The sequence below is a fragment of the Ahaetulla prasina genome, chromosome 3 (assembly GCF_028640845.1).
Source record: "Ahaetulla prasina isolate Xishuangbanna chromosome 3, ASM2864084v1, whole genome shotgun sequence".
Lineage (NCBI taxonomy): Eukaryota > Metazoa > Chordata > Lepidosauria > Squamata > Colubridae > Ahaetulla > Ahaetulla prasina.
Window position 1 is genome coordinate 21,075,055 of NC_080541.1, and position 278,312 is coordinate 21,353,366.

General features: G+C 42.1%; 3 protein-coding genes and 1 long non-coding RNA gene across 9 annotated transcripts; 2 read left to right on the plus strand and 2 right to left on the minus strand.

The window, feature by feature from the left end:
* Positions 1–9,929: 9,929 nt before the first annotated feature.
* Positions 9,930–12,992, minus strand: LOC131196418 (uncharacterized). Its single transcript, XR_009154720.1, has 2 exons — positions 12,915–12,992; positions 9,930–12,467 (listed from the first exon to the last, which is right to left on the minus strand). It is a non-coding gene; the product is annotated as an uncharacterized LOC131196418 (long non-coding RNA).
* A 434-nt stretch (positions 12,993–13,426) lies between these two features.
* DEPTOR (DEP domain containing MTOR interacting protein) lies at positions 13,427–120,769 on the minus strand. Of its 2 annotated transcripts, none has more exons than XM_058179210.1 (10): positions 120,499–120,769; positions 119,431–119,521; positions 74,069–74,247; positions 73,515–73,638; positions 56,155–56,333; positions 51,861–52,046; positions 47,411–47,545; positions 33,288–33,358; positions 29,865–29,969; positions 13,427–15,321 (listed from the first exon to the last, which is right to left on the minus strand). In XM_058179210.1, the coding sequence occupies exons 1-10, from the start codon at positions 120,698–120,700 to the stop codon at positions 15,193–15,195; spliced, it is 1,401 nt and encodes a 466-aa protein (XP_058035193.1). In that variant the 5' UTR covers positions 120,701–120,769; the 3' UTR covers positions 13,427–15,192. The 2 variants fall into 2 exon arrangements, with proteins under 2 accessions (XP_058035193.1, XP_058035194.1); XM_058179211.1 differs by having other exon boundaries at positions 119,431–119,532; positions 120,499–120,643.
* Positions 120,770–138,366: 17,597 nt separating this feature from the next.
* DSCC1 (DNA replication and sister chromatid cohesion 1) lies at positions 138,367–150,837 on the plus strand. Of its 2 annotated transcripts, none has more exons than XM_058179214.1 (9): positions 138,367–138,825; positions 139,474–139,642; positions 141,858–141,992; positions 142,896–142,986; positions 144,641–144,779; positions 147,034–147,086; positions 147,942–148,096; positions 148,432–148,580; positions 149,285–150,837. In XM_058179214.1, exons 1-9 carry the CDS (start codon positions 138,656–138,658, stop codon positions 149,391–149,393), a joined length of 1,170 nt encoding a protein of 389 aa, XP_058035197.1. In that variant the 5' UTR covers positions 138,367–138,655; the 3' UTR covers positions 149,394–150,837. The 2 variants fall into 2 exon arrangements, with proteins under 2 accessions (XP_058035197.1, XP_058035196.1); XM_058179213.1 differs by lacking the exon at positions 139,474–139,642 and adding an exon at positions 140,162–140,330 and having other exon boundaries at positions 138,371–138,825.
* A 1,078-nt stretch (positions 150,838–151,915) lies between these two features.
* Positions 151,916–217,714, plus strand: TAF2 (TATA-box binding protein associated factor 2). 4 transcript variants are annotated; one of them, XM_058179206.1, is made up of 26 exons: positions 151,916–153,293; positions 154,626–154,680; positions 155,539–155,699; positions 157,247–157,377; positions 158,095–158,236; positions 161,455–161,686; positions 162,579–162,763; positions 163,723–163,836; positions 165,716–165,815; positions 166,192–166,277; positions 167,498–167,633; positions 169,642–169,796; positions 171,914–172,028; positions 174,174–174,283; positions 175,406–175,471; positions 178,289–178,541; positions 183,182–183,322; positions 184,144–184,254; positions 186,557–186,750; positions 188,424–188,563; positions 189,807–189,876; positions 192,949–193,058; positions 198,106–198,335; positions 199,180–199,332; positions 200,375–200,480; positions 216,360–217,714. In XM_058179206.1, exons 1-26 carry the CDS (start codon positions 153,202–153,204, stop codon positions 216,623–216,625), a joined length of 3,654 nt encoding a protein of 1,217 aa, XP_058035189.1. In that variant the 5' UTR covers positions 151,916–153,201; the 3' UTR covers positions 216,626–217,714. The 4 variants fall into 4 exon arrangements, with proteins under 4 accessions (XP_058035189.1, XP_058035190.1, XP_058035191.1 ...); XM_058179207.1 differs by having other exon boundaries at positions 151,917–153,293; positions 157,247–157,365; XM_058179209.1 differs by lacking the exons at positions 151,916–153,293; positions 154,626–154,680 and having other exon boundaries at positions 155,593–155,599; positions 157,247–157,365.
* Positions 217,715–278,312: the final 60,598 nt, after the last annotated feature.

The window sequence follows — 278,312 nt, forward strand, 5'->3', positions numbered from 1 at the left end:
TGCGTGTACTTGGCAGTTGGTGTGTGGTGTGCACTGCGCATGCACATGCATAGCAGGCGTTTGGCACACAGGGCACAAGCGCAGCCAGCGAACCAATAGTAAACCGTTTTTTTTTAAATTTGAATTTATATCCCGCCCTTCTCCAAAGACTCAGGGCGGCTTACAATGTGTTAAGCAATAGTCTTCATCCATTTGTATATTATATACAAAGTCAACTTAATTGCCCCCAACAATCTGGGTCCTCATTTTACCTACCTTATAAAGCAGGGGTGTCCAAACTTGGTCCCTTTAAGACTTTTGGACTTCAACTCCCAGAGTTCCTCAGCCAGCTTTGCTGGCTGAGGGACTCTGGGAGTTGAAGTCCAAAAGTCTTAAAGGGACCAAGTTTGGACACCCCTGTTATAAAGGATGGAAGGCTGAGTCAACCTTGGGCCTGGTGGGCCTTGAACTTGCAGTAATTGCAAGCAGCTGTGTTAATAACAGACAGACTTAGTCCGTTGAGCCACCAGAGGCACCAGAGGTTCAGATTTCACCCCTGCTTCTCAGGTTGTTTTAACCCGTTCTGATCCCTCAGGGAGGAATGGAAGCTGAGCGGTTGTGCAGGTATTTTGCACGCACGAAATATTTCTAAAATGATCTGGAAGAAATATTTAAAATTTTGGGGTCACTGCGGCGGCAGCCAAAAAAACCCAACACAATCCTAAATTGCATTAACAGAGGGATTCAATCAAGATCAAGTGAGGTACTAATACCATTCTATAAAGCCTTAGTAAGACCATACCTAAAATACTGCATCCAGTTTTGGTCACCAGGCTATAAAAAAGATGTTGAGGCTCTAGAAAGAGTGCAGAGAAGAGCAACCAGGATGATTAGGGGACTGGAGGCTAAAACATACAATGAATGGTTGCAGGAACTGGGCATGGCTAGTCTAGTGAAAAAAGGACTGGGGAGACAGGATAGCAGTCTTCCAATATTTGAAGGGCTCCCACAGAAAGAAGGGGGTCAACTATTTTCCAAAGCACCCAAAGGCCAGAGAAGGAATAATGGATGGAATCTGATCAAGGAGAGATTCAACCTAGAAATCAGGAGAAATTTTCTGACAGTGAGAACAATCAACTAACGGAACAGAAGTTGCCTTCCGAAGTTGGGGGAGCTTCATCACTGGAAGCTTTCAAGAAGAGATTGGACTGCCATCTGTCAGAAATGGTGTAGGATCTCCTGCTTGGGCAAGGGGGTTAGACTAGATGACCTACAAGGTCCCTTCCAACTCTGTTAATCTGTTAATCTGCTGCCAATAGAAGGGCCTTTCCCCAAGTGCTGAACACCTAACTTTAAAATGACAGAAATTTATACTGTCATAGACTTTTCTATCTTCCCTTCCAATTGCCAACCCTTATCCTGTCTCTCGGGGACGTGGTGGCTCAGTGGCTAGGACGTTGAGCTTGTCAATCGAAAGGTCGGCAGTTCAGCGGTTCGAATCCCTAGTGCTGCCGTGTAACGGGGTGAGTTCCCGTTACTTGTCCCAGCTTCTGCCAACCTAGCAGTTTGAAAGCACATAAAAAATGCAAGTAGAAAAAATAGGGACCACCTTTGGTGGGAAGGTAACAGCATTCCGTGAGCCTTTGGCTTTTAGTCATGGTGGCCACATGACCACGGAGACGTCTTCGGACAGCGCTGGCTCTTCGGCTTAGAAACAGAGATGAGCACCACCCCCTAGAGTCGGGAACGACTAGCACATATGTGCGAGGGAAACCTTTACCTTTACCTAGCCTGTTTCTATTACCTTTGTTTCAAAAAACTGCAGACACCTGATCTTCATCCCAAGGAAACCTAACAGATTTTACACAAGTAGTCCTCAACTTACAACAGTTCTCTTAGTGACCGTTCAAAGTTACCATGGCACTGAAAAGAGCGACTTATGACCGTTTTTCACACTTATGACTATTGCAGCATCCCCATGGTCTTGTGATTTACACTCGGATGCTCGACAACTGACTCACATTTATGACGCTTGCAGTGTCCCAGGATCACGTGATCCCCTTTTGCAATCTTCTGACAAGTAAAGTCAAATAGGAAGCCAGATTCACTTAACAACCATGTTACTAATTTAACAGCTGCAGGGATTCACTTAACAACTGCGGAAAGAAAAGTTGTAAAATGGGCCAAAACCCACTTAACAAATTTCTCACTTAGCAACGTAAATATTGGGCTCAATGGTGGTCGTAGGTTGAGGACAACCTGTATTACATACATATGCCGGTATGCAGTGAGCTTATGTCCTAATAAAGTTGATTTAGCCTGGAAGTTGCTACCAAATGTGTTTCCTCTTTTGAGGAAAGCACATATTTTATGAGGGTGAACACTGTATTTAATCTTTAAAACACACCCTCACAAACTCCAGACACACCCCTCAGGCTAAAACCTTTCACTTACTAGCATGCCAGAGTCGGATAAATGACTGTAAACATAATCATCTTTTGCAGCAGTGAAATATTGCAAGACAGAGGGAGGCTCCTAGCATATTGACGCTTATCACCCTCACTTCTGTCTCCTTGGCTTGCCTTGCTGAAGCCTTCAGGTGTGGTGGAGGAAGGTTGGAAGTGAAATTGCCTGGTTTCTGAAACTAGAACAGCAGAGGCAACACATTGAATCTTTTGCGTTAGGTAACAAAACATGAGAATGCAACATGCCTTGGGAAGGCAGAAGTTTACAGCAATGCATAGTCCAACCCCCTGCCCAGGCAGGAAACCCTACACCATCTCAGTTGGATAACCATCTGACTGAGATGGTGTAGGGTTTCCTGCCTGGGCATGGGGTTGGACTAGAAGGCCTCCAAGGTCCCTTCCAACTCTGATGTTATGTTATGTTATGTTATATAGGAAGAAGAAAGGTTGTGATGGTCTGTATGATTACAACCATGTTGTTTAGAGACCGTTCTGTCCGGGGAAATCAGGAGATTCGGGCAGCTCAAATGAGTATAAAGATTTATTGCAAGCTTAAGCTCTCTGCAAGAATCTGACCAACTAACAGTCAAGGGAAATGAGCGGGAGATAAGAAAGACATTCAAGGTGAGCTAATGTCAGTTCTAGCAGCGTTGTCTCCAGTAGTGGGTTTCAAATCCCATCGCTACCGGTTTGCTTGTGAATGCGCATGCACTTGCGTGTGTGCAATGTTTCTGCACATGAGTAGAAGCTTCTCTGCATGCGCAGAGACGTCTGGGCGGGTGGGCAGAACCTTCCGCTGCCGTTACCGGTTCTCCCGAACCAGTACGAACTGGTAGCAACCCACCACTGGTTGTCTCCAAGCCTCATTGGCATCCTGCCATCAATAGCTGACGTGAGGGGGAACAAATGGCAATAGACATGGATTAGCAGAGTGCTGGGAAACTGAGGGGGGGGGAATGACAGCTGAGGAAGACCAGGGATGCTTTCAACCAGTTTGTGCCAGTCTTCAAGGACACTGAGGAGCTGGGGATGCTTGAGAATGGAATGCCGATTGCTCCAAACACCACATGTTCCCCAAACACCTAGATATTCACCCATTGGTTGGAAACAGATTGGTCAAAGGGAGGGACAAATTGAGGGGAAAAGCCCGTATGCTTTCCACGTGAGAAATTTAGTTCTAGCCTGATTTTACTGCAACCAGCACCCTTTAGTAAAATAACATATCACTTTAAATCAAATGGAGTTGAGGGTCTTTCTTCCTTTAGGGGGCGATCCTGCTGGGGCAGGCCTGACAGTTGGACTTTGATCGCTTGTGAGCATGAAGGGACTCACGACTTATGACACCTTTGACTCCTCCCTCGGGCTCAGCTTGGTCACCTCCTACACATTCAATTCAATGGCACTGAAAAAAAGTGACTTAGGTCCAGTTCTCACACTTTACAACTGTTGGAAGAAATATCCATCTGGTTCAGTTCCGAGTGGGGAGAAAGACACTGGGAACATAGAGGCTGACTGGAAAGATGGGCACATGGGCTTTGAAATCCTGGCCAGCTGACCACGTGGAGTGGAGAGTGAGGGCTGTTTATACCCTCTCTAGGCTTTGAACTTGAGCTTCCTGTTCCTGTGGCAAGAGCATGTATTCTATTGGTTTCTGTCAGACTCTCATGGGGCTATGTGGGAGTCATAGCTGAGGTTGTCTGAGTTAAGTATGGTTAAAACTTGAAGGATGATGATGTAATGCTTGTGTTTTATGGACAATTCCTATTGTGTCTTAATGGCTTTGATCTGGTTTGGCTCTTGAGTGAGGGCTAATCCTACTATTCTACCTTTGTTCAAAATATCCTGTTTTGAATGGATTACCAAATGTGCACTTCTGAAAGCTGTCCTCAGCTTAGTATCTGCTTGGGAGCAGGGAACTGTGGCCCGAGTTTCTGTTTTTAGAAACCTGTTTCCTTTAGGGAAAATATATTCTGCCTTTTTTAATGTTTCCTAAAATATTTCATTCTTCTAAGAGGGGTAGGTGCTAACTTTCTGCACAACCATCCTATGGTCAGACATTCAACACTGAGGCACTCGGCAAAAGGCGTGTGTATACAGCAGCTGCAGGATCTACAGGATCACCTGATCACCATTTACAATCTTCCCAGCCAGCTTCCAACAAGCAAGATCAATGGGGAAAGCTGGATTCAGTTAATGACTAGAGTTAACCATTGCAGAGATTCGCTTAACAACCGTGAGGGGAAAAAAATTATCATAGCATTGGGTGTGACTCAACCGCACTTGCTTTGCAATGGAAATTCCGGTCCCAGTTGTGAGGACTACGTGTAACTAAGTTCCCCTTATCTGAAGGTATGAAATGATGAGGGCTACAGTACCAGCCAAAATTGTGGAAACCTTTTGGGAAAAGTGTATTTTCTAAAACTAGCTAATAACACCATTTTTGGGGGGGAGTAGTACCATAAAATTATATGTCAATAGAAAGATAATTTAATCAAGAATGTAATACAATAACTTTTATGAAGGATTTGCTGTTAGAACAGCAATTACAGTATAAAGAAGAAAAGTGAAACATGTAGAAAAAACAAGATATTCAAACATGATCACCGAAGAAAAAACGAGATATACAAAAATTATCACTATGTCAGTTAATCCTTAGTTGGGTAACCTTTAGCATGAATTACAGCCTTACGACTTCTTCCCTTGGAGTGACCCAAATCTTTTAGTTCTGCAGCTGTTATGATGTAAAACCAAGATTGAATGATTGCTTCTATTAACTGGGTTTTATTGCTGGGTCGCTTCTGACTAACAAGTTTCTTTAGTCAGCTCCATAGATTTTCAATCGGGTTAAGGTCTGGGCTATTCCCAGGCCATTCCAGCAGTGGAATAGGATTTTTTTGAAACTCAAAAAAGAAAAGTGGTGTTATTAGCCATCAAACCTCAAAAATACACTTTTCCCAAAAGGTTTCCGCAATTTTGGCCACTGCTCTATGTGGATGGAATGGATAAAGCAAGCCATTTTCCCACAACTCTTGTGGCCTGCTTATTTGTTTTGTTGAAAGTCTGCAGAGTGGAAACAAGGGTGGTTAACCAGAGTAGAAGATCGTTTTCCCCCACCCACGCAAGCCTGCCAGTTTTGGCCCCAAGCCCACATTCTGGAGACTTAATGAGAGTATCTGTTTTCTCTTTATATCATCTAATAAAATGGCAAGCTAGGGAAGAAGAAGAAGAAGGAATCCTCTTACTGCAATAATTCTGTGGAATCTTGGGTTCAAGATTTTTTGTTTTAAATCAAACTAAACAAACATCCCATTGTTGATCAGAGGGTGTGTAAGACAACCAAACGATCCTTTGCAAACATGTAATACCTGAGCATATGGAAGCTCTGTGTTAAAATGTGTATTTTGCCCAGATCCCTGAATCCCAAAGGAGGCTTAACTGTTTGACAGGAACGTTTTAGAAAGCTCCCGTTTAATCAAAAAGCTTTATTTACTTGTGTCAAGGGGCAAATCGAAAGCTACAGCATCATGTTTTTGGTCACACTGATGAGAGACAACCACTATCGGCTGCAAAACCTCAGATGACCACTAGAGAGCAACAAAGACCAAGAATATTCTGTACCACCTGCTGCCATCTTGTGGTGGTAATTTTTGCAGCCCAGAACTGGACGCCCAAATTTGTTAATATTTATTCCCTCATAATCACATACATGTCCTGGCTTTGTTCCACCATACACCTATCACTGTGGTTTGTTTGGATGGTTGATTTACGCTACCTCACACACCAAAGCTCTCTGGTTCTTGGAGGACTTTTTTTGCTTCTCTGGAAATCCTTTCTGATCAATTTCAGGATCGTAGTCGGTTTCACACCACCAATTTAAAAACCCTGCAGCTGGATTTGCCTAGCTTCCTTCAGTAATATTTTGCAAGTCAAATCCCACACAAATGCCGTTTTGAAATATGTTACACTTGGCGGGAACACAGAAACCACGAGTTCTCTAAAGATCAGTCAAGAGAAAAAGTGGATTTGAAGGAAAACCACAGGAAAAAAAATGTGTCGAAGCACTTATCCTACTATATGTTCCCTGAGTGTGGTGCTTGTCCCACCGATGTGACATAAGTCATGGGTAGTTGAAGCTCTATATTTACACATAGGAAAACACAATGTCCTGCAGTTGTCTTTGTCGCTATGCAACTATTACTATAATGCAGGTTGTCAACGACTTATGATCATGATGCAGCCAAACATTTTTGTTGCTAAGCAAGATATTTGTTAAGCGAATTTTGCCCCATTTTACGACCGTTCTTGCCACAGTTGTTAAGTGAATCATTGCAGTTGTTAAAGTTATTTAACATGGTTGTTAAGTGAACCTGGCTTCCCCATTGACTTTACCCATCAGAAGGTCGCAAAAGAGGATCACGTGACACTGCAACTGTTATAAATATGAGTCCATTGCCAAGCGTCCAAATTCTGATCACATGACCATGGGGATGCTGCAATGGTCGTAAGTGTGAAAAATGGTTCCAAAGTCAAGTCACTTTTTTTCAATGCCATTGTAACTTTGAAAGGTCACTAAATGAACTGTTGTAAGCCAAGGACTACCTGTAATGAAGCTGCATAATTGTTTCATAATGCAACAGAAGAAACGAATTCTGAGGATGTGGCAAGAGCGGCATGGGTGAGGATCAGTCATAAATAATTTTTCTCAGTTGACATTGTTTTTTGTTTTGTTTTGTTTTTTGTTTACATTTATATCCCGCCCTTCTCCAAAGACTCAGGGCGGCTTACAATGTATAGGGCAATAGTCTCATTCTATTTGTATATATTTTTTACAAAGTCAACTTATTGCCCCCCCAACAATCTGGGTCCTCATTTTACCTACCTTATGAAGAGTGGAAGGCTGAGTCAACCTTGGGCCGGGCTCGAACCTGCAGTAATTGCAGGCTTTGTGTTCTAATAACAGGCTTCTCTGTAGCCTGAGCTATCCCGGCCCTTGTTAACTTCGAATGGTCACTAAGTGAATGGTTGTAAGTCGAGAACCACCTGCGCTACCTATACAACAAAAAGTGCGACAGGTTGTTACCCACTTTAACAGTAAAGAAAAAGTTTCCATCTTTTTTTAGCTGCTAGTCAATAGAAATACTGTTAGGGCCGATTTTTAGCATCAAATGTTGGTCGATCATATTCTTACAAATCCTGTGTAACCCCATGTAACTGAGATAAATTAGTATTCCTGATATGTGGGGCAGTGGTGGGTTTCTACTGGTTTGTCTGGGTTCGGGCGAACCTGTAGCGGCGGTGGTGGGAGGCTCCGCCCACCCGCCCAGATATCATCACGGACACTTTGTGCAGTTCCAAACTGGTAGCGAAGGTAAGTGAAACCCACAACTGATGTGGGGATATAATCTCTGAATATCCACACTATGGGTGCATACCTTGATCACACAATAAACCTCTGATTCTTCATAACAGCTGAGACTGTCCTATTGGTGTCCTAGAGGACAATCATTTAGGTATGAGCCAGCAGTGTGCAGCAGCTGCCAAAAAAGTCAACACAGTTCTGGGCTGCATAAACAGAGGGATAGAATCAAGATCACGTGAAGTGTTAGTGCCACTTTATCATGCCTTGATAAGGCCACACTTGGAATATTGCATTCAGTTTTGGTCGCCACGATGTAAAAAAGATGTTGAGACTCTGGAAAGAGTGCAGAGAAGAGCAACAAAGATGATTAGGGGACTGGACGCTAAAACATATGAAGAACAGTTGCAGGAACTGGGTATGTCTAGTTTAATGAAAAGAAGGACTAGGGGAGACATGATAGCAGTCTTCCAGTATCTCAGGGGTTGCCACAAAGAAGAGGGAGTCAAGCTCTTCTCCAAAGCACCTGAGGGTAGAACAAGAAGCAATGGATGAAAACTAACCAAGGAGAGAAGCAATTTAGAACTAAGGAGTAATTTCCTGACAGTTAGAACAATCAGTAAGTGGAACGACTTGCCTGCAGAAATTGTGAATGCTTGAACACTGGAAATTTTTAAGAAAATGTTGGATAATCATTTGTCTGAAATGGTGTAGGGTTTCCTGCCTGGGCAGGAGGTTGGACTAGAAGATCTCCAAGCTCCTTTCCAACTCGTTGTTGTTGTTATTATTATTGTTGTACAATGTCCATCTGCATGGGTCTTCAAACCCTTTGCAATTTTTTTAAAAAAAGTTTATTTTAAAAAGGTGATCAGTTTATATATAGTTCCAATATCAGTACCTGTGCAGAATATTTGTTTCGTACAGTTTACACACTTTTCTGGAAAGTATATAAATAGATAAACATTCAAATAAAATTCATGGCACTTTTGTCAAAGTTGAATTGAGACGTGACTGAACAAAATGCAAATATCTGTTCCCATTCAACATTAACCACATTTCTCCTTCAACTTACTCAAATGTTATACGTTTGTTTCAAAACTTTGCTGACCATTATCAAATTGTCCTTCCCTCCATTCTCCACAAGATTCATTTGGAAACCATGGACTTGTACGTCTGATAATTTCAAGTTTTCTTCCACTGCCTTGGGTCAAGTTCAGTTTCTTAATTGATACAAGTTTCTTGTTTCTTAATTGATACAAGTAGTCCTCAATTTACAACTATTTGTTTAGTGACCATTCGAAACTATAACACAGAAAAAAAGTGTCCTATGGCCACTTTTCACACTTACGTCAGTTGCAGTATTCCCAGGGTCACGTGATCAAAATTTGGATGCTTGGCAACTGGCATGCAGTTATTTATTCAAGTGGGACTGGCTTAAAAGTTTTATTAAATTTTAATTGGGGTTATTTATGAATTTTAGGGTTTTAAATTTTTTAAATTTCGGCCATCTTTGTAATATGCTTGGTTTTAAGTTTCTGTTTTAATGTGTATATTGTGGGTTTTTATTATCTTGCTGTACACCGCCCTGAGTCCTTCGGAAGAAGGGCGGTATAAAAATCTAATAAAATAAATAAATAAATAAATGTATTTATGACAATTGCGTGTCCCGGGATCATTTGATCACCTTTTGTGACCTTCTGACAAGCCAAGTCAATGGGGAAGCCAGATTCACTTAATAACCATGTTTATTTATTTATTTATTTGATCATATTTATATACCGCCCTATCTCCCGAAGGACTTATTTATTAGCTTGATAATTCCCTTGAGAACTGAGGCAAGAAAGGTCACCAAATGGGCCAAAACTCACTTAATCACTGTCTCATTTAGCAATGAAAATTGTATGCTCAATTGTGGTCGTAAATCAAGGACTTCTTGTATTTTCAAAAAGCGAATAGCAAGATTTGGGTGCATTGACGTGCACATTTTTTTCAAAACCCGTGTTGTTTTTCTTTGCAATTTTGCTAATGTTGGTGCTTTCTGCAAGTGATTTTCCCTCAACGTATCTATGAGCTTTACTGTCTTATATGCACTTTGTATAGACTTTCGTTAATAATCTTTTTTTTAAAAAAAATTGTTGCATTGCAAACATTGGAAAGGTGCCCATTCAGAATGTTAGCCAAGTTTCAGTTCTTTCCTAACTTCCAATTAAAGACTTAGGAAAGTTCATATTCAAATGCAGACTAAATTAGTTTCTCCTTTCTCCTTGCCAGAAACAAGGTTTAAAACCTGAGATTTTAATTGTTCGGTCTAACAGCTACACAGCTCGTGAATTTAAACGCCAACTTTAAAAAAAGACAATAGATTATCTGAGCTAAAAGGGATTTGAGAAAAGCTTTACTTCCGTCTAGCAGGTGTAGATCAGATAGATCTGCAGTGAAGACAATGGAGGGATATGAAGATTAGATCAAATCATTTCTTTTTCAGTTCAAATATTGGAGGGGGGTGTCGAGGGGAGGGAAAGGATCTGACTCTACTTCATTTTATAATATCAGTCCTCCACTAGACTTCAGACTTCCGTTTGACCTCTTCCGCCACCATTTCTGAAAAGAAAGGAGGGAAGAGTTCCAAAAGCGAACGTTTAAACGCAACCGCAATGTCAAGAGACACATTTGAAGGCAATTATTCTTGCAGCGGTTCTCTATCTTAAGTGCTTCCGAAATGCTGCCAACTAAACCTTCGGCAAATCCACTCTTTTTACCCAAACTGTACAAAAGTCCTTTTGAGTTTAATGAATGTCTGCCTGTCACTGAAGACTACCGCTTTAAATTCCGTTTTTTTGTTTCGTTTTTTTCAAAGGCTTCCATTGATTTTGGCATCAAGGCAGAGAAAAATGTACGCTAAAGGACTCCCTTGAAAGACACAACTTCAATTAAAACGGGGTGTAAATCAAGATGCAGTGTGGGATCTTGCCTCCCAAAAATACTCGCTAAGACTTTGTGTGGCCTTGGTTAAGTGGTTGTACTGAAAATCAAGAATTATTGGGGTCTCAGAAGTTGGCAAAGGGGCACCTTACAGCCTCGTTTCTTGAGAAAATGTTTAAACTTGGTGCTGCAAGAGATTTGTTATAGCTGGATCACTGGGAAACCACCTTTCATATGGAAAGTTAGCTGGTATGGATGCTACAGCCAGGGGTGTGACTGAAAAATTTTAGCAACTGGTTCGCTGCCCAGTTGCTGGGTGGGCGTGACCATGAGGGCGTGGCCTACTCAACCTCCTGCACCAATGGGGGGTGCATTTTCACCATCTCCAGGCTCCGGAGGCTTTCCTTGAGCCTTCCCCAGGCTCCGGAGACCCTCTGGAGGCCGGAAACAGGCCTGTTTCCGGACTTCCAGTAGGCCCGTTTTTTGCCCTCCCCAGGCTCTGGAGGCTTTCCTTGAACTTCCAGGAGGGTGAAAACAGCCTACCTCAGGCTCCAGAAAACCTTCGAAGGCCAGGAACAGGCCTGTTTCATGACTTCCGGAACTTCCGGGAGGCCCATTTTTCGCCCTCCCATAGCCTCCATGTGGGCACTGCACTTACCTGGCATCCAAAAAGGGCCACATGGAGACTCCTGGGACGGGTGGAGGTGGGTGGGGTCAGCTAGCCCTTGCAACTACCGGTTCGGCGAACCAGATGTAAAATTAGCAACCGGTTCTCCCGAACCTGTCTGAATCAGCTGAATCCCACCCCCGGCTAGGGTCGTGCACGGAAAGGAGACATTTCAGCGGTTAACGCTGCAAATTATATCACAGTGGAGATGGTATAATTTTGTGGAAGGACAAGTGATTGAACATCTTCAGTTGACTTTAAAGACCATTAATGACTTAATGCAAGATTAATTATTAGAAATCAGCTATGTTCACCTGAGTTCAGAATTAAACGTTTTTTTCTGGATACCTATAATAAACCGAATCATAAAACAATTAAAAAGGCAGGATTCACACAGCTCACAAAGCCATAGGAAACTAATTAAGGTTAATATAGGTAGTCCTCAATTTATGACTGGTCAATTTAGGACCGTTCAGAGATTTCACTGTCTTGGAATGGGTGCTTTATGGTCTATAATGCACTTTCATCCATCGTAAAATGTCTAACTCCCCACCCCATCCCTGCAGTCATATGTCTACTTTTTAGATAACCACAATTTGCAATTGGTTTGGTTGGCTTTTGTCATTTTTGCCAGTTTCTGACAAAAAAGCCCCTTCAGAAGAATGGATTCACTTTTATTTATTTATTTATTTTTTATTTACATTTATATCCCGCCCTTCTCCGAAGACTCAGGGCGGCTTACAGTGTGTAAGGCAATAGTCTCATTCTATTTGTATATTTACAAAGTCAACTTATTGCCCCCCCAACAATCTGGGTCCTCATTTTACCTACCTTATAAAGGATGGAAGGTTGAGTCAACCTCGGGCCGGGCTTGAACCTGCAGTAATTGCAGGGTGCTGTGTTCTAATAACAGGCTTCTAACAGCCTGAGCTATTACGGCCCTTCTTAATGACCGTGCCATTCGCTTAAAAACCACTCCACAGAATGTTAAAAAAAACAACAGGAGGTCTGGTCACATAGGTGCCTCAATTTATGACCAGATTTCCAGTCTCAGTTGTGGTGGTTATTTGAGGATTACCTATACTTAATGATTTCTCTGAATGATCCAAATCTTTACCAGACCTGATAGTGTTGTGTGAATACAACCCAAGGTTGACTCAGCCTTCCATCCTTTATAAGGTAGGTAAAATGAGGACCCAGATTGTTGGGGAGAAATAAAAGTTGACTTTGTATATAATATACAAATGGATGAAGACTATTGCTTAACACAGTGTAAGCCGTCCTGAGTCTTCGGAGAAGGGCGGGATATAAATTCAAATAATAATAATAATAACCCATGTGTGACAAGCCAGATTTCCTTCACCGTTCTGCCCTAAATCTTCCTTCCCCAGTAAATACTTAAAAACCACTCCACAGAATGTTAAAAAAACAACAGGAGGTCTGGTCACATGGGTGCCTCAATTTTCCTCACAATGTCCAATAAATATGTCCATTATCAGGAAAGTTCCAGGTATCAATGGATTACCTGTACTACTTATACTTAATGATTTCTCTGAATGATCCAAATCTTTACCAGACCTGATAGTGTTGTGTTCCTCAGCCAAAGGTTGGGGACCACTGTTCTCATCCAGGGGTCTCCAACCTTGGCAACTTTAAGACTTGTGGACTTCAACTCCCAGAGTTCCTCAGCCAGCGAGACCCTTATTCTAAACTATAGAAGCTCTAAAAGCATTTCGTAGGAAGAGTTAAATTATTTCTTTCTGCTGGCCATGTTCCCGATATCAACCTTTCCCTGTGGCCACTATGTAATACGACAAATTGTGTTTGATAAGTGCATTCACACAATTAATTTCAGGTCTAGGTTGGCCACTGGAGATCTTATTAGGGACAGATGAAATGTGTGAATCACAGCTTGTCGTGGCAAGTTGATCAGAACCCAAAAGAATATCAGTGGGGGTCTTTATCCCTAGCAGGGGCATAGTTAACAGAAAGATTAAAGAATGCTAAGCAACCCTGATTAATGTACATTTATCTGCATGGCTTATAAGATTCCACTTTATTTGCTTAGGCTTCTGCAGCTGACAAACAAGAGTAGATTGGTTTGCTTTTTGCAATATCATAAGATGTATTCAAAACAGTATCTTGGAATCTTGGATGTCTTAAAATTATGGCATCTATATTTACCCACCTTATTTATAAAAAAAGGATCTAAATTGTAACAAAGTGCTTGTTAGCCAAATTATAGTGTAAGATGATGGCTTACACTATAATATCAGAAATATGTAGCACATAGCAATAGCGCTTAGACTTATATACCGCTTCACAGTGCTTTACAGCCCTCACTAAGCGGTTTACCAAGTCGGCATATTGTCCCCAACAATCTGGGTCCTCATTTTACCCACCTCGGAAGGATGGAAGGCTGAGTCAACCTTGAGCCAGTCAGTATCGAACTCCTGGCAGTGAGCAGTGAGTTAGCCTGCAATAGTGTATTCTAACCACTGCACCACCAGGGCTCATACTAAACAAGAAACAATGGATGGAAACTAATCAAGGAGAGATCCAACTTAGAAATAAGTAGAAATTTCTTGACAGAACAATTAATCAGTGAAATGGCCTGAGGTTTTAAGAAGAAACTGGACAGCCACTTGTCTGAAATGGTATAGGGTCTCCAGCTTGAGTAGGGGGGTGGACTAGATGACCTCCAAGGTCCCTTCTGACTCTGTTATTCTGTATGAACGAGACTGGACCGTGTGTAGTAGGGAGTGAATTCTGTCCACTCTTCTGTATTCTTAATTGAGATTTTCATCAAGGTGATGGCAGGGTTGTAACTGATAAAAGTTTCTTCTCCATCTTCAGAGATAAAAAGATAAAGATTCCGTCGAATTGAGCTCAAGCCTGATAAATTTACATGGATACAACCATATCATTTTGTTGGCAACAATATTAAAGTAATTTACTGTCATTTTCTTTTGAGACTGTTTCTGAACTTCCCAGTCTAAAACCTAGACCCAGGATTTGTTAGTGATCTCCTGTTAAAGAACTGACCAGATCTGTCTGGTTTAGCTTTTCAAGATTAGCCAAGTTACAGAACAGACATAATTATGCACAGCTGACATGTTTAAAATGTCCACTTGCTTCCTGTTCCAGAACTTGTCCAAGAAGTAGAACGGGGTCTTCCTTGGTACCAAATTTGTAACAATCCTTAGTTTACGTCTAGCAGTACGTTTGAACTGAAATTGTTACCAGATCTTTCAAAATCAAAGCTAGTATCTGGGCATGCTCCAAACAAATTGGACATCGACTTCTTGAATTCTCAACCATTTCAGGTGTTGTTTCTGCTGGCTAGGAATTCTAGAAGTTGTGGACATAATATGTCTGGAGACGATGCACTGGAAAAACTGGGCTCATTCTATACAATCACAAACGAAAACATGAATTAAAAGGAAAACAAGACAACGTTGAAGAGATTGGCACAAACATGATTCCTAATAAGAGATTTCACAGCTGCATCGGATATTGCCCGTCTGTAAGATTGACCATCTAAGCTTGCCGTAACTTGGATATACAACAGTTCCTTTGTGTAGTACAAGCTGATTTGTGCTTCTGTAGTTTAGGCTCACCAATGCGCACCCATGGTCTTAAGAGTATATCCATTGAAAAACCCTATTATTAAAGAGGAGAGGAAAGTAAAGGCAAAATTGATCTCTGAGAAAAAGATATGTTTTTATCCCCTCGGATAATGTTGCTTGTGTTTGGACAGGGGCTGGATCCACAACAGTGGAGCATCAGGTCAAAAATCCGCCTCAGGGCTCAATTTCTTCCATCACTTCCATGACGATGGTCCGAGGACCGGTTAAGATGAGGTTGCTCACAGTCCTGTAATCTGCATGGAGAACGTTGAGCCCATTCACAGAAATCACGAACTGACAAACCTAAGAAGAGAAGAAGAAGCAAGCAAAGAAATTCAGTCCTGATGCTGGAGAAAAGCAACAACTTTTTGCTCTGAAAGCAAACTGGGTATGAAGCCTCCCCCCAAAAACTTTCTGCAGCACAAAGACACACCGTGCCAGCAAAACATCTGTTTTAATATGACAGGTCCCAGCACTTTTATCATTATCCATTAACATTTGAATGCCTCCCAGTAATAAAAATTCTAATAAAGATCTTTCAGAGTTTAACACGGGCGATCTGCTAAACTGGAAAGACAGTTTATAGTGGCAAGAGGACAACAGAGGAAAGGCAAGGAATGTGACAGCTCTTGGCATGAAGAGGCAAGATTGCACAATCTGGCTGGAAAAATCCCAAGAGATCTGCTTTAATTTTGCAGAACTTTGGGAGCAAATCTTAACCCAAGTAAGAGCTACCAGGAATGTTAACAGGGAAGGCACTCAACATTTTCCTGTACTGCAAAAAATAAATAAATAAATAAATAAAAATCTGACATCATTCCAATGATTTTGGAATGTTAACTAACTTCCTTAAAGTTACAATTGACTGTGCAGTCTGGGAAGCCAAGATGCAATTCCCACTGCCCAAGATATTTTCAAGTTTCCTTATTAGAGCTGGCTTTTAAAATCTTCCGACTGAAAAACTGTCTATTTTTGAGACTCTTCCTTGGGGTACCTTATAATTACTGAGTGCACAATGGGGTGGGCTGCATTTCCTTTGCACGGTTTAATGATTAGATCTTTTCCTGCCTTTTCCTTCGTGAATCTGTTCGCCCTAGATTTTCTCCACTTACTCTAGGGCAGAATTAGAGTCCCCTATTTGAAAGAAGATAAAAGCTTTGTGTGAATATATCATAGGCTGGTCTTCCTTTTAGCAGTGTCTTAAAATACAACAGAAACTGCTGGGGGTGGGCACGGCAATTTCCTGACAGCTTTCAGTCGTATAGTTCTGATTTTCTGCAGCTCATTTTGATAAACATGCGGGTGAGCAGAAATAATACGGGGCAGGGCCTCGACATTTAAAGCAATGAACAAAGCTTTCTGCAGCATCTGTCAAACTTTGAGGATCCGGGATGTTTCTAAAATCATAGTGTTTCGGCCCTCTTTGCACGTAGCTTTTCCAAATCTATCTTCCTGTCTTGGTTGTGTCTATTTTCTGCAAACATTCCAATCTCTCGGTTCAATGTTCCAGTTGCTGGAACTGGGAACGTCTAATAAAGAGTCTTGCAATATTTGAGGGGCTGCCACAGAGAAGAGAGGGCCAATCTATATTCTCCAAAGCATCTGAAGGCAAGACAGGAAGCAATGGATGAAAGCTTAACAGAGGGAGATCCAACCTAGAACGACGATGAAATTTTCTGCAGAACAATTAATCTGTGAAATGACATGCCACTAGAAGGTGTGGGTGCTCCGTCACTGATTAAATGCTATGATTTCTTTAAGAAGACATGGGACAGCAATTTTTCTGGAATGGTGTAGGGCAAGGGTGTCAAACTCGATTTCATTGAGGGCCACATCACGACTGTGTTTGAACTTGGGGGTGGGGGGGTGGCCAGAGTGGGCGTAGCCAGCTTGACATCACTCGGGCTGGGGACTCGAGCACTCTGCCAGTGAAAACAGGCTCCCTAGCTCCGTTTTTGGCTGCAATGGCCTCCTGTAACCTTCTGCCAGCGAAAACAGAGGGCCCGTGGCCCTCCCAAGCTCCGTTTTCACTGGCAGAGGCATCGCGGGCCAGTCCTTTGCTGTTTCCAGGGCAGCCCCGCGGGCCAGATCTAAGCATCTTGTGGGCCGGATCCGGCTTCCAGGCCTTGAGTTTGACACCCCTGGTGTAGGGTCTTCTGCTTGAGGAGCAGATTGGATAGAAGACTGCGGAGGTCCCTTCCGAGTTTGTTATTCTGTATGATTCAGCAAATATGTTAGCCCCAGAGCAATGACAAAAGAGCCAAGGGGTGTTAATAAAGGCAAGCCCCCAATTCACTTGGCTCAAAGAAGGGGATTACAATTAGTTAGGGGCCCAATCCACCGCTTAAGCTCCATCATTTTTTAATTCCATTTTGCGTTACAGTCATCTGAATTTTTAAATAGGCAAGGCTCTAACTTATTTAATTATAGTGAGCTTCCCCAATATGTCAACATTATCAGAGTAAAAGTATTTTAGGCAGGAACCAAGCGTTGTGCCTTCCATCAGAACATCTTTTGTTTCACACACCCATCTCCAGGAAAAGTCTTTCAGCACACACCACATTTGTGTGAATGTCTCTCACTGCCATCTCATTGGCTAAGGAGTGGGTGGTGTGTGAGAGGGCAACAATCCAGCTCTGGCATAAACAGGAGATTGCAACGCCAGAGAATAAATATTAATCGCTTTCAACCAGCAGGAGTTCAAAGCCCGCTGGTGTCACATTACTGTAGAAACTTTCTAGGAAGTGTTTACTAGAAGCTCCAATTCCATTTGCAGAAGTGAGAAAAACAACACTGTTTATCTGCTGCAGGATTCTTCTGCCTATGTGGCAATGCTCTTTGTGTCGCTTAAGCAAGTGGTGAATCTTAACAAGTTAACAACAATGAGACAAAGAGAGGACCAAGTCATTTATGAAGGTTCTGTAACACTTTACCGAGAGAGAGAGTAAAATCCCCTTTTGAGTCAAATGTGATCCCTGGTGATTTCATGGTTTCTTCACCAGTCGTATAGAAATGGATTGCCACGTCTTTCTTGTAGCCTACAGTCAGTGGATTCCCTGGAGAGCTCACCCATCAAGCAGGAGCCAGATCTGAATTCTGCTTAGCTCCCAAGATGAAGGCTTTCAAAAAGAAAGTCTGTAAAGATTTGCAGTCATCCAGGTCATGGTTGTCCCAAAAGGTGCTTTTTCAGGAGGCAACTGGATTTTCTGGTTTTTCTTTGAAGAGGTTTCGCTTCTTATATTCCTTCAAGACTTGCAAGGAATTGCCAGCTGTCTGCAAGGAATATAAATCCTTCCATTCCCCACCATCCTGTCAGGGCTGAAGAAGCTCCTGGGATGAGAAGCGAAATGTTGCAGCAGTGAAACAAACAAAATGCTAAAAGGTTATGGTATTTATGTAGTTACTTACCAAGCACCTCTAGATTAGATTAAAGTAACCAAAAATATCTTTACCATTCCCCCAAGGCATGTCACAACTTTTGAGCACCCCTAATGTTTGGAGATGGAAAGCTGAAAAATTTGACACGATCCAACTGCAGCAGCATGTCACACAAAAAAATGAGGACTGTGTGACTTTTGCAGCATGATATTGCATTGTTGTTTTCGTCATGTACAGTGCCTACCGACACAACTGTCGGAACCTCAAATAATTGGACACTGTCTTGTTGAGGAAGGCCAGCTAAAATGAATCAGGACTGGTCTAGTTCCAACATGAGACACAGAGGCTACATTGTGGCCTGAAAGCTCCTGAGATGGGAACACCTAAAAAGCTGGCTGAGATGCCATGTTTGTTGGCAACTTATTATCCTCACGGTGGAAGGGGGGAAAAAGGAGACTCCAGAACCTTAATTAGGTTAACCTCTGAATTTCAGCATCCAAATTTCCCACCAAGAGCTGCTGAACTTTAAAGGCTATTTTAAGTTGCCAGCAAATGCTCTGAAGGGGGAAGAGGTCACAGCTGTGCGGTCGGGCAGTGTGTGCACACACGGCAACAGGAATTGGGCTTCTGCCCAGACTGGAAATTTGCAAGCTAAATCAACACACAAGGAAAACCTTGTTGCTCTGCTGGCAGCCCAGGCTGAAGCAGCCTCACCACTACTTAAATGGGCCCAGCTGCTGGGGCTCAGCATGCCTCTCCCGGGCCTTTCCATCCAAGACCTTTATCCTAGGTGCCCGTCAAGGACCTTCAGCAAAACAGGCTCCGAGACCTCTTATTGGAAATAGTCATCTCTCAGAATAACAGAAGGGTCCTTGGAGGTCTCCTAGTTCAACCTCCAGCTCAGGCAGGATGCTCCGCACTATTTCAGACAAATGATTGTCCAATCTCTTCTTGAAAACCTCCAGTGATGGAGCAACCACAACTTCTGGAGGCAGGTCGTTCCATTGATTAACTGTCAGGAAATTTCTCCTTAGTTCTAGGTTGCTTGTCTCCTTGATAAGTTTCCACCCATTGCTTCTTGTCCTGCCTTCAGGTGCTTTGGAGAATAGCTTGACTTCCTCTTCTTTATGGCAGCCCCTTAGATATTGGAACACAGCTATCATCTCACCCCTAGTACTTATTTTCATTAAACTAGACATACACAGTTCCTGCAACCGTTCTTCATATGTTTTAGTCTCCAGTCCCCTAATCATCTGTTGCCCTTATTTGCACTCTTTCTAGAATCATAACAACCTTTTCATAGTGTGGCAACCAAAACTGGATGCAGTATTCCAAATGTGGCCTTACCAAGGCATTACAAAGCGGTACTAAGTCTTCACATTATCTTGATTCTGTCCCTCTGTTTATGCAACCAAGGATTGTGTTGGCTTTTTTGACAGCTGCAGCACATTTACACATTGAAAGAAGCTGGTTTTTATTTTTTTTAATCTCCCCCCTAAACTAAGACGAGTTGGTTTGAGATAGATATGGGTAGCTGTGACCTGCAAATTATTTACAATCTTCACAGTTGGTCTGCAAAGTGCAGTCAAGAAAAGTTGGGAGTCGCAATGATGTGATCGAAGATCTCCCTGTTTTTATGTATGATCCTTTGTAGATCACTCTGTCACATCCAGGGGTGGGATTCAGCCAGTTCAGACCAGTTCGGGTGAACTGGATGCTAATTTTACATCTGGTGCACCGAAGCGGTAGTTGCAAGGACTGGCTGGCCCTGCCCACCCTGCCCCTCCCTTCCCAGGAGTCTCCACGTGGCCCATTTTGGATGCCAGGTAAGTGGAGCACCCGCACGGAGGCTCTGGGAGAGTGAAAAATGGGCCTCCGGGAAGCAGCCTCCGGAGGATTGAGGAAAGACTCCAGAGCCTGGGAAAGGCGAAAAATGGGCCTCCCAGAAGTATGGAAACGCCTCTGGAGGGCCTTCGGAGCCCAGGGGAAGCTGTTTTCACCCTCCCGGAGGCTTGAGTTAAACCTCCAGAGCCTGGAAACACATTATGACTTTATGGTGGCCAAACCATGCCTTTCTCTGATTTACACTTTGGCAGCAGCATGGGTTTGGTAGTCCCAATACAACTGGAAGGCACCTGTTTGGTGAAAAGGGGTTTCCTCATTTTCCCATCTGCTATTGCTTCCCCTGCTTTCTTTGGTTCTTTGTATATCAATGATAGCAAATCTATGGCTGGAAAATCCATTTGGACAAAACAGTCTGGGAAAAGTCTTGTTGACAGGTGGAATTCCAAAACTAATTTCCCCCTTTTCTGGCTGAGTCTACACAGTTCACTCCAAACTAAACCAAACTAACAAACCACAGCTTAGCTTACGGAATCTAATTGCTGTGGCTTGTACAGCATGTTTTCTAGGTTAGTGTGTTGTGTCAATCCAGCCAATTTATTATATTCAGCCAACTATGGCTGTGGAAGATGAGAAGGTCTATATGCTTGTGGGAAGCCACCCCCTCCCAGAAGAATGAAATATTTTAGGAAATATTAAAAGGGCAGAATAATATATTTCCCTGGATGAGAAATGGAGAAACATGTTTTTTTAGAGGCAGGAAGCAGACTCACTCTTAATAACAACAACAACAACAACAACAACAACAACAGAGTTGGAAGGGACCTTGCAGGTCTTCTAGTCCAACCCCCTGCCCAGACAGGAAACCCTACACCATTTCAGACAAATGGTTATCCAACATTTTCTTTAAAATTTCCAGTGTAATTTCTGCAGGCAAGTTGTTCCACTGATTAATTGTTCTAACTGTTAGGAAATTTCTCCTTTGTTCTAAGTTGCTTCTCTCCTTGATTAGTTTCCACCCATTGCTTCTTGTTCCACCCTCAGGTGCTTTGGAGAATAGTTTGACTCCCTCTTCTTTGTGGCAACCCCTGAGATATTGGAACACTGCTATCATGTCTTCCCTAGTCCTTCTTTTCATTAAACTAGACATACCGAGTTCCTGCAACCGTTCTTCATATGTTTTAGCCTCCTGTCCCCTAATCATCTTTGTTGCTCTTCTCTGCACTCTTTCTAGAGTGTTAATAACTGCCACTTTCTTAATAGCTCTCAGCAGATATCAGCACTTAAAAGATAAAGAGATAGATAGCTCTAGTCATAAGCAAATTCCCTGCAGCAAGGTCTGAACAAAGATAGGGTTAGCCCCCAGCCACAACAGGAATTGCCCAACAAGCCCCTTCATTGCATCAGCCCAAACTTCAACCAAATAATAAATCAGATAAACTCCTAAGATTTGTACATGGCACCATGGGAATCTGACAACAGCTGAAAGAATACATGTTCTTGCACAGGAACAGGAAGCTCAAATTCAAAGCCCAAGAGAAGGTACAAAAACCCCTCACTCTCAATTCCATGTGGTCAGCTGCCCAGAACCACAAACCACCATGTGGTTCTGCTTCATCATTAAACCATTTTTCCAATCAGCCTCCATGTTTCCAGTGTCTTTCTCCCGGCTTGGACCTGGACCTAGATATTTCTTCCAATGAATGGACCTCCAAACTCCCTTCTAACCATATTATTCTATGGTCTGTGTTCTAACTTCCAGCTGGATCCAGAAGGCCTTACTACAATGGTTTGTTGGAAAGAGCTGCAAATGTTTGCCAATTTTTATCTCGGGGTCAGTATTCTTGTTCCACCCTCAGGTGCTTTGGAGAATAGTTTGACTCCCTCTTCTTTGTGGCAACCCCTGAAACTTCATTTCAAGTCTTGAGATACAAAGCCCAAATGTGTTAAGTTCTTAAGTGCACCAAAGAAAGTTGTCACTTCCCATCAAACTGATTTCATGCTCCTGTAAATCTGGTAGCAAACTGCCAGAGGATCTTTTCAAATTTCTTTAAAGAATGATCTCCAAAACCCAAGAAAAATACAATTATTTCTAAGCAAATTCAGTGGTGGGTTGCTACCGGTTTGCCCCAGATTGGGTGAACCGGTAACGGCAGAGGGAGGCTCTGTCCACCCACCCAGGCGCGCATGCACAGAAGCGAACCGGTAGCAAATTAAATTGAAACCCACTACTGAGTACATTCCTTTATCGTCCTTCACCTGCAGACAGAAATCTTGCCAAAACTAAAGCAACAGAATACATCATTAGAGATGTATTCTGAGAATTGCTAGGGAGGATCCACCTTAACTCTCTTTCACCCAACCAAAACTATCTAAATTTCGCTCTCTCTTGGTCCTCTGGAATGAAGCCCCTCCTTCCTGGGAATCCAGACTACATTCCACCCCAAAGAACTGTCTGCTGATTATTTTGGTGTTAGAGAATGTATTGATTTGTTAGATTCCCTTCTTCCTTCAGAAACTCACAGAGACTTGCACAAAGATTTTCTTTCATTAATTCCCACACCCACCTGCAAGTCAGGTTGGGTTGAAAGAAAATGAGTAGCCCAATAGAGTAGTAAATGTCTGGAACACTCTACCTGATCTTCTAATCCCCATACCTTTTACCTTAAACTGTCTACCGTGGACCTTTCATGTTTCTTAAGAGGTCCCTAAGGGGGCGTGCATAAGCGCACCAGCGTGCCTACCGTCCCTGTCCTACTGTCCCCACTTATATGTACTCATTTTATGTGTTTATGACGATGTTTTTCTTATTTGTATCAAAAAATTTTCATGTGTCCATGTCTGTGTCTGTACTGTCACTCGTTTCCTTGTACTTGTTGAAAAATAAATGAATAAATTAAAGAAAAATAAATAAATAAATGAATATCAGCCAGCCAGTTTCCTGAAAATGGGTTCCAATCTGATCCATCCATTTAATCCCAGGGCAGGGGTGAAATGCTCCTGGTTCGGACCGAATCGCCCGATCTGGTAGCGATGGCGGCAGGTGGTTCAGAGAACCGGTAGCAAAAATCCCTGCTCCCCCCACATGCCCAGCTGAGCCATGCGATCATCAGTTTTGTTTTTTTTTACTTTTAAAAGCATTTTTTCTTCGGCCAAAAAAACACTTTTAAAAGTAAAAAAAAAGCCTCTGATAATCAGGCAACTCAGCTGGGATTGTCAGAACCATAAAAAAATGCTTTTAAAAGGCTCCTCTGGCAATCCCAGCTGAGTTGCCTGATCATCAGAGACTTTTAAAAGCACTTTTTACAACCTCTTCGGCCGAAGAGGTTGTAGAAAAAATGCTTTTAAAAGTTTAAAAAAAAAAGTTGGTCATGCTTATCCAGTCACATTACCCCACCACCACTATGTCACGCCCACACAACCGGTAGTAACAAATTTTACATTTCACCCCTGCCCCAGGGGTGTATGCAGAGGGAGGGAATGGGGAAAAAAGTCAAGATGAGGGCCATGGAGGTGTAGTCCCTCCCCTTTTATAGCCCATATCAAAAGGGGGTGTGGCTTCGATCACATGGTCACAGCTGCCATCTTGACATTTTACCCTCTAGTACCCACAGATGCTTTGTTAACCACTTTACTATTCAGTTCAACGTGACTGACTGTTGAGAATTATTTCAATACAATCTTCATAACCTTTCCCAATATTTCAAGCAGCAGGCTAACTTAAAAGGTTTTGTGCCATTGGGAACTTTAGGATCCAAACCTTAAAAGTTATTTAAGATTAAGATGTACCATTCCTTTCCAAGTTATTAAGGAATATATAAAATCCTTCTTTGGCCTTGGGAGATAGGAACACTGAAAATACAACGAGCAACTTTAACCGATTGCCATCTGCATGAAATTGACATTTTACTGTTCTGCAATTCTCTTTTGATAGTGCATTTCAAAATTATGATTATTATGGGGTTACACTTGAAGTAAATTACAGATAACGAGCAACCTTGAATGCAGTGAAATAATCAGCTGGCGTTGGGTAACCAAATCAGATTGGGAGGTCGTGACTTCTAAAAACAATTTGCTTAAAGTGCTGGCATCAATTTAATTTAATTAACAGTTAGGAAAATAATGAACACTGCTGGAAAGGTAGAAGGTCATGTGAGATATATTCCATAAGATGCTAAAATGACCCTGTATAAAATAACTATTTTGCCCAGAATGGTTTCTGGAGGTAATTGGAAAATGTGTGTGTGAGATAAATCAGGAACAGCTAGGAACAAAAAAAATAATTTAGAAGGCATATATTTTCTGCCAAGGCGCCTGCCCTCTGGAATAACATCCTCCTATCAGAGATAGTACAGCTCCCACCCTGCAGCTGTTCTGCAGGTTTTTAAAACCTGGCTCTGCTCCCAGGCCTGGGCTTAAGTGGCTGTCAAGCCTCTGATAATTTGTTCGGGATGTACACTTCTTTCTTCTTTCATTTACTGTTTCCTAGTTTTGGAGATATTAAGTTGCCCAGAGTTCTTGGGAGTTAGGCAGCCTCTAGATCAGGGGTGTCAAACTCAAGGCCCAGGAGCTGGATCCAGCCCATGGGGTGCTTAGATCTGGCCCATGGGGCTGCGTGGAAACAGTGAAGGACCGCCCTGCGGTGCCTCACTTGAGACGGCTGCATACGGTCCTCCCAAGCTCCGTTTTCACTGGCAGAGGGGTGCAGAAAGCCATCGTAGCCAAAAACAGAGCTCATGAGGGCCATGGGTGGCATTCCCAAGTTCCTTTTTTACTGGCAGAAGGTGGCAGGAGGTCGTCGCAGACAAAAACGGAGCTTGGGAGCCCGTTTTTGCTGGCAGAGTGCTAGGGTCATCACATGTGCCCTTGACTCGAGTCAGGGTGAAATGTAAAATTTGTTACTACCGGTTCGGTGGGCGTGGCTTGGTGGGGGGGTAATGTGACTGGATGGTTGTGGCCAACTTTTTATTTTTATTTTTAAAAGCATTTTTTTCTACAACCTCTGCGGCCAAAGAGGTTGTAAAAATGTTTTTAAAAGCCTGTGATGATCAGGCAACTCAGCTGGGATCGCCAGAAGAAAAAAAGGTTTTAAAGGGTTCTGACGAACCCAGCTGAGCCGCACCATCATCAGAGGCTTTTTTTTTTACTTTTAAAAGCTTTTTTTCAGCAGAAGAAAAAATGCTTTTAAAAGTTAAAAAAAAACAACCTCTGATGATCGTGTAGCTCAGCTGGGCATCAGCGGGGGTGGGGGGCTGGGGGAGGGATTTTTGCTACCGGTTCTCCAAACCATCCGCCAACCAATCCGGTCCAAACCGGGAGCATTTCACCCCTGACCCGAGTGATGTCGAGCTAGCCACGCCCACCCTGGTCCCCCTGAGGTCAAACACAACCCTGATGTGGCCCTCAATGAAATAAGAGTTTGACACCCCTGCTCTCAATCCAACAAATGAATAAACTTAGGAGAGAGTTAGGGTGGGATGAAGCTGGCGAGACCCCTTTACAAGAAAAAGATGAGAAGATTTAAGAACTAAAGGCAATGGCAAAAGTGATGAATGGGTTTGGGAGAGGTGACAAGAAGAAGTTGCGAGGAGAAAAAAATTTGGAGGAGCAGCATGAGGAAAGGAGTCTGAAAACGCCCTGAAACAGCACCATTTGCATCATTGAAATAGTAATTTGCATGATATCGTTTCAGGTAGTCCTCGATTTATGACCACAACTGAGCCCAATATTTCTGCTGCTAAGTGCAACACTTGTTAAGTGAGCTTTGCCCCGTTTTACGGCCTTTCTTGCCACAGTTGTTAAGTGAATCACTACAGTGGTTAGGTTAGTGACATAGTTGTTAAATAAATCTGGCTTCCCTATCGACTTTGATTGATCGTAGGTTGCAAAAAGTGGTCGTATCACCCCAGGACACTGCAACCATCATAAATATGAGTCAGTTGCCAAGTGGCCGAATTTTGATCATATTGCAACGGTCGTTAAGTGTGAAAAACAGTTATAAGTCACTTTTTTCGATGCTGTTGTAACTTTGAACGGTCACTAAATGAATTGTTTTAAGTCAAGGACTAAAGGTAAAGGTAAAGGTTCCCCTCGCACATACATGCTAGTTGTTCCTGACTCTAGGGGGCGGTGCTCATCTCCGTTTCAAAGCCGAAGAGCCAGCGCTGTCCAAAGACGTCTCCGTGGTCATGTGGCCGGCATGTGTCAACGCCAAAGGCGCACGGAACGCTGTTACCTTCCCACCAGAGGTGGTCCCTATTTTTTCTACTTGCATTTTTACGTGTTTTCGAAACTGCTAGGTTGGCAGAAGCTGGGACAAGTAACGGGAGCTCACCCCGTTACACGGCACCACTAGGGATTCGAACCGCTGATCTGCTGACCTTTCGATCGACAAGCTCAACGTCCTAGCCCCTGAGCCACCGTGTCCCTTAAGTCAAGGACTACCCAAATCAAATAACTGGATGCAAAGAATGGAATTTGCATCATTCAAACAATGACGTCAACTTACATGTTATACAATTTTCTCCATGGTGTAAAGACATTTTAGAACAAGAGGTGTTTTTTTTTTTAAAAAAATCATTTTTCCTGCCACCTTGTAAAAAAAGCAAAATGCAGCTCTGGCTTTGTCATGTGTGTGTTCTTTCCACCTTTACATAGCAACAATTTTTCAAATCTTTCCTGCTGAGTTGTAGGGCAAACTCTTGCCCTAGGCATTGGTTCTACGTGATGCAAACACAACAGGAGCGCAAGGTGTGAGCCGGTGAAGAGAACAAAGATTGCAATTTCCCCCAACAAAGGTTGCAGGAATTGGGATTGTCTAGTCTAATGAAAAAAAGAACCAGGGGTGACATGAGAGCAGTGTTCCAATATCTGAGGGGCTGCCACAACGAAAAGGGGTGTGTGTGTCAAGCTATTCTCCAAAGCACCTGAGGGCAGGACAAGAAGCAAAGGGTGGAAACTAATCAAGGAGAGAAGCAACCTAGAACTAAGGAGGAATTTCTTGACAGTTAAGAACAATTAATTAATGGAACCACTTGTCTTCAGGAGTTCTGGATGCTCCAACACTTAAGAAGAGATTGGACAATCATTTGTCTGAAATGGTATAGGGCCGTGATGGCGAAACTTTGACGTTCCTGCATGCTGGCCTGTGTGCCGGAAGTGGCTCTCGAGGTATGCACAGCCCCACTGGCCTTCGCGCACACGGGAGCACCGATACCCGGAACAGCAGCGGTCCATTGCGCATGCGCGAGCCGGCACCCAAACACCCGGAAACCGGGATGGAAGTGCGCCTGCCAAACAGCTGGCCATCGCGCATGCACGCAATGTCAACCCAGAAGTTCAGTTGCTGGCCCGCGCATGTGTGCCAGAACACCAGTCTTCCAGGTTCCGCTGCTCCCACGCGCGCAATGGCTGACCGGCACGCGTGTGATCACAGGAATGCAGAAGAGGAGCCTGCAAGGATGCGCATTCTTCACGGGACGGTTTCGCGTGCTGCTTCCGGCACGCGTGCCATGGGTTCGCCGACACTGGTATAGGGTCTCCTGCTTGGGCAGGGGGTTGAACTAGATTACAGTGGCCCCCAGCTTTTTGGGCACCAGGGACCAGTTCCCTGGAGAGAGTTTTTTTTTGTGGATCGGAGGAGATGTGGTTTCATGTGCTGCCTGCATCCCGCAGATGGGGCTTCGTTTGTTTGCATGGCCTGGTTTTTGGCATGCCACGGCCCAGTGCCAGTCTATGGACCGGAGATTGGGGACCCCTGGACTAGAAGATCTCCAAGGTCCCTTTGAACTCTGTTATGCTGTTAAAAGGCGACGAGCAAAATCCTGCAGAAATATGCCAGCCTCTGAGGGCATCTCAAAGCAGAGCAGACAAGCTGGTGTGGGTGCCAAGGGCACTTGCAGAATGCAAAGGTTAAATGTGGGCTGTGGTTAAATTCTTGCCCTTTTCGTTGTCGCCAAGTCTTCTCCGTCTTGTCTTTTGGTGAGAGGTTCCAGGCTAATCTAAGCAGGAGCATTTCATTAAAGGAAGAAAATAATTGTCGTGTCCCACTCCTCTGCTGACGGCCGGGTCGGGGAAGTCCGTATCAAGCATGCCTCTGTAGCTCTGCCAAAGTCCTATCAGAGTTCTCAAGGCAGGCAGGAGACCAGGAAGTGACTCCAGCAATCCAAGTTAGACTTTGCCTGACTCAGAGAATTCCAGAAAGCAGATCCTTTATATAGGCCATGGGGTGTGGCTCCATGACTCAGCACTTATCCAGGCCTGCCCCTCCCTTCCTTTTGCTGACGTCGCCTCTCAATTCTCCGGAAGCGAGGATCTCTCCAGCCTCCAGCTGTTGGTAATCTGGCTTCACATTCTTCAGGCTCACATGCTGTGGGGGAGGGGTTTAGTTGCTCCGTTTGCCTGGGCATGGTGCCAGGACTGGGGGCTGAAGGCACGTCAGGCCCTTCGCCTTGCTCGGCCTGTCCGAGCATGGTGCCAGGGCTGGGGCCTGGAGGCATGCCAGGACATTCTTCCGAACTATCAGCGTCCGGCAGGAGATAAGAGGGGCCCTGCTGCGGCAGGGGGAGCGGGCGAGACACAACAATAATGTCTTCACCACTGGGGTCTGTTACAGATAGTCCTTAAGTTACATTCACATCTGAGCTTCTAATTTCCACTGCTAAGCAAGGCAGTTGTTATGCGAGTTGTGTCCCATTTTACGTCCTTTCTTGCTGCAGTTGTTAAGTGAATCACTGCTGCTGTTAAGTGAATCCTGCAACCCTTAAACAAATCTGGCTTCTCCCATTGACTCTGCTTATCGGTAGCTGGCTGGGAAGATTACAAATGGCAGTCACATGACCCCCAAGGATACTGCAGCTGGTTGGTTGCCAAGGACCCAAATTTTGATCATGTGACCGTGAAGATGCTATAATGGTCCCAAGTGTGAAAAACAGTCATAATTCTTTTTTCTTTCAGTGCCATTGTAACTTTGAATGATTACTAAATGAATGGTTGTAAATCCAGAACTACCTGCAGGGAGTGTGTTTATGGTCCTTATTTAAAATGAGCCATGGTGGCGCAGTGGTTAGAATGCAGTACTGCAGGCTACTTCTGCTGACTGCCAGCTGCCTGCTTTTTTGGCAGTTGACATTATTTTATAGAGTATAAACTTTACGGAATAAACCAAATTGGCACAGAAGAAGCAAAACCAGCTCTGGATTTCCCGCGCAAAAGCAAGCCCAGTTAATTCCCTCTTACCCTACAGGCCACCCGCAGTCTGTTACATCCACCAATCACTTCTGTTCATTTTGTTATGGGAACCAGCCAGCCACGCTGGGGCATCTACTTGGGGTGTCCTTGAGAGGGGAGCAATGTCTCATGGGAACCGACCATGCTTGGATGCCATTCCCCCCACCCTTGCATTCCATTCCAATCCCTCCCTTTTCTTTGTCAAGTTGCAAGTGAAGTGAAATATAAGTGAAAGTGTGAGTCAGTCTTGACAACCGTCATATAGGGCTGTTTTCATACAAGTGATATGGAAGTTCGGGGCTGGGGTTATCTCAGTTGAAATGGTCCAAAAACCTGTCCCTCCCCGATCCCAACACCCCAACCCCATTAAAACATTTAATTGCATTGGTTCAAGGTACCTTCATTCCTGATGCAGCTGCCGGTCCACTGGGATCCACGGCTTGCACGTGGCAGGGCTTGCTCCCTCGGACCACAAATCCCCACCCAACAGCATCACCTATGATCTTAAAGGAAAAATAGAAGATGGCCAGGTTGAATCTTGTTAATAATCTTTAAACAAAGAAATGGCATTTGATGTTAAGGAAGGAAGGAAGGAAGGAAGGAAGGAAGGAAGGAAGGAAGGAAGGAAGGAAGGAAGGAAGGAAGGAAGGAAGAAAGGTAGGTTCGGTGAATATGAAGATGTTCCAACTCTTATTTTGATGACAGATCACAATAAAATCCTAACGACAGAGTAAGCATAACTCATTTTTTAGCCACTGCTTTCTTTAAACATTACATTCATCTACCTTTTAAAAAAAAAAGTCACCCACCCACTCAACTTGTCTCTACACTGTGGAGTAATGCTCCTCCCCCCTGCTTTGGGCCAGCAAAACAACAACAATGTAAGGTGAACAGTTTGTGAAGGAGCCCTTATTAACTCATATATAGTTTTTTTCTAAATCTGCATTCCAAGAAGTATCAAGAAAGCACAGCTTAATTGTAGGTAATTTTGGTAATTTTGCTCCCAACAGAGCAAAAAACAGAACTAATCTGAAGCATTTATTCTGTATCGACTATAGCCATGATGGTGAACCTATGGCACACATGCCCAAAGGGGCACGTGAAGCCATGTCACCTGGTACGCACGTTATCGCCTCTTTGTCTTCCAGGTTTCTGGCGCACATGCGCACGCAATGATCAGCTTTCCTTTGCGTGCGTAGCAGTGCCAAAAACCAGTGTGCACATGTGTGCCAGCCAGATGATTATCGGGTGCACATGCGCGCCAGAACCTGGAAGTTCAGCTTTTTTGGAGCACTATCCCTTCATATGTGTGGCAGTGCCAAAAACCAGCCTGCACATGCACGCCGGCCACCTGATCATCAGGCACGCATGTGCGCTAGAAACCGGAAGTTTGTCTTTTTCGGAGTGTGGCCCTGACAAGTGCGCACACGCGTGTGCAAAGTTTCTGTGCAACCTTTTTGGCACTCAATGCCAAAAAAGTTCACCATCACTGGACTATAGGTTAGTTTATACGCTATGTTGCTCGGAAAATAGCAATAGCAATAACACTTAAACTTATATACAGCTTCACAGTGCTTTATAGCCCTCTCTAAGTAGTTTATAAAGTCAGCATATTGCCTCCAACAATCTGGGTCCTCATTTTACTGACTTCAGAAGGATGGAAGGCTGAGTCCACCTTGAGCCGGTAAGAATCGAACTGCAGGCAGAAGTAGCAGTACTGCACCACCATGGCTCATACAGTGTTTTCATATAAAACGCATATAAAGTGTTTCTTCTAAATTGCAAAGCATCTCATGTTCAACATTTTTCTAGACATATGTGTTTAAATGCACATGGGTACGTGTATAGTATAATATATGTGCATATGTGTGTGTCTACCTACACATCTGCATATGTATCTACTGTATCTGTATATAGATTATGACCATAATTGAGTAGAAATTGCGTTCGTAAGTCATGATAAAGTGGATCATCAAGTGACTGGACCCAATTATATCTCCTTTTTTTGCAGTGGTCATTAAGTGAACCCCATGGTCATTATGTGAAGCCATTGTTCACTATGGGCTGGTTTTTCCCAGAAATGGGAAGTAAATGGTAGTTTCCGGCAAAACTGTCAAAAATCATGATCCCACAACTATGAAACACTACAAATGACCATAAATGGGGCTGGCTGCTAAGTAGTCAAAAATGTGCTCACATGACCATGGGGTAGGGTAACTTACGGGACCGCCTGCTGTTACCTTGTGCCTCCCACCGACCCATACGCTCACACAGAGAGGGCCTTCTCAGGGTGCCGTCCGCCAAGCAATGTCGGCTGGCGGCTCCCAGGGGAAGGGCCTTCTCTGTTGGAGCTCCTACGCTCTGGAATGAACTTCCCCCCGGTTTATGTCAATTGCCTGATCTTCGGACCTTTCGGCGTGAGCTGAAAACGCACCTATTTATCCAAGCGGAACTGGATTGAAATTTTATTGGGGTATTTATGTTTTAAGATTTTATATGGTTTTAAAATTTTGGCCACATTATAATATTTCTTTTTAACTTCTTTTTAATGTTTATATATTGAATTTTTACTTGGCTGTACACCGCCCTGAGTCCTCCGGGAGAAGGGCGGTATAAAAATCAAAATAAATAAATAAATAAATAAATAAATAACGTTGGAATTATAAAACCAGGTTGTAAGTCCCTTTGGAGGGTCCGTCATAATGTTGAATGGGTGCTAAGTGACCAGTCATACGTCAAGGACTATATATCTGTCCAGCTCATTTCTTGGGAACTGTAGTTTCATGTAGTTTTCATTGGCAATGGTACTGAAGAAGCTTGCCATTCTCTTTTCCTAGCCTACTTCCTTGATATTTTCTGCCAGTGTCCCATCCAAGTCCCAACCCAGTCCAACCCTGTTTAGCTTTCTGACTCCCATTTCCAGCTGGGCGCATAAAAACACTTTATTGCCAAAATCTTATTAATCGTATTTATAAAATGACTTCAAAATGGTTGCGTTATTTCTACACCGCTGAACGAAAATAGCTTTACACCATGTCTTTGGAGATTATCAGTCATCCAGGTCATGGTTATCCCAAAGGTGCTTTTCTAAGAGGCAACTGGACTTTCTGGTTGGTTGGTTTTTTGAAGACGTTTTGCATCTTGGATCAAAGCTTCTGGGATGAGAAGTGAAACGTCTTGAAACCAGAAAGTTCAGTTGCCCCTTGGAAAAGCACCTTTGGGACAGCTTTACACCATGGTCAGGTTCAGGCAGTGGTGGGCTGCGGGGGGTTCACAGGGGTTCGGGATGACCTCTAGCTAAGATTCTGTGCAGTTCGGAGAACCCCCAAATCCCACTCCTGGCTGGCCCAGCCCGCCCCTCCCCTCCCAGGAGTCCCCACGCGGCCCCTTTTAGATGCAGGTAAGTGCAGGGTGCGTGATGACGCTTGGGGAGGGCGAAAAACAGGCCTATCGGAAGTTTGTGAAGGCTGGAAACGGGCCCGTTTCTGGCCTCCAGAGGGCCTCCGGAGCCTGGGGAGGCCATTTTTGTCCTCTCGGAGACTTGAAGAAAGCCTCCGGAGCCCAGGGAGGGCAAAAATATCCCCCCCGCCATGGTGCAGGAGGCCGACTAGGCCACACTCACCTTGGCCACGCCCACCCAGCAACCAGGCAGAGAACTCTTTGCTAAAATTTGTGAAGCCCACCCCCAGGTTCAGCACCTGAAATTTAATAGTTAAAATTCTAAGCAATGGTCACAACGCTGCATAAACCTTTGTGGATAATAAATAAACAATCAAATGCGATAAAGCAGGAGAAAATAAAGATGTGAAACACAAACTTACAGTGAATGTTTTCCGGGCATAGGGAGCCCCGGGCCTCAGAAGTTCTTCGGGAGTCACTGTTCTTTTTAGTACTGGGGAAAAAAATGGAAGGAAAGACACCTAAATAAGATTTTTTTTTTTTATTCAAAAAGTTTTACAGAAAATTTCCCCCCCCCTTTCCCCCCACTCCCCTCCCCCCTCCCTTCACAACCCCCCTCTCCCCCCCCCAACTTCCCGGAACGAGCACAAGGTATAGTTAAAAATAAAACAAGCATATGCTAAAAAATTTTCATCCCAACTTAATTATACCCCTACAATTCTCATCAGTTCCTAACTTCCCCCGAACCTAAATAAGATTCTTTTCTGATTATTCTTCAGAGATTGAAGCTGCTTCCAAATTAGGAGCCTAGTCTGGAATTGCCTGGCTTCATTCAGTCATTTTTTTTTAAAACAAGGGTTATATTGCAACTTCTGCTTTTTTTCATCTCCTAAAAATGACCTTTTCTGAGAATAGAACAATTACTCTGTACCTGCCTTAAGAAAAAGGAAACCACTGGGCAATTTTTCACAACCGTCAAGGACATCAAATGTTCATTGACAACAAAGTAATTTATAGAGAATCCAGAATAACCCAGATGCGCTCAAGCTCATATGAACCTCTAAGGAAAAAGGGGTGCAGGAGGGAGTGCCCACTTGCCTCAGAAAATGTAAAATAAAAATTAAGGTTGCTGATTTGTGCTTCTCTTTTTCATGAAGTCCACAAGTGTGGTTTGACATTTGTGCACCTGCCCAGGAAATGCCCAGTTTCTGAGCATTTAAATTCCAAAGGAACAAAATACAGTTTTGTGCACTGTACAAAATGATTGAGGTCAAAATTTCTGTTGCTAACATTTGTAAAGTGAATTTTGCCCCATTTTACGCCCTTTCTTGACACAGTTGTTAAGTGAATCACTGCAGTTGTTAAGTTAGTAACATAGTTGTTCAGTGAATCTGGCTTCCCCATTGATTTTGTTTGTGAGAAGGTCGCAAAAGGGGATCACATGACCCCGGGACACTGCAACCGTCATAAATATGAGTCAGTTGACAAGTGTCTAAATTTTGGCCTACCTGTGTAGCTACAGGGAAGAAGAGAGGAATGATGCTTTTATTTACACAAATAAAACTTTTTATTTTACTTACTTACTTGTGTCAGGTTTGGAAACTGTTTGGAACGTTGACAACTTACTTACTTCCTTATTTTTATATCCTGCCTTTTTTATTTTTATAAATATAGTACATCAAGGTGGTGAGCATTTCTCCTCTTATTTTCCCCACCACAACAACAATCCTGTGAGGTGGGTTGGACTGAGAGAGAATGACTGGCCCAAAATCACCCAGCTGACTTTCATGTCTAAGGCGGGACTAGAACTCATCATTTTCTAGGACATTACTTTAACCAAGGAAACTGTCAGGTCCTGGGTTAAAGGCGTGAAACAGGGGATACAGATGAACTCCTAATCAGATTTTACCCTTCAAATCCAGATCACTCCACAGTCCTATTTTTTTTTACATGCATGTGAGGAAATAAATTAAATATATCATATACTTCAGGGGTGTCAAACTCAAGGCCCGGGGGCTGGATCTGGTCCACAGGGCCACCCTGGAAACAGCAAAGGATTGGCCCACACTGCCTCTGCCAGTAAAAACGGAGCTTGGGAGGACTGCATGCGGCCCTCCTGCGCTCCGTTTTCACTTGCAGAGGGTTGCAGGAGGCCGTTGCAGCCGAAAACGGCACTCAACGGCACTCTGGCAGAGCACTTGGGCCGCCACAGGCGCCACTGATATGAGTGACATCAAGCTGGCCACACCCACCCTGGCCATGCCCACTCCGGCCCTCCGAGGACAAACACAACTCTGATGCGGCCCTCAATGAAATTGAATTTGACACCCCTGGTATACTGCTTTCTAGCCTTGTGTCTTAACCTTTTCTGAATGACATCACAAGCACTGTTCAATAACCCCCCAAAATGCTTTTTATTGCTTTGTCCTTAGAAATCCAGCATCAGTTCTATTTGCAACTACTTTTTAACTATCACGGATAAGGACAGGCTGATATCCTCTGCCACTGAAACGGATGTGAATAAGTCAAGGGAAGGAACTGCGCAATTCATTAACACTGCCAGCAATCCAGCATTTATACTTTGCAAATAAGCATAATGTCCAGAATAGAAGAAGAAATTACAGGTAATCCTCACTTAACGACCACAATTGGAATCAAAATTTCTGTTGCTAAGCAAGGTGGTTTTTAGGTGCGTTGCACCCAGAGGTGAGTTTCAGCAGGTTCTGACCAGCTCTGGAGAACCGGTAGCGGAAATTTTGAGTAATTCAGAGAACCGGTAGTAAAAATTCTGATGGGCCCCACCCCCATCTATTCTCTGCCTCCCAATTCTCAGCTGATGGGGAGGAAATGGGGATTTTGCAGTAACCTTCCCCTGGAGTGGGGTGGGAATGGAGATTTTACAGTATCCTTCCCTGCCACACCTGCCAAGCCACGCCCACCAAGCCACACCCATTGAATCGATAGTAAAAAAAATTGAAACCCACCACTGATTGCATCTGATTTTACAACCTTTTTTGCTATAGTTGTTAAGTGAAACACTACACTTAAGCAAATTGTGTGGCTGTTACATGAATCCAGTTTCCCTTAATGACTTTGCAATCATGATGAATATATGCCAGTGGTGGGTTTCAATTTTTTTTACTACCGGTTCTGTGGGTGTGGCTTGTGGGCATGGCATGGTTTTGTGGGCGTGGCAGGGGAAGGATACTGTAAAATCTCCATTCCCATCCCACTCCAGGGGAAGGATACTGCAAAAATCCCCATTTCCTCCAGATCAGCTGGGAATTGGAAGGCAGAGAATAGATGGAGGCGGGGCCAGTCAGAATTTTTATTACCGGTTCTCCGAACTACTCAAAATTTACTACTGGTTCTTCAGAACTGGTCAGAACCTGCTGAAACCCACCTCTAATACATGCCATTGCCAGGTGCCTGTATTGTAACCATGTAATCCTGGGGATGCCTTGACTGTCATAATTATGAGGACTAGTTGTAAGTCACTTTTTTCAGTGCTGTTATAATTTTGAACAGTCACTAAAGAAATGGTTGTAAGTCAAGGACTACCTGTAGGAGGAAATATAGCTAGAATCACAAAATCAGTCCTGCTTGTGGGTTCCTCAGATGATTAAAGCCCTTTCTATCGCACAGCTTGAAAAGAGGTACTTTGGGCTGTCTGCTGAAGTCGTTAACAGACAACCAGACTGATGTGAAAAAGGAGAAGCCCAAATTATTTCTTCCTAGTCAAAATTTTCCTTGGAATCAGCATATTGTTATCCTTTTTTTTTTTTTGAAGGCCCAAAATGAGTTATCTTTCATCTTTCTGGAAGCGCAGGAAATCGCTTAGAACAAAAATAGGCTGATGGCAGCTTTCATCTTGTTCAATAAGGGCTTGTCAGATACAAATTGATGTGACAGCTGAAAGAATGTTGTGGTTGCTCTCACTCATAGCATCATCACTTTGTTGTTCCCCTTTTATCTGCTGCCGTTTTATTCGTAACTCAACGTAAATCAAAGGCCTTTTGCCTATGCTGTGAATTGCACAATTGAGATGGGTGGCTATGGAAATAAAAAAAATAAACGAATTGTAAAATAAATCGACAGACTGATCTACAATTGAGAAGTCAAAACAGGCATAAAACATGGATTTTAATCTGATTCTGAGGCGATTCTGTGTTCAGTGGAATTCTACATGCATAACTCGACTGTCAGGGATTTAGGATTTTAGCCGATTGCTTCTCCAGGAAGGCTTTTTTTATTTTGGTATTGCTTTGCCTAGAACAGGGGTCTCCAACCTTGGCAACTTTAAGAGTTGTGGACTTCAACTCCCAGAATTGAAGCAAAGCTGGCTGAGGAACTCTGGGTGTTGAAGTCCACAAGTCTTAAAGTTGCCAAGGTTGGAGACCCCTGGCCTAGAACACAGGTATCAAACTCAAGGCCCATGGGCCGTATCCGACCCATGGGGTGCTTAACCCTGGAAACAAAAAAGGATTGGCCCGTGTTGCCTCTGCCAGCAAAAAAGGGGGTCAGGGAGATTGTGTGCGCCCCCCCCCCGGCTCTATTTTTGCTGACAGAGAGCTGCAGAAGGCCATTGCATCCAAAAATAGGGCCTTGATGAGTGATGTCAACCTGGCCACACAACTTGTCCATGCCCCCAGCCATGCCATGCCCCATGTAGAATTTTTTTATTTTTATTTTTATTGGCCAAGTGTGATTGGACACACAAAGAATTTGTCTTGGCGCATATGCTCTCAGTATACATAAAAGAAAAGGTACCTTCATCAAGGTACAACACTTAAAACACTTAATGATAGTCATAGGCTACAATTAAGCAATCAGGAACCAATCAATATCAGTATAAATCATAAGGATACAAGCAACAAAGTTACATAAGTGGAAGGAGATGGGTGATGGGAATGATGAGAAGATTAATAGTAGTGCAGATTTAGTAACTAGTTTGACAGTTATGAGGGAATTATTTGTTTAGCAGACTATTGGCATTTGGGAAGAAACTGTTTTTGTGTCTAGTTGTTCTGGTGTGCAGTGCTCTGTAGCATCGTTTTGAGGGTAGGAGTTGAAACAGTTTATATGTCCAGATGTGAGGGGTCTGTAAATATTTTCACAGCCTTCTTTTTGACTCGTGCAGTATACAGGTCCTCAATGGAAGGCAGGTTGGTAGCCATTGTTTTTTCTGCAGTTCTAATTATCCTCTGAAGTCTGTGTCTGTCTTGTTGGGTTGCAGAACCAAACCAGACAGTTATATGTGGCCCTCAATCAAAATGAGTTTGACACCCCTGGCCTAGAAGATGCCATTTGACAAGTGTTCAGGCATGGGGGAATCCTGCCATGTATACTTATCAATTTGTTCGCTTTTTTATTTAAACAAAAAATCCACTGACGAGAGATAAATAATAGTCATAAAACAACCTTTCAGGCTGCTTCTGCAATCTAGGATTGTGTTTCTCAGACTTGACAACTTGAAGAAGCATACTGGCTAGGGAATTCTGGGATTTGAAGCCCACATATCTTCAAGCTGAAGTTGAAAAGGATGAAAAACACCGACCTAAAAGCATCTCTTTTAATTCTAACCGGGGCTTGAGATACACAGCAGCAGTCTCCGCATCACTGTCTATTCACATATCATCAGTGCTGTGAATTCAACAAAGACAGCATTGATTGTTACATGAAGGATGACTGGGTGGGAATCCATGAAGAATTGCTTGTAAGATCAAATGTATTGCTGCTTAGGCAATGTTCACAAACACTGTAGGCTACAAATGTTGAAACACACAGCCAGACAAGTGGTTGCCTTTGTTGCGTCAACTTAAGAAAAGTCTATTAGCCTACAGCAGGGGTCTCCAACCTTGGCAACTTTAAGCCTGGTGGACTTCAACTCCCAGAATTCCCTAGCCAGCTTTGCTGGCTGGGGGATTCTGGGAGTTAAGTCCACCAGGCTTAAAGTTGCCAAGGTTGGAGACCCGTGGCCTAGAGGTCATTTGACAAAATAATGTGATTAATCTGGTTTTTATCTGGGCACCTATGCCAACATAGTCAATAGTATGCTGCAACCCAATAACAAAGACACAGATTTCAGAGGATAATTAGAACTGCAGAAAAAATAATTGCTACCAACCTGCCTTCCATTGAGGACCTGTATACTGCACGAATCAAGAAGAGGGCCGTGAAAATATTTATAGATCCCTCACATCCTGGACATAAACTGTTTCAACTTCTACCTTCAAAATGATGTTATAGGAAGGGCATTGTACATCAGAACAACTAGACACAAGAACAGTTTTTTCCCGAAGGCCATCACTCTGCTAAACAAATAATTCCCTCAACACTGTCAAACTATTTACTAAATCTGCACTGCTATTAATCTTCTCACCGTTCCCATCACCAATCTCTTTTCACTTATGACTGTATGACTGTAACTTTATTGCTGGCAATCCTTATGATTTATATTGATATATTGACCATCATTTGTGTTGTAAATGTTGTACCTTGATGAAGGTATCTTTTCTTTTATGTACACTGAGAGCATATGCACCAAGACAAATTCCTTGTGTGTCCAATCACACTTGGCCAATAAAAAATTCTATTCTATTCTATTCTATTCTATTCTATTCTATTCTATTCTATTCTATTCTATTCTATTCTATTCTATTCTATTCTAGAGGTTTGGGAGCCCAGGATGCTTCCAAGCAAGGCTCTTCTAAGTGGAAAAATCATATCCAAACCACCTATGCAATCTATCTATTGATGAGAAAGATAGCAATAGCACTTAAGACTTATATACCGCCCCATAGTGCTTTATAGCACTCTTTAAGCCATTTACAGTGTCAGCATAATAGGTCCTCATTTTACCAACCTAGGAAGGACGGAAGGCTGAGTCAACCTTGAGCCCATCAAGATCGAACTCCAGGCTGTGGGCAGAATTAGCCTGCAATACTACATTCTAACCACTGCGCCACCAGGATTTCTGACAGCACTTACCACCATTTATTTTTCCTCATTTTCTGGCAAACCCCTGAATCTCAACTCTTTCTCCTTCAAATCCATTAGCAATAAATTGGCTTCTATTCCCACAATCTATGTTTTTTTTTTTTTGATTTCTACAGCTGAGCATCTCAGCGAGTGAGTCTGGGAGGCTTAACAGAGGACAAAATAAATGTACGTGTCATTAAACAAAACTGTTATTATGATGTTCATACAACCAGGAAATGGGACTCTTAACATATTCAGGGCCTCAGACCAGGGTACACAACTAAGTCTTCACAGCCATGCAATGTTTTTATTTTATTGCACCAATAACAATGTACAAGAGATATAAAATTGCTGGAATGTTTTATCATTTAAACACCTAGCTTATCTGACATAGTTTATCAGGGTTCTCTTTAGCTTGGCATGCTAGCTTTGAAAGTACTGGTGTGTTTGTTTATTTAACCATTGGGAGCCTGATGACATTCAGTCTTTCAGTAGAAATTGTACAGGTCTTCAAAAGAAATATTGTATATTGTATTACATGGGGTTGCCCCTTGTAGGGCTTAGGCACCACAGTGGTTAAATCCAGCAGGTTCTGACAGGTTCTGGAGAACCGGTAGTGGAAATTTTGAGTAGTTCGGAGAACCAGCAAATACTACCTCTGGCTGGCCCCAGAGTCAGGTGGGAATGAAGATTTTGCAATATCCTTCCCCCAGGAGTAGGGAGGGAATGGGGATTTTGCAGTATCCTTCCACTGCCACACCCACCAAGCCACACCATGCTCACCAAGCCACGCCCACAGAACCAGTAGTAAAAAAAATTGGATTTCACCACTGGCCTACAGTCATCTAGACAAATGATGATTGATTTGATTATTTGTTCTACATAGAAAGACAAGTAGTGACCATACATATATGTATGTATGTATGTATGTAGGTATGTATGTATGTATGTATGTATGTATGTCGGTCAGTCTTGGTGTATTCCGGTCTTTTCCCGTGTAAGATTGAGAGTATTTTGGTGACGTTTCGATGAGGTCTCACTCATCATCTTCAGGCTGGTGCTTATGGCTTCGTGCTTGTGCGAGCAAAGTGTGGTATACACACACACACACACACACACTTTAATTACTTGCACCACAAGCATGTAAAAAGGTTAGGACTGTGGAGAGATCTGGAGCGGGGTGGGCTGCTGGGGGTTTGCAGGGGTTTGGGAGGACCTCTAGCTAAGATTCTGTGCAGTTCGGAGAACCCTCAAATCCCACTCCTGGCTGGCCCTGCCCACTCCACCATGCCTGTCCCAGGAGTCCCCACACTGCCTGTTTTGGATGCAAGTAAATGCAGAGCGTGCGGGGAGGCTCAGGGAGGGCAAAACATAGGACTACCGGTGTAATGTATCTTTAAGAGATTTGGAGGGAAATTAGAGCGGGAAATAGCATGTTGCTGATTGGTTGTTGCCTCTGACTGAACTGTATATAAAGAGGGGTTTTTCTGTTGTTCGCTGCTGGGTTCACTATAAACTAAAGAGCTGTTGTCACTCATCTGGTCTCCTGCCTCGTTATTGCCCGAATTTAACACTGGCGACGAAGGTGGGATCTCGAGGCAAAAGAGCGCCAGGAAAGAGCTGAACTAACCAGGAATACGCGAACCCAGCAAAATAAGGGCGGATAGCAGCGATGTCCAGCTACACACCGCCAGCGCCATTCGACCCAGCCAAAGAAAAATGGGGGTCATACATGGCTCGTTTCGAGTGTTTCCTCGAAGCAAACGAACTCCAGGGGGTCTCCGACAACAGGAAGAGAGCGTACTTCCTAAGCCACTGCGGTTCGGAAGTTTTCGACACCGCAGAGTCGCTTTCGGAACCAACGCCGGTACAGTCGGTACCGTGGCAAACCCTGCAGACCGCCCTTCGGGCTCACTACGCACCGACGCCCTCAAAATTTGTTCAAAGGTTCGAATTGCGGCAACGGATGCAACGAGAGGGCGAATCGATTCGCGTGTACATGGCAGCGCTGAGAAAAGCCGCCAACCATTGCGAATATCGAGACTTGGAAGACGCATTACTCGACCAACTCATTTGCGGGGTCAGAGACATCCGATTGCGACGGCGGCTGCTGTCCAGAAGCAACCTAACACTGGCAGTCGCCTTGGACGAGGCCAGGGCTCATGAGATGTCCACCCAAGCGGCAGAAACCCTGCAAACGCCGATCGCGCCGGGGACTGGGGCGAAAACAACCCCGGTCCACAATGAGGAAGTCCAGGCCGAGGAGGAAGGCGAGGAAGAGGAAGAAGTCTTCCACACCGGGAGGCCAGAGAAAGAAGACCGGGGCGAATGCGCGAGTTGCGGGGGACAACACAAACGACAAGACTGCAAATTTAAGGATGCGACTTGTCGGCGGTGCGAAAGGAAGGGGCACATAGCGCAGGCCTGTCGAGCGCCCCAACCTTCCCGCCAAAAATTCAAACTGACCAATCAGAGCGCGGGAACGACGAAGAGGCCCGTGATTGGTCGATTCAAAAAAGGCGCAAAACTTAATCAGACTGCCGTGAGAGTAGGCCAAGCAGCCACGCGCCTCGAAAAAAAGATTTTTACTAAAACGCACATTGAAGGGGTGCCGTGCCGAATGGAAGTGGACACCGGTTCATCGATCACGATCATGTCCTGGGACACTCTCGTGAAACGTTTGCCAGCCATCGCGAAGCGCAAGCTGCAACCACAGAAACTAAGGGTACAAGATTACCAAGGAAATCGCATCCGCGTCCGAGGGTAACGTCCGTCAAGTCAAGTATGGACAGCACAACAAGACCCTGCCCATCACCGTGGTCGACGGAACCTTGCCGAGCTTGTTGGGACTGGACTGGTTCCGGCATTGGGCATGGGAGTGACCGAGTCTTCAAACGATGTCGACCTAAAAGACGAACTAATGAAGGAGTTCGGGGACGTCTTCAAAGACTGTTTGGGCAAGTACGAGGGGACCCCGATCTCCTTTAACCTTGACCCACAGGTTGCCCCTATCCGGTTAAAGGCTAGGAGGGTTCCGTTCGCCCTAAAGCCCAAAATTGACCGGGAGCTGGACAAACTAGTAAGCCAGGGAATACTAGTGCCAGTTGACCATGCAAAGTGGGAGACACCCATAGTCACCCCAATCAAACCGGACGGGTCGGTCCGGATTTGTGCTGACTACAAGGCAACGCTTAATAAAGCGTTGCAGAAGAGTGCCTACCCCGTCCCAGTAGTACAACACTTACTGCACTCTTTGGGGCAAGGCCAGGTCTTCGCCAAGCTAGATTTGGCCCAAGCCTATCAGCAGTTACCCGTAGATAGCAACACGGCCGAAGCACAAACGATCGTAACGCACAGGGGTGCTTTTAAATGCACCCGGTTACAGTTTGGGGTTAGTGTGGCTCCAGGGTTATTTCAGAACCTAATGGAGCGGCTATTGCAGGGACTCCCCGGGGTGGTACCGTATTTTGATGATGTACTGGTATCTGCCGACAATCTAGAAGACTTAGGGGTACGGCTGAGAAAAGTTTTGGGCATTTTCCGGTCTGCCGGTCTCAAAGTCAAACTGAATAAATGCCAGATCGGGGTAGGATCCGTGGAATTCCTGGGCTATCGGATAGACAAGGAAGGAATCCACCCCACTGAGAGCAAGGTTAGGGCAATCAGGAAGGCCCCAGCTCCCCAAAACAAAACGGAGTTACAGGCGTTCTTAGGTCTGGTCAACTTTTACGCGGTATTTTTAAAAAATAAGGCGACCATAGCCGAACCGCTACACAAATTACTAACGAAGACAGCTGTGTGGTCTTGGGGAAAGGCGGAAGCTAGGGCATTCGAAGCAGTAAAAAACCTTCTGTCTAGCGATAGCCTACTGATTCAATACAATGGCACGCTGCCATTGGTGTTAGTTTGTGATGCATCTCCCTACGGGGTGGGGGCTGTGCTCAGCCACCGGTTGCCAAATGGCACAGAAGCCCCTATAGCATTTTACTCCCGAACAATGTCATCGGCTGAAAGAAACTATAGTCAGCTAGATAGAAGCCTTGGCCATAGTTTCCGGGTAAAGAAGTTCCATGAATATGTATTTGGCCGTGATTTCAAATCGTCACAGACCATAGACCACTACTAGGCCTGTTGGCAGGCGATCACCAACGCCGGTGGCACTTTCGCCTAGACTGACCCGATGGACTATCTTTCTGGCTGCGTATTCTTACAAATTGTTGCATCGGCCAGGAAAGAGTTAGGTATGCAGACGCTTTGAGCAGATGCCCACTACCAGAGACTATCGAAGACCCCACTCCGGGCACACCCGTCCTGCTAATTGACTCTTTGGACTCGGGTCCAGTCACTTCCAAGGAGGTGGCTCGGGCTTCTTACAAGGACATTACAATAAGAACTGTAATTGGTTGGGTGCAAAGAGGATGGCCCGCTGCGCCGGGCGAGCGGTTTAAGGAATATGTAAAGAAACGCGGGGAGTTGTCGGCTCAAGGAGGGTGTCTGCTCTGGGGGGATAGAGTGGTGATCCCGGAGAAATTGCGGAAAAAAGTTTTGGAACTCCTGCACGAGGGCCACCCTGGGATCGTGAGAATGAAGGGTTTAGCAAGGAGCTATGTGTGGTGGCCCTTGATGGACACGGAGATTAGTGACAGGGTAGGAAAATGCCAAGCCTGCCAGGAGTCCAGACCACTACCACCAACGGCCCCAACTCGGGAGTGGGAGAGACCCCAGGGCCCATGGTCTAGGATCCACATCGATTTTGCCGGCCCCTTCCATGGGCAAACATTCCTAGTGGTAGTCGATGCCTATTCCAAATGGCTGGAAATCATTCTTATGAGATCCATGACAGCCGAGGCCGTAATCTCAGTCCTGCGGCGCCTATTTGTAACCCACGGGTTACCCGACACCCTAGTTTCCGACAACGGCCCTCAATTCACAGCGACCCTGTTTGAGGGGTACTTGGCAGAAGAGGGCATCCGGCATGTCCTCTCGGCGCCGTTCCACCCTGCGACGAACGGCCTTGCAGAACGTTTCGTACGGAGTGCAAAGGAAGCATTGTCCAGAATCAGGCCAGGCGATTGGCAATTAAAAATTGACACCTTCCTAGCAGTACAACACAGAACCCCTTGTGTAGCAACTGGCCGCAGCCCAGCAGAGCTACTGATGGGCAGGAAGCTTAGGTGCCCATTAGACCGGTTAAACCCAAACTACACCCCAGACGGGTACAAAGGGACAAACGGTAAAACAAGAGAAATGACAGTGGGAAGCCCAGTATGGGCACACAATTACGGAGAAGGCCCAAATTGGGTAAAGGGGACAGTCCTTGAAACAACCGGACCCAAATCGTATCGGGTAGAGATAGAGGATGGCCGGGTTTGGAAGCGCCACATAGACCAATTAAGAAAAAGAACAACCAAAAGTCCAGAAACAGGCCCTGACTATCCAATGTTTGAATCCACAGCTGACTCAAACCCGGGGCAAACGCGGGACTTATCTGAGTTCGATGAGGTCCAGCGACACCAACTGGTCCCTCCTGAAGGAAGCAGGGACGATTCTGCAAATAATCCAGGGCCGGATGGCCTAGAGGAGGAGCTGAGAGGAACAAACAGTCCCTCCGGCCAGCTCGACTCACTCCCAGAGAATGAATTGCGCAGGTCCGAAAGAGTTAGGAGACGCCCAGTCTACTTGCGTGACTACGTAGAGAAATAAGATGCTAATTTCATGTAAATAGGGGTAAAATGTTTTCTGGGAGGGAAGGAGTGTAATGTATCTTTAAGAGATTTGGAGGGAAATTAGAGCGGGAAATAGCACATTGCTGATTGGTTGTTGCCTCTGACTGAACTGTATATAAAGAGGGGTTTTTCTGTTGTTCGCTGCTGGGTTCACTATAAACTAAAGAGCTGTTGTCACTCATCTGGTCTCCTGCCTCGTTATTGCCCGAATTTAACAACCGGAAATTCAGGAAGGCCGGAAATAGGCCTCCAGAGCCTGGGGAGGCTGTTTTCACCCTCCTGGAGGCTCGAGGAAAGCCTCCAGAGCCCGGGGAAGGCAAAACGTGTTCCCCTCCCCACCATGGTGCAGGAGGCCGACTAGGCCACGCCCACCATAGCCACACCCACCCAGCAACCCAGCAGCGTACCCCTTGCTAAATTTTTTGAAGCCTATCCCTGATCTGGAGGGCAAAATATGATTAGGAGTTCATCTGTATCTACTGCTCAAAACTTTAACCTAGGACCAAAAGGTTTCCTTTGTTAAGGTGGTGTGGCCTAGAAACCAGGAGACTGTGAGTTCTAGTCCTGTTTTGCCAAGAAGGCCGTCTGAGTGACTTTGGTCCAGTCACTCTCTGATCCCAACTTATAGTGTTGTCGTTATTGGGGAATATAGGAGCAGGAAAGTGTGCTGTGTATGTTCTCCACCTTGAGTTAGTTATAAAGTAATTAAGGGTGAGTTAACAAATCTGAAAAAAACATAATTAAGGAAACGTTAGATATCAAGGTGGCTGGGGAATTCTGGGAGTTGAGATCCACATATCTTACAGTTGCCAAGTTTGAAAAGCATTGCTTTAAAGGGTTCCTGACAGGTGTTAGGTGCACACTGAAATATCCTCTAAACTCTTTTAAATCCAAATATCTGCATAGTCCTAAACAAGGACTACTTTCTGCTAACTCAAACTCAGCTTCTGGTTTCTAAGTGTTATTTGCAACAATGCAAGAATGGATTAACTCTTGCCTCCCGCCAGGATATAATATTCGAAAGGGCAGGGATGGGGGTGGGAGAACTATACTGAGCATAAAGCTAGTAAGTTATGCAACCAAATGTCTTTATAAAGCCATTTTTTATACTGAGGATATAAGGATGTCCCCAAGTGCCAAGATAACCGCTGTTATCTCAAGAAGCCAAATGTGATTTGAAGCTGTATGTGAGCATTAATTCTGCCTGGGATGATAATTGCTCCACCAAAGTTATTAACTTCTGCTCAAGGCAAACAGCCATCCCTGACCCATTTTCATCATTGGAAACAAAAAAAAGAGGTTAAATTTGCTCTCCAATAAATAGCTAGAAACAACTGTCATCACATTCCCCAGCGCGGTAGCTGCTACTTACATTTTTTTTTAAAAAGAAGCAAAATGTGCATGTTAGACATAATGATGAAGTAGTGTTACCCCCTAAACCAGGGGTGTCAAACTCAAGGCCTGGGAGCTGGAGCTGGCCTGCAGGGTGTTTAGATCTCATCTGTGGGGCTGCCCTGGAAGGACAGGCCCACGGTGCCTCTGCCAGCAAAAATGGAGGTCGCCAGGGCAGTACTCCCAAGCTCAGTTTTTACTTGGAAAGGGTGCAGGAGGCCGTTGCCGTCAAAAATGGAGCTCGGGAGCCCGGTTTTGCTGGCAGAGCACTCGAGCCACCACAGGCACCCCCGACACGAGAGATGTCAAGCTGGCCATGCCCACCATGGCCACACCCACCCTGGTCCCCCAAGGTCAAACAAAACCTTGATATGGCCCTCAATGAAATCAATTTTGACACCCCTGCCCTAAACCATCACTGTTGCAAACATGCTTCAGCATCCTACCAGATTTCGGGTTGCAGAGGACAGGCGGGCTGCTGCCAAGGGTCGGACTGCTGCTGAAGTACCCGCTGCTACCACAGCTGCTCATGCTACTCCGTCTGACCGCAGAGACAATCTTGATCTCCTTGCTGGGGCTTACTGTCCAAACCAAAGAATGAGGGAGATTTATGTAGAAGACAAGAACCACGCTGGGATCTCTTAACTCAGTGGTGAAATTCAGGCGGTTCTATCTGGCTTGGGCGAACCGGTAGCGCCAGCGGCGGGAGGCTCTGCCCACCTGCCCGGATGTCATCACGTCCTGCTTTTGACCCTCTGCGCATGCGTGGAGCAGGTGCATGTGAGCATAGTGAGAGTACGTGCACGCTCACATTTGCAAACCGGTAGCAAAGGTAAGTGGATTTCACCCCTGCTCTTAACTGTTTTCCTTACGTTCCCCTGTCATTTCAGAACCCTATTACAGGTATCTCTCATGGAATGGCCATTTATTTTTTGTTGTTGTGATGGTGCTGAACAAGATGGACTAATGACTAGTTTTTGTATGTAATAAAACTTTTGTCCCCTTCTTCTGTGCATTCTAAAAGGGGCACGATGGGTCAACAATTAAAGACGCTGAGCTTGTCAGTTGGTGAGCTGACAGCCCTGGTTCAAGACCCGAGCGTCATGCGATGGAGTGAGTTCCTGCTACTTGCCTCAGCTCCTGCCCACCTAGTAGATCAAAAGCAAATGCAAATGCAAGTAGATAAATAGATACCACTTCACTGGGAAGGTACCAATGTTCCATGAGCCTTTGGCGTATATCCATGCTGGCCATATGACCACAGAAAATGTCTCTGGACAACATTGGCTTCCTCAGCCAAGAAACGGAGATAAGCACCATGTCCTAGAGTCAGACACGACTGGACAGTGGAAACCTTTCACTTTTCTGGGTATTGTAGTCTAATCAGCCTTTGATTTTGCAATGTTTCTCACTGTGAAAAGTAACCGTCCTAAGTCCAAGAGCCATGGTGGTGCAGTGGTTAGAACGCAGTACTGCAGACTACTTCTGCTGCCTGCCGGCTGTCTGCAATTTGGCAGTTTGAATCTCACCAGCTCAAGGTTGACTCAGCCTTTCATCCTTCCGAGGTGGGTAAAATGAGAACCCAAATTGTTAGGAGCAATATGCTGACTCTGTAAATCACTTAGAAAGGGATGTAAAGCACTGTGAAGCAGTATATAAGTCGCAGTGCTATTTCTATTTCTATTGGTGTACACAATTTGCTGTGTGAGGATGAAAAATGGAGTGAGACTGAAGTGGGTATGAAGCAGGGGTGAAATCTACTTACCTTCCCTACCGGTTTGGAAGTGCACACATGTGCATCACATGCGATTTTGGACCCTCTGCGCATGCGCAGAGGTAAAAAACAGGTTACTTCCCACCAATATATCCCACTCTGCTTTCTAATCCATTGTACTACCCATCAGGTAGCTGCTAAAAGATTGCGACCCAAAGGATACAGGTAGTCCTTGACTTATAACCATTTGTTTAGTGGCCGTTTGAAGTTACAACGGCACTGAAAACAGCAACTTATGACTGTTTTTCCACACTTACAACCATTGCAGCATTCCCATGATCAAAATTCAGGCATTTGGCAACTGACTCATATTTATGACGGTTGCAGTGTCCTGGGATCATAAAATCCCCTTTTGCAACCTTCTGACAAGCAAAGTCAATGGGGAAGCCAGATTCACTTTAACAACTGTGTTACTAAGTTAACCGCTGCAGGGATTCACTGAGCCACTGTGGCAAGAAAGGTCGTAAAATCGGCAACTCTCACTTAACAGCTGTCTTGCTTAGCAATGCAAATTTTTGGCTCGCTTGTGGGTCATAAGTGGAGTACTACCTGTAAAGAATAAGGATGTTTGCCCACCTTTGGTTGTCTCTTCTTAACTGGCCAAAAGTTCAGGTGGAAATTGTCCGACCACTAGATGCTTTAACAGAGATTTGCCAGGGATAAAAATTTTTGCCTGGAGGTCGTATTCCCTGCCACATCCTTTTATCAAGCATTAAAAGGCCAACACCCTGAATATAATTAACAGCAATGAACTTCATGCGAATACATAAAAATTTCCTGGAACCATTTTACTTCCTAAGGTGTTAAAAGGAAAATACACCTCTTCAGGGTCATAAACCCAATTCTGGATAACATACAGTAGTGGCCAAAATTGTGGAAACCTTTTTGAAAAGTGTATTTTTGAGGTTTGATGGCTAATAACACCACTTTTTTGGGGGGGAGTAGTACCATAAAATTATATATCAATGGAAAGATAATTTAATCAAGAATGTAATGCAACAAAGTTTGTTCAACTATCTGTATTCTATGAAAAGCTATAGCCAAATAACCAGAAAAAGGAAACACAAATTGCTTAGGTTAATATCAGGTAGCTTTTCTTCTTCTGATTGTAGCCAATGAGCATGAGTGTTTAGAGAGCCAATCAGGTGTCATCTTGTTTTGGCAATGAGCCAATCACATCACAGAGGGATTCAGTTATTGATGTCATGTATTGAAGCTGAGAAGAGGACAATTGTCAATGTATTATGTGATCGCTATCAAGTTGGCTGGGGTTTTTTTGTGTTCTTTCATTTAGTGAGCTTGTAAAGCATAATAAAATTAAAGTAATGGTGCGAAGAGTTGACTGGTTGCCCAGAAAACGATGTAAAATAGTATTATTAAGTGAACAAGGCTACAGTTATAAAGAAATTAGAAGAAAAATTGGTGGAAACTTAACCAAAGGTGGCATTTCTAAGTTTTTGAAGAGGTACAAGGAGACTCAGTCACTACAAAACCACCCTGGTAAAGGCAGGAAAAGGTACACAACAGCAAGTGATGATAGAAGAATTAAGAGACTGTGCCTACATGACAGAAGAAAATCATCTGGGTGTATACAAGATGAAATGGGCCTCTGTGGCTCAGACCGGTAAGACAGTCTGTTATTAACACAGCTGCCTGCAATTACTGCAAGTTCTAGTCCCACCAGGTCCAAGGTTGACTCAGCCTTCCATCCTTTATAAGGTAGGTAAAATGAGGACCCAGATTGTTGGGGGCAATAAGTTGACTTTGTATATAAATATACAAATAGGATGAAGATTATTGCTAACATAGTGTAAGCCGCCCTGAGTCTTCGGAGAAGGGCGGGATATAAATGCAAAAAAAAAAAAAGGCGCAATTCAATGTGAAGTTGTGTGCAAGGACTGTTGGGCGCAGACTACAGAAATTTGTCCTAAAATCTAGAATTCCACGAAAAATGCCACTTTTATCTCTCAAACAAAGATTGAAAAGCACTACATTCTTGATTAAATTATCTTTCCATCGATATATAATTTTATGGTAGTATTTCAAAAAAAAGAGTGGTGTTATTAGCCATCAAACCTCAAAAATACATTTTTTCCCAAAAAGGTTTCCACAATTTTGGCCACTACTGTAGTACCAGGAGGCCTGAATCAGCTTTCTGAATAAGAATAAGGCAGATTCTTATCTCTATCTCGGAATAGGGAAAGCAAGTAGAGAATATGGAACGAAGAAGGAGTGCAAGACTTCACCCAGATCTCAAACGTGAAGGTCAGTAGGCCATAGCTCTTTGATCATTTTAATTTTATTATAGCTACTAGGAAAGATGTAATCGGAGCAAAAAACCAGCAATTGCCAGGTATGACCCTGAAGCCAGATTCAAAACTCATATTTCTTTTTTTCACACCTGTGTATCATGATTTACAGCAAACTGGATATTTCTCAGTGATGAACAGTGGTGCTCTGTTACGGTATAAGTCTGCTTAGCCTCTGGTTTTTTGTGTGTCTGACCTTGGTCCTTCCAGTTTCCAGTTTCCCCTGGATGGTATCCAAACCATGCAATACATGCCTTTTGAGCTGTATTCAAAAATACAGACAACTTGGGAATAGGGCCAAGAGTTGATTGGCCCCTCCCATAAGGCTTAAAACAGATTAGCACCGATGTTTCAGCTTTGCCAGAAAACAATGTTGTAGCTGAGTCTTCTGCTTCGTATACATCTTTGTTTTTGTGGCTTCTGGACGTTTGCCAGGAAGGGCCTTTGGCAGTTTGCCTAATTGGACTAAGGTTTGTGAGATATCACAGGAATTTGTGTTGGGAGGCATTTGTTTTACTTTGAGTTGAACGATGCTGGGAATGAAGCAATTCCCAGCTGTTCAAATAAAGTTTGTTTTTCCACAGACTAAGTTTATTACTACCTACTTGAGCCTGGGTCGCAACAACTTCCACTTGGCATTCATTTTATTACTGTGGCGTTCATTCAAGGTCGTAAAATTGGGTCCAGTCATGTGATTTTCACCCACTTCACAATTGTCACAACCAGGGATGGTAATTGCGGGGCTCAATTATGATAATCAGTCGAGGACTTTCTGAATTTCTGTCTACCCTCCAGCGCTAATCCAACATATACCTGAGAGGAAAGTGGCGTGTTTTTTGTGGTCGTGATTTTGCTTCCGCAGGCAAAAGGGACTGTCATGGCTCTCCGGCACCAAACGGGATTTCTCGGTGAGTAGTTCCATCAATCTCCTCCGGCGGCGGAAATTCATTCGGAACTGATAAAGGAGGTTGCTATCCATAAAATGGTGTTTGTTTGACACTAGAGGTGGTTAAGAAAGACAAAGAAAGCCTTCGTTTTAGCTGAGCATAAAAATTAGGAGGGAATCGTTATCCCTTGCAACGAGAAAATGATACCCAGCAATCACCCAAAAGTAATTTTAACAGCAATCGTAGGCCTACAATATTTCTGGCCAGTCCATTTGGGAAATCAATGATACAGTTTAATATTTGCAATGCTCTTTAGTGCTGAAGAGGGAGCAGATTCTATAATTGAGTTCTTTCCTGTATAACCTGTACATAACCTGGACAGAACTACGTCGCCTATGGTCTGACCTAAGCTTAGTACACAAAATTGTCTGCAACAACGTCCTACCTGTCAATGACTACTTCAGCTTCACAATAGTACATGGGCAAACAGTAGATACAAACTCAAAGTAAACCGCTCCAAACTCGATTGCAGAAAATATGACTTCAGTCACAGAATGGTCAATGCTTGGAATGCACTACAAGATTCTGTTGTTACATCCTCAACCCCCATAACGTTAACCTTAAACTGTCTACTGTGGACCTCATCCTATTCCTAAGAGTTCTGTGAGGGGACGTGCATAAGCGCACCAACGTGCCTACGGTCCCTGTCCTACTGTTCCCATTTATTCATACTCATTTATTATGAATATAATTATACCTGTTTATACTTATATGTTCATATGTTATGTTCATACTTATATTTCTTTTCTCATGCATGCGTGACAAAATAAATAAATGAATAAATAAAAATTACTTTCTCACCACTTGTTTACATCATTCACAACTATCAGACCCTCTCCATTTCTTTATGCTAGTTCAGTGCTTCTCAATTATTTTCTGTCATGCCCCCCTTGGAAGAAGAAAACATTTTTCGCGCCCCCCGAAACATCAATTGGGCGCACATCCGTCGGGCAACAAAGTAAGTGTGGACGGACGTCCCACACTAAAGATGGCTCCGACAGGCTCGTGTCACAAGGGTTTTGGACAGCCAATCAGATGCTCCCATTGTTCTCTGATTGGATACAGAGACATAAACACGGGGCTTAGCTTGTTATGACAGTGTTTGCCGAGGTCAAACGCGCCCCCCTTTACGGAGCCTCACGCCCCCCCGGGGGCGCGCCCCACTATTTGAGAAGCACTGTGCTAGTTGAAGAACAGATTTTATTTCCCCGTGGTTGATTTTCTTTTCATTGTACAACGATGTTTCACACTGATAAATAAATTTTCATTTTAAAACTCCAGCACAGATCTCCTCATTCTAGTTGAAATAGAAAAAAGACCCAAACTTACCATGGGATCCCCAAGTTTGCTGAAAAAGCTGTATTTTGAGAGTCTTATGGAAGACCATAAGGGTCAGAGCTAACCTCGCCTTGCGATAGGTAATATTCCAGAGGATTGGTGTCATAGCAGAAAAGGCTTGCTTCGCAAGAAGATATTTTTGTGGATGGGACCAGCAGCATGCAATCAATCAATCAATCAATCAGAATAGAGCTGGAAGGGACCTTGGAGATCTTCTAGTTCAGCCCCCTGCTCAAGCAGAAGATCCTATACCCCTGATGGCAAACCTATGGCACATGTGCCGGAAGTGGCATGCATCTCTCTGGGCACGCCAACTGTCGCCCGTTACTCTTCCAGTTTCCGCCATGCACATGCAAACCGGCCAGATAGACTTCGTGTGCACAGGAGTGCTGGAAAACGGAAGAGCAGCTCCCTGGTGCGCATGTGTGTGCCAGGAAGCTGAGCTTCCAGTTTCCGGCATGCGCACGCATGCCAGCAAGCTGGTCTTCGCGCCAGAAACCGGAAGACCAGGGGAACTGCTCTTCCGGTTTCTGGCATTCCCATGCGTGAGCTCCCGTTTTGGCACTCGGTGCCAAAAAGGTTTGCCAACACTGTCCTATACCATTTCAGACAAGTGACTGTCCAGTCTCTTCTTAAAAACCTTCAGTGATGAAACACCCACTACTTCTGAAGGCAAAGCTGTTCCACTGGTTAATTGTCCTCGCTGTTAGGAAGTTTCTCCTCAATTCCAGGTTGCTTCTCTCCTTGATTAGTGTCCATCTATTGTTTCTGGTCCTGGCCTCTGGTGCTTTGGAAATAAGTTGACCCCCTCTTCTTTGTGCCTCTCCTGCCAGATCTGATGCAATGAGTATAGGTAACAGAGAAGAGGTCGCCTGGCCCTATGCCATATAGGACTTTAAAGGACTACAAAGGTCTAAACTAAGAACTAATTGTTTGGTTCATGATTGTTCCAGAAGTATGCCGAAAAGGCCAAATTTAAAAATCCAAGGTTTTAAGAACGTGCCCTCAGGGGTTTCAGATAAGGGCCTTTCCCACCCCTTAACTGGAAAAGACAAGCATCTATCAAGTAGAACTCAAGCTGAGATATATTTTATGTTTAAGGTAGCCCTGTTCAGCTAGGACTGGCTGATTCCTCCATGATTTCAACGATAGAAGCTAAAATCTATGGACAACAGAAAACCAGGAAAAGGGGATTTTTTTTTTTAAAAAAAGTTAAGCTTCACACACTAACAGTACACAAAAGCACCAAGACTTTTGCACTTCTGTTCTGCTGCTTTGTCCTTAGTCATCTTAGATTACCAAGGACTTAGGTTACTAAGCCAATCCAACTCTCTAAAATTGGAGAAAACTCCCTAATAGCAGCTGATATACTTTAAACAGCTGTAAGTGGAGAAAGAGATTGGTAAAGGTTCGTGGATGCCCCAGCAGGCTTCTGACTTGTGCCAAGACCTCGCATAATCCTGGACAAAGTTCTAGCTTTTGTTTGTTTTAACCACGTAGGGAAATAAAAACACACGGCCTTGGAGCTAAATAACAGTTTACCTTTAGAACTGATAGAATATACATCAACATTTATTCAATGAAAAAAGTCACTTGATTTAAAGTGGGCAGAGAGAGAATGGCGATAGAATTGACTCCCCATGAGTCAGTATAACTTAAGAAAAATCTAATATAATAATAACAATCTAGCCTAGCTCTCTCAGGAATAATGTCTATTGTTATATAGACTGAACCCTATTCAGAATCAGCATCGTGTGTCAGCATATGCAGTGTGATGTCTTCCGGATGTTTTGGACAACAAACACTGCAACTATTCATGTTAGATGGGTCTGATGAGAACTGTAATGCAAAACCTTTGGTGGGCACCAAGCTTCTTGCCGCTTTGGCAAGCACTGTATATTTGATTAGTAGACTACACAGTGCTTTGCATTTGATTTTAAGGAGGTGCGTATAGAACAGGCACGTTGTTGTGACTCGTCCTCAGCCGGGCCCCTCCCGTCTTCATCCGGGCCTTTTATCAGACTCCGAGTCTGATAATAAAGATGAACGGCCTGTCATGACTCCAGCCCCCGGCCCTGGCCCCATGCCCGAAGAGGATTCAAGGAGTGAAAGGAGAAGCCCAATAAACCTCACTCATACAGTGTGTGTTCCTTTGGCTCAGCCTTCAGAGCAGGAAGCCAGCCAGGTGGTGGAATTACCCGGGCCTACTCCCTCTGACCCCTCCCTTTCCCAGACTCTGACAGCAGATCCAGCTGAGGACAATTCAGTGTGGGTGGAGCCTCGCTTCCGGAGATCTGAGAGGCGATGCCAGCAGAAGGAAGGATGGGGCAGGCCTGGATAAATGCTGAGTCATGGACCACACCCCACAGCCTATATAAAGGACCTGCTTTTGGCATTCCAACCTTGAATCAAGCAAAGTCTTATCTAGTTTGCTGATATCGGACCCTATCGCTGAAGTCACAACTTGGACTCCTGCCTGCCCTGATAAACCTCAAAGACACTTGGCAAGCTGCAGAGGCTTTGTTGCCAAGTTTATTACGGACTTCCTTGACTCGTTCGTCAGAGTGGGGGTGGGACATGACACACGTAATACCTGTCTATAACTCCTTAATCCAAAGATACATTTTTCTGGATTGCATGACAGCTGGACTGAGCGGCTGTATGATCCGGGGAAAATGCCATTTTGAGCCAGAATGCCATTTTGAGCTTAAAAATGGCTCCATCCTTGGTTTAAACAGGATGCCTCTCCTACCACCTTACTACTCCTTTTTTCATCCTTTGTCATCTTGATAGAGTGATGTGACTGAGAAGACATTTCTCACCGTGTTGGATAATTCCGTGCTCCAGAAGTCTGCGACCAAGTTGTTCCGCCTCAGCTCTAGTCGCAGCTTCTCCTTCCTGGATCAACCAGTCAATCAGTTGAGAGGCCATGAACGTACGCTCATATTTTGCTCCTTCTTCTTCTCTGGCTTGTAAAATAACATTTTCAGTATTCATAAGCCTGCAATGAAAGTAGGGAATGGAAAGGGAAAAAGTCAATGCACACATGAATAGAATAGAATAGAATAGAATAGAATAGAATAGAATAGAATAGAATAGAATAACAGAGTTGGAAGGGACCTTGGAGATCTTCTAGTCCAACCCCCTGCTTAGGCAGGAAACCCTACACCACTTCAGACAAATGGTTGTCCAATCTCTTCTTAAAAACTTCCAGTGTTGGAGAACCCACAACTTCTTGCGGCAAGTTGTTCCACTGATTAATTGTCCTAACTGTCAGGAAATTCCTCCCTAATTCTAGGTTGCTTGTCTCCTTGATTAGTTTCCACCCATTGCTTCTTATCCTGCCTTTGGGTGCTTTGGAGAATAGCTTGACTCCCTCTCCTTTGTGGCAGCCCCTGAGATATTGGAAGACTGCAATCATGTCTCCCCTAGTCCTTCTTTTCATCGAACTAGATATACCCAGTTCCAGCAACTGTTCATCGTATGTTTTAGCCTCCAGTCCAGTGGTGGGTTGCTCCCCGTTCAAACCGGTTCTATAGAACCGGTAGTAAAACCGGTGGGAGGTTCCACCCATTGACCCATTGATCTGTGCATGCACAGAAGATCGTGCGTGCAATCCCGTTGCAAACCGGTAGTAAAGGTAAGTAGAACCCACCCCTGTTCCAATCTCCTAATCATCTTTGTTGCTCTTCTCTGCACTCTTTCTAGAGTCTCCACATCTTTTTACATCATGACAACCAAAACTGAATGCACTATTCAATAGAATAGCATACACTAACCAGCACATATTAAAGTGACATTTTGTTGCAGTTCTCACAGATAGTCATTATGCATATACCTACACACATATAGTATATGACACAGAGAAACAACACAGTCTAGTCTGAATGTATATATACACATGGTGGGGGGAAAAAAGAATCTTGCGAGTTTACCAGACGGATGGCATAGGGAACAAAGCTGTTACAGAAACTGGTAGTCCTGCTAGGAATACTTTGAAACCTGCTCCCAGAGGGGAGCAACAGAAACAGACCGTAAAGTGGGTGTCTGGGATCTCTAACAATGCTTTGAGCTCTAAGCACATAGCGCTTATAAGCAGTATCCTGAATAACGGGAAGTGAGCTTCCTATGATCTTCTCGGCTGTCCTTACTACTCTCTGTATGGACTTTCTATCTGAGGCACTGCTGTCACCAAACCAAATAGTGATGCAATTTAAAAAGCTCTCAGTCATGCCTCTGTAAAAAGTGGCCAGATTGAGAAAGATGTGCTCTCTTCATCCTCACGTTGGTTTGCACATTTTACTAAAGATAACATATGAAGAGACCAAGTCAGATTGTTAGATAGTTAGTTATCTACACCTCCAGATACTTAATACTATTGACCATTTCCACAGCTGCAACCTTGATATAAAGTGAAGTATGAGTACGTATTAGATAATATATATGTACATGCATGAATTGAATACATAAAATGAATACAATTAAAGGAAACATTAAGACAGGGACGGTAGGCATGCTGGTGCTCTTATGCACTCCCCTTACAGATAATAATATAATATATAAGATACAATATATTATAATATATAATATAATGTATATAGAATAGAATAGAATAGAATAGAATAGAATAGAATAGAATAGAATAGAATTTTTATTGGCCAAGTGTGATTGGACACACAAGGAATTTGTCTTGGTGCATATGCTCTCAGTGTACATAAAAGAAAAGATACGTTCATCAAGGTACAACATTTACAACACAATTGATGATCAATATATCAATATAAATCATAAGGATTGCCAGCAACAAGTTATAGTCATACAGTCATAAGTGGAAAGAGATTGGTGATGGGAACTATGAAACGATTAATAGTAGTGCAGATTCAGTAAATAGTCTGACAGTGTTGAGGGAATTATTTGTTTAGCAGAGTGATGGCCTTCGGGAAAAAACTGTTCTTGTGTCTAGTTGTTCTGGTGTGCAGTGCTCTATAGCGTCGTTTTGAGGGTAGGAGTTGAAACAGTTTATGTCCAGGATGCGAGGGATCTGCAAATATTTTCACGGCCCTCTTCTTGATTCGTGCAGTATACAGGTCCTCAATGGAAGGCAAGTTGGTAGCAATTATTTTTTCTGCAGTTCTAATTATCCTCTGAAGTCTGTGTTTTTCTTGTTGGGTTGCAGAACCGAACCAGACAGTTATAGAGGTGCAAATGACAGACTCAATAATTCCTCTGTAGAATTGGATCAGCAGCTCCTTGGGCAGTTTGAGCTTACTGAGTTGGCGCAGAAAGAACATTCTTTGTTGTCCTTTTTTAATGATGTTTTTGATGTTAGCTGTCCATTTTAGATCTTGTGATATGATAGAACCCAGAAATTTGAAGGTTTCTACTGTTGATACTGTGTTGTCAAGTATTGTGAGAGGTGGAAGTATGGAAGGGTTTTTCCTAAAGTCTACCACCATTTCTACGGTTTTGAGTGTGTTCAGTTCCAGATTGTTTTGGTTGCACCACAAGGCTAGTCATTCGACCTCTCGTCTATATGCGGATTATATTATGCCAGCTCTTTCTAAAATCAACAATGATATCCTTTATTTTGTTAACATTCACAGAAGAACATCATGCAGGTATTCCTCAGCTTACAACTGGTCATTTTTACAGCTCAGAACGGACATTTTATGATCTGTATAGCATTTCTGAATGTTGTAAAAAGTCACGCCAATGCCCTGGTCACATGACCACACTCTAAGCGCTTGGCATCTGACTCGCCTGTATGACCGGTTGCAGCATCCCATGGTCACATGACCATGATTTGTGACTCTCTTTTTTTTTGCAAACTTTCTCCATTCCTGCAAAAAAATATATGTTCTTTTGGAAGAATGGGTTTGCAGAACAACTACCCCATTCGCTTAATGACCTTGGTGTTTTCCTTAATGGTTGCTGGGAAATTGTTGGAAAGAGAGATCAGGTCATGTGGGGGTGCCTCGGCTTACAATCACAATGACTCACAACCCGATTTCCAGTCCCAATTGTGATCATAAGTCAAGGACTACCTATATTGCAGAAATTCATTCATAAGGTTCCAATTTCTGAGTGAATGAATGACCCAAGCAATTGCTTTGATCTAATAAACCAGATGATCCCACTTTTAGCTCGCTGCTTATTGAGCTGATTTTACGCATGGATGAAGCAAGTATTATCTGCTCCGCTCTCTTATGCAAATCAAACTCAGAAAACGAAAGCCGAAACTGCTTCTGGACCTTATGTTTGAGGTGGGAAAAAAATGAAACTTTGAATTTGGGTTTTGCCGATTAAATAGGTTTGTTGTTATAGAAATGGGTAGTTTATACTACTCTGTTTCCCCCAAAATAAGACATCCGCTGATAATAAGCCCAATCGGGCTTTTGAGCTCAGGACAATAAGGCCAAGCGCTTATTTCAGGGTTCAAAAAAAATATAAGACAGGGTCTTATTTTCAGGGAAACACAGTATTATCTAAAAATAAAAAGTTGAGGTTTGATGTTATTATTTTATTTTACTGCACCAAAGGGAGTCAAACGTCAACGCCTTTTCTTTCTTTTCTCCCTTTTTTCTACAATTTTCTCTTCCCTTTTGCCTCCCTTATCTTTGCTACTCTATTCTTTTGCATTTTATATTATAAAGAGGCAAGGTGGCACAGTAGTTAGAGTCCAGCACTGCAGGCTACTTCAGATGACTGCTAGCTGCAGTTCAGCAGTTCAAATCTCACCGGCTCAAGGTTGACTCAGCCTTCCATCCTTCTGAGGTTGGTAAAATGAGGATCCAGATTATTGGGGCCAATGTGCTGACTCTGTAAACCGCTTAGAGAGGGCTTGTAGAGCACTGTGAAGAGGTATATAAATCTAAGTGCTATTGCTATTTCTATAAATTAATAATAATAAAAAGAAAACTAAAGCAGGAAAGGCGAGATACGTTAATTCCACAGACAAAGCAACAATATCCCTCTGTTTGTCATAGGAAATCAAGAGGTAGTAGTCTATGGGCCAGGTTATAATTCAACCAACCTATTTGCCTTCCCCAAAATGTATAGGAACTACAGCTTCTAAAAATTACAGAGAGCATTAGAATCTAGCCATTCTGGTTGGAAGCTCTGGAACTTGCAATCCAAATACATCTGGAAAACATCAAATTGAAAACAGTCGATATAGATTTTTTAATTTTTGAAGCTTTAATGCAATGTGGAGTTTAGATGGGGGTCTCAGAATTTGTGCTGCTCCTCTTTCATTTCTTCTTCACCCTTAACGGGATATATTAGCCTGTAAGCCCCTGATACAGGGGTGCTATTCAGCAGGTTCTGAAAGGTTCTGGAGAACCGGTAGCGGAAATTTTGAGTAGTTTGGAGAACCGGCAAATACTACCTCTGGCTGGCCCCAGAGTGGGGTGGGAATGGAGATTTTGCAGTATCCTTCCCCTGGAGTGGGGTGGAAATGGAGATTTTGCAGTATGCTTCCCCTGCCACACCCACCAAGCCAGAAAAAAAATTGAATTCCAACACTGCCCTGATATCATCGCAATCCTTCCACTTAACCATTTTTTCCACAATTCTTTTGTAGTATAGGTAGTCCTTGACTTACGACAATGGTTTCAAGTTACGGCAGCCTCTGTAAAAAACGATTCACATCCCATCCTTATAATTACAACTGGTTGTACCATTCCTGCAGTCGTGTGATTGTAATTCAGGCACTTGGCAACTGGCTTGCACTTACGATGGTTGCAGCCCCTTGTGGTTGTGTGATTGTGACTTGTGACTTTCTCAGCCAGCTTTCAACAAGCCAAGTTCAATTGGGGAAGCTGGATTTTTTTAGGGAGGGTGAATGATTCATTTAACAACTATGTGATTTATTCACCATTCATTTATTTGTAAATGGTTACAAAATCGGTGATGACTCCCTTATTGATTGCACCGCTTAGCAACTGAAATTCCAGTCCCAGTTTGAGGTCATAAGTTGAGGATTACCCATAATGAATAGTTAACAGATGTGCCTTATATATTTGTATAATGAACAAACAGCCACAAATGGAAAAACTGTTCTTATAACTATGCCAAGCCCTTAATCTGGTCAGGTTACAATAATATTTCAACCAACATTTCCATCAACATCTATATTAGGGAGGAAGTGAAGTCACCAAATCACCAAAATTATTTGACGGTTGTTTTCCACAATTTTTTTTAAAAAAAAACTAGAATAATTTAGTCCCAAATCATTCATTTAGTACAGGTAATATTGTGGGGATAAGTCATTTTTATGTCGTTTTTCTTCAAAAGAAATTAATCAAACCAGATGCCAAAAGCCCATCACCCCAAATCCAAAGCCAAATGTAAAATCCATTAGCCAATGGTTTCAAAACAGCTGTTGCGTGAGAATTAGAAAACTCTGCTTCTGCACACAGTAAGTCAAATGGTGGTCCAATCTTTTCTTAGCAGAAAAGTTACACACAATTTCTCTCAGAAATTTGTATTAATTGTTCTTTGGCATAGAATGCCAGAAGATAGTACTGTAAATATTAATATAAGCAGGCCACATAGAAACAAAAGTATTAAATAACTGAACTCAGGGAAGCTTACCAAAAATGAAATGTTTGCGACATGCTATTTTCAGAGAAATATATTTTGAGGCGAATAAAAGATCCCTTTGAAATGAGCTGAATTCTTGGAAAATATTTGGACACAGATTCATGTTGTTTTCTTGATAAAAATATAGAAGGACTTAGAGTGAAATTTGAATAAAACTATAGCCTCCTGAAAAGTAACAAGTTTTAGCTTCATGTTGTAGTAATCACATATTTGAAAAAAAGGATAGCATCTCTCCTTTATCTGCTTATATGTATATAAAATGCAGTTTCTTGCATTAAAAAAAAAACTACAAAATTTTGATTGGATGCTCATCCCAGATTAAGAACAGAATGTTCTCAATAAAAATTGTAAAATTGAAAAGGTATCCCTATCAATGCTTGCAACAGAAAATTGCTAGCTTTAATGCGTTTTGAATGGAAACAGCAGGATATTGGCTTATATCTAGTCCAGCAAATGGTATATCAGAAATGAGCTTGGAGGTTTTTGAAAGTTCAGAAATTGTTGTTCTTAGGATCCAATCCCATAATTTTTCTAGTAAAAATAAATATAATTTTCTTCTTGGAAATGTTTCTTATTCAGACTGTGTGATGTATTGGGGAGGATTCCTTTTATTTAGCCTGTTATAAACTATGTTAAAGGGCACACATACAAAAAAAGAACATGATTTTTGTTCAATCTGTTGACTGAGGATATATTGAGCAAAGTGAAGATTTTTGGGGGTTGATTAATCAATTTCCAAATGGTGAATATAAAGTATATTATAGAGCAGGGGTCACCAACCTTTCGGACCTCAGAGACCACTAAATTCATAATTTTAAATCCTGCGGACACTAATATAATCTGCCTAATGACCAGCTGGATGGGCGTGACTGGTTGGTCATGTGACTGAGTGGGTGTGGCCAACTTGATGTCATTCACATTGAGAGGTGCCTCGCCGGCCTCTACTCGCCCCTCCCCTCCCAGCCACTTCTTGCCTCCCTGCCCAGGCTCCTTATGGCCCCAATAGGAAGCAGTTGTTGGAGCAAAGCAGCCACCATGAGAAAGAGTTGGCAAAACAGCTGGCTCAGTTCAAATTGGATCTGACCGAGAAGGAGGCTCAGTAGAAGCACCTCATTGAGGACTACAAGCATAGGCTTTCCAAGCAGAGGGAAGACCTGCGGGAGTGCAAGGCCAGGTACAGGTGCCTGGAGGCTCAGCGGGCTGAGATGGTCAGCCAGTTCCAGGCCATAATGCAGTCCCACTGAAACAAGGCCCTTTGGCTCTTCATCACCAGCAGCACTTCCCTCCAGCCTTCACTCAAAGCCCCACACCAGGAGGCCGAAGCAGACCCCAAGTCAGAATTTCTGCCCCCCTCCAACCCACAGAAAAAGACCCCGAAGGGGGAGATTCTCTGCAGCAACACAAACGTTTATTGCATGTATCCATTCCAGGGGCTGTAGTTTGAGGACCCCTGATTTAGTGCAATATAAAAAATGCAGATAATTTTTCTACGGACCACCAAAATTTTCTCTCGGACCACCAGTTGGTGACCGCTGTTATAGAGAACCTTTTTTACATGAAAGTCCAAACATATTCATGCTAGGAAACAACATAACATTTTAATACTGATTATTTCTACTAATTCTAGGAATGGAAGATTATTGAGCTAAGGATGATTCTTTTTGGACAGCTATGTTCAAAACATCTGGGAATTGAATTTAGGTTTGTTTTGTTTTGTTTGAAGATAAGGTTTTAGGCTTTTTTTCTGGGAATTGGAAATTTTGTGGGTGGAATGTGGTCTGGATTCCCAGGAGGGAGGGGATGAATTCCAGAGGACCAAGAAACAGTGTAGTTTAGACCAGGGGTCTGCAAACTTGGCTCTTTTAAGACTTGTGGGCTTCAACTCCCAGAGTTCCTCAGCCCTTTGCTGGCTGAGGAACTCTGGGAGTTGAAGTCCACAAGTCTTAAAAGAGCCAAGTTTGCAGACCCCTGTCTAGCCTAGGACCTCCTAGTTTGGTTGGGAGAAAGAGAGTTAGGACAGCTCCTCCCTAGAGATTATCAGAGTATAACTTTAATGATGGAAGTAGATGATTTAGTTTGGTAAGATTTCTGTAAATAGGTGGGAAACAATAAAGGAAACTGCTTAGACATAACTCTGTGTATTTCTTGGTTTTGCGGAGGGGGAGTGTCTGACAATTGTGGGGGGAATTAGAAAAATCTGGGAGAATTGTTTTCTTTTTTAAAAAAATTTTTTTTGCAGGATTTACAGTGCAGTTTTGTACATTTTCCAGTTCAAAATGGCAGGAACAATATCATAAAATTTTCCTCAGGAGGGTCTCTTGGGTGTCAGGGCCAAAGGCAGCCTATTACTGATCCACATGAACTTCATGGTGACCCTCATTTTTCCTTCTCAGTTAGCGAAGGGCTAGCAAAATTTTTATCTTAACGACTCTCAATCTTAACCTTATGCCACATTGCTAGAAGATTTCATCAGTCACAGAAAACCTCTGGCCTGATAAAAGATAATTAGTACTCTGCATTAGGCAAGTGAGCCTTTTCAATCATATGCTTCACCTTAAATAAACAAATAATGTTTAGAGCCAAACATCTGCATACAAGGAGAGTTAATAACTCCTTAATCATTGAAATAGTCAAAGAATTCTAGCCACTAAATAGAGATTCATTTTACCTGGAAATAGGAGAACTAGAGTGATATTTCTATTACTAAAATAAAACGAAGAAGAGGAGGAGGAGGAGGAGGAGGAGGAGGAGGAGGAGGAGGAGGAGGAGGAGGAGAAAAAAAGAAATAGAATCATAGGGCTAGAAGGGACCTCAGAGGTCTTCTAGTCCAGCCCTCTGCTCAAGGCAGGAGACCTTATACCATCCCAGACAAATCGTTGTCCAATCTCTTCTTAAAAGCTCCAATGTTGGAGCACCTACAACTTTTGGAGGCAAGTCGTTCCACTGATTAATAGTTCTCCCTGCAGGAAATTTCTCCTTAGTTCTAGATACTCGATGTTACTCCCTTAAAATTAGTAAACTATTAAGAAAGAATCCTAAAGTATTAAGAAAGAATCCATGATGATGACGATGACAATGACTGTGGTAAGAGAAAGCAAAGGTAATATCAATAATAATAGGCACCTTGATGCAACCCCAAAACTGGAACACTACGTGAACAACATTGGCATTGACAAATTTGTTATCAGTCAATTGCAAAAGGCAGCTTTACTCCAAACAGCTTACATCCTCTAACAACAACATCTATCTATTCTAGGTCCTTGGGAAAGTCTTAATAGGTGAATAAAAATACCAAATCCAGTCAGAACATCTGGCTGATTGTACCATCAGCCATAACAAAATAAGATAATAAAGTTGGAACACAAATAAATAAATAATAATAATAAATTTCCAGGAGAAATACATTCACATGCACACACTTGTCAAAAGCTATCTCATCCACACCTGTCTTTTATTTGCAGAGGAATAAATTCAAGGATATCAACACAAGAGCAATTGTCACCATCGTTATTATTATCACCTTTTGTTATTGGGCTGTGGGAACAGAGGTGGGTTTCAGCAGGTTCTGAACAGTTCTGGAGAACCGGTAGCAGAAATTTTGAGTAGTTCAGAGAACCAGTAGTAAAAATTCTGACTGGCCCCACCCCCATCTATTCTCTGCCTCCTGAGTCCCAGCTGATAGGGAGAAAATGGAGATTTTACAGTATCCTTCCCCTGGAGTGGGATGGGAATGGAGATTTTACAGTATCTTTCCAATGCCACACCCACCAAGCCAAGTCCACCAAGCCATGCCATGCCCACCAAGCCACACCCACAGAACTGGTAGTAAAAAAAATTTGAAACCCACCGCTGAAAAGGAACTATCAAATACAACACAACTAGAGGATTTGTTGTTCAGATACAAGCCCAGAAGGCAAATCAGTCTCATTATTAAAGTTAAAATTACTAGTTGATGTGCCTGTAATATTGATGGTACTGAGGAACTGGAATTTTGAGAGGAATAAAAGGTGCCAAACAGAAACATTATTCAACAGGGGAGTCACTCTACCGTTTTTATTTATTGGCATCACTATAGACTTCCTTTCTGGTATAAGAAGAGATTTTGGAATGGAAAATTGATTCTGTGGTTGTTGGAGAAAAGATCCAGTTCCTTTCTTTTGTTTTCCTATGATTCGTTCTGATTTTAAATTTATATGCCTTTTAGTTACTGTTAATAAACCAAGCCTTCAAACAACAGTGTGTTACAGAAGCTGTTGAGATCATGGCTACTGGGTGTAGGTTGTCTGATCTCATTCCCGATTAATTAGCAAGTTATATTAAAATGTGACCTCATTCATTAGTTGTGTTGCATAACCACAGAGAAATACAAACAGCAGAAATATATTGCTTTTTCTGAAAGATGAGACAAGCATTTGCAGTAGGTTAGAACCACAGGTTTAATCCTGATGGGATCAAAACTGATAAATTTGGTTAAATGTTATGTCCAGGGGGAAGGGGAACTGAGATTTGCTACTTTAAAACTGGGAGAGGTAGCCTCTTAATCAGGGATGGGCAACTATGGCCCTTCTACCACCTTGTGTCATGCCTGGAAGCCATACTGCCTTGGTGCCTTCAGGGTCCAGGCCTGCCACAATCCTACCATGGGAAGTTGTGAGGGGGGATGGCAAGAGTGAAGTAGATTTAGCCATAACAAAATTCTCTGTAGAAGTCAAGGCCATGGTGTCCGGCAGCTCTGCAAAGAAAAAATTGGAGGATGTCTTTTGCCCAAGAAAGAACTGATTAGAGCTGGGATGGACATGTAGGAGATGTGGGCAAGGTCTTGAACTTTCTTTTGGGTGAGGAAAACCCGGAAGCTTTCAGATTCGGGTTTTCCCAGATTTGCCAATATGACAACTCTAATAAAAGTTAGCTTTGAGGAACGTCAAGCTTCGGAGTTTGATTTCGTTGGGGGTGTTACTTGGAACACCTTGTCTGGCTCAGGAATTCTGGGAGTTAACATCCACAGGTGGCAAAGGGGCTATAGTTGCCCACCCTTGTTCTTCATATTCAGAAAACTTGATTTTATTTGGTTGCAAAATAGTGTTTTTGTAGGAGAAAGTTGAGGTTTATGTAAAGTGGGCTATAAGGCCTATTTTCCCAATGTAATTGAAAGGGGTAAAGCACACATATACATCACAGAGAATGTTGAGATATAGAGCAATTTGCTGATCAATTCTAATATGTTGGGCGATATCAATGGTCAGAATTGAAGAAGAACCGCAATATAGAAATTCTAAAAGTGCTGAAATAGATGTGTGTGTGTTTGTGTGCACGGGCACCTTCAAATCAATGTTGACTCCTGGTGACTGCCTGGACAAGACCTTAAAGACCTTTCTTGGCAAGATTTCAAAAGTGCTTTGCCATTGCTTCCTTCCTAGAGCTGAGAGAGAATGACTGGTCACCCAGCTGGCTCAATGTTGAAGATGGAGATTAGAAGCCATGGTCTCCAGGTTTTTAGCTGGATGCTTTCACCACCAGAATGGGACAACTTGGTGCAGCCAACTCACCTCAGCCAACTCACCATGGCCATCTTGCTGCAGCCAGCTCGCAGTGGGACAACTTGCCGTGGGCAGCTCACTGCAGGGCAACTCCCTGCGAGACAATTCAACGATTCAATTCAAGTGTTTAAAAATAATTTTTAAAAAATATTTTAATTTTTGTCATTCACATTTCATTTTGTCCCTCCTTTTGCTGCCTTTCTTTAATGATTCTATTCCATCATTTCTTCGATATTAGTGTAACTCTTGTCCTGCAGCGAGTTGGCCATGATGAGTTGACTGCACTGAGTTGTCCTTGACCCCTTTACTACTACACCAAATTGTCTCAAATCAGTTGTAGAAGGTGAATAATAATAGCAACTGCAGTGGTACTGGAAACCAAATGCTATAGTTATTAGAAACATGTACAGATATGTCCCCCAAGATCCATGAAGTCTTATCTAGTCATTCCCAAGGAAGGCAAGAAGTCTGGAGAAAGTATTGTAACATAGGGGATAGATGAGGGGTGAAATCTACTTACCTTCCTTACTGGTTTGGAAGTGCGCCTGCACGTCACATGCACGCACATACCTTCTGCGCATGTACAAAACCTGCGCATGCGCAGAAGGCAAAAAACACCTGGTTTTAACCAGGAAGTAATGACACCTGGGTGGGTGGGCGGAGCAAAGCTACCAGATCACCAAACTACCGGCCACGATTGCTACCGTGCACATGATCCGGTCCAATTTGGGAGCATTTCACCCGGTAATAGACAATAAAGTTACTGACTTTAGCTATTCACCAATGGTTCTGGTTGCTTGCGCCTGACAGATCTAGAGGTCAATGCTATGTACTCCATATGCATAAGAAAAATCAAACCATTCATTTTACCAAATGGTGAGTACAAAGCCATCAGCTTTCCTACATTCAATCCCTCTTACAGAGAAGCCAAAATAGCATGCCTGGGAAAGAATTCTTCCTCAGTTCTTGACAAATAGTAGGAAACAGGAAACGCCAATCTTGGACTGAAAGTTTAAATGGTTTGAAAAACGATATTTTGAACTGAGATGTTGACTTTAATCCAATTCATTCACAGAATATTCTGGAAGCCCAACAACCAACATCTTCATCCTGTTGCAATTCTTCCATGTTTTCTGGACACCCCTTCTATTTTTCGACCTTCCATGGAAAATCCGCTAAGAAGGGAAAGATTTTAAACTGATGGATAATGTTTAAGGTAGATTGTTAGTTAATGTATTCGGAGATATCTGTCTTTTCCAATCATTAGCTATTGAGTTCTGGATCAAGTAAGCTTATTATTAATTCCTATGAGTTAAACAAGCTTTCCATAATAATCCATGTATTTATTTTGAGTTCAGAAATCATGATTCTTGGCTGCAGAATTTGGCTTGTCTTAAAACCACACAGGGAATACACCAGCTCTCCCTTTCACCGAGATACGTTAGAAATTGCTGTGGTTGGGGTGGACTATATAAAGTTCTGTTTTTTCAAGGAGGTAGGAACAAGACACTTGAAAAGTGTCTGTTTATATTCCATCACTGGGACAAACAGCATCTTCCAAATCTCCTTTAGGAAAAATTGCAAGTTGGAACATCTAACTCAAATCGCTGCCATGAAGCTTCCCAGTTCCCTCTTATTTGTTAAACAATTTCTTCTTTGTGGCTTACAACAGAGTAGCAAAAACACAGCAGGCCTTCTCATTTTTGGTATCTCTTGCGCTAGGAATACTAAGAACAAATTGTTTTATTGGCTACTGTAAACAAAATCATCCACAAGGCATTAAAAAAGAAAAGAAAGAACAACTGAAAAGAAGCAGAGGATAAACATATGTCTACCACAGAGCCATTCCTGGAGGTCTGGATAGGATTCCAAAAAGAATCAAGTAATCTCAGAACAAACGATGACTTTCATTTCTTCTATTAGCATGCTGATCAGGCAGGTTTTGCAGATTTTTAAAGTATTAGAAAAATTATTCACGTGTTTGATCATTAACAATACTAGCTTCATCTTAACTCTCTCTCTCTGGTCACCTTTGTCCTGATAGATCTCTCAGTGGTGTTTGACATCATAGTATCCCTTGAGAGCAGCATGGTGGCCTAGTGGTGAAGATGCTCACCTCCCACTTGGATGGTTGAGAGTTCAATCCTAGGTAGCGGTAAATGATTCTCTCTTAGGGTGCAAAGAAAAAACATCTGCTGCAAATTCTGGGTGGGCATCAGGAAGGGAATCCAGCCAGTAAATGCTCAGTTCCATCCAGTCGCCCTGACTCTACCCCAGATAGGGACTACCACATAAAAATGGAGTTCCTTGTAGTATCTCTTAAGCTACTTGAAGAGTTAATAAAATAATTAAGATAAACCTTGTTTAGGTATCATAAAAGGATGATCGTCACCAATCACTGACCACCATCTTCAAAGGCTCCTGGTATCTCATCTTTAATGGCACCTCCCACATGTTCTTATCCACATTTAAACAAAAACAGCTACACTTCAATTTGTAAGTAATTTTTGGAAGACATTAAGAGCAACCCTTCATTGATCTCTATGTACAATCTGTACAGCTTCCATTTCCCCTTTTCTTAATGTTGACATGATAATACCGTCATCTACAACAGACAATCGAAATCAGAAGTGGGATTTGCTTACCTTCTCTACTGGTTCGCAAATGTGCCCGCGCACTCGCTTCGCTTCCATGCATGCTTGGCCTTGCGTGCATGCTCTTTGCTCACGTGTGTGCCTTTCGCGCATGCACACAGCCTCCAAGACGTGATGAAATAGGATGGCATTACGTCCAGGCAGGTGGGCGGGGCCTACCACAGTCGCCGCTACCAGTTCGCCCAAACAGAACCAGCTGAATCCCACCACTGATCAAAATGCAACTTTTTTTTCTCTATAAGGTGCCTCATAAATACCGACCTTTGCTTATTCTGATTGGGAGCATTGTCCCAAGGCCTCCTATTTAATTTGCCCAATTACACAATGGTTCACCTTTTGTACTACTCAGATCTAGTAAATGTCAACTGCTAGTAAATGTCAGCACCCATGTTCCGAGCAAAGCTTGAGCAAAAATTACATGCCTCTTATTGTAAACGGAGAGTATGATTTACTTCCATTGTTATTTGACCCGAACAATCTAGCATGACATTCAATATTTCCCATGCAACCTTCTGTTCTGTTCTGAATCTTAATGATATGCTGTGGATTTATCTTCCATAACCTTTGCTAGTTTGTTAGCATAACATTTCTCTTGGGGGTGGGGAAACCCTGAAGAGCTGGGACAGGATGAAAATCACGCAATTAAATGAGTAATGTGTATATTAATTCTTTTAGACATAGAGGATGCTCCTTAACCCCGCTTTTCCCATAGCAAACCAGCAACTCAGAATGATTTTATATATAAGCCGTAAAGTAATAAAACATGTCGATAAGCTAAAAAGAATGAAAAAACATTTAAACATCACAAAACATTAGAAATGGTGGAAAATATTTGTAGCTCATGTGGTAGATGTTGGTAGTGGTTTGTTCTCTGAGCTTGTTTTTTATTTTTTGAACGTTTTATCACTAAGCTTGGTAACATCATCGGCGGAACTCCGATTGAAGTGTCTTGTTTCAGTTCTTTTCTGCTTTTATAGGTCTTGTGTGGTCAGTCAGTCAAGCCATAAGAGGGACATCTAGTGGTGAAGTCACCTAATCGGCAATAATAATGCTCTAGCACAGGGGTGAAATCCAGCAGGTTCTGACAGGTTCTGGAGAACTGGTAGCGGACATTTTGAGCAGTTCGGAGAACCGGCAAATACCACCTCTGGCTGGCCCCAGAGTGGGGTGGGAACGGAGATTTTGCAATATCCTTCCCCCAGGACTGGGGAGGGAATGGGGATTTGCAGTATCCTTCCCCTGGAGTGGGGTGGGAATGGAGATTTTGCAATATCCTTCCCCCTGGAGTGGGGAGGGAATGGGGATTTTGCAGTATCCTTCTCTGCTACACCCACCAAGCCAAGCCATGGCCACCAAGCCATGCCCATAGAACCGGTAGTAAAAAAAATTGGATTTCACCACTGCTCTAGCATGCAGGTTTGAATCCACTTAGGATTTGAAAGATGGACAGGTTGCTTCCTCAAAATCATGAAGTTAATTGGAGCTACCAGCTGCTGTAGGAATGATGGGCCAGTTTAAGGTGGCCCATCCCAGGCCCCTGATGGATCCAGGGCAATGATGGCTAACTTTTTTGTTCTTGTGTGCCGAAAGTATGCGCACACAACAGCACACGTGTGTGTGCCCACACCCATAATACAATGCACACACACCACCTATGCATGCACGCGCCACCACCCACACGCAAGCGCCCCCTGTGCATGCGCGCAATCCCTCTCCCACGTGCCCCATTTTGGGCCTAGCAGGCCTCCCTGAAGTCTCCTGGGATCAAAAATGGGGGGCAGGGAGGGCACGCCTCCCTCCCCCCCACCCCCCTGTATGTCTATGCTGTTACAGGTGTTATGTCTGCCTTGTATGCAGCTTTATTCCTCTCTAGCATTCATCTCCATGGTTCAGTGATACATTTCCTGCTTCTATAGGATTTACTTCTACCTGGTCCTGTGAGGCACTTCCTTTCCTGTTGGATGTATAAACAGCTCAGCTGGGGCGAGCCCTCGCCGGCAGAGAGGCCTACATGTGCCACCTGTGGCACGCGTGCCATAGGTTCGCCATCATAGATCTAGGGCTTTTCCTAGTGTTCTAGGGGACAATTTTGTAGATGCCTGTTTATCCTCTGGATCAGGGGTCTCCAACCTTGACAACTTTAAGCCTGGCGGACTTCAACTCCCAGAATTCCCTAGCCAGCTTTGCTAGCTAGGGAATTCTGGGAGTTGAAGTCCGCCAGGCTTAAAGTTCCCAAGGTTGGAGACCCCTGCTCTGGATGACAGGCAATTTAACTGTTACATAGAATTAACTGTATCTTCTTTTTCCATCAATCCAAGGAGGTGCCTTCATTCTCTGAGAAGCTCCAGGAAATGAACAAACCCATCATCCCAAAGGTGCTTTTTCAAGAGACAATGGGACTTTCTGGTTTTTCTTGGAAGACGTTTTGCTTCTCATCCAAGAAGCTTCTTCAGCTCTGACTGGATGGTGAGGAGAGCTGAAGTCAGAGCTGAAGGAACTTTTTTTTATTTTTTTTTATTTTTGTCATAACAGTATACACAAACATCGTCATAAATAAAACAAGATATCATGAAATAAAAATATGTACATATAAGTAAAAGCATGCAACAGCTATGTTAATTTGATATAATGAAGGGAACAATAGGACAGGAACGGTAGGCACTTTTGTGCTCTTATGCACGCCCCTTATAGTCCTCTTAGGAATGGGGTGAGGTCAATAATAGACAGTTTTTGGTTGAAGATTTTGGGATTTTGAATAGAGACTATGGAGTCAGGTAATGAGTTCCAAGCGTTAACAACTCTGTTACAGAAGTCATATTTTCTGCAATCAAGTTTGAAGCGGTTGACATTAAGTTTAAATCTAGTTGCCTCTTGAAAAAGCACCTTTGGGACAACCATGACCTGGATGACTGAGAATCTTCACAGACACTGAACAAACCCATCGAGCAACACTGATGGACAACAAGGAACAAGTATAACTAGACCTATGTTCCACTATATTCCATTCCCATTAGTAGTCAGGCCTGATTTTGCCACCCCGTAACTTATTTTTATTGATTGATTTGATTTGTTTTCTATAGCTGCACATCTCAACAAGTAAATCTTAGTCTGCATTCCCTGACTGTTGAAAAATTCACAGGCATTTGTGCTGAGATTGGACTAGAAGACCTCCAAGGTCCCTTCCAACACTGTTATTTTGTCATTGGATGTTATTTCCTTTTTATTGGCTATATTTTTGCAAGTATTGGTCCCAACGCTTTTCTCTCCAAAAAGGGCCATGATCTTTTGCCTAGATATGTCACAACACCCAGAACGGAACGTCAAAAACAAAGGAGAACGGCAGAAAAAACTGGCTGTCCCTTTTCACCTACTGTGTGTGGAACATACTTTTCGTATATTCTCTGTCCTCTCATGAAAGCCTTCACTTCATTGTCAAGTGGGAACGTCCCATCGTCTTTCCTAAAGCGGTAGAAAAGTTTGAGATCCTTGAATTCCTTATGCTCATCACAAACTGAAACATAAAACACAGGAAATCGGGATGAAAACACTCCAGATATTTTTTATTTAAGTTTTGTGATTTAATATTATATTCCCAAACCACAGCACTCAATGTATCCTGAGCACTTTCAGAAGCCCCTAACTAGCCCTAACTAGCCGTGATAGCTCAGGCTGGTAGAAGCCTGTTATTAGAACACAGCAGCCTGCAATTACTGCAGGTTCAAGCCCGGCCCGAGGTTGACTCAGCCTTCCATCCTTTATAAGGTAGGTAAAATGAGGACCCAGATTGTTGGGGGGGCAATAAGTTGACTTTGTAAATATACAAATAGAATGAGACTATTGCCTTATACACTGTAAGCTGCCCTGAGTCTTCGGAGAAGAGCGGGATATAAATGTAAATAAATAAAAAAAAGAGCTTGAGAACGTTGATTCTTTTCGCTTACCATGATGGATAATGCTACGATCCAGTAACTTCTGCACGAGTTTTATTGCTGTCTCCCTGTCAGAGGCCTCTTTGTGGTCAATCAGCCAGTCAATCAATTCTTTGGCAACAAAACAGTTCGGATAAGTCTTCAGGTGGTGTCTTCGGTCCTTAATAATTTTTTCTTCATGCAGCCTGAGCCTGTGAAACAAATGATATTGCATTTAAAATTAACTGTTGTTGATTTGTGTTTATCCTGAAAACTGGAAATTGTGTTTACACTGCAAACTGAAAAGGATGGATGCTCCATTGTATTTTGGGATTTGCACACAGATTGCCAAATATGTAAATTTCTCATTTTCCCCATCATATGGCCAAAAAGGACTTTCTGCTTCTGAAACTAGTATCATTCAACCTATGAAGGACTTCAGGAGGAACTTTGAGTCTTCATCCCTTCCTCTCATTAATTAAACTCTGAAATAAAAGATCTAGTGGATCCCAAAGTAACAGCTTTAACGGTCCAATTTTTGTCCATGATTCTCCAACATTTTAGGATTGATGGGCACCTCTGGAACTTTAAAATGTTATCATGGAGAACGTCAAATATATTTGTTTTATCTATTCACAATACAGCTACTCTAATGGCAAGTCATTAAATATGCATTTCACACAAACTGAAGTGGTAAGTTATGCCACACTATGCATTCTAGCCCTAGGAGAACCTCACCATAAAGATAAAACTTATCTTTATCCTCTTCTCTGGGAAATTAGTGTGATTAAGGTGCTACACTAAAAACTGGGAGGCATTTTAGTTTTTCCTTGAGCATGACAGCTAGCTGGGTAAATATGATCCAGCTACTCTCTCTCACCCAAATCCACCTCATGTTTGGAGGAAAATAGAAAGAAGAAACTTTATCTATGGTGTGTTGAAGGCAGGATATAAATCTAACAAATAAATAAAATCTTCAAAGAAAGTACTAAGTGGCAGCCATCTATTTTAATTTTTTTTAAAGCACATGAATGCTTTTTAAAGAGCGAATGTAGCGTTTAAGTAGACTAGAAACCTTAAGACCAAGTTGGCATGAAGCCCGTTAGGTGTTCCAGTCACTCTCTGTCAGCCCTGGGAATAGGGCAATTGCAAACCACTTTTGAATTGTCACGAAAACTATAGGGAGGTCTAGGAAATCCAGTACAGGTTTAGGCAGAGAGAGGGAGAGGGAGAGAGGGAGGGAGAGGGAGGAGAGAGGGAGAGAGGGGAGAGAGGAAGGAGAAAGGGAGGGAGGGAGGGAGAGAGAGGGGGAGAGATGGGGAGAGAGTGTGAGAGAGCAAGAGAGAGAGAGAGAGCAAGAGAGAGAGAGGGGGAGGGAGAGGGGGAGAGAGGAAGGGAGAAAGGGAGGGAGAGAGAGAGGGAGAGAGAGAGAGAGAGGAAATGCTTTTGAAAAGGAGAGAGAGTGCTTTGCAGTGTGCAGCATTTTTTTTATTAGAAATATTCATTTGTGCATATTTCTATTTCTATTCATACGTATATCAGGGCTGCAGTTTTAACATCTTCCTTTGTAAAGTAGACAAATTAGTTCCTTCTGAAAGAACCAAGTCAGTAAACCATCGCTATAACGGGCTACTAGAAGTGGTAGAATTAAAGCAGAATGGCTACCGCTACTGAATAAGATTTTCCATATGCATATTCTCCATACATGCAGAAGCATAAAGTTGTAAAAAACAGATTTTGTCCATTGCATCAACATCTGCCAAATTGAAGTCCCTCGAAACCAAGGAAAAGAGACACGTGATTCCACAGGGAAATTCCAGGCACATTTTCCGTTGCTATTTATTTATTTATTTTGCAAATAAGACTTTTGATTAATGAGTATAGAAAGCCAAAACAACATTTGCAGATTAATTTTTAATGTTTCCCAAATAGGATCCTGGGAAATTTAGTTTAATTCGTGGCTGAGAACTCTCTCATAAAGACCTATTGTTCGCTTCCTAGAATTACAGTTCTAGAGAAGTCTGGAGAGGTCAAAATTAACCCAGTAGCATAGCCACAATCAAGAACCATCACGCATTTGTAAGCCTAGCAGATGGTGGAATTGGTTCTTGGCCCAACAGGCAATAAAAACATGAGGAGATAACAAAAACACTTTCCCCCCCACCATTCACAGAAATGAATAAACATGCTCCAATATGTTTATTAAAATAGGTTTGCACGTCAGCTCCAGCCAAGAATAATTCTCTCGTGGAAGTGCTAACAAGTCTGGAATTACAACATTATTTGCAATATCCTGCCACCAAAGACTTTAATAATCTTATCCAGAGTTAAAAGCGAAGGTTTTGAATGCTTAGTGTTTACAAAAACGAGTAAGTATTTCAGACTCAGGAATGGAAATAATCAACAGGACATTTCAATACAGTAGTAAATCTAACTGGAATGTACTACTTGACAGAAATCTGAAAATTTATATTACCTTTCTGGAAGGTATTATTATTTTAAGAGAAATCTGACAGGTCTCTAAGTGGCTTAAATTTTCCCTTGTGGAGATCATCAATCATGTTCAAGGATTAGATCCAAGTCAACTAAGCCTCAATCATAATAGCTATATATTTTACATAAGGAAAAAATAATCATAGGAGTACATGGGAAACCCAGAAATGGTTATAGCATGGTTACATCAGTTGAACCAGCTTAGTAAATTGCAATAACCAGAGATATATTTACCTGGTGCTTGTGGGCACCAATATTCTAGCAACGATCTCTGTTGATGTTGGCCAAGCTTCCTTCCACTGACTTCATTTTTAAACGCTTCTTTATTGCAAAAAAATAAATCAGGTTGCATATTACACATTCTTCATAATGTTACGATATATTTTTTGAATTGAAATGGTAATCTTTGGGGGGGGAAATGACCTTTCTTCTTATTTGATCAGAGAGATCTCAGGTTAAACTTGGCCCGGGAGGAAATTTCATTCAATTAGCTTGGCTAATTCCATTTTATTCTTTGCCCAGAGCTTATTTTAATTTGTGTTTTTGAACTTTTTCAAAACATACACAGTATGTGTTTGTTCATTTTTCAATACCATGAAAGTATTGAAACAAAACAAAAAAGAAAGTAAGAAAAAAGGAATGAAAAGAGAAGAAAATGTATAGTTATGCTTTCCAACCATCTTTCTATCAAGTAATTATCATCTTAATTCTTTTCCCCATCCTCCTTGACAGATCCTGATATCTAGATTTGGGTCTGAAGTCCAGATATCATCAGTTTGATGATTTACTTAAAATGTAAGTAGCTGCCTTTCACTGAGTCACATTCTATATCTATCCAGCCAACTCTTGTCCATCTTGAAGGAGAACAGCTCTCCATACTTCCAGATGGGCAGTTTTCCAGCCTTACTTGACAACAGCAATAATTAAACAGCCTACAATGGAAGAATACTGTATATGGACCTAAAAACATTGCTTGCAGTTCCCAGGCCCAGGGAGTGATAAAAATGATGCATAAGTTGAAATTCTTAATAGGGCAAAAGCAATAATTAAAATATATGACCATAGAGTATGTATAGATTAGAATATACATCTGAATTATATTTTACTTTTAATTTATCTTTAAGTGAAAATCTAGCTGCCCCTCTTCTTGGAATAGCAGTCTACCTGAAATAAGCACCAATTACAGATAGTCCTCAACTTACAACCATTTAGTTTAGTGACCAAAGTTATAACGGTGCTGGGAAAAAAAAGTCTTACGATTGTTTTTCATTCTTACTACCATTGCAATATCCCATGGTCACACGATCAAATTTTGGATATTTATGATGGTTGCAAAGTCCCAGGGTCATGTGATTCCCTTTTGTGACCATCTGACCAGCAAAGTAATAGGGAAGCCAGATTCACTTAACAACCATGTTACCGGCAGTAACTCAACAACTGCAATGATTCAGTTAACAACTGTGGTAAGAAAGGTCGTATAATGGGCAAAATTCACTTAACATCTATCTCGCTTAGCAATGGAAATTTGGGGCTCACTTCTGGGGTCATAAGTCGAAGGCTACCTGTATGTAGGTAATTTAGCAATAATAGTAGTTAGAACTTTAGCCATTAATAATAGTAGTTAAAACTTTAGCCATTAAAAGTGATAGTTAGAACTTTATAATAGTTATAAATTTCTAAACATTATTTTCTTTTTAAAAAAAAGTTATGATTATTACTCAGATTTCAAATTGCAAAATTATATACCAAAGGTGAAAGCTAACAAGAAGTAGCTGGCCAGAGACGGAAAGCTCATGGACTTTGGTTTGATCTAAGCAAGGCACTATTGATTTATGATTTTCCAAGCTGGAACAGAAAGTGTGGTCATACGAGAATGTTTTTACAGTTGCAACAATATTCTAACTACCAGTGGTGCATGTCCATAATTTTAAGCTCTGGTCTTAACTTCATAGGCCCTCCTCTTTAGGAAGTAACTGATACCCAACGGATAAACCAGGCCTGCTGAATTTAGAAGCTCTCTGTGGAAAGCTTTCCAAGCAAATGTGATCCAGAGTGAAATTCTCCAGGGGCTTGAAGATCATGGCTTAATCTTTATTGCATTTCAGGAATGAAACCATTTCAGACACTTGACGGTCTCTTTGAGGTTGAATTTATATCTTCTCCTGGTTCAAATCCGGTAGCCTTTTTTCCTGCATTGTCTGCTGCGGTGGAAACCTTGTCTTCTATTTCTCATACTCAGTTGTTACTAACATTTGCCTGATGATATTCTTTGCATTCTTGCTCTGATAATTTATTCCCAGTAACTGGATCCCACAACCCTGGACATCTGTCCTAGAGCAGGTGGTGAGAGCAACCTCTTTCTCTCACAAACTGGGATTAGGGGGGAAAGGCCAGATGAACAGCTCTCTAGAACAGGGGTCTCCAAACTTGGCAACTCTAAGACTTGTGGACTTCAACTTCCAGAATTCCTCAGCTAGCTCTGCTGGCTGAGGAATTCTGGGAGTTGAAGTCCACAAGTCTTAAAGTTGCCAAGGTTGGAGAGTCCTGCTCTAGAAGACAGGATAGCGCTGGCAATTACAAAACTGCTATTCCAAAGGAGGAGATAGGGCCAGATTATGAAGATCTAGAGTAGGGATCCCCAACCCCTGATCCACAGATCCCCTCTCCTTCCCCACCACCACTGTCAGTACGCAGAGACGGGAAGGTTGGGGCCTGCTGATCTAGAGGACTTCTGAGAAGCAGGTTAACAGTAACAGAGTTGGAAGGGACCTTGGAGGTCATCTAGTCCAACCCCCTGCTCACGCAGGAGACCTGTACTAGGGATACGAACCGCTGAACTGCCGACCTTTCTGATCGACAAGCTCAGTGTCTTAGCCACTGAGCCATCTAGTCAGGCTATGTGATTCCCAGCTTTCTGTTTTATGAGGTCTGCTGGGCCACTTCAGAATAGCTCTTTTTAATATTAAACTTCTATTCCAACATGTAAACATTAACCCACCAAAAATACATGACTGCAGGATAATGACTGTTAAAAGACAGATGAGTTTAAAATGTTCATATCTGATTTGCAATAAAACTCTCCCAGTACTGTAATTTAAGCAAAGCAACCACAATCCTCTTCCTCTCACTTTTTTGCTGAGTAAATGGAAAAAAACAGAGCAAATTTTGCACAAGAAAAGATTTGCGTACGACTTCTTACAGAAAATAATTTCTATTGGGGTTTCGTGTGTCCCCAAATTCAAATGTCCCCTTCTTGGAGAACCTAGAATTTTGCATCCAGTTGGCAGGCCTCAAGGTTCTAATAAAACAACATGGTAGATCCCATAAATTAATGTTTACCCATTCTCTTCCTTGAAGTTTGATGTTGCCATATACAGTCCAACACCTTGCAAAGTAAATAGATTAGGTAGCGTGATGAAGAACTTCCTTAACTTCAAGAAAGTATCTTCAGGACACAAGTTTTTTTGCTTTTAATTAGCTGTTTTATAGCAGCTTCCTGAAGTTAACGAGTAAGCCTTTCCAACTATTTATATCTCAGCATGAGGAAAATTATCTTTAAATAGGAAGAAATGATAGAACCAGCACAGAGAGAGTGGGGAAAGAGGGGGAGGGAGGGAGGGAGGGAATGAGAGAGAGAGAGAGAGAGAGAGAGAAAGAAAATATAAACCAAACTGGGTTCAGTAAAAGAAAATCACGTATACAGGTGACATGTTCAGAAGCTGGAAGTTTATATATGTGTGTAAGAGAGATGGACAGATAAACACACATGGGAAGGGGGAGAAGGTGTCTGGTAATCCAATGCTTCTAAAGTTACACATTTATTTTTACACAACATGGACCTTTTTAAAAAACCTATATCAATGGAAAACAAACTCCAAATACTGCCAGTAACCCCCAAAATGCATATCTTGGGCCACAATATCATATTTTGTAAATAAAGGCAAGTCTGTTTCAAAATGGGTTATTAAAAATACAAACTTGGTTTTCAACATCACCAACACCCCATGTCATTGACGGAGAATCAGTGATATGTGTACCAAAGCTGATACATCATGATTTATTTATTTATTTATTTATTTATTTATTTATTTATTTATTTATTTATTTATTTATTTATTTATTTATTTATTTATTTATTTATTTGATTTTTATACCACCCTTCTCCCGAAGGACTCAGGGCGGTGTACAGCCAATTATAAAAAACAATAACAATATACAATTAAAACAAAAATTAAAAAACTTATTCAATAGTCGGCCGAAATTTAAAATAATTAAATTTAAAAACCCTTAAAATTCATAAAAAATATAACCCCAATTAAAAATATTTAAAAAATTTAGGCCAATCCCGCTTGAATAAATAAATCCGTTTTCAGCTCGCAGCGGAAGGTCCGAAGGTCAGGCAATTGACGCAAGCCAGGGGGGAGTTCTTTCCAAAGGGTAGGAGCCCCCACAGAGAAGGATCTTCCCCTGGGGGCCACCAGCCAACATTGCTTGGCGGACGGCACCCTGAGAAGTCCCTCTCTGTGCGAGCGTACGGGTCGGTGGGAGGCATGAGGTAACAGGAGGCGGTCCCGTAAGTACCCGGGCCCTAATCCATGGAGCTCTGATAATATTTTGGGTGACCTGCCTGTGTTTACCAACAGCCAACAACTGTTCTCAAAACCACGGCCTATTTTTGTGTGATTTTCAAAGGCTGAGCATGCAGGTGTTTTCTCATTGGCCTCCACTTGAGAGGTCCCTTGTTGTTGCACAGCCTCTGGAGCCTCTGAAAATCACACAAGAATGAGGCATGCTTTTGCGCTGTTTTTGGAAGTTGGGAGGCTACAAAAAAAAAATTCTCTGAAGCCGCTTCTAAAACAAAGGCCTTGTGTGACCCAGGGCAGCCTTGTTTAGGCCACAGGGACCAAAAAGAAAATGTTGCCCGAAGATAACTGGGGCATGGCAGATCCTGAAGCACTACAGATGCAATCGTGCTATGGGAAGAAATATCCATCTGGTTTAGTTCCAAGCTGGGAGAAAGACACTGGAAACAAGGAGGCTGATTGGAAAGATGGTTTATTGATGAAGCAGAACCACATAGGTTTGTGGTTCTGGGTAGCTGACCAAAATGGAGTTGAGAGTGGGGTTTTTTATACCTTCTATGGGCTTTGTATTTGAGCTTCCTGTTCCTGTGGAAGAACATGTATTCTATCAGCTATTGTCAGATTTTTTGGGGGTCATGTATGGGTCGTGGCTGGCTCTATAGGCAAAAGAGGAAATGCAAATCTTGGTGCTTGTCTGAGCTATTTGGTTGAAGTTTGGACTACTCTGGGGGTGGTGCAATGAAGGGACTTTGGACTGCTCTGGGCTGCTTCTAATCCTACCATTCTGCCTTGGTTTCAAAATAACCTGCCTTGAATGGATTACCACATCTGCATTTATGGCCTCCTCAGTTTCTGCTTGGGGGCAGGGAGACCAGGGCTGGTTTCTAAATAGGATGGACCAATCTTTCCTTAATGGGCACAAAATATCTGCTAGGGGCTATTAAGAAAGACTGAGTCTGCTTCCTGCCTCTAAAAAAAACATGTTTCTCCATTAGGGAAATATAATATTCTGCCTTTTTAATATTTACCAATATTAATATATGTTATATTTATAACGTAACGTAACATAACGTAAGGTAAGGTAAGGTAAGGTAAGGTAAGGTAAGGTAACGTAACATAACATAACATAACATAGCATATAAATATTTCATTCTTCTGAGGGGTGGGTGCTTGAGGAATGATGTAAACCAGGGGTGAAATCCAGCAGGTTCTAACAGGTTCTGGAGAACTGATAGCAGAAATTTTGAGTAGTTCGGAGAACTGGCAAATACCACCTCTGGCTGGCCCCAGAGTGGGGTGGGACTGGAGATTTTGCAATATCCTTCCCCCAGGAGTGGGGAGGAAATGGGATTTTGTAGTATCCTTCCCTTAGAGTGGGGTGGGAATGGAGATTTTGCAGTATCCTTCCCCTGCCACACCCACCAAGCCATGCCCACAAACTACACCATGCCCACCAAGCCACGCTCACAGAACCGGTAGTGGTGGTGTTAGGGCTGAAGTCAAGGCCCTGACCTCTCTACTTAAGGACCAGCCTTGACTCTGGGACCAAGCGCCACTATTCAGGTTGGCCAAGATGGGGAGTGGATGAGAGACCAAGATTTCTTTCTCTTTTGTTTGGGGTGTGTATGTGTGAGACACGCCAGCAGAGTCGAGATAGGCGTTTTCTGAATTTTCGCCACAAGCCAAGCCCACAAGGTCCACCCTCACTATCCCTATGACTTGCTATTTACAAGTCTGGCAGAACAATGAGTTCTTTGCCAAGAAGGAGGGGCTTCAAACAGCCATCTTTCCTAGCAAATCATTTGCCATCTTCAATCTAGGAACTTAATTATTTGCACATTCCTTTTTTTATTATTATGATTGGCAAGGTCAAAAGAATGTGTACAGCTGAACCTTTTAAAAGGCAGCGGTGAATTGGGCCATCTTGCCTGTTAGCTGAGAACTTTTAACTCTTTTGACTATAGACACGAGTATCCTCACAAAAAGCCAGTGCCTTCCAAATATATTGCTCCTTCAGATAACAAAGTCTAAAATCGTGCCTGTGAAATCTAGAATAGCCTCCTTACTAAAACAGAAAGAAGGAAAAAAATTAACCATCTCAGCCTGGTGTCTTCTGTATAGGTTGGCCATCAACCCTCCCAATCCTTTGCACACAAAAAGGGGGCAATTTCTTTTACAAATGATTTTTGTAGTGTGGAAGAGATTCTCAGTCATCCAGATCAGGGGTCTCCAACCTTGGTCCCTTTAAGACTTGTGGACTTCAACTCCCAAAGTCCTTCAGCCAGCAAAGCTGGCTGAGGAACTCTGGGAGTTGAAGTCCACAAGTCTTAAAGGGACCAAGGTTGGAGACCCCTGATCCAGATCATGGTTGTCTCATAGATGCTTTTCAAACAGCAATGGGACTTTTGTTGTTGTTGTTTTAAAAACTAAGTCCAGAGCCATGGTGGCACTGTGATTTGAATGTAGTACTGCTGACTGCCAGCAGTTCGGCAGTTCGAGTCTCGACGGTCCAAGGTTGACTCAGTTTCCATCCTTCCAAGGTCGGTAAAATGAGGACCCAGGTTGTTGGGGGCAATAGGCTGACTCTGTAAATCGCTTTGAGAGAGCTGTAAAGCACTGTAAAGCTGTATATAAATCTAAGTGCTATTGCTATTTTGATAAGCATCTTTGGGATATACTTTTAAACATGGGATATCTACATTGTTACTAAATTTAAAAATTGGCATTGATCAGTTTTTCAACTGAGTTGGGTCTTTGATAATTTAGCATTTCCTTATCTTTCTATGCACACTCCTCTTTTCTATAAGAAAAAAAACAAAATTTTCCATAACAAAAACATTAGAGCCTTAACTGTGCAATCCCCATGCATGTTTAACTAACAATCTAATGATAGTTTAGAAGGGTGGCTCAATCCTCTGTCCTTAGCATTCAAATAGCTTTAACAACCACATTGGTCTTCTCAATTTTTTTTAAAGTACATTTGACAGTATATTTATATTATGGACTAAAATAAGCGTCTACAATTAATTTTTAAAAGGAACATAACTTGCCTACGTTGCTGCTGAGCAGAACTGGCTGGGCTGAGGAGAATTAATCAAAATGGAATTAAATTTTGAGTTTGTACATTGTGGCTTCAGCAGCATAGTTAATCGACAATTTTTAGAAGCACTACATCACAATAGCAAAATGGCCGAGTTAAAAATCAAACTCACAGAACCACAGATCTGAAAGTGGTCATTCAGGCCTTTATATCCAAACCCAAAGTAGCGATGTCTCAGAAATATTAAACTGTCAGCCACTAAAAACCCAGTATGGATAAAAAAAATTGTCGTCTTAAGTTCTTGAGAATATCACTGGAATATCCTGAGCATCCTGATCTTATTTCCTGTATCCCTGACAATGGCCTTGACTCCTCTCCTGGACTTCTGGACTCTTCTCCTCTTTTGTGAGACACACAAACGTCTCTCACTGCTTTCTGTGCTGCAGAACACTTGCCAGGTGCAAAAGAGAAGATGGAAGAAACCCAGAGCCACAAAACATTTTGCCGGCCATCCATTCTGTCCCAACAGTAAATGGTGGGTTCCACTAAAGTTCACTAATTAAAAAGGGGGAGGAAAATTCTCTCCTTTTAGAGACCACTAGCTGCTAATGGGAGAGGAGATCTTGTCTGTAGAAAGACTATGCCGCTTCACAGAGATCTTGGTGGCTTTCTGAGGATTCCCCTCCTTCCATCAATCCCTCCTTTATTATTTATCTTCCTGATCTTCTTTGCTTTCTGTAAGATTCTCCCACTATGAAATAGACCAAAATCTGGTTGGGTCAAAACATGCACCCCAAAATCTGGTAAGAACCAACAAAGTATTGGTATGAACGAAGTCATAACTCTTACAAGAAGCCTATGCTTCTACAGTGAGGAAACATGAGCCCCAAATGCTATATATATATGTTCCGCATTTTAAATGCACAACACTTGTTCCAATAAACTTTCACCCAGATATCTCACTTTCACCTGTCTCATTAAATCTTGTCAACAAGCTCTCCTATGATCTTTTAAAAAATGGTAGGGTATTCAGTGTGCTGTTATATATTCAGGTTGGGTAAATTATTTCTGCTCAAAAGCACTTCCACTGTGTTTGTTTCCTTCAATGTCTTCATTAAAATGAAGGAAACTGAAATGATTTTCTAGATCCATTTCAATATACAGTAGTTCTCAACCTAACTAGGGAATACATATTGTCTTGATGGGCTTGTGCGATGACTTGTGCTGAGAAAAAGATCCAATTGGGTCTCCTGCACTAGGTTTCAGTACCGTTGAATATAGTTTCCTCCAGGGCAAGTTGTGATGAGAGCAACTTTACTATGGTGTGTCCACCCCTTATTTCCAGAAGGTGATTTGGGGACCAATTCTTCTGTCAAATGGGAGTTAGAGTTCTCAAGGGCTCCATTCAGAGGTGGTATTCAACTGGTTCGCACTGGTTCGCGCAAACCGTTGGCAGAAATTTGGCCAAGGTCACCAAACCGGTAGCGACGGCCGGCTGGCCAACCCCCTGAACCAGCCCCCCAGTTGCCCCGCCCACCATATTCGTCGTCATGTTCTTCGTGCATGTGCTTCCCATTAACTTGCAAGTCCAATGGGATGCACATCAGGGGTGAAATCTAAAAATTTTCCCTACCAGTTCTGTGGGCGTGGCTTAATTGGTGGGCGTGGCTTGATGGTCAGATGACTGGGTGGGCGTGGCCAATAACAATAAATAATAAAAATAATTAACGAAGTATACAAACCAACTTTCACACTTTACACACCCACAACACAACACAATTGACTCACACACACACAAAATGCCACATACAGCTTTGTGAAACACTACAGAAACACACCAAATCTCAGAAAGCTGCACAAATATTTTATTTTATTATTTTATTTTATTTTATTTTATTGTGGACTTCAAATCCCAGAATTCCTCAACCAGCAAAGCAGGAAGCTTTTTTTTTTCTTCAGTAGCTGAAGAAAGCATAGCGTTGCCAGCCCGAAAGAGCAGTAATTATAGGTAAGTGAGGAGGGGGAATTGGCTGGGCATGGATGGGGGCTCTTGTAAGTGGGGGCTATTAAAAAGTGATTTTAAAAACCTCATATGATCAGGAAACTCCTCTGGGATCGCCAGAGGAAAAAAAGTTTTAAAGTTTAAACTATCTCAGCTGAAGTTCCCTCATAGCAGCCCAGAACCTCTTAAAATAATTGTTTTAACATGTAGAAAACATGTTTTTTAAGGTTTTGGTGATGAGGAACTCAGCTGGGATGGCCAGAGGAGCCTTTTAAAGCCCCCCACTTTTCCTTTTTTTCCCCCTTTGGCTGAAGAGGGTTTTTTTTAAAAAAACTTTTAAAGTGTTCTGATAATCTCTGCTCAGCCCCGCTATCATCAGAGGTTTTGTTTTTTTTTACTTTTAAAGGCATGTTTCGGCTGAAGAAAAACTTTTAAAAGTAAAAAAAAAACCTCTGCTGATGGTGCGGCTCAGCAGGGGCAGGGGGGCGGGGCCAGGGATTTTTGCTACCGGTCTTCCGAACCAGCAGCTGCCATTGCTACCTAATCGGGCGAGCCGGTGCAAACAGGAAGCATTTCACCTCTGATGCACATGCGTGAAGAACATGGCGACTTTTTCCATGAACTTTGGTACTTTTGGCGACTTGTGGCCAGCTGCTTTCCAGCAGCAGCAACTGGCTGGGGGCTGCTGAAAACTCCAGTCAGGAATATACAAGTGGAAAAAAATTGAATTTGAGAAGATGGACTAATTTTAAAAATGGACCGTAAGAAGAAGCAATATGTGAAGGGAAGATTGTATTGGTATTGCTCCTTTTCTTTTTTCTTTTTTATTATTCTTTCTTATCTCTTTATTTTTATTGTGAGGGGATTTAAAGTTTTAGGGAGGGGTGGGAGTTTATGTATATTTTGTATACTTTAGCTTGTGATTGTTGGTCATAATACCCAGTGTAATGTATCTTTAAAAGTTTTGGCGGGAGTTTTTGGCGGGAATTAGCACGTTGCTGATTGGTTGAAGCCACCGGCTGAGCTGTATATAAAGAGGGGTTCTCCTCAGTACTAGTTGCTGGGTTCACTGTATATTAAAGAGCTGTTGTCACTATCCTGGTCTCCTGCCTCGTTAATGCCCATACTTAACACTGGCGACGAAGGGGGGATTCCGAGGCTAAAAGCACCAGGAAAGAGCTGAGCACACGAAGAACCGAACCCAGCAAAATTCAGGGCGGAACGCAGCGATGGCCAGCTACACACCGCCCGCGTTTGACCCATCCAAGGAGAAATGGGGACATACATGACCCGTTTGAGAGTTTCCTCGAGGCAACGAACTGCAAGGAGTTCAGACAACAGAAAAGGCGTATTTCCTGAGCCACTGCGGTCCGAGGTCATCGACATCGCGGAAGCCCTGGCAGAGCCAACGCGGTACAATCGGTATCGTGGCAAACTCTGCAGAACCTATTGAAGAACCATTTCGCGCCAACACCGTCCAAATATGTGCAGCGTTTTGAATTTGGAGGCGCAGACAGCAAGAGGCGAATCCATCAGCGATTACATGGCCGCCCTGAGGAAAGCCTCAAATATTGTGGGTACCGAGATTTGGATGAGGAACTGTTGGAGCAACTCATCCGTGGGGTCAGAGACATTCGTTTGCGAGGCGGCTGCTATCAAAAGCAACCTAACGCTGGCAAGCGCTCTGGGCGAAGCCAGAGCTCATGAGATGTCCACCCAAGCGGCGGAAACCCTACAAAAGCCCTCCACACCAACAGCGAAATCAACTCCGGTCCACAACGAAGAATCCAGACCGAATCAGGCGGCGAGGATGAGGAAGGAGTTTTCACACCGGGAGAAGGGAAAGAAGACCGGGATGAATGCGGAAGTTGCGGAGGGCAACACCAGCGTCAACAATGCAAGTTCAAGGGCGCTACATGTCGGTGCGAGAAGAAGGGCACCTGGCTCAAGTCTGTCGAGCACCCCAACCTTCCCGCCGAAAATTCAAACCAACCAATCAGGCGCGGGATCGGCAAGGCGACCCGTGATTGGTCAAAACAAAAAGGCGCGAAGTCAAATCGAGCGACCGTGATAGTGGGTCGTGCAGCAACCCGCCAGAGAAGAAAATCTTCACAAAACCAAAAATTGAAGAAGTGCCGTGCCGACTGGAGGTGGACACAGGGTCAGCGATCACAATCATGTCCTGGGACACTTTTAAGCTTTGCGAACATCGCCAAACGCAAACTGCAAACACAGCGGCTTAAAGTTCAAGACTACCAAGGGAATCGCATCCCTGTTCGAGGGACAACATCCGTCCGCGTCGAGTACGGACCACACAAGAAAACCCTGCCCATCACGATAGTCGAAGGGACCCTGCCAAGCTTGTTGGGACTAGACTGGTTCCGAGCATTGGGCATGGGAGTGACTGGCATCTACAGAAATGACTTTAACCTAAAGGACACACTCATGGACGAATTCGAAGATGTTTTCAAGGACTGCCTGGGCAAGTACAAGGGGACCCCTATTTCTTTCAATTTAGACCCCCAGGTAGCCCCCATACGGTTAAAAGCAAGGAGGGTCCCTTTTGCCCTTAAACCCAAGATTGACAGGGAGATAGACAAACTAGTCAGTCAGGGGATACTAGTGCCAGTCGATCATGCAAAGTGGGAGACGCCAATCGTCACCCCAGTGAAACCAGATGGGTCAGTTAGAATCTGCGCTGACTACAAGGCAACTTTAAACAAAGCCTTGCAAAAAAGCGCTTACCCGGTCCCAGTGGTGCAACACTTGCTGCACTCGCTGGGGCAAGGGCACGTTTTGCCAAATTAGATTTGGCCCAAGCCTATCAACAACTGCCGGTAGACGCCAACACAGCCGAAGCCCAGACAATTGTGACTCACAGAGGTGCTTTCAAGTGTACCCGGTTACAGTTTGGGGTGAGTGTGGCACCTGGTCTATTTCAAAATTTAATGGAGCGACTTCTGCAAGGGCTCCCGGGGGTGGTCCCCTATTTTGATGATGTATTGGTATCAGCCGAAAATTTAGACGAATTGGGGGAGCGTTTGAGAAAAGTTTTGGGCATTTTCCGGTCAGCCGGTCTAACAGTTAAAGTGAACAAATGCCAAATAGGGGTAGAATCCGTAGAGTTCTTGGGCTACAGAATAGACAAGGAAGGAATTCACCCCACTGAGAGCAAGGTCAAGGCAATAAGAAAGGCTCCAGCGCCCAAAAACAAAACAGAGCTACAGGCATTCCTGGTTCTAGTGAACTGTTACGCGGTCTTTTTAAAAAATAAGGCAACCGTTGCCGAGCCGCTACATAAGTTACTGGGAAAGAATGCTGTTTGGTCTTGGGGAAAGACGGAAGCTAGGGCATTCGAGGCAGTAAAAAACCTACTCTCGAGCGATAGTTTACTGATCCAGTATCATAGCACAATGCCATTGGTATTAGTTTGCGATGCTTCCCCCTACGGGGTGGGTGCTGTGCTCAGCCACAGGCTTCCAAATGGCACAGAAGCCCCAATAGCCTTCTACTCCAGAACAATGTCCTCGGCAGAGAGGAACTATAGTCAGTTGGATAGGGAAGCCCTAGCTATAGTTTCAGGAGTAAAAAAGTTTCACGAATACGTTTTTGGTAGAGACTTTGAAATTGTCACAGACCACAGACCTCTGTTAGGGTTACTGGCTGGCGACCGCCCAACACCCTGTGGCACTCTCGCCCGATTGACCCGATGGACTATCTTTTAGCCGCCTACTCCTATAAACTGCGGCATCGGCCAGGAAAGGAGTTGGGGCATGCGGACGATTAAGCAGATGCCCACTGCCAGGGCGATCGAGACCCCACTCCGGGACGCCCATACTGTTAATTGACTCTCTGGACTCTGGCCCAGTCACGTCTAAGGAGGTGGCTCGGGCGTCATAGGACATTACTTTGAGAACTGTAATTGGTTGGGTCCAAGAGGGTGGCCATGCGCGGGCGAGCTTTAAAGAATTTGTAAGAAAGCGGGGAATTATCGGTGCAAGGGGTGCCTGCTATGGGGGATCTACGCCGCTTCACAGAGATCTTGGTGGCTTTCTGAGGATTCCCTCCTTCCATCAATCCTCCTTTATTATTTATCTTCCTGATCTTCTTTGCTTTCTGTAAGATTCTCCCACTATGAAATAGACCAAAATCTGGTTGGGTCAAAACATGCACCCCAAAATCTGGTAAGAACCAACAAAGTATTGGTATGAACGAAGTCATAACTCTTACAAGAAGCCTATGCTTCTACAGTGAGGAAACATGAGCCCCAAATGCTATATATATATGTTCCGCATTTTAAATGCACAACACTTGTTCCAATAAACTTTCACCCAGATATCTCACTTTCACCTGTCTCATTAAATCTTGTCAACAAGCTCTCCTATGATCTTTTAAAAAATGGTAGGGTATTCAGTGTGCTGTTATATATTCAGGTTGGGTAAATTATTTCTGCTCAAAAGCACTTCCACTGTGTTTGTTTCCTTCAATGTCTTCATTAAAATGAAGGAAACTGAAATGATTTTCTAGATCCATTTCAATATACAGTAGTTCTCAACCTAACTAGGGAATACATATTGTCTTGATGGGCTTGTGCGATGACTTGTGCTGAGAAAAAGATCCAATTGGGTCTCCTGCACTAGGTTTCAGTACCGTTGAATATAGTTTCCTCCAGGGCAAGTTGTGATGAGAGCAACTTTACTATGGTGTGTCCACCCCTTATTTCCAGAAGGTGATTTGGGGACCAATTCTTCTGTCAAATGGGAGTTAGAGTTCTCAAGGGCTCCATTCAGAGGTGGTATTCAACTGGTTCGCACTGGTTCGTGCAAACCGTTGGCAGAAATTTGGCCAAGGTCACCAAACCGGTAGCGACGGCCGGCTGGCCACCCCCTGAACCAGTCCTCCAGTGGCCACTCACTTGCCCCGCCCACCATATTCGTCGCCATGTTCTTCGTGCATGCGCTTCCCATTAACTTGCAAGTCCAATGGGATGCACATCAGGGGTGAAATCTAAAAATTTTCCCTACCGGTTCTGTGGGCGTGGCTTAATTGGTGGGGCGTGGCTTGATGGTCAGATGACTGGGTGGGCGTGGCCAATAACAATAAATAATAAAAATAATTAACGAAGTATACAAACCAACTTTCACACTTTACACACACACAACACAACACAATTGACTCACACACACACAAAATGCCACATACAGCTTTGTGAAACACTACAGAAACACACCAAATCTCAGAAAGCTGCACAAATATTTTATTTTATTATTTTATTTTATTTTATTTTATTGTGGACTTCAAATCCCAGAATTCCTCAACCAGCAAAGCAGGAAGCTTTTTTTTTTCTTCAGTAGCTGAAGAAAGCATAGCGTTTGCCAGCCCAAAAGAGCAGTAATTATAGGTAAGTGAGGAGGGGGAATTGGCTGGGCATGAATGGGGGCTCTTGTAAGTGGGGGCTGTTAAAAAGTGAGTTTAAAAACCTGATATGATCAGGAAACTCCTCTGGGATCGCCAGAAGAAAAAAAGTTTTAAAGTCAGCTCCTCTGACTATCTCAGCTGAAGTTCCCTCATAGCAGCCCAGAACCTCTTAAAATAATTATTTTAACATGTAGAAAACATGTTTTTTAAGGTTTTGGTGATGAGGAACTCAGCTTTGATGGCCAGAGGAGCCTTTTAAAGCCCCCCACTTTTCCTTTTTTTCCCCTTTGGCTGAAGAGGTTTTTTTTTAAAAAAACTTTTAAAGTGTTCTGATAATCTCTGCTCAGCCCCGCTATCATCAGAGTTTTTGTTTTTTTTTTACTTTTAAAGGCATGTTTCGGCTGAAGAAAAACTTTTAAAAGTAAAAAAAAAACCTCTGCTGATGGTGCAGATCAGCAGGGGCAAGGGGGCGGGGCCAGGGATTTTTGCTACCGGTCTTCCGAACCAGCAGCTGCCATCGCTACCTAATCGGGCGAGCCGGTGCAAACAGGAAGCATTTCACCTCTGATGCACATGCGTGAAGAACATGGCGACTTTTTCCATGAACTTTGGTACTTTTGGCGACTTGTGGCCAGCCGCTTTCCAGCAGCAGCAACTGGCTGGGGGCTGCCGAAAACTCCAGTCAGTTGGATAGGGAAGCCCTAGCTATAGTTTCAGGAGTAAAAAAGTTTCACGAATACGTTTTTGGGAGAGACTTTGAAATTGTTACAGACCACAGACCACTGTTAGGGTTACTGGCTGGCGACCGCCCAACACCTGTGGCACTCTCGCCCCGATTGACCCGATGGACTATCTTTTTAGCCGCCTACTCCTATAAACTGCGGCATCGGCCAGGAAAGGAGTTGGGGCATGCGGACACGTTAAGCAGATGCCCACTGCCAGGGGCGATCGAGGACCCCACTCCGGGGACGCCCATACTGTTAATTGACTCTCTGGACTCTGGCCCAGTCACGTCTAAGGAGGTGGCTCGGCTCATACCGACATTACTTTGAGAACTGTAATTGGTTGGGTCCAAAGAGGGTGGCCCGCTCATGAGCGGCGTTTCAAAGAATTTGTCAAGAAAAGCGGGAATTATCGGTGCAAGGGGTGCCTGCTCTGGGGGATAGTGGTAGTTCCAGAGAAATTGAGGAAAAGTTCTGGAACTTCTGCACGAAGGTCACCCTGGGATCGTGAGAATGAAGGGTTTAGCTAGAAGCTATGTGTGGTGGCCCCTAATGGACAAGGAGATTAGCGACAAGGTTGGCAAATGCCAGGTGCCAGGAGTCCAGACCACTACCACCAACGGCCCCAGTCCGGGAGTGGGAGAAACCCCAAGGCCCTTGGTCCCGATACACATAGACTTGCTGGCCCTTTCCATGGCCAAACGTTTCTAATAGTGGTGGATGCATTCTCCAAATGGCTGGAGATCATCCTAATGAAATCCACAACCGCTGAAGCTGTCATTTCAGCACTAAGGCACCTTTTGTACCCATGGGTTGCCGGACACTCTAGTGTCAGACAATGGGCCACAGTTCACGCGACACTTTTGAGGGTACTTGGCAGAAGAGGGCATCCGACATGCCCTCTCAGCGCCTTTCCACCCTGCGACGAACGGCCTTGCTGAACGTTTCATCCGGAGCGCAAAGAGGCATTGTCAAGAAGCGCCCGGGTGATTGGCAATCACAAATTGACGATTCCTAACGGTACAACACAGAACCCCTTGTGTAGCTACTGGCCGCAGCCCAGCGGAGCTACTGATGGGCGAAAACTAAGATGCCCTTAGACCGTTAAACCCGAATTACACGCCAGACAGGTACAAAACAATATCAGGCAAAACAAGGGAACTAACCATAGAGAGTCCTGTATGGGCACACAATTACGGTGACGGCCCAAACTGGTTAAAGGGAACAATCATTGACACCACGGGGCCCAAGTCTTATCTTGTAGAGATAGAGGACGGCCGAGTGTGGAGACGCCACATAGATCAGCTGAGGAATAGGATTAACACTAGACCAGAGATAGACGGAACGGGCCCTGACTACTCATTGATTGAACCCATAACTGACTCCAGCCGAAAAACGGGAACTTATCTGGTTCAGACGAGGTCCAGCGACACCTCCGGTCCTTCCCGAGGACAGTAGGCTCGACTCGGCAAGTAATCCAAAGCCGGATGGCCTGGAGGAGGAGCTGAGAGGAACGGGCAGTCCCTCCGGTCAGCTCGACTCAACCCCAGAAAGTGAACTGCGCAGGTCCGAAGGGTTAGGAACGCCCAGTTTACCTGCGTGACTACGAGAGAAATAATATGCTAAAATTATGTAAATAATGGTAAAATGCCTTCTGGGAGGGAAGGAGTGTAATGTATCTTTAAAGTTTTGGCGGAGTTTTGGCGGAATTAGCACGTTGCTGATTGGTTGAAACCACCGGCTGAAATATATATAAAGAGAGGTTTTCCTCAGTACTAGTTGCTGGGTTCACTGTATATTAAAGAGCTGTTGTCACTACCCTGGTCTCCTGCCTCGTTATTGCCCAAACGTAACACCCAGTATTTGCTCTGGAAAGGAGGGGGAAGGGGGGGAGAGGGGGGGAAATGATACATGGATTGGTTATTAATGTACAGTAATGATTGAAGATATGAAATTAAAATTTGAAATGATATTGGGGCTGCCCGACTGCCATTTCAGAAAGAAAGGGAGAGAGGAGTAGAAGGAGGGAAGAAAGTAGGTAGGAAAGAGTTGAGAAGGAGGAGGGGAATAAGAAGGTTGGAGAGGGTGGAAGAAGGAGGAGTGGAGAAGGAGGAGAGGAAGTAGTACTGGGTGGGCGTGGCCAATAACAATAAATAATAAAAATAATTAACGAAGTATACAAACCAACTTTCACACTTTACACACCCACAACACAACACAATTGACTCACACACACACAAAATGCCACATACAGCTTTGTGAAACACTACAGAAACACACCAAATCTCAGAAAGCTGCACAAATATTTTATTTTTATTATTTTATTTTATTTTATTTTATTGTGGACTTCAAATCCCAGAATTCCTCAACCAGCAAAGCAGGAAGCTTTTTTTTTTCTTCAGTAGCTGAAGAAAGCATAGCGTTTGCCAGTCCAAAAGAGCAGTAATTATAGGTAAGTGAGGAGGGGGAATTGGCTGGGCATGGGTGGGGCTCTTGTAAGTGGGGGCTATTAAAAAGTGATTTTAAAAACCTCATATGATCAGGAAACTCCTCTGGGATCGCCAGAGGAAAAAAAGTTTTAAAGTTTAAACTATCTCAGCTGAAGTTCCCTCATAGCAGCCCAGAACCTCTTAAAATAATTGTTTTAACATGTAGAAAACATGTTTTTTAAGGTTTTGGTGATGAGGAACTCAGCTGGGATGGCCAGAGGAGCCTTTTAAAGCCCCCCACTTTTCCTTTTTTTCCCCCTTTGGCTGAAGAGGGTTTTTTTTAAAAAAACTTTTAAAGTGTTCTGATAATCTCTGCTCAGCCCCGCTATCATCAGAGTTTTTGTTTTTTTTTTACTTTTAAAGGCATGTTTCGGCTGAAGAAAAACTTTTAAAAGTAAAAAAAAAACCTCTGCTGATGGTGCAGATCAGCAGGGGCAAGGGGGCGGGGCCAGGGATTTTTGCTACCGGTCTTCCGAACCAGCAGCTGCCATCGCTACCTAATCGGGCGAGCCGGTGCAAACAGGAAGCATTTCACCTCTGATGCACATGCGTGAAGAACATGGCGACTTTTTCCATGAACTTTGGTACTTTTGGCGACTTGTGGCCAGCCGCTTTCCAGCAGCAGCAACTGGCTGGGGGCTGCCGAAAACTCCAGTCAGGAATATACAAGTGGAAAAAAAATGAATTTGAGAAGATGGACTAATTTTAAAAATGGACCGTAAGAAGAAGCAATATGTGAAGGGAAGGTTGTATTGGTATTGCTCCTTTTCTTTTTTCTTTTTTATTATTCTTTCTTATCTCTTTATTTTTATTGTGAGGGGATTTACAGTTTTAGGGAGGGGTGGGAGTTTATGTATATTTTGTATACTTTAGCTTGTGATTGTTGGTCATAATACCCAGTATTTGCTCTGGAAAGGAGGGGGAAGGGGGGGGGAAATGATACATGGATTGGTTATTAATGTACAGTAATGATTGAAGATATGAAATTAAAATTTGAAATGATATTGGGGATGCCCGACTGCCATTTCAGAAAGAAAGGGAGAGAGGAGTAGAAGGAGGGAAGAAAGTAGGTAGGAAAGAGTTGAGAAGGAGGAGGGGAATAAGAAGGTTGGAGAGGGTGGAAGAAGGGAGGAGTGGAGAAGGAGGAGAGGAAGTAGTAAAGTGAAGGAGATGAAGGAGGGGAAAGTAGTAGAGGGTAGAGGGAGGTTGTGAAGAAAGGGAGTGGCAATCGAGCAGGCCCGAATCAGCAATAAATAAAAATTAATGATTAATGATGGATAACTGATTGTACATAAATATGATGCTGGAAAATGGAAATAAAAAATTTTATATTAAAAGAAAAAAGAAAAAAGAATACTCCAGTCAGCTTGCCTTCCAGACTGTGGACTAGCCGCTGCGGAAGGTAAGCAGCAGCCCAAACAAAGAGGCGGTGGTGGTGGAGGAAGCGAGGCTAAGGCTGTGGCTGCTAAAGGAGGGGAAATGGGGGTGACTGGCAAAGGGAGGGCGGGAGTAGATAGGTGGAAATTCCAAAAATTTTCCTACCTTTTCCTGTGGGCATGGATAGTTGGGTGGGGTCATGTGACTGAGTGGGTATGGGCATGAGTGATGTCAAGCTGGCCACGCCCACTCAGTCACATGTCCCCACTTAGCCACGCATGCCCCCACTTGCCCCCACTTAGCCACGCCCCCCGAACTGGTAGCAAAAACCTACCACTGGCTCCATTAGATGTAACATCTAAAATGTATGAAGAACGGTTGCAGGAATGGCATATATCTAGTATAATGAAAAGAAGGACTAGGGATGACATGATAGGAATGCCTCAATATCTGAGGGGCTGTCACAAAGAATAGGCTGTCACCTATTCTTTTTAAAATGTTTTTTATTTTAAATACAAATAATACAAACATAGTACATATACATTTAAATAAAAAAAGGGGAAAAAATACAAATATTACAGTGCACCTCACACCTCGGAGACCATTTTTTCTTATATTTCTTCTTCTATAAAAACTAAAAGATATGCAATATATTCCAATTGTGCCCTTATTCACTCCAAAATATATTCTTGAGTAGGTTTATTCCTTTTGCCTTCCCCCAGCACTGTTTTTATAAAATACCCCCATATTTCATTATAATTGTTTGCTTTAATCATCCCTTTTTAAAATTTAATTTCTCTTGTTAATTTACCATTTGTTGCCATACTCCAAAATTCAATATTTTTTTATTTTTCACAACAATATATATAAGCATAAGCATGAAATAACTATACGATATATAAGCATAAATATAATCGTAAGTATGTAATAACTATATGAAATTGGATACAATCAAAGGGAACATTAGGACAGGAACGGTAGGCATGTTGGTGCTATGCCCCTTATACCGCTATACCAATATACCACTCATTTCTTTGAATATGACTTGGGCCGGAATAGCTCAGGCTGTAAGGAGCCTGTTATTAGAACACACTAGCCTGCAATTACTGCAGGTTCAAGCCCGGCCCAAGGTTGACTCAGCCTTCCATCCTTTATAAGGTAGGTAAAATGAGGACCCAGATTGTTGGGGGGACAATAAGTTGACTTTGTAAATATACAAATAGAATGAGACTATTGCCCTATACACTGTAAGCCGCCCTGAGTCTTCGGAGAAGGGCGGGATATAAATGTAAATTAAAAAAAATAAAAAAAATCCCAATTTCGTCCCCAATATTTAGCCATCACTAAGTTAGCTGCCATTATCGAATTTATAATCAATTCCTTTTTTCTTTCATTTATATTCTGTTTTTCCACCAGCAACAGTAATGCAATCCTCATTGACAAATCTAAATTTACATTCAAAAGTGCTCTAATTTCTCTAAACGCCATGTCCCATATTTTTTTGTGCACCAACACAATCCCACCGGCTGTCACCTATTCTTCAAAGTACGTGAAGGCAGGACAAGAAGCAATGGGTGGAAACTCATCAAGAAGAGAATCAACCTAGAACAGGGGTCGGCAACCTTAAACACTCAAAGAGCCACAAAGGTCCTAACCGGAAGCCCCCCCATTCAATTCTGGAGCCAACTGGAAATCCAGTTCCCCCACCATAAAGACTCCTCCAAGTGTGACGTCCTTTTTCCTCTGAAAGTCCGATTCCCCCACTATAGAGTCTCCTCCTAGCACGGCATCCTTTTCCTCTACCTGTCCTAACCGAAAGCCCTATCAATTGTGGAGCTGACCAGCGACAAGGAACCACAGCAGAGGGATGAAAGAGCCACATGCAGCTCTAGAGCCGCAGGTTGCTGACCCCTGACCTAGAACTACGGAGAATTTTCCTGACAGCGAAAACAATTAATCAGTGGAACGACTTGCCTCCAGAAATAGTGGATGCTCTTACACTGGAGGTTTTTATGAAGAGATTGGACAGTCATTTGTCTGAAATGGTATAGGATTTCCTGCCTGAGCAGGGAGCTGGACTAGAAGACCTCTAAGGTCCTTTCCAACTCTGTTATGCTATCTTCATGAAAGATAACATTCTCTAATCTTCATGAAATTGCTAAGAGAGGGCCAACCAGGGATGTGGTCTGAGATGCTATCGCTACTACTTCTAACTCTACTTGTATCACAGGTGAGGGGGGTTGACATTCTGAAACAATACTAGGGTAAGGTAATAGACCAGATGATAAGGATCAATAAACCGAATCTTAACCCAGACAAGACAAAGATACTGTTTGTGGTTGGTGCATCTGTCTAGCTAAGTGATTTCTTGCCTATCCTAGAGGGCTCTGCACTCACTCTAAAGGAGCAAGTTCACAGTTTTCAGGGTGAGTTTAGAAGCCAACTGGCCTCTGCAGCACAGAGTTCCTTTTATCAGCCTGTGCTTATTTATCGACTACAACTTTACTATTTATTTATTTATTTATTTATTTATTTGATCATATTTATATACCGCCCTATCTCCCGAAGGACTCAGGGCGGTTTACAGGCACTTAAAAAACACATAAATACAATATAAAAACAATTAAAAAACTTATTCTAAAAGCCCAATAATTAAAAATATAGGAATAAAACCCAATTTAAAACCCATAAATTTAAAATCTAACTCAGTCCTGCGCAATTAAATAAGTATGTTTTAAGCTCGTGGCGGAAGGTCCGAAGGTCCGGAAGCTGACGAAGTCCGGGGGGTAGTTCGTTCCAGAGGGCGGGAGCCCCCACAGAGAAGGCCCTTCCCCTGGGCGTCGCCAGACGACACTGCCTTGCTGACGGCACCCTGAGGAGTCCTTCTCTATGAGAGCGCACGGGTCGGTGAGAGGTATTCGGTAGCAGTAGGCGGTCCCGTAAATAACCCGGCCCTATGCCATGGAGCGCTTTAAAGGTGGTCACCAAAACCTTGAAGCGCACCCGGAAGGCCACAGGTAGCCAGTGCAGTCTGCGCAGGATGGGTGTTATGCGGGAGCCACGAGGGGCTCCATCTATCACCCGCGCAGCCGCATTCTGGACTAACTGTAGCCTCCGGATGCCCTTCAAGGGGAGCCCCATGTAGAGAGCATTGCAGTAATCCAGGCGAGACGTCACGAGTGCGTCTGGATGGAGAACTTTGTAACAGATGCAGTGTTTATGCTCTGATAACTTCTGGTTGGATTATTGCAACACAATGTACATGGGACTGCCTTTCAAATGATCTGGAGACTCCAATTAATATAAAACCCAGCAGCTCGGACTGCTCACTAGGTACATATTATTCCAGGTCTTTTCCATTCATGCTGGGGGGTTTTGGATGCAACTCAAAGTGCTCCTCTCACCTTTTAACCTCTTAAAGTCTTAGGACCAGGTTACCTGAATGAGGAGCTTCTCCCATACTGTGATGTATCTGTCGGGACTTAAAAAGCTTGCAATGAGGCTTTGTCCCTTTGACAAACGAGATGAGGTGGTCTTCTATGGGGGGAGGGGAATCTACTGAGGTGGAAGGAACTTATGGAAAACCTTCCCCAGAGAGGCTCAGCTGGTCCCCACTCTAAAATCATTTCACTGTCAAGTGAAGACCTGTTCTGTCCCCCCTCGCCTCCGTCCGAGCGATGACTTAATTAGCCGGCACCATCAGCTCTGGCAGCAAACTTGTGAGCATCTGCCAAGTGACTCTGTTATCTCTCTTGATGCCGATGAGTCACCCAGGAACAAACAGTACTTCAGCTCTAGTTAATCAGTTGATTTGCCTGCTACGAAGAGGCATAGCAGCCCTCGCTGGTTTTATATCCTGTGGGGTATAGCTCCCTGACGCAGCACTTCCTAGGCCTGCCTCACCCCTACTTCTGTTGTTCCCGCCTCTCCTGCCTACGAAACCTAGGGTCCAGCCAGGCCTGATTGCCATCAGCTGGGTCTGGAGGGGTGGCCTGGGGGGGAAAGAGTCAGGGGACGGAGGCCTCGTTATCTCCTCCACCTGGCCTGCCTCTGGCTCCTGGAGCTGAGCCAGGGAATCCGGTGCTCCTGAGGTAAGTCCTGACGGCCCTTCCCCCTCACTTTCCAAGTCACTTTCTGGCAGGGGGCCCGGTTCGGGGGGCGCAGACACAACAAGACCTTTCTATGGTCCCAGGCTTTTAAATCGGCTTTTCATTATATTTTAATTCCTATTGTTTTAACTTTTGAGTACTCCCTAGTTTTTTATATGGTATTTTTATTTTGCATTTTCTTTTATAGGTTTTTATTCACATTGTATTTTTTTAAAGTGTGTTTTGCTGTGAACTCTCCAGACAGCTTCCACTTTTGAGCGGTTTAAATAGCAATAGCACTTAGACTTATATACCACTTCATGGTACTTTTACAGCCCTCTCTAAGCCCATGATGGTGAACCATGATGGTGGCACGCAGCGCCCTCTCTGATGGCACATGAGCCGTTGCTCGAGTTCAGCTCTGCTGCGCATGCACGTGCACCTTCCGCCAGCCAGCTGGTCTTCAGGTCTCTGCTGGGCATGCATGTGCCTGGGCTGTGCAGGCATATGCAGGGGGGCGCACACTGGGCGGCATTTGTGGAGGCGTGCACATGCTCTGAGGGCGGGACGCATGAGCAGAGCCCGTGCATGCATCGCAGTTTGGGGGTTCGGGCGCATGCATGAATGCGTGGATGTGCGTGCATGCGCTTTGGGCACTTGGTCCAGAAAAGGTTAGCCATTACTGCTCTAAGCGGTTTACTGAGTCAGCATATTGCCCCCAACAATCTGGGTCCTTCCAACCTCGGAAGGATGGCAGGCTGAGTCAACCTGGAGCCGGTGAGGATTGAACTCCAGGCTGTGGGCAGAGTTTGCCTTCAATACTGCATTCTAACCACCACTCCACCACGGCTCTTCCTTTCATACTTAAAATAAATTCAACTTATTAATTATAGATAAGTCTTCAACTCATGACCATAACTGGTCATCATGACCAGAATTTCCGTTGCTCCACAAGACAGTTTTTAAGTGAGTCGGACCCAATTTACAGCCTTGTGTTGCCACAGCTGTTAAACAAATCACTCAGTCATTATATGAATCACATAGTCGTTAAGCGAATCCAGCTCCCCCCCATTAATTATGTTTTGTCAGAAGCAGACAGAGAAGGTTATCGATGGTGTTTGTATAATCCTGGGATGCTGCAACAATTGTAAATACGTGCTGGTTGTCTGAATTCTGATCACGTGGTCATGGAGCTCCTGCAATAGTTGTAAGTGTGCAGATCGGCTGTAAGTCAAGGACTTCCTGAATTCATTTGACCTGCCTTTCTTCAAGCAGTTCCATTTCCTATTTCTCCTTATATGAACCTTGTGAGGTAGGTTGAGCTAGAGGCGCCCGTATTAAAGTCATTGAGAGAGTTTTCACAGCTGAGGGTTAAAATTAAAACTGGTCTCCCTTGTACCACTTCAACACTAAAACAGCATGTTTTTCTCAATATTCAAAAAAACTTCAGCTTCGTGTGCATCCCTAACAGTATTGACCTGGAATAGAATGCACTTTACAGCACAGCTGCAGAGCAATTCTCAAAATGGTTGTTTTAAGAAAAATCATACACTCTATTGATTTAACTTACTAATTCATTAAACTTAGAAAGGTCACATGCCACTCACTTGGGAATTAGGATCATTTTTTTAAGAGAAATATTTCTATAGGTTACACGCTGGGCAGATAATGAGAGGGTTCATACATCAAATTACATTATATGATGTGTATGTTGCATAAATACCGTTATTGTGGCTTGCAGCTTGCATTAATACATTTACTGCGGTTTGTAAACTGTAGTTTATGTCTTAGACATAACCCAGGAAGCGGCCAATTATGGTTTATTCAATCATGATTAAACAAACATCGATTAGCAGAATGTATGGACTAATAATGAATGTCAGAAGAAAATGGGAATATATAAAGAAACATAAAATGCAATACACGTAATTCTCGACTTACAACCACAATTGAGTCCAACATTTCTATTGCTAAGCGAGACAGTGAATAGAATAGAATAGAATAGAATAGAATAGAATAGAATAGAATAGAATAGAATAGAATATAAATTTTTATTGGCCAAGTGTGATTGGACACATAAGGAATTTGTCTCGGTGCATACGTTCTCAGCATACATAAAAGAAAAAATACCTTCATTAAGAATCATAAGGTACAACACTTAATGGTAGTCATAGGGTACAAATAAGCAATCAGGAAACAACCAATATCAATATAAATCGTAAAGTTACAAGCAGCAAAGTTACAGTCATACAGTCATAAGTGGAAGGAGATGGGTGGTGGGAATGATGAGAAGATTAATAGTAGTGCAGATTTAGTAAATAGTTTGACAGTATTGAGGGGATTATTTGATTAGCAGAGTGATGCATTCGGGAAAAACTGTTCTTGTGTCTAGTTGTTCTGGTGTGCACTGCTCTATAGAGTCGCTTTGAGGGTAGGAGTTTTTTTGTTTTTAATTTATATCCCGCCCTTCTCTGAAGACTCAGGGCGGCTTACACTGTGTTAAGCAATAGTCTTCATCCATTTGTATATTACATACAAAGTCAACTTATTGCCCCCCCAACAATCTGGGTCCTCATTTTACCTACCTTATAAAGGATGGAAGGCTGAGTCAACCTTGGGCCTGGTGGGACTTGAACTTGCAGTAATTGCAAGCAGCTGTGTTAATAACAGACAGACTTAGTCTGCTGAGCCACCAGAGGCCCCAGAGTTGAAACAGTTTATGTCCAGGATATGAGGGGGTCTGTAAATATTTTCACATTTACAGTTAAGTGAGTTTGGCCTCATTTTATGAGTTTTCTTGCCACGGTTGTCAAATGAATCAGTGCAGTTGTTTAGTTAGTAACACGATTGTTAAGTGAACCTGCCTTCTCCATTGACTTTGTTTGTCAGAAGGTCGCAAAAGGGGATCACATGGACACTGCAGCCGTCATAAATGAGTCAGTTGCCAAGCACCTGAATGTTGATCGAATGACCATGGGGTGGCTACAACGGTCATAAGCGTGAAAAAATGGTCACAAGTCACTTTTTTTCAGTATCGTGGTAACTTTGAATGGTCACTAAAGAAACTGTTGTAAGTCAAGGACTATCTGTACTCCTTTGCACAGTTTTTAAAGAATCATGACATTTCTGCATTGGCTTAAGCTGCATAATTAAGCTGCGCTGAAGGAAAACAGAGAAGGAAATGAGGCAACTTTATTTTTGAACAGCACAGCTTAACAAACAATATTAGATCTTGGGACATAAATCATACTGAAATAATTGAATTTACTTTCAGGAAGCAGTAGTGTTGGTTTGCCAGATCCGTGGACCTGATAACCTTTGAGGAAGTCCTTTTAGTGTTTAGGATTGTGATACAGGAGAACAATATGCCAAAAGTGATAAATATGTAAGCAATACATCACTCTTTCCTTCCTCCACATGGAAATTTATTTAGAAACTTCCTAAGGACTGTTTCTCCAGGTTTGAGAGGATGCAGAGTGAAAATGCCATATGCCAAGCTTTCTCTCTGAGGTGCTATTCCATACATTTCAGACTCGGCTAGCAACTACAGGTAGTCCTTTACTTACTACCGGTCACTTAGCAACTCGTCACACCTCCCCTTATGACCTGGTTTTGAAGTTCTGAATGCTGTTGCCCCCAGCCATGTGACCTCTTTTCGGGCGCTCAGTAACCTTTCTGCTTTGCAATATCCTACACTCACATCAGGGTTGGGTTCTCCTTATCTTTACTACCGGTCCGCAATGGGAATGCTCGCACACGCACGCTCCTGCGCATGCACAGATCGTCAATGATGACGTCCGGGTGGGTGGGCAGAGCCTCCCACCACTTTTACTACCGGTTCTAAAGAACCGGACAGAACCGGGAGCAACCCACCCACTGACTCACATAACCTGCAATTTACAATTTTTTTTGCTGAAAACTGGCATTTACTTCTGGTTTTCAGCAAAACCACCCCACAGCAAACAATGGGTTTGCTTAACAACTGCGGTGTTCACTTAACCATTGTGGTTTCATTAATGATCACCGTAAAAATAGGTCATAAAATAAGCCTGGTCAGGAGATGACACATAATGGACAGGCTCCATTACAATCATAAGTCAAGAATTACCATTATATACATACGTATATACCATCAGGGGTATCAAACTCAATTTCATTGAGGGCCACATTAGGGTTGTGCTTGACCTCGGGGGGAGGCTGGGAAGGGCATGGCCAGGGTAGGTGTGCGGCAGAAGTGGGTTGCTACCGGTTCGCCCCAATTCGGGTGAACCGGTAGCGGTGGCAGGAGGCTCCACCCATCTGCCCAGACATCATTAAAAACGTTCGGCGCATGTGCAGAAATGCCACACACTCCCAATAGCAAACCAGTAGTGCCGGGATTTGAATCCCACTACTGGTGTGCAGTCCTCCCGAGCTCCGTTTTCCCTGGAAGAGGCACTTTGGGCCAGTCCTTCGCTCTTTCTAGGCTGGCCCTGTGGGCCAGATCTAAGCACCCTGCGGACCGGATCCAGCTCATGGACCTTGAGTTTGACACCCATGGTATACACACACACACACACACACACAGACTCCATTGTGGGACTCTAAAATAGAGGCAGACAAACCAAGCTGAGCACTGTTGGCTCTGTTGTGGCTCTCACCTCTAGCAACTGCTGTAGGAAACTAGATGTGAGATGGGATATTCTAGACTTTGTTGAATTCTGATCTTGTGACCTGGACTATTTATGCTCAGAGTATACATTAGGATCAACCAATCCAAATAGAGCTGGAAGGGACCTTGGAGGCCTTCTATGTCTATGTCTATAACTTGTTGCTGGCAATCCTTATGATTTATATTGATACATTGACCATCAATTGTGTTGTAAATGTTGTACCTTGATGAACATATCTTTTCTTTTCTTTTATGTACACTGAGAGCATATGCACCAAGACAAATTCCTTGTGTGTCCAATCACACTTGGCCAATAAAATTCTATTCTATTCTATTCTATTCTATTCTAGTCCAATCCCCTGCTCAAGCAGGAGACCATGCACTATTACAGACAAGTGGCTGTCCAGGCTCTTCTTAAAAGCCTCCAGTGATGGGAGCACCCACAACTTCTGAAGGCAAGCTGTTCCGCTGATCAGTTGTTCTCACTGTGAATGGTTCATTAAGTACTAATATAATAGCATAGATTTATTAATTATGGAAAAGATAATCAATTGTTTGTAATGGATTTTAATGGATGATTAGCATGTTTTGTCTAATATATTAAGAGTCGAGGTGGCACATGTACCACTGGAGCAGAGGTGGGTTTCAGCAGTTCTGACCAGTTCTGGAGAACCGGTAGTGGAAATTTTGAGTAGTTTGGAGAACCGGTAGTAAAAATTCTGACTGGCCCCGCCCCCATCTATTCTCTGCCTCCCAAGTCCCAGCTGATTAGGAGGAAATAGGGATATTGCAATAACCTTCCCCTGGATTGGGGAGGCAATGGAGATTTTACAGTATTCTTTCCCTGGAGTTGGGTGGGAATGGAGATTTTACAGTATCCTTCCCATGCCACGCCCATCAAGCCATGCCACACCCACCAAGCCACACCTACAGAACTGGTGGTAAAAAAATTTGAAACCCACCACTGCACTGCAGGCTACTTCTGCCGCCTGCCAGCTGCCTGCAATTTGGCAGTTCAAATCTCACCGGGCTCAAGGTTGACACAGCCTTCCATCCTTCTGTAGTCAGTAAAATGAGGACTCAGATTGTTGGGGGCAAAGATGCTGACTCTGAAAACCGCTTAGAGAGGGTTGTAAAGCACTGTGAAGCAGTATGTAAGTCTAAGTGCTATTGCTATATTTCCAAACAAAAAACAAAAAATCAGAGCGTCTCCCATTTTCCCCTCATTGTGCAATTTCTCCCTTGTCTTTATAAGCTCGCTACTGTCAAATAACTTATGCAGGAATTCACTGAAGAGGGAGCAAAACTTCAAGATGACAGTTTTTGCAAAGAACAGCAGCCCGTAATATTGCCTAAAGCTTTATCTCTATACTTTGAAATAAGCCAACTTGAAAGAAGAAGAAAAACTCACGCAGGAAAGACTGAGAGAAGCTCAAAAAAAAAACCCCCAAAAAACCCAACAACCCAACTCCTTGCCTTTTAAGAACGGCTTTCAAATTTCTATCCTCAATTCGGTTCTTACTTTATATAATTCGATTAAACACGGTCCTTCAGCCATTTCTATAATGAGCAGAGGAAGGAATAATTTTGAGAAACTCAGGAGCCACAACCGAAGCCTGATCAAAGAAATCTGTTTACCTGGGTCAGAATTATAACCTGAGAAAAATAATGTATCAGGAAAGACCCTCTCTAGTTTTCATGAAAATAAATGGGGGGGGGGGGAAACACATTCAGTCTCGCAAGATTCTGTTAAAGGTAAAGGTTCCCCTACACATATGTGCTAGTCGTTCTTGACTCTAGGGGGCGGTGCTCATCTCCGTTTCAAAACCAAAGAGCCAGCGCTGTCCGAAGACACCTCCGTGGTCATGTGGATGGCATGACTCAACACCAAAGACGCACGGAACTCTGTTACCTTCCCACCAAAGGTGGTCCCTATTTTTCTACTTGCATTTTTTATGTGCTTTCGAACTGCTAGGTTGGCAGGAGCTGGGACAAGTAATGGGAGCTCACCCCATTATGCGGCACTAGGGATGTGAACTGCTGAACTTCCGACTCTCAGCTTTGGAAGCCAACATATCCATAGCTCTGGACACCGACCTTTTGATCAAAAAGGTCAGCATCTTACCCACTGAGCCACCACGTCCCTTTACCTACAGTAAAGATTCTGTTACCGTAACTTTATAATAAAAATAGCATTAGCACGCATTACTTTGGTTTCTAGTCTGGTCTACGTTGAAGGGCTGACAGTTTCTGAATCCCAGAATACTTTCCTTTTCGTCTTTAAAATCAATTGAAATCTAGGTGGGTGTATGCATTCTGGACTGGGACTTTATAATCTCCATCCCACTACATACAACGTTCCTGTAACATGCGTGATCGGATTCCCCCACTCCAAGACTGTAGTTAATTAAAAAAGAAAACGATTTTTAGGGGGTGACATGATAGCAGCGTTCCAATATCTAAGGGGCTGCCACAAAGAAGAGGGAGTCGGGGGTCAACCTATTCTCCAAAGCACCTGAAGGCAGGACAAGAAGCAATGGATGGAAACTAATCAAGGAGAGAAGCAATTTAGAACTAAGGAGAAACTTCCTGATAGTTGGAACAATTAATCAGTGGAACAACTTGTTTATTTATTTTATTTATTTGTCACAACAATATATACAAGCATCACACAAAATGATTATATAGTATATAAACATATATATGAGGAAATATAAGGAAGTATAAGCATATATATATAAGAAAAAACAATAGGACAGGAACGGTAGGCACGTTTGTGCTCTTATGCACGCCCCTTATAGTCCTTTTAGGAATGGGGTGAGGTCAATAGTAGATAGTTTTTGGTTAAAGCTTTTGGGATTATGAGAAGAGACCACAGAGTCAGGTAATGTGTTCCAAGCACTGATAACTCTGTTACAGAAGTCATATTTTCTGCAATCTATATTGAAGCGGTTAACATTAAGTTTAAATCTATTGTGTGCTCTTGTATTATTGCAACTGAAGCTGAAGTAGTCTTTAACAGGAAGGACATTACAATAGATGATTCTATGGGTTAAACTTAGGTCTTGTCGAAGGCGGCGGAGTTCTAAGTTTTCTAAACCTAGGATTTCAAGTCTGGTGGGATAAGGCATTTTGTTGTTTTCAGAGGAGTGGAGAGCCTCCAGAAGTTGTGGGTGCTCCAACACTGGAGGTTTTCAAGAAGAAATTGGACAACCGTTTGTCTGAAATGGTATAGGGTTTCCTGCCTAAGCACAGGGTTGGAGTAGAAGACCTTCCAACTCTGTTATTCTGTATTTTATTCTATAACCTCAGACTCTTTATTCAAAGATTGATTTCACATTGAGAGACCTATCATTTTGATTAAGTTTATACCAGTAGTCTTCAACTTACGATCACAACTAAGCCCAACATTTCTGTTACTAAGCGAGACATTTATTATTGGGACCTGGGTACTTACGGGACCGCCTGCTGTTACCTCATGCCTCCCACTGTCCCGTACGCTCTCACAGAGAGGGACTTCTCAGGGTGCCGTCCGCCAAACAATGTCGGCTGGCGGCCCCCAGGGGAAGATCCTTCTCTGTGGGGGCTCCTACTCTTTGGAATGAACTTCCCCCGGGTTTACGCCAAATACCTGACCTTCGGACCTTTCGCCGCGAATTGAAAACATATTTATTTATTCGCGCGGGGCTAGCTTAAACTTTTTAAATTGCTTAGTTTTTAAATTTTAAATTCTATTTATATTTTAAATTGGGGTTTTTAGATTTTAATTATTTTAATTTCTCGGCCAATTGTGTAATAAGTTTCTTAATTTAGTTTTTTAATATTGTATATTGTGTATGTTTTTAGCCTGGCTGTACACCGCCCTGAGTCCTTCGGGAGAAGGGCGGTCTAGAAATTCAATAAATAATAATAATAATAATAATAATAATTAAGTGAGTTTGGTGACCTTTCTTGCCACAGTTATTAAGTGAATCAGTGCAGTTAAGTTAGTGACACGGTTGTTAAGTGAATCTGGCTTCCCCATTGACTTTGTCAGAAGGTCGCAAAAGGTGATCACATGACCCCAGAAGACTGCAACTATCATAAATATGAATCAGCATGCCAAGCGTCTGAATTTTGATCAAGTGACCATGGGGATGCTGCAATGGTCATAAGTGTGAAAAACAGTCAACTTTATTGCCATTGTACCTGTCCTATGCTGATTGTCTTCTCTTGGAGAAGTTTTCCATTTTTCAGTTCTTTTTTTGCTTTTTTTATCCCAGCTTTTTCTTTCTCATTTCCAAACTTTCTGGTCATTTGCTACCTTCCATACAGATCAAAGCCTTAGGAGTAATCATGTAAGGAGAAACTTGTTTTGGTTTGAGCTGTGATCACACAGCCAACACGCGAAACGTCCTGTCAGAACAACCTGAACTGGCCATGTCTATTAAGAGAAAACATGAAATGGTTCAATGCTTTATTCTGACTTGAAAACCATCTCTTGGTTCTGAAATAACATTTTGTTCTGAGCACAAAACAGTCAAAACAGCCTAATTCAAGGTTAGAACGCTGAGATTCTTTGCTATGACGACCATGACAGTCAAAATGCTGCTGGAAGAAAGGAATAAACGTTCTGTTGCAACTTGGACAAAACTCTTAGAAACACCAGGAGTTTTGTTTCAAGTTTGGAACACTTGAAAGAGCAAAAGTTGTGAGTTTGAAACGTTTTGTACAACCTTAAGCAATAATTTATGGCTGTGAAAGTTGCACCATAAAGAAGGCTGAGCACCAAAGAATTGAGGCCTTTGAACTGTGGTGCTGGAAAAGACTCCTGCGAGTCCTTTGGACTGCAAGGCGATCAAACCGGTCAGTCCTAGAGGAGATCAACCCTGACTGCTCTTTGGAAGGCCAGATCCTTAAGATGAAACTCAAATACTTTGGCCACCTAATGAGAAGGAAGGACTCACTGGAGAAAAGCCGAATGCTGGGAAAGATTGAGGGCAAAAGAAGAACGGGACGACAGAGAACGAGGTGGCTGGATGGAGTCACTGAAGCAGTAGGCATGAATTTAAATGGACTCCAGAGGATGGTAGAGGACAGGAAGGCCTGGAGGAACGTTGTCCATGGAGTCGCAATGGGTCGGACACAACTTTGCAACTAACAACAACTCAACAAACAATAATTTATGTTGTTGCTGGGTTTGGTTTTTCACAGGAGAAGAGTGTTAGGGTTCCCAGCCACATGTCCAAGAGACTATTCAGTTATTATAGAACTGAGCTAAAAAAAAAACATAACTGAGAAAACTAGCAAAGCTTTTCTTAATGTTCACTGAGTGTGTCAGCTCTTCAAGGTAGCCTGGGTCGAAAAACGGACATCCTGTGGGTTACAGGAATGATCTCTTATTATTGAAGTGTATAATAACAGAATATTGAAATATAGGGTTCTTGGTGGTCTCTGAGTTTAGTTGTTTTCTTGCAGACATTTGATTACCCAACTAGGTAACATCATCAGTGCTAAAAGGGAATGGGGTTTTTCTCTGTTTATGTACAAGTAGCTTACCCTGTCATTGTTGTGGGAGTGTTCTGGTTAGTTCCTTGATTAGGCTGTTGTTTACTGAGTTAATTGTTTGCTACTTGGTTATTTATCTCTGCTTATCTGGGTATCGATTGCTGATCAGAGGTGCAGTAATCTTCTAGCTTTTTTATTGTCTCTTTTGAATGGCATGTAGACGTTATTATCTCTATGTGCCTGTTGATGGATAGTTTATCAGAGTTCTAGGTTTTCAGGAATTCTCTAGTGTTTTTGGACTTATCTATGACACGGGTCTCCAACCTTGGTCACTTTAAGACTTGTGGACTTCAACTCCCAGAATTCCTCAACCAGCAAAGCTGGCTGAGGAATTCTGGGAATTGAAGTCCACAAGTCTTAAAGTGGCCACGGTTGGAGACCCCTGATCTAGGATGCTCACTGTTTCCCAGTTGAATCTATGGTGAAGTCTGTCCATGTGTTCTGCAATTACGGAGTTTTCACATGCCTTCAAACTCTGAGAAAAAACCCCACTCCCTTCTAGCACTGATGATGTTACCTAGTTAGGTAATGAAATGCCTGCAAGAAAACCACCAAGTCCAGAGAGCACCAAGGGCCCCACAATTCAACCCTGAGCTAAAAATATCCTCTTGTATTAGAATCTTGAAGTCCTTTCAGAGTTTCTTTCTGCTCCACCACAATCAAGACAAAATTCTTTTTGAGTTTCTTTCCTATGCTTTCCACTTTTCCAGGACCCTGTTTATCCAATTTTTCTTCTAGGTTATTTCTATCTTCCTTTATGTGAAGAAAAGTGATTGGAATATTCAATTCCAACTTTAAATGAGCTTGATACACCCAAATACACAGCTTCTCTTATTTGATTGGCTGCATTCTTCGTGCCTCACATAGCCATGGACAGCAATGGCCCTGCAGTTCAGACCATCCTCCCCTCTGCAGCCTGCTGCACAGGCAGGGATGGGTTGCTGGGCGTTCTCAGGGGTTTTGGAGAACCTCTAGCTAAGGTTCCACCCAAATCCCATTCCTGGCTGGTCCCATCCACCCCACCCTGCGCCTCCCAGGAGTCCCCATGCGTCCTGTTTTGGATGCAGGTAAGTAAAGGGCGTGCGTGGAGGCTCGGGGAGGGTGAAAAACAGGCCTACTGGAAGTTCCGGAAGGCTGGAAATGGGCCTGTTTCTGGCTTCCAGAGGGCCTCCAGAGCCTGGGGAGGCCGTTTTTGACCTCCCGGAGGCCCAAGGAAAGCCTCCGGAGTCTGGGGAGGGCAAAAATGCCCCCTCCGCCGTGATACAGGAGGCTGACTAGGCCACGCCCACCATGGCCATGCCCACCCAGCAACCAGACAGAGAATCCCTTGCTAAAATTTTTGAAGCCCACCCCTGGACACAGGTTTATTCTCTTTCTGTCCCTTTGCCAGAGAGTGTATGTGCTCAGCAAGCTTCTCCCCTTTGTGTCTTGGCTACACCTGCATCTCCCTCCTGCTCCTACCTGTCTTGCCCTCTGTCAACTATGCCCTCATGCATTGCTGCTCTCAAGGAGAAGGAGAAAAAAAAAGGAAGAATGTTCCACAGCAAAAATGTGACTTCTAAAGCATGTTGTTATTTTAAGCTACCGAGTCTCCTTCTCATGCATTCATGATGATGCCATTATTTGCCTCTGGGGCCTTATCTGTGCAATCATGTGCTGCTGGAGTGGGAAAATGTGGTGTCACACACCAGTGCTTTGGCACTGTTGACTGGGTAAAGCGACTCATAAAATCCTCTGCTTTGTTCTTGTGATCTAAACATTATTTGCCAGTTCAAGGTACTGTCTCTGGCTTTGGCACATCGCAGTAACTTCTGCTCCTGCCTCCTTGCAGCTCAGTTGGTGTCACCTGCTCAATCCTCACTTTGGTACAACCAAACCAGTTTGGTGCAACCAAGCATGCAACAGCCATTGTGGCAATCTGCCATGTCAACACTCAGTTGGCGCTCCATTAGGCGACCAAATCAATGGGCCTCTCTAATCTTTGAGAGGAGCCAGGAGAAATGGAATGTGTGCTTTAGCCATCTGATAAACATGCAGGATAGCTTGAGGAAGATCTGGAAGATCTGGAAAAACCACATTTGTTGACCATAAAATGAAATTAGGGGAGCTCCTACGGACACAGGGAGATAAGATCAAAGGACCATTAATCCACACTGCTTTGGAAAGGCAGAGTCCTCTAGCAGAGGAGCAACAATCCAGAGATCTCTGCAAACATCACACACAACCCTTACAAAGCAAAAACCAGACCTGGCTCACAACAGTGCTGATATCCATTGCAAATAAGACATACGTGGGTAGACATTTCACTCCCGTGTTATTCATCTGCAGACAGCAGACATAACTGACTCTTTCGTACTCTTACACTGAAGATGTTGACCAACGTTTTTCAAACTTGGCAATTTTAAGGTGTGTGGACTTCAGCCCCCAGAATTCCTCAGTCAGCATGAATAGAATAGAATAGAATAGAATAGAATAGAATAGAATAGAATAGAATAGAATAACAGAGTTGGAAGGGACCTTGGAGATCTTCTAGTCCAACCCCCTGCCTAGGCAGGAAACCCTACATCACTTCAGACAAATAGTTATCCAACATCTTCTTATAAACTTCCAGTGTTGGAGCATTTACAACTTCTGGAGGCAAGTTGTTCCACTGATTGATTGTTCTAACTGTCAGGAAATTTCTCCTTAGTTCTAAGTTGCACCTCTCCTTGATTAGTTTCCACCCATTGCTTCTTGTCCTGCCCTCAGGTGCTTTTTGGAGAATAAGTTTGACTCCCTCTTCTTTGTGGCAACCCCTGAGATATTGGAACACTGCTCTCATGTCTCGCCTAGTCCTTCTTTTCTTTAAACTAGACATACCCAGTTCCTGCAGCCATTCTTCATATGTTTTAACCTCCAGTCCCCTAATCATCTTTGCTGCTCTTCTCTGCACTCTTTCTAGAGTCTCCATATCTTTTTCAAATCGTGGCGACCAAAACTGAATGCAGTATTCCAAGTGTGGCCTTACCAAGGCATGATAAACTGGTATTAACACTTCATGTGATCTTGATTCTATCCCTCTGTTTATGCAGCCTAGAATTGTGTTGTTCTTTTTTTGAGTTGAAGTCCACACATTTGAACGTTGTCAAGTTTGAACCAGAGTGTGGTAGATTTAACTTTTCTCATTAAGGGCCTCCCAAGTGTGCTGGATTACACTTCCCAAGAATTCCCACGGTGGCTTGTTAGAGAAGCTGGCTGAAATTACAGCAGAGTAGCTATTACTTACACCATTCCTTAACATTTACTCAGATAAAAGCAATCCATTAATAAAGATATTTCAAGGACTCACTCCTCCAGGTAGAATTGTTTGACTCCAGGTAAATACACATAGTTCTCGACTTTCAACGATTGCTTAGTGCAGTGGTAGTCAACCTGGCCCCTACCGCCCACTAGTGGGCGTTCCAGCTTTCATGGTGGGCGGTAGGGGTTTTGTCTGATACTGAAGCACTTTCCTTTTTCTTAATTTAATTGACTTTTTTTAAAAAAAAATCATAGCATTGTTTAAAAACATTTTCATTAGGTTTTCATAAAATTCCCCGTGACAATTTAAATTTCTGAAAATACACTATTTGTATCGCCCGTGCATAAAGTTAGTTCACATTACGTAAGTAAAACTAAATGGCGCTATAGTGCAACCGCAAACAAAAGAGCCTCGTCCCAGAAGAGCTCGTGCATCCCCCCCACAACACCCAGCTGTAACAGACAAGCAGAGCTGGTAGCCGGCGCCCCCCCCAAACCCAATCCACGATGCGTGAGAGGCATGCACAGACGACGATACATGGCGCATTACTGTGGAACCAGGGGTGGTTAGAAAATGTTACTACTAACAGAGATGCAAAAGTGGGCGGTAGGTATAAAAAGGTTGACTTCCCTTGGCTTAGTGACTGTTTGAAATTCCAATGAACCCCTTTCCCAAAGGGTACTTAGGACCCAAATTCAAAGTTACAATGGCTGCTTCCGCCCTCCCCCCAAGAACATGTGATCACATTTTGGCAACCAGCCTACATTAATAGGTGTTTGTAGTCTTCTACGGTCACATGGCTGTGATTGACAGATTTATGGCATTTACTTCCGATTTCTGAAAAAAAAGTCTCATTGCAGATGATGGGTTTGCTTAATGACCGTTACAAAAAATGCCGTAAAATCAGGTCGGTCACATGGGTGCCTTGTCATACAACTGTTATTACATACAATAGAAACTGTAGGATCCATTATAATCATATAATGTTTTGGATGCAGGTAAGTGCAGGGCGATGAGGAAGCTCAGAGAAGGTGAAAAACAGGCCCATTTCCAGCCTCCAGAGGGCCTGGGGAGTCTGTTTTCGCCTTCCCGGAGGCTCGAGGGAAGCCTCTGGAGCCTGGGGAGGGCAAAATCGCCCTCCCCCACCATGGTGCAGAAGGCCGACTAGGCCATGCCCACCATGGCCATGCCCACCCAGCAAAATTTTGCTAACATTTTGAACCCACCCCTGTTACCAACCTGTCCTCAAAGAGACCAAGTCTAAGAATTAACCTTTTATATTTTGGAATGGTTTGGTTGGTTCTGTTTTTAAAAGTATGATTTGTAAACCATCTGGGGTACGGGGGCAGAAAAGTAAGGGCATGCAAATAAGTAAGCAAACAAATAAATAAATAAATAACAGGGCCTCACAATGCTTGACTGTTTCAGCCTCTTTAAGTACTTGTGCCTGACATCCTACAACAAGTGAGCACCACAGGATAGCAAGCAAGCAGAAAGGAAAGAAAAAAATCAAAAATCTTCTCTATTTGATATGACAACAGTAGTTCACATGTTTTACTTATCATAAAATGTTTATATTTCAGTTCCTCTTACTTGGTTTCTTAACTTTGCTGCTGGCACTAATGAAGGCTTTGTAAATTCTACATGGGTTGCAATTTCACTCTATAATTAAAATTCTTTTACACCGACAGCTCGTGGAACCCCCTCCCGGATTTTAATCTCACCTCATCCTGGAAAGCTTTAAATAAAATAAATGATTGAATAATAAAATAAAATAAAATAAAATAAAATAAAGATAAATAAAATAAGATTTTAAAAAATTAAAATAAATAAAATATTAAAACTAAATAAAAAATAAAATACAAAATAAAATAAGATAATAAAAAATAAATATAAAATACAATAAAATAAAATAATAAAATAAATAAATAAAATAAATAAAAATAAAAATAAATAAAAATAGAATAGAGCATGCCTATTGGGTCCAATCAGAGAGACTACCCACAAGAAACCTTTGCTTCCTTTAGCAGCCATTCTGAGTTGAGATACTTTTGCATGACAGTTATTATGTGATTCTCCCCTTTGGAGAGTAGAATCCAAAATGTGTGGTTGTGCACATATAAACAGGGTGGAGCTTCAATCACACTATGGCCACCATTCAGTGATCGGCTACTGCCGGTTTGGACCCATTAGGGTGTTGTGCCTTGTCCGCTTTCCCCACAGCCGGGCCCGTCTTATCTGCTTCCGAACGCTGAGGAATGTCCTAGCATGCCTCCCGGCCCCAGCCCTGGCTCCATGCCCAGACAGGCCGAAGAAGTGCCTCCCGGCCCCAGCCCTGGCTCCATGCCCAGACAGGCCGAAGAAGAAGAAGTGCCTCCCGGCCCCAGCCCTGGCTCCATGCCTAGGCAAACGGAACAACTAGACCCCTCCCCCACAGCATGTGAGCCTGAGGAAGGTCAATTACCAACAGCTGCAGACTGGAGTGACCCTCGCTTCAGGAGAATTGATAGGCGGCGTCAGCAGAAGGAAGGGAGTGGCAGGCCTGGATAAGTGCTGAGTCATGGAGCCACACCCCATGGCCTATATAAAGGATCTGCTTTCTGGCATTCTCTGAGTCAGGCAAAGTCTACCTTATCTTGCTGAAGTCACTTTCTGGTCTCCTGCCTGTCTTGAGAACTTTGCTAGGACTTTGGCAGAGCTGCAGAGGCACGCCTGATTCGGATTTCCCTGACCTGGCCGTCAGCGGAGGAGTGGGACACAACATAGAGTGAACAGGTAGTTGCGATCTGCGGATGGGCCTGCCACCCACCCAGGCGCAATCCTATTCTATATTGCTGTGTTTTTGATGCCGCATGCACGTGTGGATGGCGCACGCAAGCACATTGTCCTGTTTTTTGACGCCGCACACATGCGCACTCACTTTTCCAGTGCTGGGCGAACCGGTTGTTACAGTATGTGATGCCTACCTCTGCCACCCTCTCCCCGCTTCTGATCCTATCCGGTGGACATCCCATAGGAAATTGTTATAAAAGCACTATCTTCATCACACTGTTGCTCAACAAATGGCAGTTATATAAGTGTGCCATTGTTGAAGTTCTAAGCTGGTTTACAGAGTCAGCATCTTGCCGCCAACATTCTGGGTCCTCATTATATAAGTCCTTGACTTACAATCACAACTGAGCACAGAATTTCCATCCCTACGCAAGGCAATTGAGTCACACCCAATTTTACAAACTTTCTCCCATGGTTGTTAAGCCAATCACTGCAGTTGTAAAGCAAATCCAGCTTCCCCCATCGACTTTGCTTGTTGGGACCCTGCTGGGAAGGTGGCAAAAGGTGATCATGTGAACCTGAGACACTGCAACCATCGTAAATACATGCCGGTGGTCAAGATCCCTAATTTTGATCAGACAATCATGGTCGAAAGTGCGAGGACCAATCATAAGTCATTTTTTTCCAGTGTCATTGTAACTTCAAACCGTCAATGAAGAAATAGTCAAGGATTACCTGTAATCTCTTTTTTGACGTGGTGGCTGGTTCTATAACTTGTTACCAATCAACGTTCAGCAAGCTGATGCTCTCAAGAAGAGCTAAACAATGCAATTCCCAGGATCGCCAGTCATCATTAAAATGACAGGGAAACGGGGATGGAAAATTGCAAAATTACAGATACCAAGGGGGAAATGTGGTCTTGTGCCAAGGAAGGTGGAGCTTCAAGCCCTGCTCATTTTAATTTTTGCTCCAATCCTTGAAAACCTCATGTGAAAGTCAATGCACGTCAAATAGAATAGACCAGGGGTGTCAAATTCAATTTCATTGAGGGCCGCATCAGGGTTGTGTTTGACCTCGGGGTGGGCGTGGATGGGCGTGGCCAGGGGCATGGCCGGGGTGGATGTGTCCAGCTCAATGTCACTCATCAAGGCTCCATTTTTGGCTGCGATGGCCTCCTGCAGCCCTCTGCCAATGAAAACGGAGCTCGGGAGAGTTGTGCACAGCTGGCCTAAGTTGGTTTTTCACTGTTTCCAGGAAGAGTCCACAGGCCAGATCTAAACACCTCGCAGGCCAGATCCAGGCCCCAGGCCTTGAGTTTGACACCCCTGGAATAGACTTTGAAAGCTACACGCCTGAAGTATAGAGAGTGCAGACTTTGCCGAGCTGAGAATCAAAGCTGAGTATTTGGAAAAGGAAATGTTGTCTGGCAGATGGTGGTAAGGTAAGTTGTCAAACAAAATGTTTTTAATTGTTTCTTCTTTAAAAAAAAATCATTCATTTCATTCTCAGACTTTAGCCATCCCATAACAGCAAGACAGGTAAAAACACACCCTCCTGCTTTTGTACAGATTCATTGAACGGATTGAGGGATAACCTAGGGGTGAAATCCAGCAGGTTCTGACAGGTTCTGGAGAAGTAGCAGAAATTTTGAGTAGTTCGGAGAACCAGTAGCGGAAATTTTAAGTAGTTCGGAGAACTGGCAAATGACACTTCTGGCTGGCCTCAGAGTGGGGTGGGAATGGAGATTTTTGCAATATCCTTACCCCAGGAGTGGGGTGGGAATTTGCAGTATCCTTCCCCTAGAGTGGGGTGGGAATGGAGATTTTGCAGTATCCTTCTCCTGCCATGCCAACCAAGTCACGCCCACCAAGCCACTCCCACAGAACTGGTAGGAAAAAAAAATGGATTACAGCACTGGGATAACCCTACAATCACTCTTTTGAATTCATCCTTGTTTGCTGCCAGTTGGGGAAATGAACACAAAGTTAAAATAAAAGCAGGCTCTGAAGATTGGTGAACCTCTTTTCTCAGAAAACTACCTTAATCCAAGGCTCGTCTTCCAGATAATCTGGAATACAATTCCCATCTTCTCTACCCAGCAAGGCAAGTCTTGCTAGAGGATGATGGGAACACCGGATGTGTTTCGTTACCCTTGGCTATTTGTCCATTCAGAGCAGTCTTTTTCTCCTTGAGATGTGAAAATATTGAACATTCTTGAAAATATCAGGCATTGCTATGTAGCAATGGACGAAGCATCAACCATGTCCTGTTATAACATGGTGGCTTGGGAGTGATGAAGGAAAAATTCTCCTGGTGCCTTTGCGCCAGTTATGTCCTCTCGGGCTCATCTACCTTGCAGGGTTATTGTTGAGGCCAATTAAATAAGAGGAGACTCTCCCCATGTAACCTTCATCCTTTAAAGGAAAATTATTAGAGGCAAACCATCCGGAAACCCGAAATCTGGCGTCAAACCCAGTTTCTTTTGCTTCCCCCTTCAGGCAAAGTACTTGTGAAAAGCCACATCTTTTTTTTTTAAACAAGTTTTTATTGATTTTTTAATTCCCCCCCCCCTACACACATACATAGTTTATGAATGGCCCTGTCATATCTTATACAATTCAATATATTCAAATATATTTTACTTAGTTACAATTTTTGCCAGAATATTCTTTTTTCATAATTTTTATTCATGTTTTTAATTTTATTTAAAAACATATTTTTAATATGTTTTTAAAATTTTTAAAATTTTATTTATTTTTTATTTATAAAAAATAATTTTATCCATGATTTCCTTTGCTCCTTTCACTAAGTCACATCTTCTTTCACCATCAAGTTCTAATTTCTCCATTTTTATTAATATTCATTCTCTTTCATTCTTTTTTTTTTAACTGTTTCAATTTTTATCCTAATATATGAAATGCCAACATCCTTACCGTAGCTGTTCCCCTGTCAGAAGAACCTCTGCCATGCACTCCAGCTCAGCTGCCCTCTGTTGCAGGGTGCCCAAGCTATTTTCTTCCATTGCTGCAACCAGCCTGGCCAGAAACGAAACACACACACACACACACAAAACAAACAAAAAAACAAACAACAAAGGAGATGAAAGGTGCTGAAGATAATCCTGATGCACCTTTCAGCATCCCAAAGCTTGCAGATGTTCCCTTTCTGCCTCTGATTTTTCGGCTTCAACCTTCACCGTCTATAACCCAGCTCCTCTTTAGGCTGCCAGGGGTGTCAAAAGGATGAAAAAGCACCGCTGGGCAATCGGGAAGGAGCCCCGTCCTTGAAGGGAACCTTAAAAGACTTCCAAACGCGGCCTTGATGTCAGCTTGGAAGGCACCGGGCACATGGCTGCGTCTCCCATCCCCACCTACCCTCGCGGGGCTTCCCTGTCAACTTGCTTCTCCGGCCGCCTCCTCCTTAGAGCCTATTCTGCGCCTTTTTTCTTTTTCGCTTTTTAAATGACCAATTCTTCCCCCATTCGGCCTCCTGGAGCAGAATCGAGGCTTTGCTCGCTCGCTGGCGATCATTGCCATTTAAGCAGCTTCTCGGCCGTTTCCTTCCACTGACCGACCCCGGGAGGAAAAAAAAAAAGGGGGGGGGGGTAAGCGCTTCTCTCGGACATGCCGCTTCCTCGGGCTGCGCCCACCATCACCCACGGACCCGGGCGGCCAGTGTGGAACCACCCACACCCACCCACCTCTGCACTCCCGATGCGCCCAGCTCTGGATCCCTTGAGCTCGGCCGCGCAAAGGCACGCCCCCCCCCACCCTCCGCGCTGCAAAGGAAAACAAAAACAATGCTTCCCAGCCACCCACATCCATCCACCCGATCCACTTGCCACCCCAAAAAAAAAAAAGAAAGGAAAAGGACAACCTGACATTGGGCAAAGCGACGGGGGTTGGGTGGCCCAGGGAAGAATCCTAACCTGCCAGGTTCTCATCCATCCATCCACCCACCCACCCAGCTACCCACTGCCCTGCTTTCCAGAGGAAACTCACCTGGCTCAGGAAAGTGGCGGCTTTCCCCAGGGCGATCCAAGCGGAGAAGGAGAAGGAGAAGATTCCCCCGAAGGCTTCCTTGTTGTTGTGTGACAGGCAGGCTCCGAATGACACGTGGTTGCAGCAAAGCGCAGCCTGGCCAGCAGCGTCCCCCTCCGTCCGGCCCGGCGGCCAGGGGCTTCGCTGGGGCCGAAGAAGGCATGCGCTCAGGAGCGGCGGCGGCGGTGGTGGCACGGCGGAGCCGATTCGCCTCGAGGGCGGGCGGGGGGGCGGGGAGGGAGGGGCGCTGTGAAGCATGGGGAGGAGGGCGGAGGAGGGGGGGGGCAGGCAAACAATTGCGGCGCGGTTAGCAACACCTTCAGAACGCCGGAGCGGACAAGTGAGTGGAAGGAGGCGTTTCTGGAGCGCCAGCCTCCCTCCCTCCCTCCCCTTCGCCGCTTGGATTCAGTTTTTCCTGTTCTTCTCCTTCTCCTTCCTCCTCCTCCTTCTTCTTCCTCCTCCTCCTCCTTCCTCCTCCTCCTCCTCTTCTCCTTCCTCCTTCTTCTCCTCTTTCTTCCTTTTCCTTCCTCCTCCTCCTTCTTCCTCCTCCTCCTCCTTCTTCTTCCTCCTTCTCCTTCCTCCTCTTCCTCCTTCTCCTTCTTCCTTCTCCTTCCTCCTCCTCCCTCCTCCTTCTCCTTCTCCTCCTTCTTCTCCTTCCTTCTCCTTCCTCCTTCTCCTTCTTCCTCCTCCTCCTCCTTCTTCTTCCTCCTTCTCCTTCCTCCTCTTCCTCCTTCTCCTTCTTCCTTCTCCTTCCTCCTCCTCCCTCCTCCTCCCCCTCCCCCTCCTCCTCCTCTTTCTTCCGTCTCCTCCCTCCTCCTCCTCCTTCTTCTCCTTCCTCCTCCTCCTCCTCCTCCCCCCAAACTGGAGGAGGTTTTGGAGTCCCGGGAAGCGATCCAAAGGGAAATCGATTTAAAAACAAAACAAAACACCGCCAATTAGGAGCGGTTCCCCATTTAAAGTCGCACAGATTCCCCCGGCCGGCCCAATTTCTGGGTCGAGCTGAGAGAGGCTTCCTTGGATCTATTCTTGGCGGGCTTGCACCGCTGCTGGCAGTTCTTTTGCGGAGCAAAAAGGAAAGGGATTTAAAAAAATACAAAACGAAGCCTTTTTCCTGGTCGGGAGCTTCGTTTCCCATTGGGTTGGCTTGCGCGTCCGCCCGGCACGGTCCGGTTGCTGCGGGATGGGTGATACATCACTGAGGGGATGGTGCAAAAGAGCGAGCCGTTTGGCTTGTTGTATGAGAGTCGGGGCTGTGCGGTGCTTTGGTTAGAAGCAGTGGTGGGTTTCAAAATTTTTTTACTACCAGTTCTGTGGGTGTGGCTTGGCGTGGCGTGGCTTGGTGGGCGTGGCAGGGAAAGGATACTGTAAAATCTCCATTCCCTCCCCAATCCAGGGGAAGGTTACTGCAAAATCCCCATTTCCTCACCATCAGCTGGAACTCAGGAGGCAGAGACTAGATGGGGGGGGGGCAGTCAGAATTTTTACTACCGGTTTTCCAGAACCTGTTGGATTTCACCCCTGCATGGGATCCGACCCTGATTAGGTTTCTGAAATCTGAAGAAGTTATCTCTACACTGCTACCTAGCTGAACACCCCTCGAAAGCAGCTTTAAACAGGTTTCAGGTTTTTTTCTTGATAATTCTCAAAGTTTGATTAACAGCCACCATCAATATGGAGGCTTGTTTGCAGGTTTTGCATTTTGTATAGTTAATCTCCTGGTATTTCTTGCCCAAGATTTTCAGTTCAACATTTTCACTGTCATGTACGACAAATCTACTACAAATTCCCAAAACGAAAAGAGCCGAGATGGAGAAAGTGTTTCGCCTACAGTACTCTAGTCTGGAGGCTTTTATTGGTTTTTAAAAGAGTAAAGTGCTTTACTATATAGCTTTAAAATCACAGCATGATGTCAATTTATACCAGTGTTTCTCAACCTTGGCAACTTTAAGATCTGTGGACTTCAACTCCCAGGATTCCTCAGCAAGTCCAGCTAGCTGGGGAATTCTGGGAGTTGAAGTCCACAGGTCTTAAAATCACCATAGTTGAGAAACACTGATTTATACTATATTAACTAAATAGGCTTAAATGAGCTTTTCAGTAATTAAAAAATGCTGGATGAAGTGCAGGGATGGGTTCTAATTTTTTTTACTACCGGTTCTGTGGGCATGGCTTATTTTGTGGGTGTGGCTTGATGGTCATGTGACTGGGTAGGCACGGCCAACTCAATTTCACTCATGTCAAGGGGTACCTCACCTAGCCCCTCCCCTCCCAGCTATTCATTGTCACACCAGCCTCAATGTATCTATAGTTCTGTAAAAATGATGTTCACCTTTTTTCAACTTTATTATCTACATACTATAGATGCACTTTCATGGACCACTGAAAGGAGGAAATGGCTCACATGCTTTGCCCAAGAGTGTGATAGGGAACAGGCTTTTAAGGGGCTGCCAGAAAGAAGGGGAGGCAATGTGTTTTCTAAAGCACCAGAAGGCAAAACAAGAAGCAATGGATGGAAACTGAACAAAGAGAGAAGCAACCTAAAACTAAGAAGAAACTTTCTGACAGTGAGAACCAATATAGGTGCGGAAATATTTCATTCATAATTTCACATATAAAATAACCATTCGTGTAATACAACCTGCATATTGTTCAAAACAGTCATTAGTATTATGGCTGATGTTTGACAGCAAGCCTAAAAGTCAAAGATTACAAGAGAGCTTCTTTCTCTGTATGTATACAAAACATCACATACCAGGAATAGCATATTAAGATGGACTTATCAGTGTCACATTCTATGTATCAAATACTATTTCATTCTTATCTATACATAATATGATAAATAATAGATAATATCATCCTTTTACTAATGGCTTTGCTATGTTAATGTTTTTCTTTCTCCTTGCAATATTAAAGGAGCATTAAATTATCCTTCCAAAGTTACCAAATGTTCTTTTTAAATGTAATATGTGTGAAATATATGTAAAAAAAAAGTGGCTGCTTGGATGAGAAATGAAACACTTCCAAAAAACCAAGTTGCCTTTGGAAAAAACACCTCTGGGATTTCAGAATAGACCCATCCCGGGTTTCTGGAAGGTAAATGTAAAGGAGGTATAATGGCATGTGAGAATGACCTTGGAAGACTGGGCAAAGAGATTCTGCCAAGGGAACAGTCAGATAAACAAGACTGAAGCAGGACATAGCAGATAAGAAACACAGATCATCTTACTTTATTGTAAAGTTACACTGGCAAAAACTTGCAAATCTGAAAGTTATGTTTCTCCTCTCCCCCATTTCCTTTACAGGCTCCAAAAAGTTAGGGAGGGTCTCTTCTGAGCCTCTTGCCCAGCCTACTATCCAGCTACAAGCTATGCTGTCCCTTATCTGGCTGTTCCCTTGGCAATGTCTCTTCACACAGACTGCCAAGGCCATCCCCACCTATTAACAGAAGGGAAGAAATGCTTTTCAGATTTGCAAGATTGTGTTACTGTAACATTATAATAAAGGTAGTTTTATACTCATAGTTTTGCTCCTTGTCTGGATTACCTCAAAAGCCTGACAGTCACTTACTCAGGAGAGGATGTGCTGGGTTTTTTCCCCTTGCCAAGTTAAGGGTAGGAAGGAATTGGAAAGGGGCTTTTTTCTATGGCTGTTTCGCCTTTTGAATTCTGCTGCCTTTGGGAATTCATAAGGCCCTACGAGCACTTGAAGAGTAGGAGTATGATTTTGAACATTACTGTTGTGACCTAGGCCCAAGTAGTTATTACCAGAGAGAATCAGTCCTAAACCAGGGGTGAAATCTAGCAGGTTCTGACAAGTTCTGGAGAACCGGTAGCAGAAATTTTGAGTAGTTCGGAGAACTGGCAAATACCACCTCTGGCTGGCCCCAGAATGGGGTGGGAATGGAGATTTTGCAGTACCCTTCCCCTGCCACGCTCACCAAGCCACACTCACAGAACCGATAGTAAAAAAAATGGATTTCAGCACTGGTCCTAAACAAACATCTTTTATTAGAACAGCTGAGAATTACTTCATTCTCAGCTTAGTCCAAATTTTGTCCCAAACAAATCCTTCATAAAAAGTCCTTCGGCCTTATCCCAAACTTTTGTCTTCTTTGGCACTTTGCCAAAGGTTTTTCTTGGCAAGAACCTCAGGACTTTCAGAAACAGGAGACAAGAACCAATTGTAGCAACGTTGTTTTGTAGAGCCTTTGCTGCTGGTTTGAGCCTTATGGGAGGGGCCAATCATCTCCTGGCCTTACTCCCGAGTCATCTTTTTTGCTTCAGCTGCTCTTGCCTTTGGCAGCTCTTCACATGCGTGCACTAAGAACAGGGTCCTCCTGTTCCTCTGCCTCTCTGCTGTCTGTCTCTGGAGGCTCTGGAATCCACACATTGCTCCCAGATAGCCCTGGCCCCATCTCTACTTCTGATGCAGAGCCCTCGTCCGGGCCTTCCCCTGACTCCAGGACTGGCCCATTGTCCTCCCCAGCCTCCTCACTGTCCGATTCCGCTGCCAGCTCCACAGGCTGCTGGCAGACCACAACAGTTACTGTCAATTTTTGAAATATAAGGATTACAGTAAATCAGTAAACAAGTAAACATTTTTTTTTTATCTTTTTCAACTGCTTTTCCTTCTGACGAGCCCAGAGCATCTTACAAAAGAAGCATGAAAATGCTCTGGAAGGAAACCGTGAAGATTGCTGTCTTGCTGTGTCCATAAAAGGCTTACGGAAATGAAATAAGGTTCATTAAAATAAAGAACAGTCTACAGTTATGTCCTGTAACAGAGCACTTAGCTACCGTGCAAACGTGTGAATGAATAAAAACCTCACTTGTCATTTGAAGCGAGATTGTGTCTCTCTCAGGCAGCTCCTGAACTGAAGTGTTGCAATCTATCATCGACAAGGCTCTGCTTTTAATCATCCCACTGCAAGACTGATCCAACTACAGGCCAAGAGCAGGGCATTTCCCTCTGAGCTTAGGTGACATTGGGAAGCGGGTCTAATAAAAACCCGAAGCCTGAGCAACCGGTTCCACTTGCTCCATAAATGGAAGATAAACCTTAAACCATGTCAGCCTTGCAAGATAGGTTAGATGAAAAGCCCACAGCCACCAGCACTAGTTCTATCTTTATTGTAAGGTCACACTAATAATCTTGCAGGTCTGAAAGTCCATCTCTCCCCCCACCACACACACCCCCTTTACAGTCCAAGAAACTAGTGAGGATCCGGTGGTGGGATTCAAAGAATTTATCTGGTTCTCTGCCCTAATGACCGGCTGGGTGGGCGTGGCCATGGTGGGCATGGCCAGGGGATGTGACAGGCAGCACTTGGCCTCCTGGGAGCAAAAACAGGCTGGGGGAGCCCACACAACACTCCCCTGCACCCCGTTTTGGGCCTTGTGGGCCTACTTGCACTTATCTGGAAATCAAAATGGGGCACTTGGGGACTCCTGGAAGGGGCGGAGCCAGCCAGCAATTTAACAACTGGTTTTCCCGAATAGGCCCAAACTGGCTGAATCCCACCACTGGGAGGATCTCTTCTGAGATATTTGCCATGTTTCCATTTCTTCTAAGGATTCAGCTGCGGCTCTTCCTCCTATCTCTCAAGGTCATTGCCATAGGCCAATTAGACCACTACAAACTGGGAGCTGGCCAGTGCAGCTTCCTGTACAGGTAGTCCTTGACTTATAACCACAGTTGAAGCTAAAATTTCCATTGCTAGGCAAGGAAGTTTTAAGTCGGTCTTGCTCCATTTTACGATCTTCATTGCCACAGTTATTAAGCAAATCACTGCAGCTGTTAAGTGAACCTGGCTTCTCCCAATTGACTTCATTGAAGCCATCTGGGAAGGTTACAAATGGTGATCACATGACTCTGGGACAGAGCAACTGTCATAAGGACATGCCAGTTGCCAAGCATGTGAATTTTGACCACATGACCATGGGGTTGCAGCAATTATCGTAAATGTGAAAACCGGTCCGAAGTCACCTTTTTCAGTGTCATTGTAACTTCAAACAGTCACTGAATGAATCACCATCAAGGACTACTTGCACTGGTGTTACATAGTGCCATTTAGCCCTGCCCCAGTGATCAGATGGCTGTATTCCATCCAGTTGCAGCTTCTGAATGAGGCTAATAGTAGCCTCTGTAAAAATACTCTCTAGGAGTAATCCAGTCATGAGGTTTTTAGAAAATGGATTGCTGAGATTAGTTTAAGCAGTCCAGGTAGGGATGCAGCTGGTGCGTCATTTCCTCAATTTGTGATACAGGTAGCCCTCAACTAACAACTGATTTCTTAGAGTCTAAGGTTAGGACGGAGCCTGGAAAATTGAGTGCATTTTTGGGAGCTTAGAAACTGCCTTGTATTTACAGCTGTTTGCAGCATCCTGCATTCATGTGGCCACAATTTGTTTTTGCCAGAAACTAGCTTTACTGTATATCCAAGTCCTGGCAAGAAACACTCCATGAGGGACAATGAGTTTGCTTCATGGCCTCAGGGTTCACCACTGCAAAATGGTTGCAAAATTGGACGTGGTTACATGGTGACCCACTTTATGACCATCATGACTGAAATTACAGGCTCGATCGCAGTTGTAAGTTGAGGACTAACTGTAAAAGTCATTCAAGTAGCTTCTCAAACAAGATCCCTCTAATGACTTTGAAACCAAACAACCAGGGATGAAATCCAGCAGGTTCTGACAGGTTCTGGAGAACTGGCAGCGGAAATTTTGAGTAGTTCGGAGAACTGGCAAATACTACCTCTGGCCCAGAATGGGGTGGGAATGGAGATTTTGCAATATCCTTCCCTCAGGTGTGGGGAGGGAATGGAGATTTTGCAGTATCCTTCCCCTGCCACGCCCACCAAGCCACGCCCACAGAACTGGTAGTAAAAAAAAATTGGATTTCACCACAGCCAAACCACCACATACAAATTTTATCATTTCTTGTGTTGAATGTTGCCTTGTTAACATACACAATGGCCATGATCTTGCATAGGAGAGGAGTAAGGCAAAAGACCTTGATCACAGTTAGCTTCCTTCACCGGGTTTCTTGTTTTGTCTGAATCTTGCAGTGTGTTATTATTTTGTGATTCATCTTCTCTTCTGGCCTACAGGCACAAAAACAGATTAGAGTAGCCTAAGCAAAGCTAAGCTTTGACCCTGTTCAAGCCATTCTTGTGTGAGAACAGTCTATGGTAGCAAAAAAACAGAAGGAATTTGTTGGCATCTTTTCTAGCTGACACATTTTATAAGGTATAGTATAGGCATTTTTGACTCTGAAAAAGGACTAACAAAAGCACCTTTTGCTCAAGCCATGAAGTAAAGTAAAAATAAATCCTGAAAACTAAAAATAAAAAAATAAAGACAGGAAATAAAGCAAGCCCTCTCAAAAGCAACCGGAAGATTGTCGGAGTAGCAGTCAACATAGAAAGCTATGGCTAAGATATTGTTGGTTTAAAGCAGATGTTAAGTTCGGGAAGTAACGAGGCTGGAGACCAGGGTAGTGACAACAGCTCTTTAATATAGGGTGAACCCAGCAACAGGCTGGGGCAAAAACCTCTCCTTTTATACAGTTCTGCTGGAGGCTTCGTCCAATCAGCAACGTGCTGATTTCCCGCTCAAATATTTAAAGGCACAACTGTTAATACATAACACTCCTCCCCTCCCAGAAAACACTTGGTCTTATTTACATATTTATTCACATGTTATTTTTCGACGTAGTCACGCAAATAACCTGGGCGTCTCCTAGTTCTTTCTGACCTGCGCGGTTCAGTTCTGGGTGGTGTTTTGAGCTGGTCGGAGGGGCTGTTTTCTCCTCCCAGCTCTTTCTCTAGGCCATCGGGCTCTGGATTATTGGCCGACTCTTTTTCTTGGCCATCCGGCCTTGGATTAATTTTGGAATTTTCCTTGCTGTTTCCCTCGGGGACCTGATGGCGTCGCTGGAACTCTGGGACCTCAGCTAAGTCTTGCGCCTCCCGGGTCATTGTCAGCTGTGGATTCAAAGTGGTATTGGTCATTACCTGTCTCTGTTGGTTTGGTTTGGTCAGTTATTCGTTTCCTTAACTGATCTATGTGGCGCCGCCACATTCGGTTGTCTGGTAGCTCTACCACGTCGATTTTGGCCCTGTTACTTTTGTTACTTGTCCGCGACCCAACTCGGGCCGTCCCCATAGTTTCGGGCCCACACCCGGTCGCCTATGCTCATTTCCTTGTTTTTCTAGCTCCCCTTGTAACCCTCGGGTGTGTAATGGGGTTCAAACGTCAAGTGGGCACCGGAGTTTCGTCCCATTAGCAATTCGGCTGGGCTTTTCCGTGGCTGTGCTTGGGGTTCTGTGCTGGACGGCTAGGAAAAGTCTATTTTGTTTGCCAGTCACCTGGCTTGAGCCTGGACAATGCCTCCTTAGCGCTCCGGACGGAACGCTCTGCAAGGCCATTCGACGCAGGGTGGAAAGGTGCAGAGAGGGCATGTCGGATGCCTTCCTCTGCCAGGTACTCTTCAAACTGGGCTGCCGTGAATTGGGGCCCATTGTCGGACACCAGAGTGTCCGGCAACCCGTGAGTTGCGAATAGGTGGCGAGGGTTGCGATTACTGCTTCGGCTGTGGTGGACTTCATAAGTATGATCTCTAACCATTTGGAAAATGCGTCCACCACCACTAGGAACGTTTGGCCGTGAAAGGGGCCAGCAAAGTCAATGTGGATTCTTGACCAAGGCCCTTGGGGCTTTTCCCATTCTCTGACTGGGGCTGTTGGGGTAGCGGTCTGGACTCTTGGCAAGCTTGGCATTTCCCTACCCCCTCAGCAATCTCTGCGTCCATGAGTGGCCACCATACATAGCTTCTAGCTAACCCCTTCATCCTTACGATGCCTGGGTGACCCTCGTGGAGGAGGTCCAATACCTTGCCCTTAACTTAACAGGAATTATTACACGATCACCCCATAACAGGCACCCCTTGAGCCGAGAGCTCATCACGTTTCTTAACAAATTCTTTGAACCGTTACCGCGCAGCGGGCCACCTCTCTGTACCCAACCGAGTACAGTCCTTAACACAATGTCCCGGTATGATGCCGAGCCACTTCCTTTGATGTGACTGGGCCAGAGTCCAACGAGTCAATAAGGAGGATGGGTGTCCCGGAGTGGGGTCTTGATCGCCCTGGCAGTGGGCATCGGCTCAATGCGTCTGCATGCCCCACTTCTTTCCCGGTCGATGCTGCAGCTTGTATGAGTAAGCGGCTAAAATATAGTCCATCGAGTCAAGCGTGGCGAAAGTGCCACAGGCGTTGGCGGTCGCCAGCCAGTAATCCCAGTAACGGTCTGTGGTCAGTCACGATTTCAAAATTCCGCCCAAAGACATACTCATGGAATTTTTTGACCCCTGATACAATGGCTAATGCTTCTTTGTCTAATTGGCTGTAGTTCCTCTCTGGGGAGGACATCGTTCTAGAGTAGAACGCTATAGGGGCTTCTGTGCCGTTTGGAAGTCTATGGCTGAGTACAGCCCCGACCCCATAAGGGGACGATCGCAAACCAGCACTAGGGGTAGTGAGTCGTGATATTGGATGAGCAGGCTATCACTTGAGAGCAGGTTCTTTACTGCTTCAAAAGCCCTATTTTCTGACTTTCCCCAAGACCAAACAGTATTTTTCCCTAAGAGCCTATGCAGCGGTTCCATAGCAGTTGCTTTGTTCTTTAAAAGACCGCGTTAAAATTAACCAATCCCAGGAATGCCTGCAGCTCTGCTTTGTTTTTGGGCGCTGGAGCCTTCCTAATTGCCTTAACTTTGCTCTCAGTAGGGTGAATTCCTTTCTTGTCTATCCGGTAGCCCAAGAAATCGACCGATTCGACCCCTATCTGACATTTATTTGTCTTGACTTTTAATCCGCTGTCCGGAAAATGCTCAAGACCTTTCTTAACCGCCTCCCCAATTCCTCCATGTTTTCCCTGAAATTAGGACATCATCAAGTAGGAACTACCCTGGGAGCCCTTGCAGTAGTCGTTCCATCAGGTTTTGGAACAGCCCTGGTGCCACACTAACCCCAAATTGCAATCGGGTGCACTTGAATGCCCCCTGTGCGTCACAATCGTTTGGGCTTCGCTGTGCGGGCGTCTACTGGCAGTTGTTGGTAGGCTTGGGCCAAGTCTAACTTTGCAAAGACTTGCCCTTGCCCCAAGGAGTGCAATAAATGTTGCACCACGGAACCGGCACGCGCTTTTCTGTAAGGCTTTGTTAAGCGTCGCCTTGTAGTCAGCGCAAATTCTAATTGACCCGTCCGATTTGATGGGGTGACGATTGGCGTCTCCCACTTTGCGTGATCGACTGGCACCAAAACCCCTGATTTATGAGCTTGTCCAGCTCCTTATCAATTTTGGTTTTAGGGCAAAGGACTCTCCTCGCCTTAAGCCTAATGGGGGCTACCTGGGGTCTAAGTTGAAGGAAATAGGGGTCCCCTTGTACTTGCCCAGGCAGTCCTTGAAGACATCTTGAACTCGTTAAAGAGAATGTCTTTCAAATTGCAGTCACTTCTGTAGATGCCAGTCACTCCCATGCCCAGGGCACGAAACCAGTCTAGTCCCAACAGACTGGGCAGAGTTCCTTCGACGATCGTGATGGGCAGGGTCTTTTTGTGAGGGCCGTACTCGACTCGGACGGAGGTGGTCCCTCGAACAGGGATGCGATTCCCCTGGTAGTCGTGCACTCGTAGCCGCTGTGCTTGCAGATGGCGCTTCGCGACGGACGGCAGCGACTTCGCCAGGGTGTCCCAGGACATGATGGTGATCGCTGATCCCGTGTCCACTTCAAGCCTGCACCGTACTCCCTCGATCTTGGGCTTTGTGAAAATCTTCTTTTCCACTTTGGTTGAGGCGCGGCCTATAATGACAGTCGTTTGGTTAGACTTCGCGCCTTTCTTGTTTGAACCAATCGCGGGCCGCCTTTCCGGTTCCGCTTTGATTGGCCGATTTGAATTTTCGGCGGAAGGTTGGGCCGCTCTGCAAACCTGAGCTAAGTGTCCTTTCTTCCCACACCGCCGCATGTTGCGTCTTTAAACCTGCAGCGTTGGCGCTGATGCTGCCCTCCGCAGCTTCCGCACTCGCCACGGTCCTCAGTGTCGCGTTTCTCGGTCCGGCAGACCCTTCCTCATCCTCGCCTCACCTTCGGATTCGGACTGAATCTCCTCCTGGTGTACTGGCGTTGGCTTTGCGCCGCCTTGGATTGAAGAGGCTTTTGCAGAGTCTCTGCTGCTTTAGTAGACATTTCGTGTGCTCTGGCCTCGCCCAGAGCGGTGGCTAGTGTCAGGTTGCTCCTGGCTAGCAGTCGTCGCCGTGGCGGATGTCCTTGACCCCTCGGATGAGTTGCTCGAGTAGCACTTCGCCTAAGTCTCGGTATCCGCAGTCCTTGGACGCTCTTCTTAAAGCGGCCATGTAGTCACCGATGGACACGCCCTCCATCTGTCTACGCTCTCCGAATTCAAACCGCTGCACGTATTTGGACGGCGTCGGTGCGAAATGGTTCTTCAGCAAAGTCTGCAGAGTCGGCCACGATACCGATTGTATCGGCGTTGGCTCTGCCAGGGCTTCCGCAATCTCGACATTACCTCCGGCCCGCAATGGCTTAGGAAGTAAGCCCGCTTGCGGTTATCAGGGATCCCCTGTAGTTCGTTGGCTTCTAGAAAGCTTTCAAACGGGTCATATATGTTCCCCATTTCTCCTTGCCGGGTTGCAGTGCGGGTGGCGTGTTTGCCATTTCCGCGTTTCTGCCCTGAGTTTGCTGGGTTCGGGACTAGCGTGCTTCAGCTCGGTTCTGGTTCTCCTAGCCTCGAGATCCCATCCTCGTCGCCAATGTTAAGTTCGGGAAGTAACGAGGCTGGAGACCAGGGTAGTGACAACAGCTCTTTAATATAGGGTGAACCCAGCAACAGGCTGGGGCAAAAACCTCTCCTTTTATACAGTTCTGCTGGAGGCTTCGTCCAATCAGCAACGTGCTGATTTCCCGCTCAAATATTTAAAGGCACAACTGTTAATACATAACAGCAGAGGTCTTCAAACTTCCAGAATTCTGGGAGTTGAAGTCCACATGTCTTAAAGCTGCCAAGTTTGAAGACCTCTGCTTTAAAGGGTGGCTGATCACTCCATTTTATCCATGGTCCAATACCAGGGAGAAGTGGGTGAAAACTCATGTGAAATGTTTTCTATATAAATGTCATAGTTTTCCTTACAGTAAAATCTTTTAGTAGTTGTAAGCAGGTTTGCACAAGATGCTGAGCTATATTGTGGCTTGAGTAAGTGGGAAGTCCTACCCTGAAACAAAATTCAAGGCTGTGGTTAAAATAAATGGAGTAACCGCATACCATTGACCTTTGTTTCAAGTTGCCTAATTTTTACTACGTTTTTTAGAGTATTACTAGATTTTTACCCTTATTACCTTATACTCTAAGTAACTCAAGGCAAAAACCTACCTGCCCCTATTTTCCTCACAACACTAACCCTGTGAGGTGGATCGGGCTGAGACAGAGTGACCAGTCCAAAGTCACCCAATTGGCTTTTGTGCCTAAGGTAGGACTAGAACTCACAGTCTCCTAATTTCTAGGCCAGCACCTTAATCTTTACACCAAACTGGCTTTCTCTAGTCAAACATGTCACTCAAACTCAAATGGGGAATTATTAACTCTCCTAGTACAGGTAGTCCTTGACTTAAAACCACTCATTTACCGACCAAGGTTATATCAGCACTGAAAAAAGGGACTAACAACTGGCTCTCACACTTGCAACTGTCATAGCACCCACCCTGTGGTCATGTAATCAAGTTTTGGGTGCTTGGCAACTGGCATCTATTTATGACAATCGCAGTACCCCAGGGTCATGTGACTGCCATTTGTGACCTTCCAATAAGCAAAATCAATCAGGGAAGCCGGATTGTTTAACGGCCATGTGTTTTACTCAACACCTGGAATATTGCATCCAGTTTTGGTCACCACAGTACAAAAAAAAGATGCTGAGGCTTTGGAAAAAGTGCAAAAAAAAGCAGCTAAGATGATTAAGGGCCTGGATACTAAAACATATGAAGAATGGTTGCAGGAATTGGGTATGGCGGGTCTAGAGAAAAGAAGGATTGGGTTGTCGTGATAGCACTATTCCAGTATTTGAGGGGCTGCCACGAAGAGGGGGCATCAACCTATTTTCCAAAGCATCGGAAGGCAAGATGGGAAACAATGAAGGGAGATTAATCAAGGAAAGAAGCAACAAGGAATTAAGGAGAAACTTCTTAACTGTGAGGGCAATTAACCAGTGGAACTGCTTGCCTTCAGAAGTTGTAGGGGCCTCATCACTGGAGGTGTTTAAGAAGAGACTGGATAGCCACCTATCTGAAATGGTATAGGGCAGTGTTGGCAAACCAAGTGCTGAAACGGGAGCATATGCGCATGCATGCAGGCATACCAGCCACCTGGTCTTTGGGTTTTTGGCATGCATGCACGCGCAAAGACAAGCTGGTCAGTGTGCATGCGTGCACCGGAAACCAGAAGAGCAGCTGCCTGCTCTGCATGCCTGCACCAGGAAGATGATTTTCCAGTTTCCTGCATACGCATGCGCACCAGCCAGCTGGTCTTCGTGCATGCATACGTGCCGGAAACCGAAAGACCAGGTGTCCAGTGCTCATGTGCGCCCTGGAAACTGGAAGAGCAGCCGCCCAGCATGCACATGTGCTCCCGGTGGCTGCTCTTCCAGTTTCTGGTGCTCCTGTGCGCATGATGACCACCTGGCTGTGTGCTGGAACCTGAAAGAGCAACAGGTGACAGCTCGCATGCCCGGAGAGATGGCTCTGCGTGTCAGTTCTGACACGCGTGCCATAGGATCACCATTAGGGATATAGGGACTCCTGCTTGAGCAGGGAGCAAGACTAGCAGACCTCCAAGGTCCCTTCCAGCTCTATTCTGATTGATTGAAACAACTGTGGCAAAAAAGCCATCAAATTAGATGTGACTCACTTATCAATTCCATTGCTTAGCAATGGAAATTCTCTTCTCAACTGTGGTTATAAGAGGAGGGTTAGCTGTTCTTAATTTCTCCTTATAAAGTAAGGAGGCCCCTTTTTATTTGATTTTCTAGCATTCTATTTAATAAATCTTAATTTTTCTCCCATACCACACAGGGTGACTTTAATCCCAATGGGGACAAACATGCTTTCTTTTAATTTACAAGATAAATATTAGCAAAGAAAGGAGACTGGGACTAGTATATATTTCCTGGTTAATGTGGCGTTCTGCTCCTTATATCATCCAAATAGCCTTGATACCTCCATGAGCTTTCTTGATTAGCGACCCCAAAGCAGGGATAGAATTTGCAAATATACACCCTTCTGCATATTTTGTTCTCTTGGGCAAGATATCATAACCTCAAGACCTAAAAGAGGACAAAGGGAGAATTGTCAGCACTTTGTAGTTGAAAATAGGTTTCTTTTTTGAAAAGGCAATAAAGGCTCCAGGAGAATATTTTTTTTAATTGTTAAAAATATTTGTTTCCTCAAGTTGAGAAAAGCAGAACAAATTAAAGGGGTATTCCAGTTTTTTTTCCATTCTTCTCTAATGAGAAGACTTCCTTTTTTCAGTCTTATCTAAAAGTTCCCAGGCTTAATTGCTTGGGATAGGATAACTTGTTAGAAGCAAAATAAAATTGTCAACGCAGTGTTTCAAATTTTAGATATAATTTGTGCATTTTAAACTATGATAGTAAGATCATAACCTCACAAATTGTTTCCACTTTCCTGATACTATTCATTTACTTGAGAATACTATTTTTTTTAATAAAAATGGGATTGACATATGTGTAACTCTAACCATATAGAACTCTATCTCCCCACTGAAGTATAAGTCTGAGTTCAGACCTTGTGTGATTAACTATAGTTAATTATCATGTTTTATTTGATTCATTTGTGGGGATTTCCACAGTACACTGAACTATAAACTAATCATATGTTCCGCTTTCTACAACACATTAGACTAAAGCAAAATTGGCCAGATTGTGGCACAGCATGTTGGGCAAAACAAGAATATTTGTTTTAAAGTAAAGTGTAGTTAAGCCTATTATGCCAAAACACTGCCCATATGTTGTACTTTGAAGAATGTACCAGTTATTAAACATCCTGAAGTTATTTCAACAATAGAAAAACAGCCAGCAGCTGGAGAACAGGAAGCCAGAGCAATGCAACTGAAATCTCCACCTTCAATTATCTTCTACAGGTAGTCCTCAATGTATGACCACAATTGAGCCCAAAATTGATGATTAGTGAGAAATTTGTTAAGTGAATTTTGCCCCATTTTACAACGTTTTTCATCATATTTGTTAAATGAATCACCACAGTTGTTAAATTAGTCACACAGCTGTTAAACGAATCAGGCTTCCCCCTTGACTTTGCTTGTCGGAAGGTTGCAAAAGTTGAACACATGACCCAGGGATAATGCGACTGTCATAAATATGAACCAGTAGTCGAGCATCAGAACAGTCGTAAGTGTGAAAAATGGTTGTCACTTTTTTCAGGGCTGTTGTAACTTTGAACAGTCACTAAAGGAACTATTGTAAATCAAGGACTACCTGTAATTTCATTAGGGCTATTAGATTTAGGCTGCAAAATTCCAGATTATTATTGGGTGTCAGGAAACACTCTTTGTGAGAAAACACTCAGAAAACACTCACTCTTTGCTTTTCTCTAAGTGATCATCCTGATTTCTGCATCTTGGAGAGTACATCTATATTTTCATTATAGTGTTTTCTGACCCAGCAAAGTTATTCATGTGTTATAGCAGTCTGCCCCCATGTGGTATTCTGGAACATAGAATTAAATAGTGGAATGTAAAATAATTGCATTATAATGGGGTAGCTGAACCGTCAAGGAGCTGCATCCTCAAACCAGGACTGGCAATCCATGCCCTGCAGATATTCAGCTGAACTACAAGTCTCAGCATCCCCACCCCTCATTGGGTCAGCTGATTGGAAATTATTCACCCTTTCAGTTAGTTTTCCCACCATGGCCTTAAAAACATTTGAAAAGCTCAGGAATCCTTTTACAAAGGAAGGGATCCTTTGTAAAATGTGGGAAGGAATCCCGCTAAAAGGAATGTTATCTGCAATGAAGACTATATGGAGTACATTTGGTAGAATTAAATAATTGTAATCTCAATTTTTCACAAATAATTAAAGCATAGATTATTGCAATATTAGTTAATGAATCTTTGCTCTTTTATATTTGTGCATTTTGAGGGAAACCATCTGAATGACTTGGGAAGCCTTGTGGTTCCTGTGTTTCTCAAATAGCCCTCTTTTTGGTATTACTGCATTCAAAGTGAATCCAAGTCTTTATTTGAAGATAACCAGATGAGTTTGGCTTTTTCCCTCTTCCTTTCAGGGTTTAGATCCTGATAAGCATGAGACCTATAATTTTTTTATTAGGGATGGACTATTATTTTTTAAAAGACCCCAACTATTAAAAATTATTTGGCTGTTAAGACAGAAATTAACATAATACTCTTGATACTTACATAGTAACTGGATTTAGCAATAACTTGCAGCCTTTAAGGCAATTAAGATATTCAGTTATGTAAAACTAATGAAATATTGAAAATTCTTATGCAACAAATTTGGTCCTATTTCATTCAATGATGCTTGTAAAAAACCTGTTTATGTGGGGTTTTTTTGCCACCTGTTATTTTTTCTTCCTCATAAATAACAAAAAATGCAACAATTAAGCATTACATTAGATGTACCAGAGTTAAAAGGGACCTTGGAAGTCATGTACTCCAAGGGTGTCAAACTGGTGGCCTGCGGGCCTGACGCATCACGGGCAGGCCACGTCCACCCCAGCTCCATGAAGGGGAAAAACATCACGAAACATCACATGACCGCAAGGTTTGACACCCGTGATCTAGTCCAACCCCTGCAGGGAACCCTACTCCTCTGGGAGGTTTCGAAGTATTTCTAGCAGGACTACCAGATTCTTTAACAGCTTTGTTCCCTATGCCATCCGTCCGGGAGACTCGCAAGATTCGTTTCTCTTATCATGTACAGCCGAACTAGACTGTGTTGTTTCTCTGTGTCATCGAACAGGTGGGTACATACGTAACTTTGTATTTTTTATTTTGTCATGTTCATGTTCTGTATATGGTGGTAACCCTTTGAGAGATGTATGCAACAAAATTTTGTTTTAATATATGCAGATTAGTGTACATTCAAAGTGACAATATACTTTCTATTCTATTTCTATTGTATTAGAATAGAATAGAATAGAATAGGATTTTTTTATTGGCCAAGTGTGATTGGACACACAAGGAATATTCCTATTGTATTCTATTCTTCTTCCATTCCTATTCCTATTCTATTTCTTTTCTATTCTATTCCTATTCCATTCCATTCCTATTCTATTCCTAATTCCTATTCTAATTATGTTGGTTCTCTCCTTGATTAGTTTTTTTTTTTGTTTACATTTATATCCCGCCCTTCTCCGAAGACTCAGGGCGGCTTACAGTGTGTAAGTAACTGTAAGCTTACAGTTTTCATCCATTGCTTCTTGTCCTGCCTTCAGGTGCTTTGGAGAATAGCTTGACTCCCTCCTCTTTGTGGCAGCCACTCAAATATTGAAAGACTGCTATCATGTCACCGCTAGTACTCCTTTATTAAACTAGACCAGGGGTCTCCAACCTTGGCAACTTGACTTGTGGACTTCAACTCCCAGAATTCCTCAGCCAGCATGTGCATTCCTCAAGCAGCGCATGCTGGCTGAGGAATTCTGGGAGTTGAAATCCACAAGTCAAGCTGCCAAGGTTGGAGACCCCTGAACTAGACCTATCCAGTTCCCGCAACGACTCTTTCTGTATTTTGTCCTCCAGCCCCACTGATCATCCTCCTGGTTCTTCTCAGAGTCTCAACGTCTGTTTTTATGGCGGGGTGATTAAGCCCCGCCCCCTCCCTTTCGGATTGGGCGCCCAGGCCGCGTAAGCCCCGCCCCCTTCGCATCAATGTGACGACGTGATTTTTGGCGCGCTTTAGGAAGAGGCCGTTTTCTTCTCCGTCTTCACCGTTCCTGTCGGAAACACCCGTTGGACTCCCGAGGAGCGGAAGCCCCACCACCACCGAGGATGCGAAGCCGCGAGGAGGTCGATGCGACGCTGGAGGTCGCTAAACTAAACCCGGCGGAGCTGCTTCCGACGGTGCAGTGCCTCAGTTTCAGTCCGCGGATCGATGCCGGGGATTACTGTCTTCTGCAACTGGAGCCCGAGTTGTGTCACGAGTTGGAGGCGGGGCGAAGGTACGCGCATGCCCCCTGGCGGTAGAGCGTGAGGCTGGCTTGAAATCTGGCGACTCTACAGCGGCCCCTAGCGCCTGGGAGGGTCAGGTGATTTATTTCAAGAAGGGAATTGCATCGCCTGCCTCTGCATGGTCCAGATGGGTTAGAGTTAGACCAGTGTGGCGCAGATTTGGGGAATTCTGGGAGTTGAAGTCCATGCATCTTAAATTTGCCAAGTTTGAGAAACTCTGCATTAGACTGTCTCCAAGGTGCTTCAACGACCCTCTAAAAGAATGGAAATGACCAACTGTCTGCAAGGAGTATAAATCCTTCCATTCCCTCTTGCCTGTCAGAGCTGAAGAAACGTCTTGGATGAGAAGCGAAATGTCTTCAAAAACCACAAGAAAGTCCAGTTGCCTCCTGAAAAGCACCATTGGGACAACCATGACCTGGATGAATGAGAATCTCCATAGATGCTGCATTAGAGTAAAATTCAGCCTGTTTTTTTTCTGACTGAGTATTATGGTACAAAATTACTGGAATACCGGGAGAAATTGGACTGTATGTTTATCAGCCTCCCATCTTTATTTATTGTTACATATTTTTAAACCTTTTGGTCAACACATTGTGGTTTGAACCTGGCTTATGTGCATTTGTTTGATCCTGCAGCCTGGTGATCCGTGGAGAGAAAAATGAACATGCTGTAATATGCAGTAAGGATAAGACTTATGACATGAAAATAGCAGATACTTCCAATATGTTGCTTTTTATTCCTTCCGGTGAAACGCCAGAGCAGCTTCGTGCAGACAAGGCTACCACTAATATACTCCACCCTGAGGTATTGTGTGCCTGAAGATTCTCCAGAGCAAGTTAAGATCTTTGAAAAGTCATTCAAAAAAATCAATCACATTTAATCCTTTTCCAAAGATGTCCCAAAGGTGCTTTTTCAGGAGGTAACTGGACTTTCTGGTTTCTCTTTGAAGACGTTTTGCTTCTCATCCAAGAAGCTTCTTCAGGTCTGACTGTAGATTGCAGTTAGAGCTGAAGAAGCTTCTTGGATGAGAAGTGAAATGTCTTCAAAAAAAACCCAGAAAGTCCAGTTGCCTCTTGGAGGCGGGGCGGGGACAACCATGACCTGGATGACTGAGAATCTCCATAGATGCTGCATTAGAGTAAAATTCAGCCTGTTTTTTTTCTTTGACTGAGTATTATGGTACAAAATTACTGGAATACCGGGAGAAATTGGATTGTATGTTTATCAGCCTCCCATCTTTATTTATTGTTACATATTTTTAAACCTTTTGGTCAACACATTGTGGTTTGAACCTGGCTTATGTGCATTTGTTTGATCCTGCAGCCTGGTGATCCGTGGAGAGAAAAATGAACATGCTGTGATATGCAGTAAGGATAAGACTTATGACATGAAAATAGCAGATACTTCCAATATGTTGCTTTTTATTCCTTCCGGTGAAACGCCAGAGCAGCTTCGTGCAGACAAGGCTACCACTAATATACTCCACCCTGAGGTATTGTGTGCCTGAAGATTCTCCAGAGCAAGTTAAGATCTTTGAAAAGTCATTCAAAAAAATCAATCACATTTAATCCTTTTCCAAAGATGTCCCAAAGGTGCTTTTTCAGGAGGTAACTGGACTTTCTTGTTTTTTCTTTTGAAGATGTTTCGCTTCTCATCCAAGAAACTTCTTCAACTGACAGGATAGTGGGGAATGGAAGGATTTATATTCTTCAGGACTACAGGAACCAGGAGCATCACTCAGATGACCCTGAGGACACAGATAAACCTCCAAGTGCTTCAACGACCCTCTAAAAGAATGCAAATGACCAACTGTCTGCAAGGAGTATAAATCCTTCCATTCCCCTCTTGCCTGTCAGAGCTGAAGAAACGTCTTGGATGAGAAGCGAAATGTCTTCAAAAAAACCACAAGAAAGTCCAGTTGCCTCCTGAAAAAGCACCTTTGGGACAACCATGAATGAGAATCTCTGCAGACCTTTTCCAAAGAGTTCAGATGTGAGAGAACTCTAGTTTATCCATTGAATTAAGTCAGAGCATTTTGTGGCCGAGAGATGCAATGAATATTTTACTACTTAGACATATGGTGTATAGGATAATTATTTAAAATAGGCTTAGCTATGAGTGGATTCGTGGGTTTGAGGGCATATAATAGCTGATTGAATATGAAACTCAGTTATTTCTTGGAGGACATACATTATCCTTGGTTTAGCAGGAATGTGATATTTGATAGGATGACAGGCAAATGACTGAACCAGATTAAATAGCCTTGTTTCCCCTGTATGGCTCCATGATTCTGTGTTTATAGCAGTTATTTCTCAAAGAAAGTGCAATAAAAACAAGTTAAATCTGTCTAAATGCCATTGGTTTAAATAGTAAAATTATAATAAAGACACAAGCATAATTTTTCCCAGCTTGTGGCCATCACATATTTTGCTACCTACAGTTAGAAAAAGCAAGGTTAAGATTGCTCGATTTCTCTTTCTGTTTTTTCTCACTTAATAGATCCTGCCATGCGTTGGTATTTAAGGCAGCAGCTGAGGAAAAATAAAAGCAATATTTTGTTTTAAAGATTTATAGTTGGGCTGTGGAAGATGTGTGATACTTTAGAGATGGTTGGATTGCAACTCATTATATTCAGGGATGATAAGATGTCCCAAATATCTGAAAGGGCACAGTGACAATTGAAAACAGCCCGATGAGTTAAATAGAAGTGGAGCAAATATACCCAAAGGGCTAAAGTTCTAAAGCAATTTTTCTCAACTGTGGCACCTTGAAGATGTATAGGTTTCAACTCCTAGAACTCCCTATCTAATATTCTGGCTGGGGAATTCTGGGAGTTGAAGTCCACACATCTTCAGGCTGCTAAAATTGAGAAACACTGTTTGCAAAAACAGTCATTTAACATGCCAAACATAGGGGCGTTGTGCTGTGTTCATTCTCTGCTGCTGCTGATGATTGATGCCGTTATATCTGCCAACGTTACAGATTAGTCTGGCAGTTCTAGTGATAGTTCTTGTTGCAGATTGCAGGCTTCTCCAATCATTTTTGGGAACTAAGAAGATGCCGGCCTAAATTGAAGAAGCTCAAGAAACTCCTATTGGAAAATCCTTATGAAGGTCCAGATTGTGAAAAAGAGAGAATTGACACAAACTCAAAGGTAATAATTATATAAGATAAGGATGGATGCATAAATGGATGGAAAAGTTCTCATGTCCCAAAACAAGATGGTTTTTCATAAAATGACATAAACTCTGTGCAAGAATAAAAATTAAGCAAGGCAGTGAATTGCAATTAGAGAGTACTAACCCATATTAAATTCCCAGGGATGTATGTTTGTAATTTCCCCATATGGCCCATTATAAAGTAGGAGAATGTTAGCCATGTGTTTATGTATTAATTACCTAAATCTTTTAGCTTGGTGTGTAGGGTAAATAAAACTTCCTACTCACAAATATATTCTACTCTGTTATTGGCTGAGGTATCCATTATCAGTGGAGTAATATTTTTCCTTTAGCAGTTTCCCAAGTGCATAACTTATTATTCATTTTATTTATTAAATTTATATGCTGTCCATCTCAGTATTCAAGTGACACTGGGCAGCTTACAATTTCCCTCCTTCCAAAACAAAATGGACAAAAATTGACTCCATCTCTTGTGCCTTTAAAATCCGATAGGACTAAACATTTTTATTATTATTTTTTTTGCATGTTGGTGCTGTTTTAAGTAGCAAAGTGGGTAGCACTTGATTAATCTGTTAGAAGTCCTGAAATATCCTTCCAGCGCAGGTCTCAGCATATGGCAGAATTCCTGATTCAGTCCTTAACCCAATAAAATTTCAGATTCCTGAGATAAATGTAGCTTGAAATAAATATAGCTTGAAATAAATGTAGGCTTATCAGCCTCCAACTTTATACTTACCTAGTGACTGAAAGCTGTGAAAATAAAATACTCGTAATTAAATACACAAATACAGTTTTAAACTTTTATTTATAAAGCAATTCCAAGGCACTCAGAATAGCATTCAGATATAAGGAAGACATGTTTTGTTTACTTTCTGTAGTATACAACAGAAGACTTCTTGGATTTGGTCCAAGCAAGTGAGGAAGAAATAATGCATCAATTGAAGGTTCTGAAAGCATGCCAAGTTCAAGGTAGTTTTTGCTACAACATGGAGCAAGATCCTGTTTTACGTGTTTCTTGGAATTCCTTATTTAAACAGAAAATTGCTTGCTTCTACTGCAACGGTTCCCAAGCTTGGCAGCCGGGGGGTGGAGGACCGGGCCAAGTGAGCAACGGGGTGATATGCACAAATGTGCACACATAGTTCAACTTGCATGAGTTGCGGCCCAGTTGCAAATATACCACGGTGTCAGGGTTCTGACAGATACCCTAATTAAATCATGAGCCTGAAGCCAAGCTTCAAAAGAAATCCAGTTATTTATTAGGAGCTTCATGTCGGCATGTTCCTGGTTGAAGCCAGCTCTGACTCTATGTAATTTACGCCCCAATTATGACCCTGTTTTCTCCCTCCCCCCAGGGAATGTCATCAATCACATTCACCAACGGAGCAATTTTGCAAGTTGTAGAGGTCAATCCCCTCCAGCTGCTGTGGTTAACCCTGGGATACAGCCTTGAGAGAGATAAGCATGGAATGTGCATCTGTCTTTGGCTGCCATGCCGTTTCGCTGGTTTCCCATCCCCCCTGGCCTATGGCAACTCGAGAGCAGGCCAGGGATCCTTTGCGAGTTGACACATGGCCTGGTAGTGGGCCACGACCCGGGGATTGGGGAACCTTGTTCTACTGTGTTTTGCTATAATACAGAATATATTTCTGAGCTTTTGAGTCAATGTAATATAGAATAAAGAGTATGTCAGGGCTCCAAGTAACAGACCCAACGCAATCAAACCTCTGAGGCCTCAAAGTACAGATTTGTTAGGCATGTCATATTGGTATATCTGGGGAAAACCCGACTCTGAAGGTCCCGCGGTTTTCCCCACCCAAATTAAAAGTCCAAAGTTCTTTCCCCCAGTCGCTTCCCCAGCACCTGGTGAGAATGTCCTTGGTTCCCAGGAGAAAGAATTTTTTATTTGGCTACAAGTCCCCAGCTATTTCTATTCCACCCCTCCCGTTCCCACAGCTCCAACCGGAGTAGCTCTGGCAGCCCTGAAGAAGCTTCAAAATGGCTTCAGGGTTGACGGGCTGACCTCCCTCAGGTGAGAAGGACCTCCTGCAAAAGAAGAAAATCAAGAGGAGTTAAATCTAAACCAACTTTATCCTCCCTGCACCCCCCTCCCGGCAGCTCTGTGGGCTTCTGAGGCTACTTGTCATGAAACTGTTTGACCAGTCTGTCAGCCTTCACATCCCAACTCTTGACCCACGTAGCCTCAGAAAAGGGGTGTCCCTTCCAGAGATATTTGTATGTGTGCGCATGCATGCATTTGAATCAATTTTGACTCCTGGCAACTGTTTGAACTAGTCCCTACGGTTTTCTTGGCAAGATTTCTCAGAAGCAGTTTGCCATTGTCTCTTTCCTAGGTCTGAGAGAGGGAGTTACTGGCACAAGGTCACCCAGCTGCCTTCATGCCTAAAATGGGACTAGAATTCACAGCCTCCTGATTTCTAACCTGGTAGATTAACCGCTACTAGACCAAACTGTGTCTTCTTCAATTGAAGTGTGAAGGGAGAAAATAACTAGGCTGGCATCATGATCATTATACCGATAAAAGAGTAGAAAAAAGATCAACCATGGAGGTTTTTATAAAGGATTTTATAGAATATATGCTAATGCCCTTCTCTGCTTGCAGGATACTGGAGAATTCTAGACTTTGACTATGAGATGAAACTCTTGAATCACGTGACCCAACTAATATATTCAGAGTCCTGGTTATTCAATAAAGTCCCTTTAAGTATATGTGTTCAAGAACTTGGACCTCTAGAACCAAAGTAAGTTATTTTATTTATGTGTACCTTGTTCTAAAAGAATAAGGCTCGCCCCAGTGTTTATTTGTGAAAAGTTTCTGTTTCAAGTATTATATGTTGTTTACAAAATAGAATAGAATAGAATAGAATTTTTTATTGGCCAAGTGTGATTGGACACACAAGGAATTTGTCTTGGTGCATATGCTCTCAGTGTACATAAAAGAAAAGATACATTCATCAAAGTACAACATTTACAACACAATTGATGCTTAAAAATGCCTGTTTTTAAAGTCAAAGGAGATAAGGCTAGATTCATGTGCCAATTTTTTCCTTAAGATGGCTTATTTACTAAATTGGGTGCAATTACAAGTTCATAAAGTACACTAAAACAAAAACCATGTTTTACAAGCCATAATGGCTGGATTACACAATGAGCTAAGTTACAGCCTAAAACGTACATCATGTTTATTGTATGGTGAGTGAATCTAATCTGACATGAATTTAGAATTCATACCAATCTTTTTTCATGGCAGATAAACTTTACTTTTAATTGAAACAGTTACTATACAAGGCAGTCATTAAGTGAGGCCTACCTAGTATCGGATCAATTTGGCCTTTACTTGATGGAACCCATTCTTGATGCATTGAGTAGCCTTTCTCAGCCGGACCCCCAGATGTGATGAATCATTGGTCTCTTGGCTGAGAATTCTGGGAGTTTTAATCCCAGGACATGAAATAGTTCAAGCGGGATGCTCTAGGACGGGTCTCCAACCTTGGTTCTTTTAAGACTTGTGGACTTCAACTCCCATAGTTCCTCAGCCAGCTTTGCAGGCTGAGGGACTCTGGGAGTTGAAGTCCACAAGTCTTAAAGGGACCAAGGTTGGAGACCCCTGCTCTAGGACAGCAGCCCCCAACCTTTTGGGCACCAGGAACCGGTTCCATGGACAGATGTTTTTCTGCGGACCAGAGGGGACGTGGTTTCATGTGCTGACTGCATTCTGTGGATGGGGGTTTGCTTGTTTGCGTGGACCGGTTTCTGGCATGCCGTGGACCGGTGCCAGTCTATGAACCAGGGGTTAGGGACCGGGATGAAATGCTTCTGGTTTGGAGCGGATTGCCTGATCTGATAGCGATGGCGGCGGGTGGTTCGGAGAACCAGTAGCAAAAATCCCTGCCCCCCGCCCCAAATGCCCAGCTGAGCCACGCGATCATCAGAGGTGGTTTTTTTTTTTACTTTTAAAAGCATTTTTTCTTCAGCCGAAAAAATGCTTTTAAAAGTAAAAAAAAAGCCTCTGATGATCGTGTGGCTCAGCTGGGATCGTCAGAGGCTTTTAAAAGCATTTTTTTCTACAAACACTTCGGCTGAAGAGGTTGTAGAAAAAATGCTGTTAAAAGGCTCCTCTGACGATCTCAGTTACCTGATCATCAGAGGCTTTTTTTTTCTTTTAAAGGCAAAAAAAATTGCTTTGAAAAGAAAGGACTCTGCTGATCAGGCAACTCAGCTGGGATCATCAGAGGAGCCTTTTAAAAGCATTTTTTTAACAACTTCTTTGGCCGAAGAGGTTGTAGAAAAAAATGCTTTTAAAAGTTTAAAAAAAAAAATAAGTTGGCCATGCCCACCCAGTCACATTCCTCCCCCACAAGCCACGCCCACAGAACCGGTAGTAATAAATTTTACATTTCACCACTGTTGGGGACCCCAGCTTTGGTGCAGTGGTCCCCAACCTTTCTGGCTTGGCCTGGTGTTGGGGGGAGGGGATAGCTCCTTGTGCATGGCAGGCGGGCTCTAGCGTACACAGCTCCATTTGCGCAACCGGCAGATGGGCAGGTGCACCCGCCACTCGCGTGAAAGGAGCTTTGTGCACAAGTGCCAGTGGCTGCTGCTTGCACAAGGGGAGCTTCACACACAGGCTGCTGCTCATGCGAGGGAAGTTTTGCATGTGAGGGAGCTACGCGCACATACTCACCACCTGCATGACCCGGTTACGAACAGGTGGCAGCCCAGGGGTTGGGGACCCTTACTCTAGTGAAATGGGAGAAAACAGTTGTCAGGTTACCTTTGGCCCAAGGGAGTGCATTAGTCTTCAGCATGCCTTATAAACAACTTCTAAGTGGTGTTATGTAAGTGCGCTTAAATATTTATCATACATTCAAAGAAAATGTGTCAATAAATAATGTAAGGATAACCCTGAGTAATTACTGGTAGTTCTAAATCAAATTCGGTACAGAACTGGGTTTGTTATACTTCATGCTGAAATTAGGCACATTTCTATTTCAGAGAAATGATAGAACACATCCTGGAAAGTTACGGGAAAAAATATATGGATGAAGGTAGGTTGCCTCGTAAATGCTTTTTTTTTTTTTAAATAATGAAGACAATACGCCTGGTTTTAATATTCATTAGATCAGAATGGCAGGGTAAAATTGAATGAATGAACACATATGAATGCCAGATTCAAGGTTAAACTCTCTTCCTCTCCTGCGCAGGCTGCATTGGTTGTCGGTGGTCTTCCGGGTGCGCTTCAAGGTGTTGGTTATCACCTTTAAAGCGCTCCATGGCATTGGACCGGGATATTTACGGGACCGCCTGTTGCCGACAGTTACCTCCCATTGTCCTATATGTCCAGTGCACGCCCACAGAGAGGGTCTTCTTAGGGTGCCGTCGGCTAGTCAATGTCGGCTGGCGGCCGCCAGGGGAAGGGCATTCTCTGTGGGGGCCCCGGCTTTATGGAATGAGCTGCCGGTGGGACTCTGTCTCCTCCCTGATCTCCGGACCTTTAAGCACGAGCTCAAGACTTTCTTTTTTCACCAAGCGGGGCTAGCCTGATTGATTTTAGTATGGGGGTTTTAGTGGGTTTTAATAGGGTTTTACCAAGGTTTTAGTTTTGATAAATTTTAGCTAATTTTTTAAGTCACAGCGATTGAATCAGTTTTTTAAATTTGATATTTTATTTTAAATTTGTTGGGATTCTTGTTGTTTTATTGGCTGTACACCGCCCTGAGTCTTCGGAGAAGGGCGGTATAAAAATATGAATAAATAAATAAATAAATATATAAATAAATAAATAAATAAACTATTGAATTAATTCTGTTAACCTGGCCAAATGTAATATTATTTTGAGGTTGATGTTTAAGTGCCTGCACCATCTTCCTTAATTATTTTTTATTTTTAATGCTCTTTCCCAGGTCAGGCTTACTTTGAAATGAATGAAGAGAAGTTGTGTAGAGCAATGGCACAAATGCTCTTACAAAATGCTGTTAAATTCAATCTCTCGGAATTTCAAGAAGTGTGGCAGCAGAGTGTCCCTGAAGGCATGACAACTAGACTGGATCAGTTAAAGGTAATGTGATATGAGAAGTGCCACTTCCACAAATGTGCTCAATCTGGAGCATAAATTTGAAAATCCACAAGGAATAGGGTCAGATTAGGACTTCTGGGGAGGAAAATCCCAGTCACGTTTCCCTTAAAGCTAACTGGATGTCTCAAGTCATTTGCATCTTTTAGCCTAAGGTACATCGTGAGATTGATATAAGGCTGAAACTTTAAGAAGTTCTCTCATTAAAAGAAAGAACAATACATAAAACATAGCAACATGTGCATTTTTTAATGTTTATTAAGTTAATATTTTAAACCCTCAATAAACATTTCCTGGACGTATTCCAATTTTGATCTTAGGGGTTGGCTCTTGTGGATAGATCCTCTAAACCAGAGATTATTTTCCTGCTGAATGTTGAAGATTTACCAGAAGACGATAATGAAAGATTTAAACGCTTGTTCTCTATTCGGGAGAAGTGGACAGAAGTTGATATAGCTCCATATATAGAGTAAGTAGTATAACTGCAGTCCTACAGCATTTCAAAAGCATCTTCATATGCTGAGTTTCCAAATTCATATGCTGAATTTGACAGTTCCTCAAACACATCTTAATTCTTGCTTTTGTTCACTATTAGAACTGAGGTATTTTTAGCCCATTGTAAGTATCTTTCTGTTAACCAATAGCTTCCTCATTTCCTTTTGCATTCTTCCTTGCAATCCTTGCACATTATTTCCAATTTTCCTCTTAAGTCAAGATTGTATGCTACTGCTGGTTGACACTGTGTACAGGTAGTCAGCATTGAAAAAACTGACTTACAGCCATTTTTCACACTGATGACCTTTGTAGCATCCCCATGATCATGTGATCAAAATTCAGATGCTTGGCAGCTGGTTTATACTTAAGACCGTTGCTGTGTCCCAAGGTCATGTGATCACCTTTTGACCAGCAAAATCAATGGGGAAACCAGATTCACTTAACAACCATGTTACCAACTTATCAACTGCAGTAATTCACTTAATAGCTGTGGCAAGAAAGGTCATAAAATGGGGCAAAATTCACTTAACAAATGTCTCACTGAACAACATAAATTTTGGGCTCTATTGTGATCATAATTTGAGGATTTGAAATAAAGTGTGTTTTTGATGATTTTGTAATTTGCCTTGTTAAAATGGTTTTGGAAATTACATTTTAAAAAACCCTTCTATTTTACAGGGATTTATGCTCAGAGAAGCAAACAATTGGCGCACTTCTAACAAAATACGCTCGTTCTTCAATGCAGAATGGACTCAAAGTTTATAATTCAAGAAGACCCATTTCATAAGAATTATTTCAACTATGTAGGGACTGAAAATATTCTAAAGATTGTCAACTGGTAGATCAATTTTTGTGCTTTTGCCACATAGTTTAAGATCCACAATTTTCTGTGTGGCACCTAATAATATTAGGAGTTCTTGAGAATTCTTTACTGTTGAAATTGATATTTCTAGAAAAATATAAATAGCAATATGAGTATTTCATTCAACTCCTTTCTGTATTTTGTTTAAATTAAATCTGTATTAAAATTTTAAAAAATGTATAAGTTAAAGCACACATTGTAAAGAAGATCAGTTTAAGATAGGTAAAGGATGGTTTTCTTTAATCTTTCCTTTATATTAATTAACATTTCAACATTTCCTTGGAAGAACTAAATTAGTCTATTTAGCTAATCTGCTATTTTGTTTGTAGTTTACAGAATTTCCAGACACTAGTTTCCAGTTGATATTCTGATTTTTATAGTTCAACATTGTTGGACTTTATCTTTACCTTTTCTTTATTTCCTTTTCTGAAATCAAATTTTATAATGTGAGTTGTTTTTTGTTTGCTTTTCTTTCTGAAGAGTCTTGCTCTTAAGCAAATTAGTTAAAATGATGACTAAACCTGAGTCAGTGATAATAATTGTTACCTGAAATAATCAGATTTGTAGGTAATGTTCTACTGAATATTAGTTGCTTGGATATATGTTGCCTTGCCTGTGAACCAGGGGTGAAATCCAAGAACCGGCAAATGCCACCTCTGGCTGGCCCCAGAGTGTGGTGGGAATGGAGATTTTGCACTATCCTTCCCCTGCCATGCCCACCAAGCCACGCCCACAGAACCGGTAGTAAAAAAAATAAGTTTCACCTCTGCTGTGAACATCTCAGAGGATATCTGTTAACCTTGGAATCAATGTACTGAATTTGTGGGGCTGTTATTCTGTTATTAGATTTTCTGCAAGACTACGTATCCCTCTCATCTTTCAGGTTCTTCAATGATTCAGTTACATTGGCATTGTAACTGAATCCATCCAGCTGGTGGTCTTTCCTTCTACTTTTCCTGCCATTATAAGCTTCTTGTAACAGACACATTGCTGTGTCTGAAGTATGATGACTTGAGCCTGGTCATCTGTGCCTCAAGTGAGAAATCAGGGCTGATTTGCTCAGTGATCCATTGGTTGGGTTTTTTGGCTATTCATGGTCTATTCAGGAGTCTTCCCTAACACCAAAGACCATGGCTTTGCAGTGTCCATCTCTCTTACCCAATTTACAGCTTCACAGGCATGCTAAACTTCAACGCCCATAATGCTCAGGTAGCATGGCTACTGCTGAGGATTGTGGGAGTTCAGGGATTGGATTAGAAGACTTCCAAGGACTCTTCCAACTCTAATTGTTACAAGTAATCCTTGACTTACAACCACTCTCTTCAGCAACACAAACATTCATTGCATGCATCTGGCCCAGAGGCCTTAGTTTGAGGACCCCTGATTTAGTGCAATATAAAAAATGCAAATAATTTTTCTGTGGACCACCAAAAATTTTTTGCGGACCACCAGTGGTCCACCGACCATCAGTTGGTGACCGCTGCCTTAAAATGCTGCCTTCTTATTTAATTGAACTCAAGCCTTCAGAACTCCGTTGACTTCCACATGACCTGTGTTTAACACACAAAATCATCTATTGCAATATCCTTCCTATAAAAGACTACTTCAGCTTCAATCACAATATTACAAGAGCAAAAAATAGATTCAAGCTAAATGTCAACCGCTTCAAACTTGATTGCAGAAAGTATGACTTGTGTAACAGAGTTGTTAATGCTTTGAACTCATTACCTGACTCCATAGTCTCTACTCAAAATCCCAAAATTTTCAACCAAAAACTGTCTACTATTGACCTCACCCCATTCCTAAGAGGACTATAAGGGGCGTGCATAAGAGCACAAAAGTGCCTACCATTCCTGTCCTATTGTTCCCTTCATTATATCAAATTAATATAGCTGATGCATATTTTTTTACTCATATATTTTTTCTTCAAGATATTTTTTTTTGTTTTTGTTTACATTTATATCCCGCCCTTCTCCGAACACTCAGGGCGGCTTACAGTGTATAAGGCAAGATATGTTGTTTTATCTATGATAATTTTTTGTGTATACTGTTGTGACAAAAAAAACCCTGAAGAAGCTTCTTGGATGAGAAGCAAAACGTCTTCAAGGGAAAACAAAGTCCAGCTGCCCCTTGAAAAAGCACCTTTGGGACGACCATAACCTGAAGGTCTGAGAATCTCCATAGTCATTCAGAAGCAACTTGAGTGTTTTATTACAGATGCCTGAAATGAAATAAGCAACATTCCCGCCGTCAAAAATCCGCGCGAAATAATTCCCCGCCAACGCTAAGCGCGATTGGTTTTGCCCAGCCAATCGCGAACCATGGCAGCCTTTTCCCACCAATGGACTTCCTAGCTCTGGACGCGTGCGCGCTTGCCTTCCTTTGACACAGATTCACTACTGCGCATGGGTCATTCCCTTCGGTTTCCTTTTCTTTCCTTCTCGCTTAATCTTGAGCGACTGTGATTCCGGAACTGAAAGCAAGAGGGCGATAACTGCAGAGAAACAGAGTTTGACCTTTGCCCCGGGGTGAAAGATCAAAAGTCGCAGGGAATATGGCGCCCAGTGTCTAACGAAAGGAAGGTGCCGATCGGCCGTGGGGCGTAAGCGGCTTAAGGAGAGCCGCCAAGCATCGCTCATCTCCGTGGAGTTACGTACGTGGAGGCCTCTCTCGCCGGCCGGCTGCCCGAAAAGAAACGTCCCTCCGACTTTCTCCTGGAGGGTTAAACGCCGCTGCTTTCAGAAGTCTTCTGTGGTTTCCCGGAATACCGCTCGCTTTTCTCAGTGCTTCTCATTACGGGCCTCTTCCTCTTCGAGCAAGTTTCCTTGTCTGTCGGAGACCCCCGCCGCCTCTCCTTCTCCGGTGCAGCTGGAGCCCCATTTCGTTGGACTCCTTTTTTCTCCCCACCAGCCTAACTTCTTGTGAATTGAAATCTCCAAACTTGCTTTGAACCCTTCAGGAAAGTGTCCTGGAGACCCTAAGAGACACGTCTTTTGGGAAGACTTGGCAGCTGGACATTCCCTTTACTTAAGTCAGATGCTCCCTTGGTGATCAAATCCAAACTAAAGATGAAAGGATCATAATAGAAAGTCTCCACACAACAAGTCTGGAAATTTTACCTGGAAGTGATTCAGACCAGATCTGAAGTTGGAACATAAATTCAGCTATGAGGATTACTTTAGTGTCCTTTTCTCCAGATGTGAACAGTGCTAACAATTCAGCCTAGAAATATTTGGTGATACGATAAAACTTGCTGTTATAAAAAGGAATCTGAGAAGCCTCTGCACTGCGTAACTAAATGGCTGTAGAAAACATTTTAACAGTTTGATTTGGATCCTAAGAGCTACTACTTAGAAGATGAAGCTTTTAAATGCAACAGTATAAATCTGCAATTCTGTAACTACAAGATTTTTTAAAGAAGAAATGGTTCCTTGCTTTGTAACATATAATTACATCACATTATAATCTTGTATATGAGGTGTAAATATCCAAGTCTTAGGAATCAGTGTTACTAAGTTTCTGATTTAAAAAAAATGTTTAAGTAACTCCTTAAGTTGATCATACACATTTTTTACATTTATTTTTCTACTTTTAAATGGGTGATGGTGCCTCTGGATGTTTCTTCAGGTTGTTTTGAGATTTACTGCCAAAAATGCTTTCTTACAAAAATCTTGTCAAAAAAAGGAAAAATTGAAAGTACTTTTGTAAAGACTGCTAAAGAAGATGATGACATATGTTTGATTTTCACGAAAATTTAATGCTTCCCTTCATCATGAACAGAAAGAAAGGAGACAAAGGGTTTGAGAGCCCAAGACCTTATAAATTATAAGTATACTTAACTATCGTTTGTTTTTTAAAGTATCATGAAGTATCATTGATTTGTCCAAAATATACTTATTTGTTGAAGGCTGGTATAAAAAATAACAAATAATTGTTGGAATTTATATGAAATTGACATCTACTCATTAAAATATAAGACAGAATTCATCTTTGTGGGAGGGACCTGCGCCACATCTGGGACATAGCTTTTTATTTTTCAAAAATAACTTTGTGCTTAGAGGAAATATGCAGCATGTACCCACAAACAATTTGAACTGAATTTTTATTATCAGTTTGATAATAAATTACTTAGACTAACGTAGTCTGAACATAAATACAGATAGTCCTTGACTTGCAACAGTTAATTTAGTGACCATTTGAAGTTACAACCTCACTAAACAAAGTTACTCTAACCCCTAACCCTTTGTAGCATCCCCGTGGTCATGTGATCAAAATTCAAATGCTTGACAATTGACTCATGATGATTGTAGTGTCCCAGGGACATGTGATCACTTTTTGTGATCTGTCAAGTAAAGTGAATGGGAAAGCCAAATCCATTAACAACCGTGTTACTAATTTAACTGCAGTGATTCACTGAACAACTGTGGCAAAAAAAAGTCATAAAATGGAGCAAAATTAATTTGACAAGTGCCTCACTTAATAACAGATATTTGGAGCTCAGTTCTGATTGTAAGTTGAGAACTACCTGTTTAACAGGTTTCTTTGCATTGATTTCAGCATAGGGCTGTACTTGGATTATTTATTGCTATGTATGGTTACTCTGTATGTATGGTTACTCTGATCAATCAAAAAAGATGAGACAACTGAGAATTTGGGGAGAAATAAGCATGACATGTATGCTTGCAGTGAACTGGACAATTGAAATCTGGAAATCTTTCACTAACATTCTGGTAAATCTTATCTAAAATTTGAAGAGAAAGGAAAGCTTTTGGTGTCAGGGAAACAATTTACCATCCTAGTTCAAAACATATTAAGAAACATATTTCTGAACTGTTTTTAGTGAATGAAAATGGAATTTCAGTATGTTTATACTGTTAGTACTGAATGTTTTACATTTATACATAGTATATATCTCTTTCGTTAAATGTGAAATAAGGCATAATGAAATACTTTTTGTCTAGACTTAGTCATAGCCACTCTTGAATTGAAACATTCCAAGGAAATGTTTTACCGGTCGCCTAAAATATTAGGTTATGTACAGTGCACCCAAAAAGATGAGCTAGGAATTTGTCTTTATTATCAAATGTTATGTATGCTTGTAAACCTAGATTTATCAAAATCTCTTATTTATTTTGAATTTTCTTTTTTCCCCAGCACAACTCATCAGGTGATTTGCATCAACAGCATAAATTTTCAGAGAAAATCTGTTGTTGTAAGTACTATGTTAACAAGAAAGGACTAAAGGTTACTAATGGATACCAAACCCTCCCTCCCTCCCTTCCTTCCTTCCTTTCTTCCTTCCTCACTGTCGAGAGCAATTTAGTTTCTTCATCTCAGATAGGCTCAGTTAAAAAACAGATCAATGGGGAACATCTCTAAATTAATGACTTACAGCATAGACTGTAGATGGATGGCTGTACTGGATCCACATGTGGTATATTAATGGTTTTCCTAGAGTTAATCACAATTAGCTGATTCAGAAATCATGCTAGGCTATAAGGTGTCATTTACAACCTCATACAATGAGCATTCACATTTTTGTGGTTCAGTGGTTTAATTGTGTTTCCCAGAGTTTTAGAAGGGTGGCATACAAATCTTTTAAAATATTAGTGGATTTAGAACAATAAAGCTACTAAAGTTGTAGTCTGATATTCCAGGCTTTGACCTGGAAACAAAGCATTGCATTCTAGAAGTTTTGCTAACAGTTTTAGATCACCTATGGTAAAAAAGAAAGAAAATCCAGAAAAGTTTGATTGAGTTTTAGGTATGAAACAAAATTCAGAGGGATGCTAGGGTGAACAAGCAGAGCAAGTTGGGGCAAGACTGAAATACTCTTTTACTTCTACCTGGCCTCAATTTTCCTAATTTCTTCTTATCCCTCCCTCCTCTATCTTCAAATGCAAATGTATCAGCATTGCATAACACATAAATTTTGTTTGGGTTTGGATCAATTCAAGCCAGCTGTTCCTTGCACAGACTCATTTGTGCACATCTTGGTTTTATAAAAAGCAAACAACTTTGATTATAATAAAGTATATCTGACATTGGGGTTTCTTTTTTTTTTTTGTAGGGCTATGTGGAGCTGACAGTATTTCCAACAGTTGCAAACCTGAATAGAATTAAACTGAACAGTAAGCAATGCAGGATATATAGAGTTAGAGTCAATGATTTGGAAGCAGCTTTTATATATAATGATCCAACACTGGAAGTTTGTCACAGTGAGTCAAAACAGTAAGTAACAGGTCACACTGATTAATGTTCTTGCAGTCATTATCAGTGATTTTCACGGCAGAATATAAATTAGATTTCAGAATTACAGATGCCTTTTAAATGGAGATATTTTGGAATGCAGTTGTTTGGTAGTAATAACTACCAATAGAAACTTTTTTTACTGTATCATATTTTAAGAATGTTGAAACAGCATCACTGAATTCATTAAAATTAAATTCAAGGTCTCTAATACTTTTGTTCATGGTGTTCATTGTGTGCAGTTCATTACTTGCTATAGAGGAAGCATTTATTGGACCATTCTGTCATCATGCTTCAGGTCATCTTGTAGTAAAAATATTAAAAATTATAGAAAAAATTAATAGGATCTCCCAATTTTAGTAGTTGTATTGTTATTAATTTCTACCTAGCTAAAATAAGCTGTTCTGAATGTTTTGTTGAATACAAAGTGGAGGAATCTTTTGCCCTCCAGATAGTATAGAACTGCAGTTCCCAATATCCTTCATAGTGCGTGAGGCTGCTGAGAGTTTATGGTTTTTTGAGGAGAAAAGGCAAGGTGAAAATAAGCAACAAAAAACTAAAATAAAAACACTAATGAAGAATTTAAAAGACTAGTTCTGCTCACTTAACCATGAAAGCCAGCTGGGTGACTTTGGGTCAGTCATTCTCTCTCAGTTCAACCCACCTCACAGGATTGTGAGGAAAATATGAGGAGGAAGATGTGATGGATATGTTTGCTGCCTTGAGGTATTTGTACAAATAATAAAGGTGAGATACAAATAAATAAATAAAAATAAAATTAAAAAATCCAGTTCAAATTCAAGATGTTGGTTATCACCTTTAACGCACTGCATGGCATGGATCCAGGCCACCTGAGAAACAAGATCACCCTGATGGGACTAGCCCTTTCCAGCTGGCAGGGTCCAGAAGAAGAGCCTTTTCTGCAGTGACTCTCACCCTCTGGAACATCATGCCTGCCCAAGTGATATCCACACCTATCCTTTTGACCTTCCGAAAGGCCTTGAAAACCTGGCTCTGCCATCTAGTCTGGGGCCCCAATGGGAGTGTGGCACTTTGGAAGTGGCTAATAGAGTAGACAACACCCCATTTCCTTTCTGTGCAAACTTTGCTTCCTTCCTTTCCATCCTGCTTAGTTTTATTTTTATTGAATTTTAAATTTATGGACCTTATTAATTTTAATGTTCTATAACGCATTTTGATTGAATATCTAAGTCAGATGGATGGATGGACGGACGGACGGATGGCAGGCCTTGCTCCATGTGCTGAATCCATATTATGAGAATATACAATATGTGATGGTTTTGTCCGGGTTTTCTTAAAACACTTCACATGTTCTGTGGTTATTGAATGTCTTTTCCAGGGTGTTAGAAGAATGTATCGTTTTCGAAATATAGTAATTGCTGGAGGATTTATTACTTTGGAATGTTGTTTTGTTATTTTTGGGAGGACCTGGTTCCAAAGTGTGGATTGTCTTTTCATAATCCAGTTTTTGCTGAAACTTGAAATGATTTACTCATTCACCTTTGCAGGCGAAATCTCAACTACTTTTCCAATGCCTATGCTGCTGCAGTCAGTGCTGTGGATCCAGACGCTGGAAATGGAGAGTTGTGTATTAAAGTGCCATCAGAGCTTTGGAAGCATGCTGATGGTACAGTACAAGGTCCTACAGATTTGTGAAATAAATATTTGTTTGATTTATTTAGATTTATTTCTTCATTCAGTTTCTATAGCCACCCAACTGTCAACCACAGGTGACCACAGGTAGTCCTTGATTTATGACCACAATTGAGCCCAACGTTTCTATTGTTAAATGAGTTTTTCCCCAATTATGATCTTATTTGCCACAGGTTGTTAAGCGAATCATGCAGTTGTTAAGTGAATCTGGCTTCCTCCATTGACTTCGCTTGTTGGAAGCTGGTTGGGAAGATTAGAAATGGTGATCACATGACCGCAGGACAGTGCAACTGTCATAAATACGTGCCAGTTGCCAAGCACGTGAATTTTGATCATGTGACCACGGGGATGCTGCACCACTTGTAAGTGTGAAAACTGGTCATCGGTCCCTTTTTTCAGTGCTGTTGTAACTTTGAACAGTCACTAAACAAATGGTCGCATCCCCACAATCACGTGATGAAAATCTGGGTGCCTGGCAACCAGCATGTTTTTCCTTTTTTCAGTACCGTTATAACTTTGAATGATTGCTGAATGAATGATTGTCAGATGTCAAATCTACCTGTATAGATTTAGGATTTAGTTAGGATTCCTACTTTCAGCATCCTCATTTTCTCTTTCCAAATACGTTAATATTATAGATGCATAATTCTCTTAAAAGCAATGATGAATATATATATATATATAATTTTTTTTGTTGCTACAGAATTAAAAGTGTTAAAGATACATATCAACTTTTCTTTGGATCAGCCAAAAGGAGGTCTGCATTTTGTGGTACCTAATGTGGAAGGCAGCTTGGCGGAAAGAGGCGCCCACGTTTTCTCTTGTGGTTATCAAAACTCTACAAGGTGAGATTTGGGCAGTTTTATTTTCCTGGTAGAAGTAATTTTTCCCGGTGTGTGTATTTCTCTCTGTTGTGTATGTGGGAAAGTGTTGAAACAAGTCCATTTTGCTTCAGAGTTCTTTCAGAGCATTTAAGGATTTCTAAGCCATGAGAAAACAGAATATATTGACAAGGAATATTCTGTTTACAGCAATTTTTCAAAACAAAGGTAGATAGCATTATATCGTTCTTGTGTACGTAACTAAATACATTTATTTTGAAGAGTCGCTATCAACTCTTAGCAGCCACATAGATTTTCTCCCATGACAGTCTGTCATTAACCTGGTCATTGAGGTCTTCCACCCGAGTCCATCCACCTTGCTGCTGGTCATCCTTCCATCTTTCCCAACAGCAGAGTTTTCTCCAGACAGCTAATGCTTCACATAATGTGCTAAGAGGAGGGTAGTTTGAACCAGGTCATTTGTGTCTTGAGTGAGAACTCTGGATTGATTTGTCTGAGTTGTTTGTTTTCTTGGCTGTCTATGGCATTCTCGGATTTTTTCTCCAAAGTCCAATACACGAATATTCTTCCTATCCTAAATGCCCATGGAGATTCATGGTTGTCCCAAAGGTGCTTTTTTCAAGAGGCAACTGGACTTTTTGGTTTTTCTTTGAAGACGTTTCACTTCTCATCCAACAAGAAGAGCTGAAGAAGCTTCTTGGACGAAAAGTGAAACATCTTCAAAGAAAAACCAGAAAATCCAGTTGCCTCTTGAAAAAAGTAGGATAGGATCTTCCTATCCTACTTCTTTGAAGTCCAACTTTCATTTCCGTAGAATGTTACAGGGAATTCCATGACTTGAATGAGTCTGATCTTTGTGGATAGAGACACATCCCGGTATTTAAATTACTTTTCCAAAATCTTCACGGCTGCTGAACCCAGTGCTTGACCATCGCATGTATCTTGCCTGTTTGTCCTCTTGCTGTTGAATAGAATAGAATAGAATAGAATAGAATTCTTTATTGGCCAAGTGTAATTGGTCACACAAGGAATTTGTCTTTGGTGCATATGCTCTCAGTATACATAAAAAGACAAGAAACATTTGTCAAGAATCATAACGTACATATAATATATATATTATATATTATATATATATAACACTTAATGATAGTCATAGAGTACAAATAAGCAATCAGGAAACAATATCAATATAAATCATAAGGATGCAAGCAACAAAGTTACAGTCATACAGTCATAAGTGGAAGGAGATATGGGAACGATGAGAAGATTAATAGTAGTGCAGATTTAGTAAATAGTTTGACAGTGTTGAGGGAATTATTTGTTTAGCAGAGTGATGGCCTTTGGGAAAAAACTGTTCTTGTGTCTAGTGCAGTGGTGTGCAGTGCTCTATAGCGTTGTTTTGAGGGTAGGAGTTGAAACAATTTATGTCCAGGATGTGAGGGATCTGTAAATATTTTCACAGCCCTCTTTTTGACTCCTGTAGTATACAGGTCCTCAATGGAAGGCAGGTTGGTAACAATTGTTTTTTTGCATGATTGATACTAATAGTCAGAAGCTATTGATATCTTCATTCTTAATTCTAAGGCTGGTTGTTGTACTATCTGGGAAATACTTGGAGCTGAAGTTCAAACATTTTAAAGTTGCCAACCATGGAAAACATTGTTTTAAAATATCTTAGATGTTGATATCTCTGCTGTACAGTATTTTAGAATGCTTGTTCCATCTTTGTTTGGTGTCCGTTGAATTGGTTGCTATTCTTCTTGCAATAATGTAGAGAGTTTTTACTTTATGGTAATGTACAGAAAATTACATTTGAAGTGGCTGACGTTTTAAAAGTGCTTAAAAGTTAAAAATCGGTAACATAGTTAAAAATCTGTTTCTTACAGTAAATATTCAGTATTGCCTTAATCTATTGTTTTTCAATTAGTTCAAACAAAACTAGTATTCAGATAAAACTATTACTATTATGCCATAGTCTATGATCTCTAATTCTATATTAAAAGATTGGGGCTAACATATTATTTACTTGAACAGGAGATGTCTGTCAGTATAGCAAGACACATGATTTTCCCCTCATTTTGATTGCAAACAAATCATTTGTTTTAAGTGCAACAAAGATATTTTCCCCAAAGTAAGATATGTACATTCATTCAACATGGGTTACTGAACAATGTGATTTTATTCTTGCTAGGATATTATAATCACTGGCACCACTATCTTGAACCAAAACATATTAACAAGTGTTCTTTGCAGTGCAGATTCTATCCTGAAGCATTATCATAAAATAATAATTTAATAGAAATCCTAGAGAGGTCCAAGTTTAGTAGTATAAAACTGCATCCTAGATATTTAAATGCTTTTATCTATGGATATTTCTAAACGGATAGTTCTTACTGCTTCTGATAAAAAAATAGTGCAGCAGTTACATATTTTACCTTCTTGATAAATTTATTGGACATAAAGGCAGTAAAATTCATACTGGAAACCTCATTAGGAACTCAGTCAAAAAAAGGCTGCTTTGTAGTAGTTCTTGAGGTAAGTAGTTCTTTTATCTTTTTGTTTATTGATACAATGCAGTAAGGGGACAGGTTTTATTTATGATCCGTGATTTATAGCTGTCTATACAATCACTGTTAATACAGTTATATTGTTGTTTAATGATTTAGTCGTGTCCAACTCTTGTTGTTTTTATAGGCAAGTGCTCTGCATGCTACCCTGTCAAGCACAGCTTCTTTCAATTGTTGGATGTTCAACTTTGTATCAGATTTGATGTTATCAAGCCAGCAAGTTCTTTGCTTGCTCCTTCTTCTTGTTCCACTAACTATTCCTAGCATCATTGCCTTCTCTGGTGAATTTGCACGCATGATGTGGCCAAAGTAAATCAGATGCAATCTTATGATTTTAGCCTCTGATAATGTGTCTGGTTTTATATGATTTTAGCTCTCCGTGGCATATGCAATAAATTATGTTTAATACAACTATATACCCATATATATATGGGTAAACTTAAGCAGTCTCACAGTATTTTAAGAAATTAGCCTAACATTAGAGAAAGAAATACAAAATCCCTTGCTGGGTACAGGTTTTTAAGATTTTTGTTAGTCCTAATCATACTTTTACTTAGCTGTGGACTTTAATGAACTGCATCTATTAATGCAAACATGGCTTCTTTTTATTGTGCAAAGGCTAATTATTTCTATTTTTTTCAACTTTCTCTCTAGATTCTGGTTTCCTTGTGTTGATTCATATTCAGAACTCTGCACATGGAAACTGGAATATACTGTCGATGCCACAATGGTGGCAGTCTCAAATGGCGATTTAGTGGAAACTGTGTACACTCATGATATGAGAAAGAAGACTTTCCATTATATGTTGCCAATACCCACCGCTGCATCTAACATCTCTTTGGCTATTGGACCATTTGAAATTCTTGTCGATCCATACATGCACGAGGTAATGCACTTGGACAAGTTTATTTGATTTAATTTGAAGTAGATTTGTGTTAGTGTAATGTTTGGGTGATAATAATTGGTAACGTGAGGGACACAATGGCTCAGTGGCTAAGATGCTGAGCTTGTCGATCGAAAGGTCGGCAGTTCAGCGGTTCAAATCCCTAGTGCTGCGTAACGGGGTGAGCTCCCATTACTTGTCCCAGCTTCTGCCAATCTAGTAGTTCAAAAGCACATAAAAATTGCAAGTAGAAAAATAGTGACCTCCTTTGGTGGGAAGGTAACAGCATTCTGCGCACCTTTGGCGTTGAGTCATGCCGGCCACATGACCACGGAGACGTCTTCGGACAGCACTGGCTCTTCGGCTTTGAAATGGAGATGAGCACAGCCTCCTAGAGTTAGGAATGACTAGCATATATGTGCAAGGGGAACCTTTACCTTTAATGTTTGGGTAATGCAACAGAGATATCGTTTTTGTTGTATTTTTCATATACAGATTTTAAGAGAATTAGTTTTAATATACATATTGTTGGCAACTCTTGATTTTCAAGGGTAGAGTTGAATAAAAAGGCAAAGGAAATTGATAACCAATTTCTACTGGCCTTTGTCCTTTTCTGTTTTTGCAGAAAACAGTAACTTTTCATTAATTTTTATTTACCTTATTCCATACAATTTTCCAGCATTAGTGTTACTTTTTACTTATATACAACTTGTTTGCCAAGACCATTCTTTGAGGGCTATCATTAATGTCCTTTCACTGGCTTTCTAAAGTATTCTAATATTATGTTCAGTAGGGCATGCCAAACATTGCTGAGTTAAAAGTTATTCCCGGTCTTGCTCTAATTACCATCTAATTATTCAATTACATGTTCTGTTCTTTCTATTATTTATTCTAGGTCACCCATTTTTGTTTGCCCCAACTTCTTCCCCTGCTCAAACATACTACGTCATATCTCCATGAAGTATTTGAATTCTATGAAGAGATACTTACCTGTCGTTACCCTTACTCCTGCTTCAAAACAGTTTTTATAGATGAGGCCTATGTTGAAGTAGCTGCATATGCTTCTATGAGCATTTTTAGGTTAGTATTCATTATAACAGTAACCCATTGTAATCCTAAACTGGTCTGAACAAAAATTATTATGATTTGTTTCAGTTGGGCTGGCCTTAAAGATGACTTTAAAATTGCAAGTGACACTGAATGCAGCTATTTGCTTGCTAGTCAGCATTAGTTGATTCAGTAAAATAACCTCCGTTTTTAAGAGTTTTGGAACATATTGGTTGTCAGTAGATTTCCAGGTCCAATTTAAGGTGCTACTGATAGCAATAGTAATACAACTTAGACTTATAGTGCCTTACAGCACTCTCTAAGCAGTTTACAGAATCAGCATATTGCCCCCAACAATCTGGATCCTCATTTTATGACTTTGGAAGGATGGAAAACCTTGAGTGAGTGAGAATTGAAGTTCAGGCAGCCGGCAGTCAGCAAAAGTAGTCTGCAGTACTGCATTTTAACCTCTGCGCCAACACGGCTCTTGTCTTTGATTATCTATAAAGTACTGTTATCTGTCTAACTGCCTTTTTCAGAAAGAGGGGTCCTTGGTGCTCTTTGAGCTTGGTTGCTTTTTTGTAGACGTTTCATTAGCCAATTAAGTAACATCATCAGTGTGATATTATCCTAATTTGAATAATAAAACATCAGCAGAAAAACAGCCAAGCTGAGAAAGCACCTAGGACCCCTCATTTGAAACCTGGGCTACAAAGATTCTCCTTCGTTGGCCTCCAGGTAGATTTCCCTATGGAGTCCAACAGATCATGTTCCAGGGGTCCATCTAAAAGAGGGTGAAAGTTGTGATGTTCCCAGCAGCAGTATGTAAGCAGATAAGTTTTTGTAAGAAGTACCTGGATATCAATTATATGTCCCTGCTACTAATTATATAAAGCCACTAGTAAAATAGTTTGTTTATATTTGTATAAAAACTCTGCTTGCTTTTCTAACCCCCCCCCTTTGATAATTACTTTCTTATGTTTTTAAATTAGCACGAACCTTTTGCACAGTGCCATGATAATAGATGAGACTCCTCTAACCAGGAGGTGCCTGGCTGAAGCCCTAGCCCAGCAGTTCTTCGGCTGCTTTATATCTAGAATGTCTTGGTGAGTAAATGGATACCTCGGAGAAAGAATTTTGCATTTGAGTATGTGAAGGATTAGCATAATAGCAATAGCACTTAGACTTATATACCGCTTTGCAGTGGTTTACAGCCCTCTCTAAGCGGTTTACAGAGTCCGCATATTGCCCCCAACAATGTAGGGCCTCATTTTACCCACCTCAGAAGGATGGAAAGCTGAGTCAACCTTGAGCCTAGTGAGATTCGAACTGCCAAATTGCAGGCAGCCGGCAGTCAGCAGAAATAACCTGCAGTACTGCACTCTAACCACTGTGCCACCGCGGCTCTAATGCTAAACATAAAGGAGATTGGTATTGGTACCATCATGGGTTACATGAATAATTCTGAAAGCCATGATTGATAGCTCTGTTGAATTTACTTAAGACATTTCTTGCCTTATCCTGGAACACATTTTGAATGAATAAAGTCCCCAACAAATAAATACTCAACAAGCACCTCAAAATTTGCTCTGGGAAGTCGTAGGGGGGTGGGTGGGAAAAGGGGGGAGGGGGGAGTTAGCGGGAGGGGGAAGGAGGAGAGATATTTGTTAAAATTTTGTAAAACTTTTTCAATAAAAAAAAAACATGGCTGGTAAATTAACAGAAACGGAAAGCATTTCTGAAAGAATAAATTGAAAGTACAGATTGTCCTCATTTACTGACTGCAGTTGGGATTGGCAGCTTAATCCGTAAACAATGTTACGGTAAAGTGAAGAGTCGCATAACTGCACAAATTACAACATCAGTTCTGGCTGCAGCTGTGAAGTGTATCACTTCCGATCAGTTGCTAAACATAGCGTCACATGCCAGCAACTTTTGCCAGCTTCTCCTTGAGTTTGCGTGTTGGAAGATGGCTTCAGAGCTCACAAATGACAATCATGTGGCTGTGGGATAGTGCACACTAGCTGGCAAACGCCCAAATCGTGATCATGTGACCGCTGGGATGCCCCATGTGGTTGAAACTTTGAGAACTGGTTGTAATTTTGTGGTTGCGATCACTGAGGCACCAAGTGGTCAGTAATGGAAGTCAACATGTATGACTGAAAGTACACCAGATTCCAAGTATACTCACAGCATAAAATTTTGTATAAAAACGTATTTTACGTTGGTTGTTTTATTTTTGGTCTTTTCGCTAATAATTCAGAGCAGGTTCATTCAATTACTCTACACTTGGCTAATGTCTTTATGGAGCTATTTATCATATTATCCTTTTTGTGAATTCATCAGTACCCGTTCATATTGCCTTGATGTACAGGTAGTTCTCGCTTACCGACCACTTGTTCAGCGCCCAGTCAAATTTATGCTGTTGGAAAAAATAACTTTACAGCCAATTTACAACTATTTACAACCTTTGCAACGTCAGCATGATCACACTGGCAGCCCAAGGCTGAGAGCTGTGCATATGCTGTGCAGACAGCTACTCTCTTGAAGTCCCTTCTTCTCCATTTTCTTTGCTGTGTAAGAGGGAGGGAAGGATCAGACAAAGAAGAGATTGCCTGCAGAACTCACAGAGCAGAAAGACTGTTTTTTGTTTGTTTTTGTTTTGTTTACATTTATACCCCGCCCTTCTCCGAAGACTCAGGGCGGCTTACAGTGTATAGGGCAATAGTCTCATTCTATTTGTATATTTTTTTTACAAAGTCAACTTATTGCCCCCCCAACAATCTGGGTCCTCATTTTACCTACCTTATAAAGGATGGAAGGCTGAGTCAACCTTGGGCCGGGCTTGAACCTGCAGTAATTGCTGGAGAGTAACTCCTAATGTTTTCATCTGTGAAAATATTTGCAGTAGCTAAGTATCATTAGGAGCAGTTTTAGACTACTCTAAATCAAGAGACATTTTGTCGTTTTCATTTTTACTTGCAGGTCAGATGAGTGGGTATTAAAAGGAATCTCTGGCTATATTTATGGACTTTGGATGAAGAAAACCTTTGGTGTTAATGAATATCGTCACTGGATTAAGGAGGTAAATACATCCAGATGGGTAGAACTTTTGGAAGCATCTTTAAATCTCCAGAGGATAAATTCAACAAAGCTGTTGATGTTCTTTATATTCTTTAAAGCAAAGTTATCACAAATAGAGGGACATAAACCAAGATACAAATAACATGTACAATATGTGCTAATTTTGAACTATTATGTAAAACAGTGTGGAGTAAAGGCTTGGATGGTCCATGAATCAAATACACAATTTTCTGAAATAGAAGAATATGCTTTTCATCCCCACATGGCTTGATGTGCATGTTGTGATACCAGCTAAGATCTTGTCTATATCTAGTCTGGTGTGTTTTTTTAACTACTGTGACTACATGCTCAAGAGTATAATATGTTTTGCATTTCAGGAACTAGACAAAATAGTGGCGTACGAATTAAAGACAGGAGGCGTCTTACTGCATCCAATCTTTGGTGGAGGGAAAGAAAAGGACAAGTACGTTTAGTAAATAATGGGTAGAGTTACAGGGCAATTAATATATGCCTATTAGAATAGTAATGAGAAATTGACCCTAGGCTTAAATGATTTCTATTGGCGGGTCTTTGTGAAGGACCTATTTGGCAAACATCTCTATTGTATCTTTGTGTGTGTGTGTGTGTGTGTGTGTGAGAGAGAGAGAGAGAGAGAGAGAGAAATTGTATTAAAGTGTATTGTACTATATTAACTGAATATATGTTCAAAAATCTTTCCAGTGGAAAGAAGCAGGTTCAGCGGTGAAATGAAAATAGCATTTGACTTATTTTATAACTATTAATATTATTTTATTAATTAGAGCATTAGGGGAAAGTTGAATGTTTTGTTTTGTAGCGAGTAAACAAGGGTCTTGTAATGCTTAAGACAAAGTTTTTGTCAGTTTCTTTTAAGTGATACTTTAGTTCAGATGTACGCTTCTGATCCACAGAGGCTTATTCTATAATTTCTTAATTTTTATGCTTTCAAAAAGATGCTTCATATTTTAGTTGAAAAGTATTAACATAGTTACCCCTCTGAAAATTGTTGATGTCCTTTAGTTCCCTTGTCAGAGAGTCAGATTTGAGATTTAAAGGCTACGTGTACATTTGATGTATATTATATCTTTGGTGTTTTTAGTTCTAGCTGTTTACAATTAGTTCGCTGTTTTAAACATTTTACAATTCTAGTGATTTGTTTATATACTGCTGTAAAAGTCAGCTATAGGATTGCTACAGAGATCTTAACAATTCCCGTCTTCTAGAATAGAATACTTTTTCCAAATGTTTCTTTTCATAAAATTCACATACTTGGAGATGAATTATGATGGAATAGCCATTATTTTTAGCATGATGATAAAGAGGAATAGCAATGCTCTTTTTAAAACTGCTCATATATCATTATGCTGTTAATATTCACGTAAAAGCAAATTACAGTTTTTCCGAAACAGATGTGAACCTTTTATTTATTATTTTGATTTTAATTTTACATCCTACATTTACCTTAGAAGTTCTTCAGAAATGAATAAAATTTGCAATAACACGAATTCTGTTTTTAATAGTCTAGATGTTTATAGTTAATATTATGTAATTTGTGAATTAGTAGAAAATATCTGCCTTTTTATTTCCGTTGTAGTCTCAGCTGCAATATATTTTTCATGTAAAATATACCATGAATGAAAAATTATCTGCCCTTTAATTTTCCAGCCCTGCATCCCATTTACACTTTTCTATAAAACATCCTCACACGTTATCCTGGGAATATTATACCATGTTTCAGTGCAAGGCCCACCTAGTTATGAGACTGATAGAAAACAGAATAAGCATGGAGTTTATGTTACAAGTAAGTATTTGGATCTTCTATTGAATTATATTTAATTCCTTTAAAATTGTTTTTTTGTTTCTTTTCTACTTATGACGTGCTAAAATGATTGATTTCAGTTCTTTGTAATTTATAAAATTACAAAGAAATTCCATTCTACACAAATTTATACTCCCCATTAATGCTGAGAGATTACGACACATTAACTATCTGTCGAGAAAACATTGAGATTCTTTGCTTAAGTAAGACCCATAACCAGGGTTTGAAATTGGTTAATATAACTGACTAAGAAGAATGGTTAATCTCTCTTTGGGAACTGATTGTGGGAGAACAAGCTTTGTCATTTTAACATAACATAACAACAGAGTTGGAAGGGACCTTGGAGGCCTTCTAGTCCAACCCCCTGCCCAGGCAGGAAACCCTACACCATCTCAGTCAGATGGTTATCCAACATTTTCTTAATGTTATAAGCCACCACGGCTTATAACATTTTATAATGTTATAAGCCGTGGTGGCGCAGTGGCTAGAATGCCGTACTGCAGGCTACTTCTGCTGCCTGCCAGCTGCCTGCAATTTGGCAGTTCAAATCTCACCAGGCTCAAGGTTGACTCAGCCTTCCATCCTTCCGAGGTGGGTAAAATGAGGACCCAGATTGTTGGGGGCCATATGCTGATTCTGTAAACTGCTTAGACAGGGCTGTAAAGCACTGTGAAGTGGTATATAAGTCTAAGTGCTATTGCTGTTGCTATGTTTGCTCAGGAGAAAACTTAAATCCTCAAAAATACTTGCCATATTGATATTTGTTTGAATAGTTGTTCTATTTCTTACAGATGAAATGGTCAGGTCATTAGCCCAGCAACTGCTTTCTGTTGCCTTGGCATCTTTCTCTAAATCTAGATACCATGGGCACTTTTTTTTTTTAACATGGCTGCCCCTTCAATCAGTTGCTTGCAGTTTGAATTGTTTTGTACACACATCCAGATTTTCCCTTTCGGTCTACAATAGCAAAGCCTGGAATCAGATTTTCTCTTACAAAACCATTGCACTCCTTGTTGATATAAACAACTGAGTCTATTCTATTTTCCCATGGAAATGGTTTTAAAATAAATTGAAGACTTTTAGAAGCATGTGTTTTTTTTCTTATTTTATATTGGACGCCGAATGTATAAACAGTGATGTACTAAAAGGAATTCTGGAATATAGACTGCATTAATCTAAATATGGAAAATTGTGATAAACAATTAGGGAGAGCTCTTGCATGTTGTCAGAGACAGGAAATTTGCTGCTGCTGGAACATTCCCATTAGGCTGATTCCGCATGACACTATTTATGTTTGATTTGTAAACAGGATGCATTTTGGCATTAATCTGTCTTCAGAATCATCTTTATGTCAAGAAGTAGTTGCAGGCATAATGAGATTGTACGCAACAGATGTGGTTTGAAGCTTTGATTTCATTTGTGTCTTGAGCAAGGGCTTAATTGAACTCCTGAGTTCAATAGGCTTACTGGCTATATTTTTCACAACATTAAACCATAAAATATAATTTACCATAGCTGAATTCACACACGATATGCTTAGTTCAAAAAGCAAAGCAACTTTGTTTTCATAAAATACTGAAACTTGGTGTTTCTGATGCTCTCTGTTTCACTTTGTTCTTCACAGAATGTTTAGAAACAGTACTAATACAAAGGAAACAATGCAAAGGAAAAGAATCAAAGTTTACTGCAGATGTTTATTTTTTAAATGACAGAACGCAGAAACGAATAGAAGGCAGAAATCATTAAATATAGGAAAACCGTTCCCGCTAATTATTATTAATTAGTTAAATTAAATTAAATTAAATCAGATGTTTTTGGTCTGGTTTTATGTTGAAGAGTCAAATGTGATCTTCAGTTTCCAAACACTTGAATATCCCTTTTTTAAAAGATGCACAGTTATATTATTGTCACTTGCATTTCTCAAGGTTAAAATCTGTTTAGATATATGAAACTGACCGATATTCTGAATCTTGACTTGATTTCATCCTAGGTTTTCAACAAATTGTTGAGTCTAGCTAGCACCGCTTCTTCCCAGAAGTTCCAATCTCATATGTGGAGTCAAATGCTGGTGTCTACATCTGGGTTTTTGAAATCCATTTCCAATGTGTCTGGCAAAGACATTCAGCCTTTAATTAAGCAATGGGTGTATCCTTTTCTATTGTGCTTTGGCTTACTTACACGAAGGTGAAAAACAACTGTTCTTAGGGCAATCTAAACAAATAGCCTAAGATATGAAAAACTATCTTTGGTAATGTTGTTCAAACTGTTTATCTCTTTTTGCAAGGACCAATCCCATTTTGGTGGTGGTTTTATTTTGTGGTTAAATGTTTTGTACTGGCAGAACTCTGGAAGGCATATTACATCTCTGAAAAACAGAGGCACTGTAATATCAAGACAATATTACCCAAGGATTCTTGTAAATCTTCATTTCAGTTTAATGTTTACTTTTTGGTGTTCTCCATAACACCAAAGCACTTGTGGCAATGCATACTAGTAATTTAAATCGCTATGTAAGTTAATTGCATGGAATGATTGGTACAGATCTTGAAACTTGCAAATCTATTTGGTGGTTCTAATATCTTACTTTAGAGATTTTACCTAGTGAGTACAATGACGTTCACAAAATTAAATGCAACAACATTCTTGCTACCACAGATAGTTTTTGCTAAAGTAGCGTCTTTGATAATTAAAATGCGGAATTTCTGTCAATCTTAGTCCATTTACTCGTTACTTGTTTATTGACTCCTTTTCTTAGCAACTACTCACAGGTTCAGGTAGTCTTCAACTAACAACCATTCGTTCAACGATAGTTTGAGTTACAACGCAGCTGAATGAGGCGATTTATGACAGGCACTTGACATTATAGCCGCCACGGTGTCCCCATGGTCATGTGGATCAATCTGGGCGCTTGTAGTGATGACATCACAGTATCATGTAGTCATGTGATTGTGATTTGCAACCTGTTCTGCCAGATTCGCACAAGCCAAATCAATTAGGAAGCTGGGAGGGAATCAACAAATGGTAACCACATGACATCACTAATGATAGTATGATTTTTTTAAAAAAAAAAATGCCAACTGGAAGTGCTGGGATCACTGTCATTAAGCATCTATGGTCACATAGTATCCTACCATGGCTTAGCAGCAGACATTCTGGTCCTAATTGCTGCTTTCACCAAGGACTACCTGTACATGTAACTAACTTTCCTTTATTAACCTACATTTGCACTGTTCAGATTCAGATTTCATAGAACTAGGCATTTAAAATGAGAAGATGTGTGCATGCAAAGTGGCTTTTAATCATTTGGGATTATTAAGAGCTGTGGTGACGCAGTTGTTAGAATGCAGTTGTTGTTAGTTGCAAAGTCATGTCTGACCCATCGCAACCCCATGGACAACATTCCTCAGGCCTTCCTGTCTTCTACCATCCTCTGGAGTCCATTTAAGCTCACGCCTACTGCAGTGACTCCATCCAGCCACCTCATTCTCTGTCGTCCCCTTCTTCTTTTGCCCTCAATCGTTCCCAGCATTAGGCTCTTCTCCAGTGAGTCCTTCCTTCTCATTAGGTGGCCAAAGTATTTCAGTTTCATCTTCAGGATCTGGCCTAAAGAGCAGTCAGAGTTGATCTCCTCTAGTACTGACCGGTTTGATCACCTTGCAGTCCAAGGGACTTGCAGGAGTCTTCTCCAGCACCAGAGTTCAAAGGCCTCAATTCTTTGGCGCTCAGCTTTCCTTATGGTTCAACTTTCACAGCCATACATTGCAACTGGGAAAACCATAGCCTTGACTACACGCACTTTTGTTGGCAGGGTGATGTCTCTGCTTTTTAGAATGCTGTCTAGATTTGCCATAGCTTTCCTCCCCAGGAGCAAGCGTTTTTTAATTTCTTGTTTGCAGTCCCCATCTGCAGTGATCTTGGTGCCCAGTATTGCAGGCTAATTCTGCTGACTGCCAACTGTCAGCAGTTCAGCAGTTCAAATCTTGCCAGCTCAAGGTTGATTCAGTCTTTCATCCTTCCAAGGTTGGTAAAATGAGGAGCCAGATTGTTGGGGCAATATGCTGATTCGGTATACAACTTAGAGAGGGCTGTAAAGCACTGTGAAGCGGTATATAGTGCTGTTGCTATTATTATTGACATATTAATTGGGGAAGACCAGTCCTATCAATCCCTAAATAAGCAAAACTTGTGCATTTGCAGTTAAGTCTATAAGCTTGAAAAATATATAAGGGACCAGGTGTTTTTTTCCTATTGAGTTTTTGCAGAGATCAAAGCAGTGTGGTTAAATTTTATGGCAGTTTTGCATTTAATCGAAAACGAAATGTACTCGAATTAGAAATAAAGCAAGACTATACCTCTCCTGGGACGCAGAAATATGTGGTAAGTTTACTTTTTTTCGTTTTTTCCCTTTAAAATCTGTCAAAATAGTTAAATATTGCATTGTAGTTCCTTTTGTATTAAGTTAACTTCTATTAAATTAAGTAGCTATTTTATTATCCTGAATCCTCTCTGCAGAATCATGCCCCCACTTAATTTAAATGCTTCTTTCGTCTCTTGCTAATGAAAGTTGAGTATCGTTTTCATTTATTAAGTTCTAAGCCTATATCCTTTTTTTTCCTGTCCACCTGTGAAATATTTTCACTTTCCTCTCTATAGCATCACTCCAGATATGCTCCAGAGTCAAGGATACAGGTAGTCCTTGGCTTATGATAGCAATTGGGACTAAATAATGTGGCCATAAAATGTGATGCCGTGTGACTTGGATCACGTAAAGATGACAGTCCCGGCAGTCCCAGTGGCTGCCATAAACTCTGGATAAGTGGGTTGTTAAAGAAGGAAAAGATGGGAATTCCAAGTAAGGAGTGCAGGGATGCCATGAAGAGAGTGTGGGGAGCCGGGGGGGGGGGGTGAAGACTTGGGAGGCCCAGTGGGGAGTGCTAGTAGTGAGGAAAAAAACAAGAGTGACTTAACCAAAGTGACATGAGACCTTTCCTGCCAGCTTCCCCATTAATTTTGCTTGTGGAAAGCTGGCAGGGAAGGTTACAAATGGTAATCAGTTGTCCGTGGTTTGCTGCGATGACCAGAACTTTGAGGACTAGTTGTGTGTCCATTTTTTACAGCGCCACCATTCAGCGTCAATTGCTGAATGAATGGGTGTAAGCTGAGGACATATCGCTTAGTAAAGCGGTCCCTAATCATTCCAGCCCCAGGTGGTTTTTCCACAGATGGGGAAGCATGATTTTGTGTGCTGCCTGGATCTTACGCACGCACGGTTGGGGCTTCACTCGCACGGCCTAGTTCCTGGCAGGCGGCAGACCACTGGCAGTCTGCGGCCCTGGGGTTGGGGTTGGGGACCCTTGGTTTAGGGAACCAGAAAGAAAAAAGACAATTGAATGTTTCTTTGCATGAGAAGAATGCTGCATGTGTTACATTGGATTTTATCCAGGTTTTATATAATGCTTCCAATTTAATTTATGGCTTAGGGGCCCAAAAGCAAGTTACAAATATACTCTAAAGTTGGTATTAGATAAAACGTTTTTACGACTAAAATAGTTAATAAATAAAACCGCAACTCATTGATTTGTTACTAAAAATCCCATTTTTATAGCCATAGTTAAAAATCTGGGCACTGCAGTTTTAGAATTTTTATCTGCAAGTAAATTTTTTACATACTTTTCCTCATTTGGATTTTACTTGTTAAGATGTTTTATCTAACGCCAAGTTTAGGTTTATTTGTAATTTGCTTTTGGACCTTTTGGCTGTAAATAAAATTTGAAATATAATTCTTTCAGTTCAGCTAAACTTTGCTCAATACTGAAATAAAACGTAGGCATAAATATTGAATTCATTTAACTTCTGGCCATTTCATGTATGTTTTGAATGTAAATATATGAGCTAAAAGCCTGCTTTTTAATATGTAAAATAAAATAATAAGGGACGCGGTGGCTTAGTGGCTAAGATGCTGAGCTTGTCGACCGAAAGGTCGGCAGTTCAGAGGTTTGAATCCCTAGTGCCGCCTAACAGGGTGAGCTTCTGCCAACCTAGCTGTTTGAAAGCACATAAAAAATGCAAGTAGAAAAAATAGGGACCACCTTTGGTGGGAAGGTAACAGTGTTCCATGTGCCTTTGGCGTTTAGTCATGCCAGCCACATGACCACAGAAACATCTTTGGACAGCGCTGGCTCTTTGGCTTTGAAATGGAGATGAGCACCACCCCCTAGAGTCAGGAATGACTAGCACATAGGTGTGAAGGGAACCTTTACCTTTATGTAAAATAATAAAGTTTTGTTCAGCAAGAAATAGCTGACAGGCTAAATATATTAAATACGGGATTCAGTATTGTGCAGTAAACATGTTCAAGTTCAAACCTATGCTTATCTTTAAAGCACGCGTAAGTGACAATGACCGAGTCAGTTTTTTCAGCCTCCTCTCTGAAAGTGAGGAGGGTATCAGTGGAAATGAAGCTCGGGCTGTCATAGATCATTATGACTGCTTGGTACTTAATAATGAGGCATCTTTTTCTAGGGTCCACTTAAAGTGACAGTGCAGGAGCTTGATGGATCTTTCAACCACACACTTCAAATAGAAGAAAACAGCCTCAAACATGATATACCTTGTCATTCAAAGAGCAGACGGTAGGGCTTTTACCACCTATGGAATTTCCTTATAAAACGCCTGTCGGAAGTGACTGCCATACATTTGTTTTTTAATGATTTTGTTATTATTAGACATGTTTTGTCAAAGGTCTCAAAACCGTGGCGATGCTGCATTGTCCAGTTATCCTCATGGCAATATGAAAAACTAGTCTTCACGGAAGGGATACAAACAGTAATGTTTTGCAAAAAGTGGTTAACACAGCATTGACGTCTACGGTTTGATTTGGGTCTTCTGACATTGTTTCAGCACGATAAATACACTCCACTCAGCCACTCTAACACAGGGGTCTCCAACCTTGGCAACTTTAAAACTTGTGGACTTCAACTCCCAGAGTTCCTCTGGGAGCTGGCTGAGGAACTCTGGGAGTTGAAGTCCACAAGTCAAAGAATCTTAGTTGTAAGAAGGTGTTGGTCACTAATATGCACTTCGGTCTCCCTTTCGGAGACCAAAAACTTATAAAACAATATTCTGGATATCCAGTCAGTATGAACTATATGCAGCTATTGCAAAAAAAAAAAATGGCAACTGTACAAGGAAGTAGGCGAGAGGGGAAAAAAATAAACAATTGCCAGAGAAATAAGAATCAGCAAAAATATGTCAGAATGCCCAGTTCGGTTGACTGTCAAGGTTCCAGAAAAACCTCTTCTGCATAAAAAAAACTCAGAAGCCATTGTTTTCCAGAGTTCTTTACTAGCATGAGGAAACTGGCACACGATGAGTGAAATTCCAAAACTGAATTTCCGGATTCTTTTCCCAGTTATACAAACCCCAAGAGTCCCACCCCCCTGACCCCTTTGATGGTCACATGGTCCCACGTTCTCCCAGTTCATTCGAATATCTTCTTGCCACTCTTCCTGCAGATGTGAACACCATCCGACCTTGGCCGCTTGAAGAATGTTACCATACCCCTCAACCCCCCCCCCTTTCAGGGGAAAAATGTGGCAGCGTCTGGAACCCTAAAGTCTAATATGGTTTCCAGGCCTGACATTGACAACCTAATCATAAGCTGTTCTTTCCTTTGTGTAGCCATGCCTTTTCTTTTTTAAACAAAAGAAAAAGACAAAAATTTGAGTATAAATCTCTTGTTGGTTTTTATGCAGCAACAAGAAGAAAAAAATCCCATTGATGAACGGAGAGGAAGTGGACATGGATCTTTCTGCCATGGAGTAAGTAAACTTATGAAAGGCACAGAGTATGAAAATACAGAGTATTGAAAATCTTCTCCATGCAGCATTTTCAAATAGAGTATTGATCCAAATATCAAAGAGAGGAAGTGCTAATAACTTGTGCAGGGGCTTTTCCTTTCTACGATTGTGCATTCTGACACCTCTGGATTGAAGGAGTGTTCAGTGTAACAGGCACTTTTGGAATACTCTGTAGTTTGGAGCAGGGTGGATTCGATTCAGATCAAGTCGATTTAAATCATGATTTAAACCACTAGTAAAAAGGCTTGATTTAAATCAACTCGATTTAAATCATGATTTTTTTTTAAATGAACTGTCATCTCTGCCACACAGCGGCTCCTCCTCTGACCTGCTGCTGACTCACCAACCGTCCCATTCACGTTAATGAGATGGCTGGTGATTTGGTAGTGACCCAACAAGGTGAGGGATGTAACAGGCAGCAGGTGAGCGGATGCTGGCTAACATGATGGATCTGAAATGCTCTTTAATATTATATTTATAAGCTGCTTAGAAGATTTCATTTTTCATTTTTACTGCTTGTCCTTGCTCCTCACACTTAGAGCCTGGTGGTACTGATGCATTTCTCTTCAAACAATCATACAGTTTGTAGGTACATAGGTACATTGTAGGCAAAACAATAGGATAAAGGAATATTCCTGAACTTTGTTTTATGATTTATCTCATGGTTACTGTGAAACTGTGTGAATGCATCAATGCAGTGCATGTTATCTCAGCTTGCAGAGCTTGGATTCATTGAATGAATTTATTAAAAATGTAAATATTGCAGGATATACAGTCCAGGAGTGAAATCAAGTTCTGACAGGTTCTGGAGAACTGGTAGCAAAAATTTTGAGTAGTTTGGAGAACCGGTAGCGGAAATTTTGAGTAGTTCGGAGAACCGGCAAATACCACCTCTGGATGGCCCCAGAGTGGGGTGGGAATGGAGATTTTGCAATATCCTTCCCCTGTCACGCCCACCAAGCCACACCACACCCACCAAGTCACACCCAAAGAACCGATAGTGAAAAAAATTAGATTTCACCACTGATACAGCCTCATGCTACATAACTAAGCTCCATTTCATGCTGAATAAACTAAATTATTAATGTATCTTAAATAGAAAACTATCTTTAGATAGATTTTTTTACTCCAAAAGCATTTTATTAAAATAAATTTGTTAAACATCAAGAAAATCCAATTTAAATTAAAAAATTGATTTTTTTTTAAATCAATGATTTTTATCCACCCTGGTTTGGAGGGCCAGGAACTGTTTTATAACAGTGCTTACATAGTAGAAATTGAGGTTTTCAAAATGTCTAGGAACTCTGTTGAATTTTGTTATGTGGCATGAAATAATTACCTCCCCAAACATCCTCATATAACAACCTAAGAGGCAAGGAACAGGCCAATTACTGCATTTTTTCTTATTTGGAGTATAAAGAGGTTGATGCAGCCATGTGAAATATATTAAATTTATACCCTTTCCTATTCTATAAAATTAATACCCTAAAAGTATGGGTTGGCAGAGAGGGAAAGAAATTGCTCAGTGATATTTTTAAAATCACAGTTTAGTGTTGTGCATGATCTTAGTTTTTATTAACTATATTTTGTATGACCTTAGAACTGGCTAGCTTAAACTTCTAAACAGCATTTTAAGTGGATTTGTAAAGCATGATTTAAAAGTTAAAGACTCAAATTGTACCTTGTTAGTTTTCAATGTCATGACAATCAGTAGGTACTAGAAAACCAGAATATAAAGAAGAAAACCTCAGAGAGAGGAGGAAAAATGTGTAAGTCATGAGCGGTTCTTCCGTTGCCAAATCCTAATATTGTATACTTGAATTATGACAGCCCTAAAATTTTTATATGAAGTTGTGACTTAGTTTATATTTTGCTAGCAGAGTGAGTGGTTTCTTTGTTACTCTCCAGAGAGTAAAAATTTGATGCCATATAATATACCAAGCAATCAGTAGGAACTGGAATGAGACAATATAGAATTTTTCTGCTACATTTGCTTGAGATTATTTTCAAGTATATCGATTGTAAAGTTGCAGTGTTCTTTACACTAAAAATTGTGTTCCAGGTAAAGATGTATTAAGCACAGAACTCACTATCCTGAATGGGGCTACCAGTTTTCATGCTGAAAATATCAGAGATGCCACAATCGAGAGGAAAAAAATTGTTGTTAGTTGCAAAGTCATGTCCGACCCATCACGACCCCATGGACAGCATTCCTCCAGGCCTTCCTGTCCTCTACCATCCTCTGGAGTCCATTTAATTTCACCCCGACTGCTTCGGTGACTCCATCCAGCCACCTCATTCTCTGTCGTCCGCTTCTTCTTTTGCCCTCAATCGTTCCCAGCATTAGGCTCTTCTCCAGTGAGTCCTTCCTTCTCATTAGGTGGCCAAAGTATTTCAGTTTCATCTTCAGGATCTGGCCTTCTAAAGAGCAGTCAGGGTTGATCTCCTCTAGTACTGACCGGTTTGATCACCTTGCAGTCCAAGGGACTCGCAGGAGTCTTCTCCAGCACCAGAGTTCAAAGGCCTCAATTCTTTGGCGCTCAGCCTTCCTTATGGTCCAACTTTCACAGCCATACATTGCAACTGGGAACACCATAGTCTTGACTGTACGTGCTTTTGTTGGCAGGGTGATGTCTCTGCTTTTCAGTATGCTGTCTAACTTTGCCATAGCTTTCCTCCCCAGGAGTAAGTGGCTTTTAATTTCTTGGCTGCAGTCCAAAAATGATGTTATTCAATTAGTTTGCTGCCCTGACCTAAGTTTTTATCCTCTTCTTCCAGTGCCGATTCCCCTTTACTATGGATAAGAATAGACCCAGATATGTCTGTTTTGAGGAAGGTAGAATTTGAACAGGCGGACTTCATGTGGCAATACCAATTGCGTTACGAGAGAGACGTGGTCGCGCAAGAGGAATCTATTTTGGCTCTTCAGAAGTTCCCCACCCCAGCATCCCGGCTTGCGCTGACTGATATTCTCGAACAAGAGCAGTGCTTCTATCGAGTGAGGATAATGGCTTGCTTCTGTCTTGCAAAGGTAAGAAGTGGCCACCTGGTTCCCTCAGATGCTAACGCAGGTTCTTTTAAGTCTGAGCAAACTGCTAAAGGTGAGGTATGATGCAGTTGCAGGAAAAAAGTTTTTATCCATCTGTCATTGCTTTTTGAAAACCACATACATAGGTAAGGGTTTTATGTAAGGTCCCCGAGTACTGTTGTAGTCAAATACAAGAGCAAACAATAGATTAAATACAAGAGCAAACAATAGATTCAAACTTAATGTCAACCGTTTCAACCTTGATTGCAGAAAACTTCTGTAACAGAGTTGTTAACGCTTGGAACTCACTACCTGACTCTATAGTCTCTACTCAAAATCCCAAAAACTTCAACCTAAAACTATCTACTATTGACCTATAGAGGACTATAAGGGGCGTGCATAAGAGCACAAAAAGTGCCTACCATTCCTGTCCTATTGTTCCCTTTCATTGTATCAAATTAATATAGTTGTTGCATACTTTTGCTTACATATGTGTTTTTCTGTTTATGATGTGTTGTGACAAAATAAAAATAAAAAAAATACCACTAGATGGCATCATCACACTGTCAAAATAAAAGAAATGTCCAGCTCTTGTGAGATAGAGAATTAGAGAAAATGTGTATATTCTCCTGCATCATTTTGCAAGATATCAGCTGGTCTTCATTTTTAAAGCTTTTTTTAAAAAAATTTAAAAATACTTAGTTTAAAAAGTACCCACATTATGGCTTGAATACAAATAGGGTGCCCCCCCCCCAGTTAACTGAAATTGGAGCAAAGGTGACTATGAAGTACCCAAGCACATTCTATGGTCTCCTGTATTTTTATTTAATTGTGTAATATCATGTTTCTGTAATATTCTGTACCTCATTCATACAAAGCCTCTGATAACAAGTTCCTTTGGCATTAACTTTTTGGGAACCATCAAAGGTTCCTCTTAAGGTTGATTCTACAAGTAGTCCTAGACTTAACAACCATTGGTTTAGTGACCGTGTGAAGTTACAGTGGCACTTAAAATGGTTAGTGTGTAACCATTTTCACACTTATGACCGTTGCAGCATCTTCATGGTCACATGATCAAAATGTTTGCGCTTGGAAACTGGCATGTTGCAGTGTCCCGGGGTCATGTGATCCCCTTTTATGACAAGCAAAGTCAATGGGGAAGCTAGATTCACTTAACAACCGTGTTACTAACGTAACAACTGTGGGAAGAAATGGGGCAACAGTCACTTAACAACTGTTTCACTTAGCAACAGAAATGTTGGACTCCATTATTTTTATTTTTTCTTTGAGAAGCAGTGCTATCATGGATATTCACAGGAATAAAACAAAATCAAGATGGCGGCCAAAATCTTCTGGCTGCCTTCTTCACATTTTTGTCTCTCCTCCCTGGAGACATTTTTGGGTATCATTCTTGCCTGCTCCATGGGCTACTGATCACAGCACCCATAGCTGGACTGCCATAGCCTTGTATTGTCAGCCAAAATGGAGCTCACTAATTGCTTTCACTTTGCCCTATACTCCTCCTTCATATATAGAGACATGGGATTAGTATAGTCTTAGAAGCATTAGCCTAAAGCTTCACCAGATAGCTAAAAGAGATAATTCAGTACAAGTAGTCCTCAGCTAACCACCACAATTGAGCCAGAAATTTATGTTGCTAAGTGAGAAATTGGTTAAGTAGGTTTTGCCCCATTTTACAACTTTTCTTGCCACATTTGTTAAGTGAATCACTGCAGTTGTTTAATTAATAACACGGTTGTTTAGAGAATCAGTCTTCCCTGTTGACTTTGCTTGTCGAAAGGCTGCAAAAGGAGATCACATGCCCATGGGACACCGCAACGGTCATAAATGCGAGTCAGTTGTTAAGCATCCGAATGTGACTCATGTGTCCATAGGGGTGCTGCAACGGTCATAAGTGTGAAAAATGGTCATAAGTCACTTTTTTCAGTGCCGTTCAGAGGTAGTATTCAGCTATTTCGGACCGGTTCGCCCAAACCGGTAGCAGAGTTCACAGGTGGGCCCGCCCCGGCTCCAAGTCGTGCTATTTAGGCATGTTTTCGAGGCCGGGCACATGCATGGAAGGTGTGCGAGCGAGCAAAGTGCATGTGTGGAAGGGCGGGCGCATGCACGGACAGGGCACGTGAAGCAAGCATGCGCGCGCACGGCAAACCAGTGGTAAAGGTAAGTGAAACCCACCCCTGGTGCCGTTGTTAGTTTGAGCATTAGGTCACTAAGGGAACTCTTGTAAGTTGAGGACTATCTGAGGTAAATTTTGCCGATGGTGAGGGATCTTTAATTGGAAAAGAAGCAAAGCCAGAGGGAATCCACCCATCTATCCATCTTTTGACTGGCATTAAAACACAAAGGGCAGCATCACTGTCTGAGGTACTACTAGGGTACAATAGCAGTCAACCGTTTATCCTGGCATACTTTCCTGCCGACTGACCAACTGGAGGAAGGTACTTTAACACAACTGCCTGGCTGTAATCTCCTTCTAGTCATTAGGTAAAAGAGGACTATTTTGCTACTTTTTTGGGTGAGGTTTTGCTTCAAGAAAAGCATCCTTTTGCGATCGGTACTGTATTCACAAATAGAGTAGGGTTCAGTCGTTTACTAGCCCTTAAAATAGTTGTCCTAGTTCAGAATTTGGGGCAAATAGACCAGCTGTTCAGTATGCTTTACTGCCATGTCTGTTTCCAGCTGGAACTGGAAGGATTCTGAATTCCACATTGTCTTTCTCCGTGGGTGATCTTGTACTCTGCGGGTGGCAGAGGCATGGTTGAAATTTTCATTGAGGTTATTGGCAGGATACGTTGAGGAAATCAGTAATGCTGATGCATCTTCCAGGACTAGCTTCTTTTCATGTTCTTTTCATATTCAAGATTGAATATGTGGCTTTTGTAAAGTGGGGAGGGCATTACTGTAACACAGATGGGAGGAAAATAATTATATCCAGATGTTGATGGTGGGAAATGATCAGTGACACATGATCCACAGGTGGAAACTCTCCCCTTGACTAAAGTATTGACTGGGGTTATAATGTATTTACATTACAGGCAGTCCTCGCCTTATGACCACAGTGGAGCCCACCTTGCCATAGTTGTTAATTGAATCACTGCAGTTGTTAATTTAATAACATGCTTGTTAAGTGAATCTGGCTTCCCCATTAACTTTGCTTGTGGAGAAGATCGCAAAAGCTGATCACATGACCCCGGGACACTGCAATCATCATAAATGCATGCCAGTTGTCAAGATTTTGACCATGTGACTATGGGATTCTGCAGCGGTCGTTAAATGTGAAAAACGGTCATAAATAACTTTTTTCAGTGCCATTATAACTTTGAACAGTCACTATATATCTATATATCTATATATATTTTTTTCTGAGATTTTCATGGGTGTTTGTATGTAGGTCTTTGGTTATTCGGGTTTTCTCCCACGTAAAATTGGAAGTGTCTTGGCGACGTTTCGACGAAGTCTCATTCGTCATCTTCAGGCTTCAGCTTCGTGTTTCTGGGAGCAATGTGTGATTGCAGCTGTTTCTTCCTTTTAAACAGCTTCTTCCTTTAAAATAACCAAAGACCTACATACAAACACCCGCGAAAATCTCAGAAAAAAATATATATAGATATATATATATTGCTGGATCACACCATGTCATTTGAGATAAATTTTGAGCTGCTTCATTCTTGTCTGTGCAGATTCTCAGTCATCCAGTTCATAGTTGCCTGAAAGGTGCTTTTTCAAAAGGCAACTGGACTGTATTTGTCCTTGAGGAAGAAGAAGACATTTCGCTTCTCATCCAAGAAACTTCATTGTTTCTAGAAGGATGGAGGGGGCTATGGAGGGATTAGCTCTGTCAATCCCCCCCTCCCCTAATCTTGTCAGAACTAATCCCTCCATAGCCCCCCACCATCCTGCCAAAACCAATGAAGCTCCTTGGATGAGAAGCGAAACGTCTTCTTTTTCCTCCTCAAGGGAAAAAAAACAGACCAGTTGCCTTTTGAAAGAAGCATCTGTGATACTACTACATTCTTGGTGATTGCAAAATGCAAAAACTTTTGCGTGCATCAGTGCTTTACTTCTATGGAGGTTCTCAGTCATCCAGGTCATGGTTGTCCCAACAGTGCTTTTTCAAGAGGCAACTGGACTTTCTGGTTTTTCTTTGACGATGTTTCGCTTCTCATCCAGGAAGCTTCTTCAACTGTGACTGGATGGCGGGGAGTCAGAGCTGAAGAAGCTTCTGGGATGAGAAACGAAACGTCTTCAAAGAAAAACCAGAAAATCCACTTGCCTCTTGAAAAAGCACCATTGGGACATCAGCGCTTAAGTTTACAGCACAACCTCTCCCTCTTCCCTGCCCCTCACATTCATGTCAGATTCCATGTCAGATACATATGAATTGTTTAGCAGGCAAATGTGAGAGTGGGAAGATATGAAAAATGCTAATTGAAAGCAATAAACATTCCTTAAACAATAAGGAATATTCATTTACAGAAACCTCCTCCTTTTTTTTCTTTTTCCCACAAGCTGGAAATAAAATATGATGAAAAGAGAAGTTGGCACTCAGAGGTAGCAATAGACCAAGCTTTGCAACGTTGTTAGTAATGTGGCTTCTTATTTTCTCTCTCTTAATTATACAGATTGCAAATTTCATGGTGAGTACATGGACAGGACCACCAGCCATGAAGTCTCTCTTCACTCGAATGTTCTGTTGTAAAAGTTGTCCAAATATTGTGAAAACCAATAACTTCATGAACTTTCAGAGCTACTTTCTGCAAAAGGTAAAAAAAAACACACCAATTTATCGTCTTTCTTGATTTTCTAAATACAGCAGCTTTCCACTGTAGAGTTTGGTTCAAGAGTAGATTTGAATAATATGAACAAAAGCAGTTACTGTTATTTGATACATTTGTTATCATAAGAGGTAGCATTTCTTTGCAATGAAAAGCAAAATATCCTTCGGAAAAATGATAATTATTGATTTATTAAATTGTCTGCCCAAAGATAAACAGAAGTAAATTTAATTAGATATATTTGGACAACTTGTCTGTGGTTTATAGCCAATCTTCTTCTGCTTGGCTAATTCGGTATAGTCTCACAGCAGTTTAATTGCATGGTTAGTGGTCTTTATCATTTCCTGCTATTAATCAACTGGGAAGTAGGGATGGAATATATTGCTATATTTGTACCATGTACAATTTACTTAATACATTTCATTTAGCGATAGCCACTGTACAATTGAACAAATACCAGAAAAAAGCCATAAAGGTATACAAAACTTCTGTTTCTAAAAATATTTTGTTTATCAGGAGATAGCAATCCATCTGCCCGGCCACTTTTGGTAACTAGTGTACTCAAGTGGAAGAATCTGCTCTGATCCCACAAATCAATTTTTCAATGTAGTCTCACACCTCTTCTTCTTCAAAATGGTGACTATGAGCCACAGGAGTAATTTTATTCGGGGATTTTGTATGACACTAATCTTACTATTGGGGAGTGAAATTGAATAGAGAATACCATGTGGAAGGCAGAATGAAGTTTTACAATCTTATGATTTAACTAAAATTTGAACTGAAGCACTTACTTGGTTTTTTCCCCACAGACAATGCCAGTTGCAATGGCCTTGCTAAGAGATGTTCACAATCTGTGTCCTAAAGAAGTTTTAATGTTCATTTTAGACCTGATCAAGTACAATGACAACAGAAAAAACAAGGTAGGAAGTTGTTTAAATTAACAGACTTTTTTTACCTCATGACTATTGATTTTATGTTACAGGAAAAGTACAAAACAGATGATTGTTTATTTTTATGGAACATATAAGGGACCATGACCTATTTATGTGTGGAAAAATGGATATAACTCTTATTCACTGTGTATCAAAACTACTTCCAGGCATCAACAAATAAAAATGCAGTAAATAAAATGCAAAGTCACAAAAATAGATCACGACAGAAAGGCAGTTCATAACTTCCATTAGTGACCAAGCTTATCTTAACTGTCTTACAATAGTCTAGTAGAATTAGTGGGGGAGGCAAAAGGGTAAAGTTGCTTCATAATGTGGAGGCTACCATCAAGAAGGTCCATTTTTGGTCCTCATTCCCTTCATCTTGTATACGTTGGGGATGCGCCTCACCTCCTTTCAGGATGAAATACAAGATAGGCAGAATTTGATTGGAAGAGATAGTTGTTTACAGTGTAATATATGCACAGATACACACAGATTTTATATACACCTAACACTGAATGCAGGAACCACAGGATCTTTTGCACAGGTGTGGGATGCATGGGGTAGATGGAATGTTGTGGTTCAAGAAAATGAGACGGTAGAAACCTCTAGGAGTGGGAATAAGTTCAGAGCTTAAAGGGTCATAAATGGGCCTATAATTTCCAAGTAACAACGAACAATCAGGAAGTAAGGCCAATAACACTTTGAATTGGCATCCAGTGCAGGACCCATAGCACAAGTGGTAATGCGCTCGTGGTGCCTAGTGCCACTTAACAGTTCTCTTGCTGAGTATTCTTTAAAGGTGGCCCTTTGTAGATTTCATTATACATCCCACTACCCCAATCAAGTAGACTATGAGTTACCTATGTGAGATCCTCCTGCTTTAGGTAGGGCTGCAACTGCTAAGCAGTCCAAATGACAGTTAGATTGCAAGCCTTAGGAATCCTGGGGCAAAATATTCTGATTAAAGAAATGACACTTAGCATGGAGAGACTCGTCCAATCTTGAGAGGTGTTTGGTGATCATGCACAGCTTAGCAGTGCATTGACTAGCACTGATGATGTTACCTAGTATGGATAATCAAACATCTGCAATGAAAACAACCGAAATCAGGGCGCACCAAGAACCTCTCATTTCAATCCTGAGCTGTAAATACTCTCCTTTATTGGTCTCCCAGTCCTTTTCAGTTGCAGCACCTTCCAAGTGGTGTTTACAACAATTCACAAACTTCTTTAGCCAGCCAGCCATTACTGGCATTTGAAGTTTGCACACTTGGGATGTACCCCAATTGGAGAAAACTGACAAACACAAAAGTTTTTCCTAGATTCTGAGTCTGGAATCGAAGTCTAGACACAAAGACAGGACAAGTAAATGATAAAGAAAACTAGTGAGATCCAAAACACCTGATTCTTAGATTTACACATTAGGAAGCTTCCACACTGGGTTCCATGGCTAAAAATACCCTTGACTTTGGCATTTGGTGGCCAAAATCAAGGACATTTAAATAACGTCAAGAATTAAAATTGGGGACTGGATTCAAGATTGAAAGCAATGAAATGTTTTGGTTGTTTAAAGAATGGAAGGAGTTCTTAGGAAAGTTCCTGGGTATTTGTGTATGTTGCAGAGCATTGCCAAAGGTATGAATTATAATAAGGAAACAATAAGTTGCAAATACAAGACAGAAAAAATAAGGACGGGTGCCCAGATCTTTAGCGAAATTATTTAGGGGTGGGGAAGCTTCGGGATTGGTTCACAATTTAAATAGGATCTGCACTGTCCCGGTAAAAGAGTTCTCTGGAGAAGTTTGAAAAGTTGGTGGGCATATGCTTGTGTAAGCAATGTGTGAAACCTATTGAATATTCTTTTGGGGAAGGTTCCTTTTTTATATTCTTTAGTTGATACCTTTCCTTTTTGTAAAGCTTTGGGGTTTGCGTTATCTTTGTAACTGCTAGTTCAAGTGATCTAGTGTTACTATATTACATTTTATTGTGTAGTGTTACCATTGCAATTTATTGTTGGCATAAAATTGTTGCGACTTTTTATTGCATGCCTTTTTAGCGTCAGCCAATTGCAGGGATATGGGGTATAAAACAAATAAGAAAGTTCTTTGGGTTCAGCCCCGCAAAGCCGTTTCTTTGTGCATAAATCCAATTTGGACAATGGGGTTTATCTGTGCTGATGGTCCGTTTCCTTGATTAGAGCAGCCAGTTTAACGGAATGTATCCGGCGGATGCTTTTCTTTGTAATGCTCTGCACTGCATCTTAATAAATTTCACTCTCTTGACTTTAGTTTTCAGACAACTATTACCGTGCGGAACTGATTGATGCGCTAGCAAACTCTGTAACTCCTGCAGTCAGCGTGAACAATGAAGCCCGTACTTTGGACAATCTAAATCCTGATGTGCGCCTTATTCTTGAAGAAATCACCCGATTCTTAAACATGGAAAAACTGCTACCCAGTTACAGGCACACAATTACAGTCAGGTATGATACAGAAATATTAATGATTTTCTGAAAATCTAAATCTGAAAGAAAGTTAGATGAATTCCCTTCTTCCTTCTCCCCTTAACTGGGTGGTTCATCTTGATTCAGTCACTCAGATCTTGCACCAAGGCGCTTTTAACAACATTCTGATTTTTATCAGTAAATGTACAAGAGACAAAGCAGAGATTTAATAGGTGACTGGATTTTTTTTTTCCAGAAAAAAACAACCTGTCTTGAAAAAAACAACCAATAAGCATTATTAAAAACATTTGTACTGTAGTTCTTTGACATTATTTTCTACGTAAGCTGTGATAGAAGCTAAAGATTACAATTTGTGATAGTCAGTTAAGGGTGTTTTAAGTAGAGGTCTGTACAGTTGTAAAACATGTTTCAGTCCAGGCCATTTGTGACAGAGAACAGTGTCTTGACAAGCCTAGATCAGGAGGGGAATCTCATGCATGGGGAAACAAAGAGAAAAGAGCAAAATTAGAAGCCACAGGAGCTAAGATTCTTGATATAGGGTTATTTCCATAATTTGCTTACAAGGTTTTTCATAATATAGATGATATTGTTTTATGGTGCACATTTTATTGTTTTATTTTGGCTGTGAACCGCCCTGAGTCCTTCGGGAGAAGGGCGGTATAAAAATCTAATAAAATCTAAATCTAAATCTAAAAATGCGGCATTGGATAACACAGTGAAAATATTAAATTGCTTTAATATTCTGCCTGTTTCAGAAGTCTTTTTATTAACATCACACTTCTATAAGATTATACTAGACGCAACTTGAAGAATTAATTGTAGATAGACATCGATCTATGACTATTCCGCAATTTTTTGAAGTTATGACAGTGCTTAATGAATGTTGGTTATAATTGGTCCTCGGAGTTCTGGCTATATACCAGCACCCCCGTGGTCATGTGATTGGGATCTGGGTGATTGGCAGATTGCATTTATGACCAGTTTTACCCTCCCTGATGATCTGATCACTGTTTGCAACCTTTCCTGCTGGCTTCTCCAGAAAGTCAAAGGGGAAGGTAGATTGAAAGTTGCAGGGATAAGTCTCCCCCATCCGTGCATTCTCCCCCATTCTCTTGGCGCTCGTACTACACTGGCCTTTCATATACCACCACTTCACATGCACTCAACCCATTTCTGGTACACACCCAATCCATTCTGCATCTCTTGTTTGCTTCCTTACACCCATGAGCCCCAGCAGGGGTGGTATTCGCTTACCTTTGCTACCGGTTCGCAAATGTGAGCACGCACACTCACCTCTTCTACCTGTATACATGCGCAGGGCCTTCCACGCATACTCAGAGCTTCAAAAACATGGATAAATGGGACTGATTATATCCGGGTGGGTGGGCGGAGCCTCCCGTAGCTGTCGCTACCGGTTCACCCGAACTGGATATAACCGGTTGAATACCACGACCGCTCTAAGCTGAGCAATGCAGTTGTGCTTTATTAACATGCTGCTTAGCGACAAAAATTCCAGTACCGCATGCCATTGTAAACTGAGGAGATTGTAAACTACAGTGAATTTTCCATAGTTCAGAAATTATGATACTCTTCAGTTTGTTTTGATGAGGCCAAAATACGTTTTTTGTTTTCCCAGTGGCTATAAATTTGGATTTTACAGCAGTTTTCTCCCCCTCCCCTTTTCTTCACAGCTGTTTAAATGCAATTCGGATCCTGCAGAAGAACGGCCATGTTCCAAGTGATCCTGCTGTCTTTAAATCTTATGCAGAATATGGCCATTTTGTAGATATCCGAATAGCAGCTTTGGAGGCGGTTGTTGACTATACAAAAGGTGGGCTGGATAATGTGTTTTTGTGTGTGTGTGTGTGTGTGTGTGTTTTAACAAAAGGAGTTTTCTTTCATGATCTTTTGACAACGTATCGTATTTTAGAACACAGAGGCAGCCCATCAATCCTTCAGGAATTTTGTGACTCTCTACAGTCCCATTATGTTCAGGGAAGGATATCTCTTTTATCCTATTCCCTATGTTAATCAGGCAGCCTATAGAGAAAGTAACCTCTTCCTGCAATTTTATAGATTTCACTGCTCTTATGGATGTGACAACAATAGCCTTGTCTGTAACTTAAATGTTTCTGCCAATATTCCTAAATCGATGAAGTTCTTCCCAGCCTGCCAAACAATGGCACACAGTGGTGCTTAAAAGTTTGTATACTCTTGTCCCAAAGGTGCTTTTTTCAAGAGGGAACTGGACTTCTTTGTTTTTTCTTTGATGACATTTCGCTTCTCAACCAAGAAGCTTCTTCAGCTCTGACTGGATGGTGGGGAATGGGAAGAATCGAGACAGAGCTGAAGAAGCTTCTTGGTTGAGAAGTGAAACATCTTCAAAGAAAAAACGAGAAAGTCCAGTTGCCTCTTGAAAAAAGCACCTTTGGGACAACCATGACCTGGATGATTGAGAATCTCCATAGACATTTGTGAACGCTTGAATTTTCAGTCTTTCTGCATAAATATGATCTAGAACAGGGGTCCTCAACCCCCAATCTGTGGACTGGTACCAGTCTGTGGCATACCAGTAACTGGGCCGCACAAACAAGCAAAGCCCCATCTACAATATGCAGCCAGCACACAAAACTTCGCTCCCTCCGGTCCATGGAAAAACATTTTCTCCATGGAACCGGTCCCTGCTGCCCAAAAAGGTTGGGGACCACTGATTAGAACATGATCTGTTCTCCACATAAATCCCAAAACTAGATAAAGAGAACCCAATTATACAAATGAGTCTGGAACATCATATTTGTTTCGTAACCACATTTTAGACTACATTTTAGACTACATTTGTGCAGAAATATTGAACATTCAAAATATAGTTGTAAACACGACTATAGTAAGTTGGAAAAATGCAGCTTCTCTGTCATTTGCTGGCTATCATCAGAATAACGCCTGTTCTCAAAGTTTGTAAGAACAATAAATAAATTTGTAAGCTTCTTTCCTCTTCCCCAAGAACGTTTTTCTAATTTCTTCTGATGAGTGAGATCGACCATCTTGATTAACAGGATGTATTTTTATCCTTATAGTTGACCGAAGTTACGAGGAAATGCAGTGGCTCCTAAATATGGTCCAGAATGATCCAGTGCCCTATGTCAGGTTAGGCCTCACCCCCTTTTGGGGGGGACAACATTGTTGGATTTTAATTTATTTTATATATAAATAATACCCTAAATGTAAAATTGCTTTTTCCAATAATCCATTTACAACCACCTGATTAAAAGAGTATAGTTTTGATTTATATATCTCAAATGATTTTGCCTTTATTATAATAATAATAATAACAACAACAGAGTTGGAAGGGACCTTGGAGGCCTTCTAGTCCAACCCCCTGCCCAGGCAGGAAACCCTACACCATCTCAGACAGATGGTTATCCAACATTTTCTTAAAAATTTCCAGTGTTGGAGCATTTACAACTTCAGGCAAGTTGTTCCACTTATTAATTTTTCTAACTGTCAGGAAATTTCTCCTTAGTTCTAAGTTGCTTCTTTCCTTGATTAGTTTCCACCCATTGCTTCTTGTTCTACCCTCAGGTGCTTTGGAGATTATTTTTTAAAATGTACTCTACTGCTATGTTTCCCTTTCTTGGGTTTTGTTAGCCATAATCCCATTTTTCAGCGGTGAAGATTTGCAAGGCATCTTAGTTTCTCAGGATACAGGAATTATCCTTGGGTCATGGCTTAAGTTCATACAACACACCAGACTAAATTATATTGATCAGTTTGTATGAAATAACTCTTCCAAGTTGAAGTCCACGAGTCTTAAAGCTGCCAAGTTTGAAGACCTCTGCTCTATATCTTATGTGAAGATACCTTGTTTTCTCGAAAATAAGACCCGGTCTTATAATTTTTTTCCCACCAAAAAAGGCACCAAGTCTTATTTTCAGGGGGGGTGTCTTCCACTGACTCACCTTATGGCAGCGGCACCAACAGCCCCGCCCAGCAGAAACCCGCAGCCAGCCTACTTCTTCGGCCGCTTGTCGCTGCTTATGTGCATCGCCCCTGGCCTCCCTTTCACTGCCAGAGGCTTCCCGGTAAGGCCTCTGCAGCTGGGAAATGGGCTCCATATTGACACGCGCAGTGCTCCCCCTCGTTTCACCATTAGAGGCCCTTCCAGAAAGGCCTCTTCAGCCAAGAAACGAGGTCCAGATTGACGTGCGCATCGCCCCCGGCTTCTGTTTCGCCATTCTGTTTCTTCCTTCCTAGAATGAACGGCCTCTGCAGCCGATAACAGAGCTTTGGATCAATCCGGAGCTCTTTTATCAGCTGCAGAGGGCTTTCTGGAAGGGCCTCTGATGGCGAAACGAGGCCGGGGGGGCGGGGGGGGGGCTCCACGCTTGTCAATCCAGAGGGTGTTTCTCAGCTGTACTTGTCTTCACTGACAAGTGACAGCGAGGCCAGGGGCAACACGCAGAAGCGGCGGCAAGCAGCCGCAGAAGAAGTGGGCTGGCAAAGCAGGTGTCAGGGTACGCGAGGCTTGGTAAGTAGGGCAGCTCCACCCTCCATCCCCACCCTACCTTAATTTTTACCCAGGCAGCTTGCAACTCCCCCTGCATCCTGGAATGGGCGGGGTCTTAATTAGGGATTATTTTGAGGGTAGGGCTTATATTGAGTGCACATGTAAAAATCAAGCTAGGACTTACTTTTGGAGTAGATCGTATTTTCAGGAAAACACAGTATATTCACACACGTTGTATGAATGTAACTTAGAGTTGTCGTACGGGTAGCAGCACTGGGAAAAAGTGACGTATGCCTGTTTTTCACATTTATGACCATTGCAGCATCCCTATGGTCACATGATCAGAAATTCAGACCGCCCATCAATTGACTCGTAGTTATGACGGTTGCAGGGTCCTGGGGTCATGTAAATCCCCTTTTGCAACTTTCTGACAAGCAAAATCAATAGGGAAGCCAGATTCACTGAACAGCCACCTTGCTAATTTAATACCTGCAGTGATTTCACTTAACAAATGTGGCAAGAAAGGTCGTAACATGGGACAAAACTCACTTGACAACTGTCTTGCTTAGCAACAGAAATTTGGGGCTCAATTGTGGTCATAAATTGAGAAGTATCTGTATTCAGATTGTTACTGCTTGGGTCAATAAGTTTGGATTATCGGCTTCTGTTTGAAATCATATATTACTAAGCAAGAGGGCATTGCTTAGTAATATTTATTTTGTATTACTACTATTATTACTACAAAAGAACTACTTATTTTGAGGATAAGTAAGAGTTGTTTAAAGTGAAAACCTAAAACTGATGAGAAAATAGTAAGTTTCTTACGCTTTTCCTAGCAACTGCCCATATTCAACTAGTTTGAGAAACATAGCATGGCAAACCTTTATTTTTTTTGAAGGAAAATCCATCTTTAATTTTTTTTCTATAATCTTCCTCCTTTAAATTCACACAACTCGCAGTGTATTCTACTCAGAGTATGTGGGTTCATTCTATGTGGGAACTAAAGAAAATATTTGGTTTCTGGTTTGTAATTGCAGACAAAGATTATAAATGATATATTTCTTTAATGTTTTGCCCTGTTGATTTTAAGCTACAGGGATAATTCAAGTGTGTACACCTGATGACCTGAATAATGACAACATTTGAACTATTTAGTTTCTTTTCTGTATTGGTTTCTTTATTGTTATTTTTTAGAAGTTTAGGCAAATTTACAGAAAGTGATTTCCTAAACTTTATGAACGCAAATTAATGAGTTTGACCCTATAATATTAAAGTTCAGAACTTTCTCCAAAATTTGAGAAAGTATAAGAATAAGGTAAAGGTTCCCCTCGCATATATGTGCTAGTCGTTCCCGACTCTAGGGGGCAGTGCTCATCTCCGTTTCAAAGCCGAAGAGCCAGCGCTGTCCAAAGACGTCTCCATGGTCATGTGGCCGCCAAAGACGCACGAACACTGTTACCCTCCCACCAAAGGAGTCCCTATTTTTCTACTTGCATTTTTTATGTGCTTTTGAACTGCTAGGTTGGCAGAAGCTGGGACAAATAACGGGAGCTCATCCCGTTGCCCGGCAGCACTAGGGATTCGAACTGCTGAACTTTCGATCGACAAGCTCAGCGTCTTAGCCTCTGAGCCACCGCATCCCTTAAGTATAAGAATAAAAACCTGCAAATTAGAATTTGTATGGATTAAAATTTGATTTTATCTTCTTTCAGACATAAAATATTAAACATGTTGACAAAGAATCCACCATTTACCAAGAACATGGAATCTCCTTTATGCAATGAAGCTTTGGTCGATCAACTCTGGAAGCTTATGAATTCAGGTTAAAATCTTTTTTTCTTAATTACTTACAATTTTTATATCAATCAACATCTATTAATATATAGAATAAAACTAAACATACATATTTATGTATCTTCATAATTTACCCTATGCCGTTACTCTAAAGCACACAAATGTAACTTATTTGGATGTCCTCCAACATAGACTTTGTCTTTTAGTCAGATCTGCAATAAACATTCTAACTATGCTATAAATGGAAATTATCTGCACTGTATATTGGGTTTACCTTTGTAATAGTGAACTAATGAGTCAGGCTTGATCATGCTAGGCTTCTTCAGCCGTGGTAGCACAGTGGTTAGAATGCAGTACTGCAGGCTACTTCTGCTGCCTGCCGGCTGCCGGCAGTTCATTTCTCACCGGCTCAAGGTTGACTCAGCCTTCCATCCTTCCGAGGTAGGTAAAATAAGGACCCAGATTGTTGGGGGCAAGAGGCTGACACTGTAAACCACTTAGAGAGAACTGTAAAGCATTATGAAGTGATATATAAGTCTAAGTGCTTATATATTGGTAGTGCTACTGCTATTCTTCAAAAATCAGCTGAACTTGGAAAACAAATGTCACATCATATAAAATCCACTAATTTCTCTAAGAACAGTAAACACAAGAATTTCAACAACTGACAGTGACAAACTTCAGAGGCTAAGTCCTTCTTGTATAACGCGGGAGAATACATAGGGATAATATTCAGCAAATTTGTTCAACTGTTAATTGAGGATGCAAAGTAACAAAGGAAGTTAGTTTTTATGCAATTTTCTATTGATAGAACTGTTTCCATCAGTAGAACTGGGAGGAGGCTGTTCTCCCCATTTCAGACCTTCACACAGCTTTTCTGTGTGTTTACATTTTACACATTAACACACATGATTTTTGTTTCAAATTAATTTGATTAGAACTGGGTTCTGGCAGCGAGGGGCATCTAACAATGCATATACATTTGTTGCCACAAGTTGTAGTTTGTTGCCTAGCGTGGAAGGGTAGCAAATTATGTGTACCTCACAGCCAGTGGACAGCTGTCCTGCAGCGTTGCCATGATGCCCAACAAGCTGGCCACTTCGGGTTCCTGAAAACATTACATCTGGCCAACAGGCAGTTCTGGTGGCCCAAAATGAAAAAAAAAAGACGTAGAAAACTATGTCAGGAGCTGCATGGTCTGCGCAACCATGAAGAAAGGGCCAGAGAAACCCCCAGGCCTCCTGCAACCTGTGGCTAATCCCACCCGACCCTGGGAGGAAATAGCCATGGATTTCATTGTAGAGCTCCCTGCAAGCGACGGGAATACTGTCAAATGGACGGTAATTGATCTATTCTCGAAGCAAGCCCATTTTGTGGCCTGCCCTGGTCTGTTGTGGCCTGCCAGCAGAGCTGGTGGCAGACTCAGACAGTGAGGAGGTTGGGGAGGAACATGGAGTCTGGGGAAGGCTCTGATGAGGGCTCTGCGTTGGAGGCAGAGATGGGGCCAGGGCCACCTGTCAGCTGCCTTCGGAGTCGGATATGAATGGGGCAGAAGAACAGCTGAAGCCTGTTCTTGATATGCACAGGGCTGCCAGGAGAAGGGAACAGTTAAGGAACAAAGGCTGACTCGGGAGTAAAGCCACAGGTGGACGGTGAATGGCCCCTCCCAGAGGGAATAAAAGAGGAGCGAAAGGGGAAGGGAGTTTGCAGGATACAATTAGTTTGCTAATTAAGCTTAATTAGTTTTTGACTCTCAGAGACTCCTTGCCAAGTACTTTCTTGTACAGTGTTGCATTTTGAAGATATAGGCCTGGCAGCTCTCCAAGCCAGATAAAATCTATGTTTGTGAATTCACCCTGGAAAAACTGTTTCCGGGGACTTTGCTGGATGCGAATGAGGAGAATTCACAGCAACTTAATAAAAAGGGGTTTTGTTGAGACAAGGAGTGGTTTGGGGAAGCCTAGGTCAGAACAGGGCCTACCGTCAGCATGTAAGCTGGCCATGTTCCTCACTCATATCCACTGCCTCCCTGGTGTACCGAGGAGGATCATCTCTACTGCCTTAGATGGGATTAAGGAATTCATGAGAGTTAGATAAATTGACGATGTTGGTCCTTGTGTTTATACGGCACTTCTGGTTTCAGAGGTCTAACATCCTGCTTCCCACAGAGGCCAAATATACTTCTGATTGTGAAGGCAATCTTTTCCCACTCATCCCTCCCAGGATGTGGTGTACTGTGGCACTTCTTATTCTCATAACAACTCTTTGGGTTGTTGTTTTTTTTTAACCTCAGATTAATCATCTGAGCATATAAAAATATGTTCCCGATTTTTTTTAAAAAAAATTAAGAGTTTTTGCAAGCAAAGCATTGCATGGAATATTGAAATTGAATTCTGGGAGTTGAAGTCCACAAGTCTTAAGGTTGCCAAGGTTGGAGACCCCTGCTTTAGGGAAGAAAAATGTTGCACCAGAATTCTGTAACTGGTTTCTTTCTTTCTTTCTTTCTTTTTTGTTTCATGTAACAGACCCTGTTTTACCAGGAGATTTTTCACCTGACCAATTGTTTATAACAATTTTCAAAACATTTCTATATGACTTCAATCTCGCGTGACCTTTTTCCTTTTGCATGTTTTACAGCTGTGTAGCAGTTTAAGTAATTTGGGGTGGCAGTTTTTGGAAGGCTTTGCTAAACGTCAAATTCAAGAAGTAAAATGGTTTGGATTTTGTCTTGCATTTAAAAAAAAATACTGAAGCAAATTTGTCTCATAAAGTTAGTCTTTTAACTTACTGGCCTTATTGTAACAAAAAGAGTGCTAATGGAAGAGAGATTTTTGATTATTTTTTTTGAAGGGTTAAGCAGCAAATCTTGGAGAGTCATGTGGACCTTTTGTACTTTCTGTAAAGAACCATTGTGAAGTCCCAGATTACCAGTGGGAATATTTATTAAGATAATAAATTGAATGGCCTATTGAAATAATCAGATCTTCACCATGTTATTAAATGTTAAGGGGAATGTAAACTGCCTCCCAGAATAAAGCTAGAACTAATGAATTCCTTTAAAGTTCTTAAATGAATATTCATACTTCAAATATCTGCTTCCAAGCAATCAGTATATTCCACAACAACTGGTTTTAAAAGTTCAGCTTGCGTACTTTTTATTGTTACCATTATCTGAATGAACAAATTAATGCTTGTCAAAGAAACTGTCGGTTTTTTCCTGTCTGGGCTGAAATCACTAGAACCATAAATTGGAAAGCAAAGCAAAAGGAAATAATCTCTGGTTTATTATGTTCTGGAAGGTGGGCTCAGCTTTGGATGACAAGAACTGTTGAGCTCCATATCATTGTGTTTTTAGCTTTCTTATCAGGGCAAAAAGGTCTTTGTGTCCATACAGTATCATATGCTGCAGGATCTTGTGACAGTTATATATATATATATACATATATATATATATGGACTGTCTTGTAATTTTCCTCTTTGCTGAATTGTGCTTGAGACACACCCCTTTTACTTCATTTACTGGCTATTTCTTTTTTCTCTTCTGGGAACTGTTTGCTAAAATATACTATATATTTCAAAATATTGTTGCTTCCTGTATTATAAATATATCTTTTCTTGGCCTTACATGCCACTAAATCTATAATCATTAAAGCTAATGACTAATAAACCTATGACTATAGGTTTACATCTATAATATTACACACACACACACACATGTGTGTGCCTGCCTATCTGCCTGCGTATGCACACCTACACCCATACACACACACACACACACACACACACACACACACACACACACATACGGTATATAGAGGAATTGACCTCCTTTTTAAATCTCAACTTGTTTCAGTGTAAGATGTGACAACTGTGCATGTAGTACTCGCTTACTGAACACTTGTTCAGCATTTATGATCATCGCAACTCCTAGCAATCACATGATTGTCATTTGTGGCCCTGACTTTCAACAAGCAAAGTTAATGGGGAAGCCAGTGGGAAATTGCAAGTCACTGTCGCACTATGTGCCTGACGACTCACAGCGATTCACTCAACAACTGCAACCGGAGCCGACATAAGTCTGGTGCAGACACATGGCATTTCACTTTATGACCGCATCACTTAGTGGCAGATTTGCCAGTCCTAACTGCAGTTGGCAGCGTTTGCTCAGAATTCCTGTTGTTGCAAAATGGTATCAGTCCTTGAGTTACAGCCATTTGTTCAGCAACGGTTTGAAGTTGCAATTGGTGCCGAATGAAAGGACTTACATCTGGTTCTTGGACATTCCAGCCGTTTCAGTTCCCCTGCAGTCCCATGAACAAAATTCTGGCGTTTGTCAACTAGTTTTCACTTATGCCCAGTTGCAGTGTCCCACAATCACGTGATCACCATTTGCAACCTTTGCCGGCTTACCACAGTGAGGAAGCCAAAAAGGGAAGTTGCAATTTGCTCGAGTAACTCTTACACAAACACATACACACACACACACACACACACCTTTCTTTAAACCCCTTTTATTTAATTTACAGTGAATTCCTCTCCAGCAAAGTCTTTCCTCTTCCACAGTCTTTCAAGGTAGTTCCCAATTACCGACCTTTATCAGGCTTGGAGAGTGGCCAGGCCGCCGCAATACTTGGCAAGAATGCAGGAATGAACTAATTGTCTCCTGCAAACTCCACTCCCCTTTCGCTCTTCTTTTATTCCCTATGGGAGGGGCCATTCATCGTCCACCTGTGACCTTACTCCCAAGTCGACCCTTATTCCTTAACTGTTCCCTTCATCTGGCAACTCTGCACATGCACACACTGGGAACAGGCTCCAGCTGTTCATCTGCCTCACTAATGTCTTGACTCTGAAGGCAGCTGATCACATACGGCCCTGGTTCCCTTTTGCCTCTGACGCAGAGCCCTCATCAGAGCCTTTCCCAGACTCCAGGACTGGCCCATGTTCCTCCCCAACCTCCTCACTGTCCGAATCTGCTGCCAGCTCTGCTGGTCGCTGGTGGGCCACAACAGAAGGCATCATGTCTGTAAAGATGACTGTTGGCTCTCTCTCTGTGTCTCTCTTTGCTTCCCAAGGTACGTGCCATGACTGGAGGCTGCGCTGTGGTGCCGTCGACCTGTACTTCACCCTGTTTGGTCTTAGCAGGCCTTCCTGTTTGCCCCTGCCGGAGCTCGGCTTGGTCCTCAACCTCAAAGAAAAGAAAGCTGTGCTGAACCCGACGATAATCCCTGAACCTGGAGCAAATGGCCCGGAACCTCCTAACAATCCAAACTCACTGGGTCAAATAGTTGGCTTCCAAAGCACAGTAAGCGAATCCCCACCCCCACCCTGCCTTGATTTCTTGTACAACCTGAACTCCCTTCTTCACTCGAAGCAGCTCAGTTTCCCACGGTGGTCTCCCTTTTTAACCCTTGTTCTTCCTGATCTCACCGCAGCCTGCTTCTCTTGGGCCAAAGCTTGTCTCCACTCTCCCCCAAGGCCAATTATTTTATCAGGCTGTAATTTTTCTCATCCAAGTTGCTTGAAAAAGTGAACACCATGCCTATATCCTGTCCATAGATCAACTTGACTCTTATGGAGAGGGAAGCCTCCATAAACAATGGCACAGATTTTAAGGTATCAGCCTGGGTGATAAATTTCCACATGACAAGTGGTGACGAGCATAAACAAATGTGGCTTTGGCTTTTTCCTCCAGGCTGACGTCCTTTTTTTTAATTAGCAAAACATGTCCTTTCAGTAAAAGGCTGTATTAAGAATCTTAACCCTACGGCTCAACTTATAAAGGTAGCTTGTGTTGGCATTGGTCATAACTAATCTATGATTAATAATATCCTCTCTTTCCCCCACTATTCTCCTAGTAATCTTGTATACCTAGGGGCCTAATAGCCCATTTAAAAAAAAATAAGGAATGTCTGTCATTGTTTAGTAACATATTTATGATTTGACTGGTTTGGGAGGATGACAGCTCATTCCATTGTATCCAGTAGGAATAATTGCATTTGTGTTCTCAAGAATTACTCCTACAGCTAATATTGTGAAGGGTCCCGAATGCATTGTGTTCAGTTCCCAATAAATTGGAATTGTTGTTCATAGTCTTGTTATGCCACTGTTAATATTTCCAAATTAATTTTTTTTAATTGCTTCTCAAGGAAGATGATCACCTTCTTAAGGAAACATCCATCCTTCCCCTTCCACATCAGCAGGGGTTGAAGAGGAAAGCCGATACACCTCTTGGCTCTCCGCTGGAACCCGGACAGATACTTGAGAAGATTGAAGACAGCAAAGTTAAGCTCAAAATAAGGGTAAGTCAATGGTAGATAATGGGAAAACCATGCATGCTCCAGTCTTAAATATCAGATACCACTAAATGGTTCTGTACTTGCCTGGGGGAGAAAAATCCATCCCCTTTTGAAAGATGGCTTGTATTTTATATTGTATCTCTACTGCACGAGTCAAAAAGAGGGCTGTGAAAATATTTACAGATCCCTCGCATCCTGGACATGAATTGTTTCAACTCCTACCCTCAAAAAGACACTATAGAGCATTGCACACCAGAACAACTAGACACAAGAACAGTTTTTTCCCAAATGCCGTCACTCTGCTAAACAAATAATTCCCTCAACACTGTCAAACTATTCACTAAGTCTGCATTACTATTACTATTAGTCTTCTCATCGTTCCTATCACCCATCTCCTCCACTTATGACTGCATGACTGTAACTTTGTTGCTTGTATCCTTACGATTTATATTGATACTGATTGTTTCCTAGTATGATTTGATTGCTTATTTGTACCCTGTGACTATCATTAAGTGTTGTACCTTATGGTTCTTGATGAATGTATCTTGTCTTTTTATGTACACTGCGAGCATTTGCACCATAGACAAATTCCTTGTGTGTCCAATCACACTTGGCCAATAAAGAATTCTATTATCACATGATTCTTTGACTTATGGCCTATATAAGATACTGCAAAAATAAGGGGGTGATTGAAAGAACTTTAGCTTTTGACACTACTATGTCTAGTATCTTCATCTATCCCATAGTAGTAAGAATTTGCTAATTCCAGGAGGGTCCAACTGAGTAACCCATTGTCTGCTGCATTTTTACATTTGTATTGATAGCCATATCTTAAGGAGCATAAACAAATAGTTCTCATTCTAGGAGAAATTGACAGTAAATGAAATCAGGCTGTTTTAAAAACCAAGATTTTTGTTTTTAAACCAGCTTGCTTATTATAATTATTTTTCATAGATGTGGATAATTTTAAAAAAAAAACATATTTTAGCTGGTGATTAGCACTCTTTATGTATGTTCTGGTTTTCTTTGTTTTCTAATATTGCAGTTTTCAAATTCCCAAGAAGAAGAAGAGATTGATATGGACACGGTTCATGACAGTCAAGCTTTTATCTACCATCATTTAAATATGCTGGAAAGACCATCGACACCAGGTTAGTGTTGGGTGGATAAAAGTCAATCATTTTTTAAAAAGGATTCTAATTTTTACATTTACCAAAATCTGATTTTTAATTTTTTAAAAATTAAAAGGCAGTAATTTCTTGTTTACCAAAATAAAAAAGTGTTTATTATTCACTCACAAAAACATGCTAAATCTGTACTTAAAAGTTATGGTTTGTTCATGTTCATACATTCACATGATCATTCATTTCAGTCTTTCATCTCCTGATCATGACTTTATTCCATGTTTTTAAATGTCCATTTCATATGTATAAAAAAAGAACATAGATGGAAATGTTTCCTGTGCTTAGATGATGATGAAACTAGTCCTAGTTAGGATAAAAGGATATTTATAATGCACTCCTCTGGAATCTACAGTGCAGCAGAAGTACAGTTGCTTATACTTGCCTATGGAGATTCTCAGTCATCCAGGTCACGGTTGTCCCAAAGGTGCTTTTTCAAAAGTTAATTGGATTTTTGTACATTGGAGGTGAAAAAAACAACACTTCACAAACGCATGGGACAACATAGGAGAACAAACCCAATCAGGACAAGATTCAGCAGTCCATTTGCATTCGAAAGACAAAGGTCACTCTTTTAAAGAGAGCAGAGTCCATATCCTGGACAGAGAGGACCTCTAGTTTGAAATAGGGGTCAAAGAGGCCATCTACATTAAGATTAAACAGCCCTCTCTCAACAGAGGGGGAGGAACACAACACCAGCGACTTCCTGTTTACAACACAGTAGTTTCAGCAGTTCCAAGAAGGTTCCACACCCTGTTGTGGCTCCAGCCCCCGAACCTGGGGAAGGGCCGATAAGGCTTACCTCAGAAGCACTGATTCCTTTGGCCCGGCTCCAGGAGCCAGAACCAGGCCAGTCGGAGGACCTAATGAGGCTGACATCCCCTGATTCCTCCCTTCCTCGGGCTACGCCTTCAGACGCAGCTGATAAGCATACTAATCAAGCCTGGATCGAACGCGCTTCAGAAGATTAGAGAGGCGGCGTCATCAAAAGGAAGGGTGGGGCAGGAGCCCCACCGCACAGGATATATAGAGCTTTGGGACTGCTCTCAGTTCCACGGGAAGCAAATTAGCTGAACTGTGTCGAAGTGAGCTGAAGTCTTAATCTGTTTGAACTTTTTGGCAGGCAGCTGCGTTTTCTCGGCCAGGACTGATAGGAGCCGTGAACCCACTGGCTGTAGGCCAGCTCGTTACTCCAAAATGAGGACGGAGACAGAACACACCCATTTGCCCTATTCAGGTGACCCTGAGGACAGAAATAAACCTCCAAGTGACCTCAATTACTCTCGGAAAGAGTGCTAACGACCAGATGATTGCAAGGAATATAAATCCTTCCTTCCATTCTCTACCGTTCAGTCAGAACTGAAGAAGCTTCTTGGATGAGAAGCAAAATGTCTTCAAGGAAAAAACCAAGTCCAGTTGCCTTTTGAAAAAGCACCTTTGGGACAACGTATTTGTTTGCTTACAATTAAAGAGTCACTTAGGTAATGAGGTGGGCAGTACCTTAAATTTGATAAATAAAAATAAACATGGCCAGAACACAGACAAGGAGACCCGGACTCATTGGTAGCCTCACACTGCAATGAACAAGAACACACTTTTGCAGCTACTAAGATTGTTGGACAAGCAGGCATAAAACCACCAGGGAAATGATTGAAGCCTGGGAAACAGGCCCCTTGTTAGTCAATACCACCAGCCTGTCAACTACTTGGAAGGCAGGTGCTGGACAGCACAAGCAAACGACAGCTATTGACTTAAAAGCCAGTCATCAACACACCCCAATCAACGTCTAAAAAGCAACTTATAGCAGCCACTATAAATACCATACACGGAACAGCACACACTCTGTTCCCTGAACATGGACTCGAGCACGAATCTGAAAGCTCGGAAGACAAAACCTCTGATCTCGGTGACCGACCTAGTTTGGATCCTGCAACATTATCCTAGGACATGCCTTCATTTGTGTAAAATAAACAAATATTTGTATAGTTTCTTCTCATTAGACTTTTGGCAGCTTACAAACTGAAAAGCATTTCAGGCATCTTCTGACATACAAATACGTGCTATTGGTGGAAAATTTAAGTAACTTTTAGGAATGCATAGGCCATAATCGGCTTCTTTTAAGTATATCTGACCAGTATGACCTTGGTCCTGTGATCCAGGTAGAATACTGATAATTAGATCCCCAAGGCAGCACATCCTATTGTTTTAAGGAAAAGCAGAGCAATCAACTCCTTCAACTGTCTGTAATAGATCTTCTGAAAAGGATTTGTTGAGTACCGTATTAGTAAAGCTTTAGTAGTTAGGAAGAATATAAGACCAGTGCCCAACTAAACCATGAACTGATTAAAGTGCTTTGTGTGCATCCTTAGGCAAATTAGATGTAAGCTACATAAATCCAATAGCCGGTATTCAGGGCAGACACTACCATGAAGGAAAAGTTAATTAGATGTGAGCATCTCCCTTCTTAAAATGTACTTCAAATAGGCTGTAGTTTTTCTCAGTGAGCCATATCTTCATGCCATTCCTGAATAGCCCTTAGAAAGCCCAGTGCTGGCAAATAATTTGTGCTTTTAAAAAAAATAAAATCAAAAGCTTCCCATTTCAAACGGCCACTCTGACGGATGTAGAAAAATTGTCCCAAATCTCCCACAGTTTTCACTCAACTGGAAACTCTTCCTTATGGGAGAGGAGCAATCCTTTAACAAACGTGGTCGATTCAGGATTTCAAAATTCACGTGAGTTGAACAAAGCAGAGAGCATATTTCAGAGAGTAAATTGGAAATCTGTCGGATCCAATCATTTCTATGGGCAGACCATTTTATAAGCGAGAATGCCATAAGAGGGTTTCACTGAGTGTTAACATAACCTTTTCTGTGATATTTTTGTTTTTAATTGTAAGCTGTAAATACAAACAGAAAATAATCAAAAAAAATTGTTTTTATCCCATTAGAATAGAATAGAACAGGAGAGAAGAGAAGAGAAGAGCAGAGTTGGAAGGGACCTTGGAGGTCTTCAAGTCCAACCCCCTGCTTAGGCAGGAAACCCTATACCACTTCAGACAAATGGTTATCCAATCTCTTCTTAAAAACTTCCAAAGTTGGAGCATTCCCAACTCCTTAGATCTAGGTTGCTTCTCTCCATGATTCATTTCCATCCATTGTTTCTTGCCCTGCCCTCAGGTGCTTTGACGAATAGCTTGACTCCCTCTTCTTTGTGGCAGCCCTTGAAATACTGGAACACTGCTATCGTGTCACCCCTGGTCTTTCTTTTCATTAAACTAGACATCCCCCATTCCTGTAACCGTTCTTCATATGTTTTAGCCTCCTGTCCCCTAATCATCTTTGTAGGATCCCTCTTTTATTATTTTTATAACTCAAAGTGGGAAATATACCTTATGCTCCCGCTTCTCCTATTTTTCCTACAATAACCCTATGAGGTGGGTTGAGATGAGGCAGAGTGATTGGCTTAAAGCCACCCAGCCAGCTTTTATGCCTAAAGCCAGACTAGAACTCACAGTCTCCTTGTGATTGGCCCAAAGTCATTCATCTGGCTTTCATGTCTGAGGCAGGACTAGAACTCATAGTCTTCTGTTTCTAGCCTGGTGCCTTAAAACCAAACTGATGCTGTTTTTCAGACCGTGACCTATTTATCAGGCCATAATGTAAGTGTAGCATCCTTTGAACTCAGAAGAGACAATGCAAGTCAGCTGGACTGGAAACAATGACCATTGTTTAAAATCTCTAATGAACCTATGTCGGATAAGACAAAGCAGTACCAAACTGGGTGGGCCAATATTTTGGCTTCCTGTATCATGGCTTTCTATGTTCGAATGGCTGTATCCATATGGCATTTATTAAAATCAAAGGAGTGCTTGGACATATTCTTCTAAAGCACCGTTCCCATTTCTCAAATAACAAAGGGATAATTTTTGAGCCCCTTGCCGAGAACAAAATCTGGTAGCTTTAGTACAGGCCCAGCACTGTTTGGTTGCAAAGATGACTGAAGCTATTATTTCAGCTTCTTTTTTTAAATAACAAACAGGACAGCAGCTCATCTGAATAATCTGCAAATGGATTGAGTTAAGACTTGAAGACCCAAAAGTGGCCTCTAGGATGCTTACGGCTTTTTAAATTTGACACGTTTCCAACTATGACTAGAGTTTTTCCTGTTCTGAAGCCAGTTTTCTAACATAGTCTTGTACTGTCTTCACTTGGTTCTTTTAAAACAATCGATGTTTTATTTTGCTGGGGATACTCAGCAGATTCCTTCTGGAAAGTCCAAGGCACAGTTCTCTACCTGGACAGGTCTTTCTTTTCTTTTTTTGATCACCCGTAGGTTGTAGCCATCTCAGGTCTTTATAACATGATGGCCATTTAATTTTCAGGCTTTGTGCAGTCTGAGATTTACAACTTAATTTTATATTTGCATGGCAAATATCCTCAAAGTCCATAAACTCTACATCTCGCTAAATGGCAACTTTATGGCAGATTTCCAGAAAGTGAAAGTTCAAAGAAACATTTGGGCTAAAGTTCTGGAACTTGCATTGGAATTAAGTGGGGAGTGTTTGAAAACATAACAGACAAGGCAATCGCTGCTTGTGTTGTTGGGGTTTTTTTGGGGGGGGATTTTTATTGAAGTATCGTAAGCTTCATAAAGGATGATTCAGTGCAGTTCTTGTACCAATAGGTCCATACTTGCAAATGGAGATAGAAGTTCCTAAAATTGGGCATTTATGATGTTAAGGTGCCTTGACAAGACTTAGGACTTGAAAATTGCCTAGGAATGTGTAATGTGGAAAACAGTCACTGAAGTGTTATGTATAGTGCAACAGACAGGTTTAATTACTATACGCCTGTGGCAGTTCTTTTGAAATTGTCATTTTCTACTATTATCAAGAAAATAATCTTGCAGTATCAGCAAGGCTGTAAACGAGCTTTTTATTTCATTTTTCCTGCCTGCCTGCCTATCTATCTATCTATCTATCTATCTATCTATCTATCTATCTATCTATCTATCTATCTATCTATCTATCTATCATCTATCTTTATTGTAAGCTTTAACAAAATAAGGACTAATATAAACTTTAAAAAGGAAAGGAAGAAAAAAGAAAAAGCTAACCGTTTAGAAAGAAAAAAAGTAGAAGGAAAAAAGATATAAAACAAACTATAAAGAAGTGACTTTTGATTTCAACATAGATACAAGTGTAATTACATGTTAACTTTACTTTATTTTATTGATTAGCCCTTGGGCCATATCAAAGTGCAGAGTTCCAGACACAAATTATCTCTAAAATCTGATAAAAACAATTTAAAATGGAATTGGATGAAATACAATTTAAAATGAAATTGGGAAAAAATAGAGTTTAAAATGAAATTGGAATAAAATACAATAATTTAAGATATTGATAAATAAAATACGATAAAATTTCGGTATCACTCCTACAGTCCACCCCAATCAGTCCCATATATGCTGATCTCAGTTGAACCATTTTGCTTAAGTACTTACATTTTAACCTTTCTATGTTTTAACCATGACCATCTTTCTATAATCTATCCTGTCCAATCATCAAAACCATAAATCATGTTTATTTTTTTATTTTTTTACACAAAAACCCAATAAAGGGTTTCCTTAAATAGATGTATATATACTCTCTCTCTCTCTCTCTCTCTCTCTCTCTCTCTCTGTGTGTGTGTGTGTGTGTGTGTGTGTGTGTGTACAACTACCTTCCAAGAATTCATCCAATCCCTTTTGAAAGCCATTTATATTAGCAACCACCTTGATGTCTAAACCTATTGTACCCGTACCCTTATATTTCTATACCTCAGTAACAAACCTCTATGAAAGTGAAGACAATTCCGCCTCTGCCTTAACAAGTAACAGTAACAGAGTTGGAAGGGACCTTGGAGGTCATCTAGTCCAACCCCCTGCTCACGCAGGAGACCTGTACTAGGGATTCGAACCGCCGAACTGCTGACCTTTCTGATCAACAAGCTCAGCGTCTTAGCCACTGAGCCACCTAGCCTATGTACATCCATTGAGTTATGGTCTCAATGGAAGAGGACAAGGCCTATTGAAGCTATTTATCACAAATCCTTTGGGCAGACATGAAACTCCCTATTCCAGAGAATATGTACTACAGGTAGTCCTTGACTTACGACAGTTTGTGTAGTGACCGTTCAAAGTTACAACGGCACTGAAAGAAGTGGGTTATGGCTGTTTTTCACACTTACGACCGTTGTAGCATCCCCACGGTCACATGATCAAAATTCAGACGCGCGCCAACTGGTTCATGTTTATGACGGTTGCAGCATAACATGGTCATGTGATCTTTTGACTGGCAAAATCAGTGGGGGTAGCCAATTTCACTTAACATCCGTGTCACAACTGCAATGATTCACTTAACAAATGTGGCAGGAAAAGTCAAAATGGGGCAAAAATCACTTAACAAATGTCTCACTTGGCAACAAAAATGTGGGGCTGTGTTGTGGTTGTAAGACGAGGACTACGCGGCTTTCGATGTTGTGACAGACCTGACAGGGATCAGCCAATCCTTGTGATTATTTCCTCTTTCAGACATTTTGTGCTTTACTAGGTGATGGGAAGGGCAAATTTCATGGTTTGAGAAATGTTGGCCCAAATCATTGAAGCAGTTAATTTTTAGAGTTGGGACAATTTTCTTATTGTGTTGACAAAAAATAGATTATTGCAAATCAAAAAATAGGGCAAGAAACTAAACAAGGACAGAGAGCTAAAAATGGAGTTTTGATTGCTGTTTCCTGAAGAATTTTGACCAAAGAATACATTTGCTAAAAAGAACGATTCTGAAGAACATCAGATAATTATTTATGACTTGTATTATCTGGGGATCAGGTTGGCTTATGAATACAATCGGTATTTATAGCACTTGATTAGCATTTCATAATACTTGTTTTGTGCTATTCTTATACTGCCCAATGGGGGGTATAAAGTAATAAACAAGAGTTCCTGGAGATTTGTGCCGGAAAATAAACAGATGTTACCTCAGGGACCATTCTAGGAAACAGCTGCACGATCTGAATTGTTTGCTGTCAAATGAATTGGGATGCAAATGGCTGCCTCTCTGTATCTTTCAGGCTACTTGGCTCTTATGATAGAAACCTACAGCAGACAAATAATCTATTAGAGGGTCACATCTGTTCTAAACAATCATTGAATCCTGCAAAGTAACTTTTTTTGCTTCTAAAAATGGGACCTCCCTCTAAAATAGGATATTGTACCTTCTGAAATACTTTGATTCAATTATATTTTTAAAAAAGAAAAGAAATTTGGGATAAATTCCTGAAACTCTTATGTTCATAAGTAGCCCTTAATTATACCAGTTAATTACCCCTAGTTTATGTTCAATCACAAATCGATATTTGAGAAGCTTCCAACTGTGTCCTGTTTTCATACCTAGAAAAGGAGCTAGAAATTGACATTACTACCCTTAGAAAAATTATAATAATAAAGATATAATTGGAAAACCTGGCATTTGAAAGCTCAGAACATCTCGTTGGATTTTCTGCTTGGTTTTCACAAGATTTCTTTTTTGCAGCCCCCAGGAACCAGACAGAGTCCTCTGGACAGGTGGCAGCGGCCTCCAACGTTTCCTGCCGGCTTCCCCATTGATCTTCTGGGGAAACTGGCAGGGAAGATTGCACATGGTGATCACATCATGAAGCACTTGGCAATGAGTATAAGTGCAGGTTGCCAACCACCCAGATTGTAATTAGGTGACCACGGGAGCTCTGCAACAGCCTTAAGTTCAAGCACTGCCATAATTTCAAATGGTCGCTGAAGGAATGGCCACTAAGCAAGGGCTACTTAGATGAGAAACAAGGGCATGGAGATTCTCAATCATCTAGGTCATGGTTGTCCCAAAGGTGCTTTTTCCAAAAGACAACTGGACTTCCTTGGTTTTTTCCTTTGGAAACATTTCACTTCTCATCCAAGAAGCTGAAGAAGAACTGAAGAAGCTTCTTGGATAAAAAATGAAACGTTTTCAAAGGAAAAAAACCAAGCAAGTTTAGTTGCCTTTTGGAACAGCATCTTTGGGACAAGCATCAGGGCAGAAGTTTCTTAGGCAACATTTGGCATTCGTTGGGATATCTTGTTTGCAGCCTGATGTTCTCTTTATCAGTTCGACAAATTGGTTTTTAAATATTTAATTTATTGAAACTTAATTGATGAGCACACAGATATGGAGTGTGTCAGTAGCATTTTCACTCTTAATGTGGAGAAATGCATCTTTTAAAATGCCTTATTACACCATCTAAAAAAGGTCATTTCTTCAGACTTGTATTATTCTTATGCTAATTAATACAAACTAGTAGCAGGGACGCAGTGGCTCAGGGGCTAGGACGTTGAGCTTGTCGATCGAAAGGTCGACAGCTCAGCGGTTCGAATCCCTGGTGCTGCCGTGTAACGGGGTGAGCTCCCATTACTTGTCCCAGCTTCTGCCAACCTAGCAGTTTCGAAAGCACATAAAAATGCAAGTAGAAAAAATAGGGACCACCTTTGGTGGGAAGGTAACAGCATTCCATGCGCCTTTGGCATTGAGTCATGCCGGCCACATGGCCATGGAAACGTCTTCGGACAGCAGTGGCTCTTCAGCTTTGAAACGGAGATGAGCACCGCCCCCTAGAGTCGGCAATGACTGGCACGTATGTGCGAGGGGAACCTTTATCTTTACCTTAGTAGCTTAATTGGTTGAATCCAAAAGTCTATTCTTTTTAAAACGAGGTATGTAGACCTTGATCTAGTGTTATTTCAACTAAACTCTTACAGTGGTTATTTTGGGCATTTAATAATTCTATTTCAAGTTAAAAAATTTGGAATTATTTATGTGTGGTTCTCTGAACAATTTTAATTTTGTCAGTATTAATTTATTTCCAAAGTGTTCTATAATTTCTTCATAGAAAGGATTTTAAATCAGAGTAAATAGTCATCAGAAATATTATTCAGAAAGTTATTCGCATAACTTTTCGCTTTTGTTAGTTGAAAATGGAAAAAAAAGAGTATACAAAATGGAAAAAAATGGAAAAATGATCTGGAATATAATAGTAAACAACCTAAATCTATGATTCTTCAGAAACAAATATAAGCACTGTTAGATGTTAATTATATTTTTGCCTTAAGTACAGTAGCTTTGAAAGCATCAGTGCAACCTCTTTTTTACCCTCTGATGCCATTCAAAACTTGACTTATACTACGAAAGACAGACTTTGTTATTCAATCTTCAAAACAGTAGGGTCATTCACCCTCTTGCAGAGACCAGAAAAATCTAAACAACAGAAGTGAATTCTTATCCTAAAGTTTAGCTTTTCAATTATATTGGAACATTTCTTTCTAATCTGCTATATAACAAAATATGTTGCAAAGGGTTTTTGTAAAATATATTATTTAACATATGATTACAATTTTTTTATTTCAGAAATAATAGCTTTATATTTAGTCAAACCCCAAGTCAGAGTACAGGCCTAATGCCTTTCTTTCTTCCTTCCTTCCTTCCTTCCTTCCTTTCTTTCTTTCTTCCTTCCTTCCTTTCTTTCTTTCTTTCTTTCTTTCTTTCTTTCTTTCTTTCTTTCTTTCTTTCTTTCTTTCTTTCTCTCTCTCTCTCTCTCTCTCTCTCTTTCTTTCTTTCTTTCTTTCTTTCTGTCTCTCCCCCTCCCCCTCTCCCTCCCCCCCCTCCCAGGTGTGGGTGTGTGAGTGCATCCTCCCCAATTTTTCCTGACAAGATCATAAAGAGATCAGGAAAATTTTGTGATTTAAAATTGTAAACATACATGTAAAATGTAGCTGGAATTGTGAACCATGTTAAATCAACTACAAGGGCTGATTCAAGGGTATTTAATCCATTAAATCTCTTTCTTTCTTCCTTCCTTCCTTCTTCCTCACCCCCTCCCTCCGTCCTTCCTTCCTTCTTTCTTCCTCCCCCCCTTCCTTCCTTCCTTCCTTCCTTTCTTTCCTTTTTTTGCAATTAACACCAATAGTTGTTGGCTGGGGTGGAAAGGCTGATGGGAACCAAAGCAGAGTAGCCATAAGTTATGGCACAGTGTAATACATCGTAGCTTCCCTCGTTTTTCTTTTCTTTTTGTTGAAGTTTGTAGTGACTTCCACATTCAGGCACACAGGCAATGCTTTGGAGCTTCTCAGTAAGGATCATCTTCCTTGATTCCAAACATCTGTTTTGCAGTGAAACTAATAATGATGTTGGCTTCTGAACATTGAAAACCACAGAAGGTGCCAAGTGAATCGCTAGCGTAATGTGTGTTCTGTTCCAAAGGGTATTAGTAATCACTTCAAAAGCAAATGTGGGTACCTCACCCTTTGTGGTTCTTCCAGTCAGTTACTAAGGAAGATGTTTTGGTTATTCAAGGAGAAGGACGTTGCCTGAGAGGCTGCAGAACGAACACAGCCAATGCATTGGCCATGGAGCACGTCTTAGCCAGAGAGAATTACGGATCCAGCTATCCATATTGTAAAATTAGGTGCTAAAATTCGAGGCCTTAGCAAACTATATTTGAGAGTGAGAAATGAAGGGAGAACGGTGAAAAATACAGGTAGCACAAATGAGACCGGAATTTCCATATGCTAAGTCAAGTTGTTAAATGTTGCTAAGTGAGTTGGGTCTGGTTTTATGATATATATATATATTGTTTTTTGTTTTTTGTTTATTTACATTTATATCCCGCCCTTCTCCGAAGACTCAGGGCGGCTTACAGTGTATAAGGCAATAGTCTCATTCTATTTGTATATTTACAAAGTCAACTTATTGCCCCCCCAACAATCTGGGTCCTCATTTTACCTACCTTATAAAGGATGGAAGGCTGAGTCAACCTTGGACCTGATGGGACTAGAACCTGCAGTAATTGCAGGCAGCTGTGTTTTAATAACAGGCTTCTTACAGCCTGAGCCACACCGCGGCCCGTGGTTTTGCCATGGTTGTTAAGCAAAGTATTCCAGGTGTTAAATGAATCGTGTCATTGAGCAGAACTGTTTCCCCCATTATCCTTGCTTGTTAGAAGTTGGCTGGAAAGGTTGAAATGGCAATCACATGACTGAGGGATGTTGCAGCCATCCTAAATTTATGCTGGTTGTCAAGACCCGAATTTTGATCACATGCCCATCGGAATGCTGTGATATTTATATGTGCAGGGTTATAAATCACTTTTTCCAGTGCCGTTTTAACTTTGAACAGTGGATGGTTGTAAATTGAGGACTTTCTGTAGCCAAGAAGACTGTAGCCATTTATCATGGGTGCGATTAGTTGAACAGTGATTACCACTGTGATGCTAACTCAGCCTTCACCAGAACAATAGCATTGATATTGCTGGGGCCATACTTTCAGAATCCCAGTAATTAAGTTCAAATACTAGGAAAAAAGGTAGTTGCCTTAAAGATTAACTCTTATTTGATCCAGACCCTAAATTTGCTTGGCAACAAAATTTCAAAGCTAGCATTTATCACTATTCACTAAAATAATAATTATGAACGCCTCATTTAAATGAGGTTGACCTTTGATAATATTACCTGCACCAGTGGTAAAATCCAATTTTTTTTACTACCAGTTCTGTGGGTGTGGTGTGGCTTGGTGGGTGTGGCAGGGGAAGGACACTGCGAAATCCCCATTCCCTCCCCATTCCAGGGGAAGGATACTGCAAAATCCCCATTCCCACCCCACTCTGGCCAGCCAGAGGAGGTATTTGCCGGTTCTCCAAACTACTCAAAATTTACGCAACTGGTTCTCCAGAACCTGTTGGAACCTGCTGGATTTCACCCCTGACCTGCTCCATTCTGTTATTGTATTTCTACTTTTTTCCTCCATTTTATATTATTTCATAGCAGGGTCACAAAAATAAACTGAACACAAGTATATGGGTAAACAAGTGAGACGAACAATGAAATTCTGGAAACAGTTCATGAACTACAAAACGTCCAGACCTAAAAAGAACATAGAATATAAAAAAGAACCACCTCCCCCAAACAAGAAAGAACCTAGCTAAAATTTAAAAGGTATTTTACCATTGTAATTTTACATGGAGAGTGAATTTTAGCAGAGATATCTGGGGAAAAAGTCTGCTGGCAAGTGAATTCAGGATCTGGAATTAATAAGATAGAGTGTGTGTGTTTTAAAGCAAGTGCCTTTTATCTTCCTTTCTAATATTTATGTTGAGCTTAATGAACTTGCATAGATATTATTTGAGCATTTCTGATTTCTCATAACTTGGTGAGCACAAGACGTTTAGGCAAGTGAGGATTTTAATTCCATGTTTTTGATTTTGAAACTTTGCCTATTTTTTTTCCCTGCGGGGGAAAAAACCTACAAGTCTCTGAAATTTACCTTCCAATAGATTTAGAAGATGTTTGTGAGCCATTATGGTTCTGTTCTGTAGGCCTTAATGTTGTTTAAGTTTGGTTGCAGATATAGGTACATTTTCTTTGAATAAATCTCTGTATTCACAATATAGAATATAATTTTTTTTTTTTATTGGCCAAGTGTGATTGGACACACAAGGAATTTGTCTTGGTGCATATGCTCTCAGTGTACATAAAAGAAAAGATACGTTCATCAAGGTACAACATTTACAACACAATTGATGATCAATATATCAATATAAATCATAAGGATGCACAAGGTAATTTATAAGAGACAAAAGAAAAAGAGACTGCAACTATTTCTCCGACAACTTGAATTTTAGCTAAACATTTAACGGATGTTTGATCATTTGACATTGTACATCTACTTGGTTTTTCCTTTCCAGTATAGTCCATTACATTCCTGTTTTGACAGCCCGAAAAAAATCATTTTGTACTTTCGTATCTGGTTCTATACTTGTGTCTTGCAATGAGCCTAAAAATCTGGTATGGTTTATCTGCCTTAGATATGTGTACCCAAATCACCAAGGGAGGACAGCTTTGTAATTAAAACGTAAGCCTGTAATGTAGAAGCTGTAATTATGTGGTCAGAGGCTTGACTGGGAATAGAACAAGGCAAGAAATTCCGCACATTATAGAAACAGCAAGGCAACGTGAAGAAACAATATCCATGAGATGCCTAGGGAGAATTGCTAATCTAATCTACGCTAACCCCCCAGCAGAAACATTACCCTCCCTGGTCACTGTGGAGCAACATCTTGCTGCAAATGTTCCCGTACTAATCAGAAATGAGAGCCAATTCTGAAATTTAAAGAAGGGTGGAAAAAGAGAAACACAACTATGGAAAGACCCCAAATTGCATGCCGTCTTCAAAATTGTTTCAACTCCTACCCTCAAAACGACGCTATAGAGCACTGCACACCAGAACAACTAGACACAAGAACAGGTTTTTTCCCGAATGCCATCACTGCTAAACAAATAATTCCCTCAACATTGTCAAACTATTTACTAAGTCTGCATTACTATTACTATTAGTCTTCTCATCATTCCTAACACCTGTCTCCTCCCACTTATGACTGTATGACTGCAGCTTGTTGCTTGTATTTATTTATTTTATTTATTTATTGTTTTGATTTGTATACCGCCCTTCTCCCGAAGGACTCAGGGCGGTTTACAGCCGAATAAAACAACAATAAATCCTTACGATTTATATTGATATTGTTTCCTGATTGCTTATTTGTACCCTATGACTATCATTAAGTGTTGTATCATAGGATTCTTGATGAATGTATCTTTTCTTTTTATGTACACTGAGAGCATATGCACCAAAGACAAATTCCTTATGTGTCCAATCACACTTGGCCAATAAAGAATTCTATCTATCTATCTATCTATCTATCTATCTATCTATCTATCTATCTATCTATTTATCTATCTATCTAAAAAAAGCCTTGGGGGACAGTCCTGGAGCCCTCCAGAAGTTTTTAGCAAAGTTTCAATGTAATAGAAAGAAGAAACTGACTTGGTATTTAAGTATATTAAATACAGTTTGGCTTGTACTCAAGATTATACAAGTGTAGTGGTAGAGATGAGCATATTCAGGAGTCGGCTATTAAATCTTTCCAGGTTGAAGTTTAAGAACATTTTATCCCCATAATCCCTGCTGCAACTGACATTTATTTTACTAGGAGATAATAATAGTCCAAAGTTTAGGATTTGGGATACAATTGAATCGTTGCAGAGTTTACCAAATAACTTGGTTATCTCTTGCTGTAGACTGCAAGTTTATGGAGTATAAGAAATAGCAGCTGTGTATATGAAATTGTCTTTCTCTCCACAGCCTCTTCCCCCATTCATGTTTTACACTCAAAGGAGGAACATAACATTAATATTGAGACTACTATCCCATCTCCTTTTTATATGTAACAGTAAACATGTAACATGTTACATTGTGGAAATGATTTGCTACTCATTTATTCATCTTACGTGTTTTGGGTGTTCCTTTCTATGCTGGCTATTCAGTTACTGCATCATGCTTATTTAATTTAATTTAATTTATCCAGCGAATTTTGGTGGTATGGTACATATCCTTGCAGAATTTGAATGCTTTTGCTTCAAGTTGTAAGAGAGTTGGTGTGATATCATAGTGAATGGTATAGTCTGGATTTATTGGGATTGTAATTTTTCAGGAAAAAGCAAGTTTGTTGCTATTTCTCTTGACACTTCCTATGAGAGGAACTCGGTGAATAAGCCAGGAGGCCGTCATTCGTGGTTTGTTTAGCGCTAAGTGCCATCCTTGTTTCTCTTAAGAAGTCAGACTGGTAAATTAGGTTTTGTTTGTGACTTATTGAATCGAACTTCTTCGGGAAGAAAAAGGACAGGGATTCTGATGTAATGGTGAAGAAGCTGCTGACAAGGTTTCTCTAGTTCTTCCTCTAGTTTGGTGATGTGGACCTGAGAGGCACCTTTTACCAGATTGTAAAATGCTTGCTTATTCCCAGTTACGCGTAGTGCCAAATTATGGCTTCCTGTTACGTTGAAATTGAGCCATCCTGTTATATTTGGGTTCTTACGGGTTTTTTTAACCACAGAAAGAACATTGCTAAGCTAAACTGGCTTCTACTTGGATGGGGAAACCACCAGGAAATCTCTACCAGGAGAAACCACCAGGTTTACAAGGTAGATTAGGAAGTCAAGAAGGCAACCCGAAAGAAAACTTTGCTTTGATTGTCAAAAAGCCGGATGACTATATAAAGAATCAAGCTGTGCCCTCCCCATGACATGTCTTATCTTTTGATTATGCATGTTTTACAGATAGTTTTAATAACTCTGTAATGATATTTGTTTTTAAATTTGTTTTTTTTAAAATCGTTATAAAAATTGCTAAGAGTGCGTTGCAGCAAAAGGTTTGTAATAGTAAAAGGTTTGTAATATTGGAAGATAAATAGTAAGCCACGGATAGAAATAAATCTATAGTAGAGATGCTGTTGGGATGTGGTGATTCAGTGGCTAAGATGCTGAGCTTGTCAATCGAAAGGTCGGCAGTTCAGCGGTTCACATCCCTACTGTCGTGTAACGGGGTGAGCTCCCATTACTTGTTCCAGTTTCTGCCAACCTAGCAGTTCGAAAGCACATAAAAATTGCGAATAGAAAAATAGGGACCACCTTTGGTGGGAAGTTAACAGTGTTCTGTGCGCCTTTGGCTTTGAGTCATGCCAGCCACATGACCACAGAGACGTCTTCGGACAGTGCTGGCTCCTCGGCTTAGAAATGGAGATGAGCACCGCCCCCCCCCCACAGAGTCGGGAACGACTAGCACATATGTGCGAGGGGAACCTTTACTTTTACCTAGAGATGCTGTTAAAGCAATTGTGTAGCAGGGAGGGCAGAACTTTCATCTTTTCAGTTTTGTTTTGTTTTTTAATGAACCTATCTTCCCTTTTTTAACTTCAGGTAAAGAACAGTCTTCCTTGGAGGCAAACATGTTGCCAGCACCACTGCCTTCTCTGGCTGGTTTTGCTAAAGAGTCCGGCTCTTCCAGGCATGGTGAGCACCATCATCACCACCACCACGAACACAAGAAGAAGAAGAAGAAGCACAAGCACAAACACAAGCACAAACACAAGCATGACAACAAGGAGAAAGAAAAGGAGCCGTTCACTTTCTCCAACAGCCCAGCCAGCGGACGGTCCATTCACTCGCCTTCCTTATCAGACTGATGCAAAAGATCCTGGGATGGATGGAGAGAGCCTTGGTGGATCTTCAGGATCAAAACCAAGATGCCACAGGAGTTCAGAACTTAGACGAGATCCCAAGTTGCTCTTCGGTTGGTCGGAGGCAGTGATCATGTTCAGACAGGGGGAAAGGAATGAAGGTTTAGGAATCTAATCAAAATGTTCCTCCAGCTGCCTGCCTTATATTCTCGTTAATACCTGTGAATGTTGAACTTCAAATGACTGTCATGATGTGAAGTAAGAATTAAATGAAAGCCGGATGCCCAACCTTCTCAGAAATGCTTGGTACAACGTTGTGGGACATAATTTGAGCTTCCTGAAACGTTTAAGAATTCTTTTTTTTTATTCTTTTTTTTCTTTATATTCTTTAGCTGTTTTCCGCTGTCCCACTGCTTTTAAACTCTTTGAATGGTTGCTTGCTCAAAAGATTTCTGTTTTTAACGTTAAGCCTTTTTTAAAAAATGAATTTAACTTGTTTGAACATGGCAACCTTTGACAGTCAGGTCTATTGGATTGTTTACTTTGGCAGGGAAAAAATTGCTATCTCTACTGCGCTGTGTAATCCGACTCATAACTGAGCAACGGCGTTTAAACAAAAATGACAAAACTGGCAAGAGAAGCTCTACCTTAGAGTACCGATTAAGGTATCAACATTTAGATCTAGTTGTGGGAGAGACAACAGTGCAAAAATGTCTAGTTTCCAATCAAATCGATGGGAAGTACTCGAACAAAACGCTTTTAAATGTATAGCAAATAAAGCATGCAGCTGCAATTTAAAGAATTTTATTCGTTGTAATAAAAACACCCACCAGATACTCTCTTGAAAAACTCTTGATTATTGTGTAAAATAGGACTGCTTTTTAACTTTTTTACTCAATTCTATGTAATATTAGTGCTTTTTTGCTCTGTTCCTAATCTTCTAAAAGTTTTCTTCACATTAGTCCAGGTTTTTTTTTTTTTTGAGGATTTTTATAATTTTGTGTGCATATTTCTTTAGTGTTATTTAACATCTGTTTCAATAGACATTGCTGGTCTATAAAAGATGATTAAGTAAGGTATCCAAAAAGTTTTTTTTTAAATAAAACCATTCATTAATAAACTTTTTGTACAATACATTATTGAATATTCTGAATTCTGGTTTTTGTACACTTAGTTAAGATGAGGAAAAGAAAAATGGGTGCCACCATGTAACCAGGGTTTTTTGTATTCAGTTGTTGCTATATTATCCCCAAAGTGCATTTTTATCTCTGCTGAATCTTTGGAATATGTTTGTAAATATCCTATCTACTTTCAATTAGTATAGAAGTGACGTTTTTTAGCTGGAATCTGCACTAGCCTGATGCAACATTTTCTTCATTCGTGCCTCACGGTTGGGTTGTTGGGTTGTTTTTGTTTTTTTGCTGCAATTGGTTATTGTTGTTCTACTCTGTTTTTGCTACTGCTGAGGGTCACAAATCTGATTCACTTAGAAAACAAGTGGTGGAACAGTGCTGTGGAACAGATGTTCAAAGGAGCATCTTAGTATGAGATAACATCCATTGAATCTACCAGTGTAAGTAGATTGCCTGTTTTATATTCAAAGAAAGTTGCACTACTTACTATAACTGAAATACCATTTCTGGTATTTCATGGGTTGCATTGAATTTATTTTACCATTTAAAATTTCTATGCCACCTTTAATCCTCAAAAGTAATAATAACTGTCATTTATTATTCATTTATTAAGGTAAGCAAAAATACAGAACGTTAAATCATTAAATATTAAAATTAACAAATAAGATAAGTTAGAAACCAGAATACAAAAAGGATGGGTATTTCCCCCCCCCTACAAATCCGCTAACCACCTCCAGCATAGAATGCCCCCATCGGGGTCCCAGGCCAATCAGGCCAGCCAGGTGTTGAAGCTCTTTTGGGAGGCTAAGGGGATGAGGATAAATCCCAATTCAAGGGCGCGATGTTCAGAGAATGGGAGCTGCAGCAGAAATGACTCCTCTCCCGGATCCCGCCAGCTGGTCAATGGTATCTGCAGCATGCCCCTTTGGCCAGAATGATTGGGGTGGGCCAGTCCCATTGGAGTGAAATAAGTTAATGTGGGTTAATCCTAGCATCTAGGCCTAGAGTCGCCCAAGCAACAAGATGGGCAACGTATAATTTTAATAAATAATAATATATATAAATTAATTAATTAAATTTTACATTTTGGGGAGCAGAGTATTTTCATGTTCATGAAACTCTGCAAATGATGGGACACAGTTTCTTAATATCCTGAATGTCAGAGTTCCAAGTAACACACCCAACGGAGTCAAAACTCCAAGGCAAGCATGTTCCTCAAAAGTATAGATTTATTAGGCATATCAAATTGGCACATCTGGAGACACCCGACTCTAAAAGCCCCTCGGGTTTCCCCCTAGTTAAAAGTAAAGTTTTCTTTCTCCTTCCCATGTAGTCCATGACATGGTCCAATCAGGTCACAGTCCAAGGGTCGTGTGGCCTAAGATCCCACCTCCTTGCACCTGGCGGGAAAGTTCTTAGTTCTCAGAAGGATTTTATATAATCCCCCAGTTATCTCTTCCCTCTCCCGTTCCCACAGCTCAATTCGTGGCAGCCCTGAAACTGCCAAGGGGGAAAATGGCTCCAGGGCTGACACTGGAGTGAGTGGACTACTGCCCTGTCTGTAAATTTCAAACCTAAAGCATCTGGTTGGTTATCTTAGGAATTGACTACTGGCCAAAGTACACTTTCGATCAATTCAGTAGAACTCCTCTTACTGTGTTGTATAAGTAAATTAAAATTTTGGATACTCTTACAGAGTGTTCCAGACTGGAACCTACTTTGGTCACTCATTAAGGCAAATCTCAACCTTGCCTCTTTCAAAGCACTCGTGTTAGTGAGGAAGAATAAATAGGGCGGTGATTGCTATCCTTTTCTGGACCGAGTGCCCAAAGTGTGCACGTGAACCCCCAAAATGCAATGTGAGTGCGGGCTCCATGCATGCGCCCCGCCGTCCCGTGTATGTGTGCATGGGCCCTGCATGCATCCTGTCCCCTTCGCATGCATGCATGGCCCCTGTATGCATGTGCGCCCCCCCGCATGCGCGCACACCTCCCTGCAAGTGCCCCGCTGCCCCCGCACATGCACTCACAGGCCCCACGCACGCACACTGTCCCCTGCGCATGCAAGGCAGAGACCCAAAAACTAGCTGTCCAGTAAAAGGCAAGTGCGCATGCACAAGGAAGCTGAACTGGGGCGACAGTTCACGTGCCATCAGAGAGGGCGCTGCGTGCCACCTCTGGCACGCATCCCATAGCTTCGCCATCACGGGATTAGGGTGAGAATAGGGACTCCCTTCATTTTCTTCCCCTGGTGTAATTGAAGTTACAGCTGCACATGAAGGAACAACACCTAAGCTCACAAGCTTTGGATATGTTCTTTATTTAAGATCTAAAACCCTCAAAAGAGGCTCATAAAATAAATACCGACCAGATGCTGGTTCATTAGAAGCCTGGCGATGTTATCCTCTCCACGACAGTTGTTATTTTAAATTATTGCAATCTTTGATATTATTAAAATATATATATATTGCTCTTCAGCCATCATCCCATGGCGCTTTACTGAAGAGAAAATTGTTATAAAAATTAACTAAAATTAAACAATTGCAGTAGACTAAAATAAAGCTGCATAAAGAGAAAATATAAATATCAGGTGACTTGAAATAAGGATACTATTGCTCCAGATCTTTGGATTATGTACTTATCTGCTTGTCACTGCAGGTGGCAATATCTAGTCACCTTAATCTGGTGACAAAAACTCTTAAGCAGGAAGTAGTTAAGACTTCAGTGGGAAATTTGACCAGGGAATCTCAAATCTGTAAACTAGTTTGGGAATTTCAAAGATGTGTTCATAAGTCAGTAATTAACTTAAAGGAGACAGAGCAAAAAGTACATATATAACTGGATATATGTCTATATAAATTAATGCAATAACTTATGAAAATTGCAGAACTGAATTCTAACCAATTGTGTATAAAGGATGTGCTATGGAATGGTGGGGGGAAAGATAGTTCGGGAAGTAAAAAGGCATGAAAAACTAATGTTAATGCTATGACTATACCACATGAACAAGGAAGTACTGTATCTCAATTATTTTACCAATTCAAAACCAGCTACATTTCAGAGCTGGTAAGAAATTATTTTACAAGAAGAAAATAACAACAGTCACTGCATAATTTCCCCAGCCCAAGTCACCATCTGCAGGTATCAGGAGAACGTAAGACCTCTGAGGATGATCTGAATCAGGGGTCTCCAACCTTGGCAACTTTATGACTTGTGGACTTCAAATCCCAGAATTCCTCAGCCAATGGCTGAGGAATTTTGGGAGTTTTTTTTTTTAATTTGCATTTATATCCCGTCCTTCTCCAAAGACTCAGGGCGGCTTACACGATGTCAAGCAATAGTCTTCATCCATTTGTATATTATATACAAAGTTAACTTATTGCCCCCAACAATCTGGGTCCTCATTTTATCTACGTTATAAAGGATGGAAGGCTGAGTCAACCTTGGGCCTGGTGGGACTTGAACCTGCAGTAATTGCAAGCAGCTGCTGTTAATAACAGACTGCATTAGTCTGTTGAGCCACCAGAGGCCCTCTAGTTGAAATCCACAAGTCATAAAGTTGCCAAGGTTGGAGACCCCTGATATAAATAGTTGTATAAGCAGCCTTCAGCATATCTTGGGTTTAAATCAAATGTGGGTTTCAGCAGGTTCTGACCAGTTCTGGAGAGCCGGTAGCAGATATTTTGAGTAGTTTGGAGAACCGGTAGTAAAAATTCTGACTGGCCTGACCCCCATCGGGCCTCTGCCTCCCGAGTCCTAACTGATTGGGAAGAAATGGGGATTTTGCAGTAACCTTCCCCTGGATTGGGGAAGGAATGGAGATTTTACAGGATCCTTCCCCTGCCACACCTACCAAGCCATGCCACGCTCACCAAGCCACACCCACAGAACAGGTAGTAAAAAATGTTGAAACCTACCACTGGTTTAAACCATTTTAAGACTTTGAAACTACTAAAATGGTACGTCATACGAAAAAATACGAAAATAAATAAATAAATAAATCATAGAACTTTATAAATGGGGCATGTATTGTACTGGTCACAGTCTCCCCAACTGTGGTGAGATATATTTCTACTTAGCAGTAATAATGTCCAAACTGGCATTTTACATAATTTTATGCAAATCTCTGTGTTTCTTATTCCTCCCTTTTCAGTATTTTTTTCCTCTTGTGCAGAAAGTCCTTTTTCTAGGCAAACTAATGAATTTACCTTGTTCTTTTAACATTTGGATCAAAAGATTGAGGGAATGCTTATAAATCTTCAGAAGAGACTCATTAGAAGAGGGCAGCTAATATTCAAAGCAATCTTAAAGGTTGGGAAGCAGGGTGAAAGTAATAGAACCAGAAAAAATATATTGTAAAGTTCATGGTTTGGGCAGTGATAGGAGATTCTTGGCTTTTAAAAAAAGGTATGTGAAAAAGATCTTGGAATTCTAGCTATTCACAAGTTGACGGTGAGTCATCAGCATGGCATGACTGCTTAGAGCAGTAAATAAAATATTTCCAAATGTCAAGGCAGAAACTAATAGTTCTGTGTGTTCTATATTAAGACTCCAGTTTGTGTACTATTGGTTCTGTACTGAGACACCAGTTTGTGTACTATATACAATTCTTGGTTCTACATTTCAGCAACAGTGTAGAAACTTGAACAACTCAGGGGCGGGTTTCAAAACCCGTTGCTACTGGTTCGCTCGTGGGCGTGCTCATGCACGTGTGCAACACTTCTATGCGTGCGCAGAAGCATTTGAATGGGTAGGTGGAGCCTTCTGCCCCCGCCGCTACCGGTTTGCCCGATCTGGGACTAACTGGTAGCAACCCACCACTGGAACAACTGCAAGGAAATCAAAATGATCAAGATGGAAACCAGGTTTTTTTTTTTAGGAAAGACTGTTCAAATGGGATATGCTTAATGCAGGTAGTCCTTGGCTTATGACCACAATTGGGACTAGAACTTCTGACCCTTAAAATCTGGTCGCTACATGAGTTGCACCCGATTTTACCATTTTTGCTGTGATTGTTAAACTAATCCCATAATCATTAAGCAAATCTAGTATTCCCTTTGACTTCCCTTGTCAGAAGCCCTGTGAAAAGGTCACAAATGGTGATTACATGGTCCTGGCACAACCATCATAAATACATATACGCCAGTTGCCAAGCAACCAAATTTTGATCACAGGACCATTGATTTTGTGATAGTCATATGGGCGAGGAGTGGTCATAACTTCAAGGGAATAATTTCGAATAAACAAACGATTATAAGTTGAAGATCACCTATACCAGTGATGGCTAACCTTTTTGGTGCTGAGTGCCGAAAGCGCGCACACACCCATAAAGCAATGTGTGTGTGACAACCCTCCCCCCATGTGCATCCTGACCCCACACATGTGCACACTCCCCTCAAACGCGCATGCCGGAACCCGTGCATGCACTAACATCCCTCGCATGCACCTTACGCATTCGTGCATGTCTCCCGCATGCGCCCCATCCCCGCACACGCGTGGCAGAGACCCAAAAAACCAGCTGGCTTTCGGGAGGCGCACACACATGCACATGCGTGGCAGAGCTGAACTGTGGCATGCGTGCCATAGGTTCGCCATCATGAACCTATACAGTAATCTCAAGTGTTGTCATACAGGAGGAAAACAAAATTGGTTCCCTGGTGTTTCAAAGGGTTGATATGGATTAGTGGATTTAAGCTACAAGAAGGCAGTTTTTATGGATTTAAGGAAAAATTCCTCGTAAGATTATTGGGACCGTGGAACCAATTAGCCAAACAGGTGGGATCTCCCTTTTTATGACTGCTTCAAAGTAATGATAAATTGGAAATGTTTTCATTTGGATTCCTGCATGGGATTGGCAGGGGAGCTTTAACGTTGGGTGGTTTTCCAACACCAGCATTCTTGGTATCTAAATGGAGCCCCTATCTTTTAATGGCTATCAGATGTTTCTTTTCATTCCATTTTAGAGACAGAATTGCCGCAGAATCACAACTGGTTCCCCAAAAGATGTAAAGGAGAAATCTGGTCCGTCAGGAGTTACTTTTCAATTTCCAGAGTTATTTCTTTGGCCACTAAAAAAGGCATCCTAGATCAGGGGTCTCCAACCTTGGCAACTTTAAGCCTGGAGGACTTTAACTCCCAGAATGCCCCAGCCAGCTTTGCTGGCTGGGGCTTTCTGGGAGTTTAAGTCTGCCAGGTTTAAAGTTGCCACAGTTGGAGACCCCTATCCTAGATGGACCTTGGTCTGAAGACCCTGTAGTGATTTTCATATTTTCTCACCATGAGTTCTTCCACATTATACCATACTATACAGTCAGATGGGTTAATTATCATGTGAGGTCAGATTTTTTCTTTTCTTTAGGGATACGCCAGGCCTTTAGTGAAGCTAACAGGTAATTTCTCAAAGAGATATAACAGTGTAATATATCTTTGGGCTTGCTCAGGCCACTGAATATAGCAGAACAAAAGATTTCCATATTAATCACATATTTTATTATGATCAACGAGTCAAATACAATCTTGACAGTAATTTAAAATGACGGAAAATCTGAAACCATATTTTATAGATATTTATAATGTTGTTTGATCAAATTAGCTTCCAGTTACTCATTGCTAACTTAGTGAGTTGCACTTGGTACCATTAATTAGACCTTAGAGCTGTAACTGGTGTGTGTATGTGTTTGTATGACGGTTTGTAATTTTTGTAGATCTACAAGTCAAAATGAGAATAAACATGGAATTTATAAAAAGATTCAGCTTTGCCAGCTACAAAAATTTATCTACCTACCTGCCTGCCTATCTGTCTGTCTGTCTTTCTCTATCTGCTATACATGTCCAATTAAAAATGATGCAAACTAATAAAGTGAAATAAATAGCAGTAGCAAACTTCACGAAGTTATTTGTAAGTAGCATGACAAAGCTTTTATTGTCTTAGGTTCTATTTGTTAAGCATTTCTGCTTTTTTTTTTTTTTAAAGCACCACACTTTTATTGATGCATAAAGTTTTCCAGTTCACCCTAATGCAGACCTTTGATCTGTTCTTCCTGTTCCAGTTTTCTTTTCTGGTAAACACTGTGAGAAATAAATGCTGGACAATTGCCATTTATTTCAAACCCAAGTGAATTTGATAAATATACAGCTGATGGTGCAACAGTTGGAAAAGTACCATAAAATGACACTTGCTTAGTTCATTTGGGATTCTTCACATACTTTGGGACACAACCTTGTGGAAAAAAATAAGAATTTTTAGGAATATGTGAACATTGGTGAAGTGGAACTATCGCACATCAAATTTTTATTTGCGTTCTTTTTAGTGTTCATGTAAGTTTTCCAAAATGCACATGAATAATCTGCAGTTGGCATGAAGCCATCACTTTCTCTCTAGAACAGGGATGTCCAACCTGGCAGCTTTAAGACTTGTGGACTTCAATAATTTGAAGTTTATTCCTTCAGTTATTACTACCGTATTTGTAATAATACTAATAGTAATAACGTCATTGTTGAGTTTTGAATCAGTCAAAATGGTCCATAGAAGCTTTATATAAACTGGAGCAATCCTTTTATTACCGTATTTCTCCTTTTGCTCCTTAAAGGCTCCTGCTATCAAAATGCATGCAATAAAAAGATGTCATTAAAAAACTCTAAAATAAAATAACAAAACAAAACCACACCAAACAAAAAAAAAGTAGATATTTTAAAGCAGGGGTCTCCAACCTTGGCAACTTTAAGCCTGGCGGACTTCAACTCCCAGAATTCCCCAGCCAGCAAAGCTGGCTGGGGAATTCTGGGAGTTGAAGTCCGCCAGGCTTAAAGTTGCCAAGGTTGGAGACCCCTGTTTTAAAGAAAGGAAAAAAGAAACAAGCATGGAATAAAAAGGACTAACAAACCCCAACTTAACTTTGCATTGTTATGGTACGATTCCATATTTCATCTGTGAAATCAGTGTGAATCACAGTTGAAACACTTTCTCATTATGTTATTAAATCTAACCATAAACATACTCTCAGTCATCTGGCAGAAGAATCATAATGGCACACTTACTCATTAACAACAATTCTTTCCTCAGAACTTTTGCTAAAGGATTTGGTTAAATGCTCTACTACAGCTTCCTAATTCCTCTCTTCCCGCAAATCTAAAAAGAAAGCTAGGTTGGGATGCTCAAGCAACAATCTTAAGGCTACTCAAATTCCTTGGCCCTTCCTACTCCATGCTCCTTCAACCGTTTATTTTCTAGGGTCCTTCATCTCGAATATTCCTCCTGGCAATTGAATGTTGAGCCGGAGCAACCTTCTCCACCTTTTAACTTGGGAAAGAGATCAGAAAGTGTGAAGAAGGTTTCAAGGAAGAGAAAAGGATTTACAAGAACGGGAAAAATAGGTGTGTCAGAAAGAGAGACAATTACATCACTTGCTTTGTATCCATCCTGTCCACAATCGCCTCAGGGGCCCACAATTATTATGGAGAGCCAGTTTAGTCTAGTGGTTAAGGCACCATGCTAGAAAGCAGGAGACTATAAATTCAAGTGTTGGCTTAGCCATGAAAGCCAGCTGGGTGATCTTGGGCCAGCCACACTTGCTAGGCCCAATCCATCTCACAGGGTTGTTGTTGTGGGAGGAAAAAGGAAGAGGGGTGTGTGCTGGATATGTTCGCCACTTGAGTTATTCATAAAAATAATAAAAGTGGGATATAAAAAAATCATAAGTAAATTATTGAGCGAACACAGTAGGACACAGTGCTAGATCTTTGCATCTATCTCGCTTGCATCGATAAATTGTTCTTATATAAATTATACTCGTAGATAAATTGCATGAATTGAAATAGAAATTTGGGATGGAACTCTGCTGATGGCAGGCATTTTTATTTTATTTATTTTGTTGTCCTACCTTTGTCTTATTAATATTATTTTCTTCTGACCTGGGTCTATTTTAGTTGTTCCTAGCTGTCCAATTGATTTCTACAAAAGAGAGGGAAGGGTTGCTCATGCATTGAACTATTGGTTCCACTCAAGATCAATTTTTCTGGGCCTATCCAGTCCACTTCTAAAATCTTAAGACACTCGCTACTGACAGCCACTTGTGACTCACATTGCTTCCAACCCATCATTAGACGATTGTTGCCTTAGATTAATGTGGCTTGAACCGTACAGCCCTGCTCTAATCCTTGCTGCGTCTAAAAGGTTCAATTAGCCAAAAAGTTTACTGCGAGCTGTATTTGAGAGGACTCATCTCCACAATCCAGAGGCAAGCTTTTAAGCCACATCTGTAATTTAACTTTCTGGGAATGGCTTTGCCAAGTTCACTTGTAAGAGCCATGGAGTTTTCCTTTGTTTTTATATTTTATTTTTCATATTTTTAATCATCAGCTCTGCAGCATCCTGATTTTTCCCCTGAAGGTTTTCTTGCTCATCAGCCAAAGAAAATTAAAAGGGGAAAAAACAAGAGAACAAAGTTGCTTCTAGCTCGTAATTCTTAAAGACGGTCCAGTCTTATACTAAGGTACATTTACTCCTATTTATTTCAACTTTGCATAGGACTGAGGTACAGGCCTGTCAAGAATTCTGCTTACTTGAAAGTAAGCCCCTTGAATTCATTGAGGCTTATTTCTAGAGAAACACACATGGCTATACTGCAAATTGAGGGAGTTTTTTAAAAAAAGCCCTCAACATCAAAGATTTATTTAAGAAAATCACATGGTCCTGTAAATAAAGTCAGGCAGCAAAGAAAAGAGGCTCACATTTTCCACTAGACCTACTAAGGATCTTTTAGTACTTGGCATTTTCATATCTGATCTCAAACTACAGGGCATTTTGGAGAAAGAAGAATCAGCCTGATCTCATCATTACCTCAGCAAAGACAAAACAGAATGGAGAAAAAAAAATGCAATTAAAGAAACTTGGGGGAGGGTGGAATTCAAGGCAAGAGGCTCTACTTCCAAAACGTTACCAGAAAGAAAAGTGGGGGTCAACCTATTCTCCAAAGCATCTGGAGGAAGGACGAGAAACAATGGATAGAAGCTGGTCAAAGAGAGAACCAACCTAGAATAAAGGAGAAATTTCCTGACAGAACAATGGAACACAGAAACAGTGGAACAGAATCATGTGAAGTGTTAATGCTACTTTATAATGCCTTGGTAAGACCACATTTGGAATACTGCATCCAGTTTTGTTCACCACAATGTAAAAAAGATGCTGAGATTCTAGAAATAGTGCAGAGAAGAGCAATAAAGATGATTATGGTACTGGAGGCTAAACCATATAAAAATATTTGCTGGAATTGGGTATGTCTAATTTAATGAAAAGAAGGACTAGGGGAGACATGATAGCAGCGTTCCAATATCTCAGGGGCTGCCACAAAGAAGAGGGAGTCAAGCTATTCTCCAAAGCACCTGAAGGCAGGACAAGAAGCAATGGGTGGAAACTAATCAAGGAGAAAAGCAACTTAGAACTAAGGAGAAATTTCCTGACAGTTAAGAACAATTAATCAGTGGAACAACTTGCCTCCAGAAGTTGTGAATGCTGATGTTTTTAAGAAGAGATTGGATAACCATTTGTCTAAAATGGTATAGGGTTTCCTGCCTAACCAAGGGGTTGGACTGAAAGACCTCCAATGTCTCTTCCAATTCTGTTATTATTCTGTTAGCTTGTCTTCAGAAATTGTGGGTGTTTCAACACTAGAGATTTTAAAGAAGAAGACGATCATTTGTTACTCTGATGTTATTTTTCTGCCATTCTACAAGATCTGGGGAAACTGGCAAGTTCCAGGGTGCATTTATCAAGAAATGATACATTATGGGAAGTTTTGCCTTCTATAGCAGAGCCGGTCCTGTGGAATACCATCCCACCTGGTGGGCTGAGCAGCTCCAACCCTGTTTTCCTTTAAGAAAGTCTTGCAAACGTAGAGGATTCCTCTGGCCTTTGGCTGCAAATGGCTTTCCACTGTGGGATTTGGTTTGCACACTTCAAGCATATGTTTTCCCCTGTAAAAAACAACATTATTTTTACTTTCGGTTTTGGCTTTTTATTGTATCACATTGGTTTGTTTTTAAGTTTATAGGTTAGGTTTATGTTTCACCAACTCAGAGCTGGTGAAGGTATGGGTGGCTGTAGTAATCTAAAGAGTATCCATCACGTACATACATACTAGGCAGGGGTGAAATCTACTTATCTTCCTTACCGGTTCAGAAGTGGATGCACCACGCGCACGTCCTCACTTCATGTGTGCGTCATGTGCATTTGCACACCCTATGCGCATGCGCAAAACCTTTCTGCACATGTGCAGAGGATACAAAACACATTACTTCCTGGTTACGGGTGGGTGGGTGGGCGGAGCCTCATACTGCGATTGCTACCGGTTCTCCAAACTACCAGCCAAGATCGCTACCGGATTGCACAATCCGGTCTGAACCGGGAGCATTTCATCCCTGATACTAGGGCAGTAATGGCAAATTTTTTGGACTCAGCGTGTCCAAAAATTTGGGAAAAGCCTAACCTGATTCTGTTGGTGTGTTAAATATAGTCCTCCAACAAGGAAAAGAGAGAGAAAAAATATTTGCCTCTTCCCCTCCCCATTTGGGCCACCCTGGACAGCTGCACTCATTGAAGCTGGACCTTAAGTAAAAGTCAGGGTCTCAAGGACAGCCCTTGTATTACTGTCACTCAAAAAAGCCATCTGGCACAAAAGGAAGTTATAAATTAACAATGGCAGCTTCCTATAAAGAAAACTTATATAAAATGTTTTATAGATGGCTAGAATGTTTAAAAATATGTCTAGAAAGTGTTGGAAATGCAATAAAAAAACAGGCACATATTATCATATGTGGTGGACTTGTGGTAAAGCAAAAAAAAAATTTGGGGAAAAAATACATAGAAAAGATGGCTAGAAAAGATGACTGGAAAGCATGCAATTTTTTAGTAATTTTGGCCAATTAATATATTAATATTATTCATATATATTCGTTTTATTAATTAATAATATTCGTTTTAAATGTTTTTAAATTTGTTATTTATATTATGTGTATTTTTGTGTTTTTAATATGGCTGTAAACCGCCCTGAGTCCTTCGGGAGAAGGGCGGTATAGAAATTGGATTATAAATAAATAAATAAATAAAAAATGTAGATTTTTAAACCTGAACTATTTTTTATTAGGCATAATATCAGTTAAACTTGATAAGAAAAGTGTGTATTTAATATTGCACATTTTGACAGCCACGAGGACTGTATTTGCGCAATGCTAGAAAAATGAAGAAACACCACGAGATGAAGAAATCATTAAGAAGAAACTAGTGTGCAGAAATGGACAGACTGGCATTAAAAATGAAAGAGAAAGAAGATACAGAATATTACCAAACGTAGTGGTTTGGGAAAAAAGGAATGGAAATTAAGAATGTAATATTTATTGTTAAGCAAGTTAAACACCCAGGCAACACAATGTGTATTAAGCACTAAGAAATGTAATTAATAAAAAATTAATTTTAAAAAAAAGGCCACCTGGTGCTGTTCCCCAAGGTGTGTGAGCACAATTGCCCCTGTGGCCCAGCGCTCCTCAGGATCTGCCATGCCCCATTTATCTTCAAGCGATGTTTGATGTTCGACAGACCTCAGGGGCCTGTCAACAGAAAGAGAAAACTGCTCTAGGTCACATGAGGCCTGAAGCAACTTTAGAGAATGTGTTTGTTTGTTTGTTTATATCTCACTTTTTTATTTCTAAAAATAACTCAAGGTGGCAAAAATATCCAGTGTACTTTCCTTCCAACAACAACCCTGTGAAGTGGGTTGAGCTGAGAGAGAAAGACAGAGAGAGAGAATGACTGGCCCAAAGTCACCCAGCTGGTTTTTCATGCCTTAAGGCAGGACTAGAACTCACAGTCTCCTGGTGATTGGCCCAAAGTCACCCAGAGAGCTATCATACCTAAGGCAGGACTAGAAACTCAATGTCTCCTGGTGATTGGCCCAAAGTCATCCAGCTGTCTTTCATACCTGAGGTGGGACTTGAACCCATGGATTCTCGCTTTGTAGACTAGCGCACCTGTCTCTTCCGTGGTCTCTGCACCTTCTGAAAAACCGCATGAAAGCAGGGCCTGCTTCCTTGTGATTTTCAGACCTCTGCAGCCTCTGAAAATCGTGCAAGTACAGGGCATACTTTGAGAATAATTGTTGAGTGTTGGTGTCACCCAAAGCATTGTGGTGTATCCCGTTTGACCCCATGTGTCATAGGTTCACCATTACTTTACTAGAGGTCTCACATTGTTGTCCTGCTCCATATACTAATTAGACAGCCTTGGAAGAACCTACTCATATGGTTCCAATAATGCTTATAGAGTAATATTAACATGGGAGGGACCCGCTGGAGTCTGACTCATTCCTTTAATTGCTCCCTTTCTTTGGCTGTGCTCACAGCACAAGGGAATTGGTAGAAAGGAAAACTTGACTTGAAAGAGACTTTATCTTATCTTGTAAGCCCCAAATCTAGAAACTACACGTGGGGATCATATTTTGCAGCTAGGCTTGGTTGAAGAGTTCTGTTCAGTTTAAAGGATGAGAAGGCTTGGGCCTATTCAATGGAAGAATTCTGTTTTGTGCTCTGTCTTTTTTTTTTTTTAAGCTTAGCACAAAAAACACAACCCTTAGTTCATTTCATTGTTCCTTCCTTGCATATCACTGCAAACAGTCTTTTTTTTTTCTTCTTTCCATAATCTCACAGGTCCTCTTTTTCAGATTGAGCACCAATTCTGGGGAAACTGTGTTGGTAATTTAACCCTGGACATTCTGAAATTATGGTTCGGATCGAGGAATGCATTTCTGACGAACATTAGCTCGCCTGTCTGGAACCCACACCTCATTTCGGACATCAATACAATTGAGCGTGTCCAGAAATATTTTACAAGAAGAATTCTCCACTCCTCTGATTACAACAAAATACCTTATGCCACTAGACTTGAAATCCTAGGCTTAGAAAATTTAGAACTCCGCCACCTTCGACAGGACCTGAGTTTAACTCATAGAATCGTCTGTTACAACATCCTTCCTGTTGAAGACTATTTCAGCTTCAATCGCAACAATACACGAGCATACAACAGATTTAAGCTTAATGTGAACCGCTCCAATCTTGATTGCAGAAAATATGACTTCAGAAACAGAGTTGTTAATGCATGGAATGCACTACCAGACTCTGTGGTCTCTTCCCAAAGTCCCCAAAGCTTCAACCAAAAACTATCTACTATTGACCTCACCCCATTCCTAAGAGGTCTGTAAGGGGTGTGCATAAGAGCACCAACATGCCTACCGTTCCTGTCCTAGTGTTCCCTTTGATTGTATCAAATTTCATATAGTTATTACATACTTATGGTTATATATATGCTTATATATCGTATAGTTATTCCATGCTTATGCTTATATATACTGTTGTGACAAATAAAATAAATAAATAAAATAAAATTACAGCTGCCCTCAAGGCAAGTTATAGCTTAAGGGCTCTTCTCTAGATTGGAATTTTCTTAAGCATCCTGGATCTCAGCATGAGTTTTATTGTGCAAAATTTTGCCAGTGCATCCCAGGTCAAAGAAGCAGGAGGCCAACCTAGAGAGAGTGGAATAATACTGGCTTCTGATAGTTCCAGAAAAACACCGTCAATCTTATCTAATCTTTTCCTTCTCTTCTCAACTAATCTATACGAGTCCCCTTGATTCAGAGTTTGCAATGGTCTCTTCGTCAAGACACTCTCTGTAACTGTTAATGTCAAATGAAGGACGTTTGCTCAATGTCATGAACTCTTCACCCATGTCCCACCTACCCTGCAGTGTGTGCCTCACCCAACCATTTACAATCAGTTGCAGACTTGAGCAAGCACAATGAAACACTTCAGCACAAATCCCAAATCTCGGACAGAACATAGAAGTTTTGCTAAAGGATATAGAGACCTTCCTTGATTTGGGAGAGTTCTAATAATAGCAATAGCATTTAGGCTTATATACCGCTTCACAATGCTTTACAGCCAGCGGTGGGTTTCACATTTTGTTACCACTGATTCACCCTGTCTGCGCGCTTTCCACACACGTGCCCGGCCTTCCACGCACGTGCTTTGCTCACACACGCACCTTCCACGCATACACCCAGCCTCAAAAATATACCTCAAAAATAGGATGGCTGGGTGAGGGTGGGGCTGGTGTGCAGGCCCACCCGTGATTTCCGCTACCAGTTCACCCAAACCGGTCCGAACTGGCTGAATACCACCTCTGGTTACAGCCCTAAGTGGTTTACAGAGTCAGCCTATTTCCCACAACAATCTGGGTCCTCATTTTACTGACCTCGGAAGGATGGAAGGCTGAGTCAACCTTGAGCCTGGTGAGATTCGAACTGCCAAATTGCAGGCAGTCGGCAGTCAGCAGAAGTAGCCTGCAGTCCTGCACTCTAACCACTGCACCACCAAGACAGTCAACCTGCTGCTCTTAAAGTTCAGCTATGCCAATTGATAAAGGAGACTATTTGTACCTTAGGGTTGAAATGAGAGGGTGGCAAGCTGTGAGATATTCTTGGCGGTCTCTGAACCTGGTTGTTTTCTTGCAGACATTTCATCACCTAAACTACCTGTAGGTACTGCTCCTGTTACCTAGTTTAGGGGATAAAATGTCTCCAAGAAAACAACCAAGCTCAGAGAACGCCAAGGACACCTCATAGCTTGCCAGTCCCTTGAAGCTGGCTCTACACAATATGCTTAGCCAGAAATCCTCAGCCTTCTGCAGTCAGTAGATGCTCTCATACCACACAACGTAGCTCCTGTGAAGGGGTTGTGCAGTCCTGCAGATCTGCAGTCAAAAAGTGTCCTACCATCCAACTTCTTGAATTTAATTTTTGGTACCTTTACCTCAGTTTCATGAAAAAAATCTTGCTTTAGGATTAGGATCTTGCTTATGATTGTGCTAAGCCATAATTGTTTGTTGATGTTATGTATGACTGTAACCTTGTTGGTGGTATCCTTATGATTTATATTGACTGTTTCCTAATAAGATTTGATTGCTTATTTGTACCCTATGATTATCATTAAGTGTTGTACCTTATGAGTCTTGAGGAACGTATTTTTTCTTTTATGTATACTGAGACCATATGCACCAAGACAAATTCCTTGTGTGTCCAATCACTCTTGGCCAATAAATAATTCTATTCTATTCTATTCTATTCTATTCTATTCTATTCTATTCTATTCTATTCTATTCTATTCTATTCTATTCTCTGAATGATTGACTCCCCTGGGGAACCTTAACTCCCAAGTATCTCTCATAATACCAGTGTCCATTTTCGGAATTGTTTGTATTGTTGGTCATCAGAAGCTGAAAAAGGACTTTGGAGCAGATTTGGCATGTCCTCTGTATTGTTAACATCTCCTTAAAGAAGAAGTCTCTTTCCAACTAACTTTCCACACTAACTGCTCAGTCCAAGGAAATTCCTCTGAAGCACCTTGTTGCACTTAGATATCACTCCTAAATGTATTTTTGGGGGGGGGGGCTCTCGGTGCTCAGGAGGTAGAGGTAGCCTCAAATAAAATAAAACCATCTTTTATTATGATCATTGTCTAACAGTAATGCAGCTTTAGATGCCAGAGGGTTCACATTGTGCTGAGTGAGCTAATTTCCAAACCTTGATTTATAAGTTACATTCCCATACTGCACTAGGCTAAAATGTAGTTATTTTATGTCTCTCTATTACAGGGGTCTCCAACCTTGGCAACTTTAAGCCTGGAGGACTTCAACTCCCAGAATGCTTTCTGGAAGTTGAAGTCCGCCAGGCTTAAAGTTGCCAAGGTTGGAGACCCCTGCTCTATTGCACATTTGGTGAGGCATGCAAACCTTCTCTGTAGGACAAGCCTAGCCAACATGAGTTAACATGTTTATGAAAACAGCAACAGGGTAATAACTGTGTGTGTGTTGCTTGTGGACTAAAGCTCACATATTTTATTGAGAGTGATTGATCTTCTAGCAAGTATATATTGTCTGCAGCTTTAAACCTGCTTGACAGAAAAGACCGTTCCAAAATACAAGGCTGACATTTGAAGGAATACATGTATGAATGCACAATGAATTAGATTAGAACAGTGTGTCAGGGTTCCAAGTAACACCCCCAATGAAATCAAACTCCAAGGCTTGCAGTTCCCCAAAGCTAACTTTTATTGGAGATGTTGTATTGGCACATCTGTGGGAAACCTGAATCTGAGATCTTCCAGGATTTCCTCACCCAAAAGAAAGTTCAAGACCTTGCCCACTTCTACATGTCCACCCCTGCTCCAGTCAGTTCTTCTCTGCACAGCTGTCCTACACCATGGCCTTGAACTTCTCTACAAAGTTTTGTTATGGCTAATTCTACTTCACTCATGCAATCCCCCCTCCCAACTTTCCGCGGTAGGATTGTGGCAGGCCTGGATCCTGAAGGCGCTAAGGTAATATGGCTTCCACGCCTGACACAGGGTTTCTTAACCTTGGCCACTTGAAGATGGGTGGGCTTCAACTCCTAGAATTTCCCAACCAGCAAGGCTGGCAGGGGAATTCTGGGAATTAAAGTCCACACTTCTGCACGGGGAGGGGGGTCAAGGTTGAGAGACACTGGATTAGAGAATCCGAGGCACCTTTGCTTTGTTGTAATGCTGAAACCTGCAGAAATGTAGTGTTTGCACTTTTTCAGTTGAGGCTGTTGATAAGTTTAGGCAATGGTGGGGAGGGGGGACAAATTGCTTAGAGCAATTCTTCCAAAGGTCATTTTGTTGGAATCTGGCTGACAGTGCTTAGTTAGCTTGGGACAGAAGAGGCTCCCCTAAGCATAGTGGCTGGGGGTTAAACTAATTAAGCTTGCCTGGCAGGATTTGGGGGAAGTGATGATATATTTCAGGGAAAGGATATATGTAGCATGTGGCCTTGATGTTCTGTGGAGGGGGAGAACGACGTGAATCAGTCGTTCCTAGGAACAGCTCCTTTGTTTAGAAGACAACTTCCAATTGAACCATTGTCTGCTGAGGACAGCTGGCACCAGGACTTCAGCTGCATTGGATCCCTCTCAAAAAAAACACAACCCAGGGGGACAAAACAACACAAGGATTGTGTATTCCATCCATGTGAAAAGAGGAAAAACTTCGGCAGGAGAGCAGAAAGCTAAAAAAAAGGCCGGTGAAGACCCTTCCACAACATGGATAAGAAAAGCAAGCTGGTAAGGAAACACATCGCACTGCCTCCTTAGCTCTTTAATTTGTTACGTGTATCGCACTTGATAAAATTAGCAAGTCCATTTTTATTACGATCGATTGCTCTTACTTTTGTATGTCTGCTTACTGTGAACAACGGGGGCATTACAGAAATGGATGTTCAATAGTTCGCTTTCTAGTAATGGTTGAATACGAAATAGGCTGTGTATTGGCTTGGAGATCATTCTCCCCACCCCCACAAAGGGGCTTCAGTTCCTTTGAACTAATCATCTATAATCTCTAGCCAGAATATCAGACTGGGGTTGAAGGCAACTAAATATAAAGCAGGGAGTAGTTTTTAGTGTTCCATCCATGGCTTAACACTAATCCTTTCTGGTTGTAACACAACTGGAAAACAGCAAGGTTGAATGCATTGCCACCTGAATGCTTCTGACATTGTACCTCCAAAGCTGAGATTGGATGAATAAAATGCTTATAAAGAAGCAATCCAAACTCCTGGATTTAGGGTGTTGTATGAACTCAACCTATGCTTGCTGCCTAGGCAACGTCCCAAGCAATGGATTAAGAATTCTCAGACCTATGCCCTAAAAGATCTGTTCTGTTTTAATGGTTGTATAACATTAGCAAGTTCATTCCAGTGGTGAAATCCAATTTTTTTTTTACTACCAGTTCTGGGGGCATGGCTTGGTGGGCGTGGTGTGGTATGGCTTGGTAGGCATAGTTTGGTGGGCATACCAGGAGAAAGATACTGCAAAATCTCCATTCCCACCCCACTCCAGGGGAAGGATATTGCAAAATCTCCATTCCCACCCCACTCTGGGGCTAGTCAGCAGTGGTATTTGCCAGTTCTCCAAACTAATCAAAATTTCTGCTACCGGTTCTTCAGAACCTGCTGGATTTCACTCCTGGTTCATTCTCAACTTTTTGATAAAATTTGTTTAGCTGCACAGAGGCTTCTTGGGCATACTCAACAAGAGATAAAGGGGAATGCTCTGGAGTTGTGGTTGGCCTAGACCAGGATTTTCTAGCAGTTTTCTGGACCAGGATTCATCTAGCAGTTAAACTTATGTTCTAAGAGAAACTTGGAATTTCCAAGTATTATTATATTATATTATAGATTTAAACTTAATGTTAACCGCTTTAATCTAGATTGCAGAAAATATGACTTCTGTAACAGAATCATCAGTGCTTGGAATACTTTACCTAACTCTGTGGTCTCTTCCCATAATCCTAAAAGCTTTAACCAAAAACTTTCAACTATGGACCTCACCCCATTCCTAAGAGGACCATAAGGGGCATGCATAAGCACACAAACATGCCTACCGTTCCTGTCCTATTGTTTTTCTTTTCTTCTTCCTGTATATATATATGCTTATACCTCCTAACATTTACTCATATATATGTTTATATACTATATAATCTTTTTGTATGATGTTGTGACAAAATAAATAAATAAATAGATAAATAAATAAATTATTATGGTGAAGAGGAAATTCTTCCTCCCCACCATGATAATACCTTCAGATAACTGCTAAGCTTCTTTATAGATGCTTACAAATGAGAAATGCTGATCATACTGATATTATAGTGGTCAGAAACTTAGCGAGTCATATTATTTTCTAGTGAGAAATGTGTGAAGGTACTATTGCAGACTAGTTAATTCTTTTCCTTCTCTTTTTTATTTTTTGCAAAAAAAACTTCCCCCCAAATAATACAGGTGTCTGTCCATTCATACTCAGGAGGGAAAAATAGGGTGATGTCACCTCTCTTTCCTCAGATAACAACAAATCACACCCAAAAGATCTGGGGCTCTTTGAAGTGAAACTGGTTGTACTCCAGAAATACTTACATTCAGGACTTGACAATTAACACAGTCTTTAGCAGAGCCTACCTAATCTATTTCATGGATTCTGTTAGCATCTTTTAGCAAATGTTCTTTTCACAAGGAATGGATGCTCCCAGGGAGGGAGTCAAAACATCAAGCTGGTGGCTACAACCACAAAATTGAACTAGCCCTTTCTCTTTACATACATTACAAGGAAAAGGCTTTGCTCATATGGTTGTGGCCATCGTTTTGACTGTTGTAGACACCCCTGGATGCTCACCTTTCCCTTCAAGCAATAACAGTGGTAGCTAATGCGTTAAAAAGCCATAAATAGAATCCATCTTTATGTCAGGAGGAAAGATAATCCTGAGAAATATTGTCAGAAGTTTGCTTTGTTCACTGTATACATACAACAATCTGGGCTTGCCTGCTAAATGACCTTGCTTTGTATTGTGGTATCAGTTGCTTTGGATTACTGAATGCCATCCATGATGCAAGCAAGAATGCATAATAGCTATTTCGTTTTTTTATCCAGAGATTTAAGTAACAGTCTGTGTTGACAATACAGGAAAGATGACATGTAAAAATTGGTCATTCTGTTATTGTTTTGTTAGGGACAACAAAATTGAAGGCAAGCTTTGGTGTTCTGCGTCAGATAGATGAAAGAAAGAATAAAGAGGAAAAAGCTCTCTTTTTAAAAACTGAATGAAGTGTGCATGGGCCAGAAGCCTGAGATCAGAGAAAAGTAGATGAGAAGGATATATAAACAACCTTGATAATTAAGTAGATAATCCTGGTGATCTCTATGTTTTTTACTATGGCTCCAGTCATTTGAGATAGAATGGTCCTGAAAAGGCATTGTGAGAGTTACTTTGAACATCTGGAAGTATGTTTTTGAGTGACAGCTGGAAAACTGGGATTTACAAATGCATAACGATACATGGAAGAGGGTTGCGGATAACTCACCACTCTGTTCATGTATGGCCAATTCCTGCAAATCAGGTCCTGACTTTATAGAACTTTCTACCAGAATACTAAATAAAATTCTCAGGTAGATCTTAAACCAACAAAATGTGTGTATGTGTGTGTGTGTGTGTGTGTGTGTGTGTGTGTATGTATTTACTGATATATATATATATCAGTAAATATAAATTTAATACAAAATAGTTTGTCGTGAAAGTGACTGCCTGTGAGGGATCCTGGATTGGGGCTGAAAGGCGAAAGGGAAGCAATATGCTCCTTCTCATATTTGGGCAGACTAGGTTGCTTCGATAGGAGATGTATATATATATATATATATATATATATATATATATATATATATATATATATATATATATATATATAGGTCTTTGGTTGTTCGGGTTTTCTCCCGTGTAAAATTGGAAATGCCTTGGCGACATTTCATTTCAAACATTAGCCATTTCAAACCCCTCCAATCCATTCATGCAGCAGACTGACACCCACTATGAAGATGTAGCACGACCACAAAGCCAAACAACAGCTATGCAGCTCACCAGCTCAAATCCCCCTGCAGCACAGACTAGACTGAGCACAACCAAGCCCCCACCAACACAGGACACACACACCCATCCAATCAGAGCACAGAAAAACCCCCATCCAATCAGAGCACAGCCAAGCTCCCACCCAATCAGTTCAAACCCCCACAAGCAGTTAAAAGGAAGAAACAGCTGCGATCACACATTGCTCCCAGAAGCAGGCTGAAGCCTGAAGATGACGAATGAGACTTCGTTTAAACGTCGTAAGACACTTCCAATTTTACGGGAAAACTTGAACACCAAAGACCTACCTATATATATATATATATATATATATATATATATATATATATATATATATATATATATATATATATATATATATATATATATATATATATATATATGTAGGTCTTTGGTTATTCAGGTTTTCTCCCGCGTAAAATTGGAAGTGTCATTCGTCATCTTCAGGCTGGTGTTATCAGCTTCGTGCTTCTAGGAGCAATATATATATATTCTAGGAGCAATCCTATATATATACATACACACACACACACATACATACACACACATACACACACACAAATTCCTCGAAGATATTAGATTGATACTACCAAAGAAATATTTCAACACAAACCGAACTGCTATACTTTTTAAGAGAATTGTTTATAAAAAAGAAACCATATGTTACCTTTCTAACAGAATGTTGGAATAGCTGAACTTTACATAAATCTTATGTTACTGATTTTACAGGCATACTTACTCTTCTTTTTTCCAGTGCTTTGCAAAATAGAAAAAAAAATGAAATAGGGGACATTATTTATTGCCTCCATCATATCTATTTGCCAATTCATACACTGACTTTTCTTCCTTATGCTTTTCATCACTCTCCCTTTAAGGATCAAATCAGCTCCATCCGATCGCAACTTTCTCAGTCTATCCCTTTTGCCTTAGCCCTTTCACACTTTCTGTTACGTTCGGGAAGTAACGAGGCTGGAGACCAGGGTAGTGACAACAGCTCTTTAATATATGGTGAACCCAGCAACCGGGCTGGGGAAAAACCTCTCCTTATATACAGTTTAACCTTTCAACCAATCAGCAACGTGCTTGTTTCCCGCCAAAACATTTAAAGATACATTACACTCCTTCCCTCCCAGAAAACACTTTACCCCTATTTACATGATATTTACATATTATTTTTCAACGTAATCACGCAAATAGACTGGGCGTCTCCTGACTCTTTCGGACCTGCGCAGTTCATTCCCTGGGAGTGGGTCGAGCTGACCGGAGGGGCTGTTTGCTCCTCTCAGCTCCTCCTCTAGGCCATCCGGCCCTGGATTATTTGTAGAGTCGTCCCTGCTGTTTTCTAATGGAACCTGTTGGCGCCGCTGGACCTCCGGAACTCAGATAAGTCCTGCGATTTTCCGGGTTTGAGTCAGCTGTGGATTCAAACATTGTATAGTCAGGGCCTGTTTCGCCTAATTCGGATTGTTCGCCATGCCAGATTTGGTCTATGTGGCGCCTCCATACTCGGCCGTCTTTAACTCCACCAAGTATGATTTTGGACCTGTTATGTTTAGGATTTGTCCTGCTACCCAGATTGGGCCTTCACCATAGTTGTGTGCCCACACTCGTCGCCTATTTCCATCCCTCTTGTTTTTCGAGTCCCCTTGTAACCCTCCGTGTATAGTTTGGATTTAAACGGTCTAGTGGGCACCTGAGCTTCGGCCCATTAATAATTCTGCTGGGCTTCTGCCGGTTGTGACACAGGGGTTCTGTGTTGACGCCAGGAAAACATCGATTTTTGTTTGCCAGTCGCCTGGCTTGATTCTGGACAATGCCTCTTTGCGCCCGGACGAAACGCCTGCAAGGCCATTCGTCGCAGGGTGGAAAGGCGCCGAGAGGGCATGTCGGATGCCCTCTTCTGCCAAGTACTCCTCAAACTGGGTTGCCGTGAATTGCGGGCCGTTATCGGAAACTAGTGTGTCGGGCAACCCATGGGTTACAAATAGGTGCCGAGGACTGAGATCACGGCCTCGGCTGTCATGGATCTCATGAGAATGATTTCCAGCCATTTGGAGTAGGCATCGACTACTACCAGGAAGGTTTGGCCGTGGAAGGGCCGGCAAAATCAATGTGGATTCTAGACCAGGGCCCTTGGGGTCTCTCCCATTCGAACCGGGGCCGCTAGTAGCGGTCTGACTCCTGGCAGGCCTGGCATTTCCTACCCTTTCAGCAATTTCGAGTCCATTAAGGGCCACCACACATAGCTTCTCGCTAGACCCTTCATCCTTACGATCCCTGGGTGACCTCGTGGAGGAGATCCAACACCCTTTTCCTCAATTTCTCTGGGATCACCACTGATCCCCCATAGCAGGCACCCCTTGAGCCGAAAGTTCCCCACGCTTTACAAACTCTTTAAAACGCTTGCCCGGCGCAGCGGCCACCCTCTTGTACCCAACCAAGTACAGTTCTCAAATAATGTCCCGGTATGTCGCCCGAGCCACCTCCTTAGACGTGACTGGGCCAGAGTCCAGAGAGTCAATTAACAGTATGGGCGTCCCCAGAGTGGGGTCCTCGATCGCCCCTGGTAGTGGGCATCTGCTTAATGCGTCCGCATGCCCCAACTCTTTTCCTGGCCGATGCCGCAGTTTATAGGAGTAGGCGGCCAAAAAGATAGTCCATCGGGTCAATCGGGGCGAAAGTGCCACAGGCGCTGGGCGGTCGCCAGCCAGTAACCCTAACAGTGGTCTATGGTCTGTAACAATTTCAAAGTCTCTACCAAAACGATTCGTGAAACTTTTTTACCCCTGACACTATAGCTAGAGCTTCCTTATCCAACTGACTATAGTTCCTCTCTGTCGAGGACATCGTTCTGGAGTAGAATGCTATTGGGGCTTCTGTGCCATTTGGAAGCCTGTGGCTGAGCACAGCCCCCACCCCGTAAGGGGAAGCATCGCAAACTAATACCAATGGCATTGTGCTATGGTACTGGATCAGTAAGCTATCGCTCGAGAGTAGGTTTTTTACTGCTTCGAAAGCCCTAGCTTCCGACTTTCCCCAAGACCAAGCAGTATTCTTTCCCAGTAACTTATGTAGCGGCTCGGCAACGGTTGCCTTATTTTTCAAAAAGACCGCGTAAAAGTTCACTAGACCCAGGAATGCCTGTAGCTCTGTTTTGTTTTTTGGGCGCTGGAGCCTTTCTTATTGCCTTGACCTTGCTTTCAGTGGGTGGATTCTTCCTTGTCTATTCTGTAGCCCAAGAACTCTACGGATTCTACCCCTATTTGGCATTTGTTCACTTTAACCTTTAGACCGCTGACCGGAAAATGCCCAGAACTTTTCTCAAACGCCCCCAATTCTTCTAAATTTTCGCTGATACCAATACATCATCAAAATAGGACTACCCCGGAGCCCTTGCAGAAGTCGCCCATTAAATTTTGAAATAGACCAGGTGCCACACTCACCCCAAACTGTAACCGGGTACACTTGAAAGCACCTCTGTGAGTCACAATTGTCTGGGCTGCTGTGTTGGCGTCTACAGGCAGTTGTTGATAGGCTTGGGCCAAATCTAATTTGGCAAAACGCCTTGCCCCAGCGAGTGCAGCAAGTGTTGCACCACGGGACCGGTAAGCGCTTTTGCAAGGCTTTGTTTAACGTTGCCTTGTAGTCAGCGCAGATTCTAACTGACCCATCTGGTTTCACTGGGTGACATGCCTCCCACTTTGCATGATCGACTGGCACCAGTATCCCTGACTGATGAGCTTGTCTATCTCCTGTCAATCTTGGGTTTAAGGGCAAAAGGACCTCCTTGCTTTAACCGTAATGGGGGCTACCTGGGGTCTAAATTGAAGGAAATAGGGGTCCCTTGTACTTGCCCAGGCAGTCCTTGAACACATCTTCGAACTCGTCATGAGTGTGTCTTTTAGGTTAAAGTCACTTCTGTAGATGCCAGTCACTCCCATGCCCAATGCACGGAACCAGTCCAGTCCCAACAAACTTGGCAGGGTCCCCTCGACTATCGTGATGGGCAGGGTCTTCTTGTGTGGTCCGTACTCGACGCGGACGGAGGTGGTCCCTCGAACAGGGATGCGATTCCCTTGGTAGTCGTGAACTCGTAGCCGCTGTGTTTGCAGTTTGCAGCACTGGTTTTAATGAAACTTGCTTGTTGCACAAATATCATCCTGAAATCTTCTAGCGGGTCCATTTTGCTTCCTGCTTAAAGCTTCACCATCATCCCAGACCAACTTTCTTCCACCTCAGCTATCCATTCTGACTTCTGCATCTTCTTTTTTTCCTGCAACTTTTTCTGACAAGCTTTATTTTCTCTCTTCTACCTCTATGTCAGATGTCCATTCATCAACCAGTGTTCTCTATTACACAAACCATCTTGATTTTTTTTAGAGAAGGAGTCTGATCACAATATTTGAACTATAACTTTCTTGTTGCATTTCAAAATGTTAAGTTCGGGAAGTAACGAGGCTGGAGACCAGGGTAGTGACAACAGCTCTTTAATATATGGTGAACCCAGCAACCAGGCTGGGGAAAAACCTCTCCTTTTATACAGTCTAACCGGCGGCTTCAACCAATCAGCAACGTGCTTGTTTCCCGCCAAAATATTTAAAGATACATTACACTCCTTCCCTCCCAGAAAACACTTTACCCCTATTTACATGGTATTTACATATTATTTTTCAACGTAATCACGCAAATAGGCTGGGCGTCTCCTGACTCTTTCGGACCTGCGCAGTTCATTCCCTGGGAGTGGGTCGAGCTGACCGGAGGGGCTGTTTGCTCCTCTCAGCTCCTCCTCTAGGCCATCCGGCCCTGGATTATTTGCAGAGTCGTCCCTGCTGTTTTCTAATGGAACCTGTTGGCGCCGCTGGACCTCCGAACTCAGATAAGTCCTGCGATTTTCCGGTTTGAGTCAGCTGTGATTCAAACATTGTATAGTCAGGGCCTGTTTCATCTAGATCGGATTGTTCGCCATGCTGCCAGATTTGGTCTATGTGGCGCCCATACCGCCCCTTAACTCCACCAAGTATGATTTTGGACCTGTTATGTTTAGGATTTGTCCTATACCCAGATTGGGCCTTCACCATAGTTGTGTGCCCACACTGGTCGCCTATTTCCATCCTCTGTTTTTCCAAGTCCCCTTGTAACCCTCCGTGTATAGTTTGGATTTAAACGGTCTAGTGGGCACCTGAGTTTTCGCCCATTAATAATTCTGCTGGGCTTCTGCGGTTGTGACACAGGGGTTCTGTGTTGGACGGCCAGGAAAACATCGATTTTGTTTGCCAGTCGCCTGGCTTGATTCTGACAATGCCTCTTTGCGCCCGGACGAACGCCTGCAAGGCCATTCGTCGAGGGTGGAAAGGCGCCGAGAGGGCATGTCGGATGCCCTCTTCTGCCAAGTATTCCTCAAACTGGGTTGCCGTGAATTGCGGGCCATTATCGGAAACTAGTGTGTCGGGCAACCCATGGGTTACAAATAGGTGCCGAGACTGAGATCACGGCCTCGGCTGTCATGGATCTCATGAGAATGATTTCCAGCCATTTGGAGTAGGCATCGACTACTACCAGGAAGGTTTGGCCGTGGAAGGGCCGGCAAAATCAATGTGGATTCTCGACCAGGGCCCTTGGGGTCTCTCCCATTCCCGAACTGGGGCCGTTGGGGGTAGCGGTCTGACTCTGGCAGGCCTGGCATTTCCTACCCTTTCAGCAATTTCTGAGTCCATTAAGGGCCACCACACATAGCTTCGCTAGACCCTTCATCCTTACGATCCCTGGGTGACCTCGTGGAGGAGATCCAACACCTTTCCTCAATTTCTCTGGGATCACCACTGATCCCCCATAGCAGGCACCCCTTGAGCCGAAAGTTCCCACGCTTTCTTTACAAACTCTTTAAAACGCCGCCGCAGCGGGCCACCCTCTTTGTACCCAACCAAGTACAGTTCTCAAAATAATGTCCGTATGATGCCCGAGCCACCTCCTTAGACGTGACTGGGCCAGAGTCCAGAGTCAATTAACAGTATGGGCGTCCCGGAGTGGGGTCTCGATCGCCCCTGGTAGTGGGCATCTGCTTAATGCGTCCGCATGCCCCAATTCTTTTCCTGGTCGATGCTGCAGTTGTAGGAGTAAGCGGCCAAAAGATAGTCCATCGGGTCAATCGGGCGAAAGTGCCACAGGCGTTGGTCGCCAGCCAGTAACCCTAACAGTGGTCTATGGTCTGTAACAATTTCAAAGTCTCTACCAAAACATATTCGTGAAACTTTTTACCCCTGACACTATAGCTAGAGCTTCCTTATCCAACTGACTATAGTTCCTCTCTGTCGAGGACATCGTTCTGGAGTAGAAGGCTATTGGGGCTTCTGTGCCATTTGGAAGCCTGTGGCTGAGCACAGCCCCACTCCATAAGGAAGCATACAACTAATACCAATGGCATTGTGCTATGATACTGAATCAGTAAGCTATCGCCGAGAGTAGGTTTTTACTGCTTGAAAGCCCTAGCTTCCGACTTTCCCCAAGACCAAACAGTATTCTTTCCCAGTAACTTATGTAGCGGCTCGGCAACGGTTGCCTTATTTTTCAAAAGACCGTAAAAGTTCACTAGACCCAGGAATGCCTGTAGCTCTGTTTTGTTTTTGGGCGCTGGAGCCTTTCTTATTGCCTTGACCTTGCTCTCAGTGGGGTGGATTCCTTCCTTGTCTATTCTGTAGCCCAAGAACTCGGATTCTACCCCTATTTGGCATTTGTTCACTTTAACCTTTAGACCGCTGACGGAAAATGCCCAGAACTTTTCTCAATCGTTCCCCAATTCTTCTAAATTTTATTTGATACCAATACATCATCGAAATAGGGACTACCCGGAGCCCTTGCAGAAGTCGCTCCATTAAATTTTGAAATAGACCAGGTGCCACACTCACCCCAAACTGTAACGGGTACACTTGAAAGCACCTCTGTGAGTCACAATTGTCTGGGCTTCGCTGTGTTGGCGTCTCTGCAGTTTGATAGGCTTGGGCCAAATCTAATTTGGCAAAAAGCGTGCCTTGCCCCAGCGAGTGCAGCAAGTGTTGCACCACGGGACCGGTAAGCGCTTTTTGCAAGGCTTTGTTTAACGTTGCCTTGTAATCAGCGCAGATTCTAATTGACCCATCTGGTTTCACTGGGGTGACGATTGGCGTCTCCCACTTTGCATGATCGACTGGCACCAGTATCCCTGACTGATGAGCTTGTCTATCTCCTTCAATCTTGGGTTTAAGGGCAAAAGGGACCCTCCTTGCTTTTAACCGTATGGGGCTACCTGGGGTCTAAATTGAAGGAAATAGGGGTCCCTTGTACTTGCCCAGGCAGTCCTTGAAGACATCTTGAATTCGTCCATGAGTGTGTCTTTAGGTTAAAGTCACTTCTGTAGATGCCAGTCACTCCCATGCCCAATGCACGGAACCAGTCTAGTCCCAACAAACTTGGCAGGGTCCCTTCGACTATCGTGATGGGCAGGGTCTTCTTGTGTGGTCCGTACTCGACGCGGACGGAGGTGGTCCTCGAACAGGGATGCGATTCCCTTGGTAGTCGTGAACTCGTAGCCGCTGTGTTTGCAGTTTGCGTTTGGCGATTCTCGGCAAAGCTTTTAAAGTGTCCCAGGACATGATTGTGATCGCTGACCCGGTGTCCACTTCTAGTCGGCACGGCACTCCTTGATTTTCGGTTTGTGAAGATTTTCTTCTCGGCAGGTTGCTGCGACCTATTATCACGGTCGTTCGATTTGAATTCGCGCCTTTTTGTTTTGACCAATCGCGGTCGCCTTGCCGATCCTGCGCTCTGATTGGTTGGTTTGAATTTTCGGCGGGAAGGTTGGGGTGCTCGACAGACTTGAGCCAGGTGCCCTTCTTCTCGCACCGACATGCCGACAGCGTCCTTGAACTTGCATCGTTGGCGCTGGTGTTGCCCTCCGCAACTTCCGCATTCATCCCGGTCTTCTTTGCCCCTTCTCGGTGAGGCAAACTCCTTCCTCATCCTCGCCGTCTGATTCGGTCTGGATTTCTTCATTGTGGACGGGGTTGATTTCGCCTTGCCGATCCTGCGCCTGATTGGTTGGTTTGAATTTTCGGCGGAAGGTTGGGGTGCTCGACAGACTTGAGCCAGGTGCCCTTCTTCTCGCACCGCCGACATGTAGCGTCCTTGAACTTGCATCGTTGACGCTGGTGTTGCCCTCCGCAACTTCCGCATTCATCCCGGTCTTCTTTTCCCCTTCTCTCGGTGGGGCAAACTCTTCCTCATCCTCGCCTGATTCGGTCTGGATTTCTTCATTGTGGACCGGGTGATTTCAAGGCCGCCGCTGGCGTGAGTGGCTTTGTAGGGTTTCCGCCGCTTGGGTGGACATCTCATGAGCTCTGGCTTCGTTTGCCAGCGTTAGATTGCTTTTTGATAGCAGCCGCCTCCGCAAACGCATGTCCCTGACCCCACGGATGAGTTGCTCTAACAGCTCCTCATCCAAGTCTCGGTACCCACAGTCTTGGAGGCTTTCTCAGGGCGGCCATGTAATCGCTGATGGATTCGCCTCTTGCTGTCTGCGCCTCCAAATTCAAAACGCCGTGCGTATTTGGGCGGTGTTGGCGCGAAATGGTTCTTCAATAGATTTTGCAGAGTTTGCCACGATACCGATTGTACGGCGTTGGCTCTGCCAGGGCTTCCGCGATGTCGATGACCTCGGACCGCAGTGGCTCAGGAAATATGCCCTTTGCGGTTGTCTGGAACTCCTTGCAGTTCGTTTGCCTCTAGGAAGCTTTCGAAGCGGGTCATGTCGTTCCCATTTCTCCCTGGCTGGGTCAAACGGCGCGGGCGGAGTGTAGCTGGCCATCTCCGCGTTTCTGCCCTGAGTTTGCTGGGTTCGGTTCTTCCGTGCGTTCAGCCCGTTCCTGGTGCTCTTTAGCCTCGAGATCCCACCTTCGTCGCCAGTGTTAAGTTCGGGAAGTAACGAGGCTGGAGACCAGGGTAGTGACAACAGCTCTTTAATATATGTTGAACCCAGCAACCAGGCTGGGGAAAAACCTCTCCTTTTATACAGTCTAACCGGCGGCTTCAACCAATCAGCAACGTGCTTGTTTCCCGCCAAAATATTTAAAGATACATTACACAAAAACCTATCCAAAATTTGATAAACAAGAACTGATGTAAGTTTTTTGTTGTTGTTTATATTTATACCCCGCCCTTCTCCGAAGACTCAGGGCGGCTTACAATGTATAAGGCAATAGTCTCATTCTATTTGTATATTTTTTACAAAGTCAACTTGCTGCTATCTCAACAATCTGGGTCCTCATTTTACCTACCTTATAAAGGGTGGAAGGCTGAGTCAACCTTGGGCCGGGCTTGAACCTGCAGTAATTGCAGGCTTTGTGTTCTAATAACAGGCTTCTCTGTTGCCTGAGCTATCCCGGCCCCTCGGGGAGTATCAGTTGCGAAGCGAATATAGAACTAGAAGGCCTCCAAGGTCCCTTCCAACTCTGTTGTTATTATTATTATTATTATTATATCTATGGTGCTATTGTGGTCCATGAGAAAGCAGCAAAAATAAACCTGTGGACCTTCTAATTTGCACTGTAAACTCATTCAGAAGTCTAATCTGAGAACAATTTGTAAGTTGTATGGATCAGTTACAACAAGTATATGCTGCCAAGACTAGAGGACCTCCAATGTCCTTCCAGCTCTATGAATCTATGATTCTAAGCTAACCCCCCAACAAGTTTGCCACATGAGTTTCAGCTTGTGATGTTAATTTAAAGTCTCACCTTGCACCTGAAGGAGGTCCCATTTTGGATCACTGGCAATTGGACTTTGTAGCCTAGATTTGTTGCAAGTTACAATGCCAGGCTCAGACTGACATCTATTTCTGATACAACAAACCATATTTTTCCATGAAATAATTGTGCGTAGCGGAGAAGGGTTATTTGCCAGTATGCTTGCCTGGTTTTGATAAACGAATTTTATAGCTTTGTGTGACCTGTTAACACGGCCATACCACAAGGTTTAATGGAAGAAAAATGAAGGCAGAATAAAAGTAGAAGAGAGAGAAAGGCTAGAGTTGGCATTACTGTCCATCTTAATGTCCACATTTTCCAATTTCTTGGTTGTTCCTTTTCATTTAAGATGCTAAATTGATATATTTCCCCTCATATTTATTCTTTTCTTCCATACACAGCTAGAATTTTGCATAAGAAGAGAAATTCCATTTTGTAACCATGTGTACCAGCTCTCAAATAATGTTTCCTCTATTATTCTTTTGGAGAACAATAGCTTTCCAGAAGGGAGCCATATAAGCTTTTCAGCGAAATGCTATGATTCATACCCAGGAAACTCCTAGTTACCCTCAAAAGCAGATTATGTTTCACAATAAACACAAGTCAGATCCACAAAGGGGTAATTTTAAAAATTCTACTGTAAACCAGCTGTGGCTTTAAGTGGAGGATCATCTTCAAAAATGCATTTTTGGGAAGTTTGAAGTATTTATTGCTTTGTGCAGCCTTTACATGATATGTATGTTGGAAATTTGAAGAGCAGGTGCTTTGGACTAGATAAGGAAGAGAAAGAAGCAGACTTTGGGCTCATTCACACCCCTAACTGCAGCATGGAATAACAAGATGACAGAGTTGGAAGGAACTTTGGAGGTCTTTTAGTCCAACCCTCTGCTCAGGCAGGAGACCCTATACCATTGCTGACCAGTCTCTTTTTAAAAGCCTCCAGTGATGGAGCACCAAAAACTTCTGGAAGCAAATCGCTCCACTGATTAATTGTTCTCACTGTCAGGAAATTTTTATTTAGTTCTAGGTTGCTTCTCTCCTTGGTTAATTCCCATCCGTTGCTTCTTGTCATGCCTTCATAACATAACATAACAACAGAGTTGGAAGGGACCTTGGAGGCCTTCTAGTCCAACCCCCTGCCCAGGCAGGAAACCCTACACCATCTCAGTCAGATGGTTATCCAACATTTTCTTAAAAATTTCCAGTGTTGGAGCATTCACAACTTCTGCAGGCAAGTCGTTCCACTTATTAATTGTTCTAACTGTCAGGAAATTTCTCCTTAGTTCTAAGTTGCTTCTTTCTTTGATCAGTTTCCACCCATTGCTTCTTGTTCTACCCTCAGGTGCTTTGGAGAACAGCCCGACTCCCTCTTCTTTGTGGCAACCCCTGAGACATTGGAACACAGCATCATGTCTCCCCTAGTCCTTCTAGACATACCGAGTTCCTGCAACCGTTCTTCATATGTTTTAGCCTCCAGTCCCCTAATCATCTTTGTTGCTCTTCTCTGCACTCTTTCTAGAGTCTCAACATCTTTTTTACATCGTGGCGACCAAAACTGGATGCAATATTCCAAGTGTGGCCTTACCAAGGCATTATAAAGTGGTACTAACACTTCACGTGATCTTGATTCTATCCCTCTGTTTATGCAGCCCAGAACTGTGTTGGCTTTTTTCACAGCTGCTGCACACTGCTGGCTCATATCTTCAGCTGCTTTGGAGAATAGGTTGACCCCTCACTTCTTTGTGGCAGCCCCTTAGATACTGTAACACTGCTATCATGTTATCCCTAGTCCTTCTCTTCATTAGACTAGACATATGTAGTTCGTCATACATTTTAGCCTCCAATCCCCTATAATCATCTTTGTTGCTTTTCTCTGAACTCTTTCTAGAGTCTCAACATTTATTTATTTTTATTTTGTCACATAGTGTATATAAGCATAAGCATGAAATAATTATACAGTATATAAGCATATATATAAGTATAAATATGTAATAACTATATTAATTGGATATAACGAAAGGAAACATCTTTATTTATGTACCGTACTTTTCAGAGTATAAGACACACCTTTTTCCCCCCTAAAATTTGGGTGTGTCTTATACACCGAATGTAGCCCCGCCCACCCACTGGCCTCCACTCTTTGGCCTCTGCCTCCCAGCAATTTACCTCCTTGCAGCAAGCAGCAAGAAGAAACAGCACATTTCAGCTTCAGCACAGCCTAATTAGCACAAGTTGATTGTCCCTTGGATCAGCCTCCCTCCGCTCGGGTATTTCAGGCTGCAGGGATTCCCCATTGCCTATTGCTGCGCAGGCCTCTGCTGCTTGCTGCAAGGAGGTAAATTGCTGGGAGCAGATTTTTCTTTCTTGTGCTAATCAAGCTATGCTGAAAACAAAAATGAAACTAAAGCAGGCTATTTGCTGTTTACTGCAATGAGGCAAAATTGCTGGGAGGCAGACGCAGATTTCTTTTTTTCTTTGTTTTCCTCACCAAAAAAGGTAGGTGCATCTTATAGTCCGAGCATCTTATACTCCGAAAAATACGGTATATTGTGCAACTAAAATTGGATGCCATAGTCAAATATATGGTTTTACCAAGGCATTATGGAGAGGACATCCTGCTCTTCAAGGACATGTCCTTCTGATGTTGCTGTCTTTGTCTCCTCTTCGGCTATATGTGAGGCTGCCTTGCTTTGGTCTAGTTGTTCCAAAGTCTGTGATGTTCTCCATTTTCTTCTGGCACTTTGGCAGCAACTGCAGTGATGACATTGTTGTGACCCAGGCCCAAGTAGGTAGTAGGAAACTCATCAATGTAAAAACAAACAAACTTTATTAGCACAGCTGAGAATTAACTCATTCCCAGCATAAATTAAGCAAATTCCTCCCAACACAATTCCTCAGCCTTATCACCAACCTTGGTCCAATTAGGCAAACTGCCAAAGGCCTTTCTTGGCAAAAGTTCAGAAGACTCCAGTATGAAACAAATGCAACAAGAGAAAGCTATCAACGTTGTTTTCCAGCAAAGAGCCCAAACACTGTTGCTGGTCTTTTAAGACTTATGGGAGGGGCCAATCATCTCTTGGCCACAACAGACATGGTCCGTGTTTGGGAATTTTCTGAACTCCTGTTGGCTACTTATCAGGGACAGCCCCTTCCCTCCAGTCCGTAAGCATTTCCTTCCAAAATTGATTTTTGTTATTCGATTGCCATAATATCTAGCTTCAGGAGGTAGGCATATGGTTAGTTCTTTTGAAAGAGCAAAATCAGGTCTTAGAAGACTCTTATTCACACATTCTCACCCCTCTTGAAAAAAAATGAAAGACACAGGAGATACAACTTGAGTGGGAGACTGGCTTTTTGGACAGGCATTCACAATTCTGTTGCATTAGCCTACCAGCAATAAAGGTCTTTCCAGACATCCAAGTTAGTTTCCTAAGTTAGAAGGACTTGACACCTGTTGAAGAGCAGCCAATGCAGGAAGGGAGCAGCAAGAGAGAGAGATTTGAAGTAAGGTAGTTCACGAGGCAGGTATGTCAGGCATCCTAGGAATGCTATTTATTGTAGTGATATAGAACAAGAGAAACTTGAAAGATTGCCCAAATGGCTTTCTGCCCTTCTTTACTCAACAAAATCAAGGGTGTGTGTGTGTGTGTGTGTGTGTTGAGTTTCTTTCTTCCTCTTTCTCATGAGTGTCTTTCTTAATGGCTCATTCATTCCTTCTTTATGCCCCAGATCAGTTGGCTAACATGCCACCAGCATCTCAGTCCTGATGCATAGTTTGTTGGATATGTGTTTATGGCTCTCTTAGAATAACACTAGGCATGTAGTCAGAACTACCCAAGGGTTAGAAGAACACCTCTGCACCAGCAGCTTTTCATCTGGGCAACTTGAAAAGTAATGCTGGCATTACGTGTGAGGTACAGGGCTGCAGGCTTTCAGTCCAGTCTTATAGTGCAGCAAAAGTAGCAACCAGATTATCAAGATAGTTTCAGTGATATCTCCTTTAATTTGCTGATCAAGTTAATTTTCCTCTCCTCTCCTCTCCTCCCTCCCTTCGCCTCCCTCTTCTCCTCCCTCCCTCCCTCTCCTTTCCTCTCCTTTTCTCTCCTCCTCTCTTCTCCTCCCTCCTCTCCTCCTCCCTCCTTCCTCCCTCCCTCCCCTCTCCTCTCCTCCCTTCCCCATGCCTCCCCACCACTCCCCTCCCCTCCCCTCTCCCCTATCCTATCCTATCCTATCCTATCCTATCCTATCCTATCCTATCCTATCCTATCCTCTTTTTCTCTTTTCTCTGTGCCTCAGAATCAATGTTGACTCCTGGAAATTACCTGGACTAATCCCTGTAGTTTTCTTGGCAAGATTTCAGAAGTGGTTTGGCCTTGCTTGATTCCCGGGGCTAAGTGTGAGTGACTGGTTCAAGGTCACCCAGATGGCTTTGGGTCCAAAACAGAGCTAAAATTCAAAGTCTCCTGGTTTCTAATCGGATGACTTAATCATTTTTTTTTTGCATTTATATCCCGTCCTTCTCTGAAGACTCAGGGCGGCTTACACTATGTCAAGCAATAGTCTTCATCCATTTGTATATTATATACAAAGTCAACTTATTGCCCCCAACAATCTGGGTCCTCATTTTACCTACCTTATAAAGGATGGAAGGCTGAGTCAACCTTGGGCCTGGTGGGACTTGAACTTGCAGTAATTGCAAGCAGTTGCTGTTAATAACAGACTGTCTTAGCAGTCTGAGCCACCAGAGGCCATTACAATCATTACAACACCGAACTGGCATTCTGATCATGTTGATATCTACTTATACTGGGGTTAGAACATCCATCAATAAAAAAGGAAATAAACCATAGCATATTGGAGTTTTCTAGCTGCGGATAATGTGAATACAGGTAGCCCTCGACTTACAATAGTTCACTTAGTGACCGTTAGAACTTACAAAGGCACTGAAAAGTGACCATTATGACCATTTTTCATACAACCATTGCAGCTCTCCCATGGTCACATGATCAACATTCAGATGCTTGGCAACTGACTCATATTTATGGCAGCTACAGCAGGGGTCTCCAACCTTGGCAACTTTAAGACCTGTAGTCTTCAACTTCCAAAGCTGGCTGAGAAATTCTGGGAGTTGAAGTCCACAGGTCTTAAAGTTGCCAAGGTTGGAGACCCCTGAGCTACAGTGTCCCAGGCGTCATGTAATCATCTTTTGTGACCTTCTGACAAGCAAAGTGTCAGGGTTCCAAGGAACACCCCCAATGAAATAAAGCTCTGAGGCTTGAGGTTCCTCAAAGTTCCAATTTATTAGAGATGTCATGTTGGCACAGCTGGGAAAACCCGAAACTGAAAGCTTCCGGGTTTTCCACACCCAGTTCACAGTTCACAGTCCTGCCCCACACCCACAAGTTCATCACATTGTCCAATCAACTCTTCACCCTCAATTTGATACAATCTTCAGGCAGTCTCCATCAGACGCAGGATGTCCTTGAATACAGAATGTTGTTATGACTAACTTTCTACAGCTCCAAAAACAACCCCCTCCTAACTTCCCCAGCTAAAATATGTGGCAGTTAAGAAGCAAAAAGAAACTTGCCTTCCAAAACTGACATGAAGTCAAAGGGGAAGATAGATTTATTTCACAACCATGTTACTAACTTAAAACAACTGCAGTGTTCCACTTAACAACAGTGGCAAGAAAGGCCGTCAAATGGGCAACTTTCACGGAACGACTGTCTCGCTTAGCAACTTAAATTTTGGGCTCAACTTTCATCATAAGTCAAGGATTACCTAGTGAAATAGCACTTTTTAAAATAGAAATGCCCTATTGCCGTGATGGTGAACCTATGGCACACGTGCCAGAGGTGGCACGCAGAGCCCTCTCTGGGGGCACGCGTGCCTTTGCCAGCTGCTTTTTGAGTTTCCACATGCACGCTGGCCAGCTGGTCTTCATAAGTGCCAGAGTGCTGGAAAACAGCCCGAAAAATGCCCCCAAAACAGCCAAAAAAACAGGCATGTGTACGCCGGCCAGCCGGTCTGTGTGTTTCCGGAACTCCAGCACACACACAGGCACGCACATGTACACACACTCCGGTTTGGGCACTCAGTGCCGAAAAGGTTCGCCATCATTGCTCTATTGAAAGCGCAACAGATCTCAGTAAAGAGACTGTTTATACACGGAGTACTTGAAAATGCTTTTGTCCGCACTATGCCTAAATGAACATCAATGAGTCATGGAACAATTAACAAGGGAGCTTATGTAAAACATAAAAGATCAGAGAGGTTTATAGAGAATAGTAAGAACTGTATGGCAGATGCTCCCACTTTGGAAAGAATGTTGTGATGTTTTGGGACCTCCTTGAATTCCTTTCCTATATTACAGAATTTGAAAGGTTCCTGCCAGCAAAAGGATCCCCCTTACATAACATAACATAACATCAGAGTTGGAAGGGACCTTGGAGGCCTTCTAGTCCAACCCCCTGCCCAGGCAGGAAACCCTACACCATCTCAGTCAGATGGTTATCCAACATTTTCTTAAAAATTTCCAGTGTTGGAGCATTCACAACTTCTGAAGGCAAGTCGTTCCACTTATTAATTGTTCTAACTGTCAGGAAATTTCTCCTTAGTTCTAAGTTGCTTCTTTCTTTGATCAGTTTCCACCCATTGCTTCTTGTTCTACCCTCAGGTGCTTTGGAGAACAGTCTGACTCCCTCTTCTTTGTGGCAGCCCCTAAGATATTGGAACACAGCTATCATGTCTCCCCTAGTCCTTCTTTTTATTAAACTAGACATACCCAGTTCCTGCAACCGTTCTTCATATGTTTTATCCTCCAGTCCCTAATCATCTTTGTTGCTCTTCTCTGCACTCTTTCTAGAGTCTCAACATCTTTTTACATCGTGGCGACCAAAACTGGATGCAATATTCCAAGTGTGGCCTTACCAAGGCATTATAAAGTGGCACTAACACTTCACGTGATCTTGATTCTATCCTCTGTTTATGCAGCCCAGAACTGTGTTGGCTTTTTAACAGCTGCTGCACACTGCTGGCTCATATCTAAATGGTTATCCACTAGGACTCCAAGATCCCTCTCACAGGTACTACTATTGAGCAAGGTACCACATATACGGTACTGGTGCATTTTGTTTTTGGCCTAAATGTAGAACCTTACTTTTTCACTGTTGAATTTCATTTTGTTAGATAGCGCCCAATGTTCAAGTCTGTCAAGATCTTTCTGTAACTTGAGCCTATCTTCTGGAGTGTTGGCTATTCCTGCCAGCTTGGTGTCATCTGCAAATTTGATGAGTTCCCCATCTATCCCTCGTCCAAGTCATTGATGAAGATGTTGAAGAGTACTGGGCCTAAAACAGAGCCTTGGGGTACTCCACTGCATACTTCCTCCATGTGGATGTAGTTCCGTTGAGGACTACACGTTGAGTGCGGTTGGTCAGCCAGTTACGAATCCATCTGGTGGTGGTGCTGTCTAACCCACATTTTCTACTTTATCTAGTAGTAGGTTATGGTCTACTTTATCAAATGCTTTACTGAAGTCCAAGTAAATTATATCGACAGCATTCCTCTGGTCTACTAATTTTGTCATTTTGTCAAAGAATGCGATAAGATTAGTCTGGCATGATCTGTTTTGACAAACCCATGTTGGCTTTTGGTTATTACTTTGTTTGCTTCTAGGTGTTCGGTGATTCGTTGCTTGATTATCTTTTCCAGAATCTTCCCGGTATTGAGGTCAGACTGATAGGTCTGTAGTTTCCTGGATCTGTTTTTTCCTTTTTTGAAGATGGGAACTACATCAGCTCTTTTCCAGTCCTCTGGCAGCTCCCCTGTGCTCCAGGATCTTTGAAAGATATAGTTCAGTGGTTCTGAGATCACGTCTGCCAGTTCCTTCAGAACTTTGGGGTGTAATCCATCCGGTCCTGGTGATTTGAACTCGTCTAGGGTAGACAGGTGTTCACTTACCATTTTCTTCCCTATTTTAACTTGTGTTTCTAATCTGTTTTTTGTAGTGCTGTTTTTGATAGGTTGGATTGTTTTTTCCTTTTGTGTAAAGACATATGCAAAATATGAGTTAAGTAGATCTGCTTTCTCCCTGTTGCTTGTCATCTTCTTGCTACTTTCTCCCAGCAGTGAGCCAATTGTTTCCTTGACTTTTTGGACTTACTATGAACTCATTCAAACAGAGTCCTCCCCAAGGTCATGTATTATGAGTTCAAGCCCCAGTACTAATACTGTCATGGAATGTGCAAATGACCTTGGGAGACAGGTGGAAGATCTACAGATTAGGCAATTTTCAAATATGGCAGAAGGAATGGCAGAAGGAATGTTTGCACTAGGATCTATATGATGGGAACCCATTTTTTGTAAGATATGGGTTGTAAATACAGGTCACATGAGCAACATTACGAAATCACAATTTCAGTGGAAATGTAATGTGCTATTAATGAAGATTGAAGAATTGTGCATCCAACTGGTTGGATTCTTTCGATTCTTTTGACTAATTAGACTGTCCACTTTCTTGGCTCAAATAAAGTTTTGCTGCCAATTTAGTTGAGTTTGCTAAAAAAAATAATAATCATTTATCTATGTATTAAATGCCCACACCACCCATTTCACCAAAGTGACTCTATCCAGTTTAATAAAACAATATAAACGCATGACTCCCCTGTTTCCCCCAAAATAAGACATCCCCTGATAATAAGGCCAATCGGGCTTTTGAGCGTATGGCAATAAGTCCAAGCGCTTATTTCAAGGTTCAAAAAAATATAAGACAGGGTCTTATTTTCAAGGAAATACGGGTAAAAGCTCAGTTAAAACCAGAATTAAGAATAAGGTAAAAATTTACAAGTTAAAAGTGAAAATCTAAGTTAATAAAAAAGAATGTCCTATTCTTATTGAGATAAGGTAAATGGCTTTTTCTAAAAAAAATTAAAAATATTAAGATTTAAAATTTAAATTATTGATCAAATTAAAAGTTATTACTTTTCCCCCCCAAACGTTATTCCTAGTCGGGAGTCAAGAATTCAAAATTTAAATTCATTATTTAATAACAATGAGATTGCTCAATATTGGAAGAAAGAAGAATTACCTACAATTGAAGAATGGACACTTAAAGTATCAAATCTGGCAGAAATGGCAAAAATCTCTGCTTACTTGAAAGACTATACACAAGAAAAATATATTTTAGAATGGAAAATGTGGATTGATTATATTCAAAATAAGTATCAGATAAAAAAATATCAAATAGCATATGAGTAAATTTAGGAAATAATTTGTATTAGATATATTTCTGAAGGAGAGGGGAATTGAGAGTGTGACCAAGTGTGGAGAGACTAGAGATTATAATTTAGGAATTATTTTAGATTATGATTGTTAGTTTTGATACCCTGCATTTTGTTCTGGGAAGTCGGGGTGGGGGGTAAGGGGGAGAGGAATTGGGGGGTTGAGGCTAGTGATGGAGTGATGGTTAATGTACAGGGATTATTGAAGATGTATAAATATAATTAATGTAGGGTCGGGTCTGCCCAGTTGCCATTTTAGAACGGTGGGGAGGGAGAAAAGAGAGAGTAGGAGGTAGGAAAGAGGAGAAGAGGAAGGAAGAGGGGTAGAAGAGGGAGAAGGAAGGTGGAGGGTGGAGGGAGGAGAGGATGTAGATAAGAGAAGGAGAGGAAGGTCTGGAAAGTAATAGAAGGTAAAAGAGGGAAGAGTGTTAAAAAGTGGGGTGGTGACTGGGCAGGCCCGACTAATTGTATATAACTGTACATTGAATGAGTTGTTCGACATGATCGTAAAAATAAAACTTTTTTATGGAAAAAAAAAGAATTCAAAATTTAAATTAATTATTTAATAACAATGAGATTTCAATAACCTAAAGCATCTGTTAATTTTTAAAATAAGAAATTCTCTCTTAGTCTTACTAGTACTGAAGCCTAGTGTTTACCCAGACCAAATAGAAATAGAAAGCTTTGACCCAGGGAGTTTTGCAACTGGGTAAACCCATTCTTTTTCTTTTTCCTGGAGCAAGAACCAAAACTCCAAATAATTTTAAATGGCCAGAACTACAAAACTAAGCTGAGTTTTGATTTTGGTGGTCACTTGCAGTTGTACAAAGAGCCAACAATTAACCTTAGTGCAGTGGTGAAATCTGAACCAGTTTACTACCAGTTCGCTGGCTGCACATGCGCGCTGTGCATCAAATGCGTGCTGCGTGCACGCATGCACAATATGCACCATGCATAAAACGTGAAGTATGCACATGCAGGCATGTGGTAAGTAGAGCAGCGCACAGTGTGTGTGTGTGTGTGTGTGTGTGTGAGAGAGAGAGAGAGAGAGAGAGAGAGAGAGAGAGATCAGCAGTGGCATGCAATTTGTTTTTTTACTTTTAAAAGCATTTTTTACAACCTATTTGACAGAATAGGTTGTAAAAAATGCTTTTAAAAGTAAAAAAAAGGCTCTGACGATCGCGTGGCTCAGCTGTGATCGTCAGAGCCTCCTTTTTTACCTTTTAAAAGCATTTTTTAGAACCTATTCCTGCCATTTGGGCGGGAAAAGCGAGCAAGCCGGAAAGAAGGGGCAAGCGGGCAAGCGGGCGACCAGGTGATTGAGTGGGCATGGGCAGTGGGGGGGCCCAGGGATTTTTGCTACTGGTTCTCCGAACCACCCGCCGTCATTGCTACTGGATCAGCCAATACGGTCCGAACTGGGAGAATTTCATCTCTGCCTTAGTGGGTGATGTTACATCTTGCTTCATGGCAGTTTGAGTGAAATGACACCTCTCTCCATATACTGGATATACTGAACGGTATGAAATTTTTGGTTATGATAGATCCAGGATGGCGAACCTATGACATGCGTGGACAGGTAAAGAATGCTGTGCTATGAGAAGACTCTATGGTGGGGTAACTAGACTTCCGGTCAGCTCCAGAATTAAATGGGGGGGGGGGCCTTCCGGTAATAATAATAATAATAATAATAATAATAATAATAATAATAATAATAATAATAATAATAATAATAATAATAATAATATTATTTTAATTTGTATACCGCCCTTCTCCCGAAGGACTCAGGGCGGTGAACAGGCAGATAAAATACAAACATACACAATAGTTAAAAACAACCCTTAAAAAACTGATTTAAATTTGAGGACTTTTGTGACTCTTTGAGTGTTTAAAGTTGCCGACTCCTGGCCTAGACATTGGTATTTGAACACAGATCTTTTTAACATTTACATTTTATTGGGGTCTACTAGTCTAGATGAAATGTTAGTATATATTCCCAATCCATGTGTGATACGCCATATGCTAAATCAATAAATAAATATGGGAAACAGCTTTCCCCATCAGTCTCTATAAAGTACGGCAGGATAATCGGAATAACATCCACTTGGTATTTGTTCCTTCAGCAACAGAGCTGGAATTCCCACATGTTTGAACGGGATCCATAAGCATTTATTCATGGGCTTATTTTAATTTTGTGCTTCTCTGTTGGGCCCTGTATCCTTGAGCCAGCCACAGGCCAGCAACCACTGACCTCCAGAACCACCAAAATACACAGGGCTAGAATGATGGCACTAGCCTGCGCATTTGGATACATGAAATTTGCTGTTCCTAAGGCTGGGTTATTATTAGCTACCGTGCTGGTTAGAATATTGCCATCTGATGTGGTTTCGGGGATTCCACGGGGCACAGACTCTAATAGAAATATCTGCTTGGGAAACATGATAGTATAAATAAATCTGTATTTGAGTCAGATGCTTGGAGGAATACTTTTTAGTTTCCCCCGAGAAAGCTGGACTAAAATTTTGAACATCTTGTTTTTTTAATTGGTGGAATTACGCAACGTTGAGCGAGCATAATTTCTTAATTTCAACCCTCTCTGATGTCCTTGTGTGTTAAATCCAAGGGGGTGTGCTATGATAAAAACCACATGGCTTGTCCTCTGAGTAATTTCTATGCAGGCTGTTGCTCTTCTGCAGGATTTGAAACGTAAGAAAAGTAGATCCTCTGATACAAGACTCGGTTTGAACCTGAAATAACAATAACAAACAATTGTGATGCGTTGTTTTCAGTCAAAACAGTGTTTGTCCCTTTTTTGCCTCTGAAAGAAACAGAAAGTACTGTTCTTACTACCAAGTTGTCTGTTTTACTCTTTGCGGTATTTCTTGTTGGGTTCCATGATAATCTCCAAAATAATGGGGGAAACAGTAGCTTGTGTTTCTACTCAATTCACTAGAATTCTACTCTGTAGATAGATAAGTTATAGAAGTTACTGTAGAAGAAGTATAGAAGTTACTGTAGATAGTTACTGTAGATAGATAATTTCAAGACTTCTTGAAATTACTGTAGATAGATAATTTCAAGACCTCTTCCTTTTCTCCTAATTTTTATCTCTCAATTTAATGTCCCTTCCACTGAAGCGCAGTGACCATCTTGTACCATTTTAAGTAGAAGGATCAGCCAAGTTCTTTCATTTCATCGTTTTCATTGATTTACTTTACCAAATAGGTATTCTTTTCACTTCACAGCATTTTACGGTCCTTCAGATTACCCATAAATACATGCTCTGCAGTGGCTTATGTGTAGAGGGGATCCTCGATTTACAGCCATTCATTTAGTGACCATTCCAAGTTACAACAGCACTGAAAAAAGTGCCTTTTGACCATTTTTCACATTTATGACCATTGCAGCATCTCTGTAGGCATGTGGTCACAATTCAGGTTGCTTGGCAACTAGTTCATATTTATGGTTGGAGTATCCTGGGTAGGGGTGAAATCTACTTGCCTTCCCAACCAGTTCAGAAGTGCACACGCTGTGCATGCGCACGTCACACGTGCGCACAGACCTTCTGCGCATGCGCAGAGCATACAAAACATTTGCTAGACCTATTCTTGAATACAGCTTGACTGTCTGGAACCCATACCACATCTCTGACATTAATACAATTGAACGCGTCCAGAAATATTTTACAAGAAGAGTTCTCCGCTCCTCTGAAAACAACAAAATACCTTATACCACCAGACTTGAAATCCTGGGATTAGAAAATTTAGAACTCCACCGATTCCGACAAGACCTGTGTTTAACACACAGAAACATCTATTGCAATGTCCTTCCTGTAAAAGACTACTTCAGCTTCAATCGCAATAATACAAGAGCAAAGAATAGATTCAAACTTAATGTTAACCACTTCAGCCTTGATTGCAGAAAATATGACTTCTGTAACAGAGTTGTTAACGCTTGGAACTCACTACCTGACTCTGGTCTCTTCTCAAAATCCCCAAAACTTCAACCAAAAACTGTCTACTATTGACCTAACCCCATTCCTAAGTGGTCTATAAGGGACGTGCATAAAAGCACAAAAGTGCCTACTGTTCCTGTCCTATTGTTCCCTTTCATTATATCAAATTAATATAGTTGTTGCATACTTTTGCTCATATATATGTTTTTTATGATATGTTGTTGTTTTATATCAATGTTTGCATATACTGTTGTGACAAAATAAAAAAATAAAAAAAAGAGGGTAAAAAACAGGTTACTTCCTGGTTAAAACCAGGAAGTAATGATGATCGGGCGGGTAGGTGGAGCCTCGTGCTGGTGTTGCTACCGGTTCTCCAAACCACCCATCACTATTGGTTTCCTCTGAACCGGTCCAAAGTGGTAGATTTCACCTCTGGTCAGTGGTGGGATTCAGCCAGTTCGCACCACTTCGGGAGAACCGGTTGTTAACTTTCTGAGCAGTTTGGTGAACTGGTTGTTGGAAGAAATCATTAGGGCAGGGAACCGGTTGTTAAATTATTTGAATCCCACCACTGCCTCTGGTCCTGGGGTCATGTGATCACCTTTTGCAATCTTCTGACAGGCAAAGTTTATGGGGAAGCTAACTTAACAACTTCACTTGACAACTGTGGCTAGAAAGGTCATAAACTGGGGCAAAACTCACTTAACAATTGTCTTGCTTAGCAACGGGAATTTTGGGCTCAATTGTGACGGTAAGTCGAGGACCACTTGTATGTGTCTTTCATGTTAACTACCATGTTTCCCTGAAAATAAGACCCGGTCTTATTTTCTTTTGGGTCCTAAAATAAGCACTAGGGCTTATTTTTGAGGAAACATGATTTCAGGGTGATCAGCCCCGTTGGGCACCCTGCCTCCCAGTGCACACACAAGAGCCAGCAAGCTCGTGAGGACCGAAGTATCCGGCAGCAGCTGCAGCCCACTGCTCCCTTGACAGTCCACTCTGGGGCTGCGCAGAGTGGAAAGCAGGTGATCCTGATGCAATGCAGGGGCTGTAGGCAAGCCAAGAGATGCAAAGATGAGCCTCCCGCGACCACCCGCCACTCTGGCCCATCACTGCTTGGCTTTCCCGCAGCCCACATGGCGCATGAGGATTGCCTCCCTCCCTCCGCGCCTCTGCCTCCGTCTGCTGCCGGTGTTGCCATGCAAAGACAAGCCTCCCATGCAGGGGTGGGTTCTACTTACCTTTACTGCTGGTTTGCATGCACAGATCGCTTTTGATGACGTTCGGGTCAGTGGGCGGAGTCTCCTGCCGATTTTACTTCCGGTTCTAAAGAACTGATCTGAACCGGGTGCACCACCACTGCTCCCGCGGCTCTGGTCCTACACCGCTTGGCTTTCCCATGGCCTGTGCAACACATCCAGATCACCTGCCCCCTCCCCTGCCTCTGCTTCCATTTTCTGCTTGCACAGGTACTCAACTCACCTGTGCTATGCTGGCTGCGGCTGCTGCCAGACTGTCATGTCCCACTCCTCCTCCGACGGCCGGGTCTGGGAAGTCTGTATCAAGCATGGCCACGAAGCCTCTGCAGTTTTGCCAAATTTCTGTCAGAGTTCTCAGGGCAGGCAGGAATCCAAGGTTGACTTCAGCAAACCAGATGAGACTTTGCTTGACTCAAATTTCTTGACTCAAGCTGGTCTTTTATATAGGCCATGGGGTGTGGCTCCATGACTCAGCACTTATCCAGCCTGCCCCTCCCTTCCTTTTGCTGATGTCGCCTCTCAATTCTCCGGAAGCGGGGATCCGTCCACTGTGAACTCTTTTCCTCCTGATCTGCTGCCGGCAATTCTAGCACGTGGCTGGCTTCGTGATCACACGCTGTAGGAGGGAGGTTTGTTTGCTCATTCTGTCCGGGCATGGTGCCAGGGCTGGGGGCTGGAGGCATGCCAGGCCGTTCCTCTTCATTATCAGACTCTGGCTCAGATAGCAGGAGATGGGAGGGGCCCGACTGAGGAGAGGAGGGCGGGCGAGGCACAACACAGACACTGTTGGCCCATGCATGCTCATCGCTTCCTATGCTGGCCATGCCCTTCACTAGTGCATATTTTGGGGGTAGGGCTTATAAGGTGCACATGTAAAAAACAGGCTGGGGCTTATTTTTGGGGTAGATTGTATTTTCGGGGAAACACTGTATCTTAAAGCAGGAAATAAAATCCTCTACTCAGGTTTCATTAATTCTTTTTAATTAAGTCTGTAATTTGTACCTCTATAACTGTCTATAACTGTCTATAACTCTATAACTGTCTGGTTCGGTTCTGCAACCCAACAAGAAAGATACAGACTTCAGAGGATAATTGGAACTGCAGAAAAAATAATTGCTACCAACCTGCCTTCCATTGAGGACTTGTATACTGCACAAATCAAGAAGAGGGCTGTGAAAATATTTACAGATCCCTCACATCCTGGACATAAACTGTTTCAACTCCTACCCTCAAAAAGACGCTATAGAGCACTGCACACCAGAACAACTAGACACAAGAACAGTTTTTCCCCGAAGGCCATCACTCTGCTAAACAAATAATTCCCTCAACACTGTCAAACTATTTACTAAATCTGCACTACTATTAATCTTCTCATCGTTCCCATCACCAATCTCTTTCCATTTATGACTGTATGACTGTAACTTTGTTGCTGGTAATCCTTATGATTTATATTGATATATTGACCATCATTTGTGTTGTAAATGTTATACCTTGATGAAGGTATCTTTTCTTTTATGTACACTGAGAGCATATGCACCAAGACAAATTCCTTGTGTGTCCAATCACACTTGGCCAATAAAATTCTATCTATCCATCTATAAATTGTATCATGGCATTGTTCACAAGCAGATTAAAAATATGATCTCACAAAAAAGAAGCAGGACATTACACATGACCTGAATCAACCGATAAGAAAGAAAAATACAGAGAAGCAAAGTATTTACTTGTAAAACAAATGCAGCTACTCTGCAAACATTTGTTATATAATTTTTTTTTAAAAAAAAATCAGTGCTAACAGGCAACATAAAATAAAACCCCATCAGCCCAAATGTCAGCTTTCTTACTCTGTCATTTTGAATTTGGTCAAAATTATAGATCTCTCTACTATAGAATGAGGTTCTTGGTAGTTGTGGGACTCTTAAAGAATAAATTCCCAAGTAGTGACCTACTTCTAGTTTGCATCTGAAGTAAGGCATGCTTTGCATGTAACCTTTCATCAAATGTTGTGGAAATTACAGAGAAAATAAGAGTTTTGCATTCAGGCTTACAATACAGTGTTGTAAAAGGAATCTAAAGTCAGTTAACAAATCTAACCTGAATGGATTCTTTGGCTACACGAACAGAAATAATTGTATTCAGAGAGCCTTCAAGTTATTGGTGTAAATAGAAAAAATGGGGCTACTCTTGAAGAATATTTAGAAGCTACAATAGGTCCAGAAGTTTTGAGGTCGCTTAGAATGGTACATGTAACAACATCACTGTTACACAAGCTTCCAGGTCAGTTCAAGGTGTTGATTATCACACCCTTTAAAGCCCTTTATGGAATGGGTCCAGGCTATCTGAAGAGTCATCTTGCCCCAGTGGGATTGACCTATCCCACTTGTGCTGGCAGAAAGGACCTACTGTGAACTCCATCAGTTAAGGAATTGCAGCTGGCAGGGTCCAAGAGAAAAGTCTTTTCTGCCATGGCCCCGAACCCTTCGGAATATCTTACCCCAGGAGTTGAGATCTGCCCCCTCTCTTTCAGCCTTCAGAAAAAGCCTTAAAACTTATACTGGTTGGAATGGGGGCCTGAAGGAGAAGCTGTTGGCTGGAGTTGTCTAGTGTAGTAACAGCTTCCAAGTTGAAAGGATTAACTGGTGACATCACCGTTGTCCAATGGACACCCAGGGGGTTCCTTTCATGTCCCCGGCAGGAGCTGGAGCAAAGGACAGGAGCTCACCCCACCCTACAGCAGTACTCAGATTTCAAACATGGGCTTGCTGCTTGTCAAGCCAGCGTCCTAACCATGTGAGCCACTGTGGTCCTATGCTTTTATACTTAGAATTGTTTTCACATCCACATATTTACCATGTTGTAAATCTCCCAGAATCACTTCAAACCACAAGCTCTTCTCTTCTCTTCTCTTCTCTTCTCTTCTCTTCTCTTCTCTTCTCTCCTCTCCTCTCCTCTCCTCTCCTCTCCTCTCCTCTCCTCTCCTCTCCTCTCCTCTCCTCATAGAAATTCTCTTGGCCCCATTATCTTTGTTCCTTTCCTTCTCCATTTTGCCTAAATATTTAAAAATACCATCTCACGTCATTGGACAACGACTAGGGAAGCTTAGGGTAGCACTCTTCTGCCAACACAGCCTAGAGTTGCTATTTGCCTTTTGTTTGCAAACCATGTGACCTCATTGACTCATAGTCAGCTTAATTACAATTAAGCATCTTAGTTTTGTTTCACGCTTCTTGAGTTTCTGGCTGCAAAAGTCCTTGGGTTTATTTCTAAAGAGGCAAAACTGAACAGTGCTTTGTTTTCAGAAATCCCCAGGGATGCTGCATCCGAACCTTAGCAAGCCGGTTTGCTGTAGTAGGAGCAGCTTTGGCTTGCCTTGAGATGGGATCAGCCCTTGCAGCAGAGCGAAACATTCAACTAAATGCTTCAACTAAAGCAACTAATAAATACTGCACAACGGATAAATGACTGAAACAAAACAAAGAGTAAAGTACAGCACCGAAGACCTCAAGCTCGCCTATTTATCAGTAAACTGAAAAGAACTAAATGTCTTTTGCAAACCACTCTAGAGAACATCACGGATTGGGCCATCAGCAACCCCTGAGAGAAAGAATTCCAAAGATGCACAATCACCCTTGAAAAGGTCATTCTTGGGAATCCGTACTTCTGATGCTTTGGCTGTCAGAACAAAATATTTTGTGTTCTGCCTGAGTCACTAATCTGGATATGCTTATTATTATTATCCTATTTGGATAATCCATCTAAATTTCACCTGAGGGCCTGAGATAATTCTATATCGCCCGAAGCAAAACTGGGCCATTTACTTAGGCATCTCATAAAGTAGAACTGTTATGTCATAAAACATCTTTAAAGGGCCAGAAAGCTCTCCGTATTTTTTCCTGCTAGCGGTGGATCACGTTTATCATTCAGAAGTTCATCCACGCAAAGTACTAAACATTGGCATCCTTCAGTCTCAAAAGATTATGGTATCGTGCTCTGGAAAGAGATCCTAAAACAGCATCTAGTGTGACTAAAAAGGCCAATTCGAGAGTGGCAATCCCTTCCACACTGAGGGCAGATACATTCTGTCCCCTGCCCAGCCCCCAGATTTCGCTGGTTCCGGGACTGCCTCTTTGCCTCAGCCTGCCGAACAAATGTCTCTTCGAATTGGAGAAGGCCATGCTGTGTCTTTAGGCCTCCAAGCTGAACGATCGGAGGTCAAGGTTTCCCCGTTGTTAATGTCCATTCCCAAGGCCTTTAGGTCCCTCTTGCAGATATCCTTATATCGCAGCTGTGGTCTCCCTCTGAGGCGTTTTCCCTGCACTAATTCTCCATACAGGAGATCTTTCGAAATCCGACCATCAGCCATTCTCACAACATGCCCAAGCCAGCGTAGACGTCGCTGTTTCAGTAGTGTATACATGTTAGAAATTCCAGCACGTTCCAAGACTGCGCTATTTGGAACTTTGTCCTGCCAGGTGATGCCAAAAGTATGTTGGAGACAGCGCATATCTACTGACAGCAAGGTACTGACTGACCAGAATAATGAATCATGCAGAGCTGCAGTGAGCGGGTGGTCAATGAATCACATGCTCTATCTCACAGATACCAGATTGCTTATGAATGAACAATAATTCCAGATGTGGTCAACTGTATTGTCCCAAATTCCTAATCGTCAGCTATGGATGGTGCTAGAGCTGGTCAAAGCAAACAACAGTCTGAAACATCTAGAAACCATTAGGTAATCTATCCCTGAACTCATTTTTCACACTGCATAGATTTTTGGGTAGGATCATAATTTATGGGGAGACAATTTCCTGAAGTTACAAAGGTCTAGATCTTGCCAATCTTGGCCCTTTTGCTTTAGGTCTGCATGCCCCGATTAGCCTGTCTAGAGATCTGCATGTATTATCTAGTCTCCATACCATTGGAATTCGCCCCAATGGTATAAATCTGATAGGTTCCCCAAATGTATCCTTGAATGCCAATCTACTGGAATGTCTACATTCTTCAGCATGAACTTACCTGATTTTCAGCACTTGTTTCAAAGGTCACCCTTAGATGTCCTTGGAGGGGTAGCTCTAGTTATTTTGCTGTCTACAGTAAATATGGGTCAATCCAAGTGCCCATGCTATTATCCGAAGGAACACAGGGAGATGGTTTCATGGGAATGTCTTCTCCCAGCACATGCCAACTTGGGCGTGCTTCAATAGTCAGTTAAAAAGCCTTGGAAGAAGAAATGGCTTGCATGTTTCCTTCAGCTATGTTATTTTTCGTTGAGCATAGCTGCTGATTTATGTAGAATCGCTGTGTCTGTCATTGTCTCGTTTTACATAACATAACATAACATCAGAGTTGGAAGGGACCTTGGAGGCCTTCTAGTCCAACCCCCTGCCCAGGCAGGAAACCCTATACCATCTCAGTCAGATGGTTATCCAACATTTTCTTAAAAATTTCCAGTGTTGGAGCATTCACAACTTCTGAAGGCAAGTCGTTCCACTTATTAATTGTTCTAACTGTCAGGAAATTTCTCCTTAGTTCTAAGTTGCTTCTTTCTTTGACCAGTTTCCACCCATTGCTTCTTGTTCTACCCTCAGGTGCTTTGGTGAACAGCCTGACTCCCTCTTCTTTGTGGCAGCCCCTAAGATATTGGAACACAGCTATCATGTCTCCCCTAGTCCTTCTTTTTGTTAAACTAGACATACCCAGTTCCTGCAACCGTTCTTCATATGTTTTATCCTCCAGTCCCCTAATCATCTTTGTTGCTCTTCTCTGCACTTTTTACTGGCCTATGTTTTACTGGCCTATGTTTTACTGGCCTATGCACTGTGGCTCAGTTAGAAATGAAATATAATCTTGTTATCATTTGGTTATATCATAGGCATGAATTTTGTATTTCCATTTTAGTCCTTTTTATAGTAAGTATTTTGTTTAACTAGAAAATAGGATTCACCATAGCAAAGGAGATTAGACAAAATCCAAAGGAGAGGGTCTATTGAAGGTTGTTAAGACAAAAAATAAAATAGGGTCTGCAACAAAGTGTGTAACTTTTATTCTTCAAGGGGCTAACCTATATTTCCTCCCCCCCCCCAAGATATTATATTTCCCCCCCTCTTTAAGAGCAAACAAGCAACAAGTCTTCCAAAGGCTGCTTAGTGCTACAGTTGAACTTTTGAAATAATGTAGATCTTGAAAGTGGCCTATTTGAATCGGGTGAAATCCAGCAGGTTCTGACAGGTACTGTAGTAGTTCAGAACTGGTAGTAGTTCAGAACTGGTAGCGGAAATTTTGATTAGTTCACAGAACTAGCAAATGCCACCTCTGGCTGGTCCCAGAGTGGGGTGGGAATGGAGATTTTGCAGTATCCTTCCCCTGGAGTAGGGTGGGAATGGAGATTTTGCAGTATCCTTCCCCTGCCACACCCACCAAGCCACGCCCACCAAGCCACACCATGCCCACCAAGCCATGCCCATAGAACCAGTAGTAAAAAAATTGGATTTCACCACTGATTTGAATCATATATATTTCAGCCAATAGAGAAGTAACATGCAGAAGCAGGAACATAAAAGGCTCGCCCTCCACCCATTAAAAAAAGTGCTACTTGTACAATTAGCAATATTTTGGGACTTGCATTGCAACATCACTTACATCCTTACTTCTGGTCAACATCTACACCAGGGTTTCCTGACCTTGGCAACTTTAGGCATGTGGATTTCAACTCCCAGAATTCGGCAGCCAGCTATGCCACTCATGCTGGCTGGAGAATTCTGCGAGTTGAAGTCCATGTGTCTTAAAGTTGCCACAATTGGGAAACCCTTTAGTCTAGAGAAGACACAAGGCAAGTTTAATATATAGGGGTGTGTTTCTTTTGTATTTTCTAATTCAGCTTTTATCTAAACCTTATAAACATGGGATAAAAAAGACATGTTGTCCCGTTCCGTAGTTCAGCATCAAGAAACTTCAGACAGCAGTTGGTGGATCCTCCCTTCCCCGAATGGCACCCCCGGGACTGCTCGCTCACAGCTGGTCATTGCAGGGCTGACACATCTATCCCATTGTTCAGAATAAAGATGTCTTCCCCACTCTGCCCCCCCAATACCCCAAATAGCTAGCATCCACTGATGTTCAGTCTCAAAGGTCAGCAGGTTTCCATCTTGAAGTATCATCTAGTGGCCATTCACCTTTGTTGCAGACACCATTAGAATGGGCATGTATCAGTGGTGAAATGTAAAATTTGTTACTTGATGGGGGGGTAATGTGACTGGGTGGGCGTGGCCAACTCTTTTTTTAACTTTTAAAAGCATTTTTTCTACAACCTCTTTGGCCGAAGAGGTTGTAAAAAAATGCTTTTAAAGGGTTCTGACGATCCCAGCTGAACCGTGCGATAATCAGAGGCTTTTTTTTTAACTTTTAAAAGCATTTTTTCGGCCGAAGAAATAAATGCTTTTAAAAGTAAAAAAAAACCCTGATGATCACGCGGCTCAGCTGGGCATGGGAGGGATTTTTGCTACCAGTTCTCCGAACCACCCGCCGCCATTGCTACTGGATCAGGTGATCCAGTCCGAACCAGGAGCATTTCACCCCTGGCATGTATCAAGTTCTGGTTTTCAAGTCACACAATTATAGAAATGAACATTTTTATGTGAGCCATCTAGTCCACTTCTCCTCTTGATTTGAGAAATCTAGGTTTAGACTCGAGTAAGGTTCACTACCAGTTTCTGTTGTGATGGATGGAATTTAGTTTCTTCAATTCTGTAAAAAATATCTTGGAATTTAAGTCCATCAGATGTCCAGCAATTCCGCCTTTGGAGGTAGCCAAGAGTAAATGTTTATCCTGTTTTATGTGACAGAGTTTCAGAAATCTGAAAAATGTTATGTCTCTTCTCAATCTTCTCCTAACTCAGTCTTCGATATCTATGAACTAAGACCAGGTAGGTGAAAAGAAGAGGAAGGGCCCTCTTTATACATGAAGATGTCTATTAATTTCAGTAATGTTTCCTTAGAACCATAACCAACTTCCAGTATTAGCCACCCAGAGGTGACTTGAACTGCAAGTTGGAGGGCATATAAATTTATTAAACAAACACATAACTTTGATGTTTAACTTGCAAGATGGGTAGATTTTTTTTAAAAAAAGTAAGTTATTTTTAAATTGCTGGTTAGAATCTGTTGCTGGTCTCCTGAAAGATCCCTGAGTGATTTGCAGTAAATACAACTTTCCCAGCTGTTCCTCTATGCAGTAGACTGCAGAAAAAGGCCTATTAACACCATTCCTGGATATGGTGAGTCATTCTATACATACTGTTAGCAATGATGTGCATCAAGAGCTACAGCAATTTCTGAATCACCTTCAAAGTCCAAGGGAAATGACTTGAAATCAGTGTAGCATGACTGTTTCATAGCTTATTCCTGAGTGTATTTCAATTCGTCTAAATCAGATTAGGTTGTTTTGATCTCCTTCAGAATAAATCCAAATTTTGACTGTATTAACCTACATGACCACTATGTGGCAGTGCAGTGAAGCATTAGGTTCTTTATCTCTCTGCTGACATCTCTTGAGTCCTTGAAGGTAGTGCATTAAGTCCTGAAGAAACCTTTTATAGATCTCTTAGGTTTTTACCATGAATGATGATCCATCCATTGGTAATCTAAAGACTGGATTCTTTTAGTGTTATGTATGTGGAGCTGGTTGGGTAAAATCAAATCAAATTTATTACAGTTTTAAGGCCAGGTATAAATATAACAAAAGAAGACAATGACAAATCACTTCCAAGAAAATTATGTGGGTATATCTTAGTGGTCACTGGGAGTTGAGGGAGATTTACTACAAGACTCTTTACTATGGATCTGAATTGTTTATTGCATGTCAAAATATAAAATCAGCAGGGACAGGAATTGTATTTTGAGTTGTACAATGCATGGATACTACAGTTATTTTTAAAAAATGTATGAGAATTTCCTACTAAAAAGCCCCTATTGCACACTATTGAACAGATGCCAATCAACTCTGATGGATTTCAGTTCTCAGAATTCTTCTGTAGCACAACCAGGCTAAAATCCAATATACAGGAGTGGGCTTCAAAAATATTAGCAAGGGGTTATCTGTCCGGTTGCTGGGTGGGCACGGCCATGGCCATGGTGGGCGTGGCCTAGTCGGCCTCCTGCATCACAGCGGGGGGCGGGGTTGTCCTCCCCGGGCTCCAAAGGCTTTCCTCAAGCCTCTGGGAGGCTGAAAAGCAGCCTCCCCAGGCTCTGGAGGCCCTCTGGAGGCCGGAAACGGGCCTGTTTCTAGCCTTCCCGAACTTCTGGTTGGCCCGTTTTTCGCCTCCGTGTGTGCTCTGCACTTACCTGCATCCAAAACAGGCCGCATGAGGACTCCTGGGATGGGATGGAATGGGAGGGGTGAGTGGGGCAGAGCCAGCTAGGAATGGGATTTGGAGGTTCTCCGAACTGCACAGAATCTTAGCTAGAGATTCTCCCAGACCCCTGCGAACCCCCAGCAGCCCACCCCTGCCAATATATCTGGAAGGCACCAGACGGGAAAACACTGACCCAGAACCAGTTATTAAGTCACTTAATAAGATTCTTTCAAGTTTACATTGATACTGATGCTGATTGATACTATCATGCATCCAAGGGGTTTCCTGGACATTAATAGGGAAATAGTTTGCTGTCTTCCAAGTCTAAGCAATGACCTTGGGATTTCCTTGTAGTTTCTCATCCAAGCATTTACAAACACAGTTTTGCCAGGGCTGGACAGGGTTAGTCTAATGCTGCCTCTCCACCCACATCTTAAAATGTAAGCCTCCAAATATGTCCCACCTCCAGTGGCTTTTACCAGATGATCTTCTGAGGCCTTCAAGATGTCAAGAGTCTGAGTTATGGTTCTTACTTTTCAGAGATGGCCTGCTTTTCTGCTAACACAATTCATCTGGTTTGGCCTACTGCACTATGTGACCCAGCCATTCTAATTTGTAATCTAAAGTTAGTACAGTATAATGTATGAACCTAGCCAGCTGTGCCTTATCCAAAAAGAGTGGTTAAGCAAATCATGGCTTTATCAAATCTTTGAACGCCATTGGTGAAAAACAGTTTCTGATGTTTGTAGGAAGGTGGGGTGTTTTTTTTCACAGCTTGACCTATGTCAAGATGGCTCCTTTTCAGCTGAGGCAAGAATAAAAATTGGCCTGCATGTTATCCTAGCCACTGATGCCCACTTCTTTTAAATTAATACTTATATTGTCTGGTTCATATGAGACCATCGGGCCTAGCAGCCTCTTCACTGATTTTGAATCCCCACATAAATTTGTTACTGGCTTCAAATGATGTCGTTCTTGCAACTTGCTCAAAGGTAAAGCTGAACCATGACTCCAGCTCAATTCTCGATGACAACATCCTTGATTTTTTAAAATTTCATTTTGTCACAACAGTATACACAAACATTGTCATAAATTTAAAAAAAACATATCATGAAGAATATATATATATATATATATAAGTAAAGAATATGCATCAGCTATATTAATTTGATATAATGAAGGGAACAATAGGACAGGAACGGTAGGCACTTTTGTGCTCTTATGCACGCCCCTTATAGTCCTCTTAGGAATGGGGTGAGGTCAATAGTAGACAGTTTTTGGTTGAAGATTTTGGGATTTTGAGTAGAGACTATGGAGTCAGGTAATGAGTTCCAAGCATTAACAACTCTGTTACAGAAGTCATATTTTCTGCAATCAAGTTTGAAGCGGTTGACATTAAGCTTGAATCTATTTTTTGCTCTTGTAATATTGCGATTGAAGCTGAAGTAGTCTTTTACAGGAAGGATATTGCAATAGATGATTTTGTGTGTCAAACACAGGTCATGTCGAAGGCGACGGAGTTGTAAGTTTTCTAATCCCAGGATTTCAAGCCTGGTGGTATAAGGTATTTTGTTGTTTTCGGAGGAGCGAAGAACTCTTCTAGTAAAATATTTCTGGACGCGTTCTATTGTATTTATGTCAGAGATGTGGTATGGGTTCCAGACGGATGAGCTGTATTCAAGAATAGGTCTGGCAAATGTTTTGTATGCTCTAGTTAGTAGTGTAGAGTTTTTGGAAAAGAAGCTGCGTAAAATTAGGTTTACAACTTTTAGAGCCTTTTTTGCTATGTAGTTGCAGTGGGCTTTGGCATTAAGGTCATTTGATATGAGAACTCCAAGATCTTTGACAGGGTGGGGGTCGTCAGTAAGGTAATGACCTCCGCCGGCCCCATAAAGCATCAGGAACTGTGTCTCATCCTGAAATAAGGCCTTTGTTTAACACGAGAGTGCCTGTAATGAGACATCTGAAAGTAAACAGCATTTTCTGCCAAGGTGGAGCGACATACGATCAGTTTGCCAAACAGGCATTTGACTCACTTTTGAGTATTGGAAGAGGCTTTGAGCGGTAAATCTGGAAGGCCCTGTTTCAAAGCTCTGCATGGTTGTGAACTTTTCCAACAGACTCAGGCTAACAACTTCTCTTTCAGTCTTTCTCTCTTGTTTCTGCCACCCTTTCTGTAGTAGAGAGTTTGCTTACAGCTTGGAATGATGGTGATGGTTACTTGGAACATACCTGAAGGACGTTGTAAATCTTTTCTATAGTTTAGCCTTACTATTAGACAGAAAGGTTCTTTTGGTTTAATACTCTTTAAAGCAGGGGTGTTCAACTTTGGCAACTTTAAGACTTGTGGACTTGTGGAGTTAAAGCCCACAAGTCATAAAGTTGCCAAGGTTTGACATATTTCTTTTATAAAGGAAATAATTTGTTCATTCTCATTTATTAGCCTGGGAATCTCATATGGATTTCTAATTTATTTACTTACTTACTTAAAAGGTAAAGGTAAAGGTTCCTCTCGCACTTATGTGCTAGTCGTTCCCAACTTGGGTGTGTGTGTGTGTGTGTGCTCATCTCCATTTCAAAGCCGAAGAGCCAGCGCTGTCCGAAGATGTCTCCGTGGTCATATGGCCGGCATGACTAAACGCCAAAGGCACATGGAATGCTGTTACCTTCCTACCAAAGGTGGTCCCTATTTTTCTACTTGCATTTTTTATGTGCTTTCGAACTGCTAGGGTGGCAGAAGCTGGGACAAGTAAGGGGAGCTCACCCCGTTACGTGGCACTAGGGATTCAAACCATGAACTGCCGACCTTTCGATCGACAAGCTCAGCATCTTAGTCACTGAGCCACCACATCCCTATTACTTATTTATGCATTCATGCAATGTGTCTCCTTCCTTCCTTCCCTTCCCTTCCCTTCCGTTCCCTTCTCTTCCCTCCCTTCCTGTTTTGTCAAATGTATATAGCCACCATATATATATATATATATATACACATACATATATATATATATATATATATATATACATATATATATATAGGTCTTGGTAGGGTCTGTGTAATGTTGAGAGTATCTTGGTGACATTTTGGCGAGGTCTCACTCATCATCTTCAGGCTTCAGCCTGAGCAATGTGTGACTGGGGGCTGGGGGTGTGTCCTGTGTTGGTGGGGGCTTGGTTGTGCTCAGTCTAGTCTGTGCTGCAGGGGGACCCGAGCTGGCGAGTTGCATAGCTGTTGCTTGGCTTTGTGGTCGTGCTACATCTTCATAGTGGGTGTCAGTCTGCTGCATGAATGGATTGGAGGGGTTTGAAATGGCTAATGTTGCAGCTGCGGTCTGGCTTCTGGTCCTTGGTCCTTGGTCCTTGGCTTCTGGTCCTTGGCCGAAAGCACCAGCCTGAAGATGATGAGTGAGACCTTGTCGAAACGTCACCAACATACTCTCAACCTTACACGGGAAAAGACCCAAATATGCCAAGACATATATACATACATACATACATATATACATATATACATACATATATATATATATATATTCCCCCTCACACTCTGCCCCTGAATTTAAATTACTGTTTTAAATGCCCTCCTGGCATAGAATAAACATCAAATTATTATTGTGCCAGAGCACAAAACTGATTTTTAATATGATTCTCTTTTGTGCTGAGGGCTGATAGTAAGTGTAAATACCCCAGCAGAAAAAAGAGAGCAAATGCTTCACTGTGATTTGTGAAAATATTTTATGCCTTGCCATTGTGTAGTTCCAGAAACGCTCAGTTCTATGTTCTTCAGGCAATGCAGTACAGGGCAAGCAAATAGGGCTCTGCTTTAGAATTAAACCGAGCAGCTCTCTGGAGAATGTAACATATAATTTTGCTGAAAAACCAAGGCTTCTACTGAGATGGAATTGCTTTGCCACGTAAACCGCAGGAAAGAAGGACAGCAACATGATAGGGTACATGTGTGTGTGTATAAAGATCAGATGCCTACAAAAACTTTGTTGAAAGAGTGCAACTTCTAATAATGCCAATTTAGATGTGAGAAGTGTTTCCCATTCAGGTTGTGCTCAGCTGTGTGGCAGAAATGTACTTTTTTTTTTGAGAAAACAGTGAATTCCCTTAATTTTCTATTTTCTTCTTTATATTTTATATAATAAAAAAATAAAAATTAAATTAAAAAAAGAGAAAACTGCAAATTCCTAATATGAGGGTTGGACTAGGTGACCCTTCATGGACAGTATCTTCTAACTTTTTTCATTACATGCACTTATTGCCTTGTGATATAATGTAGTTGATTATTTTTAAATTAATGTGGGCCAGGCAAGTTGTGAATTTGTATACATTTATCAATTATTGTTAATTTATTTATTAAATTTGTTTTCTGCCTGTCTCACCACAAGGCTATGGATGGTGGCTTGACAGATTGGACCAAGCCAATTAATAGTGGTTATGGAATAATAATTGATTTAATAATAAAGTGCAAAAGTTGGCTTGAAACTCAACATTAAGAAAACTAAGATCATGGCATCTGGCCCTCTCAATTCCTGGCAAATAGATGGGGAAGATACGGAGGTAGTGACAGATTTTATTTTCCTGGGCTCCAAGATCACCGCAGATGGGGACTGCAGCCAAGAAATTAAAAGACGCTTGCTCCTGGGGATGAAAGCTATGGCAAATCTAGACAGCGTACTAAAAAGCAGAGACATCACCCTGCCAACAAAAATGCGTATAGTCAAGGCTATGGTTTTCCCAGTTGCAATGTATGGCTGTGAAGGTTGGACCATAAGAAAGGCTGAGCGCCAAAGAATTGAGGCCTTTGAACTAAGTGCTGGAGAAGACTCCTGTGAGTCCCTTGGACTGCAAGGCGATCAAACCGGTCAGTCCTAGAGGAGATCAACCCTGACTGCTCTTTAGAAGCCAGATCCTGAAGATGAAACTCAAATACTTTGCCCACCTGATGAGAAGGACTCCCTGGAGAAGAGCCTAATGCTGGGAACGATTGAGGGCAAATGAAGAAGGAGACGACAGAATGAGGTAGCTGGATGGAGTCACTGAAGCAGTAGGCATGAGCTTAAATAGACTCCAGAGGATGGTAGAGGACAGGAATGCCTGGAGGAACGTTGTCCATGGGGTCACAATGGGTTGGACATGACTTCGCAACTAACAACAACAATGGAATAATGGCTTAAAAGCATGTGGGAAGGCAGCTTATCACTTAATAAAGAAAAGACAGTCAATTGATTAAGAGAAGCTAGTTAAATGAAGCCACATGGTATCTTGATTTTGAGCGTCTGCAATAATGATCAATGTTCCCTTGGAAATAAGATGTCTTAGGAAGTTTATATCATGAAGCTGGAGACGTTGACGTGAACTGTAGATACATGAAGAAACTATGCTGAAATCTAATAATAATATCTAAGA

What these genes read in the sequence shown, in the direction of transcription:
- DEPTOR (XM_058179210.1), bottom strand. Translation starts at nt 120,700, where the DNA reads ATGCCTTCTTCGGCCCCAGCGAAGCCCCTGGCCGCCGGGCCGGACGGA. An exon ending in CCGCCACTTTCCTGAGCCAG is followed by an intron (nt 119,522 to 120,498) that starts GTGAGTTTCCTC and finishes GGCTGGTTGCAG; the next exon opens with CAATGGAAGAAAATAGCTTG. An exon ending in TCGTAGCATTATCCATCATG is followed by an intron (nt 73,639 to 74,068) that starts GTAAGCGAAAAG and finishes TTTATGTTTCAG; the next exon opens with TTTGTGATGAGCATAAGGAA.
- DSCC1 (XM_058179214.1), top strand. Translation starts at nt 138,656, where the DNA reads ATGCGAAGCCGCGAGGAGGTCGATGCGACGCTGGAGGTCGCTAAACTA. An exon ending in CTAGACTGGATCAGTTAAAG is followed by an intron (nt 148,097 to 148,431) that starts GTAATGTGATAT and finishes TTTTGATCTTAG; the next exon opens with GGGTTGGCTCTTGTGGATAG. An exon ending in GATATAGCTCCATATATAGA is followed by an intron (nt 148,581 to 149,284) that starts GTAAGTAGTATA and finishes TCTATTTTACAG; the next exon opens with GGATTTATGCTCAGAGAAGC.
- TAF2 (XM_058179206.1), top strand. Translation starts at nt 153,202, where the DNA reads ATGTTTGATTTTCACGAAAATTTAATGCTTCCCTTCATCATGAACAGA. An exon ending in AGAGCTACTTTCTGCAAAAG is followed by an intron (nt 183,323 to 184,143) that starts GTAAAAAAAAAC and finishes TTTTCCCCACAG; the next exon opens with ACAATGCCAGTTGCAATGGC. An exon ending in GGAAAGACCATCGACACCAG is followed by an intron (nt 200,481 to 216,359) that starts GTTAGTGTTGGG and finishes TTTTAACTTCAG; the next exon opens with GTAAAGAACAGTCTTCCTTG.